Source organism: Lampetra fluviatilis, chromosome 33, assembly GCF_964198595.1.
Source record: "Lampetra fluviatilis chromosome 33, kcLamFluv1.1, whole genome shotgun sequence".
Lineage (NCBI taxonomy): Eukaryota > Metazoa > Chordata > Hyperoartia > Petromyzontiformes > Petromyzontidae > Lampetra > Lampetra fluviatilis.
In genome coordinates this window covers 9,814,910-10,103,267 of record NC_136307.1, presented here as the reverse complement: position 1 = coordinate 10,103,267, position 288,358 = coordinate 9,814,910, and the positions used below count along the sequence as shown (strand labels likewise).

General features: G+C 47.9%; 3 protein-coding genes across 5 annotated transcripts; 1 reads left to right on the top strand and 2 right to left on the bottom strand.

Moving 5' to 3' along the window:
* Positions 1-94,724: 94,724 nt before the first annotated feature.
* On the bottom strand, positions 94,725-230,833 carry LOC144944052 (sodium/calcium exchanger 1-like). 2 transcript variants are annotated; one of them, XM_078872085.1, is made up of 7 exons: positions 230,354-230,833; positions 223,295-225,146; positions 109,963-110,069; positions 105,612-105,742; positions 104,669-104,768; positions 101,659-101,934; positions 94,725-99,778 (listed from the first exon to the last, which is right to left on the bottom strand). In XM_078872085.1, exons 2-7 carry the CDS (start codon positions 225,070-225,072, stop codon positions 99,402-99,404), a joined length of 2,769 nt encoding a protein of 922 aa, XP_078728211.1. In that variant the 5' UTR covers positions 225,073-225,146; positions 230,354-230,833; the 3' UTR covers positions 94,725-99,401. The 2 variants fall into 2 exon arrangements, with proteins under 2 accessions (XP_078728211.1, XP_078728212.1); XM_078872086.1 differs by lacking the exon at positions 109,963-110,069 and adding an exon at positions 109,227-109,324.
* A 6,202-nt stretch (positions 230,834-237,035) lies between these two features.
* Positions 237,036-281,588, bottom strand: POLR1G (RNA polymerase I subunit G). 2 transcript variants are annotated; one of them, XM_078872084.1, is made up of 3 exons: positions 281,542-281,588; positions 241,944-242,088; positions 237,036-240,039 (listed from the first exon to the last, which is right to left on the bottom strand). In XM_078872084.1, exons 1-3 carry the CDS (start codon positions 281,558-281,560, stop codon positions 238,626-238,628), a joined length of 1,578 nt encoding a protein of 525 aa, XP_078728210.1. In that variant the 5' UTR covers positions 281,561-281,588; the 3' UTR covers positions 237,036-238,625. The 2 variants fall into 2 exon arrangements, with proteins under 2 accessions (XP_078728210.1, XP_078728208.1); XM_078872082.1 differs by lacking the exon at positions 281,542-281,588 and adding an exon at positions 243,474-243,638.
* LOC144944142 (delta(14)-sterol reductase TM7SF2-like) lies at positions 255,260-272,936 on the top strand. Its single transcript, XM_078872225.1, has 10 exons — positions 255,260-255,317; positions 256,444-256,640; positions 257,499-257,553; positions 258,644-258,838; positions 261,322-261,425; positions 266,755-266,874; positions 267,261-267,429; positions 267,887-267,967; positions 268,899-269,021; positions 272,610-272,936. The coding sequence occupies exons 1-10, from the start codon at positions 255,260-255,262 to the stop codon at positions 272,768-272,770; spliced, it is 1,263 nt and encodes a 420-aa protein (XP_078728351.1). The 3' UTR covers positions 272,771-272,936.
* Positions 281,589-288,358: the final 6,770 nt, after the last annotated feature.

Genomic DNA, 288,358 nt, shown 5'->3' with positions numbered 1-288,358 from the left:
GAGGGGGGGTTGCCATACTTCACCACGCTGGTTGGTCGATACAAGCTGGTGAAGGGGACCGGTTCAGATATCTCTCGCCACCGATTGGCAAATGGTTCGTGAATACAGAAACTACAACAATCTCATCTTCGCCAGCAGCAGTAGCAGCAGCCATGATCTATCCACTGACGGATGAAGGCTGGGAAACGAACTCGGGTCTCAGGGGGTGAGGAACACACCGCGCTAATCGCCGTGCCTCCGCTGTACTCGGGCCCTGCTGTAAACAAAGCGAACAAATCCCGTCCTTGAAATGAGGAAATCGTAGTTGACGGCTGTAGAGAGGCGCCTATCGGATAAGCATCATCAACCGCTCATCTCACGGCACGAAAGGAGGTGGTGACAACTCCACGGGCGGACTGCTGCCTCCCCCCGCAGCCCCCCACCGCGAGACCCCCGAGTCGAGTGAACGCCGGTTGACTGACGCTGAACGGCCCTAACAGAGGGGGCATGCGCACATGGGGCCCATGGGGCTCCGTTGACGTGAAATTGTAGCAACGGATTCGCAAGCCCAGTCCCCTTTATTAGCTGTGGCTGCCACCTGTCTGGGGTTGTTTTTTTGTTTCACCCGGTAAGGTCCGGGAAGCTGGCCACCTCGCGTCCTCTCGTTCGTTCGTTCGTTCGCGCGTCGGGGAATTGATTTGTTACCCGAGATGTGGGTACCGCGCGCGATTGTGTTGAACTTTATTGCAGTGGTCGCTCTATCCCTAGACCGACGTGGAGAGATGTGTCGGTCCGGCTTTCGGTCTGCGGATTTATGGCCGCGTGATGGCGAGCCGGAGCGCAGCTTTGGCAGCGGTCTCTTTTGTCCGTCTGAGGCCGCGGTGAGCGTGATTGGGGCTCTCGGCAGGGACTGGCGTGTCGCCCGGTGTTAAACTTCGTCGGAATTTGTGTGCTTTTTACTCTTGGTCGATGACAACCGCTGGTATTTTCGAAGTCGTGCTCGCGACGTCGTTGAGTAATTATCTCCGTCGAGCCGACCGAAGCAGTCAGACACTCTTGGTTTTTGTTTTAAATGTTGGTCTCAGAGGGTTACACGGTTACTCACCCCCCCAAAAAATATTTTAAAATAATTTTGGTGATTATGAAATTACCTGCTGCTGCGTTGGTAGTGGTGCACAAGCACGATTGGCACTGCAAATAAACTCGACACGTTCGTTACTAAAAACCGTGGCCTCAACAGAAAATGAATGTATAATCGGTGACGTTTCGAGCAATGACCCTTCTTAATGTACGTGCTACGAATAAGGACCCTTGCCCGAAACGTCGCCCCCAATAGTATCAAGACATTCTAGATTTGAAGCTTTCGTGACTGCAAGGATTCATATTTTTAAGTTTTTTCGGTAAAGTCACGTAGGTAAAAAATTAAAATTAAAATGAATAAAAGTAAAATAAAAATCACGACGTTTCGGAGGCAACACAAGCTTCCGTCTTCAGGTGGAACCGTCACAGCACGATAACTTGATACAGCAGTCGTGCTGTGACGGTTCCACCTGAAGACGGAAGCTTGTGTTGCCTCCGAAACGTCGTGATTTTTATTCAATTTTAATTTTACTTTTATTAATTTTTATTTTTTACCTATGTAACTTTACCGAAAAAACCTAAGAATATAGTATCAAGACAGCCAATCATCAGTGAACTGAGTAAATGTTGTATTTATTTATAGATACATTACAATGTGTTGGTCTTTCTCAGTGCACCGCAGTGTCCAATAAAATAAATACCACAGTCCACGTCTTCATTCAGCCCACACGAGTTCACTTCGTCTCGTCGATGACTTCTCGATGATTTCCGTCCACTTAGTTATCGACGACACCCCCACCCATACCACCCCTATCCCCCCCTCCCCACCCACCCATACCTTCCACCCACCAATACCACCCCCACCTCTGCCCCCCAACCCCACCCCTACCTCCCCACTCCCACCCCTACCCCCACCCACCCATACCACCCCCACCCCTAAACCCACAACCACCCATACACTGCCACCCCTACCTCCCCACCCCCACCCCTACCTCCCCACCCCTATCCCCACCCACCCATACCCCCCCACCCCTACCCCCCACTCACCCATACCCCCGACCCTACCCCCCCACCCACCCATATCCCCCCACCCTCACCCCTACCCCCACCCACCCATACCCCCTACCTCCACCCCTACCTCCCCACCCCCACCCCTACCCCCCCACCCCCATAAACCTCCACCCCACCCCTATCCCCCCATCCACCCATATTCGCTTAGTCGAGGATTGATTTTCGCAACAAAATTTGTAAAAAAAAAGAACACTTTTAGACGTAATAGGCTTTCGCGACCAATATTTTCCATAATACTGTTTTTTTGGGTTAGATCGCGTGAATAGAAATGTGTCGTTAACCCTGCCACCACCCGACACAACCAATAAGTAAGGTGTCACGTAAACCAAGCATGTCAATTCGTTACTAGTTCAGCAGTATATATATAAATAGAACATTTACTCAGTTCATTGATGATTGGCTGTCTTGATACTTTTGGGGGCGACGTTTCGGGCAAGAGCCCTTATTCATAGCACGTACATTAATAAGGGTCATTACCCGAAACGTCACCAATTATACATTTGTTTTCTGTTAAGGCCACGGTTTTTAGTAACGAACGTGTCAAGTTTGTTGTGCCAATCGTGCTTGTGCGCCACTACCAACGCAGCAGCAAGTAATTTAATAATCACAAAAATAATTTTTATAACAATTTTTTTTGGGGGGGAGGGGGGTACCGTGTACCCCTCTGAAACCAACATTTAAAACAAAAACTAAAAGTGTCTGACTGCTTCAGTCGGCTAGATCGAGAGAGCTGTGGGTTTACTCTCCAACACACAACCGGTGAGTGCCGAACTAGTGACGAATTGCCACGTTTTTGTTAACGTGACAACCCCTTACTAATTGCCTGCGTCGGGTGGTGGCCGGTTTAACGACACATTTATATTGAGGCGATCTAACCCAAACCCCACCCCCCCTCTGTTATAGAAAATGAACACTGAATTGACGGCAGAGGCTGCCCGAGGTTTCAGAGCGCTGGTTATCTGGACCCAGCAGAGGGCGAGAGAGGACAGTTCTCTGCGTGAGCTTTGATGCCCCCCACCCCGAGCTCATCAGCACCGATTTCGATATCAAGCAAACACTTTTGCGTACAGAACAAAAATTACCTCCCCAGTGTTTGTCACATTACGCCAACAAAAAAACCCACCCCCATCAGCAGTTGCTGAACAAACTGCACCGTGGTTCCCTTCGCCTAAGGTTACCATGAATGTGCGTTTGAGCGAATGTGGTCGACTGGCGGGCAGCAGCAATAATAACGTTTAGTCCGATTAACAACGCGCGTTAAAACGTGTGCAGCGAGTTGCGAAATTGGTCAGAGACGCGAGGCAAAGCAAGACAGAGATAGACAACTTTACAATTGTCTCTTCTTGATTAGGTATCGTGAAATATGTTTTTGTTCTTCCCGAAGGCATGTCCTGGTTTTTTTTTGGGAGCTCAAAGCTGGCCACCTTCGTCTCAACGCAAACTCTTCGAGTGTCCTACGCGCGTACGCACGTGGGCAGAGACGCCGCTTGAATAAAAACTAAAAATATTCAATATCAGTGGGTTCGTGTGTACCGCGCATAGTTAAACATCTGTAGGGGTGGAGCGATTGCGTGATGGTTGACGCACCGCTGCTACGAAACTGGTCATCTGAGTTATCGACGGCTGGCAGCAGGCGCCGAGTGATATAAGAACCGGCGCTGCCATTCAGCAACTCCGCACAGAGCAGCACGGTGAAGTGTGATCCAACAAAAAAATCCACGACCGACTTGGCTTGTCAAGGCCTTCATACATTGGTTGATCGCGATTGACTTGGAAACATTTCATTTATTCATTTATGTACAATCTGTTCAGCCTGACCAGACGTGAGTAGAATAACGGAACAAGCATGCTCCATGGACATGAACTCACTTCACTCTGCTGTCCGGATATGTAACTGCCTCCTTTGATACACATTGTTGGCGAAATCACTGATTCTGGTCTGCAGGCCTTCAAATGCCGAGCACATTGACATCTCTTAACTTCAACACACGCCCTGCAGGACTGAGTATTTGAGCTGCATTGAACCAGTGATTATGCTGATTCGATGTACTAATTATATCTGATATGGCTACTGTTCACAATTGCACCCAATAGAAAAATACATGGGTCACTAGTGGTTACAATGAATATCTAATTTAAATTTAAAATGTATTCTTATCACGAGCATTTAACACAAGCCCTCTTAAACACTACACGCCCATTCAATTTACATGTGTAATAAACGACTGGACCACGATGTCTGGCTCAGTGTCCTTTATTATTCGGTTCGTGCTGTACACCCACACGGCTGTCTTTACTCTGTAGCTTCTCCACGGTGCTGACTCCAATGTCGGCCCGATCCACAACAGCAGCTCCGCTGCTGTTTCTCTCACACAGCCCCCCTTGGCTGTACTCTCTGCTGCTCTTCTCCCTCCGCAGCTCTCACAGCTTCTTGCTCTCTCTCTCTCTCTCCGCAGCTCCTCCTGGCAGCCACACCGCTGCCTCTAACAAGCAGCCCCCTCTCTCTCTCTCTCCGCAGCTCCTCCTGGCAGCCACACCGCTGCCTCTAACACGCAGCCCTCCTGGCTGTCTCCTCCCCAGCTGCACACCACTCCGCAGCTTCCTCTTATCTTCGGGGTTGGCTCCCGATCGCCGTCGGCGCCCCCCCTCTCCACACTTGCCCGCGTGGCCTCACTCTTTTCCGCTCACACCCCGACTACCTTCCCCTTCCGGTTTACCCGCTTAAAGCCCCGAACCTTACCCCCACGTCACATGACTCCACCCCCCGTGACGTCACCTCCGGAAGGTCGCTTACGCCCGCATTACACCACCCTCCCCCGTAGAAAAATCCCAGCCGACCTCGGCTGACCAATAGCAAATCGTAATGCGGCGAACCGAGCTTCCCCCCCTAAAGGACACTAAGCATATAATGTAACAACAAGAACAACAACAACGCAATGAACATCAACGATCGTACAAAAGCATGCAATAAATACAACTGTAAGAAAAAAATAACAAGACAGCAACAATCAACGAAACGTAAGCGATTTGGAACGTGTGCGGGTCGCCGGCCCGTCCCGGACGGTCGGCGGCCCACTCGCAGAACGGGAACGCGATGAAAGTCGAGGAATGACAGGGGGTAATCCCCCTGTCGCAGCTGGAAGTCCACCGACGTCCCGTGTCCCTAAAGAGTTAGTCTTGGGCTTGTCCTGTGACCGTGCCCGCAGCTGGGTCGGAAGGGCTGCAGGGCTCGAAGGTCCCGCAGACCTGGCAGGCGTCCTCCGAGCAGGGCCCCTCGTCCCCCGCAATGTCACGGCCGGCCTGTCTGGAACAGGTACGACAGGCGCTCCAGCGAGATCAATGGACGCAGGCAGGGGAGAGTCAGCAGCAACAGACCCCGGCTATGTGGACAATCATGGGTCGCAAACGCCGTAGTGGCATGTGCCACAACCGTACCGGCCGGGACACGGACGTTTTCTCCCCCCGCATTAAGCACCTGTAAAAACGGTAATTGATCCGGCCGGACGATGGTCTGTGCCCCCACTAACGCCAACCCGGTTGTTATCGTGGCGGACGGTGACAACAAGACCCCTACTGCTCCTAGCCGATCAGGCAGGGGCTTCCGATACCGCAAGGGTATAAGCATCTGTGTACCAGGTGGGATGTCCACAGATGCGACGGACAGCGCCTGCACTTGTACGGCCGAAGCAGGTCGCCCCCAGGGCGACGGCAGAAACGAGATTTGACGGCCCCCCGGCAGTTCAATACAATTCTCATTGATTTTGATCAAAATGGGCATCTTAGCCAAAAAATCGGTGCCTAACAAACAAGGAACCGCCAAAGATCTCGATATCAACACAACACCCGAGGCCGACACATCCCCAATAGATATCTTAGCATCCACCTGACCCACGATACCCATGCTACCCCCGTTCGCAGCGACGCACGACCCATAAACCGGACGCACAGCCCGCGACGGAATGCCCAACAGATGGAAAATGACATCCGATATAATAGTCGCAGACGCGCCCGAGTCGACCAAAATGCGCACGTCCACACCTTGTATGGACCCCGGTACAGTGGACGAACCCGTAGCGGCCGCGACAACTCTCCGTGCCAATTTGCGCCACTGCGTAACTGAATGACAAGGCCCCGTCGATGGCCTTTCTTTAACAACAACAATAGGATCGCGCAACACAGGTGGTGGGTGAGGTGGAAAGCCTTGCCGAGTGTCTGGTGCGTGCCGACATGCCTGTTTCGGAGGATCTTTAGCCGACTTGACCGGTGCCGAGGCCTCCTGCTGCGGCGGAGCCGGGAAGCGGGCCCAGCAGTCTCTGGCGTAGTGGCCCCTACGCCCGCAGCGGAAACATTCGGCCTCGTTGCGCCGAAGCGCAGGCCTCGCCTCCTGACGGCCCCGTTCTGGTAGCACCGCGCGCGGTCTCGGCCCGCCGCGTCCCGTCCATGGAGCGGAGGCGGCCGTCAGTTGTTGAGGGCCCCGGTCATCCGGAACATAGACGGCCTGCGCAGGGTTCCACCCCAGCGCCTCCTCTTCTTTGACGGGCTCCCCCGTCCCCGCCGTCACTTGTTTCCAGCGACGGAGGTTGAATTGCGCATCGAGACACTTAGCAGCCATCCGGGAAGTTAGCTTCTCATGCCCACACACAGGCATGGGGATCCCTAGATCCCGAGACAGCTCCAACATTTTCCCTAATATGAGAGGCTCCAGCAGGTCCTGTGGCGTCTCAGGATAAGCTGCCATGGCCAGCTCCAGCACCGCACCCCTGAACGCCACGGGCGACTCCTCTGGTGCTCGTTGTCGTTGAGCGAATCGCCGATGCGCATCATCTGGTGGCTCATAAGCATCGGCCATTTCTTGAAAAACACCACATAAAGTTGCCTTCTTATCGGTCGCTATGGAACGGAAGAATCGGACAGATTCGTCGTCCAGGAGAGTCGGCAACACCTCCAAAGCCTCCGCATCGGTCCATCTTGCTGTGCGTACCGCCGCCAAGAAGCGGCAGGCGAACGCGCTCCAGTCCCCACCGACGGAAAATTCTTTAACTGTTGTAAGGTGGCGACTCCGACTCCTCTTCCCGCCGTCTTCCAATGGTGGTGGTTGTGATGGCAAATTCAAAATGGCGTCGGCCCGCGGCGTGGCCAAGATGGCGGTTTGGCGCCACGGAGCGCGCAAAATGGCGGCCTCTTGCCGCGTGGGCAATGGCGGCGGCAGGACAGGCAACGTGGCGGCCCGCGGAGCACCACTTGCATCATCCATCGTCCCTGGCGCGACGAGATGGCATAGATGCGCCAGGACGTCCTGAAGTGCCTCCAGTTGTACCGCCATCGCTTGCCATCGTTGATCCGCGTCTGATGATGTCGACGGACCCGCCACCGCGCCAACATCCTCCACACCCGTTCCCGTGGTCGCCTCAGCCGGGCTCTCCTCCACCACCCCAACAGGATCCGCGGTTGGAGGGAGTTCGTCGTCGTCGGACGAAGAAGCCGATGCAGGCGCCGGATTAACTTTCTTCCTCACTTGTTTCGACATGCCGTTGCACTTCCGACACCAGTGTAATAAACGACTGGACCACGATGTCTGGCTCAGTGTCCTTTATTATTCGGTTCGTGCTGTACACCCACACGGCTGTCTTTACTCTGTAGCTTCTCCACGGTGCTGACTCCAATGTCGGCCCGATCCACAACAGCAGCTCCGCTGCTGTTTCTCTCACACAGCCCCCCTTGGCTGTACTCTCTGCTGCTCTTCTCCCTCCGCAGCTCTCACAGCTTCTTGCTCTCTCTCTCTCTCTCCGCAGCTCCTCCTGGCAGCCACACCGCTGCCTCTAACAAGCAGCCCCCTCTCTCTCTCTCTCCGCAGCTCCTCCTGGCAGCCACACCGCTGCCTCTAACACGCAGCCCTCCTGGCTGTCTCCTCCCCAGCTGCACACCACTCCGCAGCTTCCTCTTATCTTCGGGGTTGGCTCCCGATCGCCGTCGGCGCCCCCCCTCTCCACACTTGCCCGCGTGGCCTCACTCTTTTCCGCTCACACCCCGACTACCTTCCCCTTCCGGTTTACCCGCTTAAAGCCCCGAACCTTACCCCCACGTCACATGACTCCACCCCCCGTGACGTCACCTCCGGAAGGTCGCTTACGCCCGCATTACACATGCATAACAAAAACAACCTCAAATAATTATCGGTCTCATCCCAATTTTTTTTTTATCACAATCTCACCCTGGAGGAATTGTGCTCATTATTTTTAATTGATTAAAAAAGAGCTCTGTAACGTTGTGGATGTGATGAGGCAAATAAGCTTGCGCATGGTGGGACACGTGTTCAGGAGGAGGAGGAGGAGGAGAAGAAGGGTCGGATACCGAGAGAGGCTTCGCAGTGGTCTACAAGAGCCCAGCCACCAAGGGGAAGACCCAAGGTCAGATGGTGGGAAACCGTTTGGGAAGATCTTGGATGTCGCCTGCCTGCTGTGCAGCAGCTGTAGAATCTGACAGAGGGTAACAAAACATTGGCGAGGTGTGATGACATCACCGGCTTTGGCTTATATATATTTTAAAAAATCTTTATATAAGTGTACGTATGTCTACGTGAGTCCTTGGGTCTCTATCGAAATATATGGGCCGCCATTTGAGTCTATGGGCCTCTATATTAATGTATGGGCCTTTATGGAAATCTATAGGCCTCTGTAAATATATGGGCCTCTATGTGAGTCTATGGGTCTTCATGTAAATGTATGGGCATCTAGATACATCTATGGGCCTCTGTGTAAATCTATGGGCTGTTGTGTGAGTCTTTGTGCCTCTATGTGAGTCTATGGGCCTCTTTACAGTCTGTTCTGCTATAACGCGATAGTTGCTTTCTTGAAGAACACCGCGTTATTGAAAAATCGCGTTATAATAAATAATATATAATGTAGGCTAAAGAACAGTCCGCGGTAACACGTGAGATGCGTATGCAGGCTGAACAAAGACTGAGGAGCGTGGGTAGCATCTCGAAGCATCCAGCAGCATCCCAATGCCTTGTGTGATGCTACGCCGAGGCAGACGTATGGCTGCTTATTCCTACTTGCGCGCGGTGTAGTTTCGTTCACTCGATCGCGTTATATCCAATTCGCATCCGCGTTATAAACAATATGTTCTCGAATTCATCATCGCGTTATATCCAATTCGCGTTATGAAAACCACACGCATTATAGGAGAACAGAATGTATAAATGCATGGGCCTCTACGTAAGCCTATGGGTCTCTATGTAAAGCACAACCAAGGCCAGATGGAGGGATACTGTTAGGCGGGATCTCGGAGGCTGATTGTCTACTCTGCAGCCAGCAACACGTTCGCGAAGGAGCGCTGTGGCATCGACGCCGGTGGCCGTGGCGACAACCTTGATGTCGAGTCCAAATACAAAAAAAAACAGAAAGCATCAACAGCAGCACTCAGCTGGCAGTGGGTTCAAGCGAACGCCGAGGGCATTAATCTTCCTCGACCCTGGAAACTTGGCCAGGGCGACGCCGAGGAAGGCAGTCCGTCTCGGCTGGCCGCAGAGGCGCGTGCCCGGAGTGCGATGGATGGCGTGTCAAACTTTGTTGACACAATAGCTAAATTGTTGTAAAACACTAATTCCCGGGGATGAAATACAAGCCAACTGGTTCTATCCAACCGCCTCCCACCCCATCATCCTCGTTCACATCGTATTTCGTAGGTGCTGCTGATGTAGATGCAACAGCTACAATTTGACAATAAGTGGTCAAGCCCAGCGAACCACGTCAGGAGAGCAGCGGACTGTCTACCGCGGTGATGTCTCCATCGTATTGGTGAATCGGGGCATTGCGCCGTTAGACGTCGTGCCGTCTGCTCTGGATGAACCCAGTCGCACATCGGACAGTTTTTTTTTTCCATTTGTGCATCAGGTGTCTGCCATCTGCTGCTATGGGTTGTGCGGATGCAGTTCAGGGTGGACCATGAGCTTCCTGGAAGATCAAACCCCAGTGATTTTCGTTCACATACTCTACATGTTCAGTCCACTGCTGGATGAAGGCCTCTCCATGCCATGTCGGTCACGGAGGTTGTTTGACCACACGCGCGGGTCAGTGCGGGTTGGTGAAGGTGGCGACCATAGATGTGGGAGCATATGAATACAGTGCAACAACGGGTTTTGCAGGACTGCCCACTACATGGCTAATTGTGTTTATGAATGTGCAGTATATGAATGCACACTATATGTGTATGCAGCTTCGTGGTGAATACTGGACCGTATTCATACACAAATGCCAATTGAAGATAACTTCTAAATAATAATTTAAACTCGTTCCATGCACAATACTCGCTTGCTCTCGTAGACAGAGGACAACTCATGAGGCGTGAGGAGGAACCATAAACTAAAAAGTTAACTTTTATTTTTATTTCACCAGGTAAGGCCCACTGAGCAATTTTTCAGAAGCGACCTGGCCACAAATGATAGCTCAACGAAGCGGCTCATCATAATGTGGAAATGTATAGCAGCCAAAAAGTTGATTCGAAATGTGGAAATAAAAACTGGAGGACCTGGAGTAAAATCCACGTGATCACGGGTAGAGACACTCGCAAACTCCAAATATGCAGCAGGCGTCAGGTTCGGGGTCGAACCCACGCCCCCCTGTATTCCAGGCGAGGTAGTTAACATCTCGTCACGGTGGCGCCCATATCCAGACGAGTGCGGAGGCAGTCATGCGGTGCCTTGCCACGTAGATCTGAACACTGACGACAAAGGTAATGGAACAGCATCTGAGAGATAGGCATAGCAGGCACGGAGAGAAACAGAGAGAGGCAAAGACGTGGCCCAGAGAACAAACACAAGTTAGAGACATCATGATCCATATTTGTTTTTGCGGTTATGCCACGTGGGTTGGAAGATTAAAAAAATATTGTCGTTAACTCTCCACCACCCGACAAGAAAGTCACGTTTAGACAGATAATATTTATAAGTGACGATGTAACAATTACATTGTGACCAATATAGCTCCTCCTCACCAGTTGCCTAAGGCTTTTCACGACTGAATTGAACCTCAATGACAAGAATGACGAGCATCACGGCATAAAACTACTATGCGGCCTAAACCCCCCCCCCCCCCAAAAAAAAAACACGGATCGTTTTGTGTTGGCTGCGGAAACCTGCATGCTAATGGAAGGGGTCGGCGATCAACATGCTTTAACAAGAAGAGCCATGTTGGTTTAGTATTCTGTAAAAAAAACCCCGCTATATTTCAAGAGCGGCAATACAAGTGGTGAAAACAAGACGGTGGTGGTCCTTAATAAACAGCATCACGAAGCAGTCATTGAAGAGCCGCACGCGACTCCAGAGCCGCAGGTCGCCGGCTCCTGGTCCAGAGTTAGAGATATCATTTTGATTTCATTTGTGTCTTTTGGTAAAGTCACATAGAAAGTTTCGAGTTAAATTTAGATTTAAAGCTTGCGTGACTGCAGGGATTCATATTCTTGGTTCTTTCGGTAAAGTCACGTAGAAGGAAAATAATAAAATATAAAAAATAAAACATAATAAAATAAAATTCTCACAACGTTTCGGCCACAACGCAAGCAGCCGTCCTAAACAAAACACTGCGACGTTTCGATCACAACACAAGCGATCGTCATCGAAACGTCGTAGTTTTTTTGTTCATTTTATTTGCACCTATCTCCGTGACTTTACCGAAAGACCCAAATAATATGAACTCCTGCAGTCACGAAAGCCTTAAGTCATCCTAGTGATTGTTCAGTACAGTGGGAATTGGGCAGAATGCATCAAGGCCGGGAGGAAAACGATGGAGTGGCAGCCGAAGTCGGGGAATATACGAGAGGGCTGGAGGCGATGAGATCTTGCACCACGAGGCCGTGCAGGTTTGCATGCGGAGGGCCTTCATCTTGCAGTGGATAGATCATGGCTGAAGATAACGATAACACTGGTCAACACACTTTTTCTGGCATAAGGTATTCCAACGGTTTTAATGTAATTTTGGGGTGCTGATTCCAAATCTGGCATCAGTTTTTGTCCATCACATCAGGTTTTTGAGATATCAAATATTGCATTTTCAATAAAAACTGCAGAAGAAAAATATTAAATAAATGTGGATATCTACATAAAATGATATTGTAAACACACTTTCCTTAAAATACAGCACCATATTTTAACACTAAAGCAGTCACTGACTCGCAACAACTTGCAATCATAAGTGACAGAGTTAATTTCGGGTAAAATCAATGAAAATGGGGTATGCCGATAGCATAAAAATGAGATGTGATAGAGCAAATCTGAGATCAGATTTGGAATCAGCACCCTGAAATTAGTCTAAAGCAGCTGCAAAAGTCCAGGCCAGAAAAAAATGTTTCTTTTTTGTTGACCAATGATCCTGTACCAAGTCAGTGGGGGGTAAACAATTATTCTGCCATACTCTTAGGTTTTTTTGGTAAAGTCACGTAGGTAAAAAATAAAATAAAAATAAACGAAAAGCAAAATTTATTTATTATTTATTATTATTATTATTTTATTATTATTTTTACCTACGTTACTTTACCAAAACAACCTAAGAGTATGAATCCTTGCAGTTACGAAAGCTTCAAATCTAAAATTATTCTGCCATATCGTGAAAACAGATCGATTAAATCTACACAATTCACTTTTTGTGACACGATGCAGACACGAGCCCAGTGCCTGTGTGGAATCACGAGAGGGGTTCAATGTAATCCTCCGTTTACGCTGGCACTGGATGCGGGGCATGCGTGCCAGCTCCAAGTTCAACGTGCACACATTTACAGAGAACGTGACGGGGTTGGGTTGCCGCTGAAACTTTTCTCCAATTCTGTAGTGAATCTCCGTCATGCTGTGGTGCACCGTTTTAGTAAGTGATGTCGTGTCGGTTTCTGCCACGTGGGGGCAATGAACACACAGCGCATGTGTGGCAGCATGGGCAATTCTGCAGTGGATGAAATATGCATGATTCAGGAGGGGTCCGTAACCAAACTAACAAGAGCAATTTTTGTTCAAATTCGGTGAAAACAAATAAAACAACAACAACCACTAAATATTTCAAGAGCCACAATGCACTGTGGTGAATACGAGACGTGGTCCTCAATAAATGATGTCACGGAGCGGTCGTTAAAGAGCCGCATGTTACCTACCCCTGTACATGGTGGAGCAGGAGACAGCGGTTAGCGTGCTGCGCGATGACCCCGGCGACCAGATTTCGCTTGGAGGTCACGACTAACATCAGTGGCGAGGGATATCTCGACCGGTCCTGGCCGCCAACACCTCACCAACCCATGGTAACCAGCATGGGTGAAGTATAGTCAAACGACCCGCATGACCGACAGCGCAGGGGGGATTGACAAAAAAAGGGGCTGTGGGTAATCACGTATCTTTTCCCCCGAGTGGAAATCCAGGCTGAATATTTTCTTTCGTCCACCCAGCAGTCTAATTGGGTATCCCACAGTCACGTGTGGTGGGGAAAAGTATGGGTACTCCAAGACATGTGGCCAGCCTGGAAGAGTAGGCCAATATACCCTGTAGAGGTACTCTCGAGATCTCCATTTAGTGGAGGCCCTTCCGCCAGCAGTGGTGGGGGCAATGACATTGCAGGGCTGCCCCTTTAACTTGTTTCCTTACCACTTATATGTACCGTATTCAAGTCCACTGACACATGCGTATTACACGAAACCCAGTAAGTGGTTTTCAAACTATTTTGGCCCCGAGAAACATTCGGCCCGATGCAAACATTTCCGCGGAGCACCCAGCCCCACCCCCTCCACCCACCCCTGGTGACAAAACGCATTCACTTCTCTCTCTATCTAAATACCACTCCTATAAAATGATTCATATTATCGGAACATTTTTTACACAGCTTTCAGGTTTGTTTAAAGCGGTGGGGGGGGGGCATTTGGATCTTAGAGTAAGGGTCGTTTAGTGAGTTTTGTTTACCTAACTTCGTGTTATTTATTAAATATTTTAAAAATATATTTTTTAATGAAAATGCATTTGCATCACGGCCCCCGCGGAGCCACCTGCAGTGCTGTCAAGGACCACACGTCTGGTGGGTCCTGTGACCTACAACTCTGAGAGCCACTGCACTCAGCAGCATCAAAGGAGATTGCTCTCTGTGATTGCAAACAAGATAAGAGGCAGAGAGAGAGATAGAGCGACAATTAAATGTGGGTAAGGAAACGGCCAAAATCTACCCGGCGGATTTCACTGCAGGGAGTAACGGAGCTTTCGTCTCGGGGGAACCTGTCAACCTGAGCGTCTCTCTCTCTCTCTGCCACGGAACGCTCGATCGGGACATCTGATGAGCGATACCAGGAGAGGGGGGGGGGCAACGCATCGTAAATATTTCACGCCTTTTTAACGCGGGCGATAGCTCACGGCTCGCACAGAAGTTGGGGGGGGGGGGGTGGTTGGGAGGGGGCAAGCCCCGAGTGTCCAGCGCCTTGCGGCTAAAATTAGGGAGAAACTCAATTACCGTGGCTTCGTGGCACGCGGGGAAAATCCGCCTGCAGGAGACAGGTGGCGTGAACTTGGGATTTGAACAGAACTGGATCAGAGGGGCTGGGAAGCTACCTCGCATCGTGACCTTGTTTAAACAGAGAGAGAGGATTACAAAACCACAGGCGCAATAGGTACGTCACAAGCAATGTTAGGCAATATTTTAAGTAACGATGTGTGAATTTGCTTGTTGTCTGTGGTGCACCCTCCTCCTGTGTATGCGAGTCAAGGCTGTCGACGCCTCTTGTTATGAATCTATGGGCATTGTACGACCCCTTTAAAACGACTGCAGAGTGGGCCTGTCGCCACACGAAGCTTGCACAGTCAAATAAGGGGCCGTCCATATATTACGTCACGCGATTTTGGACGATATTTGACCCCCCCCCCCCTTCGTCACACGGCGTCACAAAAAGTCAGACCCCCCCCCCCCTCAAATATGACGTCACAAAGCTCTGCCCCCCCCCCCCCAAAATAAAAATAAAACATGCTTCAAATCGCTTTAAACTATTGTCATTGTAGTGCGTATTTAATGTGGCGCTGCACTCTGATGTTGTAGGAGAAACATGTATTAAAAAGTATATTTAATTAAGTAGAACGTGTTGTCTATATTTATTTAAAGTTGCGCATTTTGATGTGACGTCACTTCTCACCACCCCCCCCCCCTCGTCACACATCGTCACACATCGTCACAAATGTCTGACCCCCACCCCTCCTAGGTGCGTGACGTCATTTATGGACGGCCCTTAAGGATACCACAGCCGTTCGGCCAATGCGTGTGGAGCGGTAGTGTAGCGGTTAGCGCGCAGCGATACGACACCAGGGCGACCCGAGGTCGATTCCCACTCACGGCCAACACCAGCGACGATTATGTGAATCGGTCCTGGGCCTCCCCTAAGGTCGACTCAGCCTCAAATGACCACCTTGTGCGATGTGTAAACGTCACCACTGGGGAGACGAAGGTGACCGGGCGTGTTGCTATTCCACCTACCCGTTCGTGTGCCGTGTCGGCCTTCATAGGTACTCGCTGACAGATCTTGCCCCAATAGTCTGTTAAAGGCTATAGGGGGGATCTTTGTATTTGAGAGAGAGCCGTCATTACACTGAACAAAGCCAGCAGAAGTACCGCAGCTGCAAGCGGCTCTGTTAAAACATTATAAAAAAAAGTTTTACTTGACTATACAACATTTAAAGGGGGACTGATCATTCAGAAGAGGCTGGAGGGTGGGAGGGGGGTCAGGCCACTCTAACCCCCCCTCCTCCAACCCCGCCAGTACTTCAGAACTGGATATAAATTCTAACTTACTTTCACGAATCTCTCTTTCGCCGTGGCATTTCAAAAGCAACGGACCGCCGAGTCTATAAGCCTGCGCGTTGTTGATGTCGGGGGCGGGGGGGGTGGAATGCCGTTCAATAGATGCCGTTCGTACCTGCGGCCAGGGCGTGCGTGGGAACATTCGTGGGCGGTGTGAGTGATGGATCACGCCTCATCGACGCCGCAATTTGTTGACTCGGTAATCCACCACTAATGGATGAGACTCGGCACAGAACAGCTACTGTCGTATCGAGAGAGACCCACAAACTCACACATGCTCACCCGAAGACGCACAGAGACCCAAAGACTCGCATAGGAGACCCGCATGCAGAGATTCATGGGATCGCACAAAAAATCCAGCTACGAACATTCAGATGCGCAGACTCACACAGAAACCAAATACTAACGTGGATTACTTTAGAACGTATTTTTGTGTTTAGTGTGTTGTCCCTGCCCCACACCTCCGATTAGCATGGTAGGCCATGTACCGTGCGAAAGAAGTTACATGCGTACGATACACGTATCAATTATACATTCCCATATAGAGAGCCATGGACTATCATATAGACGCATAGACACAGACAACCACACAGCAACCCATAGCTTCATATAATGACCCACAGACTCAGACCTATGAGGCTCACATGGGGGGGGGGGGGGGGGGGCATGCCGTACAATCCACCGTAACTTGAGTGATGGAAGTGCTCTTCCCCGCACTCTCTACGACGCTGTGCTCCCTTCGTTCCCCACGAATGCGGCGGGCGCAAGTGGACGCGCCTCCCACGTGTCGCTCTAAGGCGGCGGTTAAAGTCCGTGGTCTGCGAGACGCGGAGACGCCACGCGGCTTTCGACGTCGTTCTTCACCAAGTTACCTGTGGGGGACAGCGCAGGCTGGACCACGCACCTTACCCACCTTGCTATCAGCGTGTGTCTGTTTTTTTTTATTGCTCGCATGTCACGGAAGCATCGATGGGAATGCTTCCTCGATTTCTTTTAGGCGGCTTGGGTGGTGGCAATTTTCGTTAGGGACATGCCCGCTGAACATTGGACGCGTTGCACGCGCACAGTTAACACTCGTTGGCAATTCCTGCCACGTTTCTTACAACCCAGGTGGTGTCTCCAGGCGATCAACAAATCGAGCAAGTGGAGGAGTGCAAATACTTGGGTTTTATCATCGACTTAAAATTGAAGTTGCACTCCCACTTTGATTACATGGCAAGAGAAGACGAAGATTGGCTTCTTATACAGGCATACGAAAAAAACGAACTGCGTACCATCTATGTTACATGTAAATATGGTAAGAGCAACCAACCATGCTGTTGATAACCGTGCCGTTCATCAGTTCGCTTCTGAGGTTGCATTAATGAAGCTAAACTCACTCTGCCATTGGACTCTTGGCCTGGCACCGGAGGCTCCCTACAATACAATACCCACCGCTGTGACCTTGATATCGGTTCAAGCTTAACCTCCCTCTCTGCCCCCTAGAAAGCATCCACGGGGCTCTATTTATTTTAAAGGCTTGGATGAATCCGCTAAATGCTCGATGGATCTGTTGAGCCCGTAATAAAGAAAGTAAACGAAGCCTTTCAAGCTCCTCTTCATACTCCCTCTTGAAAAACCCCCAACCCCCCCCCCCCCCCCCCCGAGGTTCGATTCGCTCCGTGGAAACGAGGACCCTTTCTTGGTGGCTGCTCCCTCACTGGGCAATCGTGCTTTCGCCGCGTCGGATTTTGGAATTCGATCGTTGCCGACCGTGAGAAGGCCTCCGCTCACTCTCGAAAACCCTTCATGGACGTGGCTCTAAATAAACAATCGGCAGAGAGGGGCGAGCCCGAGTTTGTGTGGATCGCACCTAAAGTTGCCGGTTTACTGATGGTGTTTGCTTTGTGAAATTATTATTTATTCTTTGCTTTCTTATTTGATTTGTAAAACGATGTAGTCGTGTATTTTTTTTGCACAATTTTCACCGGTTCCATATTCCTATGTTCGGCATGCACCGATACTCGTCGTTAAGACAGAACTGTCTAGAAGTGTAACATCTGTACCGTCGCAAGACGCCCATGAAATGGAATCTAGCAGCTCATTGGGCCCTTCCTGCTGAAATGTTTTTTTTCATCATTATCAACTACCATGACATATCCACCGCTGGACGAAGGCGTCCCCAAGACACCACCATCCTCCACAGTCCCACGATGGAACAATGCACTCAGCACCTCGGATTAGCACGGTTGGTTACGTAGGGTGCGAAAGAAGTTCAACGTTCCTACTTACAGCACGTGCCCAGGAGCCGACCTCACCACTCCAACGCCGTGGTGGATGTGTTCCTTTCCTTTAGCTGCCGCTCAAGGGGTTATTCTTGTCCACTGTAACAGCATCCCTTCTAGCTGATTGTCCTGCCCATGCCCGCTTATTGTTCCAAACAAACCCACGCACTGTACGTTCTCTGAGCCATGCATTATTCCTCTCAGTTTCATTGTGATCCCACGCATGTATATCTCCGCGCTTCTTAGTTGCGCGTTTCTATTCATCTGTGAATATTCCAGAGCTGGAATTATCCTTCAGCGTGTGGCTTTGTCGATGTGAAGGAGGCAAAGTTAGAAGTTAATTCTAGATTTGAAGCTTTCGTGACTGCAATGATTCATACTCTTAGTTTTTTCGGTGAAGTCACGTAGGTAAAAACAATTACATTAAAATAAATAAAAATAAAATAATAAAACAATAAAAAAATCACGCAAACCACGACGAAACGTCGTGATTTTGGATTATTTTGTTTTTTTATTAATTTTAATTTCATTTTTTTTACCCACGTGACTTTACCGAAAAAACTAAGAGTATAAAGTTAGAAGTGTAGAGACGAGGGACAGCAGAGATCTCTGCTCTGAGTACTCGTGTGAGAAGCTACTCTGTTGGGATCTCGTTATGTGTTAAACTGGAGACGTTCTCCCTGTGTTCTTTGAAATATGAAGGATGAAAAGAAGAAGAAGACGAAAACTCAACGAGGCGCTGCAGATGTAAACGTGAGAATGAGCGGCGCCTCTGGGACCCAACTGACATTCAGGTCCCTACACAATTATTGCGACGCATCATTATTGAATCTGTATTCTACGCAGGGCTTGCATGGCCAGGTGTGAGAATAAAAGACGTGGGGTTTATCACGTGGCCTTGGATTTACATTCATATTCACCCGTTGTGGCCCAGCGGCGTAATGTATTTATGCCTGGTATGCAGGAGGGCGTGAGTTCGAACCCGACCTTGACGCCTGTGTATTTTGAGTTTGCGTGATCTCTCCCGTGGTCACGTGCATTTTTATCCAGGTCCTCCGGTGTATCCCTCCACATTTGGAATCAACATAAGTTTAGAGTGTTTGGCTGCTATACATTTCCACATGATGATGAGCCACTTCGTTGAGCTATTATTTGTGTCCAGGTTACTTCTGAAAAAGTACTACGTTGCTCAGTGGGCCTTACCGAGTAAAATAAAATAAAATGTTAAATTTGTAGTCTGTGGTTCCTCATTCACGCCTCATGAGTCGTCCTCTGTCTGCAAGAGCGAGCGAATATTGTGCACGTAACGAGTCTAAAATTACTTTTACGAAAATTTTAATGTAGATAGTATGAAGTACCACATTTAAGAAGTTTTTTCCATACTAGATTCGAAGTTTTCGTGACTGCAGGAATTACTCTTTTGTTCTTTTTGGTTAAAGTCACGTCGAAAATCAAATTAAATAATAATAGAATACGACGTTTCGGTTGCAACACAAGCAGCCATTATCAGGTAAGAATGAATGGTGTGTGTCTCGCTCGGGGTGTCTCTGCATGTGTCTGCCTATGTTGTTTTCGTGTCTGTGTTTTATCATTCTATTATTATTTTATTTTCTACGTCACTTTACCGAAACAACCAAAGATTAATTCGTTTCATCTGGCATTTGTGTATTACTACGGTCCAGCATTCACCCCTAAGCTACATACATATAGTGTTCATTCATATACTGTACATTCATGAACACAATTAGCCATGTGATGGGCAGGCCTGCTAAATCCATTGTTGCACTGTATTCATATGCTCCCACATCTATGGTCGCCACCTTCACCAACCCGCACTGACCCGCGCGTGTGGTCAAACAACCTCTGTGACCGACATGGCATGGAGAGGCCTTCATCCAGCAGTGGACTAAACATGTAAAGTATGTGAACGAAGATCCCTGGGGTTTAATCTTCCACGAAGCTCAACGTGCGTTTAGAGCATGTGGCTGTTACAAATTTCCACGTGATGATAAGCCACTTTATTGAACATCATTTTAACCTTACGGCGGGACTCCGGGGTCCCGAATAAACGGAAATGAAAATCGTAATTAACTTTTTTTTATTTTTGGCTACTCCGGCCCACCGTGCACATAATCACCGCGATCCACCTGGCGCTGATCGTCCTGTTGTCACTTCGTGTCCAAGCGCAGCAGTGCGGACGAATGCGCACAAGAACTGAACAAGCGAATGCACTCTATGCTCGGGTATGGGCAGGATCATAAGTGTTATCCAAAGCTGCTCAAACTGCCGACACGACTTAAGTCCTTTATTTGTCACAACGGAACGTATAATACAGTGAAACTGCTCTCTTATCTTAGTTTTTATTTATGACCTACCAATGTCTGCAGCCAGGATAAATCGATGACAATCCTATTACCTGCAGATATTTAACAGATGAGATGCATTGCACCGTTAATTTATCCTGTTTGATAATACTTCTCTTGTCCGTATGCATCTGTGCAGATATTTTTATTTTTGCGGTTTAGCCATAGTCCCCATATATCGCTCGTATCAATGCGGATAAGAGGAGCGGCGACCCACTCTTCTGTAGAGTAACATTGGTATAAACGCTTGTTACAATATGAACAGCGCATTGAAAACGCGTACTATTTTATGTATTGTTTACAAAGTGTGTTCACAAATCCACACTGAGAAACACGATGATTGACAGAGGGGTGTAAATATTTTTTTCAATAGTGTATTTAAATAGAGGTACTGCAGGTAAGTAGTTTTCAGTTTTAAAGGCGTAGTTTAACAAGACAACACTTGCCACCATCCTTCAAACACATTGGTGAAAAAGAGCAAAGTTTTTGTTTACATTATAATATAATGTTTATGCGAGAGCCCGGGGGCTTATGGGACCCCGGGGTCCGGCCATATAGTTCATTTGTGGCCAGGTCGCTTCAGAAAACAGAGATAAATAGCTCAGTGGGCTTTACTTGGCAAAATAAAAAATAGTTTAGTTCAGTATGTACGATACATTTATTTGGCACCATACGTATCCAACCATGCCAATTGGAGGTGCGAATGGTTTGCTCACTAAACGCCGGTTTTCTATCTCCCGTCGCGGTAGTCGAAACAATGCTGCAAGTTTCTTACCCCCCTGCCCCCTGCCTCTGTCCACCTTACGGCAGTATGAATGGGTACAACACAAGGGAGAGCTCACGTGGGGTAGGGTAAAGTGTGGGTACTCCAACCTCATCCAAGCAGTCTGGGCAGCGTGGACGAGTTGCGTAGGATAAAATGGCCTCTAAAGTGCCCTCTAGCGCAGGCCCTGGTGGCCGCAGTGATGTGAGAAAGCAACTGCAGGGCTGATGATCCTGACCCTATTCAGCTGCTTGAGGTGGTCAGTTGTCTCAGGGGTCAAAGTGCTGAGCCGGAACCACTGAGATCCTGGGTTTGAATAATTTAGCCACCAGTGAGTTTCTCGAGTGTATATATGTTGAACTTCTTTCGGAACGTACATGGCCGACCGTACTCATCGTTGGTGCGGGACAAGAAAAAACAAACTAAACACAAAAAGCGGGTTTAGAGAAATAACCGTTACACCTGTATTTAAAAGTGCATAGCTCCTGCGGCTTGTTAATATTGGAAGGGGGAGCATTCCAGACGGCCGCAGAAGCGCATCTGAAAGTGTGCGATGCCTTGAGTGTCGTTGTTTGATGGTGAGCCAAAAGCCGCTGCTGCGAGGATGTTCGCGTGCTGATTTATGCACTTTGACGAAATGAATGGAATATATCTGGGGGGAGGGGGTGGGGTAGAGAAATAAAATAAGAAAGTAAGAAACCATGTGCCAGCTGATGTTGGCAGGCTTGTGCTGGCTGGCAGTGCCGCTTTGTGTGACGACCGCACAGCCCCACGTCTCTGCAATGTGCAGCGGCCCTGTGCTTCCCACATTAATTGCACAGCCTACATAAGTGACACGTGACAATAAAGCTGATTCTGCTGGCTCGGTAGATTTGGAAGACATTTTAATGATCGCACACATTTTCTGTTTTTGTTTACTCAGCTGCGCAATGATTATACCCTCCCTCCCCTCCCCCTCCCATCCCAACTCATCCCCTTAACCCAACCACCGACCCAGCGATTCAATAAAGTGTCACAAATTTGAAACGCAATAAAAAAATGTTTCGTCTCATTTGTATTTCTTTATTTTACGAGCCGGCGTGTGTAATTTGCATATCATTTGAACACGGGTCAAAGTGCAACCCCACTATTCCTTGCGAACGCCTTCTGCTGGTGGAAGAACCTCCAATGGAGAGAAAAATAGAGCTCCAGACAGCCCCTGAAGAGGGTACTTGGCCTAATATTCCAAAGCTGGGCAGGCACCTACAATTAGCACGGTTGGCTACGGTACGGTGTGAAAGAATTTCAACATACATGTCGGAAGAGGGGGATACTCCTATTTATACTGCAGGGTGGACAGAGGTGGAGGGAGGGGGGGGGGACTGCCACGCCAAGTGATGGAACCGGCGACCTCTGGATTCGCAAAATCCCCACGCGCTAATCGTTACGCCACGGCAAGCACAGCCTAATTTGCTAGCTGATCTGCATAAACCATAAACAATATATTCTCACAACAAATTGACGGATGTGTCACCGGCGTAATAATACATTTTAATTGACGAATCAATGTATCGTCACGCGAGCATCGTTTATATTATTGATGCCACTGTGCCACTGGTACATGGGCGCCGCTGCCGTGCGCAGGCAAGCGGGTAAATCTCTGCATCTCGGGGGGGCCCACGGGGGTCCGTGCCCATCAAGGTGCGGCTAATGAAGGGGGGCTCCCTGGTGGGTTACTCGCGAGAGCGGGGGGCCTTGTAATGAGCCGCTACTTAATGAGGGGCCGTCTGCAATCACCAGGATTGTTAACGTTTTCGTTTGTTGCATTACCGATTTTCCGCACGTGCGTATATGTATGTACAATATCGAGAGCGATGAGCGTCTTGTTTGAACCTTTCTAACTTGAGAAGTGAAGGGAGCTGCCACAGTGGTGGAACATTGAGCAAATACTAGACCTGCATTGAGAATAGGAATATTTAATTTGACTGGAGGAATCCGATGAGCTATGAAGCTCTTTTTCACAGATGTCCAGTAGGGACGGGTCAGAACGTTACACGAACAAACAGTACACAAACACGACATGAGTGCAAAGTATAAGGACGTTAAGCAAATCACAAAAGAGACAAAACACTCGATTTTTTTTATTTGACCAGGGAAGGTCCACTGAGATATATGGCTCGTTTTCAGAAGCGACTTGGCCACAAATGATAGCTCAACGAAGTGGCTTATCGTGTGGAAATTTACAGCAACCAAACAATCTAAATAATATGAACGCGTGATGTTGTGGGAAAAACCGGAGGACCCGAAGGAAATATCCACGCGACCAATGGGGGAGAGAATCATGCAAATTCCAAGTATACAGGCGTCAGGGTTCGGGATCAAACCTCCGACTTCCTGCATAGGAGGCGAGGAAGGATAACATCACGCCGCCGTGGCGATGCAGAGGTCACCGGTCCGATTCGATCTCCAGGCGCGGCTGCACGGGCGTTGACTGGCTGCCTGGCAATTTTTTTGACCAGGCCCCCTGACCGCGAGCTGCGTCTGCGGCGATGGGCGGACGATGCCTCCTCGCTCGTCAGGAACCTGCGGCGTCTGCTCGAGGAGCCGTGAGCAGCTGATGATTTAATCACCATTACGGAACGTGCGTGGGGGAAGGCGGTGGAGGCGGTGGGTGCTATGCCGCCACTCACAACAAAAGGTCATTATCGATTTGACCGAATCGGTCTGGTGGTCACGGAATGAACGAACGAGTTGAGACTGCGGGAACATTTTTTTGTGGGTACGGTCGCAATTGAGTCGCAAGATATATACCGTAAGGCAAAAAAAAAAACGTGAAACACCATTTTTAGGTAGAAATCTAATGACTCGAAAAAATAAACAAATTTTCGGCGAGTCTCAGGGCTATTTTCTTTCAGGAGGGCCTCTGCCCCTTTGGGGATGTTTAGCCAATGCCATTAAAGAGTGTTTGGCTTGGAGTGGGAGGATATCGGAGCACCTCGAGAAAACCCTCTCCACACGTCAAGGTCGCAGCCATGGAGTCAAAATTGGGGGGAGGACCAAATCTTCCAGGGGGTCTGGGGGTCCCCCCCCACCCAGAAAAAAAATCTAAATTTGAAAACGAATTTCCTGCCTAAAATATAAAAAAATTCACTAACACATGGGATGTACTTTTTATATATTTTTTACAATAATGTTTAATAGTGTATTGCATTACATTGCTCTGTTTTTCTTTTTTACCTGTTCTTTTTTCATTGTATGTAACGGCAGAGATTATGGATTAATAAAGTACAACCATAACCACAATAATATGAACAGAAATCTATGCATTTTTATCTAAAGACAAGTCCAGATATTGTGGCCAAGGTTTAGCAAATTATTTATTTTATTTACATAGCATAGCAATGATTATTTTTAAATATTTTTGATAGCAATATATTGAGGGGTATATTTTGAGCATATTTGAATATTGGAGGGGATGTCCCCCTCCAATACTATATATAATTACGGCCTTGCCACACGTACATACGAGGGTGGGTGACAATCTCCGGCTACCCCTTAAGCTCGTTCCTACAGCAGCTGGCCAAGCCCTGATGGTCGTCCCGAGCAAATATTATACAGCAATTATATGATACAGCTTTTTTATTACACAGCTTTTATATGATACAGCTTTTATATTACACAGCTTTTATATTATACAGATTTAATATGATACAGCTTTTATATTACACAGCTTTTATATTATACAGCTTTTATATGATACACATTTTATAATGGAGCTTGGCTTTCGAGATGTGGCGCGCAAGTTGGGCGATTTGGTTGTAGGCGTTTGTATTTGTAGGGATTCGAATTGCTGTTGCTGGTGGTGCTGCTGTTAATGGTGGTGCTGCTGCTACACATTGCCAGAGCGACTGTTTGGTTTCGCCCCCATCCTGTGTTCAACCACCACATTGCAGATCACGATGACACACGACGACCTCGTTCTCACGCACACGCACTCGCTCGCCACATCTAACATCAAAAACACAAACATCTCCCGTTTCTTCACTCGCACGTCTCCGCCGCGGAATTTCCTCCAATCGTCTGTTGTGTGTCCCCCACCACCCACCCTAAGCGCTTGTGCACCGCATAGCACCGACCCCTTTCTGAAATTCGTGACGCGCGTCAACTCTGAACAAATCGCATCGTTGGCGGACGCGTTTCTGTCGCTGGCACGCCGCTGGCCATTCTGAGCCCATGGCAGAGGTCGCAACCGGGTACCCGATACCCGTACCCTACCCGATACCCGGCTACCCGTTTGCGACCCTGGTGCAGCCGGGTACGGGTAGGCCGTGAGTCACTGGTGAGTCACCGTTTGTCACTCATTTCCCAACGTCTTGTCTCTTCTCACAATTCAAGTTCCTAGAATCAACCCACCCGCGCCTGCAACATGGCTTCATCCCAGAGGTCGCAATCATGTACCCGATTCCCGTACCCTACCCGTAGCCGGCCGGGTACGGCCGGCTACGGGTACCCGTTTGCGACCCTGGTGCGGCCGGGTACGGGTAAGGAATCAAAACCCGTTTGCGACCTCTGGCCCATGGGGCCTGGCGAACCAGCGACCGCGTTTGTGAACGACGGCAACAAAAGACACACAACCCACGCTGGCACAGCAGAAGCGGCTTGCCGTTCCACCTTCCCAAATAAGTTTACAACCGGCGATTAGTGACCACAACCGCCGCCACCACCATCACCACCACGAACCACCACCGCCACCCCCTTCTCATCACGGTAACATCGATTTGGCGTGAGATGGTCGTTACCTCCCCGCCATGGTGAGTGTGGGAGTGTCGCCATGGCAACCCCCACCCACTCCATCCCCCAGGAGCTCATTGCAACCTGTCCGCTCCCCCCCCACACCACCACTCCCCCCCACCACCCCAGCCCCCCCATTCCCTCCCTCCCTCCACGCCAGGTTCACTCTCATAACTTAAATTTCTCAGCTCCTCTAGCGGCCCATGACCTTATTACGAGGTGCCGGTGGTGGTGGTGGTAGTGGTAGGGGCTGTGTCATTATCGGGAGGGCTTTGGCGACCCCGTAATGGGGCCCCTATTCTTCGGAGGTGGCGTTTACGCGCCGCTCTCTTTGAGAACGTCGGGTCCCGGAACGCGGTGACGGCGCAGCAGCGATTTGCGACAACCGCCCTCGCCTTTGTCGATTCGTCGCGATTGTGGTGACGCTCCAGCGAGATGTCGCGGAGTTGCCCAAAAGGGCCCCGACATCGGGCACGCAGATTGATCGCAGTCCTGCGGATTTGGCTCGCTCAAAACCGCTGCTGGGAGAAGGGCATGCGTGCGAATTTAACTATATTTTATTTCACCAGGTAAGGCCCACTGAGCCAATATTTGTGCTCGTTTTCAGAAGCCACCTAGCCACAAATGAAAGCTCAACGAAGTGGTTTATCATCCCGGGGAAATTTAGAGCAGCCAAACACTCTCAACGCGTGATATTGATTCTAGATACTGAGGGAAAAACCGGAGGATCCGGAGGAAAAACCCACGCGACCACGGGTAGAGAGACACGCAAACTCCAAACAAAAACACACTGTAAAAAATAAATCCGTAAATTTACAGTAACTTTTCTGGCAGAAAGTCGCCAGTAATTTTTTCACTAATTAGATGAAATCCCATTTTTTACAGAAATATTAACATAAATTTACAGTAATTACTGTATTTTCACGCCTGCAGGCTTCATGGTCGGGATCGAACCCACGACCTCCTGTATACCAGACGAGGAAGTTAACATCTCATAGCCACCGTGGCGCTCGAGACGGAGAGGTCAACGTTGGCCACCTCTCCCACGCTGACCTAGACACGTGGATTAAACAGGACGGGAAGTCGCCACACTTGGCATGACCACTCACGGGAACCTGGCGATCGATTAATTAAACTAACCCGTGAGCATGTCCAGCGACTCGTACGAAGGCTTGCCTGAATCGGCAGGGTTCATCACCACCGATCGATCGACGCGACGTTACTTGATCGCAATGCGACCGGCACGCTTGCAAGGAGCGAACAGGAACAGCATCGCTTGCGGGGAACGACTTCCTAAAACTTGTACGTGACTACCCCACATCTTCCCGCCCCTCCCCACACCACGATTATTGCTCATGGATCATCAAACGTTCGTCATTGTTCACTCTCCGCAACCTTTGCACGGGGCACGCGCCTTTTGTCCTTTTTTGTTTCGCTCACTCCCGGCGCCTTCGTGAGGCTGTGGCGCAGGGAAATCGTTATTCAGCACTCTGCCTCCCTGCAGTATTGATATCGTGGCTGCGTGGTAACGTTAATGGAAAAAGCTTGTGATTTGGGGTGGGAAACAAAAAACTGAACTGGATAGGTTCGAAGAAATTAATATTTTCTATGAATTCCTGCAGTCACGAAAGCTGTAAGTCAATATTGAACTGGGTAATTGAAGTATTTTATTTGTATTTTTTGTCACTATTAATAGTGGTTGCTGAGCACAAGCACAAAGGCCCCCCCCCCCCAAAAAAAAAAATGGCAAGCGGCCATCAGCAAACAACATTGTTGAAGTTGTAATAGATAAAGAATGTTTCGCTTTTCTGGAATCGAGCGAGGTCGTTGTAAGAATTCGCAGTGGTCGGAGGGGGGGGGAGAGACACTGGGAAGTGGAGCAGTGCGTGGGAGGGAACAAGCAGGAAGAGAATGCTTGTGACCTGCCTTGCGTGATGGTTGGTGGTGGTGGTGGTTTGAACACGGCGGCTGGGGATGAAACAGGTCGTTGTGACAGACAGACCGTAGTCCTCAACGCGGCTGGAGGGACGGCCTCTTATGTAAGAACGTTTTAACGGCGTCGTGAAAAGTTTTGGCGACGAGTTGCGCCGATGTAGATTTGCGGCATTTGCCCTCTTTGCTGATGCTGGGTCACACACCCACTGATTGAAAAGTTTTTCCTTTGGTCACGTTGCTAATGTTGCTTTTCCTAAGGGTCGGTGGTGATGTATCTAACCTCGCGATCCACGTGTTCCTACACCACCCTATTTTCGTCGGGTTTTCTCGCACAAAACGGCACCGTTTTAGCGGAAAGGGCTTCCATGTTTCCGCTACGTGACTTTATCAATTGGTTGTTTCTCTTCTTATTCGAAATTTAGTTGAAATTTTCCGCGTCTCCCCCACCCCAACCGCACCCAAACACGTTCGGCGAGGGAGCGACGGCCGTGACATTTTCAATCGGATTCACGAAGCGGAGAGGCTCGCCGGCGTTTGATTCCGGCAGATCAACGCTGTGTGTGTCCGCCACGTAAAGGGCAAAGAAAGGGACGATTCACGCTGCTTGCCGATGTCACGCTTTTGCGAAAGAAAAAAACTAATTCGTCGTTCGCAACTGTTTTAATTTCGTGCCCAGTGGCCACTACCGATTCGCAAAGCCGTGACAAAAATTTAACAAGTCGTCGTTCTAAAACGGACGTATCAGCATTATTAATTCAGTACAAGCCGCGTATATATAAATTGTACTTATTTACATAAACATTTCGCAGTCGACCGCAAAAAAACCCCCGAGGGATGTTGTCTGGTTTGCGCGTAAACAAAGCTAATCGTGGCAGGTTTTGGGCTGCATTTGCGATCTTGCAATCCAGAGGTCGACGGCTCCACGTTCGATCTCTCTCGGCGCGGCAGTTGAACCAAACAAGGGTGCCAGTTAATTCCCCTGTCTCTGGCCACCCAGCAGCATGAGTGTGTGCAACGCAGTTTGTCGATCGGCAGGTCGCGTGCATTGGGGGGGGGGGGGGGGGTAAAGCCTCAGCAGGTCACCTCTTCGAATATATCTGCGAAGCGTGGAGGAATTCAGTCCTAATGTTGGAGGGCATTCCTCCAGCACTGGTTCAAGCAAGACATTGCAGGGCTGCACTTTTATCTTTTTAGTGAACATTAGCTTTCAGCAAAGTATAGCGAGCAGCAGCGTCCGTTCACTCAGAAGCCCAAGACTTTCATCGTAAATCTAGACGCCAACCTTTCACACATTCGGTATATTTCCTCCAACATATTTTATTCCAAAATGTCAATTTAACCAACCAACTGGGAGTCATTGCTTTGAAGTTGCGAATTGGGAAAAAAATATCCATCTCTTTTATTCTGACAACAAATCCTTGCTGAATTCAACGTCATGATTGAAGATAAACAATGTCAAAGAAGCAGCCGCTCAATGCTCCGCACATTCTAGGAGGCGAGTACTTTAACAAATACAAGACCAACTTTCACACAAACGCCGGCCAGATGGTTTAGCAGCAGAGGGAGCGGCTGGCAATCGCACGGTTGCAAGTTCGATACCTGACTGGGGGTTAGATTAGCCCAGCATCTCGTCGGGGTTGATAATATTAGCACCACTTAATGGGGGAACTCAGCTGTGGATGTCCTATGGATAGACTTTATCCGACCATAGGCACATGGAATTACCGCATTAACACGCTCATCCCCTCTAAGCAGGAGGATGGGCGCCGTCTAATTGCTTAAAGTTTGATGCAACTATTATGAGAAAATATTAAAGGAAACGTGATTTACTGCCCAAGCAGGGATGATGCATGTATCATCGTGTTTATATTTCCGGGGCAGTGATGGACATTTCCAATTCCTATTGAAGGAGTGGCTTCAGAGGACAACCACTATTGGTTTCCCACAAAGTAGTACTAATTTTATCGACCCTGGAGAAATGAAGGGCTGTGTCGGCCCCCAACCGTCACTTGAACTGTCGACCTTCCAGTTGCATCCAGCAGAGAATTGACCGTGTCCGATTATGATTTTGGCGATGATTATTATTACAAACAATTTGACAGTTTCTGTAATGTGTGTTAAATGGTCTTAAAGAGATGTGACTTTTATTTTGCATCAGTGAACATGATGTTTATTGCACGAGGGCAAACGGTGCAGCGCTGCAGTTACGTCTCTGAGCAGTATCACTGTCCTGCTGCTGAAGATTGACCATTGCATCGTAAAGAGAAGCACTGGGAATGAGAAAAGAGAAAAAAATATCTTTCGGAATTTTCAACAAAAAGTAAATTGAGCTACTTGCATAGGAGGGCATTGCAGTTGTGCATCTGTTTAATTCTCCAATGTAATTATTTTTGTTATTGTACCAGGTAAGGCCCACTGAGTTATATAGCTCTTTATTAGAAGCGACATAGCCACAAATAATAGCTAAAGGAAGTGGTTCATCACGTGGACATTAATAGCAGCCAAATGACTCTAAAACGCACGTTGATTCTAAAATATGGAGGGAAAAACCGGAGCGTCTGGAGGAAAATCCACGTGACCGCGGGGAGAGAGACACGCAAACTCTAAATATACAACAGGCTTCAAGGTCAGGATCCAACCCACGACCTCTTATATACCAGGCGAGGGAGATAACTTCTCGCCCCCGTGTCGCCCTATTTACTTTCGGGTTGTACCCATCGCATGCTGTTTGGCAGGATGTCCGACGTTTCACGCCACGCGTTGGGAGCTTCTTCAGGACGTGAAGAACTGAAGAAGCTTCAGTGAGTGGTAGGAAGCTCCCATTGTGCCGAGCGACACGACACCGAAAAACACACCAGAGGAAGCCCCTTGAACCCCTAAGGGCTCTAGAGGAGAAGTCACAAACAAGAAAGAGGTCACAACGACTTCGTGAAAGCCCTGACCACGCAGAAGATCCCTGCCTTCCATCTTCCACCCTCAAGCTTATGAGGTCACCACTCTAAACCACATTCGCACAAACTTTAATAACGACGATGCACACATTTGAAAATGTAAAACTCTCTGGTCAGTGTGCGGAGACTGTGGTCACCTATAACAGAACCGTGCAACTTATGACGACTCAATGCCCGATTCGTAAAGAAGGAAGGAGGGAGCGTTACCACGGCGGTGATGCACCACGTCGCTCCTCCTCCTGACTCAATCATCTGGGCTCAACGACCGCCTCCATGTGAAATGACACTTTAACCTCATGGCGGGACCCCGGGGTCCCATAAGCCCCCAGCTCTCGCATAAACTGCGTTGCGACGTCATTGTATGTCTGTTGAATGCGAACTATACGGTAATCTATTCCTCTCGACGAGCTCTACACGATGCGCTGATCAATTTTTCAAAGTTTTGTTCGTGACTTTTGGCAATTTTGGCAACGACGGGTGCTTGGTGAAGAACGAGAGGATTGATTTCTAGTGGGTCGCGGCGTTGATGTTTGCGGTGGGACGGAGTCGCCAAAAATAAATTTATTAGTTACGATTTTGACTTCCGTTTATTCGGGACCCCGGGGGTCCAGCCATGAGGTTCATTTGTTGATCTACATCAGTGGCGCTTAAACCTTTACTGCAGCTTTTTGCACCCCGTTGGTTTTCAATAGTTACTAAAATGTACAATGTTCATACATACATAGGCTCGATGAATAAAACAAAGTAAGTTGCACTTACGTAGCTCGTGCTGAATTTGCGTTTCGATTATTTACCTTCTAAAATTAATCTGGCCATGCCTCGCACCCCGAGAAAGGGCATCTCGCACACCCAGGGGGTGCAGCTTGCACCCCAGGTAAAGAACCACCACTGCTCTACATCAACGTCAGCCACACAGAGCAGAGGCTTTGTGGAGACGGGAGGGGGGTTGTCACTGAAAGAATTGAGCACAAGGTGGCCCTGTTGTCAAGTGACTGGTCAGTATTTTTTTGTTTGTTTTCCAGAACTGTGCCAACCGGAGTAGAAACATCCTTGATTGCTTTCGGAAATGTCGCAATGCACACCAGCGTGGCCTTCGGGTATGAAACTGTTTCAATATCCATCAGCCGCCTTAAATTACTCTTTTTGTCTCCAGCCGTGTGGGGGTTGGTGATTGCTTTTCCCTCCTTACTTATCTATATGCCTACGTGTGCGGGAAGCCACACTGAGTGTGTGTTGAAGGAATCTGCGTGGTAGAAGCGTGTGGGGTAAACGTAACGCAATTCAGGAACACCTCGGTCATTTATCACGGTTGTCCTAACGCCGTTACGTAAGGAAACGCGGAGGGCTGGAACTAGAGAGAGAGAGCGTGACATCGTTAGCGCCACGTCTCTGCACGTCTATGGCCCCGAACGCATTCACCCACACACCCCCCCCCCCCTGTTCGTCTCACACGAAGCCCAATTGGAATTCCCTGCTCGTCCCGGCCCATCGCGTCAAAGAGTGCCTCTTCCGCTGTCGCCCCGGCCTCTGCGCTGTCAAAAGACGTTTTCGTTGAAACCAAGGGGATAGATAGATCGGGCGCAGCAGAAAGTGCCACCGCCGTTTAATTTCAGCCCGAACGGTCCCGGAACGCTGTTCCGGGAATTGTTTTGGCGCCCGGCCAGATCCATCTCGCCTCTGATGTCGTGCTCGTCATACGTGGCCATCCATTTAGTACGCACGCATGGAGGGGGGAGGTGGGGGGGGGTTAACCCAAATGCGTACGCTTGCGTATGGGGGCCTACTGACAATGTGCGTACGCATAGGACACGGCGGGGGGGGGGGGTCAGGCGTACGTATGCAGGTGGGGGGGGGGTGTAAAAAGTCCGCGTGCGTACAGCGAGGGGGGGAGGGGTCAAGTTTTGACATATTTTTGCGTAACTACTAAATGGATGGCCCATTCGGCGGCAGGGTGTGTGTGTGGTGTGCGGTGATGCGTGTGTGGTGTGCGTGTGTGGTGGTGTGCGTGTGTGGTCGTGTGTATGTGGTGGCGTGCGTGTGTGGTGGTGTATGTGTGGTGTGCGTGTGTGGTGGTGTGCGTGTGTGGCCGTGTGTGCGATGTCGTGGAAAAAAATACCTGCGTGAATCGTGCCCAGGGTTAACAGATGTCCTCGTTATCGTATTCTTAATTATTACGATGGTTTACCCAGGAGAGCCTCACCGCGTCTCACGACTCTTTTTTCAGGAGGGTTAGGGGGGGGTTATGATTGCTTTGTGTGTCACAATTAAGCAGTTTGGGAATATTATTTATAACCTGGAAAATTCGGACAGTACTCAAATTAGGGGGGAAAAAACATTGGATTATTATGGATCGGCATGCATTGCACTCTCGTCAGTAGTGTCTTAGACCAATAATTCCTACTCCCCAAGCAAGTTGAGCAGAGTTACTGAAAAATATCTAGTGAAAATATAAGCCTTGATTACAGCCAGTGTGCAACTGATGCGGAGCGGCAGTGGCGCTGCAGTTGGCAGGTTGCGGTATGAACCCCATGTCCTCGGTTCAATTTCAGGCCATGGCTAACACCATCATTTTCACGATCATTTATTATTCATGCTGCGCCTCCCATGCAGTACATCTTGAGGCACCATCCAGTCTGTTTTGCCTCAGCGGTGAGCAATGAACTGATTCTGAACCACCTAAAACTAAACTAAGATATTTTTATTTTATCGGGTAAGGCTCACTGAGCTATAGAACTATTTTTCAAAAGCGTTCTGGCAACAAATGATAGCCTAACGAAGTGGTGTATCACGTGGAAATGTATAGCATGTTGATTCTAAATGTGGAGGGAGAAAACTGGAGGACCTGGAGAAAAATGCACGCTACCATGGGGAGAACATTAAATCTCCAAACATACAGGCGTCGGGGTCGGGATGAAACCCACAACTTCATGTATACCAGGTCAGGGAGTTAACATGTCGCCACCGTCAATTCAGCCTAGAATGGGTACTGGGTAGATTGTGCAAACATCGGTACCACGCTCATGCAGAGTGGCTGCCTCATCAATAGGTAGTCGCTATCAACACTTGACCCGACAATCTGTGGATGGCTGTAGAGGGAACTTTCTCTTTGTGTGTTTGTGTGGCAGTGGTGGAGTAGCGATTAGCGCTACGCTGCGCTACGAAACCCGGCGACCCGAGTTCGATTTCCGCTCACAGCCAACACCCAGTGACGATTATCTGAACCGGTCCTGGGGTTCCCCTAGGTCGACTCAGCCTCAAATGACGACATGGTGCGGTGTATAAACATTGTCACGGGGGAGACAAATGTGACTGGACGTGGTGCTGGCCATCCGCCCCCTCGTGTGCCATGCTGGCTTTCATAGGTGCTCGCTAATGGCACTTACCCTGGCAGTCTGGTGAAGGCTCTTTTACGGGGAATCTGTGCCTTTTTTTAAATCCACAGAGTTTATTTCATCCATAATATATGTTTTTGGATCAGATCGGGTTATTTATAAATGTGTCGTAACCCTCCACCACCCGACACGGCCAAACAGTAAAAAAATGTGTCACGTTTTTCAAAGGACAAAATAATTCACGTCTTTAGCCCACCGGTGTGTTGTAGAGAGAATCAACAGCATTTTGAAATTTGAGAGCGACGTTTCGCTGATAATTACAATCAGCTTCATCGGGCAAGAATGGTGACGCTTTCCTGTTGCTTCCGGTCTTAAATCGAGCAGCATCAGGGTGACGTCATCATTTAATTCAATTCAATCTGGTGCAGTGATTCGAGGCAAAGAGGGGGAGGTTATTGTAATTATATAGATTGGTAATCATTAAATTGTTATTCATTGGTATTTGTTTCCCTTATAAGGAATTGTAATTGTATTTATTTAATAATACGCTTCCTGGCCGCACTCAGCCTGTAGCTGTCAGAGCGATTGAAGTTATTTCTGTTTCTCTCAATTTCAATGGATTCTCTAATTAGTCTTGGCCAGTAATAATTAGTTTTACACAACACTTCAACGTTATCAAAATCAATTGAGTGTCCTTGTTGACAAGCATGCTCTGCCACTGCCGACAGTTGTGTTTGAGATAATTTAATGTTTCTTTGGTGTTCTTTTAATCTTACGCTGATGTTACGTCCCGTCTGTCCAATATGGCATCTGCCACATAAACAATTAATCCGATACACACCTTCTGTTGATAATTTAGGCAATGCGTCTTTAGTGCCAGATACCAGTTATTTAATTTTGTGCACTGTCCCAAATCTTACTTTAATGTTTTGCTTTTTCAAAACTCGGGCTAATTTGTCAGTTACTCATGAGATGTATGGTATTTTGATTGTTTGAACAATCTTATCGCTTTCAGCAGTGTTGCTTTGCCTTCGTGATTTGGCCTTCAGTGCTCTGTTAATTTGAGCATTATTTTAGCCATTCTGTCTTAGTGCTTCTTTAACATGTTTCATCTCTCTCACTAGAGAATCAACAGCATTTTGAAATTTGAGTACGACGTTAAAACAGTGTCAGATGGTGAGAGTCTAGTGAGAGAGATGAAACATGTTAAAGAAGCACTAAGACAGAATGGCTACAATAATGCTCAAATTAACAGAGCACTGAAGGCCAAATCACGAACGCAAAGCAACACTGCTGAAAGCGATAAGATTGTTCAAACAATCAAAATACCATACATCTCAGGAGTAACTGACAAATTAGCCCGAGTTTTGAAAAAGCAAAACATTAAAATAAGATTTGGTACAGTGCACAAAATAAAAAAAACTGGTATCTGGCACTAAAGACGAATTGCCTAAATTATCAACAGAAGGTGTATATCGGATTAATTGTTTATGTGGCAGATGCTATATTGGGCAGACGGGACGTAACATCAGCGTAAGATTAAAGAACACCAAAGACACATTAAAGTATCTCAAACACAACTGTCGGCAGTGGCAGAGCATGCTTGTCAACAAGGACACTCAATTGAGTTTGATAACGTTGAAGTGTTGTGCAAAACTAATTATTACTGGCCAAGACTAATTAGAAAATCTATTGAAATTGAGAGAAACAGAAATAACTTCAATCGCTCTGACAGCTACAGGCTTAGTGTGGCCTGGAAGCGTATTATTAAATAAATCCAATTACAATTCCTTATAAGAGAAACAAATACCAATGAATAACAATTGAATGATTACCAATCTATATAATTACAATACCCTCCCCCTCTTTGCCTCGAATCACTGCACCAGATTGAATTGAATTATATGATGACGTCACCCTGATGCTGCTCTATTTAAGACCGGAAGCAACAGGAAAGCTTCACCATTCTTGCCCGGTGAAGCTGATTGTAATTATCAGCGAAACGGCTTACCCAAATTTCAAAATGCTGTTCATTCTCTCTTCAGCACACCAGTGGGCTAAAGAAGTGAATTATTTAGTCCTTTGAAAAACGTGACACATTTTTTATTGTTTGGCCGTGTCGGGTGGTGGAGGGTTACGACACATTTATAAATAAGGCGCTCTGACGCAAAAACCTATTATGAATACTATTGGTCGCGAAAGCCTACGTGTTAAATTTATTTAATCCAAATGGCAAGAAATGTATCTTCTCAGCCTCCTCTACATGTCAAGGTAACTACCACCACAGCAATGTGGCATCGAAAAGAAAACACATCACGGTGGTGAATTATGTGCTATACGGGATGACTATGGCGCCGTGGCGTCGGCTATTACACACGGTGTCCTTTCAAGGCTGTGCTGCTGAGAAATGCGTTGAGCTTTTCGTTTCAGAAAGGGGCAGCAGCGCATGCACGTGGAAGCGAATCGCGGAACATTTCATCACATCATTGGAGAATGTAGGGAGCACAAATCACGCGTCGATCGTGTGCTTCACAGACTGCTCAAGTGCGTTCAATACTGCCTGATGGGAGGTGACCGTCGTCACGAGGATGCGGGCTGGCACACCGGGGCTTTAAGGTCAGCCGTCACGTGCTACGCAGAGCACGCGGAACGAGACGTCGGACACATTGCCGAAGAACGCGCGGCACGGCTTCAAAGCGAACACGTGAACAAAGACTCGGGGGGTGACTCGCTCAATCGTGGCCTGACGAAAGACTGAACAAAAACAGTAGCATCTTGAATTATATAAAAGCTCAACTGGCTCAAGAGTAATTTTGTTTTGTTTTTCCACAGCAACTCGTGGATCGATGCGAATCGTGAGAAATTAATGGCGCTGACAAAAAGTAAACGGAAGCTTTTGAGATTCGGCACTGCAAAAGACTCTGCCGTATCTCCGAGATGGAAAAGAAGACGAATGTCCGTGTCAGAAATATTACGGGAGAGAAGCAGACCGCGGCGTTAGAAATCAACCCATCCGTAGACGAATGAGACTCTGGGACATGGCTCGAGTAGAGACAGACATGGCCCTGGTATGTGGTTGTGGTGGATCATCGGCAGCAGGGGACGATTGGCGGCGAGGAGACGGATTTAGGTGGTGCGTGACAGATCGCTGGGAGCTCAGCTGCCTGATACAGGGACCCCCCTACTTACGAACGAGTTGGTTTTCAGAGGTCTGTTCGTAAGTCTATTAGTTCGTAAGTCCAACTTTGCTCCTGTCGATTCCGAACATGTTGTACGACGTGTACACTTAACACTGGGAATGGCTTTAATAGTTGTGCAATCTTCTGTAGATGTAGATGCCACTGGTTCTTCATGTTCTGCAGATGTAGGTGCCACTGGTTCTTCACATTATGTAGTTGTAGATGCCACCACCATTTGTTGCACGGCGATTGACCTTACGACTCTCGGTCCGAACAGGCAACTGGACAAACGGACAGGTTTGTTCGTACCTCTGAAAGTTCAGAAGTTGAATGTTCCTAAGTAGAAGAGTCCCTGTCATCGAAGCGAGTGATGGATCGAAAAGGCTTCTAATATTACGCCACGACGCCACCAAATATTCTGAAGCGGACAAATGGCTTACGGTTCATTACGTTCCCATCAAAGACAAACCGACGATGACGTTAAAATAAAGTTGTCATATTTCATGGCCTACAATGACGAGGGAGCTGCCCTTGCATAACGGTTAGCACTCGCAAATCCAGAGGTTCGCCGGAAGTTTCAACAATGGCACAGGTTTCTCAAATCCCCCCCCTCCTCCGATTGCCTCTGTCCACCCAGTGGTATGAATTGGCTCACCGCACTTAGTCGATCGGCAAGTCGCCTTCCGATGATCATTATTAATGAGTTTATTTTAATTTAATTCCACCGGTCGTTCATCCAGTTGAGACCCTTTCCTCGGTTAAGTCCCAGGATCAACGCCTTCCCATTTCCCTCCACGCCGCGAGTGTCGCCGGCTCTCCGAGTGTTTGTTGTGATTCTAACCCCGATTGTGGTTCTGAAGTTTTCGCTCTCCTGCCTTCCCCCCCCCATATCTTGCTGCAATAAACTTCTCCCACCCTCCTTTGCCGAAAGCAAACAAAAATCCAATATCCCTCCTCTTAGCCATCATCTCACAATAACACGAGTCTTCCTTCATGAGCACCATCCCGGCTGTGTTGTTTTTTATTCGTGATACTTTGTCATGGCTGCATTTTCGTCGATCGTCAGGTCGCACGAGGTGGGGTGGCAACGTTTACCCCTGCCAGCACGTCTGGCCAACGTGGAAGAGTAGACCAAGCACCCTCTCGAGTTCTCTCCCGTGGAGGCTCTTCTGCCGGTACTCACGCGAGTAAGCAATTGCAGGGCTGCACCTTTACCTGTGCTAAAGGAGGTGATCGCAGGGGGGGAATTGTGACATCGCAGGACCGCAACGGAAGGCGGTTAGACAGTCCTCATCGAGCAGTAGATTCATCGTGGCTGATGCCGATGGTGATTAACTAGAGGAGCGGGAAAATTAGCTACATCGTGCAAGGTAGTGGAGCTCCTTCATTAGCACTCGCGTTGGCAGCGAGCGTCATTAAAGTAATCGAATGATTGACAAGTGAGCTGCTAGGATGAGTGAGTTGGCACATTGAGAATAATGCACCCGGCTGAATGTGCAACCCAAACGAGGGGAGGGTGTGGGTGGGGCAGAGGTGGGTCGTGTGGGTTGTGTGGGTGGGGCGGAGGTGGGTGGGTGTGGGTCCGTGGGTGTGGGTGGGGCAGAGGTGGGTGGTGTTGGTGGTGTAGGTTGGTTGGAGGTGGGTGGTGTAGGTGGGGCGGAGGTGGGTGGTGTGGTTGGTGTGGGTGGGGGACGATGCCTTGCACGGCCTACTGTTCCTGTGCGGCTCGTACGGGCAAAGGCGAGCGGTGTGCATCATTTTTGTTCCTTGCCCCCCGTTGCCAAAATACAGACCTCAAATTGGCAATGCAATTCGGACGGTAATCTTCACGTGACCGCCACAGCTGAGAAGAGGCTGCATGGCCCGTAAAGGAGCCAAGGCTTCGCCACGTGGGGTTGTCGTTTGCGGTGTCTCCCTCCGAACGTGCGCGATTGTGGGGAGAGATGGCAGCGTGCAGCTTGCTCCGAACCCGGCGAACCCGAAATAATTCGATGACTGCCCACGGATAACGTCAGTGGCGAGTGATTTCTGAACCGTATCCAAGGCGCCTCGAAACTTCACCGACCCGATTTTTCATAATTTTTGATACTGGAAAAAAAGAGGTATCCCATTGATATGACTGCTCGACCCGAGCTACGAGTGGTTCTGACAATTGCATTGTCTTTTCGACTTCGCCATTTGGCGTTCTTTGGTCGAACACTGGTGGTGAGACAAGGCTATAAAGAAGGGTGTCTCTGGTGTAGGCCGATCAGTTTCAAAGACAATGCATACATTACACTGTGTAACGTTTTTTTCTTGTTCCTGGATAGCAAGTGTTATTTCCTAATTGCTTATGCCTCAAAATTACAGAAAACTGCTATTATTCCCTGCAAACTTTGCTTTTGTGACCAGTGCTGAGTAAACTTGGAGTAACTTCTCGAACATTGTAGAACTTTCCAGTAATTTAAATAGTAGTATAAATACAGGGGCCTAAAGCCCACCTGTTCAGTTTAGCTCCAGCTGCCTAAGCGGATGCATATCTGCATCTTTCTGAGATGGCATCAAGAGGCTGCAAGCATCCGACAGACGCATTTTGCTATGTCTGCGGCCAATTTATCAAGACAAGAACGAAAAAGTGCCCTGTGGAAGCATCTGCTAAGATGTGTGAGGCCTACAAGGCATATTTCAGCATGCCTGTCGGGGATCAAGACAAACCCTGGGCACCTCATTTCACCTGCGAGCAACGCAAAAAACTCTGGAAGGTAAGATGGACAATCATTGATCGGAATTTTACGTGAAAATAAATGGTAAAACATTTTAAAATTGTTAAAGTTGTACATTTTAAAATGTTTTACACTTTTCAATGTTATTGAAAAAAATATATCATATATGAGTGATGTTGCGAGAATCTATTACACATTAGTCATGGGTGAAATAAATGTATTATTGTAGGATGGTATAGAGTGGAAAAGAGAGCCATGAAGTTCGCTACCCCAAGAATTTGGCAGGAACCCATTGACCACTCAACCAACTGCTACTTCTGCATGATGGACCCTTCCAAACGTCAGACTGGCAAGAATGCACCTGCTATCACGTATCTTCCTTCATCCCATGCCCCGGTGCCACACTGCCATGAGCTCCCCGTACCCACTCCTCCGGAGAGAGAGCAGCCGTCTTTAGAAGAGATCAGCATGTCAGAGTGCGAGGAAGACATTTTAGATTCAGATGACAATTTCAGAGGTGAAGCAGAGGAGAGAAACCCATACTACCCCAACCAAAAAGACCTCAACTACTTGATCAGAGATCTTGGTCTCACCAAGTACAATGCCGAGCTTTTGACATCTAAGCTCAAGCAGTGGAACTTGTTGTATGAAAGTGTGCAAGTCGCCATTCAGAGGAAGCGTCACCAACCTTTTTGCAGCTTCTTCACCCGTCAAGATGGGATCTGCTTCTGCCAGAATGTGACCAGTCTGTTCGAAGCAATCGGAATCGCCGAAAAACAGAATGAGTGGCGCCTCTTCATTGACAGCTCATCCAGGAGCCTCAAAGCCGTGCTGCAACATCATGGAAACAAGTACCCGTCTCTTCCCCTGACTCACTCGGTGCACCTCAAAGAGGATTACAACAGCAACAATATCTTGCTGGACGCCTTGAAGTATGATGAGTACGGCTGGGAGGTCATCGAAAACTTCAAAATAGTGGCATTGCCGATGGGTCTCCGTGGCGGTTTCACCAAGTTTCCCTGCCATCTTTGCCTTATGTTGGTTTTTTTCTGACGTTACGTGAACGAAAATACACAAATTCGCCCGTCTTCTCATTGAAAATAGGTAAATTTCTAAATATCACTGTCCTGATCACAAAAGCAAAGTTTTTGGGGATTAAAAGCCATCTTTGATACTTTTAGGCATAAAAAATTACGAAATAACACTTACTACCCAGGAACAAATTGTGTTACATAGTGTTATCAGAGCATGCTTGTTTGCACGTTTCGCCACATGTACGCGTGGTTAATGCACACTTGACACCTTGCCAAAGGTGTTTGAAAATCTTAACACTTTCTCTTTGGTTCTTTCGGTAAAGTCACGTAGAAATAAAATAAATTAAATAATAGAATACGACGTTTCGATTGCAACTCAAGCAATCGTCATCAGGTAGAACTAAATTTGAGAGAGAGACAAAACACAGACACGGAGACACACAGACAGATACACAAGCAGAGAGAGATAACACAGAGACACACAACATAGACACACAGAGACCCAATGCCTCTGTGTCGAGGCCTTAAAAAGAGAGAGAGGGGGGGGGAGCAGAGAGAGGCAGAGAAATCTATTATTTATAAATGAAATAATAGCTTTCCACACAGAACCAAAAAGTAATTCTTGCAGTCACGAAAGCTTCAAATCAAATCTTGACACTTGTTATATGGCCGGAAAGGGTCAAACCTATTCTCAAACAGCCAGCATGACTGACACGGCGTGCGGGGAGGGCTTCATCCAGCAGTGAAGATTAATGTTGGAAACGGCAGTCACATTTGCAAATGTGATTTGCCGTGACTTTACCGAAATAACCCAGAAGATGAATCCCTGCGGTCACGAAAGCTTTAAATCAAAATTGAATGTGATTTGTAACTTTGATCATTACCTGGTTATCGATAGTTTAATCTTAATGAGCCGTTTTATTAAGGGACTACTGCTGCGTGGTGTTATCTCGGTGTGGTCTGGGATTGTGTTGCTCTTATTGTTTTGCTGCCTTGCCCAAGCTTGATAAATCGGACTTATATACAGGGACTCTTCTTCTTACGAACATTCGACTTATGAACTTTCAGAGATATGAACAAACCTGTCCGGATGTCCAGTTGCCTGTTCGGATCAAGAGTCCGTAAGCTGAACCGCCGCGTAATAGATGGCGGTGGTGGCATCTACATCCGCAGCACATGAAGAGCCAGTGGCATCTACATCTACAGGAGATTAAGTGTACAGGCCGTACATCGCGTTTGGAATCGACAGGAGTGAAGAACAGACCTCTGGAACCTAACTCGTTCGTAAGTAGAGGAGTGCCTGTAATGTAAGTGATATATTTATATTTAGTGACTTGCTTACATTTTTCTCTATTTTGCATTCCTATCGTGTCTTTATATTGTTTGATGTTGTAACTCGCTGACTCGCCCACACTGGACGTCTGGGAAAAATGGCTTCATATTTAAATAAAGATTTTGAGTGGATTAACGATAGGCTGAAATTATAATTAATTGTCATAGCTCAAAGTGCCCGTCGGTCACGGTGAAGCAGTGGGCCTCGTCCGTGAGCCCGTACACCGAGGAGACGGAGCGACGGCATCAGTTCGTGTGCGAGGCGCTCGGTGGATCGTTACTTTGCAGGATCGTGAGAGGTGGTGGCTGCCGTGGCGTCTTGGCCAGAGTTTCATCCAGCAAGAAGATTGTGCGTGGCAGATGATGATGATGACGATGATGATGATGGTTATTGTTTGCTCACATTATTCATGGAAGCCAACGAATAAAAGTGTCCCAGTAATTTGACCACGCACTGCCAATACACTGCAATCGGGTGACACTAAGTGTCAAAGAATGACGTTCATAGCAACAGAACACTTTGTTAATGAGGAGATGACGATGACTTTAGCGTGCGTCATGCCAGTAGACGGCACATGCCTTTCAATAACTCACACACCGACGAAGGCGGCGGCAGTACTTCATGGCTCGCAGGCAACCAATCATCTCATACTTCGCATTTTTTTTACCATTCAAGTTTTAATTATAGTTTATTTTTTTAAAGGAAACTCAATGGGAGACATTAAAAAAATGTTTTGTCATAATTACTGCAGGGAGGGCCTTCTTCCCCGGTCGCTTCGTCATTAGGATCGCAGTGATGCGAACTTGCTGCTGGTTTTAAACAACATCCAAGCAAATTCCTGACATTGTTTAACTTTCGGCGTCCCACATTTTCGCTCCGTCGTGTTCATAAGGGGAAGAAAAGACCACGCGGCACAACATTATTCGCCCCGCGCCGCGTTTATCGGAAGCGAACATTTGATTTGCGTCGCGTGATTTTTGTACATTTTCGGCGCCGCGGTTGGCGAGGGGGTTCTTCCATATATCGATCCGATGAGTTTATGATTTGCAAGCGGTGAGAGAAGTGCGGCTCGCGAACGGTTGCATTCCGGTTTTACATGCATTTTGGAGGGATTACCGTCATTAGGGTGAAACTAATTCATTCGCAGCGTTCATTATCTTTATTAGCAGTATTTGGTCTCCCCGATGCGCACAACCGGGGCGGATACCGAGCCACTGGGCGTCGAAACTAAGCGGCTGCACAAATCTCATCTCTCTATAACCAGCGGGCCACAGTGCGCGTCCGTCATCTGTTCTATCCTGGCATCTGTTTTCTTTTTCACAGACCCTACGACCTCTCACTGCCTGCATTTTTTTTAAACACCTTTTTCAACAATTGCATCCCCGATTGTGGGGATACGCTATCGGCGCCGCGCTACGAGATGAATTATCCCGTTCGGAATTATCATGGGAGCAGTGGGAGAGAACGACCCGCAGGAAGTGGATGTGATGGAGCTACCTCAGAGATCCCTGCCACTGGCTTCGTATCTACACAATGGGGGGGGGGGGGGGGTAGCACTTCACCGCCCGCCGTGCAAAAGAAAAATGTCCGTTGCATGTTAGTCAAACCGATCTTAATTCTCAATTCTCAGAGCTGAAATGTCTCCATGTTACTGAAGCGCAGGACCAAATTTAATAAATTTTACAAGATTAACACGTACACTTTCGCGACCAATATTATTTACAATAAAGGTTTTTAGGTTAGATCGCGTAAGTAGTGCGGCCTGGAAACGTTTTATTCAGTAAGACATCTTACAATTATAATTATTTATAGAGGAAACACATACTAATTAACTAATTATTAACCTATTATATAATTACAATAGCCCTCCCCCCCTCCTCCGCCTCTGTTCTCTGCACCTGATGGGTTCAGTGATGACGTCGTACTGCTGCTCTATTTAAGACCGGAAGCACGTGGGTTGCTTCACTATTCTGGCAAATTGCCCGATGATGCTGGATGTAATTACCAGCGAAACGTCGCACTACTTAAAGTTAAAATGTTGTGGATTTACTCTCCAACACACCGGTGGGCTAAAGTAGTAACTAATTGGCGCGTTATTTACGTGACAAACCTGAATGGCTGTGTCGGGTGGTGGAGGGTTATGACACATTTATACTTACGCAATCTAACTCAAAAACCTTTATTATGAACAAATTTAACAAGCTGTCGTATTTTTTGTGCAGTTGTTGGTGACTGCGCTGAGGAAATCATGTCATTCCACTTAGTCTATAATTATTTTTATTAATAATTTTACTTGTTAATCGAGGAAATCCTCACTGAATCTCACCTCTTTTTCAAGAGGGTCCTGCCAAGCTGTCGCAGTAGAGGGGCGATGTTGCTATGTGTGATCCCAATTGAGTCATTCGCTAGTTACTTTTCGGCTATGGGATGTTTGGCCAAAACTAGTTACGTTGTATGTTTTTTTTAGCTCTGGAAGAAAACTGAAGGACCCAGAGAAAGCCCATGCAGAACAGGGGGAGAACATAAAATCGTCACACATAAATAATTTATAATTCATTTTTGAAACAAAATATTGGTTGTGAAAGCCTGAATCCAAACAGAAAGGCGCCTAAGCCAGGAATCGATCCCAAGCCCTTTTTGTTGTGAGGCACAAGTGTTACCACTACGCCATCCTGCCACCCAATGCGTTCTGCATTTTCAACCACTTTCCTATTTCCGTAGTGTGTTAAGCGACCGATGTAACCACGCTTGTGTCACGTAGACTTGTTCTGCATAACGTCTGTACCATCGCAAGAAGCCAATGAAATGGAGCCTAGCACCTCATTTGTCCCTTCCTTCTGAAACAAACAAATAAAAAAATATTATCTAATCTACCTAATTCCAGGTGACTGAAACCTGGATTCGAACCAACGTTTTTTTTGCAGTTTTGGCTCAGCGCTCTGAGTGAGCCACCCAGCCAGGCAACTTGCTGCCTGAGCCATTCTCACAGTGGTCGCTGTCAGAGCACACGGTGAGCCGAAAGTCCGTGCACAATCACGAACCGCGGCTCGGGCTTGGTGTGTCTTCCAGGACAGCAGCGTGCTGAGTGGAACAGACGGTGTTCTGAATCGCCTTGTACGGGGACCACTGGCGCATCGCTCGCAAAGGCTGTCGACTGTTGCTTGATATTCTCTCAAGGTTTTAGCTTTTTTAGCTGGCTCGAGGGCTTTAGTTTATTTCCGGCCTTTTGTGCTGGAGGTATCCAGCAGCATGGGTTGAATAGCCATTTGACATGGAACGAGGATCTTTTGGGATAGGCGAGTTTAGTGGAGAGGTATTGGATAGATTCGGCCCCCCGCCGTACGAATTTTGTAATGTTCACCATTCGCTCAGGGGTGTGAAGGGGAGTGAACTACCACCTCGATGTTAATTTGAACAGGAAATCACTTCGCGATTGCTTTTTATATGTTCCTCATTTATTTATCCCGATTGTCAAATCGGCATTGTGATGTCGAGATGTTAAATACGTCATCTGATATACAGGAGGTAGTGGGTTCGATCCCGACCCTGATACCTGTATATGTAAAGTATGCTTGTTCTCCCCGTGGTCGCATAGATTTTTCGCCAGGTCTTCCGGTTTTCCCTCCACATTTAGAAACGACATGCTTTTAGAGTATGTGGCTGCTATACATTTCTACGTGAAAAGCCACTTCGTTGAGCTATCATGTTTGACCAGGTCGCTTCTGAAAAAGAGCTACATAGCTAAGTGGTGCGTTAGCCAGTAAAATACAAATTGTTTAGTTTAGACAGCATGTCATGAGATACAGTGTCCATGCGGAAACTTTGACACAGCAGTGCATCACTCCATGTTAGCGATATGTCCACAGAAGCAGACACCACAGAGCTACATTAGAGATCCCTTCACGTGACCTCTGGTCCACACAGTCGGGGCAAGCACTTTCCCACTCGACCTGCCACTGAGAGCATATTGTTCACCGCGTGACAGTCAAACCAATATTTAAATTGTCAGAGATGGAATTTAACCAAACATTAAGTGCAGCACCAAATTTAGCGTGACAGGGGTTTGTGTGTCTGTGTCTTTTCACTCATCCGGTGAGCGAGCTGAGGCAATCGACTCACTAGAATTGGGAACGAAGCCAGTTTAATCGCGGGTGGCTGCTGAAACCCGGATTCAAACCCCAGGCTCTCAGCGGTGTCAGCTCAGCGCTCTGACCTCCGAGGCACGCGGTCACCTCTGAATCCACTAAACCTTTAAGAGAAGGCGTAGTGTGAGGCAGTGTTCTCAACGCTCCGTGCACCAGGAGACAGGAATGCGACTGATCGCGGTGATAACTGTGGCAATGTTCCCTTGGCCACATGTTTTATTTATTTGCTATCACTGCAACACTACCACTTTTTTAGATTCTGTTTTTTTTATATGAGCATCGTGTAAACACCACGTTGTACGTAAATGGCAATCGATGCAAGCCATGTGGTTGCCGTGATAAACACATTGTTGAAAAGATTTAAAAAAATACAAGTTAAACTTGGAAAATGCATGCAGTGATCATGGGGGGGGGGGGGGCTGCGTTTGATTTCAATTCGAGACCACACATTTACCGTCCCTCCCAGGGCGATTTTTGGACATTTTATTTGTTTAGAACTTTGGCCTGACAGAGGTACATTGACATATAATTGGGGTCAACAGGTCATGTGCCCAAAAGAAAATGTGCACAAATAGCTTGCAGATAAGCTATTCAACGGGAGAATTGAACTGATTCATCCTCTGTATAGCTCCGGGAGGATGCTGCTGCCACGGTGGTGGTGTAGCGGTTAGGAGCCGTCCATAAATGACGTCACGCGATTTTGGACGATTTTTGACCCCCTCGCCCCCCATCGTCACACGGCGTTACAAAAGTCAGACCCCCCCCCCCTCAAATATGACGTCACAAAGCTCTGCCCCCCCTCCCCCAAAAATAAAACATGCTTCAAATCGCTTTAAACTATTGTCATTGTAGTGTGTATTTAATGTGCCGCTGCACTCTGATGTTATAGGAGAAAACATTTATTAAAAAAGTATATTTAATTAAGTAGAATGTGTTGTCTATATTCATTTAAAGTTGCGCATTTTGATGTGACGTCACATTTCTCAAACCCGCCCCCCCCCCTCTCGTCACACAACGTCACAAATGTCTGAACCCCCCCCCACCTAGGTACGTGACGTCATTTATGGACGGCCCCTTAGCACTGCACTCGACTTGCACTCCAGAGGTCGTCGACTGGATTCGATCTCCCAGAGCGGCAGTTGAAATGACGGCGCACCTTTCGCAAATGCCACCACCGCCTCCGTCCACGCATCGGTATCAACAGGCGCCACCACAGGCTCTCGATCGGCAGGTCGAGTGTGGGGTTCTTCCACAATCTGTCCAAAACAGTTGGCCGCCATGGAAGAGTAGGCCGAAAATACAACACTAGAGCTCCCTCGAGTGGAGTCCCCTTCTGCCAGCAGTGGCTTGAGCAAGGAATTGCAGGGCTGCACATTTGCATTTTTACAAAGCCTCTTCTCCTATGATGCGGTAGGAGTTGCGTTCCTAAAGAACGCTGCGGTATGTAAAAATCGCGTTATGATAAATGCAGTCCGAACAAAGATTGAGGCGTGTGGGTAGCATCGAGAAGCATCCAGCAGCATCCCACCTGGTGTGATGATGCTACGCCGAGGCAACCGTATGACCGCTCAGTCCGACTCGTGCGACGTAGTTCCGTTCGCTCGATCGCGTGATATCCAATTCGCATCCGCATCATAAAAAAATGTGTTCCCTAATGCATTAATCGCGTTATATCCAATTTGCGTTCTGAAAATTGTACGCATTATAGAAGAATAGACGGTACTTCCAAAACGTTATGAGCTAATATTCCCAAGTAGCTTTGATAAGCGGCCTCTAGCTTTTTCGAAGACTCAGACTTTCCGTGTTTTTTCGTCTTAAACGTGTTTTTGTTTCCCCCTTCATTCACACTGTTTCCTCTAATTGTGGCATCGGCGTCATGCCACGTGGCGAGGTGTCCACTTGGAACCCTTGTCCCAGCACGTGTCTGACGGCGAGCGAAACCAAACCTGCAGTGGCCGAGTGGGGCCACGGAGGCTGCCATTCATAACGCCACGTGGCAATTTTTGCTAATGTGCTTGAATGCGATTCAACCCCCACCGTTCCGTAAGCGCTCAGCTTATTCATTTCCTACGCGCTTAGCGGTGAGGATTAAGCAGCTCCCGGACCCATTGCGCGCACATGATCCGGGATTAGAACGTACGACGTCTCAATGTCCTGCAAAAATTAATCGGGCCCGGCTTGCCCAGGATGAACGGCCCCAGACGCAGCCTCTGCGCCGAACGAGCGCCACATAGATACTAAATAGGTCAATGCATTACTCGTCAATGGGCTCGTCTGGAGAGGGCCTGGCGGAGGCTGGCACGCGGCTCATTCCGCTTCACGTTGCGGAATGGAAATTGAGCGCCGGGCTGCCAAACCCGTGACTGCAAGCAGCAAATCCCAATTTGGCTCTAAATCTACCAACTTTTCTTTTCATTCCACAAAAGACAAAGACACCCTCCCCCCCCCAGACTTAACAGACTGTTGGGGCCTGTGCCGTTAGCGAGTATTAACTTTCGTCTCCCCAGCTGCGATGCTTACACACCGCATCAAGTACACATTTGAGGCTGAGTCGACCTAGGGGAGGCCCAAGACCGATTCAGATAGTCGTCACCGGCGTTGGCTGTGAGCAGGAATCGAACTCGGTTCGTAGCGCAGCGCACAAACCGCTACACTACCGCTCACCCCGCACACACGCGCGCCACGTGGCATGAAAGTGCATTTGCGGACGTACAAGATCAATGCGACCCCGTATCCCGTGCTCGAGCCTTTCACGGCGCCCTTCGTTATCGCTTTGCCGAGGAGCGACACTCATCAGTCGCGCGAGGACCGCTCTTCTTGCTGGGAGGAAAGTGAGAAAATGCGTTTCGACTGCCGCTTTCAGTGAATAGCCCTTCCTCCCCTTTCCCCGCCCCCACCTCCCCACCCGCGGCCCTCTCCCAAGCTGTGATGAATTAAGAGAAGCATCTGCCCTGACAAGTCTATTCATTCCGTGGGTCACCCCTCTCCGACGCCGAACGCGTCTGAACCCCGCGGAGCCTCGCGTGGCCGTTGCGGCGACGCGGGCTCGCCTCGTGATATCACGCGCGGACGGTGGCGAACCTTCCCAGGGTGATCGCTACAAATGAACAGCGGTAACTCGCTGATCTTTTCGAGGAGCATGAACCATCATCGTGCGAACTCCGGTCATCCTGGAAGCGGCGGCGGCTTTTGGTTAAACCGTCGAACAAGGACGGTCACCGCGTCGCTCGCTTTCAGATGCGCTTTCTGCGGCCGTCTGGAACGCTCTTCCTTCCGGTATTCGGAAGCCACCGGATCCGTGCACTTTTAAATCATGTAGATTGAAAACGTATTTCTTTAGAACTGCTTTTTGTGTTGAGTTTGTTGTCCTCCGCCCGCATGTTAGCACGATTAGCACGCTTGGCTAGGTACGCTGGTGCGAAAGAAGTTTCAAGTTCCACGTACATAGATCAGCTTCATGTCGCCCCTCACCCCATCTTTGTTTTTGCAAGCCCCCCCCCCGCCGCCCCCACCTCACCATGCACCTCGCACTGCCAGAGTCCTCCCCAACATCTACCGCTCAGCACAAGCGATGGGCGCTTGCACCAGCAAGAGATTAAACGTGCGCAGGGCTCGGTTGTGCAAGCGAGCGCGTGCACGGCGAAATTCAGAGCGACACTTTGAATCACAATGTCAGCATTAGAACGGATACATTCCGTTGCTATTTCTGGCAATCCTCTCTGTTTTTTGTTGTTGTTTTTTTCCCCACCCGCAATGTAAACCATGACGGCCATCGGTGGCTTAAATGTAAATTTCTCAGGAGTGGCAGCGTAGATAGAGTGCCGTCTGGATTCGGGCGGTTAATCTGAGAGAATACTAAACAGGGGGAGGGAGATGGGGGTGAGCGGGGAGATATCGAGAGGTCTATAATTAATCTCTCTATTAAAACCGAGCATTTTCTCCACGAAATCAAATCAACATTTTGAGCAGATATCCACTTCCCAGGGAGATACTGCATCTCTGCAGGACTCACAGCTGGCTCTAAATATAGGATATTTAATTGACTCGGTACCATTGATCGTACATTTTAATGTCTTACCTTGTTAATTTTTTACAAAACTAATGAGGACGTGTTTGTGTGTGTGTGTGTCAAAATGGGTGCAGCGGTAGCGTAGAGGTTAGTGCTATGCTGCGTCCTCAGTTCAATTCCTGCTTACGGCCAATACCAGTGACGATTATCTGCTCCTGCAATGGGCCTCCCCTAGGTCGACTCAGCCTCAAATGAGTACCTAGTGCGATGTGTAAACATTGCAATCGGGTGGCAAAGGCGGCCGGGCGAAGTGCTGGCCACCCACCCCCTCGTGTGCCGTTCCGGCCTTCATAGGTGCTTGCTAACAGCACTTGTCCCAACAGTCTGTTAAAGTCTAGACGGGGGATCTTTGTCTTTGTTTTTGCATCTGTTAAAATAAGACAATTAAGGCACTGTGGCAGCAGTGGTGCATGGCAAATACATGACATGATGTGAATTTATGACAATTTGATTTGGAGGCATTAGCCCTACCTTGTAACGGACACATATTTAAACGTCTTATGTGTTGGGCAATGGCTCTTTTTCACTCTGCAGAGAGTTTTGTCACAAGTACGTGTGGTTAATGCAAATGTTATGCCTTGCAACAAGGTATCTATTTGGTGTTTGAACATCTTAACACTTGTTTCATTGGCAGAAAGGGCCAAACCCATTCACAATTTCCATTATTAAGGAGCAATGAAATTGGCTCGTGCGCAGGAGCCAGTTGGAGTGTTACCATCGCAAGGCCGTGAGAGATGGTGATGGCTTAAGGAGGAGGCCGTCATTCAACTGCGAACAAATCTTGGCTGTTGACGATGACGACGATGATGATGACATTGATGAATTATGGATATATAAATTGTAATCATGAATTTATTTTTTATTGTTTTTCGTTAAACTTGTTAGTCTGAATAAAATAATCGTTTGGCCGTGCCTGCATTGCAGCCAACACAAGGACATCGCGCATATTCCTTTCACATGTGCTTCTGCTGACTTGTGCCGATTTGCGCTGACTGATGTTGGAGTTCCATTCCGGTGAACGGCACGGGTTATTGCCAGCGAGTAAGAAAACAAATCACAGATAACAGCCTCTACCGGGGAAAGTTAAACGCGATAATGCACTCCGGATACAATCTGCTACATTTTCTTACGATATTTGATAACGCTGACAGTCCCCCAACAATCGCATACACACACACACACTCAGACGACTCTGAAGAAGATATCAACTCGTGTATTTGTGTTGATCTCATTCCTTTCAATTTCCTATCAAATACTGGGTGCCAGTGTTGGGCGCAAAGGCATAGCCAAACGAAGCAAATGTCAAATTGTCTGAGCTCAAGCTGATACGGGGATTTCACTGGAGTTGTGCACTTTTCAATAAAAATGTAAAACTTACATTTTTAGACTTGCTTTTCGTGTTTAGTTTGTTGTCCTTCCCCCGCCACTTCCGATTAACACGGTTGGCTACGTACGGTGCGAAAGATGTTGAACATAGATACATGCAACCCCTATCACTACCATCGAACAAAGATGGTCACTGCATCGCATGCTCACAGATACGCTTCTGCGGCCGTCTGGAACGCTCTTCCTTCAGATATTAGGAAGCCACTGGAGCTATGCACTTTTAAGTCACCTCTATTTAAGACGCATTTCTTTAGAACTTCTTTTTTTCTGTTTAAAGACAACCGCAAGGGGTGCTCCAGGTTCCTGAAAATATGGAGGCACCAAACATCGTCTCAAGCTCATTGCCTTATAAAAACAGAATGAGACGAAAATAATGTTCTGATAATTAGTGTCTCTCTTACCGTTATTACTTAACGCATCTGTGATATAATTGAGCCACGTAGTTTATCCCGCAAATCATGTTCATACTCAGCTGATGTACGGGCTCAGCCACCATCAGAAGAAAATTGAATTTTCTCCGCTGTCTCCGGGAATGAGATGAGCACTGCCCCAATGCTCATTTGACTTGTTTAACTTATCTCCACGAGTATCTTAAGCACGCACACACAAACCCATTTCTGTTTGGGGTCCTCAGTGGGCTGTCACTAGCACCACCACCACCACCACAGCCCAAACTCACCCCACCTGTCTTCTGCGTAGGTACCCCTGCAAAGGGCAATCAGCAAAGCGTGCCGATTGTGTGTGTTGGTGTTGGTGGTGTCGATTCTAAAGGGGAACTTGCAATGTTGCCGCAAGCAAGTTAAGTACACGCACGCGTTCAGCCTTTTTTTTGCCAATCCACTGCTGGATGACGGCTGCCACAAGCTGTAAAGCTCTTTGGGGAGGGGGGGGGCCTTTTCGGCCATACTTCACCATGCTGGTCAGTGCGGGTTTGCGAGGTTCATTGCGAATCACTTCCCCGCCCACCACCAATCATGATTCATGCAAATTAGAGCTGGCGTACTTCCGATTAGCACGGTTGGTTACGTACGGCACGAAAGAAGTGCAACGCACACACGTACACCAACGGTTGCGACTAGAGGGGGCAGCCTCAGGTTAACTACAACCCTAGGTGGTATATCCAAAGGTACCCCCATCCCCTTCTCATTCTTCTATAAATACTGCTGTAGAGAGGGTTGGAGGGGAGGGGCTTCTGGGAATGTTGCCAGGTTTTGGGAGTGAAGGGGGTGGGAGAGGCACAACTCTGGGAATGCCACAAGGGGGGCCCTAAAACATTTACTTTGTGTTCCTCCGATATTTTCTGTCCCAGATATCGGCCTCTCGCCCAGCCAGTGACACTGCCACTGTATTCAACTTGGTAACGCGGTGCCGCACGTTACGTCAGAGAGAGAGGGAGTGAGAGAGGACGACTCGGAGAGAGGACGACTCAGAGAGAGAGATGACGACTCGGATTTGAAGGCGACTCAGATGCGCCAAGAGGAGGCACCACAAACGAGCGGGAAGGCAGCAGCAGGAGCAGCCACGCGGTGAGGCTCCAGCGCTTGCAGCGATTGTATTCGTGCTACATCATGCGTTTTGACAGTGAAAGGGAGTCCAATAACAATAGACATTGTTTATTTACACGTTACGCTGTGTGCATTTCTTCGGCGAGGACATCGCATGAATCAACGTTTTCTGGTTATACAACTTCCTTGTTACACAACTTCCTTGTATAACCCGGATTATTTGTGTTCTTCGGTTTTTTTGTTGTTATTGGTTTTTTCAAACACCGGAATTTAATTAAATGATCACCGCGGTGTGCGCGTTCCCTCCGCCGAGTCCGCCAAATGTCAACAAAGGCCGGGCGTGGTGTTGGCTACCCACCCCTCGTGTGCCGTGCCCGCCATTATAGGTGCTCGCTAACAGCACTTGCCCCTACAGTCTGTGAAGGCTATACGGGGGATCTTTGTCTTTTTTGTATGTATGTTGAACTTCTTTCGCACAGTACGCAGACAACTGTGGACACTGAAGTAAATAAGGCCAAGATATTTTTTACAATTAAAATATTGTGGGGTTGGGGGGGGTATTTTAACAAATGGACGTATTGGCGGTGCAGTATGAGGTGTAACATAACACACCGGTCCTCATGCAGTCTGACGATGTCGCTGTTGGCCTTGTAAGTTTTAGAGGTGTTTGGTTTGGCCCGACTTTTTTTATTTAGTATAGATTTATACTTAAAATTTTGATCTGTATTGTATTCTGATTGTTATTGGGATCAAACATCGAAATTGATTTTTTTGCACTTTTGTACGCAGCATGGACGGGTTGTGCTTTTTCTGTAGGATTTTATTGTTTACGTATATGATGCTTAGATTTGTGTACAATTAATTTTAGGTGTATCTTGTAATTTTATTGTTTGTTGCGGTTGAACCCAAATCAAGAGCCAAATGGCTCACATGGTAAATCCTGATAAATAACAACTGAAAATGAAATGAAATTGAGTGAGCTTGAAGGCTCCCTATCAGAAGTTGCACTGAGATTCAGCAAGCTGCGTTTCCATTCGCACGTGTGACACCACGAGTCGCAAGCCTTTAAGTGCCACCGTCCGCCAAGACACGTTTCGGGAAACGAATCGAGGAACCGTCCGACCGAGTCTCGGGCACGAGCCAAACCCGCGTTTGAAACACGGAGGCAGACAATCGTCATCGGACTGAGTGCTGCTCTACGGCAACAAGACTGTGAAGCTTCACGTTCAGTCGTCTTCCGACTGCTTCGACAACACGGGGACAAATTTGGACGCACCACTCCGCAAGATTTCTTACCGGGATTGTGAATCACAGGAAAAAATATTTATTACGAAAAATGTGTGTTTTTTTTTTAAATATGTGTACTGTGCATTGGTGTACGGTACCGCCGATACGTTCAAATCAGGAAACAATATTCCGGCACAAAACAGCAAACATCTACGCAATATAAACTAAATCATTATTCGACATACTCTTAAAACCAAAGATGATTGCAACAATAAAACACAACATGACTAGACGCGTTCCGAGGAATAGAACGCGTCCGAGAGTACGTCCACCGGGGAGACAGAGCGATGGAATCAACTCGTTTGCAGGCGCTCGGTGGACTATCACACCGACCGATCGTCAGAGCTGGTGACAGCTTGGGAGTGGCCTCCATCCAGCAGTGGATGGATCACGGCAGACAAGAACGGCGACGAACATCCTCACAGCGGCAGCTGTTGGCTGCCCATCGAACGTGCGGTCACCACGTCGAACAGCCGTCAGGAACGCTCTTCCTGCTGATATTAGGAAACCGCTGGAGCTATGCACTTTTCAATCTATATTCTAGATTGAAAACTCATTCGTTTAGAACTGTTTTGTGTGTTTGGTTTGTTGTCCTTTCCCCCGCGCCTCCCATTAGTAATGTTGGCTACGTAACGGTTTGCGAAAACAAGTGCAATGTTCGTACGACGCGCACTGGAAACCCGCGCAAGGTGCGGATGGGAAACACTGCTTCGAGAAATTCGCAGAAACGACACGGCGGGGATTTGTTTGGACGGCCGTAGCGGTTGCTCCAGGGGCCCATAGCCTGGGACCGATGGTTGCAGGGCCCAGGAATACCCAGGCTAAGGTAGCCGCGTGGAGCATTGTGACGCAACGGGTCCAGCCATGCCCGCGTTGCCCCAGGCAATCGCGGCAGCGTCTTGCTCCGCTCCGACGGGATGATGAGTGTCTTTAATACATCCACCGGACTGCTTCTTAGCTCAAGCCAGGAAGCCTGAAATGAACCTGATAACCTTCCCGTTGCCTAAGAGACTAGGGTCTGGATGCTTGTGCCGAGTAATAATAATATAAATTTACAGCCCTTTGTTAAACATTCATCACCCGGCGATGAAATAACCGCGGTTGGAAAAGTCATCTCCTTGGTGATATCTTTCCGTACCTGTAATTGTTTAGATATCACGGCCTTTGTTAATCCGCCTGCTGGATGAAAAATTGCCATTTTCTGTTTTAATTACCCGCGAATGACTCAAATGGGAAACTCTTGGCAAGCATTGCCTAACCACCCCCACCTACTCCGAAACTTTGCAGTGCTCCCTCCGAAATAACAGTTTGAGACTCGTCCATAATAGAGGTTTTTTTGGGTTAGATAGCGTAAACGTAAATGTGTCGTTAAACCCGCCACCACCCGACACAGCCAATTTAGTAAGGGTTGTCACGTAAACTGAATACGCCAATTCGTCAATAGTACAGCACACCGGTGTGTTGGAGAGAAAATCCACGACATTTACAATCTGAGTCCGACGTTTCGCCAGTAATTCCAACTAGCCTCATCATCAGTAGGACAGCCAGATTCGTGGAGAACTCCTGTTTCGTTCCTTAAATAGAGGGGTAGATGTGATGACGTCACTTGTGAGGGGGGGGGGGGGTTAATGAATGCATATAAATTACAATGGGTATCCATTGCCGGTTGGGTTATTCATATGGCAATCAACGCACATTATGCATGCACAGTTTGAGACTCAGTGAGGCTCTTTTTTCCCTGGTAAATTAACGTAAAACAACCGCAATGAACGACGGCTTCGCCATGCCGTGCCAGTGATTGAGATTTGTTTGACCGCCCTTCACCCCGATGGTCGGTTGTGCATTCATGAAGCGTCGTCGAGGACCGGTTCACACGTCACTCCTCGCCACTCATGTTAACCGTGCCCGGGTACTCAGACTCAGCTCTTATTGTCGGTGTGCTTAACCGCTGCACCGCCAATCATAAATTGCAGTCCAGCGAATAAATAATGCGCAGCAAATACTGGTTTAAAAATATAAATTCCCCCCCCCCCACCGCGTGATGCATCTGGACACGCGGTTGCATTTAGACACTATTATATAATTGTAAATTATATTGGATTGGATAGGGTTACATCTTAAGCAATGCATCAACCTTATCAGCAATCCTACCAGCTTTACTGGCCTAAGACTCTGAGAGACAGACAGGGTACTGAAGAGCTTCGGAGGGGATTATTCTGACATGTGAAGGACGTCCGCTGAACTTCTGTCTCTCGCGTTTGTTGGAAAAACCGGGAAATTGAAACTAAACGTGTCTCTGGCATCTTGGAAAGTCGGTCAAACCAAAGAGACAGACAGACGTTCCCATGCAAGTCGAAAAGAAAAGGTGGCCTGTTTTTTTTTTACCAATTCCAGCCTTTCACAACCATTTACACTTTCCCCCGTTGTTAAAAGACATTTACGAGATATGATGGCAGGAATGGATCGGCATATTAAGCGCTGGTATCAGATTATTGGACCCGGCGAGGCCCGGGGATGTCGAGTTAAACACTATACCCCCACTCAGGATCAATGTCGTCTGAGCGGGAATTAACTTCAATTTAGCCGGTTGGAAATTCCCGTATTAAATGCAAAGTGGATGCCCCATCCATTCACATTGGGACGATGAATCATGGAAAAATACATCTAACCCCATATTGCATTGCAGCATCTTTGATATTGCGAAGTTTTTTTTTTTGGCCAGAGCACAGAGTGTGTAACATTATAATCCATTTTTGGAGATCACAGTATCTGGGGCCTATAACTCAATCAACCAGAATGTGCCCGATCTTGTCAGATATCGGAAGCTAAGCAAGGTTAATCCTGGATAATATTTTTTATGGGCAACTGCATTATATGATAGCTGAAATAAGCTGCGGTGCCACGCAGCGGACGCCAGAGAGCACATCAATACAACCTATCGTTCTACTGTACTTCTATGCTCCTACGTCTGGTCCTACATCGATGTCTACGCTCCAGCGCCTACACTGCGCGCCCTTCACTGACTACAATGCTGAGCCTCGATGACCCGCGCTGTAGGGAGGCCGTTATCCAGCAGTGGATTTGTAAATGGCTGTACATGTACATCATATTTCGGGGTTGTATGGTGAGGTTAGCAGGCCAGGCATTACGAGGTGCACTGTCTCTTTCACATGAAGAGGAGGTATTACAGATCCAGCCCGAAATTATTAAACCATTCAATGTACCTTCGTCTCAAAGAGTTGGCAGAATCGCTGAAACACCGCCTTCAAATTTATATTCCGGGCAGTGCCAAGCCAGAGGCCCTGTGCACCCCCACCCCCCTATGTTGTGGGGCTAAATTCGCGGACTAAAGTCTAGGGCTAAGGCATTGGGGGAAGAAGTCGATTTGGAGCGACGGTTGCTTTAGGTGTGCCGAACGATAAACGCTCTGGATCAGAGGCTTATGCGCGGCGGCGCGTGGGTTGGGTAACCTTGGCCAGTGCCCCAAGGACGGGAAGATCTGACAACACTGTTGTGACTGCCCTTTGACCCCGGCTGCTGATGGGGGGGAGGGGAAAGAAAGAAGAAGATTGTTCCTGATTAAAACCGCCATTCCACGGATACCATCGTGGGGAAATTGCGACAAATAATGACCTCGGTGCGAGTAAATGAAATCTTTAAAATCAACACCGGTTATAATTCCACCAAGCTGCACTGAAGCAGAGTGGTGTAAAGCGGGGTCAAACAAATTCCCATGACTGGAACAGCACAGGGGAGGTCTTTCACAACAGCAGTGGATTGACAGATGCCTGCATTTTATTATTTTAGTCTATAATTTCAAAATCACCTGAATGACACTTATCGGGCTATAAACACAGTCAATGTCTCAGGTCTCCATCGAGAACGTGGTTATTTAATCAATAGATTGTGGTTGCATTCAAAGGCATTGTTATTACACGTGCATTGGAATTCTATCCCAGTGCACATATGCACCTGTCCTGCTCTCACGTATTCGGGCCCTGATCTCTTCAGGCTCTCACCGGGTTCCGGCTCTCACCTGGTTCAGGTTCTTACCTGCCCAGGCTTTCACCAATCTAGGATTTCACCTGTCCAGGCTCTCACTAGATGCAGGCTCTCACCTATCCAGGCTCACTCCCATTCAGGCTCTCACCTGTCCAGAGTCTCACCAGTCCAGGCTCACTCCCGTTCAGTCTCTCACCTGGTGCAGGTTCTCACCTGGTTCAGGCTCTCACTCGTTCAGTCTCTCACCTGGTCCAGGCTTTCATCTGGTTCAGGCTCTCACCTGTCCACCTGGTTCAGGATTTCACCTGGTGCAGGTTCTCACCTGGTTCAGGCTCTCACTCGTTGTGTATCTCACCTGGTCCAGGCTTTCATCTGGTTCAGGCTTTCACTCGTTCAGTCTCTCACCTTGCCCAGGCTTTCATCTGGTTCAGGCTCTCACCTGTCCACCTGGTTCAGGCTCCCACCTGTCCAGGTTCTTACCTGGTTCAGGCTCTCACCCGTTCAGCCTCTCACCTGATTCAGGTTTTTACCTGGTTCAGGCTCTCACCTGTCCAGGATCTCACCTGTCCAGGATTTCACCTGGTTCTGGCTCTCACCAATCCAGGCTCTCGCCTGTTCAGTCTCTCCCCTCTGCAGGCTCCCAAACTCGGGACTCTAATCTTGGGCTCCACGCCGCATCTGAGTTGTCAATCGCACATTGCGTCTGATTTTTCAAAATCAGTGAACGTTATACTTTGTGATTATTATTGTAGCAGCAGCAACGACATTATGTACTTATTTTCATGAAAAGCAGAATAAAACATTCGATTGGAAAGATTGTTTGTGTTTACGGGATGCTACTTTAATCAGCCATCAATAACAGATCTTTGCTTGTATAATTCCTCCGTATAATTTTAGTGGGGTATCTATAAATTGATCGTATTTTGCCGCACCTGAAATTATAATTATTGTTTCCCTCTGCGTGTGGAACAAATGACAACTGTTCCCAGACATATTCTTGGTTCTTTCGGTAAAGTCACGTAGAAAAAAAACAAGAATATGAATCCCTGCAGTCACAAAAGCTTGAAATCAAAATGTTTCCAGACAGTTTTAATGGGCAATTGAATTTCTTACTTGGCCATTATGAATGTAATTGCTCTTCCACTGTAACCTATTAATCAGATAAAATAGATTTTACCGAAAACTAAGTTCTTTTTTTAAACTTTACTCCGCTTTATCATTAACCGTTATTGAACGTGTTGGTTTTTTAATGTTGCACAATCGTTGTGCATGTTCCCAATTGTGCATTTCATTGCTTTGGTTCATGACCAATTCACCTGGAGTGGTGCCAATACCCATCAGATCTCCGAAGCTAAGCAGGTTTGAGCCCGGATAGTTCTTGGATGGGTGACCACCGCGCATAGAAACAGGAGTTGTAGGCTGCTGCATGGCGACATTGTCAGCAAGAGGCCAGTGTTGCAGAGGTGTGGACTCGAGTCATGTGACTTGGACTCGAGTCAGACTCGAGTCATGAATTTGATGACTTGCGACTCGACTTGGACTTGCATAACAATGACTTTGTCCCACCTATGAGATGTGGACTCGAGTCACGTGACTTGGACTCGAGTCATGAATTTGATGACTTGCGACTCGACTTGGACTTGCATAACAATGACTTTGTCCCACCTCTGCAGTGTTGTACTCAACGCTGGATTAACCCACAGCTCAGCGTTCTTCATTGCAAGGCCCGCAGGCCACTGGCCGCCCCTGTTGGCCTTTAGTGCACCCCCTGATGTGCGGCCCCCGACAATACACAACGAGTGACAACACCCCCATCATCATCATCGTCCTGCTGCTGTCAAACCCCCAATGATGACGTCTTATCGGCGAAAGTGGCCACCCCCTCTGTAAATTTATGAAGAACACTGCCATGGGCTAATAAAGGATTTGGGCCCTCATTCAATATTGAAGAAGCAGCTGGGTGACGAGCACGGTGGATCAGAAATATTTTGTCTTTCAATTGCGACGACGTCATTCTTGACTTTGCAACAAAAAATTGTCCGTGAAGAAACAGTCTCAGTGAGTTAATGATGTTTGGTGAACTTACCTTGAGTCGAATTAACGTGTTAATTTTACATCGGTAAATCAATGAATATTTTTAATTACTTCAATTGTTTTTGCAATATTTAATACCGTACGAGATTAGGCTCTTGCCTCCTTATTTGCCTTATGACCTCATGCGATGAATCTGGTCGTGGTTGTACTGTACTTGTCTGCTTCGATTTGGATTAATACATCGTTTGTGCATGTATTACTCTGTAGCTCAGATCTCAGTTGGTTAATTAAAGATTTGGTGAAGCTGATGAAATCTGGTTGCTGAGGCACCATGTTTATCTAGGACCCCAAACAAATCCAAACACCGCCTTAAAAAAAAACTAGCATACACATATTTTACTTGATATGACCCATGGCAACGCATAATGAGTTTGTGTACAATATAACTTATGCCATTGAACAGGGCCTCAGATTTTATAGGAGCGCTCTTGCGAATACGATCTGATAAACAAACATGCGTTTAACAAGCCTGGCTCTGCGGATGAGACGCAGAAGGTCAAAAACGGTGTTCTTACTTAACCAAGTGCTACTTGATAACGATGGTCTGAAAAGCAAACAGGCCGATGGACTAAAACACTTCTCTGCGGAGGGAGCTGGTAGGAACGTTGGGTTGCTCGGTCAAAGGCCAGGGTCAACGGCGGCGTGGTGTATTCCGCAAATATGCCCGACTGTGAGGGCGGGCACAAGCCGGCGTGAGTAGGTTAAACGTTGAGTTTTATAAGGGCACCACGGGGTGACCAGCCCCTCCCCAATCAGCCCCACCCCACCCTCCCCTCCCCACCCAGCCCTTCCCTGCACGACGGACACAATAATCCCCTTGTGGGTTGGTGTAACCAGGAGGTTCCTACCAGTAACATATTTGTATTCATATGTGGAGGCTGGGAATGAGCTTCGGATTTAAAACATTCGCTTCTGCGCTTTTGCGCAAAGTGGGGGGGATATTACACACAATAGACAGGAAGGAGAAGATCAAAAGGCTCGCATAATGCACATGCATCATGCACATGCATAGTGCACATGCATAGTGCACATGCATAATGTACGTTGACTCAGTAATCTCCCCCCCCCCCACACACACTTTGCGCAAGAGCGCAGAAGCGTGTTCACCACATCTACGCCTCGACATAAAGAACGAAACAGTTAGACTTCTTCACAAATCTGTTTGTCGCCTGATGAAGCGTCGTACTCAGATTGTAAATGTTGTGGCTTGGCTCTCTAAGTCACCGGCGTGCTGTACTAGTTACGAATTGGCCACGTTCTGTTTACGTGACAAATCTTATTAATTGTCTGTGTGGCAGGTGGTGGCGGGTTTTAACCACACATTTATATATTTTCGCGATCTAACCCGAATAAACCTCTATTATTAAGAACGAAGCGTGCATTCCGAGGCAGCCTAGCGGCCGTGTAAACGCAGGCGCCACCGCCCGCAATCGGCGTGGACAAGAGGTCACAAAGCCGCCGCTCCCAGTGCCGCTGCGGTCGTGTTGTCATTACGGCGGGAATGAGGGACAACCCTTTTCTGCTTATGCGAGGGCAGCATACGACTTTTCAAGATGCCGTTGGCGTGCGGCAACACGAGGACAAGGTTCCACGGCGTCATCCAATAATTGCGCAAAAAGAGGCCCTTGGAAGTGACAGAAGCGACCGCGAGAGACAGAATTACGAAAGCAGTGTTTGTTGGCCAAGTCGAATAACTAAAAAGATTCCTCCTCTGGTACCCGATTAGCATGGCCAAGGTGTTTGGCGGCGGTGACGGAACAAAAACTATTCTTAGGTTTTTTCGGTAAAGTCATGTAGGTAAAAAATTAAAATTAATAAAAGTAAAATAAAATAAAAATCACGACGTTTCGGAGGCAACACACGCTTCCGTCTTCAGGTGGAACCGTCACAGCCCGACAGCTGTATCAAGTAAATGAGAGATTACAGGAGATACCACTCCGTATATATAATGGTTGAGGGGGGGGGGAAGGGCCAGGAATGGCCCACTTTTTATTATTATGGTAAGGTGCGGTTTGAGACTATGAATAGACTGCATAACAAAAGACTGAGCCTTTATTATGGAGAGGTTCGGCTTGTGACTACGCCTAGCCTACATAACAAAAGTGTGAAAAAGAAAGCTAAACCTGGTAGAAAAAACCTAAGAATATGAATCTTTGCATCTTCTTAGGTTTTTTCCGGTAAAGTCACGTAGAAAGTAAAATAAAAACAAAAATCACGACGTTTCGGAGGCAACACAAGTCTCCGTCATCAGGTGGGACCGTCACAGCCAGATTAGCTGTATCAAGTGAGGCAATGATTCAAGATGTAATCCCTTAAAAGCGAGTTGAGGGGGGAGGGAGAGGGAGGGGGGAGCTCATCAGACTATGGTAGCCAATGAAAGGAACGTATCGGGAGGGAGGGGGGGCGAGGCCAAAAGGGTGGGCGATGGACGTGGAAGCGCTTGTGCGCAAGCGGCCAATTACTGCACACGCCAACACAATGGAGCGGTTGTGCGCAAGCGGCCAGCCACTGCACCCGCCAACACAATGGGCAGAGAGGAGGAGGGGGAGGTCTAATACACATGATAGACAAAAGAACGAACATGATGATGGGTACAAACTTAGGGGGAGCTCATCAGACTATGGTAGCCAATGAATGGAACGTATCGGGAGGGAGGGGGGGGGCGGGGGGGGGGGCGAGGCCAAAAGGGTGGGCGACGGACGTGGAAGCGCTTGTGCGCAAGCGGCCAATTACTGCACACGCCAACACAATGGAGAGAGAGGGGGAGTGGGGGGTCTGATACACATGATAGACAAAAGAACGAAAATGCCCATGTTTATACCAATGCTGGCTGAACAATGAAGAGAGTACTGTTAAAATAACTGGGGATGTTAACACTCGGTAAAGTACAGTAAAATAGTGCCTGTCAGATAAGATGGTCCAAAAAATTTGTGATTAAGTCTTTTTTGCGTGGTTGATAACATCTTTCCAATGATTACTAAGTTTGTACCCATCATCACGGTTAAAATTATGTCTGTGTTTGTATATTTGTATGGCTTCGTGTACAAACCTTTGATGGTAGCCGGGAGGTTTGCAGAGAACCTTGGTCTCGGAAAAGACAATTTCATGTGAGCCCACCGAGTTGTAGCAATGATCGGCCACGGCAGAAGAATCAGTTCTGCCGTGTTTCAGATCTGACTTGTGCTCGCGGACACGATCAGAAACATGACGTTTCGTTTCTCCAATGTAGCAATCACCACAAATGCAACTCAATTTGTAGACTCCAGGATACTGTAAGTCAGGAACGACATCCTTCACAGATGGAATCAGATCACGGATTTTATGCACTGTACTGAATCGGACTTGGATCTTATGTTTGTTTAGAATTTTGGAGATCTTTTTGGTCACACCAGCTATGTATGGTAACGTGATGGTTTTGGTCGGAGTTTCATGTGGCTGTTTCTGTGTGGTGGGAGAGACAGCTTGGCGGATAGTACGGTCAGAGTATCCGTTCATCCGTTCGTCGCCCACCCTTTTGGCCTCGCCCCCCCCCCCGCCCCCCCCTCCCTCCCGATACGTTCCATTCATTGGCTACCATAGTCTGATGAGCTCCCCCTAAGTTTGTACCCATCATCATTTTCGTTCTTTTGTCTATCATGTGTATTAGACCTCCCCCTCCTCCTCTCTGCCCATTGTGTTGGCGGGTGCAGTGGCTGGCCGCTTGCGCACAATCGCTCCATTGTGTTGGCGTGTGCAGTAATTGGCCGCTTGCGCACAAGCGCTTCCACGTCCATCGCCCACCCTTTTGGCCTCGCCCCCCCTCCCTCCCGATACGTTCCTTTCATTGGCTACCATAGTCTGATGAGCTCCCCCCTCCCTCTCCCTCCCCCCTCAACTCGCTTTTAAGGGATTACATCTTGAATCATTGCCTCACTTGATACAGCTAATCTGGCTGTGACGGTCCCACCTGATGACGGAGACTTGTGTTGCCTCCGAAACGTCGTGTTTTTTGTTTTTATTTTATTTTACTTTCTACGTGACTTTACCGGAAAAAACCAAAGAAGATGATTCCTTGCAGTCACGAAAGCTTCAAATCTAGAATGAATCTTTGCAGTCACGAAAGCTTCAAATCTGGAACAAAAAATGTTGAATTTGTGTTGCTCACGGGGCCTATTAGGCCACACCTCGCCACGCTGGTTGGATGCGGCTTGCCAAAGGCGGGGAGCCATAGAAGGAGAGTCCAACCACCGATTTTGTCGCACTGCCCTGTGATGCCCACCACGTTAGCCCCACGGTGGCTCGCAAGATCCTGTGGTGTGCGCAGTGAATCAGCATCGCCGGGCGATGGTGGCTACGCTGCAGCATGGCCTGGAGTCCAGCGCTGGAGGCAGCGAGGGTTTGTGGATCGCACGAATGTTGCAGAACTCCTTTCCCATGGGCGTCGAGGAGGTGCCCGTATCGTGGCACGATGGGAGAATATGGGATGGAGTGTTGCCCACTCGTGCATGTGGAGTTTTTTTCCGGGTGCTCCGGTACCCTCGCACTTACATAAACAATCATTCGTTGGCTGAAAACATCTTTAACATAGAGGACTCCAAAGCTTTGGCAATTGTTGGCATTAGCTCATAGTCTGGCTGGCTTTCAGCCTGTTTGTGGTTTCTTCGTGATTGTGAGATGCAATTTGCACGAACGACGCTATGTACAAGTAAACATTACACGTAAATACAAGCACCATTCAGGCCCAATCTCTGCTTTGCTTCTAAGTTACGATCAAATCGGACACATTTATGATGATTTGGTCAGGGATTAATCAGCGGTATCTGGGCACTGATGAAATGAGCAACTGGCAAAGTTCATCATCTGTGCCAACAACATCCATCGGGCATTGCCCCGACACAAGGCCATTCAGAAGGGATTGGCTCGCCATACATTATTCTTAGAGGCGTTGTTCAAATGTTCATTTCACTAAGAGCTCAAATTAACTCACTAATGATAAAACATAACCCTTAAAATAAGCACTTAGGCGTGAAAATAATATTTTAATAACCAATGCGTGTCTGGCAATAGCATAAATTCTATATGACCGCCGCTGTAACGACAGCAAAATAATAATAATAAGTGTGTGATGTTTCTCATTTCTGTTGCAAAGTAGATTGTTTTGGTCCTGGGTGTTATGTATTTTTTTATTATTTCCCCGCAGCGCTGCTTTCGAAACCAAACAGCGTTGCCGACGGGCGCACTAAAACGCACGTGATATTGACGCAGCGAGCAGCTGCGAGTCCCTCCTGTGGGAGTCCGACGCGCGTGACCCGGCATCAGCCCTCGCAGCAGGAGCAGCCTGGAGCTAGCAAGGCGACTCCGATGACGGCGGCACTACAACTGCCTTTGGTGTGTCACCACCCACACACCGATTATCATCAGCAGCAGCCATGGTTCGATCCCGACCGCTGACCACGCCTGTCTATTTTGAGTTTGCGTTTCTGTTTCTCTCTCTCGCCATGGCTGTGTGGATCTTCCTCCGGGTTCTACCGGTTTCCCCTCCACATTTAGAAACACGCGTTAAGAGTATTTTGCTGCTAGAAGTTTCCACGCGACAAGCCACCTCGTTGAGCTATCATTTGCGGCCAGGTTGTTTCTGAAAAAGAGCTCAATAGCTCAGTGGGCCTTATCTGGTAAAATAAAAATTCAAATAATTTAGTTTTAGTTTCAATTCACTCCTGGGTGAAGACCTTCCCACGCTGTGTCGGTCGTGGGAGTTTGTTCGACGATACTTCACTACGCTGGTCAGCAGCTCAAGCTGACGGAAGGGAGTATGTATGCATGTATGTTGAACTTCTTTCGCACCGTACGTAGCTAACAACCACGCTCATCGGAGGTGCGAGGGAAGGACAACAGATACAACAAAAAAGCAGTTCTAACGATATGAGTGAGGTGAGGGAGGACGCAGGCCCGGTTAAGGCATCATTCACCACGATGCTCACCGTGGCTGGGAATCGAAAATTGGGTGACCGGGCTCATAGCGCAGCACACTAAATACTGTGCCACTAGTTCACCCCATTTTATAAAATTAGTAGGACGAATCTGACAACTAGTAGTCTTCTCCAATGGGAGTTTGCACCAATTGACCTCCACGTGTCCACTCCAAACCGCCGTAAATGCGATTCGGACAACAAGTTGTGTCGTTGACATTTGCACCGTAAGCGGCGTAACATCGCTCTCGCTCAGCTCATCTCCCTCCTCCATTTCCTTCCTCCACCTCCCACCTCCTCATCCACCCCTCATCAACGTCCCTCCTCCGTCTCCCTCCCACCTGCAGAGGGGGACAAATAAGAATGCCCCCCGCCCTCGCCCTATGCGCCACTTCATTACGGCGCTGACGTCCGTTTCGCTTTTCCTCCTTCGCTGGCAATACTCACGGGTGAACGGCGCTCTGAACGAGGGAGTGCGAGCGCCTCATTACTGACCGTGGAGAGTGCGGAGGAGGAGGGGGGGGGGGCGCCCCCTGCCCCACCCTTTCACAACCCCCCCCCCCCGCCATACTCTTTGGTTCTTTCGGTAAAGTCACGTGGGTAGAAAAATAATAGATCACGACGTTTCGATCGCAACACAAGCAATCGTCATCAGGGTGGGACAACGCAACACAAGCAATCGTGATCAGGTGTGACAGCCACAGCAAGCAGTTTTTTTCCTGCTGTGATTGTCCCACCTGATGACGATTGCTTGTGTTGCGATCGAAACGTCGTGATCTATTATTTTTCTACCCACGTGACTTTACCGAAAGAACCAACGAGTGTGGATTCCTGCAGTCACGAAAACCTCAAATCAAGATTCCCCACCACCCCCACGAATCGCCGCATGCTGCGTGAATGGTGACGAGTTCGTGCGCTCGCTTCGCGGACCAGCCCTGCGCAGGCGGCGCGAGCGGTGCAAGGTGAGAGAGAGAAGAACGAATTTCAAAGTCAACGTGACCTCATGCTCCATTGCGTATATTTGAGAGCAGTGCTCACTTCCTCTTTGCGGTCCATAGCCAGTGGTGGTAATTCCACGTGCCCACGGCAGGGGTGTGTCTATATCGATAGGATAATTACTGTGACCACCCCCATAGAGTGGCATTCATCAACAGTTGTCTATTGTAGGGGGGCGCACGTGAGGGGGCCGTGCTGAAGGCCATAAGGGGCTGCCAGTGGGCCCGCGGGCCTTTAATGAAGAACGCTGCCACGGAGGGATGATGAGCCGGGCCAAACCACAACCGGGATTTGAAGTCACAACCTTTTGATTGCGAGCGGCTCACTCCACCACCGAGCCACGATGCCCAACACCAATAAATACGCTCAAGCGCTGTGCTGTGCGTTGGGTGTAAAAAGACCCCGTGATTCATCACGCTTTTGAGAAACCATGTGAGTGGTTGTGTGTTGAGCGGTAGTGTCGCGGTTAGCGCGCTGCGCTACGAACCCGGCGACCCGAGTTCTATCCACGCTCACGGTCAACACTGGTTGACGATTATCCGAACCAGTCCTGGGCGTCCCCTAGATCGACTCAGCCTCAAATGATTACCTGGTGCCGTGTGTAAAAACATCGCCACTGGGGAGACCATAGCGTACGGGAGTGGTGCTGGCCACCCACCCCCTCGTGTGCCGTTCTGGCCTTCATAGGTGCTCGCTAACAGCACTTGCGCCAACAATCTGCGAAGGCTATACAGGGGATATTTGTCCTTTCGCGAATACATAGGAAGCACTGAACGGCACAAACAATGGTGGTTTGGCTAGCACCGCACCCAGTGCTAAGGTTTACACACCGCACCAGCTACTTATTTACGGCTGAGTCGAGTCACCGCTGCACCACAGTCTGTTAAAAGGCTACATGGGGCATCTTTGTTTGCGGGGTTTACACACACACATATATGGGTGTAGCGGTTGCAGAGTTGGAAGCGCACTGCACTACAAATGTAGCCACTTGGAGTTGATCCCCGGCCACGGCCAACATCAGTGGCACATATCTGAGCCGGTCCTGGGCCTCTCCTAGGTCAACTCGGCGTAGTGCGGTGTGTAAACAACCGTGCCAGCCGCTCCGCTAACAGCCTTAGGGTGCCTCGCAAACAGACAGCCCTGAACCTAAGAGCCTCTTGCGTCGGGGAGAGAGAGAGAGGGATTGGTGAGATCTTCGTCTCAATAGATGGAGGACTCTGTGTGTGGAAACATGACTGAGGCTTGACGAATCAATGGAGCCCAAGTGAATGGCTCGGGTTTGTGCTCTCACCTCCATTTATCCGGCACCGCTCCCCCACGCGCGACCGTTGCTCCTGGGGGAGGGAGCGAGCGATAGCGGAGAGCGCTCAAAGGCTCCCGGGCATATCGAGCGGCAACAAAACCCACAAGGCTGAGGGGCACCGTCACCTCGACATTCGTAGAGGGGGGCAGTGGGGGGGGGGGGGGGGGGTCCTTCCTGTAGCAGACCTCTGTGTGCATGCGAAGGCTATTCACGTTATTCGAGCTTGATAAAGCCAAACAAATAAATATATATATAAGGTGGCATAATCACTAAATTGCTCTATTTCTGTTCAGCTTTTCCCATAGAAATGCTAACATAATAGCAACAACAACAAATGTGTTTTTATCCTGCACATGGCGAAACACGCCGTGTGTGTGCGCGCGCGTGCGCGTCTCTCTCTCTCGCTCCCTCCCACGTGACATTTGACAATCAGCGGCGCGAGTTCTACAACCGCGCGCGTGCGTGCGTCCGTCGAGTTCGGGAGACACTTCGCCGGGCGCGTGAGGTCGCCAAATGGATTCCATTTAGAGGCTCCCGCAGAAAAGAAAAAAGGGGCACGCGTAGTGAGGCGATCGGCGGGGCGCGACGCGCGTGATGGATCGTAGCGCGCGCCTCGCGGCAGCCGCAATTAGGCGGCTCCTTAATTCCCCGCTAATGGAGGAAGTCGCCGCCACCTCTCACGCGTGTTGCAACCTCGGCGGTTTAAAGTGCAGCCCGCGAGCGATGGCGTAAACGTCGCCTTGACCATTGCACGTCCGCCACTACAGCGCTGTTCGCCGCTCGTTTCAGAAGTTCGCGGTTCGAATCCAGCGCCCACCACCCCTTCCCCCCTGTTATTATCGCAGTGGTGTGTGTGTGAACCGTAACCATGCCACTGGCCGTCTGCTTCACTCACGCTGGACGTTTGAGATCCCATGGGGTCGTTCACAAGAGCCGGGGGCCTGTTGCGTGCCGGCGTTGGGATCCAAATTTGCCAAATTTGAAAATGGCACGGAAAATTACTCAATTTGGATTGTTCACCGCAGCAATAATCACCACTTGCTTGGCAGACGAGTGCCCGAGATCACTCTTGCAAATGCGACTGTCATGGACTCTGAAGGCCTAATCTGGGTAGACAAAATAAACTTGATCCTCAAACTACTCACTGCTGGATCAACGTCAACCCGAAGCTTGCGATGTTCCCGCATACGATTTTACTACCCGGCCTGGTATGCAGGAGGACGTGGGTTCGATCCCGACCCTGACGCCCGTATATTTGGAGTTTACATGTTCTCCCTGTGGTCGCGTGGATTTTTTCCGGGTCCTCCGGGATTTTCTCTCCACATTTAGCAGCATGCGTTGGGAGTATTTGGCTCCTATAATTTTCCACACGATAAAGCCACTCAGTTGAGCTTTCGTTTGTGGCCAGGTCGCTTCTGAATAAGTATAACCCGTAAAAACAAAGTTTTTCACTATAAATCCTTTATATGCGTGGCAGCGAACTTAATATAAAGGATTTAAAAATATATTCGCCTGCGGAGGACGCGGGGATCGATCCCGCGACCTTTGGCATGGGAAGCGAGGGCGCTACCAACTGCGCTACTCCGCCACGGCCTGTGGAGGGGTTACGCTCTGGGCTCTTACACTCTGACGTTCAGCCAAAGCCATGAATGCGTTCTATTTGAATATATGTTAACTAATTTTTTTTTTGCCTAAAAAGTGTAAAATTTTGGGAATTTTTTTTCACGAACATTAATTGTCTAGCACAACGAGTCTGTGTGGAAAATGTCAGCTCGATTGGATCACGGGAAGTGGGTTAAAAAACGACCGAAAGATTTGCACGGTCCTAAGCAAGCAAGCACGCAAGCAAGCACGCAAGCAAGCAAGCACGCGAACTTAATATAAAGGATTTAAAAATAGCTCATAACTCAGTGGGCTCTACCTGGTACAACAAATCGTTTAGGTTTAATTTAATCAATCCTTCTCTGCGGTGGACGTTTCTCGACTGTTGGAACTTTCTTCCTTCAGTTGACATGACCTGCCCGCCAAGTCCACTGAATAATTTCTGGACATTATCCGACCCATGCGTTCCACCTTCATGTATCTCAGTGCCATTCCAAAACACGCGTCTCTGAATTCATCTGTATCTTTTCGTTTTGTTCCATTTTCTTTGCCCGTGTTTGTCAGAGCAGGTAATATGCACCCTCGTAATCTGTGAGCCCCGAGGAAATTGACAGAACAGAGCTGCTGCTGCCGCTTTTGCAGGCAGTGCAGCGACTGTTATTTACGGTCAAGCGCTGTTGGTCAAAGCCTCGTGTCATTTTCGAGCAGAGGATTACTGCTGAGCCAAAACAACACATTCAGGGCCTTTGGTTCAAATGTATTTCACAAGGTCAGCCATTCGTCCTTCACCCCGTCCAAATGCAAACAATACATACGTTAAACTAAATCCTCAACACATTGTACAACATTTGAGTCAACAACAACAGCAGCAGCAGCGCGGTGAAATATTGCAATAAAATTGTCCGGCTAAAAAGGAGCCCGATGATTTCATGGCAACGTAATGCACGCGGTTATTGCATTCGCATCTCAAATGTTCAAACAGAAGGTACAAATTTAGCAAGCTACGGAAATTGAAAACAGAAATTCAAACGTCTATGATTTTGTCCGCGCATACACTTTTTCACGGGTATGCTTTCTAGCAAATATAAAAAAACTATAATTCCTGGAGGCTTTGGCTCACTTTTTTAGTTGTTGCTGGGATGTGCTTGGTACTGCGTCGGTGATGTATTACCTTGCCAGTGCACGGGTCATCACTTAATTGCTTAGCGATTCTTGTCGCTCAATTGCTCCACTGCAAAGTACTCATACGAATGGCGTAAAGCGTTGCCGTAATGCATCGCTGAACTGTTCGCTTATACCGCCAATCGTGCCTCGGTTAAGTGGCCCTCACCGCGCAATTAGATGCACTTTATGTGCTATACGTATCGTTAAACGAAGAGCACTGCCTTTTCCACATTTTCACGGCGTTTAATTTTCGGGTGCCGAAGAGAGGTACGGGGGTAAGAGCGCGGCCCCGCCAATGTCTTCGTGCTCACGCCACCGCTGGCTGAAGGCTCTCCAATGAGAAGGGATCTCTGGAGGGCCCTCTCTCAGAGGGTAGTTGGCCTCCTCTTGCATGCTGAGCAGACGGTCTTGAAAGGGGTGGGAATACAGTACCTTTACTTTACCCCAATGCACGTGACCTGCGATCGACTGTGGTGAGTGAAGCCGATGTGTGTACTGCTGCGTGGACGGAGGCAGCGGTTGCGGCGGGGGTCGTGGGAGGTGTTAAGAAACTCGCACCGCGGGATAGAATTTGAACCGGTGACCTCTGGATTCGCACGTCCAGTGAACTTATAATTACGCGGCTGCAACATTGCCACGGTCAAGAGGCTGACATTTCCTTTGCTTTTAGGGCTTTTTTAAAAATCAAGTAATCGATACCACAAATCTAGGTCATTTGTACCATTCCACAGCAATATATCGTAATCTGTCACGCGGTGTATTGACAGGTGTATAATTATGTCGATATGTTTCAAAGCTGCCAATACTTTAATGCTGTATAGATGTAAGCACACTACACAATCAATTGCACGAAACAATTCTATTTTACGTGCATTCGCTCTGGAGGGGTGCATTGATATAGTGGTTTACACAATCCACTATGATTTCATAAATCTGAGTTGGATTCCCAGCTTACATCAGTGATGAGTGACACCTGGACCCCCTCCTGCCTCCACCCTTCACCAACCTGCACTGACCAGCGTGGTGAAGTATGGTCAAACAGTCACGTGAAACAAAATCAAGAAGTCTGCCTCAGCAGCAGACCATGCTTTCCCACCTGATGATGGACGCTTGTGTTGCGCCCGAAACGTCGTGATTTATTTTATTTTCTACCCACGTGACTTTACCGAAATAACGAAAGAGTATGGATTCGTGCAGTCACGAAAGCTTCAAATCAAGATAGAATCAGAATCTTTTGCCTCGAGGAACCTGATGAGCTCCGATTCGTTTTTTCACAAATGTCCATGACGTTGGATCGACAAAGCTCTATAACATTAAATTAAAGATGTATTTCATACTAAAATATTCATAAATATGATGAACTTCTTCATGTATAACACACGAATAAAAAAAAATCAACACAAAATGTCGTTGCACTTTAACTATTGCGTTTAGACCTCGTAAAATATTTCAATCAGCAGCGTCGAACGGGAGAGAATCCATCACATTATCGCGGCTGTAAGCTCATTACTCCGTCTGATTTACTATTGACACGGACCTCACAAGTCACGAAGATCATTCGGACGCGATTTACACTTGTAGAATTGCGGTCCGCCTCGCGTGGCCGATCCCCGCTTAGCGCGTACGCTTGTGGCGCACGGATTGAACTCGGCGTCGACACACTGCAGCTGACGCGGACGATTGCACGTGAACCTGAGCGCTACGTGTGGTGCGAAATAAGTTAAACGTGCATACGTACACTATCTACGTGCAATTTTGCACGTATGTGTGCAATGCGTTGCGTCCGAGTCTCCAGGTGATCGGATGCTCCGGTGGAGTAAAACGCACCCCCAACTTGTCCCCCAGTGTCAATTAACTTATACAAATCTTGTCTCGCACGCACACACAAACATCTTTGTGTGTGTGTGTGAGACCAGATTACCGGGCTATAAGGAATAAAAGGAATCTGCTAACTTTTGCTTTAAAATAGGGGGTGGGTGGTGCAAAGTGCATCTTATGATCTGGAGAATAAGGTCTATATTATTGATAGATGGAAAACTGTCATTTCTACGTACGGTCCGAAATAACTTCAAAATAATAACATCATGATGTATAACAATACAAAATTCCATGGTCCTTTGTCTTTCCTCTGCTGGATGATGGCTTCTCCTCACAATGTGTCGGTCATGGGGGTGGGGGGTTGGTGGGGGGTTGCTCAACCATTCTTCACCAAACTGTGCGAGCTGTGTGATGGGGGCAGAGGGGGCCCACCGACACTCAAAATAATGAATACGTCGTCTGTCCAAGCTGCTATGATTTTGAGATGGGACTTGAGTCACACCAGGCAATTACACGTGGGAGAGTAGATAAGGAGTTGTGGGGCCCGATAAGACACATTTACTGGATCAAGGGTATCTTTTTTGGGGTGGGAATTTCAACGGCATTCGCATAAAGTCACGCATCATAAGCTTTCAACCGTCTCCTCGTTCATTGAAATTGGTGGAGCGGTCTCGAATAGGTTCTCCAAATAAACAAACACACATACAGGTGACCTGCTCATACAATAAAACAAGATCGGACTAACTTCCCCACAAAGCTGTTAACGAACACCTATTAAGGTGGGCACGGCACACGAGCGGGTGGGTGTTGTCAGATCCACAGGCGGTCTCTGCAGTGGCGATGTTTACACACCACACCAGGTACTCATTGGGTGCTGAGTGGCCCGGGACCAGTTCAGATATTCGTCACTGATGTTGGCCGTGAGCGGGAATCAAACTGCGCTAACCGCTGCGCCACCGCTCCCCAGTTGACACACGTAAACATGCAGATAAACAGCCCTCTCCATTCCGCCCTTCCTCCGCGCTTGTTCTCCGCCCCCGCCTCCGGTAACAGCGAACAAATGACAGAAACAATGGGCAATAGAGCCACTCGGAAAAAGAGTTGGGCCTCCGGCACTGAAAACATATCTCATGAATATTGGCTTTCAAAAGTATTACGGCATGAATATTTGAAGTGCTCCCGATTCAGCAAAAGCCAAACGTGGGACGGCAGCAGCACTGTGGCCCACGGCGCTGTGGGTGCCGCTCTCGCTGGACTTGTAGCCGGTCCCTCCTGTCCCCATCTCCTTCCTCCTGTTGTGAATCCTTGCCAGGTGGTGGGAGACACAGGTCAGAAAAAACAATAAAGTTCGGAGACATTGAGTAGCGAGTTTAACACGTAGGCTTTCGTGACCAATGTTATGCATGATAGAGGGTTTTTTTTGGGTTAGATCGCGTAATATAAATGTGTCGTTCACTGGAGGATTTCTCAACAATGCTGGTCGTCGTCTGATGAGGATGGTTGTAATTGTAAATGTTGCGGGTTTGCTCTCCGACACACCGGTACGCTGAACAAGTGACGAATTAGCACGTTCTGTTTACGTGAGAAACCTTAATTGGCTGTGTCGGGTGGTGGCGGGTTTAACGACACATTCACAATTCACGCGATCAAACACAAATAAACGTCGCTAATGGATGACGAGTCGTGACTCTGCATCGTGTTCTGTCCTCTAGGCCTCGTCCTTCTACTGTCACGTGTCTCGTCCTTTACTGTGCACGTGGGGGCTCGGAGTCCAATCCCTCATCGCCACATTGCATTCACTCAAAATAAAAAATAAAGGCACCCGGCTACCTGTAGCGATGCAAACTCGTTGCTTAGTTTCCCACATGCGTGAGTAATCACGGGTAAGCTAACGCCAGCGACAGACGCGAGGTTAAGTAACATTGTCCTGGGGAGTCGGTGAGTCGGAATCGAGTGGATTTTTTTCTTCGATTTCACCGACTTCTCCAAGACTCCTGCCACCCGTTTTCCCCGCAGCTCGTTTCTACCCTGGCTGGGTCGTTCCATTTTTTCATTGATCTTGCATTAGTGAGCGGCACGTGTATGTACACAGTCTATTTGTATAGCCACGGTGCGATTGCATTGCTATTTGATGATAGTTTGTTACGGTCAATTCATCAATCCGTGTCTGTCCCTGCAGTTCCGCTGTCATTTTTCATGATGATGATGAATATGCATCTGGCCTGTAACCAAATCACACGGAACGCTTCCCGATCTCGCCTGGAAGCTAATCAGCATCGAGTCTGGATAGCGGTTGGATGGGCAACCACCATGCATAACAGGCGCTTATAGGCTGCTGTGGTGTTAGCTGGTGTGCAATGAAAGTCAGTGTGGTAACATCGAGCATCGTACTCAACTTCAACTTTTCCACATCTATGCTCCCCATCTTCACCAACCCACGCTGACCTCTGGTGAAGTATTCTTCACTCATTTTCAGAGGAGGGGTGCGGACACTTTTGCCGATAAGACAGCATTAGTGTGAGGGGCGCCACACATTTGGAACCATTGTGGTTTGACAGCACGATAATGATGGGAGGTGTTTCCACATTTGTGTATTGTCCGGGGCCGTACGTCAGAGGCCGCATTAAAGGCCACCAGTGGTCGGAGGGCCTTGCAATGAAGAACACTGATATCGCAAGTGACCTCCACGACCCGCTTTGTGTGAGGAGGCCCTCATCCAGCCTGTGCATTGACAACATTTTCCGCACTTGCACGTGTAGCCGATGTGGCAATGACTTGCGTGGCGGCCCACGGTCTTAATAGCGCGCGAAGAAACGTCCAATCTCGTGGACAGATCGATGGTCATATATGGGATTAATGAAATGGCTGAGAGAGTCACCTTGACAATTAACCACTGATCCAATGACTCATTCGTAGGTGCTCTCCGGGCCTGCAGAATTAGGAAACACATTGTCTTCTTCATGAAAATCAACAAGAGACGCCGAACGACCCCCTTGCAATTTCGGTGAAGTCACGGTCAAATTTACCACTTGCAAATAATGACAAAAATGTATCATTCACAGCCCTTTGTCAATCCACCGCTGAGTGTCGTTTTTTAACGTCTGTATGTTGTACTTTTTTTAACCTTACATAGCCAACCATGTCAATCGGAGGTGTGGGGGAAGGACATCAAACTAAACAAAAAAAGCAGTTCCAAAGACATGCATTTTCAATCTAGATTTAAAAGTCCATAGCTCAAGTGGCTTCCTAATATCGGAAGGAAGAGCATTCCAGACGTCCACGGAAGCGCATCTAAAACCGCGCGATACGGTGACCGTCTTTGTTCGATAGGTAGCCAGAAGCTGCTGCGGAGGATGACCCGCAGTTCGCGTGATGATTTATGTTCCTTGACGCAATCAGACATACTTCACCACATCGGTCAGTGTGGGTTGGTGAAGGTGAGTTGGGGTCAGTGATCGGTTCAGACAACACTCGCCACTGCTGTCAGCGTGACACCACACTGCTTCTCCGACCGAAAAAATAATAGCCGAGAGGAAATGAGGGAGAGTTAAAAAAAACAGGCTTCCTTGTTAGAATATAAAGACACGCTCTCTCGTCAAAAGCAATAAGTGGGCAAGAAATACAGCGTTATGATTATGTATACACATTACGTGTCTAATATGATACACGACGTCGAGTAATGTGCGCTAATAGGCAATACAATCTTGTGTCGTTTCTGCAAATGTGTTCTCCGCTTTGCTCTTTCACGCGGCCAGGGAGCGTGGCACCGCGTGACAGTCCCGAAAGTTATTATTTTCATAAAACCTTCCTTGCATAAAATATTTGTCTGCGCCTACGCAAAAAAAAAAATCGGGCGGCCAAATCGTCCCTCGAAATGCAGGCGAACCATCCGACCGTCGCGCGTGGAACTGGACGTGTCCACAACGTGTCACTTGCAAACACGAGCACGGCCACATGTCCTCTGTCGGAAGGTGCGTGTGGTTTTGTCACCTTACCCCGTTGTGTGCTCGCCGCCTGTCACTCTCTCTCTCTCTCTCTTTCTCGCCTCTTTCCTGATTTAAATCACAACTATGTTTTGTTGTTGCTGTACGTACGTGCGCATGAATGTTGAACTTCTTTCGCACCGTACGTAGTCAACCGTGCTACTCGGGAGGCGCGAGGGAAAGACAACGCACTGCACACAAAAAGCAGTTCTAAAGAAATTCGTTTTCAATTATTGCATCCATTCATATGTACCATGCACGGTGACCCCTTGCATCCTGGTTGTGTTTTAATTTCATACATTGGCTTCATTGAAAATAGAAACCAATTTTTGTAAAATATATTTTCACAAAGAGGATTATACGCTTGCACGTCGACTGCCGTCGTTTCCACCCACTGGCAGGGCACGACGGGACAATGATGCGCTCGCGTTTTCACGTTCGTGTTAAGAATCACGCGACGGCTTCTGGCCAACGTCGGGTTGCTGGCATCTCTGCAAAACGAGTCGCCAAGTAGATAGAGATAACCCCGCGCTGCGGAGAGAATGCGTAGAAAAACAACGGCACAGCCCTGACGAAGCCTCATTACATTTTGAAGCTTCGCACGTGAGTTGGGCCTTTTTTTTGGGGGGGGGGGGGGGTTATCGTTGAAAGGAAAGGTCAACCCTTGACATGTCATTTCCTGTGACTTACCGAGCACTAATTCCCTGCGTGGCCCGCTTCATGCGTGCCACACATTGCGTTTTTGGCCAAAAACGATCGCTGCGGAGATAATGTTTGGTCAGGCACGCGCGCACTCTCTACGTAACAAAGTTCAACTTCGCGTTCCTTCATTTAACCAGCTGAGAACTCAAAGAGACCAGGATAGTCTCGTGACAAGAGTCGGCTCGGTCGCCAAAAATTGCAGGCAATGGAGCAAAGAGAAGAATTAACGACATCAGAACGTTTGGGCGCAGTATGGAATGCGTGAATTTAGCGATTTGTCCAGCGTTGGTGATGGACACATCACGTGTTCACTCAAAAGCAGACAATAGCACTTGTTTAGATGATAATCTGACCTCTGTGTTGAGCGGTAATAGATCTGCTAAAAACGATCTCCCACCCGCAATTGACGGTAACAATCCAATGTACGTCCGTCGCGGCACAATCCGTTCAACGTTGAAATTCCACTGGCGAATTTTTCCAACGCAAAATAAAGCGACGCACATCGGCAGGCGGTGTACGGTGGGGTAAAGTGTGGGTACTCCCCCCTCTTCCAAGACGTACTGGCCAGCGTGGAAGAGTAGGCCAAATAACCTTGAGGGCACTCCGTAACGAGGGAACCTTCGGTCAGCGGTGGCACGACCAAGTAAAAGCCAGGGCTGCACTTTATCCTTCAGCTTACATCTGACACATCATCAGAAAAAGAGAATGTGCCACCTGTTTCGGCATCCACCAGCGAGTAACCCTGGGGAACGGCAGCACGACCACTGCCCTGGGTTGTTTCGCCTCCTCAATTATTCCGCTGGTTAAGCCCCCACGCGTTGCGATGAATCTTGGGATGAACAAAAAGACGCTGCTACCTCTGGCGCCGCTGTTAGTTAGAGCCCCAATTGCAGATCCTCGTTTACAGCCTCCGAGAATAGCTCCGCCAGAAGCAAGTTCATCCAAACCTGGCAGCTCCAATGGTCCATATAAATACAATCAAGCCCGCACAGGCACAAAGCCTCCGATCCACACACACGCACACAAAAAACACCACACTCGTATCCACGAGAAGAAGAAGAAACATAAAAACAACCCCTCCAACGTAAACAAAGGGAAAATAAACAAATCGTAAGCATTTGTTCCTATTAATCTGGGCTATCCAGGCTCGGGCAGTAGAGTCAGGCCCGGGGTCCGTTTGGTGTGAGCGATGAGTATTCTCTGAGGTGGCGGTGGTGTTTTTATTCTCCGTGTGTGCTCGCCGCCGATACGAGTCAGCACGGTGAGGCTACTTTTATCTTCCCTCGGCAGGAACTGCCCGTCGGTCTTTTTTTTTTCAGGTGGTGGGGTTTTTTTTGTTTGTTTGACGAACAAGGCTTTTGCCTTTACAACAAGGCCAAACTACGTCGCCATTGACTTTCCATTTGCTTCTTCTTCTGTCGTATGGGCAGATATAGCTGCAGAGCAACGACCACGATTTGACAAGCCAGATAAAGCGTCAGGAGTAGCGGAGTGTATCTCGCTGTGAAGTCGCCTTCGTGTTTGTGGAACAGGGCATTGCGTCTGTTACACGTTGAACGGTCTGTTCTGGATGACCAGAATTCGCACACTACTGTAGAGTTTTTGGGTTTCCATTTGTGCAACAGGTATCCGCATCTGCCATCGTTTGTGCAGTGAATGCGATTTAGGGTAGACTTTGAGCGTCGTGGAAGATCAAACCCAGGAATCTTCTGCGTTTGATCTCCCACGAAGCTCATTTGCCAAAATGGCAACTCGACAGCGGTTATCCTACGAGTTAAAATCATCCCCGCTGCAGGAATGTGACATTTTTTCCACTTGCTCAGAGGCTGTAAAAAACATGAATAATGATTGATACTTAGAACGCACCGCCCACAACTCGCTCACTCGTGAAGGGAAGGAAGAACGATTGAGAGGCGCGTGGAACCACAGACAACCAAGAAGGCAAGCCAACGTGATGAGCCGGCGGCCAACAACTGCCCAAGCTCTGCGGTCCTCTACACATGAAAATGGGGACGAGTACCGCCTGAATGCTCCTTTGAGCGAGACATCACTTTGATTTAATTGCAGCAGAACTCCAGGGTACGTGAAATTCCCATCAACCACGCCACTATTATTCCTGTAATCCGCATATTTCTTCCACCGATAAGTGGCGTTAATGTGTGGATATCGTCGCGGATAACGGCATCTGTGATATTTGTCCCACACGCAGTGGCGCAACCAGGGAGTGGGGCAAATCGGTCAGGTGGGGCGCCACTATTTGATTTGTCTTACACGGTCGCACCATTGTATATCCGGCTTCTCTTTGCCTTATCATATCGTCGTTTCGCTCCACGGTCTCCAACATTTAACGCTGTAGGGGGCGCTCCGTCTACGCAAAAGGCAGCCCCCATAGCCCCGAAACAACCTATTTTCAATATTACATCACTGCTATAATTAAATTAGAATAAAACGTGGGAGGCAAATGAAAGCATTTTCGTAAATAAGTTTTTGTTTACACTGTCGTAACCTTGGCCATGGGAAGGGGTGGGCAAGTCACCCCCCTGCCCCCCCCCCCCCACGCTCGTTACGCTACTGCCCCCCACATCCCCGTGGGTAAAAGTTCTACATTTTAAAGGGCACAACACTGCTATACTGCTGTACCGCACCTCCGATTGGCGCGGTTGGCTACGTAGGTACGGCGTGAAAGAAGTTCAACACACACACAATGTCAGGGCGTCGTGAACGTTGTAGCCGGCGTATTTCACACAGGGTTATTCCACAAATGACTCTGACCCAAATCAACAGCCTCATCAGATCTCAGAAGCTCAGCACGGTTGAGCCTGAATAGTTTTAAAGATGGGCCGACTGCCACGCCTAACAGGCGTTAACAAGGCTACACGGTTGACAGCATAGGGAAAGTGCAGCAACGTCCATTATTGTACTGTACCTCTATGCACCCCCCCCAACCCCCACGTCTATGCTCATCAAACTATTCCTGGACCAGCGTGTTGAAGCATGGTCAGACAAACTCCGCGCGGCGTGGGGAGAGTCTCTCGTCCAGAAGTGGAGTCACCAACGGCTGCGCGAGTGTTGCACGTGCGCTACAATTTAACAAACACGCTGCGTTATATTGAGGCCAGAAACAAAAAAAAACAGTTTGATTATGTTGTCAAAACATTCCCTGCTTTCGATCACAGGAAAGCGATATTTACGTGAAGTGTCACTTTTAATCGTGCATAACGACCGATGTGTCTTACGTTGTTGTTTCTATATTTTTCTGTAACTGACCGTAACAAGTTGACGGAATTTCGCTGAAGTAGTTGCGATGTATTGTTCGCCTTTCAACTTCACTGGCATGTACATCTTTTTTTAATATAAAAAAAAATTTCTACGATTTGAAATTTTTCTATCAATCCTGGGCTGTTTTAATTTCTCCGCGACTGCACGTCACGTGTCGCTCGCTGGCGATCCTCGTGTTGGCTGCATGTGATCTGTGGTGCCACGACCGCGGAGCAACTCTGCAAGCGCCGCGACTCCCCCGTGGCCCCCACCCTGAGCACACACACGCACGTAGTAGTGGGATCGCCTGGCACAACGGGTTTTCATCCGAAGGGTCCCTAGGAGGAAAGTCCCGCGGTTTCCCGGTGCCAGGATATTGGCCGACCCTCACAGGACAGGGCACATCGCGGTGTCGCTGAGTTGGCTTAAAATTGCATGGGCGCACAAAGGTTCACCGGGCCAGCCACAATGAGTCATATACAACATCGTGGAGGGCAGCTGGGGTGAAATATTAAGCGAGCAGAGCAGACTATGAGGTCAGGTGATCTCAGCGCCACGACCTCCCCCGGCCCCAGACCGAGTACACACTAGCAGGGCGTGTATTCGCCAGCCGGACGTCTTTCCAGATTAAACGGGATGAGTCAGAAATTAATGAGTCCGGGTGGTTCGACAATAGGCCGCCGGAGTACCCGTCGCAACGCTCCGTGTAAGGGGAGTGAAACGAGCGAGGACCACAGGTAAGCACCAGAGGTGTGGACTCGAGTCATGTGACTTGGACTCGAGTCAGACTCGAGTCACGAATTTGATGACTTGCGACTCGACTTGGACTTGCATAACAATGACTTTGTCCCACCTATGAGATGTGGACTCGAGTCATGTGACTTGGACTCGAGTCAGACTCGAGTCATGAATTTGATGACTTGCGACTCGACTTGGACTTGCATAACAATGACTTTGTCCCACCTCTGGTAAGCACACGATCGGCCGCGCGGGATGACGTAACCCTGGATTTTTGTAGTCAGAGGGCATTAAATGGGGAGCCTGAAACCGTTCAGATGAGGACTCTTCTTCAACATCTTTGTCACCAAGACCCCCCCCCCCCCCCCGTGCCGTCCTGCCTCCTCGAGCTGCTCACAACATCCGTGTGATGCCAGCGAGTGCTGCTACGAGGCAGTGATAGGCGAGGTTTTTTTCGTCATCCTCCCTCCGACTCTCACGGCGTCCGTGCGACGCCGTGAGCACAGCCGCGAGGTACGTGATAGGGCGGGTGAGTATTTGGGGACTTGAAGAGCAGTGGACAAGGCTCTGCTCGCAGAATATTCCCTCCGGGCAGTGCGCGGAATTAAAGTTAGCACAGAGCCTCGGTGTGGTGTCCGTGATGTATGTGTGGAGCGGCTACGTGGGCGGACGCGAGCCGCGTTATCATTAGCCGTGGTGTGTGCGGGCGTGTTAGGGTATAATCGTCCGCAGGTGCGAGCGCGTTCGCGCCCCTGCGTTAGCGTTAGCTGTGGCGTACGCGGGCGTGTGTGGGCTAACTCCATGCGGCTGTAAGCCAGCAGCACGGGCATGTCCCTCAGAGAGGGAGCGGGGGGCCCGATCACGCGGTCGGCGGGGGCCCGGCGGGAGCCGACTGACGCGGTGGAGGAGGGAGTGGAAGGGTTGGACGTCGGCTCCCACAGATCCATCACTCGCACACGCGTGGTTGCGGTTCATCGGAAACACACGTGTCACTCGCATGGCCATCAACATATTAGCTGCATGCGATCCATCACTCGCACACGCGTGGTTGTGGTAAATCGGAAACACACGTGTCACTCGCATGGCCATCAGCGTGTTGGCTGGGGTTCGTCACACACACACACACACGTGTTCTCCCGCGCAGCTTGGCACGACCACCGCACTACCCTGTGTGCTGTTCAGCGGTCCTACACCGCACGTGGATGATGCTTGTACAACATCGGTGGATGTCATCATCAGCTCTGGTCAATCCACTGCTGGATGAACATCCTCCAAGCCATAATAGAGGTTTTTGAGTTAGATCGCGTAAATAAATAAATACATAAATAAATATATATGTGCAGCTAAACCCGCCACCACCCGACACCGCCAACTAATAAGGTTTGTCAAGTAAACATAAAGTGCCAATTCTTCACTAGTACAGTACGCCAGTGTGTTGGAGAGCTAAGCCACAATATTTACAATGTGAGCACGACGTTTTGCCAATAATTAGAACCAGCTTCATCAGGCGACAGCCAGATTTGTGGAGAAGTCCACCTGTTTCGCTCCTTATATAGCGCAGAAGTTTGGTCACCACATCTAATTACTGGCAAAACGTCGTACTCAGATTGTAAACGTTGTGGCTTGGCTCTCCAACACACCGGTGTGCTGTACTAGTCACGAATTGGCCACGTTCTGTTCACGTGACAACCCTTACTAGTTGGCTGTGTCGGGTAGTGGCGGGTTTAATGACACGTTTAATTATTTACGCGATCTAACCCAAAAAAAACCTGTGTTATGAATAATACTATTCGCAAAAACTTGCTACGTGTTAAACTTCCTCCAAGCCGCCGGCGTGTGTCGCGATCCTGCGATGCAATAATCTGCCTTTCCAGTAAAAGATGCAACGTTGGTCCAAAGTTGACCCAAAGTTTGCACTTTTACTGGGTGGCAACCGCAGGACCTGCACACGGAGTAGTTCAATTGCTCCGTCTCATCGGCGGTGGCGCAACCAGAACTGTGATAGATTTAAGCCAAAAAAGGTCAATTAGGTTTTTATTTAAAGCTTTCGTGACTGCAGGGATTCATCTTCTTGGTTCTTTCGGTAAAAGTCACGTGACTTTACCGAAAGAACCCAGAAGAGGTCAATTAGGGTTCAACTATTCACCAAATCTTCTTCTTGGCACTTGCGCATATTGTAGTAACCATAGCAGCTCAGTGGCAACAAACGGTACTTGTTGGCCAATTTCAAGTTCCTTTCAACTGGAGACGCGGCGTCTTGAACTGCAAGCCTCGACTAATGATCGTATTACACTGAAATGGCAAATCGGTGCTCACGTTTGTCAAATGTCTTTGCGGGACGTTCTTTGTTAAACATGCCAGGGGGCATTGCTTCAGAGAGTTTAGCTGCCGCGTGAGAGAAGGCTTCGTTGAGATTGCTCTTGATGTTGTTTGTTTTAGTTTGAAGGGTGGCAATTTGCTCAAAAAATCTCACTGCACTTTTGTGAAAACGTCACGCTTTGCTACTATCGCCTAGTGCGGTCGCGTCCTTTGACGCCACTGCAGTTGTGTCAGAGAAGAAGCTGACCGGGCGCGATTAGCTCACGACAGTGGCCTTTAAATCCCACAGGTCTTCCTAAAACACGATTTTACGAGAAGCGTCAAAATTCCTCTCGGTTCAGTTGCTCTCGTCTCGATCTCACTTCCTGCTTCCTCCCTCTCTCTCAAACAGATCAATATTAGCCAACCCCTAGCCAATCAGGCCCCCCCCCAACACCCCCCCCCGCCCCCCGGGGATCAATGCTGCTCCAGTACGAACTCAGTAATAAGACGATGCAGCACAGGGAGCGATGCGGTCAAAAGTGTTTCTTCGTTCACCAAGCAAGAACCGATTATTCCAGGAAATTTCGTCAGTGATATCGCATTGATGAATTACACCATTGTTATCGCCTTTAAAAAAAAAATTCTACGTGGACTATTCTAACGTTTGTGCACGCGCTAAGATACGCACCGCTTCAGGTCCACTGTGTGAAACGAAAGCTCACTCGTCTGCCTAAAGTGTGACATGTGAAGTGGCAGCGGCATAGTGCGGTTGGCACGGGGGGGTGGGCTGGTGGGAAAGATAATCCGGGACATCATGGCCAGAGAAATATATCTGAATTCCAGAAGAGATGGGACGGGGAGACCTGCCTGTGTCTAAAATAGTTTTGTTGACTGCTATATTGCAGTGGTGGGTCCAGGAAGGAAGGGGGGACGGGGGGGTGCCTCTTGTATTTCTATTTACAAGGGAAAATACAGTAGTAAGTAGATATTTTCTTGTACTTTTACAAGTGGGCCATATTTAAAATTGTAATATCTCAGAAAAGTCAGAAGGACATCGGGTCAGAGGAGTTCAGGGTCTATCTTGCCGGCCTTCAGTCTTCAACTGGCTCTTCGTTCTTCGGCTCCCGAACACTCCCCCGAGCTCTCTGGCTCTCCGTCTTTTATACGAATTGCCCACCGAGGGGCGGGGTTCTGGGGGATCGAAACACACCCCGCAGCCCCCACCCGTTGGAAGGGGCGCGAGGGATCCAAAATCCACAGCCCCCCCCCCAGGTTGCTAGCTGTAACCGACGTGTTTGTATCCTAACGGCTGTGTAGAGGTGTTACGGGAGGGCGAACAAACACACCAGGGGTGGTTATGCCCGCACGCGGAACGATGCTTACATCCACGTGGCCCCGAGAGCCCAGAGCCGATGCTCTTGTAAGAGCCGGTCTGGTGACTAAGGGTGCCGTGATCCTAGCTTAGCCAGAGCTGGATCAGCTAGCCTCCCCTAGCTCTGTAGTGGAGGACCTGGGAGTAGGCTAGCCGGGATAGAGATAGTGGGATCTCCCTGTTAGACGGGTGGAGGGGCCGATACCCCTTCGAGTGTTGTATAACTTGGCCTGTATTGAGTGAAACGTTTAATAAATAAGTGTGCCTCCGACTACGTCGTCCAAGTCTCATTGAACCTACTACAGCTGTAACAGATGTGTGTTTCTACCATAACACCCACTGGCCTATTGTCAAAATCCACAACCACCACCACTCCCTCCCACCACTGCTCCCTGGCCTTGCGCCTGGGTTCCACCAATCCTTGGGCTCCGGTGCAGTTGCGCCGCCTGCACTCCACCCGGTAGTCATGCCATCGTTTCAGTCAGCAACACAGCGAGACGAAGCAACGTTGTATAACATTGGCTCATAAAGGGACTTTTATTGTTTGGTTGAAGAAAAAAAACTTGTAAATGATATCTCAGACGCGTCTATCGGTGTGTGTCCAAGCGGGGCCCCAATGGAAAAGCATCATTTGAGCTCACATTCTAAACAAAATCAATAATGGCAATGTTGCGGCCTAACATGTAAATCAATTTGACCGACGTTTATTGGGTTTCGCATTGCGAATGTGACAATTTTCACGGCAATCTCACGCCCATTGATTTGCCGAGTTCCACGCGCAGACGCGCACGTGTGGGGCTGTGTGTCTGTGAGTGTGTCTGCGTGTGTGTCTGGGTGTCTGCGTGCGTGGTTGTGCAGAAAGGTCGTGTAGCGGTTAGCATGCTGCGCTACGAACCTGGCGATCCAAGTTCGATTCCCGCTCACGGCCAACACCACTGACGATTATATCTGAACCGGTCCTGGGTCTCCCCTAGATCGACTCAGCCTCAAATGAGTATCCAGTGGGGTGTGTAAACATCGCCTTTTTGGAGACAAAGGCGGCCGGGCGTGGTGCTGGCCACCCACCCCCTCGTGTGCCGTTCTGGCCTTCATAGGTGCTCGCTAACAGCACTTGCCCCAGCAGTCTGTTAAGGATATACAGGGGATCTTTTTGGTTGTGGGGAAATGTAGTGTAGCGGTTAGCGCGCTGCCCTATGAACCCGGCGACCCAAATTCTATTCCCGCTCACGGCCATCACCAGTGATTATTATCTGAATTGATCCTGGGCCTCCCCTAGTTCGACTTAGCCTCAAATGAGTAGCTGGTGCGGTGTGGAAACATCGCCACTGGGGAGACAAAGGCGGCCGGGCGAAGTCCTGGCCACCCAACCCCCTCGTGTGCCGTGCCTGCCTTCATATGTGCTGCTCACTAACAGCACTTGCCCCAACAGTCTGTCAAGACTCTATGGGAGATCTTTGTCTTTGTGGTCGGGCGCATGTGACCCCACACGGAAGCTGTGTTTGCGTTCGAGCTGCCAGCCTCGTGCACCTCTCATTCGAGGTGAAAATCGCTTGCGAAGGCCTCGCGATTGAAATTTTTTTGTGGTCGCACATCGCCATTGATCGCGCAAGCCCTATCGGGGCAGTTAAACGCTCGCCAAACAGCAACAATTACGAGACGTCTTCTTGGTTCTTTCGGTAAAGTCACGTAGAAGGGAAGTAATAAAATGATAAAAATAAAACATTATAAAACAATTCTCACGACGTTTCGGCTACAACACCAAGCAGCCGTCTTCAGGTGAAGAATGAGACACTGCCAAGCTAGGAGCTTATATATAAGCTGAGTTGGAGGTGGAAGAAGAAGAGAGCCTTAACAAAAGAATGTGCATATCAAGAGGAATTTAGCATATTCATGGTAAATGCGTAGGAGGTGGGCGGGGGGGTTTCAAAGTCATATTATGCCCATGCATTATGCAGGATCAGCAGCACCAAAGGGAGCATTAACAAAGGGAGGGCATGTTAATAGTATGTAGAAGCAATGAAACATGTGAATGGGAAAACGGTGGCAGGAGATCCGCAGCGGTGCAAATAATGCATTCCCTGTGGAGAACACAAGATACACAGTTGATGCCAGTGAGTGGACTGCGGTCTGAAAGTCACCATGAACGTGAACAACAATCAGTTAAGATCCAAAGTGGTTTATTACGTCCTTCCAATGATTGCTGAGCCAGAATCCATCTTCTCGGTTGAAATTGTCTCTGTGTTTGTATATGTGGATCGCCTCATGAACGAATCTCTCATGGTAGCCAGATGGCTTGCAGAGAACCTCTGTCTTGGAGAAGTCAATGTCATGTGAACCCACTGAATTGTAACAGTGATCTGCCACGGCTGAGGTGTTTGTCCTACCGTGTTTCAGGTCAGCTTTATGTTCACGGATGCGGTCCGAGACATGTCGTTTGGTTTCTCCAATGTAACTGCTACCACAGAGGCAACTTAGTTTGTAGACGCCAGGGTACTGTATGTCTGGAACCACGTCTTTTACAGACGGAACCAGATCACGGATTTTATGTACTGTGTTGAATCGTACCTGAATCTTGTGTTTAATCAGGATTTTGGAGATCTTTTTTGTGACCCCAGCAATGTAGGGTAAGGTGATGGTTGTGAAAGGCTCCTCAGCAGGATCCTTCTTGACGGTTGGAGTGATGGCATTGCGGATTGTGTAGTCGGAGTAACCATTAGCCTTAAGAGCTTGGCGTACGTGTTTGAGTTCACTGGCAATGTGTTCCTGGTCGGAGATGCATTGGGCTCTATGGTATAGAGCAGGGGTCTGCAACCTTTAAGACATAAAGAGCCACTTGGACCCGTTTCCGAAGGAAAAAATAAACTGGGAGCCGCAAAACCATTGCAACATTTAAAACAAATATAACACTGCATATATTGTTTCTTACCTTATTGCCATATACAGGATCGTGCAGTCAGCTGTCAATCTGAATAAAAAAAGGACTTTTTCACTTAACAATGTAAAATATATTTTTGCAAATTAATAGCTAAATTACCTGGTTAATGGGATTTTTGCTCCTGAACCTCAGTGCACAGTGTCTGCACATCAGGGCTGTAAGACGTCACCTTCATTTTCACACAGGCTTGCAAGCTGTCATCTGTGAGGAATGATCGATGTTTGTTTTTAATATAGTTCATGTTGGAGAAGACCTGCTCACATACATATGTGGAGCCGAAGATCGACAGGACTCCAAATGCATACTTTTTCATGTTTATATAAGTGTTGGGGATGGCATTCCATGTTTCGAATACAAGTTTGTCCTGTTTGGGAAGGTTTTCAATATCACTCCATTTATGATTCTGAGCCAGAATGGCCTTCTGACGGGCAACATCCTCAAGAGTAGCGGTCAAGCATTTGAACTTGGACACCCATATATCTTTGTCGGCTATATCGGCCAGTTCCATCTCAAGATCAGGTTGACTTACACCTGCAAATGCAGTCATATTCAATAGGGATGGATCGATCGCCAGGGGAGTGACAGGGAAGGATAATGTCGTTTTTTCCTCTCTGAACTCACAGAATCGTTTCCCAAACGAACTTTGCATTGTGGTGATTGCAGACTTGAAATATTCCAAATTTATCGTATCATGACTTTGTTTGAACTCTCTCAAAGAGGGAAAGTGAGACAGTGTACCTCTCTGTAAATCTTTGACAAACACTGTCAACTTGCGCTCGAATGCCAAAACCTCCTCCAGCATGTGCAGGGCTGTGCCTCCTTTCCCCTGAAGGGTTGTATTTAGCGTGTTTAGATGTGCTGTCATGTCTACCATAAAATGTAATTTTTCCAGCCACTCTGGCTGTTCCAGCTCAGCAAAGGTGAGCTCTTTGCTGCCCAGGAAGGTTTTTACTTCTTCCAAACATGTGACAAAGCAACGGCAACGTTATTGCCTGTCACCGGGCGGGCAGTGTGGAGCGGAGCGGCGACCTGTCAGCAGCGGCAACGCCAGAGCAGGTGTCACAGTGCGCCTCCTCCCCTCGCTAGCATCCGCCCCGGAGCCGCGGTCAAGGTTCAAAAGAGCCGCATGCGGCTCCGGAGCCGCAGGTTGCCGACCCCTGGTATAGAGTCTTGATGAGGGAGTTCTTCTGGGATGGATGGTGGTGGGAATCCGGTTTTAGGTAGGCATCCGTATGGGTGGCTTTCCTGTAGACAGAATGGCTCATTGAACCATCAGGTCTCCTTTTAATTAGGACATCCAAAAAGGGTAGCTTGCCATCTTTTTCGACTTCCATGGTGAATCTGATGGCTGGGTGTATGGAATTGATGTGGTCGAGAAATTGGTCTAGAGCAGGCCGGCCATGTGGCCAGATGACAAAAGTGTCATCTACGTACCTCTTCCATAAGGTCGGGTGTAGAGTGGCAGTCTGGATGGCGTCAGTCTCAAATTTCTCCATGAAAATGTTGGCTACAACCGGAGATAGGGGGGAGCCCATTGGGGTGCCCTCAGTTTGCTTGTAGAAGGTTCCATTCCAGGTGAAGTATGTATTGGTTAAGCAGTGTCTCACCAGGGGGGGTACCCCAGCATTCAGTCCTTGATGAACCAAGTCTTCAATGATTGCGATGGTGTCAGGCACAGGAACCTTGGTGAACAAGGAAACCAAATCAAAACTGACAAGCAGGTCGTCTGGGGACAGGGAAATCTCCTTGATTGTCGATACCAGGTCAGTAGAGTTTTGTACCGCAGATGTGGTTTTTCCAGTGAAAGGCCGTAGGATTTCAGACAAAAAACGAGCCAGTTTGTAAGTGGGGGAGTTGATAGTAGAGACAATGGGACGAAGAGGTGTATCTAATTTATGTATCTTTGGCAAGCCGTACAATCTTGGTGGCCTGGCTGCAGAAGGTTTCAACAAGAACTGTTTGGTCTGATCAATTAATGCGGTTGAAGCAGAAATGATTTTGTTGGTTTTGGTGACGAGGCTGTTGGTGGGGTCTCTTTTTATTTTTGCTCCCTTTGGTGCTGCTGATCCTGCATAATGCATGGGCATAATATGACTTTGAAACCCCCCCGCCCACCTCCTACGCATTTACCATGAATATGCTAAATTCCTCTTGATATGCACATTTTTTTGTTAAGGCTCTCTTCTTCTTCCACCTCCAACCCAGCTTATATATAAGCTCCTAGCTTGGCAGTGTCTCATTCTTCACCCGAAGACGGCTGCTTGCGTTGTAGCCGAAACGTCGTGAGAATTGTTTTATTATGTTTTATTTTTATTATTTTATTACTTCCCTTCTACGTGACTTTACCGAAAGAACCAAGAAGATGAATCCCTGCAGTCACGAAAGCTTTAAATCAAAATTACGAGACGCGTCTCCGGGTTTTTTTCTTGTTTATTTGCGCAATCACAACGGGGTCTGCGAGCTGCAGAGCTAATGGCGAACGGTGGTGCCGAGGGGTGGGGGCTCTAGGCGGGGGGGGGGGCATCACCTTCCGTGCAAACAAATATACATGAGATCTCAATGCTTCTTGTCGTACGGCTGCTGATGGCAGAGCAGCAACAACAACAATTTTACATTCAGCTGGTCAAGCCCAGATAACCACGTCAGGAGTAGCGTAGTGTGTATCGCTGTGATGTCCCCTTCGTGTTTGTCGATCGGGGCATTGCGTCGTTTTATGTTGTATCACGGTCTGTTCTGGATGACCAGAATTCGCACACTACTGGGGAGTTTTCCATTATCCATTTGTGCATCAGGTGTATCCGCATCTGCCATGGTTTGTGCAGATGCAAAACTTTCCTACCGACATGTTTATAGAATGAGACCTTCTTTGCCAGTAGCAAGATATAGTAATAGGTTTTTACCCTTTTATCTTAAAAAACCTATTACTATATGTTTATAGAAGCCAATTGACTTAATGTTAATGGAAAATGTCCTTTGTATGCACATGTATGGTGAACTTCTTTCGCACCGTACGTAGCCAACCGCGCTAATCGGAGGTGCGGGGGCCAGATAGTTAACGCCTCGGCAAACAGCACCTCCTCATGTAACATCGCTCAGTAAAGAGTGGCCATCACCTCATCCCCACCTGCACGGCCCCACTGCCCTCTTCTCACGCTCGCGATGTCTTCTCAGTCCGCGGTATTCCGTCGCAAGCGACTCGGCAAAGCAACACGCGTCGGTTCAGTGGTCGAACGTTTCTGATCGTTAAAAAAACCCCCAAAAAACGGCAAGAAAGGCGTCAGCTTTGGGGTTACGGAAGGCGTCGGCGAGGACTGCCATTCTTTTTTGGGCGGCAATAAAAAAAAATGTCTGCTCGTGGGCCATCGACTCGCGGACCTCCTGTCCACTTCGATAATGCAACAAAAATTTTTTTACCTTCGTTGGTGACAATACGAGTGTTGGCAAAAAAAAAGTTTACCCGATTTACGGGGGCTTTCGCGTCTTGTCTAAGCGGGCGGATCGACTTGTTCTCACCCGGTGGCGAAACGCAGGGCACGTGCCGCACGACCTCCGTAATGGGATTGTGACCTGCGGTGGCCGTGTCGCCACGGCCGCTGGGGGTAACGCAGCGTGGAAAAGGATCAATGTCCCACCTCCAATCACTCGATTGTCTCAGCTGGTTATAGTCCACTACGATGACCGACGGATTGCCTTGAACTATGACCGACAGATTGCCTTGCACTATGACCGAGGGATTGTTGTGAACTATGACCGACAAATATCTCTGAACAATGACCGACTCATAACAAGTGTGAATTACATCATTGTTTTGTAAGATCAAATAGTTGTAATTAGTTAATTAAAACAATGTTATTTTACGTGTTTATTTATTAACTTGTAACCATGTCTGCTGGCCGAGTCACCCTTGAAAAAAAAGAGCTGTAGAGCTAAATGAGTTATTCACTTGGATAATAAACTTCTGATTCATTGCTGCTATGACCGACGCATTTCCGAGTGCTATTCAGAAGTTTACGAGCTGCTCACAATCGAACGGTTGCGAGTTCTAATCCTGTGGGTTGACTCAGCCCATCATCCCTCTGAGGGTCGATGAAACAGGTACCATTCTGTGGGGAAGCCAACAGTGGTTGTCATATGGATAGACTCGCCCCCACCACAGGAATGTGGAATTTCTACGACTGACTCTGGGGATGTAAACAGATGAGCCCCCAATGCTCAATTTGAGCAGGACGTCACTGTGACTTTGTGATATTGCAACCTTTGCGGTTCAGGATACGGAAGAGGAGCAGAGCTCAAACAAGTAACCCTTGCGAGGTTTTGCAAATCGGTCTTACAGAACTGCCGGCGACTCTTTCGCCGTTCTCGGCGTTGCTACTCAAATGCGATTCATTGCCGCCGGCATGAAGCCCAATTGTCCTCGGCGGTGCCATCAGAAGCTGAGCCATACGCTAGAATTGCAGGTAAATTAAAGGGCGATGTCCCTTAGGTGATGATGACAAATTTCTTCAACCCAGTACAATGTCTCACGTCCGACTCGTTGGGAACTTAGCTATATCCGCACGTGTGCAAAAGGTCAGACACGTGAACATCTGTATGCAACTACAGCCCCACCGTGCTCAAATACTGCGCTGGTGCGGTGGTTAATTGGTCAGGGCGAGTTCGCGACGGACTGCGATGCGACATCCTGGACGTCTGTAAAAATCAAAAAGCGCGTCATAGCTCATCGGATTTCTCCAGGATAAATAAAGGTCATGATTCTGAGCAAAAAAAAAATTGCCCAATATCTCCTTTATTGTCGAATCAACATACGCGCAAATTGCTGTAACACCTTATCCATGATCACCCATGCCACCCGCCGCCAAAACCAGAACAACGCGTTGACGCTATTTTGCCATAGCTCCTGCAGGCTTCCGACTGCCGCTGCCAGGCCACGCTGCTGGGTCTCGCCGTGTCGCGCGACCGCCGTGCTGTTGTGACAATGCCACTGCGTGCATCTGTGTCGTGCGCGTGCGTGCGTGCGCGCGCCTGGGTCTGTGTGGGGGAGCGGTGGGCTAACAACCAGGCGACACGAGTTCGATTCACGTTCACGGCTAACACCGGGTGGCGATTATCTGAGCCGGTTTTGGGCCTCCTCTAGGTCGACTGGGCCTCAAATTAGATCATGGTGCGGTGTGTAAGCATCGTTACTGGGGGAACGAAGGCGATCGGGCGTGGTGCTGACCACCCACCCCTCGTACGTCGTTCTAGCCTTCATAGGTGCTCGCTAACAGCACTTGCACCAAAAGTATGTGAAGGCTATGGGGGGAGGGGGGGAGTCTTTGTCTTTGTTTGCACTGGTGTGTGCGACCGCTCAAGGGCGACGAATGGGATGGGACCACTTTCCACTCGTGAGCAACAATGACACTTTTACATTGGGAGTGGAGCACTTGCTCCCCGATTCTAACCCCCCCCCCACCTCCAACAGAAGCGCTTGCACGAGCAATCCCATCCCCCCCTCCACCCCGATACACAAACATCACCGGTCACAGGAACACAGCCGCCTTCCAGCTGGGGTTGGAGGGGGTGAGGAGTGGGGTGGGGGTGGTCGTAATGCAGACGAAATCAGCGGTGGTGACAACGACGAAGCGGAGACGAAACGTGGGAGGAAAGACCGCGAGCGCGCACAGAGCATTCATCCTCGGAAGCTGCATCACCCACAACGACACATTCGGGCTTTGGTGCCATTTGACAATCGACAATGCTTTCATGCTTTGCAATAATGATGATGATGATAATAATAATAGTATTACGGTGATCGTCATTTGTCCAGAGGGGTGGGATAAATAAAACGAACGCCAACAACAACAAAAAAACAATCGTTTAATTACAATCGAGAGAAATGTCGAACATCTAGATTGTATATTCTAACGTCTAATGGGTTAGCTCGTCTTTTTTTTCCATTCCAAGTTTCACACATTCACCACCGACGTGCAAAGTCGCTACGGTGCACGGGAGGGGGGGGTGCACTAATCGCGTCCGCGCTTCAGAGTAGAACTTCATGCTTCTCACAGGCAAGGACGCACGCACACACAACAACAACAACAACAACAAAAACACACACCAAAAAAAATCAACTTGGGACATTTTTTTTTAAATAAAATGAAAACAAAACCGAAATGTACATGCAACAAAAAAAAACGACGGCACCAACCGTGTCTGGAATGTACATTTAAAACTCTTGTTCAAATCTTTTTATTTTTATGCAGTTGGGCTTTTTTTTATTTGATGATGATGTTTTTTTCTTTTTCTTCTTCAGCCAGCCTACCCGGGGGTAGTCATCTTAAACGACGCAACGTGCCTTGTTTTTACGTTGTCACGACACTAAAGTTTGGTACTGATGCTGCAAAGAGATCATCTCAATATACAGATAACAAATACGTATTTTTTAAAATCTTTTACACGCAATATATTCAAGTATATTACACACGCCTTGCCGCGTGAAATCTGTGAGTATGCAGCTCTACGCAGCGCGGTTTTGTGCGAAGGTCATTCTGAAGCAACTGTACGTACGTTTAGTTAAGAGAAGGCGCGGGTCAAACACGATCAGATAGAGCCTGCGACGTTCCGTTGACGTACACTAAACTGCGCATTCGAGTGCTTTCGCAAATGTTGAGCTCGTACCCAAGAATGTATTGAAAGGAACGAATCCGTGGCCACGCATGGTGACGCACCGCATGTGCCAGGCTCTTTTTGTGGCGACTGCGACGCGTGAACGCCTGTCAGCTGGGCTGGCATCCCGCGACAGGAACATCGGACGTGAAGGTTGTTGACATGTCACGCAACAAACGAATGAAAACGAAGGTTTCGAAGAGCGCGATGTGTCGCCAAGAAAATTATCCGGTTAAATCACGACAGTTCAAGTTTTTGAGCTCTTAAGAAGAGAAATTCAACCATTGCATGATTTCCACTGTGGGGCTAGAAATAACAGGTTGATATGGTAAATAGTAATTATCACTATCGCGTGAGCGAGTAAGCGCACAAGTGTTAGCTCGCGTCCGAGAGGATGATGACCACCGTGGAGAATGAGCGATGGGGATTAGATACTCGTGTGCAGAAGTGAAGTCGCAGGACTGTGGTGACGATATGGGAAGGCCTTAATCCAGCGGTGGATAAAACATGGTTGATCGTAAAAGCCTCACTAACAACTATATCTTGCAACGGACGATCTAGAAATATTTAGCATCTTTCCAAAACTAGTGTATTATGATTACCGAATGACAACTGAAGCGCCGGTGCAATTATTGCACGTGTCTTGAGTAAGTTAAACGTAACTTCGAGCATCATTCACATGGTTCACCTTGTACGTGCGATACAAAATACGACGGCTTGAGTAGAATAGTGATGTCCAGGTTTCTCAGCGAGAATTACGACGGAATGACGCGGCATTGGGCTTTGTGTACAAGTGGTATCGAGTCGACTGCAATTCCAAGTGGGATCGGGTCGACTGCAATTCCAAGTGGGATCGAGTTGACCACAACTAGAACGCGAGCTGAAGAGGGCGATGTTTAAGCGGCGCCCGTTTCACACACATTGCGTCGGGGTACACAACAAAAACGTCACAACAAGCACCGCACGATTCTCTGCGACAAATACCGTCGTCTTCCAATAAGCACATTCATAATGCGAGAAAACCTTACAGAGGAACGCGGCAAAAACAGATCATTCGTACATTCCTTGGGGACGGCAGCCGACCGGCACGTTGCCGAAATTGATTCATACGTCGTAATTTATTTTCACAAAAATTATCTAATGCTCAGAGTGCAATTGACTTACTTTACCGTAAGAGAAGTCAGGGTTTATTACACTCTAAAATCAAATTAACTAACCACTCGTGGCACAAACACAATTACATGGATCCAAATTGTCACACATCATCTCCTTGAAATGTAACATACCAACCCCATCCCCCCCCCCCCCCACTGGCCCCATCGGCTCATCGACGCCTAATTGCCCCCACGGATCCGTAGAAAGAGTTGGGTTTTTTTTCCGCTCCACGTTTCCCCGTCGCAAGGTCATCGCCGCGCCTTGCATGTGTGTTGTTATTTATATTTGTGTCCGTCATCATCCATCATGCGTGACGGCCACGAGGGCCCATCTCGTCCGACGCTTGCCGCCGATCGCGCGCGGGCCACGGGAGAGCAGATCGGCCGGCTCGATGGGCGAGTTCCCCGAAACTCTCGACGTTTTTGCTCTTTTCAAACGACGAGCGTCCACCGACCGACGCTGTCATCATTGCGAGCTGGCTTGAACGCGACGCGACATCGAGGAAGGTGCCTTTCTGCTTCGCGAGAAGCGAACGTCGCATTGTCCGACCCACCACCCTTCTTCACGGCCCTCTTTGCGCGGAGCAACATGTTGAAACGCAAGAGTCTGGGCCTCCTACGTCGTCGGGTTTTCTGTGACCTGTACCATGTTGAGACGGTAAAACATGGCTCCAGGCTGCAACGATCACACCAAGGACTCAAGCGACAGGGTGGACGAACATTGATCACGTTTATTGGCCGATCGTATGGACTCTGTTGAGTAAGCTACCAAATGACTGCGGTTGCAAGCGTACCCCAAGCTGCACTTGCCGAAAATGGCTGGGAATCCAGTTTGTGGCTTTTCGTGCCCACAATGATGAATGCCCTCCGTCGTTTCTTCCACGCGTGGATTTTCCCACACTGTGTTTTTCTGTTGCAACGTCATTTTCTTATAACTGTGTTTTAAAACCGTGTTTTAAAAACTGTGTTTTAAAACTGTGTTTCTCACAAATGTCAAGCAAAAGAGAAAAAAAAAACAACCTGTGGCATTTCCTCGGCGAAGCACGGCAGACGACTCGGAGCGCGGAGGGACCCCGCAAGGGCTGAATCTGATCCGTGGCAGAACCAGCCGCGCTTTCATCGAAATACGTCATTGCCGAGTTTCTTACCGCTCTGCGACATCACACCGTTCCCACCGCGTGCCTCGTGTGTGTCCTCGACATTTTTCTCAGACCGTGTGCCATGCAAGATTTAAGGGGAGGGGGGTGGGGGTAACCAATTAAAGGTATTCGAGCACACGGCTTTGGTGCGTACAATTTTAATTGCTTTTTTTTGTAAGAGGTGCAAAAAAAACCGAAATATCATTATTACAATAATTATTTCAGAAAATCTAAAAAACTAACTGTGCTTTATTTCTAGAGCGGTGGTCACTTTTACTGACAACTGCGTGTGGCGGCCGTGCCCTTAATTCTGCCAACGGGGCCTGGTGATACGAATTCCGAAGAGGGTAAGCAACCAAGGCGTGTGGGCTGCGCAATCCTCGGCGAGCAAAGTCACAGACGTCGTCTGCACTGGCACCGCAGCGGCGGCGGCGGCTTTGCCTCGACACTGAAGTGGCAATGAAACCCTCGCTGAATTGTTGTCACTCGAGCAGCAAAGGGTCCGCCCGAACCAGATCTGGCACACGAATGTGAAAATGCCTCTCTCTCTCTCTCTCTGTCGCGGCGCTGACTTTCCCACGCGTTTTAAACAATAGCCAGTGTGGGAGTGTTGGCCAAAAATATATTATGGAGGGGCTCTCCTGATCATGTTCTCTCGAGAGGAGGCGCTTCTTCGGCCCAGTGGTGTGGCACTTGCGGCACAAGTAAATTTCGGGGCAATGCCCTTCACCTTTACATAAATGTAGCGCCCGCTCAGAATTTTTTTCATGCGTTGCACGTATCTGCTGCGAGAGACGGTTGCCGAATGCTCATGTGCACCATTATAGGGGCGGTTGGCCAAATTTCCCTAAAGCCGCTGAGCTCTACACGTTTTGGAAATTCGATTTTTTTTTCGCGATGCCGCAATTGGGTTTTGTTTTATGACCTCAGGACGAGTGCTGCAGTGGGTTCGGGGACTCGTTCGTCTTTCCTCCCTTCCAGCTGCACCGTTAAAAGTTGTGCCTTAGGATGTTTCTGGCCGTTAGATATTTTACAAAAAATTTTTAGTTAAAACAAGGTAACAACCGCACTTCACGGTAAGAAAAAAAAACACACTCAATCTCTTCAGTTGCCAAGAAGGCATGTATGCACTGTCTTGTTTAAAATTCTCTTCAAAACAAAAATCGTATCGTCACAGTGCTTTCGAGTTTTTTTTTCGTTCGCAATATACCGTATACATATATCCGTTTTTTTTTCAATTTTCATAGATATCCCCCACTCGCTATTACAAAACAAATCTTGGCTCGCTTCCTCCTCAGAAGGCCTTTACGTGGCAGTAGGCCTCGAGCCCGGCGAACAGGATGTAAATGAGCCAGAGCAAGATGAAGAAGCCGGTGGTCATGAGCTTCATGTTTCGTGGACCGCCCAGCTCTCCGCCCACGCTGGGCCTCCTCCGCCACATGAGCACGCCGACGCAGATGAAGGCGAAGACGGTGAAGAGCGTCACGGAGAAGGCCAGCGTGCCGGGGTCCACGTAGAACTTCTTGTTGTTCGCCCAGCAGTGGACGGAGGCGATGGTCCACGCGATGCCGATGCCCAGGAAGACGTTCACTGCGTTGCTGCCCGTCACGTTGCCCACCGACGCGTCGGCGAACTGGTCCTGCACGGCCGCCACCTTGCTCGCGAACGTGTCTGTCGTCCCCGGGAAGAAAGGGTCGGAGGTTCGTTTGGGGGGTGGGGGGGTTGAGTTGCGTGGGGTTTGGGAGAGCGTGCAAGATAACGCGCGGGGGGGGGGGGGTATTTCTGCAAAAGGAAGCGAAGGCAGAAAATATTCCCAACGTATTTGGCGAAGTCGTCAAAATAATCAAGTGTTATTAAATAAAACTTAAAAACTATTATTATTTTTACCAGGTAAGGCCCTGGCCATCACAAATGACATCTCCACGCTTATCGCGTGGAGATGTATAGCAGCCAAATACTCCTAACTGCAATGGAATGATACTTTACAGGGAGTTTGTTAACATGCTGCTGGATGACGGTTCTGCTCACTCTGTCTGTTGGCCAGCGGAGGTTGGTGATGTGGGGGGGGGGGCAGGTCCGGGTTAGAGATCACTCACCACTGAGATTCGCCTTGGCCCGGGAATCGAAACTCAGGCGGCAAACCACTGCACTACAGAGGGGGGTCTCAAATGTGCTTTGTAATCAAGGATGATTCTCACCTTCTTGGTTTTTTCGGTAAAGTCACGTAGAAGGGAAGTAATAAAATAATGTGACTTTACCGTGACTTTACCGAAAAAACCAAGAAGATGAATTCCTGCAGTCACGAAAGCTTTAAATCGAGATTCTCACCTCTTAACGATTGTGGTAGAAATATAACAATCCTCCCTCCCCCATCCCATCATCTCCCCCTCCATCTGACATGAAACTCGATGAAACGCCAAAATTCTGGGTTGTGATTCAATTTAAGAATTGTTACCAATGATGCCGATCACTTCGTGAAAAAAATACCAATAGCTGTAACTCTCACAGTGCAACGTCTCAATGTTGACAGACAGGCACACAGAGGTGCCATCAATCAGGCGCACACAGCTGACACGCAGCTGATGCCGTCATGCTGACAGACACAGCTGCCTGCTTTGTTAGAAGATGAAACGGCTCCCATCCTGCGACTATGCAATCCACGAGGCGCGTGCTGCCATTTCCATCCCCCGCAAATGCCACCGCTTCTTAGCTTAATCACAGGGATATTCACGGCTGTGACATCGCAAGAGGCCTCGAGCATCATTTACCACCACATGCACGCACATCCCCATCGCTGGTTGAGCTGCAGAATTTCAGAGGACTTCTCATTATGCATTTCTCCGCAGCAATGCACAATGAGATTGTGTACCGTATGGCTTTTCGCATTTAACGATGTCCCATATGTCATACGGAGTGCTCTTGCCAATAACACCTGCGAATTAAGCAGCATTTTATTCACAAACGTGGCTCTGCAGATGAGACCCAGAAGGTTGAAACCAGCCCAGAGCTTGCCTAAATAAATCTTGCTTGATAATATTGGTCTGGAAAGGGATTATTGACTAAACTAGAATTTTATTGACACGAGAAAAGAACCCATTGCTCTGCAACAGAAAATAAGAGACAGCTGTCATTTCCCTAGTCTTCTCATAATCCTGTACTCGAAGCACTAATAAGTAATTGTACGTAATAAAATGGCAAGATAATATGTAATGTGACATATTTCTATGTTCTCTGTCATTTAAAGAACTGGTGAAAGAATTACATTAGCAGGAGCATACATTGAAAAGTTAAAGCAATTTTAAAATGAGCCGTGGTCAGCCTTCTGCATTCGTTACTCCCACCTCTTTGGCATCGCGATCCATTATTATTATTTTTCACATGGAACATCCCGTTTAGCCAGTTACCTAGAAACACAGACTCCAAACATACAGCAGGCGACAGGGTCCAAATCGAACCCACGACCTCCTGTAATTGATTTTTCCCATGGTCTGCCATGCAGCAAGAGAGGGGGGCGGGGGGGTCGGGAGAGGGATGAGGGCGGTGACGCTGACCTGGGATGGAGGTGCCGAGGGCCACGAACACAACGGCCGTGACCGAGTCCTTGAGGCCCACGGTGCAGCCGAAGTGCGAGGCCAGGTCGCCGATCATGGCGGTGAGGAGGCCGATCACGGAGATGGAGACGAGGAAGCAGGCCCAGCCGTTCCACACGTCCGTGGGCGGCACGAACGCGAAGAGCACCTTCCAGAAGACCGTGAGGAAGTGCATGACGTAGTCGAAGCACGACGGCAGCTTCTCCTCGCCGGTTTCCTCGTCGTCATCGTCGTCGCCTGAGAGAGGAACCAAAAAAATTGCGCGTTTTGATTTTTTGTTGTTGTTGTTGTTGTTGTTGTTGTTTTTACCCACCCGTAGATTGTATTTCCAATACAAAACCAGAGGACCAGGAGAAAAAGCCATGCGACCACGCGGGAGAGGGACAGAACATGCAAACTCCAAATAGACAGGCGTCAGGGTCGTAATTGAAACCACGATCTCGTGTAATTGATTTTTCAATACAATCTACACGGTGGTGAGATGTTAACTTCCTTGCGATAGCTTGCAGGAAGGTTGTGGGTTTCATCCCAACCTTGATGCCTGCTGTATATTTAGAGATTGCATGTCTCTCTACCCGTTGTGACGTGGATGCTTCTCCAGGTTCTCTGGTTTATCCCTCCACATTTAGAATCAACGTGCATATTTGGCTGCTATACATTTCCACGTGGTAAGCCAATTCATTGAGCGATAAATTTGTGACCAAGTTGCTTATGATAAAGAGCGACATAGCTCAGTGGGGCTTTAACTGTGAAAAATAAAAAGGTTAGTTAGTTGGATTTCGATTTTTTTTTTACCACAGTTGCTGAGCACAGCCATTCAACCATCTAAAATAAAGAATCCTCTCCTGTTGCAATCCACCCTCGGGTTTGGGTTTTAGTTTATTTTAGCATTCATTGTGATGCATTGAGTTGCATTCTACGGGTTCATGCCCCCAGGTCTCCTGATCCCCATCTCCTCCACTGCTCTGCCCCATTTGAAACTGTTTACGGTTGTTACTCTGAGCGCGTGATATATTCAAATATGATTCAGCTCATAAAGGATGGGACCCATTGAATACGATGTGGAATGTATGTGGTTCGAGAAAAAGGTAAACATTCTTCATTAATGAATTCGTGATATACAATGAGGGAAAAAAGTACTTGATCCCCTGCTGATTTTGTACGTTTGCCCACTGACAAAGAAATGATCAGTCTATAATTTTAATGGTAGGTTTATTTGAACAGTGAGAGACAGAATAACAACAAGAAAATCCAGAAAAACGCTTGTCAAAAATGTTATAAATTGATTTGCATTTTAATGAGGGAAATAAGTATTTGACCCCCTCTCAATCAGAAAGATTTCTGGCTCCCAGGTGTTTTTTTTATATAGGTAACGAGCTGAGATTAGGAGCACACTCTTAAAGGGAGTGCTCCTAATCTCAGCTTGTTACCTGTTTAAAAGACACATGTTCACAGAAGCAATCAATCAGATTCCAAACTCTCCACCATGGCCAAGACCAAAGAGCTCTCCAAGGATGTCAGGGACAAGATTGTAGACCTACACAAGGCTGGAATGGGCTACAAGACCATCGCCAAGCAGCTTGGTGAGAAGGTGACAAAAGTTGGTGTGATTATTCGCAAATGGAAGAAACACAAAAGAACTGTCAATCTCCCCCGGCCTGGGGCTCCATGCAAGATCTCACCTCATGGAGTTGCAATGATAATGAGAACGGTGATGAATCAGCCTAGAACTACACGGGAGGATCGTGTCAATGATCTCAAGGCAGCTGGGATCATAGTCACCAAAAAAACAGTTGGCAACACACTACGCCGTGAAGGACTGAAATCCTGCAGCGCCCGCAAGGTCCCCCTGCTCAAGAAAGCACATATACATGCCTGTCTGAAGTTTGCCAATGAACATCTGAATGATTCAGAGGACAACTGGGTGAAAGTATTGTGGTCAGATGAGACCAAAATGGAGCTCTTTGGCATCAACTCAACTCGCCGTGTTTGGAGGAGGAGGAATGCTGCCTATGACCCCAAGAACACCATCCCCACCGTCAAACATGGAGGTGGAAACATTATGCTTTGGGGGTGTTTTTCTGCTAAGGGGACAGGACAACTTCACCACATCAAAGGGACGATGGCCGGGGCCATGTACCATCAAATCTTGGGTGAGAACCTCCTTCCCCCTCAGCCAGGGCATTGAAAATGAGTCGTGGATGGGTATTCCAGCATGACAATGACCCAAAACACACAGCCAAGGCAACAAAGGAGTGGCTCAAGAAGAAGCACATTAAGGTCCTGGAGTGGCCTAGCCAGTCTCCAGACCTTAATTCCATAGAAAATCTGTGGAGGGAGCTGAAGGTTCGAGTTGCCAAACGTCAGCCTCGAAACCTTAATGACTTGGAGAAAATCTGCAAAGAGGAGTGGGACAAAATCCCTCCTGAGATGTGTGCAAACCTGGTGGCCAACTACAAGAAACGTCTGACCTCTGTGATTGCCAACAAGTGTTTTGCCACCGAGTACTAAGTCATGTTTTGCAGAGGGGTCAAATACTTATTTCCCTCATTAAAATGCAAATCAATTTATAACATTTTTGACATGCGTTTTTCTGGATTTTGTTGTTGTTATTCTGTCTCTCACTGTTCAAATAAACCTACCATTAAAATTATAGACTGATCATTTCTTTGTCAGTGGGCAAACGTACAAAATCATCAGGGGATCAAATACTTGTTTCCCTCACTGTATAATCAGTATCTTTGCTTAACCACCCTCTGCCCCCCCCCCCTCTCCCTCCCACTCTCTTCCCTGCCCTGGTTAGAGTCAAGCAGGCGGAGCAGCATCGCCGGCCGTGATGAAGGAGAGAGCGAGGGAGTTCCCGCATGGGCAATAGAAAGGCAGCGGTGCGCACGCGGAACATCTGCTCGTCAGCGGGATTTAAACCGCCCCGCCACCTGCTCTACCCCCTCCCCCTACCCCCACCGTGTACCTGCGCTGACGGTGATGGCATCCTTGAACTGCTCCTTCCACGAGTTGGTCCCCACAACGAGGGCCAGGTTCGTCTTCTTGATCAGCTTGTCCACCGTGCTCTGAGTGGTGGTAGAACGGGCGCGCGAGCGCAGTCAGGGCAGACGAAACGCCCGCGTGAAACTGTGAACGCGCGTTTGGTGATTGCTTGCAGTTTCCTCACGGCGCGAGGCTATCGTGAAAGAAAGGTGCCACGTCTTCTTGGTTCTTTCGGTAAAGTCACGTAGAAGGGAAATAATAAAATAATACAAATAAAACATAATAAAATAATTCTCACGACGTTTCGGCCACAACGCAAGCAGCCGTCCTCAGGTGAAGAACAGGTCTGTCGGAAAGAAAAGACAGCGTCTTTCCGACAGACCTGTTCTTCACCGGTCTGTTGGAAAGATCTGTTGGAAAGAAAAGACAGCGTCTTTCCGACAGACCTGTTCTTCACCTGAGGACGGCTGCTTGTGTTGTGGCCGAAACGTCGTGAGAATTATTTTATTGTTTTATTTTTATTATTTCATTATTTCCCTTCTACGTGACTTTACTGAAAGAACCACGAAGATGAATCCCTGCAGTCACGAAAGCTTTAAATCGAAATTTAAAGGTGCCACGGTTCATGGACAGATAAAGCCTGCAGTAATTTCGTTTGTGTAAATGTGGATTTAAGCAATCAGCTGATAATTTGAGAGGAGTTAAAACATTTGGCAAAATTAACGCTGCTACTCAACAAAATTGGCCCATTTGGTTATTTCAACTGTGAAGCCAAAGTATGCATATCATCTTCAGCAGCACCCAACGGCACATGTCAACAATTATTATTTTTTACTCCACCAGGCCGGCCAACCGGCTTTGTCATTGTCCATGGGAACCAAGCGAGCGAAGCCGAAGGCCCCATTGTGGTCGTCTTTTTCCTCCACCTTGAACTCGTAGGACTCCTCAATGATGACCTCGAGGCGGGAGTTCTCCCCCAGGATGGGCCTTCCCATCTCGGCGATCCGCTGAGCTTCCTCCTTATCCATCTCCGCCTGCAGTCCATTCTCGTGCTTGTCTGACCACACACGAGTCAGGAGAACAACATCACGGCCACGGACATGGATGCGGGAAGAGTTCAGAGTTCATCTCCCTGATTACAGTTGCCACCTCTCAACCCTTTCCCATTCTGATGACGTACGTGCGAGTCATCGGTTATTCTTCTGATTCTGTTCCGATGGCGTACGTCTACATGTACGTCATCAGAAGAAAAACTGAAATAAAATTACTTTATCAGTACATCTTCAGGTTGGTTAGATGTCCCGAGGCTCCCATGAGGCCATGCGGAAAAGCATTTGGCACAGCTTGGCGCCATCTATCGTAGATTGCGGTCGTGTCGCTACAGTTCTCAGCGGTGACTAACAACGCCTTTAAAACCAACGGTGGTGTGCCTCTCTAAATTAAATTAACGCTGAACCACTTTCGATTTCCCCCAGGCGGTGGCGGCATGGTAGTCGGGCTAATCGCCTATCCTCGCACTATACACACGTCTCCAGTTTGCCAACTTCCTCTGCCTGACTAAATCCAGCATCGTATTCAGATGTTCTCATTAACGAAGCTTGAAATGCCAGTCGGACAGCTCCGGAGGGGGGGGGGGGCACACGAGCCGGTTGGTCACACATCTACAAAATGAGAGCCGTTTGCTTTCCCCACGTGCATTTCCCTTTAAACAAAAAATTGGCGGCGACACTTATTTGCGGTGATCTACGGAACGCCATCTTTCGGCAGGCGGTCTTGCCACGCACCGTACCGCTCATCCATTCTCGCAAACATGCCGGGCGAGCGAGCGGCGACACCCACGACACGACCATGGGCTTCACACGGCAGGAGGGGGGGGGGGCAGGGATGTGTGGTGCGCAAGGGTGCAGTTGTGAAAAACAGCGAGAAAAAGTGAAACGTTTCCGATCGGGGCAGAGCTCCTGGAAGCGCTAAGCAGAGTAAGATTGCCACGATGCCACGATGTGGTGAAGCTACTGATGGGTCGCACGATATAAGGCCCACGATAATCGTGGAGGACATTTCGCAATATTTCGCTGCATCGCGATTGATATTGCTAATTTTATCCGTTAACAGATTATGCAATTCCCTGGTAAATATTTTCATGATATAATAAACACAATGATAATGGTTTCAAATAAAGAGAAAATGCCCGTAAAATTAGTGCTTTACGAATATAATTTCGGAGTAATTAACAGCATGGTGGTTATGTGACCTCATTATTTTCCGAGTTTGTTTAATTATTGAAGTGTTTGGAATATTACTGACAGATTACGGGTCATGGGTCGTAAAGCTGCAGTTATTTAAATACTTATAGGACGCTTATGTTGAATGAACTACAGCTGCTGAACCTTCAAGTAATCATTATCTGTGCTGGAAAACATGATAATATGAAGAAGAAAAATACGACGACAATGTCGCGGGAGACTCATATCGTGATAATTGTTCAATTGCGAACATTAATTTCATATTGTGCTCCATGTTGGTTTCTGCGCTCTGTCACGTGCTGGCGGATTCATGTCAAAAACAATTCTCGTCATTTTAACCGCTCCACCACGTGACAAGTTTGTCAGGCACACAAAGATATTATTTATAAGTGCTGATGTGTTGATGGAATTATGACCAATAAAATGTCCTCCCCACTGGTGGCCAGAGGTTTTTCATGACCGAATTTAACCTCAGCGTACGGCGACGTTCCTCCCCAACGGCAACTTGAGCTCCTGTTCGCCGTGCTTGGAAATCGAGCGGAAAAGCTTAATCGGCCAGAATTTGTAATGAATACATCGGCACGTATGAATAATAAAAATAACATCTTTGTCAACGTGACAATCTTAGGTGATTGGAGGGGGTTAATGACAAGCATTTTGACAGGTAAATATAGCGCCGCGTGGCCTAAACCGAGTGCAAATATGGCTACGAAAACGACTCGGATTGCGTCGTGAAAAATGACATCGTGGCAACCTTACAAACGAGGTTCAAAAACACGGCAGCGACGGCAGCATGCCCCCCCCCCCCCCCGCCCCGCCTCTTATCCACGGCACCGTGGCAATGTGCACATGGCGCATTGCCCGTGTACGGTGCCCCGGAGTGCGGGGCGTGCACGAGCCATGGCTACCAGGGGGCGGGGGGGGGGGTGGACAGCAGCGTCGCAGAGTAGCGTCGCTTGAGATGGAGGAAATATGAAATGAGACGTGGTCATTGGAATCTTTTAAAACATAATAATAATAATGGGAATTGTGTTCTTTTTCTTAATTACGTTACCGTCGATGGCATTGACTGGACGATCCCCCTAATGCCGCCCGCTGAAATCATTAGTCGCAAAATCGGTGGTGGCAGAGAGAGAAAGAGGCGTCTTGTTTGTGGTTGACGCGCCACTTCTGTGCAAGAGAAGCGTTCCCCCCCACCTCTCCGCCCTGCCCCGTCTGCTTAAGGGATTATTAGAATCATCATTCGCAGCCGTTATTGGTCAGATAAATTCTTCCTGAGGCCGTCGTCTCACCGCAGAACGGCGGTGGTGGGCGGGTTGGAAGCCAGCATTTGCGCCTGCGAGCTAACAATGACCAAATCAAATATTCGAGGGCCGACTCTACCTTGCCTCCTTTTTGTCAGTCACTGCCAGTTCGCCGGAGTTGCAACGGCCACCGCATTACAACTCCCAACGGCAACCAAGTGGCTCGGCATTGCTGCGGGGTCACCAGCGTCAAAAACACACAAATGTGCCCCGTCTTTAATTTGAGCTCTTTTTTTTTGTTGCCTGGAAATTTACTTGGGGGGGGGGGGGGGGGATTGGGCAGCTGTGCACACACACTCACGCACTGCCCCCCCCCGCGCCACTGCAGGAATTATTCCTCCCTGCGAGGGGCATTACCGTTGTACATGGTGTTGGTTTTACACCGCCGTTATGCATTTACGCGTTGGTTCTAACACCTTTAAGGCAAATGGGAAATCTATAAAGGCCACGGACGGAATGAGATTTTATGCTGAAAGATTACCTCGCGTGGGGAAGGTCATATTTTATAATTGGAATCGCTGTTGACACATTGCGCACGCCCGTGACATTTGACCCCGTCAGCGGAAGTTAGAAATGTGTTTACTGCAAAAAAAGCAGACGCGGTAAATGGGTTTAACGGTTTTGTCGGAAATGAACGCTTCTTGAGTAAAAATAGGCAAAAAACTTTCGTTGCATTTCGTGATGAAAATGCCTGTGAATCCGCGTTAGTCTCGCGGCGTGCATTTAGTTCGGAAAGGGTTGGGACAAATGTTCTGAACAAAAAGGTTAAAAGAGTTCGAGAATTGTATCGTTAGTCCGGTAAGTGAGACCATCGGGGGAGTCCGTTTTCCGTAGAGCAGCGATGAGGACGACAGGACTGAGCAGGCAAAGTCAGGGAGAGAGAATCCAGCCGGGAAGGACATTGAAGGTGCACCGGTCTCCAAGAGCGGAGGAAGAGGAAGAAGAATGGGCAAGGAGGCTCTCGGCCAACCGCAAACAAACCGTGCTCGCACACCTGGGGTCTTCATCCACCTAGGATGGTCCAACGCAATGAAGAAATTCTCTTGCTTTTCATATTCCCCATCATTATTTATATGAACCTGAATCGTCTTCCTGCAAAGAAGGTGGGAGGGACAAGGGCACAGTGGGAGAGCGCCAGGCAGCAATGAGCGCATGCAGATGGGGTGGGGGTGGGGGCTGGGAGGCGGATGGGGGACCTGGAGCCCAAACACGCGGACACAGTCGGCAATATCGCACCGCGGCTTGCGGTGGCACTTCGCCACGCTCTGGGGCAACGGCGCTACCGAATAGTCCCGACCGGACGAGTTTTGCCCATTTGCTGCGTCCGCCATTGTAAATGCAAATAGCTCGGACCCTTTCATACCCAAGAGAGAGAGAGAGAGAGCGCAGAGAGGAAGAAAATAAAATTACGGGGCCATTTGAGGTCTCCTTTTATATTTGTACAACCATTATGACGACGTCAAAAACTGACGGCTCGGTTCAATGACCTGCGTTTCCGCCGAGAAATATAAATTAAACTCGGCTGCTGTTGCGCTGCGGTAAAGCAATAGAGACTTAAGTCCACTCTGAACTCGGGTTCTGATGAGGAATTTGTGAAAGAAAAAAAAACCACAGTGCCACCAACATTCACCCGCCGTGGATATAATCCCGACTGTGTCCCCGATGAACCTACAGGCACACGCGCACACATCACACACACGTGACGTCAACTCCCGGAGGCGGCACTCCACCTGGACTAAGGATTATCTCCACCAAGCGAGGTTCTCCCAGCTCAACGCAGAATGTCTTGTTTTTCTCATACTCTTCATCGTCAATAACTTTGATATCGATAGTTTTGCTGCAAAAGAAAGAGAGCGGTGAGATCGTCCCGAAATATTTTTTTTCCCGCGGCGAGCATACGTACAGTTCAACGTGTCCACGTTAATCGTTCACACCACAGCACAAACTTAGGATTACTGCATTTTGTTAATATTATGCACAGGGTGAGAGTGCTTATGAAGCTAAATCACGTTGTGCTACAATACGTTACCTGAACTTGAGCGGACGCGTATACGCAGTTCACAATTCCACGTGTGCACAGGTGTAATGGACGGACACGTGAACGCACGCACACGAATCTGCAATTCACATTTAAACGCACACGGATGTAAACAGGCAAACGACTTCACCTTCTGAAAAAGAAACCGCACAGGTGTAGAGCACGCCGTTGTAAACACACGCACGTGTGAACACAATTGAAATGTTTCCACACAGGTCTAAATAATAATAATAATGGTTAGTTTTATAATCGCATTATTCATGCAAATTTCATCTCACAATCACTGGGAAACCACAGACAAACTGGATTGCAGCCATACATTGCAAATTAGCTAATTGATGCGTGTTCGTACGTGCGGGAGGAAGCCGACATAACCCCGAAGCGTGTGAGGGGGCAACGCTTGATCGTATAGAGAAGAAACAAATTATATCATCCATAATGCGAGTATGACGTGTTTGCCGGTGATTACAACCAGCTTCATCGGGGGATTAGCCATAAAGGCGAATCGCCTTTTTTTCACGGAGATTAAGTTTGTCGAATTGTCAACGTTGTGGGTTTACTCTACAACACACCGGTGTGCTGAAGTAGTAACTAATTAGCACGTTTTGTTTACCTGACAAATCTTACTAATTGGCTGTGTCGGATAATGGCGGGTTTAATGACACCTTGATATTTGCACAATCTAACTCAGAAAACTTTTATTATGAACAATATTTGTCGCGAAAGCCTAGGTGTTAAACTGACAGATTAGAGTCCATACTTTGCTGTACCACCTTCTCGTGGCAAGCCAGGGCATGGCTCCTCTAGACCCCCGGGAAGGGAGTTTCGCAACATTTGTGTGATCCACTAACCCTCACCTCCACAGCACTGTATTTACCAACATGCGCCACTACCGCCCGGCTATGTATCTCTGTATGTTGAACTTATTCCCCACCATACGTAGCCGACCGTGCTAATCGGAGGTGTGGAGGAAGGAAGGACACACTAAACACAAAGAGCAGTTCTAAAGAAATGAGTATTCAACCCAGATTTAAATGTACATAGCTCCAGTGGCTTCCTAATATCGGAAGGGAGAGCGCATTCCAGACGGCCTCAGAAGTGCATCTGTGGTGACCCGTCCTTATTCGATGGCTAGCCCAAAAGCCGCTGCCAGGATGGAAAAAAATGGCACGGCAATGGCAACGATGGCTAAATGGTGCAACAACTTAATCTTCCCGAAAGAAAATATAAAACCTGTAGGCGTCATGTGCAGTTAATTTCTGTAAGCCCCTAATTACGCCACTGTCGTTCCACAGATTGCGAGAGGCAGCGCCGTCGCGGTTCCGCTCTGTCCCGCGGAACGCTGTAAATCGAGCCGGATACCTTTCTAAAAGCCAGGGTCTGTTTTGTCGTGGCCTAACCCGGGGCAGGTTTTTTTAAAATCCTGAACCTAATTAGCTCCCAGACCGCGGGAGATCAAGGGATTCCACAGCATTCATTAGCGTTCGATGGGACGCGTTCGCTCAGGAAAACGATGCTCGATAAAATGCGGACAGACTTTTAGGGGGAAAAAAATCTCATGACGAGACTAAATTATTTGTATGCACGAGAATGCATCGTATTTGACCTATTTAACCCCATGTACACATTCTTTTGTAAGGGGGGGTGGAGCGGGCAGGATGGTAATGGGCGGAGGTGAGATGATGGTGTAGTGGTGCTGAATCTATCACGCAATATCTTCTGAGTGGCTCGTAGAGTGGAGTAGGCATGTGAGAGGTGGACTGGATGTGGTGTACCGGGTGCAGACCCGGCTCAGATGGTGGCGAGATGCTAACGACCTGGTATACAGGGGGTCCCATCTTCTTGGTTCTTTCGGTAAAGTCACGTAGAATGGAAATAATAAAATAATAAAAATAAAAGATAATAAAATAATTCTCACGACGTTTCGGCCACAACGCAAGCAGCAGTTCTCAGGTGGAGACCAGGTCTGTCGAGAAGACATTCAGACTCTGTCTTCTCGACAGACTTGGTCTCCACCTCAGGATGGCTGCTTGCGTTGTGGCCTAAACGTCGTGAGAATTATTTTATTATGTTTTATTTTTATTATTTTATTATTTCCATTCTACGTGACTTTACCGAAAGAACCAAGAAGATGAATCCCTGCAGTCACGAAAGCTTTAAATCGAAAAATACAGGGGGTCGTCAGTTCGATCCTGACCCTGACGACTGTTGTATATTTGGAGTTTGCATGTTCTCCTTGTGGTCGCGTGGATTTTTCTCTGGGCCCTCCGGTTATTCCCTCCACATTTTAGACACAACGTGCATTTAGAGTAATTTGGCTGCTATACATTTCCACATGATGAGCCACTTCGTTGAGCTATCATATGTGGCCAGGTCGCTTCTGAAAAATAACTACACAGCTCCGTGGGCCTTACCTGGTAAAATAAAAAATAAAAAATTTCCGTCCAGGTTCACGCATTGCATGGTGAACCCAGCAATCTCAATTTGATTTCCAGCCATCACTAACACAAGTGGCGAGTGACATCTTAAAAGGTCCTAGTGAGCATTCCATTCCTCACCCTTCACCCACCCAAACATCACAGTGTGGTGAAGTATGGTCAAATTTTCTCCACGACCGACGGGACATGGAGAGGCCTCTATTCAGCAGTGGACAGCCAAAGAATTGGCAATTATTATTATTTACTAATTAAAATAATCCTCAGATAAATATGTCAATTCAGAAAATTATAGCTTTTTTATCATACCAAAACCTTTATTTAAAATCTCTTTTGATTTCAATATGAACCACATGCAAACTGCACGCCAAGATCATAGTTCCCCCACAAAGTAATTCCATTCACTCCTTCACTTTGTCTGCAAGCGGCACGAGTCTCATTAGGCATGCGGCATGCATCGCCTGTGCTCACCAGGCCTCGTCCGCTTCTTTCCCGCATGAGAATGGAGCCATTCTCCTGGCATCAACGAGGCTTGATGGTTCTCCTGTGAGCCAAGGCCCACCAGCTACGAGAGGTCAGCCTTCAAACACTGCCCCCCCCCCCCCCAAACACTGCTCATCTCTTAACTAAAGAGATGAGCGATATTTCATCGGGCGTTACTACTAACTGGCGTGATGGAAGAGCGTGGAAACCTTGGCCTCGTTGCGTTAGGTTTTTTTCTTCCCTCGTCGATTAATCGTAACGAGCTGCTATCACCCCCCACCCCACACACACAATGGGATTGGCTGGCGTCCCCGTCACTATTGGAACACTCTAACATTTGTATGCGGGGCCATGTGCAATGACACAATAGCCATTATACGCACATTACGGAACGTTTCATTTCCTGCGGCCCGTTATTTAAATGTCAACAAGACGCGGCCGCGCACAATGTTTGTCCTGCGAGCGGTTTTCACTCAACGGAGGTCCCCCTTAGTGGCGTGCGCTTTCGTGTTGTGCCTCCTGCCACTCCGACATCTCGCTCTCCGGCACCTGGGGGATTCTTTAGGGAGGAGCGGTGTTCCTCCTCTAAGTTGCCCCTTCGCGTATTCTACGGTGGTCCACGCTGGGAGCCCGTGCTGGATCCCGACGAAGCTCCCCGGCACATTTAGAGGGTTCTTTTTTTTTAAGATAAATTTTGGCACAGGTGAATACCATTGGGAAAGTGTATGCTGATGTTCGATGGGCACCTGGTTGCACCATAGAAGCTTGATTGCAGCAACAAACAAAAACATCACGCACAGAAGATCCTAAAACAACTGTACGCGATACCGAACGGCAAGGTCGCACCATGAGCATGGTACAACCCGCACAAGAAAATAACATGGTGAGTAGAACGCGTCACGTACAAAAAGCAAAGCTGGGCGATCAATTGCACGTACACGTCAAAGAAAATATGAAGTCCCAGAGCGATTTAAAGTAGGATGAGGACGGTGACGTTTTCGCTCGGATATTCCACAGATGAGAAGCCCGCCACACGGAAGGAATTTAAACCGAGTCTGGTTCTCGGATAGTGGGGGGACTTTGAGCAGGAGCAGGGTGGAGGGGCGACTAAGGATACGGGAATTTGTCTGGAGGATCACATGACACGGGAGGTATTTAGCAGACTAATTTTGTTACACTTTGAGAATGAAGATGGCCCATGCTGTTCCCTGTGTAGGTCAAGGGGGGGAGAGGGGGGTGGTAATTAAAATTGAAATACATTTGTGGAGTGAGACCAAGGAACCAGTCTTGTTTAAGGCTGAACCTGCCCCTGTAAATGTTACTGCATGTTGAACGATTATCTGAACCGGTCCCGGGCCTCCCCTAAGTCGACTCAGACTCAAGTTGAGTGCCTGGTATGGTGTGTAAACATTGCCACGAGGGAGACAAAGGCGGCCGGGCGTGGTGATGGCCACTCCCTCGTGTACCGTGCCGGCCTTCATAGTCATAGGTGCTCACTAACAGCACTTGCTCCTACAGTCTGTTCAGGCTATAAGGAGGATCTTTGTCTTTTTAGCGGCATTATCAACTACAAGCCCAGAGATCTGAGTTTGATTCCCAGCCAGTGGTCTCCCAACCTGTTCTGGACCTCTCCTAGGACGACTCAGCTTTGAATGAGTACCTGGTGCAGTGTCCAAACATCAGCACTGGGGAGACAAAGGCGGTCGAGCGTGGTGTTGGTAGCATCATTCCCTTGTGCGCCATGCAGGTGAGTGCAGAACAACACTTGACCCAACAGTCCGTTAAAGGCTATTTGGGGCATCTTTGTACGTGTACACATCCACACACACACACAGGTGAGGATTATAACGATGTGTTTTCTTTTGAAAGCAGCTCGAGTTTAAATGTGGTTTTATAGCTTTTGGATCATTAATAATTCATCAAAGGAATCTCATTTTGCACAATTGGCTCGTTTGGAAATATGAATTACTGTCACGATAAATAATGAACGTGGGCATAAGGGTAATGCGACAGACGTGAAGGTTTTTCTTCTTCTTATAAAAGAAATCATCCGTATTGCAACCCCACACACTCAAAGGTCCCCGGGCAACTTGGCATCTGTCAGACGTGCGCAATAGATTTCTGCATTCATTCGGAAGGGAGGTGAACTGCCTAGCCCGATGGCGGTTTGCTCACCGGACCTGGAATCCACGCCGGTTCGATTTCGGCCTCCTTGGCACGGCGGTCGAAACAACACCACAAATTTCTCAGAACCTCCCCAGCACTCCCAGCACTCCCCCCACCCCCACCCAGCACTCCCAGCACTCCCCCCACCCCCACCCAGCACTCCCACCACTCCCCCCACCCCCACCCAGCACTCCCAGCACTCCCCCCACCCCCACCCAGCACTCCCAGCACTCCCCCCACCCCCACCCAGCACTCCCACCACTCCCCCCACCCCCACCCAGCACTCCCACCACTCCCCCCACCCCCACCCAGCACTCCCACCACTCCCCCCACCCAGCACTCCCACCACTCCCCCCACCCCCACCCAGAACTCCCACCACTCCCCCCACACCCACCCAGAACTCCCACCGGCGCCTCTGTTCACCCAGCAGCACGTTAACGGGTTCACCCGCAGTCAGCTTGATCGACAGGTCACGTGTGGTGGGTGGGGGTGAGGTGTGGGTACTTACACTTCTTCCAAGACGTCTGGGGTCAGCTTGGAAGAGTAGGCCAAATACCCTCCTGGGAGGGGGGGGTGCTCTAGAGCTCACTCTTGTGGAGGCCCTTCCGTCAGCAGTGGCGTGAGCGAGCAATTGCAGGGCCGCGCCTTTACCTTGTATTAGTTAGGAATCAATAAATGTGTTCGGAGGCGACACTCGCTGTGTAATCCGGCACAGCAGCCTCAGTCAACAAGCCTCCCCCCCCCCCAACTTGCACACGTGTTCTCCAACGAAAAAGCCTGGCAAGCGATAAGGTCCGCAGAGCTTTCCTTGTCTGTCTCGCAAATCTAAAACTAGTTCAAAGTGTTTATCCGAGTGTGTGACATGAATCAATCAGAGATAAAATGTCTCTGCCAGCTTGTCGGATGCAGGGAATCTGTCGTTGAAATCGGTGGTTGGGGATGCCGTGTGAGTGCGACAGAGCTCGTGCAGATGTATGCCGAACTTCTTTCGCACCCTACGTAGTCAACCGTGCCAATCGGAGATGTGCCGGGAAGCCAACTAAGCACGGAAATCAGCTCTCAATAAGTTAGTTTAAAATTGATATTTAAAAGTGCATCGCTTCAGTGGCTACCTAATATCGGAAGAGCATTCCAGACGGCCGCAAAAGCGCATCTGATGCAGTGACCGTCTTTATTCAACGGATGCCGCAGAAAAGGCACCTGGACACTTAACAAAGGCTCTAGATTATTTTCGCTTGCGCTTTGATCTGCTGCTGCATCGTACGGCCAATGTTGATGTCGAGCAACAGCTGTAACTTTACATCGAGATGGTCGCATGCGATGATTGCGCCAGGAAGTAGCAGAGTGGAGAATCGCCGTGATGACGCCTCTTCCTCCGCATTTGTGAAGTGGGCATCGCGCCATGGTTTTGGGTCAGATAATAAGGCGTAAAGGATTGTCATAATCAACATAATCGTACATGTATTTATTTTACCCAGGATGGTCTCGCCGAGTGTGATTGGGTTTTTTTTCAGGGTTATTGTGCTTTGCAAGTGTTTTGCAATATCTTTATTGTTTATATAGATCATATTTTTGGTATCTCGACATTGCCATAGTTTTGTTTCAAATCGTGTTGTCGCTGTCATGTCACGAAGTGTCCATTCTAGAACTCCCACAATGCAGTTCACATCATCATAACGCTGTGCTGGAGGACGGGCCAAATCACCAAATGCCCGTTAAGTGGGCGTCTCCAGCCGGGGTCCACCTTGCGCGATCAGATGTGCAACTTGGTTGCATGCAACTTCATTCGCCTGGAACCGGCGACTTCGTGGATTGCAAACCGGTTGCTCCTGGTAGAGACAAACTCGACCTCCATCACGTGACGCAATTATGAACTGTCATTTGGGCGTTACGATCCGAGAGCGTACTTTTGGAATGGACTAAGCTGTTGTTGCGGGCAATGTGGGTCGCACGCTATCCAGAGGGATTTGGCTGTATACGCATCTTAGGCACGAGCCAGTAACCAAATCAGACAAAAAAAATATGAAACAAACCAGACGGACTTCTTATCTTGTTTCAAACATCAAACTATTGACGTAAGTTCCCATGTCCTCCGCGTAGACTCCACACTACTAATTATACCACAATCAGGCCCGGTATGAATCACAGAACAGCTGCACTAATAAGCACGGCAAATTCGGGAGGGGTGTGGGAGAGGGAGAAATTCTTGATGCCCTCCACAATATGCAGACTCAAAGGCCAGCCACGTGGAATAAACAAAAACTTTTTTCATACAATATTCCGAGATGGAAAAATCAGTGCCCAACGTACTGCAGACAGCATAAATACTTGCTGCACTACTGCCGCTCGTAAGAGTACGCAGCAGAGCGAGTGGAGACAGGACGGCTGCTGAAGGTGGGCCCAGGATAAGAGCGATGAAATACAGTGAGGAGCGCACGAGAGTGGGTTGGAGTTCTTTCACGAGTGCTGGACTTGAAAATGAAAAGTAACGTAAAGCGCGTGGTTTAATCAGTTCGCACTGCCCACGACGGTACGTGACATGAGAAGCATGGGTATAATTTTAAAATATATATATATACAAAACAAATCCTGAATAGTGCACAAAAATAAATGGAGGTGTTGCATGCTGGGAATTACACTGAGGCTAAGAGCGGGAGAAAAAAAACATGAACACAGACAGGTCTAATGGCATCATCCAAATTATTCTGAGTTTAGTTGGCTTGGGCAGGATGCGTCGCCAGAAGGGTTGGCGTTCGGCGGTCAAGAATAACGACGGAGTGGCAGCCGAAGGCGTCAACGCGTCCAACAGGGATGTGAAGCGACTACAAAGGCTCGTGTTACAGCTGCATGGTAGACGATTGCCCATAAGAGGTTTTTGGGTTAGATCGCGTAAATATAAATGTGTCGTTAAACCCGCCACACCCGACACAGCCAATTAGGTTTGTCACATGAACAAAACATGCAAATTCATTACGGTGTGTTGGAGAGTAAATCCACAAAATGTACAATTCGAGTACGACGTTTCGCCAGCAATTACAACCGGCATCATCAGGCGACAGCCAGAGTTGCGAAGAAATCCTCTTGTTTCGGTCTTAAATCGAGGGATAGATTATTACATTCACAGGATCGAGACAGTGGGCGTCATTGGCTTGGGGACGCCTTCATCCAGCAGTGGATTAAGCAAGGCTTATGGTGGTGCCTTCTAATAATATTGCGTGTCACGTGAGTTGTTCCCTCCCCAGGCGGTGCATGTGATTTCATGTGTGGGTGCACTTGGGTGCCACAGCGCGATGGATGTCATGGGCAGTGGTGGAGCAACAGCTAATTACACTTACAATAAAAATGTGAAGGTAATAGCCCAAAATTGCGGAAGATAGACTTCCTTCAAATCGCGTGGACGCACCTCAAGCGTCACAAACAACCAAAGACGCTGCTTAATAATGCATTGTAGTCTTTTTTTTTCATTTAGCCCAGGAGTGAAGGACGTGATTTGCATTGCGCTAACTAAAACTGCTCATAATCTCTCATTCGCATTCATGACATCCAATTATTTGCTCCCATGCTTGCATCTGCAGTGCAATTTCAAACATGGACAAATACACGTTTATATTTTACAGCTAATTTTTTCTCAATTCTACTGCCGGATGAAGGCTGGGTTAGGGGGCATTGTTTGGCTATAGTTTGTGAGTATGTAGCCAGTGAACATGGAATAGTTGGTCCAAGGTTAGGCCAACGTTGGTACAATGCGTCAAACTAATATTGGCAGGTTTACTGGGTATGTAAGTGTCGAGATAATTTGCCTACAATCTGCACATAGAACCCACAACCACATGTTTAGCAGGCGAGGTAGTAAACATCTCGCTGTATATATTCACCGAGATGGTTGGTGAAGGGGGGGGAGGCACATGATCGTCTCAGATATCACTCACCACCGATGGGAGCCGTGGCCAGAGAATTACATCAGCTTTTCTGGGTTTAAGGGAGTGCTTCGGAAACAACTCACAGTTCTACGCAACCACACCGTAATTTTCCTTTTCAGTCGACCGTTTGAAATTAATTAATCAAAGACTGCGCACGTTTGACGAGTTGAATTGCTGCTTTGCAAAATAATAAAAACTATAATTAATGGCACTTCACAATACAAAAAAACAAATCAGGTTCAAGCAACGCAAAATAATTGCCAATTAACTTTTTTGAATTGTTATTCGATTCACATGCAAAGCTTTAACTGTTTATATTGCAGCGACTGTGGGGTGGAGTGGCGGGGAAGTGGTTAGCACGTTGTTCTTAGAAATGTTGCATACATTTATAATACGTTTAACACGTATCGGTGTGCTGAACTAGTAACTAATGGGCACGTTTTATTTACGTAACAAACCTTACTAATTGGCTGTGTCGGGTGGTGGTGGGTTTAAGACACATTTACATTTACGCAGTCTAACACAAAAGCATCAGTTATGGATATTTGAAATGCCCCCCTCACCCCTCTCTGCACTGACCGGCGTGGTGAAGTACGCTCAAACAACCCCTATGACTGTCACGTCATGGGGAGGCCTTCATCCAGCAGTGGATTGACAAACGGGCTGCACAACTTTTGGATTACGAAGGCGATTAATGGGGCCTTTTATCAATACGCATGGGATGTCATCTCTCAAAACTATCCCCCGGCATCAGTTCGGGTAAAATATTTAAATTGTTGCTTTAAACTTTCTCACAATTCCCTTGATTCTCCGCTGAAATCCCCGACCCTCCGTTAAATCTTCTCCGCCTCGTGTGTGAGTGACTGAGATGTTTATATTTTTCATTTATTTCTTTGCTTCGTAATATACTGTGCACCTTTTCTTTCCATTGCCCTAAGACATCTGCTCACTTGCATGGGATTCCAGAACCACTTAGAAACTCAAAGCAAAAGAAGACCGCTCGAGGCAAACACTTGGCAGATGAAATATTTTTGAAATGGCTCAGCGAATAATCTCCTCGGGAAACCCAAAAAAAACCGGTGTTTAATGTCTGCAAAGCTTATATATGAAGTTGTAGATAGAAAACCAAACAAAGACCAAACAATCAAAAACAAATCAATAGAATGGAGATAACTCTTAATTTAGTAGCTGAAATTATTCATTCGTGCAAAATTGCGTGTGCGCACACACGTACGGTTAACTCTCAATTTTCTGTCAGCAAATTAATCCTGGTTGTGTATTAACTGTGCTCCCGGAAAAGAGACGAAAATCAAAAAATAATATCAACGTGTTATTAGCTGTTGCCCACTCTTATGGTTGGTGACTCGACACCCAGGAGATCATCAACGTGGCCGTTGTAAGTAAACCGAAGCAACACAAACAGATGATGCATTCTGCCCCCCCACCACCCCTCCTAAATACGTAAACAATAACTACGCTTTAGAGCTTAAACAGCAAATGCTTTTCGTTATCCACGTTTTTTTTTATCTTATACAGGTCATACTTGGATCATTGAGAGTTGTATGGCAGCAAGAGCGAACGTCGCGAGGCATTTGTTCTCAACCACTTCACTCCGCGTTAATGGCACACTTCAAAATAGTTTTCCGTTTCAATTTGTACGATTCTTGAATGCTTCACTGAGTCATCGCACCCGTGTCGCTTATGCTGCAACATCCTAGACGGCTCATTACGAACTGAGGGGCATTGCGTTCGCGCGCCCCTTTCGCAATTAGAGAAAATACGGGTGGTGTGGCTCGAAGTGCTCTTGGTTTATTTCCGTTGTATGGACAAATAATGTCCTTTCGTGTAAGATAAATAATCCCCATAAGAGCAAAATAATAAATAAATGGAACGCAGGCTTTGCGACACATTTATAAACAATGCGATCTAACCCAAAACACCTTTATTATGAATAATACTGTCCGCGAAAGCCGACGTGTTAAACTGACTAAATTGATGATTCAAAGTTAATACCAAACGCAGTTAAAATAACACATCACATGAAGTCTGTTAAAGCTAGCCAAATACTACACAAAGCTAGCGAATTATATATTCTATTAGTACTAGAGAGAATACAATACAATAGTGAATTATCTCAAATTTCTGAGTCTCTAATGCACTTGCACATCAGCAATAGTGTTTCCATACATATTGGAATATAATCGATACTATAACACAACAATCGTCTGATTATAATATATTGAATCTAACTAAAACTAAGCAAATTAATCACTTCTCGAGACTACATAACAAACAAGTCCCAAATAACGAACAATTTTAAAACAAAACTGTAATGAACTTAACTAACACTGATTTAACCAGTGACATGATTTCCGCCCTTTCTAAAGGCCTTAACTTTGCCGTTGCCCCACACACAATTCCAGTAGATGAGATAATTGCCGAGGTGGAATCAGCGGTAAGATTCCTTCCACATATCGAGGCAGAGAAGACTAGACACGAGGTTGCCAATATAGTTGAGAAAAGCAAAATACCAAAATAAATATTAGCTTTGGTGAAGCAAAATCCTTAAGAGAGCTTCGATGAAATAACGACATTCAAATGCTGGCAGCTGATAAAGGCCGCACTACTGGAGTGATGTCCCGAACAGATTATGATAATCAAATTTAAGATTTACTGGAGGAAGATTCCTATATTAAAATTAAACGAGATTCAACCAATACTTTAGAGCGCAAGACTTCTGCAATCATTGCAAATTCATTAATTCCCAAGATTGAACAATACCAAATTAAGCCACGGGCCTCAAAACCACCAACATTTTATGGGCTACCAAAAATGCATAAAATCGGTATCCCATTACAATAGGCTCTGCCACATATAAATAAGCAAAATATGTAACTAAACAAATACAGGCCTACATCGGTAGGACATCTTCATTAATAAGAAATTCATAACATCTTGTGAATGTGATTAAAGATATTAAACGTAACCCTAATGATATTCACTAATGTTCCAGTTAACGGGTCACTTAAATTACTAGATACACGAGTAAAGAAGACAGGTTTACCAGAATATATTCCAAAACTAGCCGACCATTGTCTAAATAACAGTTACTTCGTATGGAGAGGTGACTTCTTTCAACAAATGTAAGGAGCAGCAATGGGCTCTCCTTTTAATTCTGCTATAGAAAATCTGTACATGGAAAACTTTGAAACAAGAGCACTTGCCTCAAGTACATTAAAACCATCTTTTTGGTTTAGATATGTCGATGACACTTTAGTTGTCTGGCCACATGGTAAGGATACACTTAATGAATGTTTAAATAATCTCAATACACAAAACCCAGCCATTCAGTTCACCATGGAAATGGAGGTGACCAACACACTCCCCTTGCTAGATATTTTTCTTGGATGCGGTCAAAATGGCAAAATAACACGCAGCGTCTACCGAAAGGGAACGCACACTGATGCCTATCTGAATGTAGATTCGCATCATCACCCAGCACAGAAATACTCTCTCATCAAGACGCTCATACATCGGGCAAAGGCAGTGTCAGATGGTGAAAGTCTAAGGAGAGAGATTAAACATGTTAAAGAAGCACTAAGACTGAATGGCTACAATAATGCTCAAATTAACAGAGCATCGCATGCCCAAACCAAGACCGAACAACAATACTGCTGATAGTGATGAGATTAATTATCAAAACAATTAAAATACCATATATCTCGGGAGTTACTGACGAATTAGGCTGTGTTTTGCAAAAGCAAACTAGCATCTTGTACTAAAGATGAATTACCTAAGTTATCAACAGAACGTGCATATTGGATCAATTGCTTATGCGGTAAGTGTTATGTTGGACAGACGGGACGTAACATTAGCGTAAGATTAAAAGAACACCAAAGGAACATTATATTCTCCCAAACACAGCTGTCAGCAGTGGCAGAGCATGCGTGCCAACAAGGATATTCAATTTATTTTGATAACGTTGACGTGTCATGCAGAACTAATTATTACTGGCCAAATTGAGAATAATGAAAATAATTTGAACCGCTGTGATAGCTACAGACTTAGCGTAGCCTGGAATCGTATTATTAAGTAACTACCCTTTTGCCCGTCCTAGGACGGAAGCTGTAATATTTACGTAAAGAAACGTCTGCGTAGAGTTATTTATTTGAGTAACTTTGAAAAACGAAACATCAAATTTAAAGCGAATTTGCGTAAACAATATTATGGCTTATGATAGTAATGACGGGGGGGAGGGGGGTGGGGCTCTTTTGCAGTGACGTCACGTACGGCTGTAGCACTGTGCTGCGTAGATTTATTTTTTGACCGTCACTTTCTGTAAAGAAACGTCGTCATATTCGAAGCGACTTTGCGAAAAAATGTATCTTCCCACTCAACCTTCTTCCGCGTGAGTGTAAAAATCCACCCGCTCACGATTATTTTATTATTAATTACGGGGGGGGGTGCGGCATGTGGAGTGACGTCACGCGCGTTACACACATTTCTGGGCTATTTCGTAGTAATACACCACACATTGCAATTCCTTAAGTCACATGCTAAGTGGCTGATTACTGATCTGTTACATAATTGCATACACTCCCACCCCCACATCTGATCTCGAATCCTGATGGGGTTCAACAATGATGACGTCATCCTGCACTATTTAAGACCGGAAGCAGGTGGATGGCTTCACTATTCTGGCAAATTGCCTGAAGATGCTGGATGTAATTTCCAGCGAAACGTCGTACTCAAATTGTAAATGTTGTGGATTCACTCTTCAACACACCGGTGGGCTAAAGTAGTGAACTATTTGTCTTTTTGTCAACGTGACACTTCACATTTATAAATAACGCGATCTAACCCAAAACCCTTTATTAAGAGGCTTTGGCTTATCGGATTCCCCAATGAGAAAAGCAATGGATCACTCGGTATGCAAATTCCAAATTGCATTGCAAATTCAATAAAATAAGCTTCTTGACTTGAAACCCTACATTTTAAAATGGGGAATATTTTTTTTTTCCAGCACAAACAAAAAAACTAAAACGGGATGCACGTTGTGCATTTCTCGAGTTGTTTCCACAAATGTTGAATTCGGCCTACCCAGCACGCCATTTCCAGAGCACCGTCATTCCTTGCGATGCGAGCAAATTTATTCCGACGGTTCGGCAGACAGCGACGAAACGGCACACCCGTCCTGCGACTCGGCAATGCACGGGGGGGGGGGGTAGAGGGGGGGGCACGTGCTGCCATTTTCATCCCCAAAAATGCCACCGCCTCGAAGATTTATCACGCGGATAATCACAGGGTGCAACATCGCAAGAGGCCTCCGGCATCATTCACCGCCGCACGCACGCACATCCCCGTCGCTGCTCGAGCTGTAGTATTTTCCTGGGTCTGACACGTGCCGGGTGTTAGTGGGGAGCGGGGATTCACATCCCCCCCCCTGGCTTTGCTTCCTTACAATACCCCCGCGCACTCAGCCGGACGGTGAACTGCACAAATGAAGTTGATCCTCGGAGATTTCGTTTAGTAAATCCGCATTTGCCTTGCAGATTACACCTCCCCGATGCCTTCGGATTGCAATAACCCACTCGCAATAACCCACTCGCATTCGCCGACAGATTTTCGAATTACGTTGCGCTGTCTACAACTGTCGTGTATTGTTGCAAAGTATCAAGTGGGACGATGTTTGTGTCAGAGGACACGGTAGGCTATTACGGAAATGTATCAGCATTGCTCAATGACGTACAGCCCCTCTGCCAGTTCATTGCCTGGTTCATGGGAGTGCATGTGTCCGTACACGGGGGCTGTTTGACCATACTTCACCACGCTGGTCAGTTGCGAGGTTGGTGACGAGACCTGCGGTAGGTTTCAAAGTATCACCCCCCCCCCCTTGCCATTGACGTTAGCCGTGAACAGGAATCGAACTGAGCTTTTGCCAGATTTGTCGCGCAATTTGTGTCGATAACCGAGTCACCTCGAGGTGTTAAGCGTGTGCATTGTAATTGAGAATGTTTCCTATCTCTTAAACGGTGTTGGTGAGAGCGTGCAAAAACACCCACTACCACCACCGACTCTCCCTCCCTACGCTAGAAGCAATTTGATTATTTCCCGTGATTCCAACGATTTTTTCCCCCTCATTAATCGATACGTGCCTCGTTCTTCGGTTTCGTGCAGGTCCTAATTTAGATGTTTTTTTTTGTTGGCCGTGGAAAATTAAACGACGCTGGCACCGAGCAGCACAGCCATTAGTCCCCATTGACTCAATTTACTCGCAAGACACAACATTGAGCGCAATGCCATTTCTGTTCGGATAACTGCCTATGTTGATGATCACACGGAGAACGCGATCAATTTAAAAGCCCTTCAAGCTCAAGTTATGATGCCTTCCTCCTTCACAAAAGCCCTGGTGCCAAGCTCCAGTGGTTTCCATTTCAGCCGATACAAACCAGGGAACGCACGCACGCACGCTCACAGGCGAACACCGTTGCCTTTGTTTTCTTCTCATCGTTGTTTATCTCTCTCTGTGTGTGTCTTTTTCTCCCCCCGCCACCGCCACCGCCGCGTTATGGGACGTGTACCGCATTCATTACCAGTGTTCCGTGTCGCGCGGGGAGCGTGCGCCTAAATGTTAATTATGAGGCCTGTGTGAGCCTCACATTTGTCAACGCGCACATGCCCGGGCGGTAATAAGCGCGCAGTTATTGACCGTGCAGTCGCGCCACTGTTTTGTTCGCAAGGAAGAAAGAAAGTAGCCCCTCTATGTCCGACGTGTTTTTGTTTTTCTGCGGCTGCGCCACGTGTTGTGAAGCACGACGTCCGACGTTTCGCTCCACGTGCCGGGAGTTGTTTCCTTCACCAACCGTAGAAGTTCCTGCCGGCACGTGGAATAGAACGTCGGACATCAAGGAAATTAAATTCAGTTCCACCTCACTGCCCCCCCCCCCCAAGTGAACACAGTATATCGGTTGGTAAAACAAACTAAACAGAGGAAAACGAACTGAATGGCATTGATAGGAACCATCGGTGTCTGTGGGTTTATGCGCGGGGCGTTGTTCCGTCCACACGCGCAATGTGAGCTTCTTTCAGGAAGCCGAGTCGAGTCCCTGACGAAGCTCCCACCATGGTGGTGGGCGCGTAACGTCGGACATCGTGCCCGAGCCACGCGCGCGGCACGGCTCGTAAAAACGCCGGAGAGAGAGAGAGCCGTTTCGTGTTAACTTCTTTTGTTTCGCGAACAACAAAAAACGACACAATTGCCGCTGTAAAATGCCGCCACGATTGGCACACATCGGAGAGCTTGACTGCGCAACAGTGATAGCCTGCACGGTCGCGTTAGAAAATAAAATAAAACCACTGCAACGTTCGCAAAAAACAATCACGTTACTCTCCGGGCACTGGGCCAGCTGACGAATGAGCACCGAGCACTTTTGTTATTGCGATTTCAGCCGACCACGAACATTAGAAAAAAATTCCTCCCACTTTCCAAAAAAAGGGAATGGTGGCTGCTACAAACGTTATCTGAACGGGTAGAGGCAGCCCCGCAATGCCTCGCTCACGCCACTGCTAGCCGAAGGGCATCCACCACAAGGGCCTCTCGTGAGCCACTCTCTGGGGGGCCGTCCATAAATGACGTCACGCGATTGTGGACGATTTTTTAACCCCCCCCCCCCCATCGTCACAAGGCGTCACAAAAAGTCAGACCCCCCCCCCCTCCCCAAACATGACGTCACAATGCTCTGCCCCCCCCCAAATAAAACATGCTTCAAATCGCTTTAAACTAATGTCATTGTAGTGCCTATTTAATGTGGCGTTGGACTCTGATGTTGTAGGAGAAAACATTTATTAAAAAATATATATAATTAAGTAGAACGTGTTGTCTATATTTATTTAAAGTTGCGCATTTTCATGTGACCTCACATTTCTCAAACCACCCCCCTCGTCACGCATCGTCACAAATGTCTGACCCCCCCCCCCCCCCGGTGCATGACGCCATTTATGGACGGCCCCGAGAGGGTAGTTTTGGCCTATTCTTCCATGCTTGCCCGATGTCTAGGTGGAGGTGGGAACTATCCACACTTTCCCCCCACCAACACACAACGAGCCGATCACCGATCGATTGACCGGGAGGGCGGAGGATTTAAGGAACTCGTGCCGTTGTTTCAGCTGCTGCCGCTACCGGCACCGGAAGATCGAATTGAATTGCAAGGCCAGTGAGCTACGAATCGTTGCATCACAGCAGCATCCTCGAAACGGAGACCGTAAATTATAGATATGAGATATTGCATGGACACTGCAAAAAAGTAAGTGGGCTTTGGGGGGGGGGGGGCATGTCACGATGAGAGATGATGGATGGGCTAGTGAACACGATTCGTGATGACTTGGCAGCCAAAGGAGGTAACGTGTCAAAGAGGATGTTGAACTTCTTTCTCATCGTACGTAGCCAACAAACTAGACACAAAAGCAATTCTAAATAAATGAGTTTTCAATAAAAAAATTAAAAAAATGCATTGCTCCAGTGGCTCCCTAATATTGGAAGGAAGAGCGTTCTAGACGGCCGCAGAAGCGCACCTGAAAGCGGGCGATGCGGTGACCGCCTTCGATGTTTATCCAAAAACCGCTGCTGTTGCGGGGATGACCGGAGTTCTCGTGATGGTTTATCCTCCTTGACGAGATCAGCGAGGGTATTGCGGTTCATTTGTGGCAAGCACTTTGCGTGTAATGAGTTGCGACCCCATGAACCGGAGTGACGAGGCACACTCACGCAAAGCAGCAGGGTGGATTGAAGGCCTCCCTTGTGATGTTGTTGGACATAGTCATGGCATTATATTATTTTATTTTATTTTTATTTTACTTTTATTAATTTAAATTTTTTACCTACGTGACTTTACCGAAAAAACCCAAGAATATGGTCATGGCAGTTGTTTGGCCGTACTTCACCACACTTGGTCAACGGCTTCGTTCAGATATTACTCACCACCGATGTGAGCCGTGACCAGAACACAAACTCGACTTACCGGGTTCATAGCGCAGTGCGCAAACCACTGATCAGAATCGGAATATGCATTTATGCTGGAGGAATCCGATGAGCTATAAAGCTCTTTTTCAAAGATGTCCAGTAGGGGCGGGTAAGAACGTTACAAGCACAAATAGTACATAAACACGATAGTCGTGCAAAGTACAAGAAAGATAAACAAATCACCCAAAAACAAATAAAATTAAAACATCCCCATCCTACCAGCCAAAGCCCACCGACGTATTAAACTTATTTTTTGGAAGCGACCTGGCCATAAATGATAGCTAAACAAAGTGGATTATAATTTGGAAATTTATAGCAGCAAAATAATCTAAATAATGTAAATGTATGTTTCTAAATGTGGAGGGAAAAAACGGAGGACCCGGAGAAAAAAAAATCCATGCTACCACTGGGAGCACATGCAAACTCTAAATATACAGCAGACGTCAGGGTCGGGATCGAACCACGGCCTCCAGCATCCCGTGTCACTGATCCCCTACAAATGCGGTATTTATTCCTATTAAATTGGCCTTGAATTTATTTAATCGCGTTTTGAATGTTATACGCTTAATTTTCATAAACGTTACATACACTATGAATGTGAATACACAATACGTCGGTATAACGTGGTTACGTGATAACAATTATGCATAGTTTTGTCTTCGCATTAATTCTATACTTTGCATCTTACGCTTTGTTAATTGAAAACAAATTGTGCATATTAGGTGGAAGACTCCCCGGCAGTGTAATTGTTGCGCAAATGTAATTTGCGAGGTGATGAACACGCGCTCAAACTAGCACCCGACAATGGCATCGTGAATTACCGCAGAACAAAACCACACGGGGTTTGCTGCTTAAATCAGCGGAAAATAAAACAACACATGCAAAATAAAAAAAAATTATTTTACGTAATCGTTTCTTTTTGGGCAGATCTTATCCCGTTTGCATTAACGGTGCCCTGTCAACGGGACAAAGAAGCCGGTGCTATCTCTCACAGAGCACTGCGATCCCTTCGTGTGAAGAGAATAGCTCGTAGAAGCGGACACGAGAGAACTACTATTCGGGTCCTTTGAAGTGACATTGTGGTGCGCACTGTACGGAGGCAGCACCTTCCCAACCACTCACAACTTACAAGTAATATTATTCAACATAACAGTCCAACTGGTCAATAGAAATGTTTTAATCTAAGAGCTGACAATTATTTAAATGAAGTCCGAAACACAAATTTATGTAATGGTAGGGGGGTATTTTTTCTTCACGAATTAATTCGTGATTCGGCCTGAGACCACCAACTCGCTACCCCTTAGAACATGATGTCATCGTTGCGGCCAACTCGCACCTCCGATAAGCACGGATGGCTATGTACGGTGCGAAGAAAGTTCAACGTACATACGTACATCTGGGGGGGGACCCCATAATCGCTCCGTGAGCCTGGCTTAATGAGCGGTTACCATGCGTCACATTCATTATACCTTAACTCCCCGTAATCCTCTATGTAATGAGACATCGCGATCCCGTGCCTCTTTTAGACGGCTTCTACACGCTATCAGCGCCAATCATCCCTGAGCCCCAGAGTAATTAAAAACAAGTGCCGTGGTTACCCCGATTCGTGCTCTCCTTGTACCCTACGGGGGAATATAAATGATTTATTTTGTGTAATTGTGGCACAATTGATCTACCGAATTAAGTTTCCGGAGGAGAGTGGGTAAAAAAAAATGTTTAACACACAAACTGGCAAACCTGACAAGCTATTTGTCTTTGACAAGTAAGTTATTTTTTCACACAGGTGTTCACGTAATTAAGATAATTCTGTTCTGTATGCCGATATCCATCACAGCACTGCATTAATGCATCTCCCAAGCACATAAATCAGAGGACATAATTGTGTTCCATCACCCTGCAAAACCTTTCTCACCTATGCAGGATTAACCCGCGACACTGGAAGGAATCCGTTTGAGCCTATTAGTCGCGGGAATTTGTGAAATGTTTGACTTTCGGCCTTCCTTTGAGCGATAGATTAGGCAACAGCAGCGCTCAATTTCGTCTGGGACAGTCCGAAATGCCACTCCTGGCACGGCACATCCATCTCATCCTTCTTTAGACCTCGTGATGTCGCGATGGATGCGTGCGGCGGTGGTAATGGTCGTCGCTGCGTCCGGTACGACAATAAAGCATTAGTATGGATGGGGCCGTACCTCATACTCTAGTGGTTCGTGCATTACGCCGGTAATCCCGACCCAAATTCAGCCTCAGCAGCGTTCCGGAAAATATCGAGTGAGAAATTAAGCTACGAGTAACAGGTCACCGCTCAGTGTGAATGAAACACAGACACACCCCAGCTTGTGATATGGTGACCATTTCAACAATAAGGGCCAAGGGAAATAACCCGTGTGGGATTTTTCCAGGCATAAATGCCCTACGATGACAACACCGATAGCAGTCATCGATGAAATGAGCCGGTGTTGAAAAGAGGGGGGCTGCGAAAAAAAATATCGCAGCAATCGTCGCCGACGTGCGACGTCAACCTGGGGCAGCTCCGTGCTGAGTCGCGGGGTCATTCACTCGCGTCGCAGCGATGGGAACGAGAAAATAAATAATGCTGGTGGAGCGGGAAAGCCCATCTCTGACAACAGGGGTGATGTCCTAAACTCTGTAAATACACTGTCACTCGCCGCCAGTGGTATGATTTTAATAAAACGGTTAAGGTCATCCCGCCGCTGAAAAGCCACGGCCGTGTGATCTTCAGTACAAATACTCAATACCGCTGCTGGAACCGCTCGCTCGCGCGCGTTTTGCCAAAAGGCAGCCGTCGATGTCCGTCAATAAAAACCCTCGCAGACAAAAGGAGAGCATGGCATGCGATGCTCGCAGCCCCAAACAGCCGCAGCCATTTCGTGCTGTCTCGCATTTGACGGGACGATCTGAATGGAAAAGGAAATCAAACACAAATCAAATCTGTTACACCGCAGAAATGAATGTGGGCCCATAATTCACCGCTAAAAATAGAAATCTGCCATCGTACGGACTGCATACGTACGTAGTGATGAATAATGAATACCATTTAAATGTTTAAATGCATATGTTCAGCCTTTCATCACTCCAATGCTGGATGACGGCTTTCCCCATGTGATGTTAAGTCATGGGGTTTGTTTGAACAATCTTCACCACACTGAGCAGTGGCGAGTTCATGAAGAGGGGATGCCCAGGACCGGTTCCGATAGCACGTGCCACTGATGACAGCCTTAGCCGGAACGCTGGATTTGTAAGCACGGTGCATGAACCACAAAGAACGAGCACATAAAATATATATATACCACTTTATTTATATTTAAATAAATAAGAAGATCCAGTATATAACACCTCCTACCCATCTTTGTTCCTCCACGTGAATAATATTCGATTTTTTTTTCTTACACATCTGCCACACGCCCTACTGGGAGTGTGCCGTTTCAGCGGCGTTGCTTTATTACACGCAAACTCTGGACCGGCTTCGACATGCAGTGGCTCATCAGCAGAGTCAGGCTTGCTTGAACAAATGCTGGTGAACCACCTGCTGCTTATATAGGTAACGACCCTCTCTGCGCTACATATTGCGTCCTAGTCCGATGAAAAACGATACAATACGGAACGAACAATAATAAGTACGTGCTTTTGTGAAGGACGCAAGTAATTCAAATAGCAATCAGACATTGCGATATCACATTTTCTCATTTCAAGTGCGGCCAGCAACATATAAACTTGTAAATATCCGTCGACAGAATCATTTTCAGAATATGAATTTATTCTGCAGGAATGCAATGAGCTGTGAATCTCTTTTCCACAATTGTCCAGTGGGGCCAGGTCAGAACATTACAACAACAAAACAATACACTAGGAGTGCATATTATAGGAAAGGTAAACAAATCACTCGAAAAATATTTATATAAAGATGAAACTAAACTAGTTTTGTCTTACCAGGTAAAGTCCACTGAGCTATTAGCTTCTTCTTCAGGAGCGACCTGGCCACAAATGATAGGTTCAACGAAGTGGCTTATCACGTGGAAATTCATAGCAGCAAAATAATCTAAATAATCGAGACGCGTGCTTCATGGACACAATCGCGACTGTCAGTGCCTCCCTCCTCCGCTGGAGCATCTCAACAAGTCGGCAACTCGACACCCCGCTCTCTTCACCGTCTCCTCCCGCCAAGCCACAAAACAAATTGTCTTTGCCAACGGCGCAGTTCATTGCCCTGCGAGGAGCAGGATGGGGGGGGGGCCTGAGTACCCACGTGCGAAGGTCAGCCGGTGACAAATGAAACCCTAAAGAGAGGAGACGGGTGAAAATCCGTACAATGACTGATCGTCTGCCACCGTGAAAGAGAGGCCCGCCGAGGAAACCATCGCACTCAAGTACAGTGCAGCGCGATGTGGTATTGAGCTCCCCCTTAACCAAAAAAAGAAGCATATCTTCTGGTGTTTCCACACGAGAGTGCTGTTCCGGATCAATGCGTGCCTGCCACATGAATCATATAGGACCACCCCACCCCCCCAAATTGATTTTTGCATTACAATTGGCCTGGTGAATTGAACACCTGAGGCCCTGCGGAGAAAATAAAATTACGAGCGCAATATAATTCTCGCGGGGTAATTGAAGTACGAACAACTCGGCTCCACCAGCACACACACCCGCTGCAGTCCCAAGCGTCGAGATCTCAAGCCGGGCGGCTCAGGCAAACGTAGACTCGCCGCCGAAAGAGCGGGGCGGCACAACGACCGCGAGACGCACGGACACTCAAAGGAGGCCCACGGACACTCAAATGGCGCGAGAGCCGGGGCCTGAAATTATTTAGTGTTTCGTGTACGCGCAGCGTGTGCCCATTTCTGCGCCCATGCTGAGCAGTGTCAGCGATCGTGAAGACGTAACAGGGTTGGCACACGACGTCGCGAGCACTGTGACATCGCATTGCTTGGCGTGATTTGCTCCACGAAACCAGCAACCCGGAATTTCATTCCCATCCTTGGTTCACATCGGTGGTGAGTGACATCTGAACCAGTCATGGGGCCTCCCTCCCCCCTCCTTCACCCACCGCACTGGCCAGGGTGCTGAAATATGGTCAAGCAACCCCCCCCCCCCCCATTACTGAAAGGCATTGGGAGAAACTTAATTTGGTAGCGGATTGACAAAAGGGCTGTAATTCACCAAAGTAATGATTAAGACTGCAGTGGTGTTGTTGGTAGAATGGAGATGATGACGACGGTGATGATGACGACCGCGATAACATTCTCGTTCATGAATTCACAGACTGGAAAGCACCTTAGCCCTCGACGACGCGTGCACACACAAGCCGGAATCGTGATTTGTTCGCTCTGAACGGGGAAACACAAATTCCCTGAGCCAGCGGAGCACGGTTAATGGGAAAACGCCGGGAGGCACACCCCGAGATGGTGCCGGGTGCAGGGGCAGGAGAATTTATCTTTACTGGGAGGGGGAGAGACGGGGCTGGGCATAATTTACCCTTCTGCTGTGAACTTGCAAATATTGGCAAAGTGACGACGGCGGCTTCCATTGCTCATCGCCGATTGGCCGTGGAGAGAGACGCCGCCGAATATGCCGCCCGTCTCCCCCCCTGGAATCGGTCAAGTCGAGCCGTGCGGCCTCGCCTCACGTCGTGACGGTTCGGGGCCCTGTCTCTCTCTCCTTCTCTACCCCGTTTTGTTTCATCGCCCGACGTTTGCGTTCCACACTCGGGCAACGCTCTTCACGTCCACCGGTGTAAAGTCATGCCGCGGGTTAAGGGGCCTCAAAATGTTCGCGTCGGAAACGAGTTTTAACCTCGCTCGGTTTTGTTTACGAGCTCCCGGAGCTTATTGTTATTATTATTGAGGCAGTTTTTAATGCAAATTTGTGTTTGCAAAGAAATACCAAGATTGTTGCGCAGTCACAAGTTTGTAAATGTATTCCACGTCTTCTTGGTTCTTTCGGTAAAGTCACGTAGAAGGGAAATAAATGTAAGCAGGACGGCTGCTTGCGTTGTGGCCGAAACGTCGTGAGAATTGTATTTTATTATTTTTATTATTTTATTATTTCCCTTCTACGTGACTTTACCGAAAGAAGTCACGAAAGCTTTAAATCTAAATGTATTCCACGTGTTCATTCGAGTAATAACTGCTTCTATTTTCGTTGCGAGTTAAATTTCCCAGCCAGGGCTTAAAATCCGCGGGGAGTGATATCCGAACCGGTCTTGCACTCCCCACTCCCCTTTCTAACTTCAACCAGCGTGGTGAAGTATGGCCCAACAACTCTGGTGACCAATGAAAGCATTGCGGGGAGGGCGGGGCGTAGTGGTGGGAGGAGGGAGGGAGGGAGCTTCATTCCACAGTCGATTGCCAAACGGCGATGAATTCTTATTCTTTTTGCAATTAATATTTAACAGTCGGTCTGGCCTTCCTCCGTGATGACCAATTTGGATGTCCAGGGAGACGCACACTCCCCAGGACACTTTGCGCTGAAACAAATCGTTCTCTGTCATTCGTCCTTGGATTTCAGAACTTGCTCCTTCACACCCGGGCCCGTGACTCACACCTTGGCCGATCACACTCGCAAATGTTGTACGAGGTCACGTGGGCTGCGACTCCACACACACACGCGTTGTGACTCCACACACACACAGGAGTTGTGACTTCACACACAGGCGTTGTGACTCCACACACAGACGCGTTGTGACTCCACACACAGACGCGTTGTGACTCCATACACACACGCGTTGTGACTCCACACACACAGACGTTGTGACTCCACACACAGACGTTGTGACTCCACACACAGGCATTGTGACTCCACACACACACGCGTTGTGACTCCGCACACAGGCATTGTGACTCCACACACAGACGCGTTGTGACTCCACACACAGACGTTGTGACTCCACACACAGGCGTTGTGACTCCACACACAGACGCGTTGTGACTCCACACACAGACGCGTTGTGACTCCACACACACACACAGGCGTTGTGACTCCACACACAGACGCGTTGTGACTCCACACACACACGCGTTGTGACTCCACACACAGACGCGTTGTGACTCCACACACACGCGTTGTGACTCCACACACAGACGCGTTGTGACTCCACACACACAGGCGTTGTGACTCCACACACAGACGCGTTGTGACTCCACACACACGCGTTGTGACTCCACACACACACGCGTTGTGACTCCACACACAGACGCGTTGTGACTCCACACACACAGGCGTTGTGACTCCACACACAGACGCGTTGTGACTCCACACACACAGGCGTTGTGACTCCACACACACAGGCGTTGTGACTCAACACACAGAAGTTGTGACTCCACACACAGACGCGCGCGTCTCCCCAGCGGCACCTTGCCAGCCCTCTGGCCGTGTCGTCACGGCTGCGTGCTTATTGTGCCCGTCCACGACATCCACTTGGCACTTTTGACAGGTAAGGCCCCGCCATGCTTTCTAAGTTTGGGTTGAAAGAAAAGTTCGCACCTCCGATTAGCACGCTTGGGGGGCTACGTATGGTGCAAAAGAAGTTCAACATACATACATGCAAACGGCTCACGCGTGAGCTCTGTCAGTCCGTACCGTCCGTCACGGTGAGGGGGTGGGTCACTGTAACTTTCCTAACGATGATCCATGATGAACAAAACTTTCCGGAGAATCTTGCACTACCTTTAGGGACTTGACTTAGAGAAAACGGCCAAAATCGATCAAATTGTTTCCCAGAACTTGGAGACTCAACGCAGAGCAATGAGGACCGTTTCCAAATGCGTTTTTGCCTGACAGCCAATCAAATATTTCCGAAGAAAAACGTTCACGTTGGACAGCGGTCAGAGCATCCGCGCGTATGCATGACCCCCCCCCCCCCCCCTTTAATCTGTCAGACAAAAAATGCATTTAGCGTCAGAAGAATTATAGTGGGGAAAAGTCATACATTTTAAATCGCTCAGGTGAAAACTTCTATTGAAGGTTGAAATCCATTTAGTTAACATCATGCGGAATTAGAGCATTTCAAAAACTGCCTGGCAGCAGTTTAATATTAATGGCTTCCACGGCATTCAATCGGCCTCCAACGGCTCACGGCACTTTTACACCGATGACCCTAGCAGCCACTGCAGCGTGGTGATGCTGTTGTACAGCCGGTAAGAAATACTTATTGACATGAATCTACACCAACGCGCTGTGACTTTTTATACGATCACAAGAGACATTGCTTGCCCGCTGCTCGTGCGAGTCCGGAGATTTTTCACAACGAAAACGACCGTCTCCACGTCAGCCACTGACATTTTTTGCCGCGACGCTTTCTCGTCGTGGGCGTCCCGGAAGCTAGGAGATGTTAACTACCTCGCTTGGTATACAGGAGGTCGTGGGTTCGATCCCGACCCTGACGCCTGCTGCTGTATATTTGGAGTTTGCACATTCTCCCCGTGGGTGGTTGTGTGGATTTTTCTCCAGGTCCTCCGGTTTTTTCCTTCTACATTTAGAATCAACATGCGTTTATAGTATTTGCTTACTATACATTTCCACATAAGCCACTTCATTGAGCTATTATTTGTGGCCAGGTCGCTTCTGAGAACGAGCTATACCAGCTCAGTGAGCCCTACCGGGTAAAATAAGGAAGAGCGAATTCCAAATTATTCACATAATTTACATAAGTATTTTTCTCTCGCCATAAACTGTTCATATTCCTCCTGATTTGGTGTTTTAATTCAGTAGATTTGTTTAGGAACAGTGCAATATTGCTCATACAAGTGTGTCATCATCGTAATCATCAGCAGCCATGATCTATCGACCGCTGGTTAACGGCCTTGCCCCAAGCCGTCACCATTATTTGCACGCCTGCGCATGAGATGAATGCATTTCTCCATCTTCCCTCCTTTGGCTGCCACTCTGTCATTAGTCTCGACCACCGGCCATCGTCCCTTCTGGCGAGCCACCTTAGCGAGGCCCTTTTACTTTCCTGAAAAGTCACTGCAAAATGTCTCTAACCGGCGCAGGTTCTTCAATTCACAAGCACGCACCTGCCCACGCTTCTTAGCGCACTCTTCAGCTTGGTATGGCTCAAATTCCAGATTGATAAAAAAAATCCCTGACAAACCCCGAAAAAAACCAGGACTCCCAATATACAACTAAACCCTGCTTGGATCTGACAAAACTAATTGATTTAATAACGGGGACATCATCGGTATTTTTTCAAACATATCTTCTCAACCACACGCCACATGGTCTTCCGACCGCCGTATTGTTCGATGTCCACTGTACGCAATTAGCAAATCACTGACCATCCATATGGACAGCTGTCAGGGGATGGTTGTCATCGTTTTGGGGGGGGGGGAGGTTATTATCATAATGGATACCCGGGCATCTCACGGGGCTAATGCCAGAGTTGGGATGATGATGATGATCCATCTCCTCCGAGGACGTGGGTTTGAGCTCTCGCGGAGATGAGCGAGAGTGGCGCATGCACCGCGGGTGCTGCCGTGGCGAGATGTTAACTATCTCGCCTGGTAGGCAGGAGGCTGTGGAGTCAATCCAGACCCTGACAACTGTATATTTGCAGTGTGAATCTTTTCCCCGTGGTCACGTGGATTTTCTGTCCGGGTCCTCCGGTTTTTGGCTGCTATAAACATCACGCGTTTAGAGTATTTGGCTGCTATAAATGTCCAATAAATGTCCACATGATCAGCCATTTCGTTTAGCTATCATTTATGATAAACAGGTCGCTTCTGGAAAAGGGCTATATAGCTCAGTTGGCCTTGCCAGGTAAAATAAAATAGTTTAGTAGTTTAGTTTAGAAAGGGATACCACATACGGACGTCGCTCGTCGCTTGACCAACGCAAGCAGAGGGACAACAACAACAACAAAACCCCCACGCCTACAATGACGACGACGATGACGACGACCCGAGAGTGCAACGGCTCCTACACTCTGGGCTCGCGATCCAGTCCAATCTTCCGGCAAGGCAGTCAAAATAAATTGCGCACGGTTTATTAAATCCCCCACCACCTCCCTCTCTGTCTCTCTCTACCGCCTCTGTCCAAGCAGCAGGTCAGGTGTGGTTGGCTAAAGTGTGGGTACGTCCACCATTTCCAGGAGTAGGCCACGACACCCTGCGGAGGGGCGGCTGGGGGGCGTTGTGGGGGTTGGGGGTGCCTGTTGAGCCGTTTCGAGTTGGAGGCTCTTCCCGACAGCAGCGGCATGCAATTGCAGGGCCACACCTTTCGCCGTGCTCGCCTGCGAGACCGTGCCCGCGCAACGATCCGCCTTTGCGCTTTGGCTCCGAGGGAGTTAATTGGCGACGGGCGGCGAGAAGACAAATCACTCGGTCTCCCGCTGCAGGAACCGGAACTCGGAATGGCGGAGCACAAAGGGGGGGGGGGGGGCAGCAGAGCTGGTATGGAGGATAAGTGACAGGAACACACGAGGGGGGGGGGCGCGTCATGCCGGGTCCTCTCTGTCTTAAGAATCTCAGCTTCTCGTGTGGCTTGAAGCACAGCTCAGCTGCAGGCAGGAGTTACAGCATTCAAGAGGGTTTCATTCGATAATTGGCAGCACTGCACGAAAACAATAATAAAGCAGTTAAAGAGATATTTAAAGCATTAATAATAAGGGCAACAACACTGCTGCGTAATTGGCTATTATAAACAGAACGTATAAAATATATATTTAAGGTACGGTACGCGCTCAGAGCAATCGCTTATATGCGATGAAGTGTGAATTGTCTTCCGTGCGAGTGAGGAGACGTGAGGGATGTTTGACAGGTGCCTGGAAATGAGGTGAGATTTACAGTTTGGACAGACAAGCTCGCGCGTGCACACGTGTACTTGCACGTACACGCACGTTACATGCTTTAAGAGGGCATCACCGATGAAAGATGACAAGATAAAATAAAAATGCGCATCTTAACGTTTACTTCCGTCAAAGCTGACGAGTCAAAATCACAGAGGTGGAAGAGGAGGGAATCGGAGACTTTTATTGTCAGTCTGGTTGATAAAAAAAGAATGCCGTTACTTGCAATGAAAGTAAATTGCCCGAATGTCTTGACCAATGAGACGCTATCTCACTAATATGCTCATGCAATTACTTTATACCAACGAGACGCACGTGATTAATTACGTAAAAATATTTTTTTTTATTATATTTGGATCGATAGTGCAATGATGTATCTGCGTGAGTGAATAATGTGAACGTTAGTAATGCCGTATCATTATCAATATTGATAATGATACAAACAAAACCGTGCGGCGAGAATTGGAAATTCAGACGTTTGCAAAATGAGTTTTCCCATGAGGGATTTTTCAGAAGAAAAAAAAACAACTTTGACCTCTGTGACCTACAAGCCTACAATGCCATCATTAGCAATCAGCGCAGCCTTGTATGCTAAACAATCGCACATGACCCTGTGACACGAATGTGAGAGAGAGAGATCCAATCAAACAATATCCATCAACAATACAACTAAAAACTCATTTCAAGAAACGTGAGCACAGCGTGTGTTGAACGTTCATTGAATTATCCTCTTCTTTGCGCAAGTGAAAGATGAACCGGTAGTCCACAACAACAACAAAACGTTCGTGCTTTAATTGCCTCTATATTTTTTCTGAGCTTTAAAACAATCCAAATTATGCCTGGGGTTTACAGAGTATCGCGTTCCGTCCTATAGCGACGTCTCAGAGAATATGCTGACGTACTTGGTATGCATTCCACCCTGCGAGCTTTACCATCAACGCAGGAGGAGGAGCGTTGCTGAATTTTAAATCGACTGTTGAATTATTCCGTTTGGTCCAGGGCTCTTACGTGGTTGTTCTACCTCCCCCCACCCCCTCCCCCCCCTGGCTCGGCTGCTCCCTTTAACGGTAACAAAAATAAGGGTCTGGCTGCCATTAATTGCGTCGCGGCAAATTGTAATCGCTTGTCCTTTGCGTTGCGAATGCCGTCTCAAGTTAAAACGCATTTCAAGCAGCGGACAGTGAAGCTAGTGACACATTCTTCGCATCCTTTCGACCCGAGTCAATCGCCGTAGAAACTTTGAGGAGCATTATAATTGAAAGGAAGACCGCAAAGCAAAATATATTTTTGGAGCACATGGTTATTTATATATACAAAAAAAATGGTTTCACAAGGAGGCGTGCAGCCCACGCGTCAATCCACTGGTTGAACGAGGGCCTATCAACACCGTGTGCATTTATTTGACCATACCTCACTGCGCCACCCAGGTATGGGCTGGCATCATGGATGTGAGAAGCCCAGTACAATACAACGATTGGTGTTGCTGCGCCGTCGTCGCCGTCGTCGCCGCCGCCTTCCATTGCTTAAAACATCGGCCCACAGCTACCTCGAGCAATCCTCGCTGGTTGTAATGCATGGTGGTCACCCATCCAAGCGCTGCCCAGGCTAGACGACCATCGTTGCCGAGATCCGACGAGACCGGGGCAGGCCGCGGTATTTGTCATCTTACAGCATGCACACACACACGTGCAAAATACGGGAACAATTACGCTTTGCACTTTTTTGTTTAAATCGCACGAGGGCAAGCTACGGCTATTTGTAGACGCAGACTCGCACGCTGCGCTCGATTGTATGCGTTTACACAGTCTGCACTTCACAGCGCGCGTGGCACACTTGAAGGATTCCGCAGTCAAAGTGCGTGCACGCACACACAATCCTAACGAGTTCCACTTTGTTTATAACAACAACACCCAATGCATTCTGTTCATTATGCTAACACAATACCTAATGACAGATGCGGGCATATCCTATTAGCTTCACTCTTGCCTAATAGGTCAACCCCCAAGCGCTAAGCATGGGCTTCAACAATGAATGCATCGACACGTTGACAGGGGGCAGTGACAGTGGTCGCGTGTTCTCCACTTGCGGCAGTGGGTTCGTGGTTCGACACCGGCAGGCCACCCTGGTTATCACCGTGGGTGCATTAACCATGAAGATACGCCCCCAATTGCTTCGGAGTGGACGCTAAAAAACTGATCCCGTGACGGGCTTTGCAAGAGTAGGCTCATTATGTACTGGCGTCATGGTCGAAATGTGACAGTTTAACACGTAGTAGTAGGTTTTCACGACCAACACTAACCATAATAGCTGTGGTCTCTTTGGGTTAGATCGAGTAGATATAAATTGTTGTTAAACCCACCATCACCACCCGCCGCAGCCAATTTGCTGGGGTTTGTCACCGTAAACAAAACGTGTCCAATTAGTTCCTACTACAGCACACCGGTGCGTTGGAAAGTAAACCCACGACGTTTACAATTCGAGTACGACGTTTCGCTGGTGATTGCAACAACCAGCTTCGTCAGGCGATTAGCCAGAATTGTGAAGAAGTCCTCCTCCTTCGGTCTTAAAATTTGCCAATTTGCCTGCAAATTACTTGCAAATTACTCAACCGGGATGATACATGGCAACCATTGCCTCCACTGCAAACACTTGTCAAGGCCCTTGCTTTTCTGTGTAATAATAACAAATACGAATTCACGATCCAAATCGTACAAGCATCGAATTACCAGCCCAAGAATCCATTATGTGTTATTATGCAAATGATATGGAAATTGTATAATATTGTGCTAATGACATGGTAATGCTCGGACCGACATGGCACAGGGCGATGGGGCCGCTGTTTTGTGATGGGCAGGGGAAGAGATTACCAAAATGGAACACAATGATGGCACGGATGGACAAAGAGACGACTAACTCCAGTCCACTCGAGACACTACAAAAAACGGTGCAAGAGAGACCAGCCGAAGCAGTGAAAAGAGGTGTGACATGACACATGAGGTCGAAAAAAAAACGAAAAATCATGGTACGTATAGGATGGAAAGTAAAAAAAATACACAGGAGATATTACAACAACAAAACGACTCGGCACACATTGCCTGTGCTCTCTGCTCAGTGCAAAGGGGATGGCAGGAAGGAGACAGGAGGGGGGGGATACTGCAGGCCCAGGTGCAGCGAACAGTCGGGGGGGGGTCTACATTTGTCTTGCAATCAAATTCAAGGCGGAATGAAATGTTTTGCATTATTCATTTGCCGTGAATGTCAAACAGCTTGAAAAGTAAATCATTTGGAAATCAATAAAAAAAAAAGTTTATTTTATTGACTGCAAAAGAGTGACAGTCGAGGTGGTTGTCTGGCTCAAATAAGCATCGGGGCAGTGTTCACGTCTTGCTTACAGCCCTGAGTCAGCGGTGGAAACTCCACACCCCACATGGTCAGGGCGAGTCTGTCTCCACATGACAACCACCGTTGACTTTCCCACTAAGTGGTACAAATTTTATACGGATAGATGATGGGCTGAGTTAACCACCAAGCGGGGATTTCGAAGTCACGGCCTCTTGATTGATGAGCCGCTTGCTCTACCGCTGAGCCCACTGGGTCGGATATTGACCAGAATGGACATAATAAATTATTCAAATGAAGAATCGAACTGGCACCGCTATGAGATGAGATGCATCCAATCGCCAGATCCTACGAATCAGTACTTACCCTTCGACATTGGATGAGGTCTATTCGCACACAGGCAGTGCTTTATACATGTGTGGTGAGTGACTACCGAGACACATCGTGAAGAAGGCGCTTGTTTATTAAGAGCACACGGGGCGATACGTTATGTACCGCAGCTACACACAGGTGATTCTAACACATAGCCCATCTCCGGCATATGCTACGCTAGCTGTCTGACTAGCACAGCGATGGTGACGGAGAGGGTCTTGCAGAAGCTCAGCCACGTGGTCGGAGACGACGAGATGACGACGAGCAGCGACGCAGCCAGGACCCAGGACCATCAACAGCAGCCAAACCTCTAGTCCAGCCCGCCTTATATGCGCCCCGCGAGGCCAAGCCCCGCCTCTAGCCACGCCCCCTTCCAGAACCTTCGAGCAGGTTCCCGGAGCCTCTGGACTAACTCCGCCTTTCACCTTTACCCCAGATACGCCCCCACCTTATAATATTGCATTACGCAATACCCCCATAACCGCAGTTACCCATTCAGGCTGACAGCTGTCACCCTGTCATTACATATGTATAACGTGATTGTGGTAATTATTCATTTCCATCTCAGCAAATAGCACGGTGAAATAAGTTAAACATATACAGCATCCCTCTGTTCGGCTAAAGCCTCATGCCCATTGTCTTTCCCTCTTCACAATCTCATTTTCTGTCTGCCTCTCTTTCCTCCATCATTGGCCTCCATTTCGTTGTTAACTTTATTAATTTTGCACGTCTGTCGTCCGATTGTCCTCGCCTGATGTCCTTCACATTTCTAATTCACGTTCACCGTGCAACTCACGTCTATCCTGTTCGTTTCGATTCGCAAATATGAATTTATAATGTTTGTTCCTACCTCGTCACTCTCAAAATCCTCCTTTCCATGGCTCTTCGGCGAACTTGCAACTTTCTTGTTCTTTACTTCAGCGACCAAGTTTGTGGGCCATAGGCCTTGTAAAAAGAAAAATTAAATATTTTACAAGAATCCAGGTTGTTGATTTCTGAACACACACTCGTAATGTTCTCTTCATAATGCTCTCCAATAAACGAAACTTTTCAAAGGACCAGTGCTCCTCTTGTGTGTATCCGGCCTTTCGTAGCATTAAGCCATTTGTCATACAAATAAATAATATATTCATATATTCAAGCAACATTTCAGTATTTTTGCAACCGAATCAAACATTTTCCACCCCAAAACTATCGCTCAACATTTTAGTTGTATTCGTATTGATCACGGTAGTCATCACACATGTAAATGCTATCTGTATTAATATGTGCAGCAGTTAATGTCACGAGTCACATTCTCCAGTGACACAAGGAATAGTATTTAGTTATGACCAACATTTTATTCCAGATTAATCTCGTCACATTCTTTAGCATCTCGCTTGTATTGCTTCTTATTTATTTATGCCTAGTTTGTCCAGTTTTTTTCCGCTCCACCAGCCTAAATGTTAACATTTCCACATCGTTCACAAATATTTTTGCGTTCGTTGTAAATTATTGATTCTCGCGCACACAATAACATGCACGTATCGCAACCTTAGGAATGGATTTGAATCGATCACTCAATGCCTCGGCACATGCCTAATGTGCACACACAAGCTCAGCCACGTGGCTGCAGGCCATGTGCTTTGTCAACGACAACAAGCGGATGCCATCAGACTACTGTACAATAACCGTCATGATGCAAACAACAAATCTTCGAAACAGAAGCAAATGGCTGGGGTTCGGCAGCCGCTCATTCGACATTTTATTTTTAGTATGTACAGCGATTGCATGCGGGCAATGCACAGGATACAAGGTCCAAAATATTAAAACACGAAGGAGCAGGACTTCTTCATAATTCAGGATAATTGCCTGATGAAGCTGGGCATTGCAATCACCAGCGAAACGTCGAACTCGAGATGTAAATGTCGTGAATTTACTCTCCAATGCACTGGCGTGCTCAAGCAGTCAACTAATTGGATAAGTTTTGTTTACGTGACAACCCTCACTTTTTTTAGACATTCAGTGGCCTCCGAGTCAGCAGTGCTGCAAAGTTTGAGAAGAGCTCAAGAGCAGCCATTGCACAGCAGGCTGCACGCGCCACATCACTTCGCGATCGCACAGTGGCTGTTTTTTAGCTCAGATTTTCAATAAACGGCGTGTAAAAATCGAGGCGCGAAGCGTGAGCAGGAACATTTCGTGAGACTGCGAGAATCAATGGGATGCATCTTTGGGGGCCTTAAGGACTCGGTTGTTGCTGGCGGTCGCTAAAAAAAAACAGTCCGGGGTGACGCCGGTGAAACGTGGCAACAGTTGAACGGCCTCATGGTCTGGCACCTCCACTAAACGCAAGTTCCAATCCAATTACTTTTAATTCCAGTTGCAATACTTAAGCCGCCAAACTTCCCACCACTGTGGCCACGATTGAATACAGAGATGGGGAAATTATAAGAGTTTTGGCAAATGTAACACAGAGCACGGATGGGCCTTGGACAGGAGCTAAAGCTTGCGCCTTTGGCTGCGAGATGACACTCCGACTCCCAGCTTTACTGGTGCCATATGTAAGGCTGCCCATGTCTCATTCCCGCTTTTACCTCACACAAAAAAAGGCCATTTGCACGCCTATCCCCATAATGCATTTCACTAATGCTCGTTATCAGCCGAGGAGACGAAGCGTTGAAATCCGCTCGCGTGCCAGTGCTTGGTGTCAGGAGAGTTTGGGGAGGCCTTCATCCAGCAGTGGATTGCCAACAGCTGATGTTGATGGTGATTATTTTTTTCATCAAAAATATTCATCATAATGGCTCACATAAACGGTGATATTCCAGAGACCTCTGGCACAGTCTTGGCTGAAACCTACATTTGATTGTTTTGCTAATGATATAAACGCTGCGGCTAATTTTATTTCTGCCAAACATTTAGCACACTGCCTTGCCATTGGCCCTCGTCTTGGTTTGATGGACGCATTATGCTCGCAAAGGCTGCTGCTATGGAAACTGCAAAGACTTTTAAAATGAAATACAACTTGTATTTTTTGCATGGAGAAGGGGGTCAGCGATATATGTATTTCGCCCCCAGCAGTAGTATATTCATGTAATTTCCTTTCTATTCAAACACAAATTTCAGACAAGCAAGTTAAATAAACATTTTTTTTTCATAATTCCGCCTGAGTACAGTTACCTCAGCAGCCAAACGGCATTATGCAAGAAGTCGGTCGGCAAAAGGCAGGTAGATGCAAATTAAAAACATTCTCCGTAGGAAAACAAATGGGCTTTGGCAGTGGCCCTAGGCCATGACACTGTGTAACACAATTTTTATTCCTGGGTAGTAAGTGTTATTTCGTAATTGCTTACTCCTAAAAAATATAGAAAATGGCCGTTATTTCCCACAACCTTTGCTTTTATGACCAGGAAAGTGATATTTAGAAATGTACCTATTTTCAACGAGAAAACGGGCGAATTTGTATATTTTCGTTCACATGAAGTCAGAAAACAACAACACATGAATAAAAATTAACATGTATTTATACTAAAGTAATACAAAAAATACTACCAAAGATTTAAAAGTGAGTAGTTTTTCGAGATTTACGATTATACTGTAAATCAATTTCATGAATCAGCCCCCCAAATGTAGTCTCCCATCATGTTCTCGTTATACTGTCCTTGGTAGCGGTGTTCAAAGTCCTGGTGGAAGCGCTCGCCTTGCTCCTCCGATTACGCTCCCATTTTCTTCTTGAATTCATCAAGATGAGCATCAAGGATATGAACTTAGAGGGACATCCGACAGCCCATTGTGCCGTAGTTCTTCACCAGAATCTTAACCAGCTCCACATAGTTTTCAACCTTGTGATTGCCCAGGAAGTAAAGGGCGACTGTGACAAAGCTGTTCCAAGCCGCTTTCTCCTTGCTAATGAGCATCTTGGGGAATTCATTGCACTCCAGAATATTCTTTATCTGTGGTCCGATGAAGGCACCAGCTTTGACCTTTGCCTCAGACAGCTTAGGGAAGACGTCTTGAAGGTCCTTGAAGGCTGCCAACTCCTTATCTACAGCTCTGACAAATTGTTTCATGAGGCCCAATTTGATGTACAATGGTGGCATCAGCTACTTCCCGGGGTCCACCAGTGGCTCCCACTTGACGTTGTTCTTCCCCACAGAGAACTCGGTCTGCTGTGGCCAGTCCCGCCTGTGGTAGTGCGCCTTGGTGTCCCTGTTGTCCCAAAGGCAAAGATAACAGCGAAACTTGGTAAAACCGCCTTGGAGACCCATCAGGAATGCCACCATTTTGAAGTCTCCGATGACCTCCCAGCCGCACTAATCATACTTCAAGGCATCCAGCAAGGTCTTGATGCTGTTGTAATCCTCTTTGAGGTGCACCTGAGTGAGCCAGGGGAAGATACGGGTACTTGTTACCATGATGGAGCAGCATGGCTTTGAGGCTCCTGGATGAGCTGTCAATGAAGAGGTGCCACTGATTCTGGTTACAGGCGATTCCTATTGCCTCGAACAGACTGGTCACATTGTGGCAGTAGCAGAGCCCATCTTGACGGGTGAAGAAGATGCAAAAAGGTTATTGACACTTCCTTTGAACTGCGACTTGCACACTTTCATCCAAAAAGTTCCACTGCTTGAGCCTAGACATCAAAAGCTCGGCATTGGACTTGGTGAGACCAAGATCTCTGATCAAGTCGTTGAGGTCTTTTTGGTTGGGGTAGTATGGGTTTCTCTCCTCAACTCCACCTCTGAAATTGTCATCTGGATCTACAACGTCTTCCTCGCTCTCCGTCTTGCTGTTCTCTTCTAAAGACGGCTGCTCTCTCTCTGGAGGAGTGGGTACGGGGGAGCTCATGGCAGTGTGGCACCGGGGCGATGGATGAAGGAAGGTCCGGATACGTGATAGCAGGTGCATTCTTGCCAGTCCAACGTTTGGAAGGGTCCACCATGCAGAAATAGCAGTTGCTTGAGTGGTCAGTGGGTTCCTGCCAAATTCCTGGGATAGCGACTTCATGGCTCTCTTTTCCCCTCTGTACCATCCTACAAAAATACATCTATTTCACCGATAACTAATGTGTAAGAGATTCTCTCAACATTTTTCATATATGATATATCTTTTCAACAACATTGAAAATTGTAAAACATTTGAAAATTAAAAACTTTCACAATTGTAATTTTTTAAATAATTTTTTTCAGGTAAAATTCCGAGCAACAATTGTCCATCTTACCTTCCAGAGTTTTTTTTGCATTGCTCGCAGGTGAAATGAGGTGCCCAAGGGTTTGTCTTGATCCCCGACAGGCATGCTGAAATATGCCTTGTTGGCCTCACACATCTTAGCAGATGCTTCCACAGAGTACTTGTTCACTCTTGTCTTGATAAATTGGCCACAGACGTAGCAAAATGCATCTGCCAGATGCTTGCAGCCTCTTAATGCCATCTCAGAAAAATGCAGATATGTATCCACTTAGACAGAACTAAACTGAACTGGTGGGCTTAAAGCCTATTTATACTACTATTTATTATACTGGAAAGTTCTAGAATGTTCGAGAAGTTACTCCAAGTTTACTCAGCACTGAATCTATCTGGAATGTTCTGGAAAATAGGTAAATTTCTAAATATCAGTGTCCTGGTCATAAAAGCAATGTTTGTGGGGAATAATAGGCATTTTCTGTACTTTTAAGGCATAAGCAATTAGGAAATAATACTTACTACCCAGGAACAACATTTTTTGTTACACAGTGTTATTGGCACACGCCTCGAGTGACCAGGCTCTAGGACAAGCAGAGGGGGGCGCAGCTCGTGCGTCCGCAGTGACACGACTGTCGCTTTTGTCTCCGTGAGACAGCCGCCCTGCTCGGACAATGCCAGCTGTTCTCCGTCACTCAAAACAAAGACAAAGATAAATATACCTCGTATAGCCTTAACAGACTGTAAGGGCAAGTGCTGTTAGCGAGCACCTATGAAGGCCGGAACGGTACACGAGGAGGTGGGTGGCCAGCACCACGCCCGACCGCCTTTGTCTCCCCAGTGGCGATGTTTACACATCGCACCAGGTACTCATTTAAGGCTGAGTCGACCTAGGGAGGCCCAGGACTGGTTCAGATAATCGTCACTGGTGTTGACCGTGAGCAGGAATTGAACCCGGGTCGCCAGGTTCATAGCGCAGCGCGCTACCGCTCCCCCCACACATACACACACCTGCGGCCACCACTTCCCATTGGCCATTGCGGCTCCCAAATCAATATTGAAGCGTGATTAATATTAACGTGGTCAAAGAACCGGGTCAAATTTTGCCGGTTCTTGGTTCTTTCAGTAAAGTCAAGTAGGTATATATTTTTTTTATAAATTTAATCACGACGTTTCGGGCGCAACATAAGCGTCCGTCATCAGGTGGGACAACCACAGCAAGAAACAATTGCTGAAGTGGGCAAAAGAGCTGCTCTAACAAGAGGCTAGAAAATTACCTTATTATCGCGGCATCACCTGATGACGGACGCTTGTGTTGCACCCGAAACGTCGTGATTACATTTATTTTATTTTTTATACCTACATGACTTTACCGAAAGAACCAAAGAGTATGGATCCCTGCAGTCACGAAAATTTAAAATCTAGATTAAAAAATATGCATTTATTTCTCTCGCAAATGCCACTTGTCCACTGATGAGGTACAGGATGATGTGCGCACTCACGGCACACCTACAAACCTCAGCATTTAACGAACTAAAGTGTTCAGTCAATGGCCTTCGACTTAGTGTAGCGTGGAACATATTATAATAGTTCCATCAGCCAAGGTGAGTTCTTGTTAAGTGGTGGTAAATGTCCAAGTAATGTTGGTATGTGCGAAACCTAATAGAATGCACACAATGCAAAGTATGCTTAACCCCAGCATTGCTATCTATTTCGACGTATGAAAAATATTACATTACATAATACTGAACGTCAGTTATAAAGGGTACAACATTTTAAACAAGTGTACATTGCCACAAATAATGACCGTCGGCTTTGAGCAATACTGTGGACTTTCACACATTTTCACAGAAGTAGCCTCACAGTGGCAATCACTCTCCCCTCTGCTGAAATAAAGCTCATGTATTGTCTACAGGGCTAATCTGGAGTGAAGGCAATTATTACTATTCTGGATATCACCATGCTCTGACACGTGGCTTTAAATTCTCCCCGACCGTGTCCCACGTTTGGACATCATCCATCTCACTTTGCCTCGTGTCAGTGGCAAATGAGCGTGTCACGAACACCTGTGTCATTCTGCAGCTCGTTTTGCGAAGTGCATTGCACGAGGGTATTTCTGTAACCAAATTATTCTGTGCGTGTGTCTCTGTGATTTTTGTAAAAATTGCTCAGGGAACGGGGAATGACCCTGGCACCGATGCGTATTATATTTTCTTCTCTCTACAACATTTTTTTTTTCACAAGATGGCAGGCAAATAGTGTGGTCAAAAATGGTGGCACCCTTGCACAACTGCACATCAGAAGAGATGTGGGCTGTTATTTGGTTCCTGTCCTCTGAGGCTGTAAAGACCAGTGAAACGTGTTAAGGAGTGAAGCTGCAATACCGTGACAACTGTAATAACCATAGCAACTTTTACAAATGTGTGGAATAGATATTTTTAATAATGACAGAAGTCACAGGCCAACCTCTGGACATGAGCAGCCAACGTTTTTCATGTCCAGAGGTTGACGTTAGATTAAGGCTGCCAATAGCTAGAATTTATATAAACTTTAACCCTTTCCCAGTTTTCTTTCGATTCCGTTCCGATGACGTATGTGTACATCTAACTTTATCGGTACATCTTCACATCGGAAGACGTACCGAGGCTCCCACAAGGCCACGCGAGAGGGCGTGTGGCACAGTTTGACGCCAGAGTGCGGTTGTGTCGCTCCGGTTCTCTGCGGTGAGCACAATGCCTTTAAAGACAATGGCGCTACTACGCCTCTCTAAATAAAATGAACACTGAACCTCTTCCACGTTCCGAGATTCAGTGGTGAACGGATACCCCGCCCTGCGACTTGCAGATGTCTCGGAACGGGAGAGGGTTAAGACAGTGAGCAGCATTTCAGCACGACAATTGCAAGTCCACGTTGTGAACGTACAATGATGGAACTGTTGGGAAAGCTTGGATATGAAGTTCTAGAACGTGGCCCGGGCATAACCCCTTTATAATCCGCCCTGTGTGGAGCCATTTGGCAATTGCATGGCTGTGAAGAGAGTGGTATGGCTTGCGTGGTCATGGCTTAGGTGGACCACCCAAAGGTCGGCTGTGCAGTTGGAATTATGAAGTCCGTGGCCCACTGGGGCTGGTGTACTTCAGTGGGGAATTCGTGTTTTTGTTGTGATACTGCGTTGGCAGTGGTGCGTAAGCATAAGTGAGAAAAACTCGAACGCATCCGTAAATCACACCGCGGCCCCAAACATCGATATATGTGTATAATGGGTGACGTTTCGGGCAATGGCCCCACTTTACAGCACATGGATATTGATAGATTTCTCTCAAGGACACAGTGTTGTTGACAAATGCGTTGAGTGTTGTATTTCATAGGTTTTTTTAGCCATTGTGTAACCGACGGTCACAGGCGAGAAGGACACTCGGCAGGGGTCCACCTGTGGCCTGTGTCGTCCTCTGGGTTTGTGGCTCTCCCTGCGGGATTTGTGTGTTCACATGAAGGCGAGGGGGGGGGGCATTATCTGGTTATGTGGAGGGGGAGGGAAATTGGTTGAACTAAAATTGACGTGGGTTTGTTGTTGCTGTTGACCGTGTTCTGTGCAACACTGCCAACGCAGCAGCAGCATCCCTAAATAGTTTTCTTAACTTCATAGCTCAAAGATGAGGGCGACTGTGTGGGTGACTGACGGTGACTGAGGGTGGCAGTGTGGGTGACTGTGTGGGTGACTGACGGTGACTGTGTGGGTGACTGTGAGGGTGACTGAGGGTGACTGTGTGGGTGACTGAGGGTGACTGTGTGGGTGACTGTGGGTGACTGTGGGTGACTGTGAGGGTGACTGAGGGTGACTGTGTGGGTGACTGTGTGGGTGACTGAGGGTGACTGTGTGGGTGACTGAGGGTGACTGTGAGGGTGACTGTGTGGGTGACTGACGGTGACTGTGTGGGTGACTGTGTGGGTGACTGAGGGTGACTGTGTGGGTGACTGTGTGGGTGACTGTGGGTGACTGTGTGGGTGACTGTGGGTGACTGTGGGTGACTGTGTGGGTGACTGAGGGTGACTGAGGGTGACTGTGTGGGTGACTGAGGGTGACTGTGTGGGTGACTGTGAGGGTGACTGTGGGGGTGACTGTGTGGGTGACTGTGTGGGTGACTGAGGGTGACTGTGTGGGTGACTGTGGGTGACTGTGGATGACTGAGGGTGACTGTGTGGGTGACTGTGAGGGTGACTGAGGGTGACTGTGTGGGTGCCTGTGTGGGTGACTGAGGGTGACTCAGGGTGACTGTGTGGGTGACTGTGAGGGTGACTGAGGGTGACTGTGTGGGTGACTGTGGGGGTGACTGTGTGGGTGACTATGAGGGTGACTTTGAGGATGACTGAGGGTGACTGTGTGGGTGACTGTGTGGGTGACTGTGAGGGTGACTGTGTGAGTGACTGTGGGTGACTGTTTGGGTGACTGTGGGTGACTGTGTGGGTGACTGTGTGGGTGACTGTGGGTGGCTGTGGGTGACTGTGTGGGTGACTGTGTGAGTGACTGTGTGGGTGACTCTGAGGGTGACTGTGTGGGTGACTGTGAGGGTGACTGAGGGTGACTGTGAGGGTGACTGAGGGTGACTGTGTGGGTGACTGTGTGGGTGACTGTGTGGGTGACTGTGGGTTTACTGTGGGTGACTGTGGGTGACTCTGTGGGTGACTCTGTGGGTGACTCTGTGGGTGACTCTGTGGGTGACTCTGTGGGTGACTCTGTGGTTGACTGTGTGGGTTACTGTGAGGGTGACTGTGTGGATGACTGTGTGGGTGACTGAGGGTGACTGTGTGGGTGACTCTGTGGGTGACTGAGGGTGACTGAGGGTGACTGTGTGGGTGACTGTGTGGGTGACTGAGGGTGACTGTGTGGGTGACTGAGGGTGACTGTGAGGGTGACTGTGTGGGTGACTGACGGTGACTGTGTGGGTGACTGTGTGGGTGACTGAGGGTGACTGTGAGGGTGACTGAGGGTGACTGTGTGGGTGACTGTGTGGGTGACTGTGGGTGACTGTGAGGGTGACTGAGGGTGACTGTGTGGGTGACTGTGGGTGACTGTGTGGGTGACTGTGTGGGTGACTGAGGGTGACTGTGGGGGTGACTGTGTGGGTGACTGTGGGTGACTGTGGATGACTGAGGGTGACTGTGTGGGTGACTGTGAGGGTGACTGTGAGGGTGACTGAGGGTGACTGTGTGGGTGACTGTGTGGGTGACTGTGAGGGTGACTGTGTGGGTGACTGTGTGAGTGACTGTGTGGGTGACTGTGTGGGTGACTGTGGGTGACTGTGTGGGTGACTGTGTGGGTGACTGCGGGTGACTGTGGGTGACTTTGTGGGTGACTGTGTGGGTGACTGTGTGAGTGACTGTGTGGGTGACTCTGAGTGTGACTGTGTGGGTGACTGTGAGGGTGACTGAGGGTGACTGTGAGGGTGACTGAGAGTGACTGTGTGGGTGACTGTGTGGGTGACTGTGTGGGTGACTTTGGGTTTACTGTGGGTGACTGTGGGTGACTCTGTGGGTGACTGTGTGGGTTACTGTGAGGGTGACTGTGTGGATGACTGTGAGGGTGACTGTGTGGGTGACTGTGGGTGACTCTGTGAGTGACTGTGGGTGACTGTGGGTGACTGTGAGGGTGACTGCGAGGGTGACTGTGGGTGACTCTGTGGGTGACTCTGTGGGTGACTCTGTGGGTGACTGTGGATGACTGCAAGGGTGACTGCAAGGGTGACTGTGGGTGACTCTGTGGGTGACTGTGGGTGACTCTCTGGGTGACTGTGTGGATGACTATGGGTGACTGTGGGTGACTGTGAGGGTGACTGTGGGTGACTGTGGGTGACTGTAGGTGACTGTGAGGTTGCTATTTGTAATGTAAGTCGAACACGGTGATGCTCGCAAATGTTCTCAAGTAAACAAACGCCGTCTCCGCACTTCTTTAAACACCCACGTCACGAACTCGACTCTCAGATTAATGTCACTGGCAAGGAAAACGTGTCCATTCGTTCCTTCCCCCTTTCGTATGTTTTAGGAGAGACAAATGTAAAAATAACCGATGCGATCCTTAGCTGCAAGGTGATGCTTTTAATTTATTTCAACTTAGTGGATTAGAATAGTGGATTAGAATAGTGGATTTAAAGTGGGTTTCAAAGAGTAGGTTTCAAAGAGTGATCGCTATATAAACGTGTCCAATACAAAAACGAAATTCCCTCTAGAGGCGCCGTGGACCGTGTGGGCGAGCGCCGTTAGCGAGCTCCTATTAAGACCGGCACAGCGCACATGGGGGTGTTGTGGCCAGAACCATACCTGGTCACCTTTGTCTCCCCAGTGCTGATGTTTTAGACACTGCACCAGGTACTCATTTGAGACCGAATCGACCTAGGCGTTCAGATATCGCTCTCCGCATTTGTTCGCCGTGGCCGATGGCCAGGAATATTGACTGGCGTGGCAGCCAAGAAACGGAAGGCGGCCCAAAGCTCGTCCACCAAGGAGATGGAGTGATGAAATCAGTTCATGCGCAGGTGTTTGGTGGATTATAATATCACGGGATCGTTTGAGGTGGTGGGGGACTTGGGGAGGTGCCTTCATCAAGCAGTGGCTTGACCATGGCTGATGATAATGGTGGTGACTGATTTTAACCATTGCTGGGAATCAAACTCAGACAACTGGGCTCTTGGAGCAGTGCACAAACAACTATGCTACCACTCCCCAGTCCTCACATCGAATACACTAAACAAAGATCCCCCGTCTTCTTGGTTCTTTCGGTAAAGTCACGTAGAAGGGAAATAATAAAATAATAAAAATAAAACATAATAAAATAATTCTCACGACGTTTCGGCCACAATGCAAGCAGCCGTCCACAGGTGAAGAACATGTCTGTCGGGAAGACAGAGTCTGAATGAAACACCCCAGGCTTGGAGCGTATATTTAAGCTGGGTTGGAGGGAGAAGAGCGCCTTGACAAAATAATTTGCATATCAGTAGGAATTTAGCATATTTATGGTAAATGCAGATATGGGATTAGTACTACTTGTGAAATGCGTAGGAGGTGGGCGGGGGTTTTCAAAGTCATATTATGCCCGTGCATTTTGCAGGATTAGCAGCATCAAAGGGAGGGGATAGGGGTAGCATTAATAAGCATTCCTTCCCTTGCTTGCGACAATCATTGATAAGTATTCACCGCTGTTATTGGTCGTGAGCGGGAATCGAACCCCAGCTCAACAGGCTCGTTGTGCAATGCACTCACCACTAAACCACCACACTGTCTGACTACACACAAAGACAAAGATCCCCCGTATAACGAGAACAGACTGTTGGGGCAAGTGCTGTTAGCAAGCACCTATGAAGGCCGGCAAGACACGAGGGGGTGGGTAGCCAACACCACCCCCGTCCGCCCTCGTCTCCCTAGCGGCGATGCTCACACATCGCACCAGCTCCTGAGTTGAGGCTGAGTCGACATGGGCGAGGCCCAAGACTGGTCCACATAATCGTCACTGGTGTTCGCCGTAAGCGGGAATCGAACTCGGCTCGCCGGGGTCGTAGCGCAGTGCGCTAACCGTTGCGCTGCCGCTCCCCGCACGCAAAGACACACACCACAGAATGGGGTGTGGTAATCATATTGGGCAATATAGTATGTATTGCCCACGTTCCTGCCCGTGCTTAGAGCTTCCTCTATTGCTCTCTGAAAAGTCCTAACAGCTGGTGCACACAATTTAACAGCTCATTAATCCAGCGCGTAAGAAAAGCAGCTAGTGTAGACTTAAGAGACCATGTGGTCTCTGAGGCCTACACTAGCTGCTATAGAGGGGTGGGGGTGTGGGAAGACAACAACAATACTATTATTATAATCTTCACGATGCTTGCGACAATCATTGGCAAAAAAAAAGTGTACTTCAGACTGCATGCCATTTTACGTTCCCAAAGTGAAGTTGAATCTTCAAAAGTGTCGGATGCAACAAAATACCAATTAAATTCTCACCAATTATGCGCAAGTCACAAAATAGTTCGAGCATGTAAAGAAGCTGTTTATGCAATGCAAATCATTTTCATCGGTGCATGTTACCAGAAAAGAAAAGAAAAACATGACATTAATCCAGATTGAAGTGGAAATCCTTTTTAAATTGAAAAAAATAATTAGGAGAGGTCCATGTTAAAATAAGTTTTTGTTGTTTTTTGGTTAAAAATAGATTTCTTCTTTTCATTCATTGTTTTTTATTGTATTCTGATTTACAGGTCGCCAAAGAGGTTCAACGTGTACCGCGGTGAAGCAGAAGAAGAATAATAGTCGGGAATAATCGATCGTGTGTGGCACTTTGTGAATAGATGGCAGGGATGATGACCATGCCAGCCAATGGGGGTTGGTTGTTCGACCATACTTCACCACGTTCGTCAGTGCAGCGGGCTGGTAATAGCAGAACGCCCAGGACCGGTCCAGATATCAACTCACCTCTGACATTGTCCGATGGCTGAGAATCGAAATCAGGTCACGGAGGTTTTGTCGCGTAGTAGATGGACGAATGCATCATCGCATATTCCACCCCCTCCGCCCAACAAAATTGATTCGTCAAACAAAACCAAAATGTGGAGTTTAGATTTTTCGAATATCACGCACACGTGCATCTCAGCTGTGAGTCTGCTGCTGGGCAAGGACCTTCCCATGCCATTTAGGTAATCGGTGTTGTTTGGCCACAACATTCCACCACGTGGGAGCATAAAACTACCGTACAACGTTTGATTTATCTGCACTGCTCGTCTGCTGACGCACAGAGTAGCCTGCCCCAGCCCCCCCCCCCCCAAAAAAAAAAATTGCTTCGTAATTTAATGCAGTGCAGATCATAAAATACACTGTGTGCGAACTGGTCCCAAAGCTCCGAGGATATTAGAGCCCACACCCCCTAGGTCAACGGAGAAAATAAAAAATGAGTCAAATTTAAACCCGTCAAATGGGATTTTAACAGATGTCTTCACTCAAGGCTGTACGCTTTAAAGTGAAGTACACTTTTCAAAGAACTTCGCACGATTTACGCTGATTGAGATGGTGGCGCAAGAACTCCCTGAGCTGCTTCCCTCCGGTGAAATACGCAGTCCAGAGGCTCGCTCGTTTCCACAGTTACCACACGACGCATACCAAAGACAAAGATCCCCCATATAGCCTGAACAGACTGCTAGGGCAAGTGCTGTTTGCAAGCACCTATGAAGGCCGGCACGGCACGCGAGGGGGGTGGGTGGCCAACACCGCCTTTGTCGCCCTAGTGGCGATGTTTACACACCATACCAGGTACTCATTTGAGGCTGAGTCGACCTAGGGGAGGCCCAGGACCGGTTCAGATAATCGTCACTGGTGGTTGGCCGTGAGCGGGAACCGAACTCGAGTCACCGGGTTCCTAGCGTCGCAAGCTAAGGGGCCATCCATTTAGTAGGTACGCACAAATCTGTCAAAACTTGACCCCTCCCCCCCTCCCTGTACGCACACGTACTTTTTACCCCCCATCTACCTGCGTGCGTACGTACGTTTGACCCCCCCCCCCCAATCCTATAGAACGGCCGATATTTAATCCAAGCAGAAACGATCAAAGATCAATAATATGAACGTGTTTAAGCAAACAGATAGTCCACCGCCGGACTATCTAACTCATTTGAAGTCCAATGTAGACAAATTAGTATCGAGGCTTCAACCCCCCCCCCCGTTTCCTATGCGTACGTACATTGTCAGTAGACCCCCCATACGCAAGCGTACGCATTTGGGTTAAGCCCCCTCTCTCTCCTCCATGCGTACGTACTAAATGGATGGCCCCTAAACGCTATGCTACCGCTCGCCACTACGACGCATACCAAGCGCTGTGAGACAAACGCTACCTGCGAAGTACGGACGTAGGTCACGCAAGCCCCAACAGTCGATCTGCCCTGCTCCAAATTTTTAATTGCATCAAATGCAAGGGAAATTTCCCGCAACCTCCGTTTACCACGGTTTGGCTAGGTACGGTGCAGAAAAAGTTCAACATACATCCAAACATGAGAATACACTATTGAGTGAACAGAGAGTAAAGAGTAGACCGCTCTCAAATGCATCTTTGGGTTGTACTGCGCGTCGTTCGCATGTACGTATGTATGTATGTTGAACTTCTTCCGCTCCGTACGCAGCCCACCGTGCTAATCGAAGGTGCCGGGAGCTTCTTCGGGCGGTGGATTGGATCCCGAACTGAATTGGCCGCTCAAACTGAATAATCTCCGAGCCAAACGGGAGTGAAATGTCGGACACCGTGGCCAAACGCAAAAGCCCCTCACAGCGGTAAAGAGCGAGCGGACATTCGCCGTTGTTCATTAATCCTAACTCCTGTGCAGCATTGGTAGCGGCAAACAGTTTATCCAACAGGAGCGCGAGTGCGCGCACGGTGGATTGCGGTCTAAATAATGGAACACTGTAACGAAAAAATATGGTGTTTCCCAGCTGAATTCCAGCTTGAGTTCAACTTTATAAGGGCTTCCTTCAGCCAGCCACACAAACCACTATAGGCAATACACTTTGGGTCAATATATTTCCTGCAGGGATAAGACAGACCACTTTATACTGGCAAAGTTGTTGCGTTCAATATATACTGTGGACAAGAATTGATGTAACCAGACATACTGTAAAACCCCCTCTGACCAGGGCTCAATTTCAGCCAGAGCTGTCCAGGGCTGAGCTCTAGAAACTATTTCATCATCCTCTCCCACGACGGCAGGTGGGGAATGGGTGGGCGGGGTGGGCCGGGGGGGGGTGGCATTGGGGAGCCCGATTAATATTCCATGATGAATTAAGCCCTGCCACTGATGAATAACAATTTAGTTGTGTACTTTTAGAAGGTTGAGCCCTGAATAGGAATCGAATTGGATTATGATTCACTAATTAATCAAAAGGAGACAAAAGTGCACTTCCATCTCGACGAGTGAATTAAACATTCCGCCAATATGTCCCACTAAAAATTATTCCATCGTTATAATAAGGGAAAACATTCAATCTTTTCGCCGGGGCCAGCAATAGGCGAAAATTGCCCGCCCCGGCGAAAATTGGGTTTTTGGAAAATTTGAGGTGAACACTGAAATCACATTTGAATGCAAAATGATGAAGTTACAGCCCTGCAATATCTTGCACATGCCACCGCTGGCAGAAAGACCTCCATTGAAAACATGCCAAGGAGGTAATTTGAACCTCCTCTTCCAAGCTGGCCAGACACGTTGGAACAGGTGTGAGATTAATCTAGATTTGAAGCTTTCGTGACTGCAGGAATCCATACTCTTTGGTTCTTTCGGTAAAGTCACGTAGGTATAAAATAAAATAAATCACGACGTTTCGGGCGTAACACAAGCGTCCATCATCAGGTGGGAAAGCATGGTCTGCTGCTGAGGCAGACTGTTTTAAAAGGTTTGAAATGGGTGTAGCTCAAGGGTCATAAAGAAGTGGTCAGCTGTTATTTCGACTTTCTGTGTGTGTCTCTCTCTATGCCTCTCTCTTAGATCTCTCATGCTCACATGTCCGTTGCATTGCACTCTCATGCCTTTGGATTGCACTCTCATACTCACAGGCCCTTCGGATTACACCGGTTGGGTTGCACTCCCTCGTTGAGGAGGCCGCTCTTCTTCTCCTTTTCTACAGTTACATGCTAATTTCTCACATTAACATCATGCTAATCTCTCACATTAACAGAGCCACTTCCGTGCCCTGTAATTTCTCACATTAACATCATGCTAATCTCTTACATTAACATAGCCACTTCCGTGCCCTCTAATTTCTCACATTAATATCATGCTAATCTCTCACATTAACATAGCCACTTCTGTGCCCTCTAATTTCTCACATTAACATCATGCTAATCTCTCACATTAACATAGCCACTTCTGTGCCCTCTAATTTCTCACATTAACATCATGCTGATCCCTCACATTAACATAGCCACTTCCGTGCCCTCTAATTTCCCACATTAACATCATGCTAATCTCTCACATTAACATAGCCACTTCTGTGCCCTCTAATTTCTCACATTAACATCATGCTGATTTCTCACATTAACATAGCCACTTCCGTGCCCTCTAATTTCCCACATTAATATCATGCTAATTTCTCACATTAACATAGCCACTTCCGTGCCCTCTAATTTCTCACATTAACATCATGCTGATTTCTCACATTAACATAGCCACTTCCGTGCCCTCAAATCTCTCACGTTAACATAATGCCAATCTCTCATATTAACATATCCACTTCTGTGCCCTCTAATTTCTCACATTAACATCATGCTAATCTCTCACATTAACATAGCCGCTTCCATGCCCTCTAATTTCTCACATTAACATCGTGCTAATCTCTCACATTAACATAGCCGCTTCTGTGCCCTCTAATTTCTCACATTAAGATCATACTAATTTCTCACATTAACATAGCCACTTCCGTGCCCTCTAATTTCTCACGTTAACATCATGCTAATTTCTCACATTAACAGAGCCACTTCCGTGCCCTCGTCGAGGAGGCCGCTCTCCTCCTATCTTACAGTTACATGCTAATCTCTCACATTAACATCACTAGCCCCGGCCACTTCTTTATGACCCTTGGGCTACACCCATTTCAAACCTTTTAAAACAGTCTGCCTCAGCAGCAGACCATGCTTTCCCACCTGATGATGGACGCTTGTGTTGCGCCCGAAACGTCGTGATTCATTTTATTGTATACCTACGTGACTTTACCGAAAGAACTAAAGAGTATAGGTGTGAGATAACCTAGACTTTACCCCGCCACACGCGGCCTGCTCACCGACTCACTGCGACACGTCCATTTTTATACTACTCGGTCGGACAAAGGGCGGGGGGGGGGTAATTTAAGAAACCATCGATTTGACCGCCGCACCGGGAGGGCGAATCAAACCGGTGACATCTGCACTGCGAGTTCGGCACGCTCACCGTCACACACCATCCGCGTGCTCCAAAACGACGACAGCGTGAAATGTGATGGACTGCTCCAGCCCATTGTCTGTGAGAGGCCCATCATTGGGGCGGGCTGTTGGAAAATCGATGCAAAAGATTTACCGTGTTGCAATCAATATCGCAAAGTGCCCACAAAGAGCGCGCACGAGCCCACGGCAACAACCGTTTCCTCCAAGGGAGCATTTGGGGCAACTCCTCGGGCCGGCCCCGAAAGCTCAGCCTCCGCCTAAATTATCGGCCAATTGTTTTATCACACGTTGTAATGGCTGCTGTCTCTCTCACGTGCACACAAAGACAGACGGTGCTGACCGTCAGCGGGTATTGAACTCGGGTCGCCGGATTCGCAGCACAGCTTTCTAGCAGCTTCTCTAACGTTCCCCACAAACAATGACGATCCCCCGTGTAGCCTTAACAAACTGTTGGGGCAAGTTCTGTTAGCGAGCACCTATGAAGGTCGGCACAGCACATGAGGGGGTGGGTGGCCAGCACCACGCCCGGCCTCCTTTGTCTCCCCATTGGCACTGTTTACACACTGTACCAGGTACTCATTTGAGGCCGAGTCGACCTAGGGAAGGCCCAAGACCGGTTCTGAAAATCGTCACTGTTGTGGGCCGTGAGCAGGAATCGAACTTGAGTCACCGGGTTCGTAGCGCAACAGGCGAAACTGCGACACTACTGATTCCCATCTTTGTCTCATGCACACACACGCACACACACCGACTCATGGGCTGTGGTACCCTTATTTTACTGTGCAAGCTTCGTGTGGCTATAGACAAGCTTCTCTGTAATAGTTGTGAAGGGAGCGACAATTTATTTTATTGAACAATGCAAGCAATGGGCTTTGCAGCCTTTGCTCAGGGAGCCAGAGCAGAGTTCACGAGAGACAAATCGGATCACGTAATTATTTACTTAATTTAGCATTTCATCATCAGCCACAATAGTACTATAACGCACACGCATAATTAAAAAACGAGATGTTTGATCAAGAACTCGGAACGACAGAACCAGAGCTCAAAGTCCTTTATATACGCTAGGCTGAATAGGTGAGAGCATGGACAGGTGTGAGCCTGAGCAGGCGAAAGCCTGAACCGGGTGAGAACCTGAACAGGTGACAGCCTGAACAGGTAGGAGCCGGAACAGGTGACAGCCTGAATGTTGCCGCTGGTGTAGCTACAGAGAAACGCTGCTCAGCCAGGGACAGCCCTAGTTCTGGAGACGACAAGTGCATTGTTCGATGCACCCTGTAGGATGCGGCGGATTTCTGTAGTCGTTGGAGTGAGAAGTGTCCACAAGTTTGGCCGCTTGAGCTTGAAAGAGAGCCCGATGGCACGGGATACCGTTGTGTATTGTATCCTCTATTCAATGGGGAGGCAGTACAACATTTTTTGGCATAGCCATTGGCTGAGAACACAGCGCGACAGGTTTCTTTGAAACCGCTGTAGTTTGTTGACGTGTGTTTCAGAAGTCTGCGTATGGATGGCGTTGCAAACAGTCAAGGAGAGCGCAAACGTTTGATGTGGCTGTGATCAGCATTGGGTGGCAGTGCCCGCGCTAGGCCTCGAGATGGTGGCTGCATTGTCTTTCATTGTGTTGAGCACACGTGATTGGCAAGTGAGAATGAGTCCAAGGTGATACCGAGGATTGTCAGATGATTTGAGAGACCGATAGTAGAGCCAGCGATGAGCAGGTTTTGAGGGAGCGATGCTGTGGTGAGCCACTGCCTGGGTGCCTCGGAAAAGAGTTTTGGATTTATCGGAGTTAAATAGGTGATGAATAGACCAACACCAGCACTGTCAGATGTATATATAATTGGCAAGGTTTAGTGGGCCCTGGCCGGAGGTTAGAGTGGAGTATATAATTGAGGCTCATCGGCGTAGGTGTAATAGTGTATGCTGTGACTGTCGATGAAGCGATGATTGGGGAGACATAGAGATGAGTGGATGTGACAATTGTGGTTGAGGACTCGCCAACCTTGGCATTGGGACCTTCTGTCGGAGAGATACAATGTGAGCCACTGTGGAGCTGTGCCGCTGATGGAAAAATCAGATTGTAGGCGTTTAATCAACATCTTGTGATTTAAACCATTGGGTTTAATGCGCTGCCGACGCCTGCAATTGACACACACGTTGGTCCATCACTGATCGTTGACAGGTTTTGAGAGGAGAGGATGCCACTAAAGGTCAGAGATCGGAACTTATATAATCAGAGGTTACGGGGGCCAGTTGAAATCTCTGGCCACGATTAAGCGGCGACCGCTGCAGCAGATGAGGTCAAGAAACGTCGGAGAATTCAGCTCGGAAAAGGTTAACGTTGCTGTCCGTGAAGGCGGTACAGAACAAAGAGTGAAAGAGACACCCGGGGAGGCGAGGTGAAGCAGACTGGAGCTCAGAGGCAGTGGGGTCTAAAAGGCGGAAGATGACTCTTGATGGTTATGGACGCACTTTGTGGATCGTGGCCAAGCTGCCACCATGGGAGCTGGTTGCACGTGGAGCTTACAGGAGGTTGGGGCGACGTCCCTCTCGATCTGGCGGCAAGAGTTGTTTTGGTGTGAGCCGTGTTTGAGCGACGATGGAGGTGGTCAGGGAATGAGCATTGGTACCGTCGTGACTGAGGGCTGCCTTGCTCTCAGTTGCACTTCTGCGGCTTTTTGTTTGCATTTTGACTACAAGTATTGTGGTTAATGCAGACATGAATCCTCGTAAAAAGGTTTCAGTTTTGTTGCCAGAAAAAAGGGGAAAACCCCTATTATGACTTCTGTGGCTGTCTTGGTATGCTCTTCCTTCCGGTATTCAGAAGCCACTGGGGCTGTGCACTTTAAAATGAACCGGATTGAAAACTCGCTTCTTTAGAACTGCTTTTGTGAGCGTTAGTTTGTCTTGCTGCCCTCCGCGCACCTCCGAATAGCAACGTATGGTGCGAAATAAGTACGACGTACATACACACATTAGCAGGTATAAAATGGAGCCAAATGCGCAGGGCGATGCCACCAACCAGCAGGCGTGGGGCGGCTTCGAGCCGGCTGTGAGCGGGGACACAGGCAAGGATTGTCCAGCAAGAGAAACGTCTGAGGACCTCAGGGCAGAGCAAAGGGAGCGGCCCAGGCCAGGCAGGAGAAGCAGCGGGAATCGGGGCTAGCCACAACGGCAGCGGCACCATCTTGCCATGGTGATGTAAACAAACGAGCATTGACCACTATCTACGGGACCTTTCTGACAGTATCAAAAAGGTCCCATAGATATAGCTGCTCGGCCTGAGCTATGAATACTTACATTTGCCTCGGTTCTGTTTGCCTTCTGGCATTCTGTCGTCTCACACTGGTGAGGCAAAGTCATTAAGAAGGCTGTCTCGGGTGTAGGGCAATGAGTTTCAAAGGCAATGCGTTCATTATCAGAGCATATTTGTTTACATGTTTTGCCACACACACGTGTGGTAAATGCAGACGTGATGTCTTGGAATAGGTATCTTAGTGTTGTGTGAACATATTAACACCCGTTTTGTTGACAGAAAGGGTTAAAACCTATTCTTATATATTTTTTTATTCATGTACTGCTGGATGAAGGCCTCTCTAAAGTTGTTATCTATATATATAAAATCGCAAATCTGTCTGTCTGTGTGTGTGTCTGTGTGTCGCCGGACCATACGCAGTTTCATTGGACGGCGGTTGCCCCTGGCAACGGGTAGCGACGCATTCGCTGCCGGGTGGACGCCATTTTTAATTCACGTTAAAAATATGCGCACACATTTGTGGTATAAACTCGATATACCCAGCGTTGCCCGGGGGGAAAATACATTTAAAATCTTATGAAAACTTTCAAACATTACATACCAATGAAAAAACAACTGTGTAATTACTTTTAAACCCGACGCGTCAAGAATCGATTCTCTGAATCGCGCAGAGGAATCAAAGGTTGTAGATTCCTTTAGATTCGGACGATTCCCGTTTACTATAAGTTGCTTAAAGTCGATATAAACTGCTACGAACGGGAAATATCCGGCGTTGACCGGGGCAAAAATGTAATTAAAAACTCCTGAAAAAATAAAAAAATAAAATAACAATGAAAATGAAACTCTATCATTCAAAATGTAAACCCCCAACATGCCAGGAATCGATTCTTTGAATCGCACAAAGTACTAATCGAACGTTGTAAATTACTTTAGCATCGTGCTTCCTGTTTAATATAAGTTGCTTTTAGAGTTGATATAAACTGCTACGAATGGGAAATATCCGGCGTTGACTGGGGCAAAAATATAATGGTGAGGGCGGTTGTGAGTGGCGATTGTGAGTGGTGATTAGTGAGTGGTGAGGGGAGGTTGAGTGGTGAGGGTAAGTGGTGAGGGTGAGTGGTGAGGGTGAGTGTTGAGGGTGAGTGGTGAGTGGTGAGGGTGTGATTGGTGAGGATGAGTCGTGAGGGAGAGTGGTGAGGGAGAGTGGTGAGGATGAGTGGTGAGGGAGAGTGGTGAGGGTGAGTGGTGAGTGGTGATTGGTGAGGGTGTGATTGGTGAGGATGAGTGGTGAGGGAGAGTGGTGAGGGAGAGTTGTGAGGGTGAATGCTGAGGGTGAGTGGTGAGTGGTGAGGGTGAGTGTTGAGGGTGAGTGGTGAGTGGTGATTGGTGAGCGTGTCATTGGTGAGGATGAGTGGTGAGGGAGAGTGGTGAGGGTGAGTGGTGAGTGGTGAGAGTGAGTGTTGAGGGTGAGTGGTGATTGGTGAGGGTGTGATTGGTGAGGATGAGTGGTGAGGGTGAGTGGTGAGGGAGAGTGGTGAGGGTGAGTGTTGAGGGTGAGTGGTGAGTGGTGATTGGTGAGGGTGTGATTGGTGAGGATGAGTGGTGAGGGAGAGTGGTGAGGGAGAGTGGTGAGGGTGAATGCTGAGGGTGAGTGGTGAGGGTGAGTGTTGAGGGTGAGTGGTGAGTGGTGATTGGTGAGCGTGTCATTGGTGAGGATGAGTGGTGAGGGAGAGTGGTGAGGATGAGTGGTGAGTGGTGAGGGTGAGTGTTGAGGGTGAGTGGTGAGTGGTGATTGGTGAGGGTGTGATTGGTGAGGATGAATGGTGAGGGAGAGTGCTGAGGGAGAGTGCTGAGGGTGTGATTGGTGAGGATGAGTGGTGAGGGAGAGTGGTGAGGGTGAATGGTGAGGGTGAGTGGTGAGGGTGAGTGTTGAGGGTGAGTGGTGAGTGGTGATTGGTGAGGGTGTGATTGGTGAGGATGAGTGGTGAGGGAGAGTGGTGAGGGTGAATGGTGAGGGTGAGTGGTGAGTGGTGAGGGTGAGTGTTGAGGGTGAGTGGTGATTGGTGAGGGTGTGATTGGTGAGGATGAGTGGTGAGGGAGAGTGGTGAGGGTGAGTGGTGAGGGTGAGTGTTGAGGGTGAGTGGTGATTGGTGAGGGTGTGATTGGTGAGGATGAGTGGTGAGGGAGAGTGGTGAGGGAGAGTGGTGAGGGTGAATGGTGAGGGTGAGTGGTGAGTGGTGAGGGTGAGTGTTGAGGGTGAGTGGTGAGTGGTGATTGGTGAGGGTGTGATTGGTGAGGATGAGTGGTGAGGGAGAGTGGTGAGGGTGAGTGGTGAGGGTGAGTGTTGAGGGTGAGTGGTGATTGGTGAGGGTGTGATTGGTGAGGATGAGTGGTGAGGGAGAGTGGTGAGGGTGAATGCTGAGGGTGAGTGGTGAGGGTGTGTATATATGTAAGGTTATTTAGAAATATATTTTTCACCCGGGCAACGCCGGGTACTTATGCTAGTCATTTATATATACACGGGAGTGAGAGCTCCAGTAAGAAAGCATTGCTAGGCAAACGTAGATCGCATTTTTATTTATTCAATTTAAAGTCTAATATTTGTCTAGAGGTTGTTTAACATTGGCGGTATGGGACACCCCCCCCCCCATTCTTACTCTAAACAAAGGACCCCCACTGTATAACAGGTTGTTTTTCTGGCCCAGTTTCAGGGATGAGTTTTATTTTTCGACCACGAGATTCATTCCGAACAATACATCGCGCAGATGTGCGGGTAAAGCGAGGCTTAATTGCTACACGGGCGAGGATGAACTCGGAGCTCCGAGAGATCTTAGCGTGGCGGCGAAGCGTAATTGGTTTACATTCACTGCGGAAGTCCGTGGGCAGCTTTTCTCCTACACTACCGCCACACACTTGCCTCCCACTCTCTGGGCGAGCCGTGCATTTGATGCCCAATACATCACTGCCGCTGCTCTGTTAATACGTTGACACCGTATCGCATCGATTCAACTTGCGACGCTGGGCAGTGGTGGTTGGAACCATCCGTTGGACCAACTGTGGCCAAACATTCCACGCTTTACCGGGATAGTCTTGTTTGCAAAGTGCAGCAGTGGTTCGCGCTGCTGCGCTGCGAACCTGAACACCCGAGTTTTAATGCAGGCCGCGGCTAACGTCATTGGCGAGTGATGTCTGAAGCTGGATTCGGCTAACACTGCGCATTGCCAGCCTGCACTGATCATAGTGGTGAAGTATGGTGAAACACCCGCTATTACAGTGGTGTGGTGATGGGGACAAATAACATTGATGGTGATTATAAAAAAACGATGGCGATTTATTATTTCTAAAGCACCTTCACTCAAGGCACTCAACATAGTAAAAAAAGACGGTGATGACAGTGATGATGATAACGACGACGATGATGACCAAGGCGATGACAATGCTTATGAATGCATGTTGAACTTCTTTCACATCGTTTTCAATTCCACAACGTAGAAGTTCTTGGAGCAGAGTGTACTTGGCGATTTGACGCACCTTTTGATTTAAAGCCCCACAGTCCTCTGAAGGGCTCAACTCTGTGCCGCAGATCGGGTTAAAGTAGTCCATATAATTTGTTTTATATCTGGGCATGTCCAGAAAGGCATGGAGGTATGTCTGCTCCATGCCCTGTGGGCATCTCGCGCAGTCTGGAGAAGAGTCGGTGATTTTGAGTCTCCTGTCGTTAGGCATGTAGGTCCCACGTATAAAAAGAAATTCGCCTATCCTTGGATAATTGCAAGGTGCTCGTGACCGTCCATGAAGGGTCTAATGCCCCGGGGTCTATCTTTAGTGGGGGAGAAGGTGATCACAACCAGTGGCTCACGAAACCTTCCTCCCACGATTTCTCCTGCCCCTTTATTTAAAGGGTTGATCCAGTGTTTCATGTTCATTGCGCTTTGCGGTAATTAAGGAAGTCTGGGAGGGCAACGCCCGCCACCTTTCCTAGGTAGGGTAAGGGAGTGGTGGTAATCTATTCGTGCTAGCTTGTGGTCCCATTTGAAGGAGGCGATGCAAGAGTGGAGTGTCTTAAAGGAGTTATTAGGGATGCTGATGGCGACCATTCGCAGATGGTATAGGAGCTCGGGCAAGATGGCCCCTGTTGGGGAGGGAAAGTGACGATGATAGTATTTTTTAGAGCACGAAATCTCTCCATCAAATTTCAAAGGAAGGATTTCGCATTCATCAGCTCGTCACACGCGCTGCCCACATGCTAAAGAGGAGCGGCGGCGGCGGCGGTGGAGCCGACGGAGGTGGAGGCGGCGTCGCCGCTGGAGAATTTTATCGCGTCACGGCCCGGCGAGTGATTCAGTGTGTGAAGACCATTTTCAAGGTTCACCGACTCGAGCCACTGTCGGTGATAACGCGCGTTATGAATAAGTGTGCCGCGCGCTTTCTCCGCCGACGTTTGTACCTGCCGGCCCCACGTCCCCGTTGGATGTGCTACGGAGGAGGCCCCCCTGGGTGGCAAGCCTCGCAAGCAAAGGCACCAATATGTTATTTCGTCGGAGACGTTTCAGTCAAACGTTCATGGAAATGTTTGCTTTACATATCCCCAATTTCCTGCTCAAGCCCGGAAGGAGAGGGCACTTTTGTAACCAACGTGTAGACACAGTTTAAAATAACAAAAGGTAAAAGGTGCAGCCCTGCAATTGCTTGAGGGAGATGTTAGTTACCTCGCCTGGTATACAGGAGGTCATGAGTTCGATCCGAACCCTGATGCCTGCTGTATATTTGGAGCATTTTCACCCTGTGATCACGTGGATTTTTCTCCTGGTGCTCCAATTTTTCCCTCCACATTTAGAATCAACGTGTGTTTAGAGTAATTGGCTGCTATAAATTTCCACGTAATGAGACACTTTGTTGAACTATCATTTCCGGCCAGGTTGCTTCTGAAAAACTAACTGTATGGCTTACCTGGTAAAATAAATAAATAAATAACTGTGTTTCTTCACACCACTGCTGGCAAAGGGCCTCCGCCAGAAGTAGCTTCAGAGATCCCTCCTCTAAACAGTGTTTTTGGCCTAATTTTCCATGCTGGCCATGACGTCTTGGAAGAGGCGGCAGACCACGTTGTCGTCCACCACACGTGACTTGTGGGTGGACTGACCAGGGCGTCGAATTCCCACTGCTGGACGAGCAGAGACGGGGACTTTGGGAGATGGATTCGAACCGGCGACCTCTGGGTTGCAAGTCCAGCACGCTACTGACCACTGCATCACTGTGGCAGCAGTAGCCCCCACACAGTAAACAAAGCAGGCGGAGGGCGGACTGCAATACAAGCACTAAACAAATAATTCCCAGACTTTGACGTTTTTTTGTGCGCAATTTTATATATACGTGCTGCCTTTCTCAAAATCCATTGAAAATGTGATGTTTTATTTTAATTCGCCCAGGCAAGGGATTTAACTATTCGTGTTACAAAGAAAAAAATACGAGTAACGTCATGTTCGGGGGGAAAAAAACACGCCTCGCGGATTAATGACACAATGCAAAGAGCGATTCAAAAGTAGCAATTTTGAACCGCTTTGAAACGCTGACAGTGCAACCAAGGAAGCGATTTTTTAAGAGTAATTTTCTTCCCCCACACTGCTCAAGGCCCTCGGCCCAGACCTTCTGAACCCTCCTCTGCTTTAATCAACTTCATTCTTTTTTTATCTTCACCCGTTGCTATGTGTTGGCCAGTTAACTCTAACCCTACCCTTTTATCATGACTACATTTCTGATCAAGATAAATTGGGCCTTAAAAATGTGTCACGAATGCAATTAGGGTTTTCTTTTTTAATTCGCAAAATATTCCCATTTATAGTTATAGATTTGTTTTCACATTGTCGCATTTGTGCTGACATCTCTTTCTCAAGCTCACGATATTGACAATGCGCTGGAGAGAAAAAAAACGCCTTTCGTTTTTCTCGTCGGCGAGTTTGTGTCGATAATTGCCACGTTCGTGATTTTCGCTATTAAAATCTGCGCCACAGTGGCCCACTTGTTATTTTACCAAATTACATTGAGCGAGTTTGTACGTCCACGTTACAGCAGAGCCTACACTTTTGCTGGTGCCAAAATTCTGGAATCGCACCCACTGACTCCTGTGTGAAAAAAAACACTCGCCCTTGACCAAATCAGCCTCGGTGTGCCTGATCTTATAAAATATTGGAGGCTGGTGAATACTCGGATGGACTGCCTGAGAATGCCACTTGCATGTTCCCAAGCATTGACTGCAAGTTGGCTAGAGGACCGCAGGACAGAGACTGATGCTCGCACCTATCTGTACTCACTCTTCGCACGTATGGGTTTCACCAGCTAATTTGGCTTCTTTTTCAAACGCCTAACCATCCATAACTGGAATAGTCCCAACATTCCAATGCACAAACTTCCTGAAAGAGAGTCTTAAGATTTATAGGAGGCTTTCTCCCCAAGTCGAGATGTTAACTACCTCGCCTGGTATGCAGGAGGTCGTAAATTCCATCCCATCCCTGACGCCTGTATATTTGGAGTTTGCATGTTTGTGTGGATTTTTCTGCAGGTCCTTCGGTTTTTCCCACCATATTTAGAATCAAAATGCGTTTAGAATATTTGGCTGCTTTAAATTCCCACGCGATAAGCCACTTCGTTGAGCTATCATTTGTGGCCAGGTTGCATCTGAAAAAAGAGCTGTATGGCTCAGTGGACTTAATCTGGAAAAATAAATAAAAATAGTTTATTCACCACTGCTGACAGAAGGGCCTCCACCAGGAGTAGCATGAGAGATCCCTCCTCTAAACAGTGTTTTTGGCCTAATCTTCCATGCTGGCCAAGACGTCTTGCAAGAGGCAGGAGTTCCGACGCTCTAGCTCACCACACGTGACTTGTCGATGGACTGACCAGGGTGTTGAATTCACACTGCTGGGCGGACAGAGACGGAGGGCTTTAAGGAACGCTTGCCCCATCATTTTAACTGCAACGTTGGGAGATGGATTCGAACTGGCGACCTACGGATTGCAAATCCAGCGTGCTACTCACCACTAGACCATTGCGGCAGCAGCATACCCCACACAGTAAACAAATGCAGGTGGAGGGAGCCCGCAATACAAGGACTAAACAAATAATTCACAGCAGTTGACGCGAGAAATTGACACATGATGAGCGACTTGCTTGAGCTATCATTTGTGACCAGCTCAGTGGGCCTTACCTGGTAAAATTAAAAGTGTTAGTATTTCTTAAGATATTTAAAAACAATGTCAGTGGTAAGTACACTATCAAACTATCATTCAAACTGTTAAGTAAAGTGAGGCTTTGGCAGGATATGTAAATGGAAGGGTGGACGTCCAGTGGTCAAGAATAAGAACAGAGCGGCAGCCAAGCAATTTGACGCATTGCCGAGTATGTCCTGCGAGAAAACCAGATTATATGCAGGTGCTCGTTGGAATATAATGTCAAAAGTATCCAGAGAGGCGGCGGCATTCATCCAGCAGCCGACTGACAACGACCGATGACGGTTGTGATGCTAAGCACGCTTGCAACTAGGCTGTTTCAGATGCCAGATAAACACACGCACAATACAAACACATTGTCCAGAAACACAGTGGCAGCAAGTACACGGACGTGATAGATACGAGCCGGATGAAATGTTCACGCGACGTAGCGCATTTGTATTGGACTCTTTCCCCCGGGAGGGTTTGCAAAAGCCGATTATTTGGTGGGGGGTGGAGGGGGGGGGTTGTCTAGTTTGATGACAACAGTCAATTGGAGTTCTAGTAAGCTTACCATCTGCACAACCGCACCGCGGGCGTACGGCGACACACGACATATGAATGCATGGATGACTGTCCCTCTTAAAGCATTGCCACTCCTCTCTCTCTCTCTCGAGATCAGTAGAAAGCACAAATGGAAACTCAGAGTGGTGTGACGGGCCGGTGTAGTTCATCAGAAGCGGAGCTCGCTTCGCCAAATGGGCAGACACCGCAGCGCGGCGAGATGAGCAAATCCGTCTCGCTCGCTGGGTGCGACGCCACGGCCGCGGTGAATTCGACTGAAGCCGCTGCGAGGGAGGTCGCAGCGGCGTGGCTGGAGGTATGCAAGCAGTGGCAAATGCACCGGCTGCGCACGTGGCTGGTGGTACACGGACGCCCGGCTTGCAAGGAAGTGTGAAATTGCAGAGGCGGTCTCGTTTCATTCCTTGCACTAAGGCCCGTAAGCATCCAAGCCACGCCACTGGCCACTGAGAGGTCATCAGCAGTAAAAACAATGTTGAGTAAAGCTTGGGGGAAATCCCTCACCTCCAACCTCAAGATGATCTAAATGCCACTGGGCAGACTTCTCACAAGGACCTGTAAATGTGACCATGTCTCACTCCAACGCTCCGATCCCTCCACCGGCTCCCAATCCAATCTCTGACCAACTTCAAGATCATCCATCGACTACCTCCCCCCTCTCATCTCACTCTACTCCCCTCAATGCGCTCTCTGCTCCAGCAATCTGGGCCTTCTGTCAAATCCCCCAAACATTCTTCATTCACTGTCCATCATTGGGATCGTTGTCCCATACTTCACCACGCCGGTCAGTGCGGGTTGGCGAAGGTGGGGAACAGTGGGAGGCAGCCCAGGACTGGTTTAGACACCACTCGTCACTGAGCGCAAGCCGTGGCTGGGAATCGAACTCGGATCGCCAGGTTCATAGCGAAGGACTGAGCTAGCAACTGCACCATCAGAAAGCCCCAACGCAGAAGATCGCTGGGTTTGATCTTCTACGAAGCTCATGGTCCACCCTTAATCGCATCCACTGCACAAAACCATGACAGATGCAGATACCTGATGCACAAATGGAAAATTTAAAACTCTCCATTCGTGTGCGACTGTGGTCACTCAGAAAAGACCGTGCAACGCATAACGACGCAATGCCCCAATTCCACAAACGCGAAGGAGACATCACAGCGAGATGCACTCCTCCGCTGCTCTCGACGCGCTCGTCTGCCGGCTTCACCACCCGAATGCGAAATTGGAGTCGTCGCTCTGCATCGACATCAGCAGCCGTACGAATGAAAGAGAGAGAGAAGAATCCGAGTTGCATTGCATGTCGCCACGGGATGCTCAACGTAAAGATCGTATCCACTGCTGCGCTGGAGGCATTGGGGCTGGGCTGTGAGCAGCTGTTGCGCGGGAATCTTGAGAGCGGTGCAGTGTCCCTCTGGGACAACCACAGCAGCGGAGAGGGTCCCGAGCACCCGGACAGCCGAGGGCTCCAATGCCCCCCCCCCCTCCCCGAAGTCTATTGTCAAACATTTCTATTTAACGAGACGACGCCCCTCCCCCCCGACCACCCCCTTCCCCAACAAAGATCGCAGAACAAAACGATGGTGTCGTTTTCGGGGGGCTTCCCCTCCCTCTCCCCCCCCCCCCAAAAGCCATTTAAAGAAACAATTTAAATGTTCTTCATTTGCCCCCGACTCTATAAAAAGAATGGCACGTCACTTCAAGCACATCGTGCTAAAGTGGGATTTGGGGGAGCGCACGATGCATATTAGTCAAAGAAGATTCTGCGGCAATGAGGCAATTCTATTCACGGAGAGCCAACGCAATTTGCTTTGCATTTCACATGAGACTCAATATTTCCGAGCTGAAATGCTATTTACTTTTTAAGCTTCGCGTATCGGGGCTCCGTGTCAGGGATGGCTCGTGGTCCTAGAGCAGCGGGTCGGCAACCTGCTGCTCCCGCAGCCGCTTGCGGATCGGCAACCTGCTGCTCCCGCAGCCGCTTGCGGATCTTTAAGGACCGCCGCTTCGTGACGTCGTTTATTGAGGATCGCCTTCCCGTAATTCACCACGTGGCTTGTGGCTCTTGAAACCGATTTCTTTTTTCTACGAGTTCTATAAAATCGGCTCTTCTTGTTATGTTAATTGCCGACCGTTGGGGCAGACTGTTTATGACTGTCCCCTCATGTTGGGTTTTCGGTGGGTTTTCTTCGAATATTCTGGTTTATTCCTCCGGCTTAATTGTCCAAAATCCACCCAAAGTAAAATGTTGGAAGATTAGCAGGTTTGAGCCTAGGTATGTTGGTTGCCAACCCCTGGTCTAGAGGAAGACGCGGTCTCCTTCAGTCAGTTCGTTCCTTATTTTACTCACATACCCTGCCACTGTTTTCCTGTTCTTTCTCCTCCTTGCTACCTCTTGCTATGCTTTTCTCCCTTTCTTTCGCTCTCCCTTGCGCCTCCATCGCTGCCGAGATCGCAGCTGACGATCACTACAAATATCATCATTCGCGCCGGTCACTTGGTAGTCGTGCCACTCGGTTCATTGTGCTCCAGTACTGGTTATCGTTGTTGTTGTTGAAATAAAAATTTAAAATTAATATATATAAAGCACCGAATATATTGCAGCTGTTTGGCACGGGAAGAGGGCTGCAGATGTTTATCGTATTAAGCACAGGCGATGCACTCCATTCGTGTCTCGGTTTTTGTTTCCCGGGGCCATGACTGACAACAGATGGTTCACACTGGGAGTGCTCGTCAGGAACCGTTCAGCCTCACGGAGGCTCGGCCCACAGGTGACAGCTCCGTTAAACAGCGTCGCTCTGCTTAACGCGACACACATCCCGATGCGCTAGCAGGCGCGGAAGTCTTACATAAATACATACTGAAAGGCGTATGTAAATGTTAAGAATTCCCACTGACATGACACTTTAATAATCTGCTTCGGTTTGTGTTCCTGAGTTGAATAATATTTTATAAAAAAATAATCCTCCCACCTCAAGTCACCAGCTTCATAGCGTAGCACAGTGCGCTAACCACTGCGCCACCAGCTCACCGCGGATAAACAGAAGTGGAATATCATTCATCCGTATTTTTTTCTTGAGGTTAGACCATGAAGCAGTTACATGCCAAAATCCATATAATTAACCCTCCACCACTCAATAAGATTGTTGCGATCACAAATTTATTATTTATACTTGCTAATGTGCCGATCCTGTCGGTTGGTCGAGAATTTATAACAGGAATTAGCCATCAAACTTCCACGTGGCCTACCCGAAAAACAAATATGGGGATCATTGCACTGGCTACGAAATCCTACTATTTAAGTCAACTATATTATAATTTCAATATTCACAAAGCAGTGTTGTCAAAATTCAAATGTGATTATGGTATCGTGCATTTGTTCTGCTTTGGTTGTACCTTATTATTGGACAAAAGTATGATTCTTTCGAAATAACAATCATAATGAACAGGCCTTCATCAGTCCACTGCTGCATTAACGGTCTGCTCACACCATGCCAGCCGTGGATTGTTCGAATGACCATACTTAGCCATGCTGGTCATTGTATATTGGCGAAAGCCCAGGACCGCTTGAGGCATCACTCACGTAGTAGACATTAGCCGTGGCCGAGAATGCAACTCAGGCCGCCGGGATTCAAAGCACAGTGCGCAAACCGCTGGGCCATGGCTACATCGCCGACCAATCATAGCAGAATGTGTATTGCTTTTATCATGATATTTATTTACCAATATAATGTAGCCACGTTTAATGGTGGGCACTTCAAAGTGCACGTCAGAAGGATGGTCTACACACGTTCACAAGCTGTTCGTACAGATTTATAAGATAGTACACTTGGTCCATGTATAAAATGTAATTCTTTTTTTTTTACCATAAATTATTTCACTGGCAGGAGTAATTTGATTCATACCATGACACTTTTGCTCGAGTAATAATTACTTTTCAGTCCCCAGGGCCCCATCTACCCACCCACTGGCAGGTCAAAGGTCAGGCGGCGTCACTTGACGTGCCACCTTAAAGGTCAGCAAATCCATTGGAGGCAAGAACAGAAGCCGTCACCGTCACCACCAGGGGCACAGCTGAAGAGGGCTGAAAAGAGGGCGAGAGAGTTTTAATTTATATTCTTCTTCTGTCGTAGAGGTGAGGAGTTGACGGGCAGTGTTTGACTTGTTCATGTCGAGGTTGGCGAGTGAGCCAGTGGATGGCGTCGGTGGTGGCCTCATTGGGAATACCTCTCACATTTACGTTGTTGAAACCTCGTTTAAATCATCCCCCATCGGATACAGCGTGTCTGCACTTAATTTTAACTTTGGAACCTGTTGCAGATATCGAAAGTAATGTACTGCCCTTTGTCAATCCACTGCTGGATGAAGGCCTCCCAATGCAATGTCGGTCATGGGGATGGGCAGGGGAGGGGGTTGTCTGATCATACTTCACCATGCTGGTCAGTGCGGGTTGGTGAGGAGGATGGGAGGCAGGACGGGTTCTGATACCACTCACAGCTGATGTTAGCCATTGCCAGGAATTGAACTCATGTTGCTGGGTCAAAAGCACAGTAAGGTAACTATTGCACCACCACTCCACCCACTGACCCCACTATATATATAAATGTAAGGGTAAACAGCGTATGTTATAATTATGTTACTATTATAATTAAGCTAGTGGGGAACTAGAGTCTATTGATCTTGCCCTAGTCTGCCAAGTAGGGGAGCAATAGCACCCCCTCCCTCCTCCCCTCCACTCTGCAACAATAACCAGGGCAGCTGGAGGGGTTCGAGCCGTGAACCTCTGGAACAAGTGTCACGGTGGCGAGATGCTAGATACCTCGCCTGGTATACAGGAGGTCGTGGGTTGATGTGGATTTTTCTCTAGGTCCTCCAGTTTTTTCCCTCCATATTAAGAATCAACACACGCTTAGAGTATTTGGCTGCTATAAATGTCCAAGTGATAAGCCACTTCGTTGAGCTATTATTCGTGGCCGGGTGGCTTCTGAAAAAAAAGAGCTCTATACCTCAGTGGACCTTACCTGGTAATATAAAAAAAAATAGTTGAAAGTAATTTAATAGTGAGCGGCCAACTTGCTGCCACTGGGTACATGTCGCACTGGACGTGGTGTCTCTGTGGTTGAGTTGTCAACGCTTGTGAAGTTACCGGAATGATGATGAGATGAAATGTATATAAATAAGTAGCTCTGGCACGACGGGGCCCGTTGTGTTGTATCGGACGGGGCAAGTGCCACGTGTGCTCTGATGTAAGACATCACACCCCCCACCCCCCACACATCATCATCATCATCCTCCCGACGCAGAGTTTGCATCGTGAATGCCAAAGGCAGTAGCAGCTGCTGCTCAGCTTGCAGACGTGATGAATTAAATTCGCATCGCGCCGCCGCCACGCTGTATTGGCTCACTGTCGACGAGAGAGAACAACTCGGAGGTGCAAGGAACTACATACGAGTGGGAAAAGCAGCAGCCAGGCGGTGAGCTGGCATCAACAATTGCCCATGCACTGCGGTCCTCTACATATTAAGAAGTTTTCAGCCAATGAACGAGTGTTCGTAGACGTTGGAGGAAATCGGAGAGCTTGGAGTAAATCCACGCATGTGAGGGGGCAACACTGTATCCCATACATAATGGATGGATGATATATATTTAGTCCACATTTAGTTTTATCGCCTTTTCCTCAACTCCCACATCAAGGGAACTTCTTAACATTTGCGTGGTGATCTACCAACCTTCACTTCCACAGTGCTGGAATACAGGCGTGCACAATTCCCACCAGACTATCTGGCGAATTTGAATTTGCCAAGTTGAACATTCATCATCACCATCTTCGTCATTTTCACCAGCCATGATCAATCCACTGCTGGATGAAAGCATTGCCAAATCCCTGTCCATCTCTCACAGTTCTACGGTGCAACAAGCAGATTCCGTCACTCCATCTCCCCCATTTTTGGACAGCTTCTCATCCGTGATCCCTCTCGTGTTATTGCCACTCCAAAGTCGATCACAACCATAACGGGTCATGCCCAGGATTACATAAAATCGAAAAAAATATCATTATCATCATGACATCATCACCATCCATGTCATCGTATATGCACATGTCATCATTTATTTTAATTTATTTTACGTGTATCAAAAAATTTCACCTATTTTTTTGCTTCAATTAATGACGGAACAAAGATAACGACTGAAGTATGAAATATTTTATTCAAGCACGTTCTATTTTGTATAATCTTAGCTCAACAGTGGGCAGGGGTATTGAGTTGTTAAAAGCAAGATGACGATTGTGATCGCGTTTGTGGCTTTGCATGATCATGCAGAAAATCCTAAACTTTATTGGCAAGCGCTTTAGCGTGTAATTTCAACAAAAGATGTGGTTTGGTGGAATGAGACTCTGTAAAAAATATATATACATTTCCTTTAAAGTTTTGCAAGAACCAATTATGTAAATCAGAAATGTACATTGTGTTTCGATGAAGTCATTATGAACTCTGCGTGATATTCTTCATAATGTATTCGTTGCAAAGGCGACCCACAAGAACCAATACTGTAAATATGCAGCGTTGGTTCATGAGATTCAGCGAATGCCCTCCAACTGAATTGACTATACAAATATCTTCATATTTTCTTTCATTTATCTTTGTTAAAGCTGTTTTAAATTCACCAGGTAAGGCACACCGAGCTCCATAGCTCTTTTCAGAAGCGACCTGGCCACAAATGATAGCTCAATGAAGTGGCTTATCACGTGGAGATGTGTAGCAGCCAAATACTCTAAAAACTTGCTTCTAAATGTGGAGTGAACAAGTAAACCCGTAAAAACAAAGTTTTTCACTATAAATCCTTTATATGCATGGTGGCTAGAGTCTTCTCGTCCTCTGGCTTGAGATGGCTGCCACCTATGGGTCAGATGATTGTCTGCCAGTATTAAGCAATTGGTAATTAAATATTTAATTTGTTTTCCCTAAACAGTGTAAAATTTTTGGAATTTTTTTTCACGAACATTAATTGTCTCGCACAACGAGTCTGTGTGGAAAATGTCAGCTCGATTGGATCACGGGAAGTGGGTTAAAAAACGATCGAAAGATTTGCACGGTCGTAAGCAAGCAAGCAAGCACGCAAGAAAGCAAGCACGCAAGCAAGCGAGCAAGCGAACTTAATATAAAGGTTTAAAAACTGGAGGAACTGGAGAAAAATCCACGCGACCACGGGCAGAGAGACATGAAGACTCCAAATATACAGCAGCAGGCGTCAGGGTCGGCATTGAAACCACGACCTCCTGTATACCAGGCGAGGTAGCCAACATCTCGTCAACGTAGCACCCATGATGGACATCAATTACGTGCCGTCTTTCTTCGCAGTGGACATTAAAGATCCTGTGATCGCATTCGCAAAGAGTAGATAATTGCGTGTGGGTGTCCATGGTGTGGGTGTCGTGGTAAACGTCCTGACCCGCCCCTTACTGGACATCTGTGAAACAATTACTTTATAGCTCATCGGATTCCTCCAGTATGGATAAATAAATGTTCAGATTCTGCAATCACCACCCCCTAGACTGAAAAAAACTCGGCAGGATCCTGTGGAGAAAAATTTAAAATCATCAGACTCAAGCGAGGTTTTCCTGGATGAACAAATGGAATATATATTAAATAAAACAAGTAATAGAACTTGTTGAAAAATGCAAAGACCTCATAGTAAATTCATTTGCCTATTTAAATTCAGCCCGAACGTGATCTACATGCTCAAACACGAAAGCGGTCGTATCTATACACCAGCCTCTTCAAAGTGTTACATCATTCCCGGGAACGTATTTAAAATTGTATATTTAAAATTATACATTTTTTAAAGTCACGGTGCATCGTTGTTACTGCCGTGCCTCAGGGGCATTACGAGGTACCGTGAACCAACTTGGCCTTTGCGATATCGGCACGGGAGTCACTTTGAAACGAGTGGAATGGCGCTGTGAGCCGCTCGCTCCTGAGGACCGTTAATCTTGGAGGAGTTGAAGACACCGTTCATTGTTCAGTCTCGCCCCGTCAACTCCACATTCCCGACCTCATCGATGTCAAGAGGATGGGGGGTCCTCCCGGAAGCGGGGTCGCGAGCGGAGCCATCAACCCAGACAGCGCCGACGAATGGCTGAAATTTGTACTCTTAGGTTTTTTCGGTAAAGTCACGTAGGTAAAAATAAATAATAAATAATAAATAATAAAATTAATAATAGAAATAAAATAATAAATCACGACGTTTCGGAGGCAACACAGAGGCTGAAATTTGTTTCTATCATTCACCTGCACCTCGGCAAGCATTTTAAGCGTGAGTGTTTTATGCATGCAGCGGAGGTGAAGGCGCAGCTATGCAATTCCTCGCTCGTGCCACTGCTGGCAGACGTTCTTCCACTGGACGGGAGCTCTTAGAGAGCCCCTCTAGAGCTTTGTGGCTTCCCCCTTGTGGTCGCCCCCCTTGCGGGCAGCCGCTTAAGAAAAAAAACGTTCATATTAAACATAAGATAATAATGACGAGGAATGGATCACTGTGAAATGTCTTGATGACAACAAAATGTGCAACAGTCAAACTGTATTGTTAAATAATAACTAAGGGGGGCAAAACTAAATAGGCGCAGTTAACTCCATCACCTATTTTGTTTATTTAAGCCATAATGTGTGTTGTCATCTGCTGTTAACCTGCTGCTGTGTGTGTGTACAAGTAGGCCTGCACGTGTCATGCGGCTCTCCAACGATTCTGGTCAAAGCCAAAAACAAAAAAAATTAACCCGTAAAAACTAAGTTTTCACTATAAATCCTTTATATGCGTGGCGGCTAGAGTCCTCTCGTCCTCTGGCTTGAGATGGCTGCCACCTATGGGTCAGATGATTGCCTGCCACCATTAAGCAATTGGTAATTAAATATAATTTATTTTTTCCTAAAAAGTGTAAAATTTTGGGAAAAAATTTTCACGAAAATAAATTGTCACGCACAACGAGTCTGTGTGCAAAATGTCAGCTCGATTTGATCACGGGAAGTGGGTTAAAAAACGACCGAAAGATTTGCACGGTCGTAAGCGCGCAAGCAAGCAAGCAAGTGAACTTAATATAAAGGATTTAAAAATGTCTCTTCTTCTTTAATGAAAGGTTGCCAACCTCTACTCTAAAGGGTATTTGGCCTATTCTTCCAGAGGTGGGAGCACCAGAACTTTACCAGGCCGCGTTCACCCTACCGATTGACTAACCGTGATGTGGCCATTTCTACTGCTGCCTGCAGAGAGGCGGGGACTTCAGAAACTTGGACTATTCCGTCAAGCACTACTTCCAGTGATCGAACCAGCAATATACGAATCCCAAGCCCAGTGTGCTAACCATTTGCACCATGGCAGCAGCAATGTATAAAACAATTTTAACTTCAGTAGGTTATCGAAGCCAAGTCACCCTCGATGTGCGCATGATCTCAGAAGCAGTCCCTACATGGGTGTCCACCACATACAAGCAGGGTGCTATAGGCTGCTGTTGTGGGCAGCAGAGGGCTTCGCCGCACAATCCATCTCCTATATTGTAGAGTAACACCCCAGCTAGCCACTGTGTCCAATCGAGCTGGAGTTGTCCTCCACATCTATGCTCCAGTGCCTCGGCTCCTCACCGTCGTCAAACCGCACGGACCAGGAAAGGTGAAGTATGTCACGAATAACTCCCACCACCCGCACACGCCGTGGGGAGGCCCTCTTCCAGAAGTGGACCGACAAAGGCCGGTACGTTGTTCGTGTATTTAATGTTCATTAAAGCTAATGCTCTGTATTATATCATCGGGGATATGGGGGCTATATCAGATATCAACTCTCTCTGATGTCTGTCCAGCTATCTGTACTATGAGCAAGCAGAAAGACACAGAGGTGCTCTTCAGAAATAATGGGCAGGATGAGGGAGGAAAAGGAGCTTAACGAAATTCCAGGGCTGAATGCATTCCTTCATATCAGAGTGAAATTAATACTTTATTTTCCAACATCCCATTACATTGCAAGCTTCAAAGATTCCATTCACGAGCAGCTGAATAGATGAGTAGCCAATAACGAAATAACCTGCGAACACACCCGATATCACCAGGTCTCAGAAGCTAAGCTTGGTTGAGCCCAGATAGGGCTTAGGATGGGCGACCACCATGCATAACAGTCGTTATAGGTTGTGGCGCCACGTTACGGGCAGCAGAGGACAGTGCGGTAAAATCCACCGCTGTGCCACACTGCTACGCTCGGATGTCTATGCGCCCCACCGACACCAACCCATACTGCCCGGCGTGGTGAAGTATGGTTGAATAACCATCATGGCCCGCATGGTGCGAGGAAGCCTTCTTTCGGAAGTGGATTGGCAAAAGGGCTGTTGCATGATTTGTAACTCGCTGAGCAGCCATTGTGCAATATATTACGTCGGAATAAAAGAATGAATAGTATTTTACTCTTTTCGAATATCACAGCTGCGTTTAATGGGCACTGAATCACAGACACTGACAAAAGAAAATGTGACGCAAGCCAAAAGGTGCGCTCACAAGAAGCGTGGAGTGACGCATGCTCGGAATTACAATGAGAGACGGAGAGAGGAATTGAGTATATTGGGGAACAAACACAAATCAGACTTCATATTGACCGTTAAGAAGAGTAAGCGGGCTCGGGCAAGACACGTCGCTGGAAGGAGATGGTGGTCAACGGATGAGATCGGTAATGGAATGCCAGCCAAAGGAGGGAAGATGCACGAGTGGATGACCACCGTGGAAGATGGAGTGAAGAGATCGGGCTCCACACACAGAGGAGAGAGATGGACTGTGGCATCGCAGGAACGTGAAGGATGGGCAACGGCACGGGGAGGCCTTCATCCAGCAGTGGAGAGCCCATGTCTGATCATGACTCGTATTTAGTTTTTGTGCTAGCGAGGTCTCTCAAGTTATAGGAATAACAACAACTACAACAATAAAAAATACTGTTTCTAATCCAAAAAAGCCTGACATTCCGTTTGCGATGCTGCTGCTGCTACGGTGTAACGGTTGTCACACCGCATTCATAGACGAGGCATCGCAGGTTCCATCTCTGAGCGCGGCAGTTGCAACAATGGCGCGGTTTTCTCCAGTTCCCCAACGCTGCCTCTGCTGACCCAGGAGCATGATCGACTAAGTGACCGTTTAGTCGATCGGCAGGTCGCGTGCCGCGGGGTTAAAAGGTGTGGGTAACTCCCACCTCTTTTCAGACGCCGGTTCGGCGTGGAAGAGGAAGCCAAATACCTCTTTGGCGGTGGTTCTCTCGAGAACTCCCCCTAGGGGAGGCCCTTCCACCAGCAGTGGCATGAGCGAGCAAATTGCAGGGCTGCCCCTTTGCCATTACCGCACGATATTTCAAAAGTAGACATTTTTATCCGATCACGACCTCGATACGAGACAAGTTACACTGGGCACCCATCACACATGAGGTTATTCACAAACTATGCCTACTCATCTGCGGAAGTGTGTGCACCAATCCGCTCCGTCCGATCTCACCGAGGAGCGGGGGCCAGCCTCAGTGGACCCACAAATTGACGCCATCTATACTATCCGATGCCCGCGGTGGATCTGCTGGTACCCGGCGATGCGGCCAGGGCAGTTTCACCGGCCCGGAGAGCTGGACCTGGTTACCGGCGGCGGATGTTCAAGATTCACCCCTTGAGTCTTGCCCCAGTTTTGCGACAGACTTGAAACAGTGTGGCTGTTATTCCAGAGGCCTGACTGTGTGTGCGATCAGCGAGCGTTCGTGGTGGAGCAGACCCATACGAGCGCGCGATGACAAGTGTTCAGACTTACCGACATTTTAGGATGTATGGCAAGATTTGGGCATAAATCTCGCAGAGGCAATTTAGCCGGCGAAACTTTCAAGCAAAGCCCCGGTTTGTGAGCGTCTGCGAGTCGCCGGAAGAGCGCCTCCACCACGGAGCCGGCCTCTCGCTGCTCGTCAGCCGTTGTCGACCGGGACTCGACGGCACGAAGTGTCAGGATGAATGGGGAGGGGGGGGGACCTCCCAGGGGTTCACTTAATTGCATTTTGTTGAAAAGAAGTGTGGGAAATAAAAAAAAAACGCCAACAAGAGCCAAGACACAAAGCGCCCGAGAACGGAGTGAGTGGCGTGGACGGCCGCTGGAGCGGGCGCTGGAGGTATTGTTCTGGCAGGTTCCAACCCACTCAGGAGATGGAGTCACAAAATCACCCTGTGAATGCCATTTACCACCCTGCATTTACACTATTGCTCCTTTATTTATTTAATTACAATACTGTGCCCGCATAACGAGTGTGTTATACATTTTTTTCAGATAATGGCCCTCAGTACATGTGTAGGCAAATAAACTAAAATATGTTTATTTTGATTTGAAGCTTTCGTGACTGCAGAAATCCATACTCTTTGGTTCTTTCAGTAAAGTCACGTGGGTATAAAATAAAATAAATCACGACGTTTCGGGTGCTTGTGTTGCGCCTGAAACGTCGTGATTTATTTTATTTTATACCTACGTAACTTTACCAAAAGAACCAAAGAGTATGTTTATTTTACCAGGTAAGGCCCACTGAGCTATGGTACTCTTTTTCAGAAGCGACCTGGTCACAAATGATAACTCAACGAATGTTTGTAAATGTGTTTATAAATTGGAGGGAAAGACCGGAGGACCCGGAGAAAAAATCCACGCGACCACGAGAATAGAGACATCCAAATATACAGGCATCAGGGTCGGGATTGAACCCACGACCTCCTGCGTACCAGGCGAGGTAGTTAAAAAATCTCGTTGCATCGCAGGATCATAGATAGCGAAGGCTTCGGCGAAGCCTTCATCCATCAGTGGATTCATTATTGACCACGGCTGTTTGATGATTATGGAAATGAAGATGACATGTCTTTAAAAGGAAATATGCACGTATGTCTGTTGAACTTCATTCACCACCCGATGTAGCCAACCGTGCTCATCGGAGGTGTGACATATACATCAAGGCATCGAAATTAATCGTTTGCAAATTTACATTCCATGAAAATGTCAATGCCATTCAACAGCCAAAGATAATATTTTGGCGATGTGGGGGGGGGGGGGGAAGGTGAGGGGGGGGGTGCATTTCCCCCTTTCGCCGCCCCCCCTACCCCCCATACCACTTACTCCGCCCCCTTGGGAGCAACTCTGACCATGCTTACACTCACTCCGTCTTTTGGACCAACAACCCCCACCCGCAGGTAAGGGATGAGAGGGCCTGATAAAATGTGCATCACGTACCTCGCCAGGCGTGAGAGCTTATCGTCGATAATTTAGAAGGCTCTGGCCACTGCACAGGAGCGGCGGTGGCGGCGGAGAGATAATGCAGAGAGGCGCGCGGCCATATATTGGAGACATATTTTTAATTTGCTTTCCCACTAATGCCCTCCCCGTCCTCAATAGCGCGCCACCGACGTCTCCGCTTTCTCATTCGGCGCTTTTGCGGAAAGACCTCCGCTTTGCAATCGAAAGGGAGGAGCAGGGGCTTATGGGTGCGGGCAATTGCATAAAAAACGACGCCGGGATGAAGAAAAATAGCGGGATGAAGAGAAATAGCGGGATGAGAGCTGGCGGGCGAGCGAGCGAGCCAGAGTGGAAAGAGGGGAGCACTGCTGCGGGGGTCTCCACCGTGGGTGCTGCATCGCTCTATGGTTGCGTCTTCGGGTTTGGGTCATGTCTTATTCCTCACCGTGTCCGACGTTTTGCCCAGTTCCTAAAGAAGCTCTGAAGATGTTTACTCTCGAACACACACTGGTGGTGCTTGAACAGGTAACTAATCGGCGTGTTTCGTTTATGTGACAAACCTGACGAATTGGCTGTGTCAAGCGGTGGCGGGTTTAACGACACATTTATATTCATGCCATCTAACCCCCCCAAAAAAAACTCTACTATGGAAGCTCTTAAGAGTTTATCTGCACGGCTCCAAATGGCAGAGCAGCAGAAAAAGGCAAACGTAACAAATTGGTATTCACCGAAAACTGCTTTCTTTCTTCACCAATTACTGCTTTCTCAAGAATCTGGCCAGATGGCCGAGCGGTAGGGCGAGCGGCTCGCAATCAGAAGGTTGCAAACGTTCAAATCCGCGTTGTGGGCTTAACTCCGCCCATCATCCCTCTGGGGTAGATTCAATTATTACCACCTTGAGGGCTAGTGAAGAGTGGTTGTCATATGCATCGTCTCGTGCCCACCATAGGAGTATGTAATGTGCACCACTGGTTGAGGCTTGTGAGACAGGATATGAGCGCTGCTTCAATGCTCAGTGGCGAGAAGCTCCCAGCACGAGGAGCAGAACGTCAGACGTCGTGCCAAACAGAAACACGCGGGTACAACCCAGAAAACACATCGCAGCACGACCCAGAGGGAGTGAGAGAGAGTGAGAGAGAGCATCGTAGTGGCATACCAGCAGCTCGGCTGAAGGATGAGCTAACGCTAACGGTTTGCCAATAGCGGTTCGCTTCCGATGAAGCGATCCACATTTTCAAAGAACGACAGCCGCGAGTGGCAATGGACTGCCAAGAAAACGACCGCCCCCATTGCACTCATCCAGCCCTGTCCCTCGCTATCGATCCCCCCCCCCTCCCCCTGCCGGTTGGCAGCCATAAAAATCAAAATACTGGATTTCTTTTTTTTTTATCCCCGGCCGATCGATGGCGCATTAAAATTCATCGGGTGTCACGTGCGAGAAAACATCACATTGCGAGCGGCGTGCACTCCAACAGGCCGAGTCCTCGTGGGCAAATGCACCGAACATCGCAACAACGCTCTGTCGGCGATGAGGACAGCAGTGGCGCGCTCCACAAAGGGCCGGGAGAGATGCGCTCACAATGGGCAGCTCGAACGTCAAGCAAATTCGCCACGATTGGCGCTTCCCGCAGACGGAAAAAATGCGGGGGGATGGGGGAGGGGGTGGTGCCGGCGGTGGTGGCATCAGTCAAAATCCCCGCTCGATCCGATCGCTCTGCCGCGGTTGCCTCGCGAGTGAAAACAGCCCCGGTGCTGTCAGCAGCCCGCAGCTCGCAATCATGACACTCGCGCTTTGTGCCTTTTATTTCAGGGGCTTTGGAGCCCCCCCCCGCCCCCCCTAGAATGAATCAGTGCCGAGTGATGGCTTCTGCTCAAACATGCATTCGGAAGGGGATCGTGGGACTCGGGCTTATTTGTTTTGTTCCACAGTCAGACGCCAGCGCAGATAAGGGAATGCGGGGGGGGGGGGAGATTTTTACGAAAAAAGTGGTATGCACGCACAGCGTACACTGCATGTCTTCATAATGGTGGGGTAATAATAATGCCATTTGTTTGCCCACGAAAGCCTCACCAAGTGTCTAGATTTGTTTTGTTTTAGGTCAAGTCACGGTGATCTCCTGCTCAATTTGCCACTGCTACGCCGCTGCTCTTCTGACGTTTATAGCCCCGAGCTGGTAGTGGAAATGTCTCCCCCTCCAAAAATAGTGGTACTCATTTCATCGACCCCAGAGGGACGTTCGGCTAAGCCCCCACCACCCCCTTCCCCCAAAACCAGGATGTGGACTCACAACCTTCCGAAATGCGAGCCGTTCGGGTCTACCGCTGAGCCACCCGGCAGGATTGTCACGTTGGGTGGATTGGATTATTGAGTGCTTGTTTGTACGCGGACAGCTGAGAAAATGGTGGACTGAAAAAGTGCAGGATAATGCACTGGAATGGAGATGAACGACAGGGAAACATCAGCCACGGAGGGGGAAATTGCGATGCTGGTGATGACGACGATGACGATGATGATTACGATGACGACGACGACGATCGCCAGAAGTGGAGGTCGGTCGTCGGTGTCATTGCTGCCGGACGTTCATGGACCCAGCGGCCTCCGTAAAGAGGTTAGACGAGAAGAAGAAAAAGACGTGTGAGCAAACCAGAGTGCATGGAAGAAATCCATGCATATGAGGGGGACAGCACAGAGATCCGAATGGATAGATTCGTAAATTAATTGCTATACAACTATCTTTGGGCCATCTCGTAGCGTAATCCTCCAACAGCGTGGGTTCCCTCGCAGTGCGCCATCCAAGTGCTGCTCAGGCTCCACTTGACTTCGCTTCCGAGATGCAACGAGATTGGCCGAACTAATGTCGATTCGGTCATATCGACGGGCTTTAATTAGCTTTTTTATTGAACCCTCAAAAGGTAAATTTCTATTTTGTTGTTTACAAATACCATATTGGCGGAACGAGTGCTTTTGGGTCTGTTGGGCATGACCATTTCCTTCAGCGACATCTCACCACCCTCTCTCCGCTTCTCTGTCGCTGCGTCTCTCAGCTGAAACAGCTTTCATTGTGTCCGTCCAGTCAGATTGTGGTCCTCCTCTTCTCCTCGTGCCTTCCCCCATATACAGAGCCTACAAACTAAACTATGGACTAAACCGTTTTGATTTTCCTGACCCCGATGCCTGTATATTTGGAGTTTGCGTATCTCTCTCCCCATGGTCATATGGAATTCTCTCCAGGTCCCCTTCTCCACATTTATAATCAACATGCGTTTAGAATATTCATCTGCCATACATTTCCACTTGATGAGCCACTTCGCTTGAGCTATCATTTTGTGGCCAGGTCACTTCTGAAAACGAGTTACATAGCTTAGTGGGTCTGACCTGGTGAAATAAAAATAAAAGGTTTAGTTTTAATAGTTGAATATCGTACCATAATATCGTATTCTTTGGGTTTTTTTCGGCAAAGTCACGTAGGTAAAAATTTTAAATTAATAAAAAGTAAAATAAAAATCACGACGTTTCGTACCGTAATATCGTACCGTACTTAAGAGCAAAAAAAATCCCGTGCCGCGTTGTAATATTGTACCGTAGCGCCACCCTTGTCGGCAGGTTGCGTGTGGTGGGATAAAGTGTGGGGCACTCCCACCTCTTCGGAGACGTCTGGCTAGCTTGGAAGAGTAGGCGAAGGTACCCTGGTTTAGAGGGGCCTCTCTGGAAGTCCCTCCAGCGGAGGGCCCTTCCACCAGCATTGGCACGAACGAGCAATTGCAGGGCCGCCACCTTTGCCTTTCACATATTTAGGGCAACAAGATTTCCACTGTGGCCAACACTACGGGGGCATTAATGAACACAACAGAAATGTGCGCGGTGCAGCAGACGATGCCATTACACGGGTACGTGCACACACGCACACACGAGCACGTGTGTGCGTGTGTGTGTGTGTGCGGTAGTGTAGCGGAGAGCGCGCTGCGCTACGAACCTGGCGACACGAGTTCGAGTCGCGCTCACGGCCAACACCAGTGACGATTATCTGAACCGGTCTTGGGCCTCCTCTAGGTCGACTCAGCCTCAAATGAGTACCTGGTACGGTGTGTAAACATCATCACTGGGGAGACAAAGGCGTGCGGTGGCGGCCTTCATAGGTGCTCGCTAACAGCACTTGCCCCAAGTCTGCTAAGGCTATATGGGGGATTTTTATCTTTTGTGCGCTGTTTTTCACGAGGACCGACTGACAGCCCCCCACAGCAATCCCCCTCTCCCGCTCACACCTGTTATGCAGCATTACACGGAAATGGAATTTGAAATCGTTCTTTTTATAGTTTGAGATATTTTTTTTTTGCATCACAATCCCCAAGGCCCGTGTCTGTTTATAAGAAATAAATTGATAAATAAATGTGATGACGTACATTTCCTGGCGTATTTATAGTGAAGCAATATTTATGAGACCCAGTTATAGGGTCAGGGCCCGGTATTTAAGAAAATTCTGCCTAGCAACGCAGCCTTGACAGCACTTCAATTACCGCAATTACGGGCTCGTAAAACAGAAACGGAAATCTTGCCTTTGTCTAGCGAACATATTGACTCCACAACCTTCAAACGCAAGACGACGAATGTCGAGCATCTTGAACGTTCGCTTACAAAAGGGCTTCGAATGTATGTTAAAAAATATATTGATATGATAATGAAATCTATTTGCCTGCTTACATTTCCATTATGGCCGCTTAATACGTATTCCATTATAATACTGTATCGCCGTGTAATGAGTGAAATGTTTTTATTCATTTTTTTAAGGTAATGAGTCACGTGTAGGCATGTATGCATACATTTGAAAAAAAATATGGATGGGAAAAATGCATCAATGCCTCCGCTAACAACGAACGTGGCCCCAAATCATTTGCACCTGCAAACAGCACAGAACGCGTGGAATATTCGCTGCTCATACATCCCCAGGGTGGATTATCATATCGCAGGGAACCGTAAGAGGTAGCAACAGCTTGGGCAGCCGTTCATCCGACAGTGGCCTGGTCATGGCTGTTGCTGATGATGATGACGGTGATGCTGGCGATGATGACAATGCACATTAATTGAATCACATCAATTAAATCCCTTCGGACAGTTTTTTTTAAACAGTGCTGACACTTTCTCACGACTGCCCTGGTGAATTGATTTCAATTTGCCCCCTGCCTATTAACTTCCACAGACATCCCTCCAAACCTTCAAACCCATCGGTCCACTGCCACGTGCGCTCCACGTTGCCTGTGATCTCCCCCCTAGGCCGCGTATATTAAAGACTTGACCCCGCGCATTGATCACTCGGTTCAACTCATCATTACGTCCCTAACAACGGCGAGATTCTTTACGCCGCCACCGCTCTCGCCTGTAAGGTCACACGGACATTCTCCCATTAATCTCACCATAAGCGCCTGTCGATGCGGAACATCGTACAATCGAGGATGTGCCGAGGACCGCCCTATGTGCCTCAAGCAGAGCGTTGTATCCACCTCCGTTGGTGGCGAACGTTAATACATTCCTCCCTCCCCCCCTTCCCCCCCCCTCTCACTCTCAACGAAAATTCGCATTCACCATGCCAGCAATATTATTCACTATCTGGTGCCTAAATATAAATTGCTCGTGGGGACTATGGATTGCCTGCATTTACTTCGCCCGGGTATCGGAACCCTGCAGCTTGGGGAGCCCAATTAAAATGCAGAGATTGTCGCAAAGTGGAGGTGGCTTCTGCCAATTCGTTTGCGCCGCTGCCAGGATACACGCGCACGCACGGACGCGCGGGCGAGCGCACCCACGCACGCGCGCACACATACGAGAGCCAATCATAAATATCTGCACTGGGAGTTTCCTTGATGGAGCACACTGACCACGACATATGGGGGCCATGCATCTCCGAAAAATAAAAAGGGAGTCATGCAAAAGCATATTCGACATTACGAATGCATTGAATGCGCGCGAAGGTCAATACACACGGCGTCGTCCAATCCAGAGCAGCAACACAGTGGTGAAGGATTGCGGAGATAACCCCAAAAAGCATCGTTCGTGACGGCCAGCTTTAGCCAGTTCTTCATATTGTACTGTACATGTATGGAAAATAATGAGGGTTAGAAATGTGCAGCGCTGCAATTGCTCACTCACGCCACTTATGGCAGAAGGGCATCCACTAGTGAGGGAGCTCTTAAAGAGTAGTTGGCCTACTCTTCCATACTGGACCGGTGTCTTGGAAGAGGTAGGGAGTACTCGCCCTATACACGAGGAGAAATGGTGAAACAATAATGAGAGGTCTGTGAATGTGGATATCCCTTTTTTTTTTTGCTCCAGACTTAAATAACCGTGGGCGCTGAGATGTTTAACACTAGTCATAATGAGCAAGCCACGTGAGAACACGGTTTTATAGTGCCGGTTGTACAAATTTGATGAAAATGCTCTGTAGTGAAACTCAATATTTTTTTTTTTAAATAAATGTTTTATCACTTTCAATGCCGGGGATTCTTGAGAAACTGTTATCCCAAATGTTACGAAATTTCGAACACACACGCGGCCAATTGCACGGGACAGCAGCTGCAACTCCGCCAAACGAAATAAGCAGCAGGGGCCCGCGTTGGCAGTGGTGCACGAGAGTAGCGGCCCTGGTGAAGAAGGGCCACCATCAATCCACTGCTGGATGAAGGCCTCTTCTGAGCCACCGCCACCTCCCACAATAAAACGATGCAAAGATCATTATTTTTTATTTGTGTTTTATGTTGCATACAAGGCAGTGTTAACGACAAAGGCACTGCGGGTGGGTTTATCTATTTTTCGTGGACCGAACTGAAGCCTCTCGTAAGGTCATCCTAGATGGTTTCAGTGTTAATTTGTAACATTATCCTCAATGGGGAAGAAGCCATTCACCGTGCATGAGTGTGACTATAATGGAAAAGTGTTTTGTATTAATTTTTATGACACACTTCTCAATCTGGTAACACACCCCAGATCTTTCCACTCTCAAATAAAAAGAAAACTAACGGACGGACTGACCGACAGCTAGAATAACTGCATTATTGCATTAGCTCTATTTAATTGTGCCATTAGGCAACTAATTTCAGATGGAATCATTACTACCGGCATCGCTGTGTTCTTCATCAGAAGCTATTCATGAAAACGGTCACCGCTGCTGTCGCGAGCATGCAACGCAGTGCACCCCCCTGGGATATCTTATATCTTATCCATGTGCGTGTGCACTTGTGTCAGGAGCGGTGGTGCAGCAGTTAGTGTGCTGCGCCAGGAACCTGGCAACCCGAGTTCGACTCCCGCTCACGGCCACCACCAGTGACGATTATCTGAACCGGTCCTGGGCCTCCACTAGGTCGACTCAGCCTCAAATGAGTACCTGGTGAGGTGCGTGAAAATATCGCCACTGAGGAGACAAAGGCGGCCGGGTGTGGTGTTGGCCACCCACCCCCTCGTGTACCGTGTCGGCCTTCATAGATGCTCGCTAACAGCCCCAACAGTCTGTTAAGGCTATATGGGGGATCTTTGTCTGTGTGTGTGCATGTGTTCTTGCACACATCACTGCTCGTATATCATTGAAATATATCAACAAATCAGTGAACACATTCTTCAATAACACTGCTTAATAAATATATCATCGGTGACATTTTGGGCAATGTCCCTTCTTCATGGCACGTAAATTAGTGTTTCGTTGTGTTTCGTTTTTTGTAATTTGTGCTCGTGCACCACTGCCAATGCAGGATCACCAAGTAATTTATTTAAACATATTGAGCGTCTATTCGGTGAGAGGGGCGGTGTGATGGCTTAAACGCATTATACTCTGAACCCGGCAAACCCGAGTTAGATTTCTGATTACAGCCAACATAATCGGATGGCGAGCAATATCTGAACCGATCCTGCGGCTCCACCCCCTTCACCAACCCGCACTGTCCAGACCGGTGAAGTATGGTCTTGATTGAACGAGACATCATGAGCCTTCGTCCAGCAGCGGATTAAAGAAACGCAACTGACCTTTGGGCAATTTGTAAAAGGTAAAGGTGGTGTGTGAATGTCAGGGCCGCAAGCCCTGCGACTTCCCGCTCACGGCACTGTCCGCATAATGGTCTCCACCAGAGGTAGCTCAAGCAAGTCCAATCTTGAGCGTTTTCGGCCTACTCTTCCACGCCATCCAGCCGCCACAGGGGGAAAAAACGGTGGCAACGCCCACGCTTTAGGGGCCGTCCATAAATGACGTCACGCGATTTTGGATGATTTTTGACCCCCCCACCATCATCGTCACACGGCGTCACAAAAAGTCAGACCCCCCCCCTCAAATATGAGGTCACAAAGCTCTGCCCGCCCCCAAAAAAAATAAACATGCTTCAAATCGCTTTAAACTATTGTCATTGTAGTGCGTATTTAATGTGGCGCTGCACTCTGATGTAGTAGGAGGAAACATTTATTTAAAAGTCTATTTAATTAAGTAGAACGTGTTGTCTATATTTATTTAAAGTTGCGCATTTTTATTTGACGTCACATTTCTCAAACCCCCCCTCCCTCGTCACACATCGTCACGAATGTCTGACCCCCCCCCCCCCAGGTGCGTGACGTCATTTATGGACGGCCCCTTACCCCACCACGCGACCTACCGATCCACTGACTATCCGTGGTTCGACCCATTTACACTGCTGGCCGGACAGAGGCGGGTGGGATTCCATGGGACTTGGCCCCGCATCGCTTCAAAGTGCCTCCACCGGCAGGTCGAATCGAACCGGCGACTCTTTGCACCGCAAGTCCAGCACGCCGGACTGTTACGCCGCCACGGTGACAGCGTCGTGGCCGACTTGTAAATAGTGAGAATTATTTTATTATGTTCTATTTTTATTATTTAATTATTTCCATTCTACGTGACTTTACCGAAGGAACCAAGAAGATGAATCCCTGCAGTCACGAAAGCTTCAAATCGAAAAGTAAAAAAAAAGGCAACAAAAAAAACCTTCGAATTCATTTCCTCCCCCAAATTCCGCAACCATCTTCCAGCAAACACGAGCGGGGCCCTGCAGAATGGCGCCATATCGATGCCAGCAGCGCTATGGACTTGGCCGTAGAGGCAATGCCTGAGACAACAGGCAAGCTTCCTTTACACGTCCCTTCTGCTGACAACGCCAAAACAATAGCGATTAATCCCTCCAAATAAAACCGTTGCTTGTAATCGTATTGAGAGCCACGCGCAACGCACCCCGCCCCCCCTCCTCGCGAGAATGGAAGTGCAGCGGATCACCTCTCCCGTTCCTCGATGCACCGTCACGATCCGTGGCCGTGATGCGATTCGAGAACCGTGGATTATGTTGTCTCGTTCTTGGGGTTAGTCGTCCGCTCATCGTTTGTGCAATTGACTTCGCTCCACTGGCTTTAATGTAACATTTGCATGTCGTTTGCGTCAAATTTGCATACGCAGGAGAAAAAAAGCAATGCTGCCTCCGACTGCGATTTGCCGAGCCTTAAGAGTGTCTTTACGTTTCAACACAGTGGAAGCTGGACATGAGCACACTTTAAACGTGCACAGCTCCTATATAAGCAACACAAGCGTACGTGACACTAGTACGTGAAGGGGGCGGGGGGGGGTAAGGTTAAGGGGCAACTTCTGATACAAGGACACGACTTTGGATATACGCACACGTGACCTTGCGCCCAGGGAGTGTGCTATACCCAGTGTTAGCATCGCGACCCCTCTGTTACGCAATACGTGAGCATCGCATTTCACGAAAAAGCCACCAAAATAAACTACATTTCCTTGGAGCATCGTCACCAGACATGCGACCGAGTACCAGATGGGGGGGGGGGGGGGGGGGGATTCTGCCATTCGACTCCTTCGAATTTGGAGCATGTGGCTGAGCCGAGTGCGCAGGGCAACACGAACTCTTCGTGTTTGTTTTGCTTCGCGTGGTCACCACGGGACTTGCGCTGCACGAAAGAGTCGCCCGCCCGCCTCTCCCCTCGCCCCGACAGCCGAGGACGACGGCTCTTTGGCTTGCGGGACTGCGGTGTAGCGAGACTGCGCAGGCGCAAGCATTCAGTGTTTCCGAGCCACTCACCCGCTCCATGGTTAAGATTTATGCCCTCTCCGGGGAGAAACGGAGTCGTTTCTGTACATTTTTCTGCGCGTGCGTCCGTGTGTGTGTGTCAACATCGTTCTCATCATCATTATCCATGCGTCAAACTGCCCGATGGTGACCCGGCGCAGTGGGATTTGTGAGCGCATGAGAACGCGCACGCGTGTTCGCACGCATGCGCGCATACACACACGCGCGCGCGCGTACGAGTTATTTCATGGGTAGCAGAATCCGGCTCGGTCACGGTAAATGGACATGAAGGCTTCTGCAGAGATTCCCAGCTTATCGATGACAAACCCTCATGGGATTCCAGAAGGTGACGTTCTGGCGAGGGCTCAACCCGATCGCACCTTTCGGCATATGTTTACTGACACATTGAAAGTTTACCGGCTAGGCAGGGAGAGTTCTACTCAGGTAGTAATCTGATTCACGTTTCTATCTCCCTAGCCATCAACTGGCAAACATCGCTGAAGTGGGCAGCTTCAGGAGTTTGGAGAGTACCGTCACGGAATTCGACCGTGGGAAGAAAAAAATAAGTGTAGGATGAACTTCGGGCATCCTCTGAGCAAACCTCTCGCATGCGGAACATCACAGCCAATGGGGGTTACGACATTGTGATTCTAATAGGCTTAATGAAGCCAAGCATATTATAATGCAAATCGAAAAACCCCCTCGGGCATAATCTAGTGGCTAAATTAACCATGGGGAGGGGGGCATACATAACACTTTCCTGTATGCTATTTCAATAGAAATCATGGCAGTGTTACGGCATGTGTGTGTGTACACGTGCTCGTGAAAAGCACTTGCCCCAACAGTATGTTAAGTCTATCCGGGGGATCTTTGTCTTTGCGTGTACATGGGCAGCGGTAGTGTGGCGGTAAGCGTGCTGCCCTACGGACTCGGCGACCCAAATTCGATTCCCACTCATGGCCAACACCAGTGAAGATTATCTGAACTCGTTCCTCGCCTCCCGTAGGTCGAATCAGCCTCAATTGAGTACCTGGCGTTGTGTGTAAATATCGCCAACTGGGGAGACAAAGGCGGCCGGGTGTGGTTCTGGCCACCCCCCTTTTTGTGACACAGTGCCGGCCTCCGTAGGTGCTCGCTCGCAGCACTTGCCCCAAAAAGTTTGCTAGGGCTACACGGGCGATCTTCGTCTCTGCGCTGTGTTGCTGGTGACGGCATAACGTCCAGTGGTGCATCCGCTGCGGTCAACGTGACCGGGGCAACACGCAGGGTGACTCCTCTTGGCCGACATTTCCATCGAAGGAGAAGGGTCCAGCCAAGGTGTCAGCAAATCCAAGGGATTGTAGAGATTTGGCGTTAAACGCCGCTCCCAAAAGGGGGACAAGGCCCCAGGGCAGTGTCGTCGCGAGAGAAGGGGTCCTGAAAACTCCGATTTTGGCGGTCATTCTCCCAACAGCGCCGCGGGCCCTCGACACCGGGGTTTGTGCAGAAAACGAGGAGCAGATGCTAAATAGCGTCGTTAAGTTTGGTTCCGCGGACGCGAATTCCGAAGAGTCTGTTATGACGGTCACACAAACCAGAAATTAAAAGAGAAAAAAATCCAATATTAGGCAACGTTTTGTTCCACCAAACAGTTGAATGTTTATTATTAGTCTTTAATAATACACTTGTTCACCCAAGGAAAGCATCCCTGAGTCTCAACATTTTAATATTTATTCATACTGGAGGAATCCGATGAGGTATAAAGCTCTTTTCGTAGATGTCCAGTAAGGGGCGGGTAAGAACGTCACTACAACAAAAAAATACAAAAACACGATAGGAGTACAATGTTGTCGTGTGAAATCCCAACTGAGTAAAGGTTATTGTTCATCGTTGGGAAGTTTAGCCAATCACAGGTTACATCGTATGTATTTGAGTTTTAAATAATGAAATGGCTGAAGAGGATAACACATCAGGGAGATAGAGCCATGACATCAGCTCGTGCACAGATGCTAGATGGAATGTTGCATCGTGAGACTATGAGACACACACCGATGCAGCAATAGATGGATCACGGCTGACCATATTTGCCGAACTTGATATTTCTTTCACCCCGCAGCGCTCGCTTTCTCTAAGACGAGAGAGCTTCCACTCAAAATGTCAGCTCGGTGTTCGTCGCAAAAAAAATCCATTTCATTATGTTTGCCGGCACAAGTGAATCAAATCCCGAGAAAAGATGATCAGATCCGTCTCCCACTTAATACATTTATACAATATTGGCGTTGCGCTGACAGCCCATGATGTAGAGACAGAGGGCAATCGCCAATAACTGGTGGCGAAGACACGTGGGCACGAAGAAATAAAGAAGAGTGCACAAAACAAGAGAGATGCGTCTTCCCATGCTCGCAGCCCCCTCAGCCAATCATACCTTCGGTATCAATAAAATGACTACCACTTTGGGGGTACTGGCTCAGAGCCGTTAACGGGAAATGAGCCCCAATGCCTCTACGCTCGTTTGAGCAAGCTGTAACTTTATGACTGTTGATTATAAAGTCAAATTTGCTTGTTACGTTTATGAGGATTTAAAATTGAGCTGACGTGCGATGTAGCCCTACTTTTTGTTGTTGGCACGGTTCCAAGGCCACTTATTGAGCTGCTTGGGGCCCTACGCTTTTGCCCGCTTTGTTCATGCCTAGCGCCGCCAACGAGCGACGTGGCCACCACGGCATAATTCAGGTTTGAGGGTCGACGGGTAAGAGAGGTCTCGGAGTGTCTCCCGCGGAGGCACGCTTGTGCTGGTACGTTCATCCACCCCTTGTGCGTGACCCGGGTGGTGATGTGAGCTCAGAGATTGGGGGGGGGGGGGGGGAACGCATTTTGCCATAACCTTAATCTGTGCCAGTGTGAATTTAAGGCAATGTATGTTTACAGCGGCAGACCTATTATTGTCCCCGTGCCATGCTGCGCTGAGATTAGAGACCTCCAACCCAACCATCTGCCAGCCCTCCCCGGGTTTTTGATTCCAAAACGGTCCCAACGTGCGCGCCGACGTGACACCTTAAATTATCAACCGCCACCGTCGGTGGTTTAATTTATTGTCGTGATGAGCACGCTGCACCTGTTTCAGAGAGCACCATCAAGGAGACTCTCCCCTCTCTCTGTCTCTCTGTCTCTCTGTCTCTCTGTCTCTCTGTCTCTCTGTCTCTCTGTCTCTCTGTCTCTCTGTCTCTCTGTCTCTCTGTCTCTCTGTCTCTCTGTCTCTCTGTCTCTCTGTATCGCTCTCAGGAAGCCCAAACAGGCCATCAAAGGCTTCCTGACGCCACTTGATCATTTACCGGCGTCACGCTGGGTCGCCTGAGCTGCACCTTTAAGATGAAGGACGTCGTGCTCATATGTTGACGGAATGCACAGTCGTCTTTATCCTTCCTTCATATTTATATATACATATATAAATCTATTAAAATATCTACAATTCTGAACAGTTGCCTCTGTAGCCATGTGAAATATACACTTTTTGACCAAACAGTATTATGGTCATCCTTTCAACTTGCCCGTTCAATCAACGACATATCCACCCGTTCACATTCGTTGCACATGAATAAATCCTTAACCTGTTGCTTGTGTTTACAACAATGCACATCATTATCATACACCATGATCTACCCACTGTTGGATGAAAGCCCTCGCCATGCCAATGTCATCATTCAACAACGCATCCACCTTTGCACGTGCATTCTAGACAGCTAAATCCCAACTGTGTCACTTTGGCTTGCACAATCCGTACGATTGTTCCAAATACCTGACGCCGGAGGCCAGGTTACATAAGCCAGATCCTCCAAAGTACAACACGTGCATTTGCCACCATCTATCTACCATCCCCACGGTGCTTCAAATACACGCTCCTTTATCTGCCCAGGACTTGTTTGATATTGCCAGGAGTCTTAAGGCCATATCAAGATCGGATGCCAGATAACCATTGTGCTTCACGCTCCCGTGGACAGCCTGCAATTGCTTGCTCACACCACTGCTGACGGAAGGGAATGAACTGGGGGGGAAACTCTAGAGAACGCCTCTCTAGGGTATTTGGCCTACTCTTCTATACTGGCCAGATGCCTTGGAAAAAAGTGGGAGTACCCACACTTTACCCCACCACACGTGACCTAGCGATCCGACTGGCTGTGCACTCATGAGGACACGTGGAAATATGGTTACGGAAAAGACACCGGTGCTCGTGGCTTTGTTTTAATCAATTTATCCTGGAAAGCTTCACGGAGTCTCAAGGCTCTTCTTCCAAGATCGTCCTGCACCAGAATATGTGACCAAATCCCTTCCAATGAGCACATTTAATTAATGCGGGAGGAAACCAGAGTGCGTGTAAAGCCCTTTGTAAATCTACTGCTGGATGAGGGCCTCTTCGTGCCATGTGGCCCGTGGGGGCTATTTGACCATGACCTCACCACGCTGCTCGGTGTGGGTTGTGGCAGGTGGGGAGCATAATCACGGGAGCATATAAGTGCGGCATGACCGTGGATTTTGCTGCACTGCATTACGATTCTCGCAACGTAAATCCGACTCCTATGACACCTCCAATGACTCTCCAGGCTGAAACATACTAATCTTCCAACATTCATTGACATCGAGTGCATTTTGGACAATTAAACCAGAGGAAGAAACCAAAATACTCATCGAAAACCCATCCGAAGACCATGAGGGGACAATCATAAAGAGTCTGCACCAGTGGGTTCATGAACCCAATTGTTGTACCATCGCCTCATGGCCACATGGCAGCCCAGCGAGTCTCACACATCTCTAAGGCGTCCACCAGCTCTTGCTTCCAAAGCGTTGGATTGTAGCCGTGCGTCCAGGGCCAAGCAGAGGTCCCCCTGAGGCCCAGCACAGGATGCCACGTGTGGCCATCCCTTCATCCACAGGGTCAAACAAACAGGCCCCCATCGTGGGGCCACCTCTTAATGTTAGGCTCGGGGAGAGATGTTAACTACCTCACCTGGTGGTATACAGGAGGCCGTAGGGTGTGATCCTGACACTGAAGCTTGTATATTTGGAGTTTGCGTGTCTCTCTCTCCGTGGCCGCGAGGGTTTTTTTCAGGGGTCCACCGGTTTTTCGTTGCACATTTAGTAACGTGCGTTTAGAGTATTTGGCTGCGATACATTTCCACGTGATAAGCCACTTCGTTGAGCTACCATTTGTGGCCAGGTCGCTTCCGAAAAAGAGCTATACGGCTCAGTAGGCCTTACCTGGTAAAATAAAAAAAAAGTTTAGTTCAGTTTTTATGTCACCGCGCCCATAATTCACGAAAACAACGCGTGCCGAATGTGAGACCTGCGCTACACGAAGGACGTTAACTGCCAGCACAGCTGTTAGTTGCGACTAGTTGTAGCATGTCCCTTGTGCCCTCTCCCTCGGTAACACTCCCGCCGAGTCGGCACAAATTCACAAGCGGGACATGAATCCCCATGACTTGAAGCGAAGAAAAAAAGGAACACGAGGTGCCACGGCGTCGTTCTGCAATCGCGAGGGTCGAAAACCAGTCCCGGCTTGTGGGAAAGCGAGCGGCTTTTAGCACAATCATGAGAGCGGTCTCATCATCCACCGATGCAATGATTTACATCCGCAGGGGTGTCGGCGCCAAGAAGAGGCGCCATTGCCTGCCGGTCGGGAAAAAAATCTGAACGTTTTACTTTTTTGCGTTTCACGCACTTTCTTTCTGCGGGGAATATAAATTGGTGCGCAAATCCCCCCAGCAAAAAAAATTCGCGTCGAATATTGAAACTGCTTCGGTTTCCACGGACTTGCCTTGCTGCACTGCGGTAAAGTGGAAACACTGACGGACAGATTTGTCTGTGGAAATTGTGGAGGAGTGACATTTTCTACATTTACAACCTGTCACGAAGGATCCCAACTACCCCCTTTCAGTAGTAATCGGTGTTGGGCTATGATTGTATGGTCGCTGTCAGAAAGAAAGGAAAAAACGAAACCCGAATTGCAATGAAAGAATTTAAATTGTTCTCTTTCTTGCGCACTTTGTATTGTATTTTAGATTGTCAAATATGTAAAGTGCATGTGAATGCGTAGAGCCTCTTTATCAATTGACTTACAGGTGAGGGCCTCGACACTCGATGTGCGTCATTAGGGTTATTTAACTTGGTCAGTGCGGGTTGGTCAAGGTGGGGAGCATAAACATGGGAGCACAGCAGTACAGTACAACAATGTATATCGCTACACTTACCCCTCTGCTCTACTTCAACCCGCGTAAATTGACAGCAGGCATTACAAATTTCCGTCAAACTCGACAAGTTGATAAGCGATTTATAAAACGGCTGTCAAGAAAGAAAAACAAGTAAAAAAGAAACGCATTTTCTGGCTTACATTTCACAAATAAAAATAAATAAACCGAAGACTTAAAAAAGCACTACCCCATGAATTTAACAACTTTCTCGGTAACGATCGCCGCACCACAGAAAGCCGGCCAGTCGTGAAATCCGGTGATGTGTGGGGCGGCCAAGATGAGCCGTTGGAAACGCATGACCCCGGCGACCTGCAGCAAACATCTGTGAAAAAGAGCTTTATAGCTCATGGGATTCCTCCAGTATAAATAAATATTAGCCTTGCAGTGGCAGCGGTGGATCCCCCTCTCCGGCTCGCTCCCTCTCGCCGGCTCCCTCTCGCCGGCTCCCTCTCGCCGGCGTGCCGTGGCTTCGTGTCGACTCACGGGCGTGCGTTACTCTTGGACGCGCGCATATTTTTCCACATCGACAGCTGACCTCGCGCATTGCTGAGCCACGGTAGAGTAGAGTTGGCCTCCGTCACACTGCGGCGTGCTGACAGTTGAGTTCCATTTGCTCCACAGACACAAAAAATGTAATTGCAATGATGAGGAAATCGTTTGTTTCGCTGCCGAGTTTCTCTTGCTCCAGTGCGCGCCCACAATTTAGCTACGTTCCCCCTATTTATAGAACGTCGCACGCAAACGCCGCTACTACACCCCCTGAAATACTCGTGCTACGCTTCGAGAAGGCGCGGAAGCATGGTGAGAAAAAAAAAATTACGTGCCGACAATTATTAACTGTTACATTTATTTTGATTTAAAGCTTTCGTGACTGCAGGAATTCATATTCTTGGTTCTTTCGGTAAAGTCGCGTAGAAGGGAAACAATAAAATATAAAATAATAAAATTCTCACGAAAATGTTCTTGCTGTGGTTTTCACACCTGATGATGATTGCTTGTGTTGCAATCGAAACGTCGTGAAAATGGTATTGTTTTCTATTTTATTATTTTATTGTTTCCCTTCTACGTGACTTTACCGAAAGAACCAAGAATACATTACATTTCTCTTAATTATCGACTCGCGCGACAAATTACTTTCCATTCAAAACTCCATAGCTGGCAGTGCATCACCCTGTGCCAGAGAATGATAAAAATATTTCTGCGGAAGATGACGTCCTAGAAGTACTTCTGAGGTCACTTCAAGAGGCTCCTTAATCTTCATCCACACTAGCTTTCATGTCCTGCCAAGAGCGTTTTTGCACATGTCAATCAAAACATTTATTTTTTCAGTCTCAGAGGCTTTTAACCCTCGCACTGCTCACCGATGGAATTTGATCCCGTCGTCCGTTTGCCCTCTTGTTCAATTCAACAAACGTATTAACTCTTAATTCTAGATTTGAAGCTTTCGTGACTGCAATGATTCACATTCTTAGGTTTTTTCGGTAAAGTCACGTAGGTAAAAAAATAAAATTTAAATTAATAAAAGTAAAATAAAAATATAATAAAAATCACGACGTTTCGGAGGCAACATAGGCTTCCGTCTTAAGGTGGAACCGTCACAGCACGATAGCTGTATCAAGTAAGAGAAATTCCAAGAAAACAGTCCTTGTATATATACTGGTTGAGGTTGGGAGGAGCCAAGGTAGGCCTTGAATATTATTTTTGTGAGGTTCGGTGCGGCTGAAGCACGCTGTTAGGAATGAGCCTTTGTTGTGTAAACTCGGTGCGGCTGATGTAAAGGTGTAAATGGGACTGAGCCTTTTGTTATGTAGAGGTGGTGCGGCTGAAACCACTGCCAGGAATGAGTCTTTGTTGTGTAAAATGGTTGAACTGGGAGGTTATGCCTTTCACCAGTGATTTGTTGCTGGCCGTTCGTCATTTTAGGCCACAGAAACTGTGGATTTTAAAAAAGTACAATGTGAAGACAAATAAATAATAACTCCAACTTTCAGTATTTGGCTGCTATAAATTTCCACGTGACAAGCCACTTCGTTGAGCTATCATTTGTGGCCAGGTCACTTCTGAAAAAGAGCTGCTCACCTCAGTGGGGCCTTACCTGGTAAAATAAAAGAGAGTTTAGTTTAGAACACGATCTTTTTTGTTGTTGCAGTAATTGGCGATGAAACCGCTGCAGTTGAGAACCCGCTTTAATCACACGTGTCTTCCCAGATTTGAACCCAGTATGTCAGCGGTGCTGGCTCAGCGTTTTGACCCCTGGGTGCTCCGACTACTGAGCCACTCAGCCACCTCTCATCCCCCACTACTCTGAACTCTGTGCATAAGCACACCTGGCAGCCAATATATGCCCAATTAACTTCAATGCAGACCCATTTTACATAACACGCAATTATTTCCAACGCCAAATATATATTTTGCTTTGTGGTTGTCTTATTAACGAGCAATATGTATACATGTTTTACAGATTTTTGCGTGAGAAATTACAAGTATGAATGTTTTAAGTATTTAATTTCTCCTGTGTTCTATGTCACCGATGTGAACACACAAACACACACACGTGTAATTTAGAGCTGCATATTTGTACTATTCGTACATCAGCATAATCACTGCTCTCGTCATCGCTCACACCACAACATCCAAGAATGAAGCTTCCCGACATCTTCAAAAGGCATCAATTTGCATTGAGGGTAGCCAACCACGTGCATTCATTTTGCATGGTATTTTTTTTGTCAAAAAATTTCTGTCGAGTTTGATAAAACAGAATATTTTACCAGGACCCCATGGTACGCCACTCTCACGAGGCTCGGGGGGATCTATCGGGATGTGGCCAAAGAGGGTGCACGCGGAGGGACAGTTGCGATCACGAATTATTCATGACTTTCTAAACGGGCAGGGATGTCAATGAGCTCTTGAAACCCCAAGTAATTGTTTTTGTATAATCATCAGCTGTTGCCGGTGCACAAATCCTGGCGGACTTTCTTTCCACCCCGTGAATTACGGCATGCTACAGATTAATTATTTTCCGCGTCCTCTGTGGAGTCTTGCGAGATCGGCTCAGTGGGCTAGAATTCAAAATGTCACGAGCCGTGACACAGCCGGCGTCAGAGGTGGTCGGCGGAGGTGGTGGTGGTGGTGGTGATGATGATGACGATGATTCAAGTCACCGAGGCCAGAATTCTCAATGACTGCTCCAGCTCAGGCTTGGCTCTGGCTAGAGTGAGCCGGCTCATAGCCAGGCTTAAACCCGAGCCGGGCTCTTAGCATTGTACCAACCAACCATGTTCAATATTTCCATGAGGATGAGCTGGAGCCGAGCCATAGCTGAGCTACACACGTGTATTTGGAAAGCAATGGAGCAGATCTAGCCTGCTGAGCTGAGCTTGAGTGTGTTGAGAGGCAGAGCCAAGTCACAATGAAGAATATGGGCCCTAAAAAAACACACAACGGCTTAAAAATATTAAAGAAGAGGATTCACAGGGCTCCTGAGAAGGCAGGCGGTTTACATGTACATTGCTGAAAAATGTTCGATAATGAAAATACATTTTCAACAGTGGTTATGAATATGCGGATGTCAGAAATAATAAATAGTTAAATAATTTTTTTCTCATGAAATATGCAATGAAAACTGACGTAGGGCAGCACAATAAAGTAGACCACACTGATATGTACATTTATATATAAATAAAATAAATTAGTCCTTCGAAATCCACCAATTGATGGAGGTCTCCCCACGCCGTGCCAGTCTCATGGGGGTTGTTTTGACCATACTTCACCATGCTGGTCAGTGCAGTTGAGTGAAGCAGGTTGGGATTCATGTTAGCCGTGGACGGGAATCAAACTCTGTTTGCCGGGTTGAAGGCGTAGCGCGCTAACCATTGCGCCACCACCCCCGCCCCATAAACACGTACGGAAATGCAATTTCTGAAAATGTGTCTGCAACACTACTGTTTCGGTGTGCAACTGAAACCTGGAACGTTGAAGGTAGAGAGTTCTCTCTTCAATGACAGCGGCCGTGCCAAAATGCTCCTCGTCCAATTGTATCACCGAAGCCTCGTTCTCCCGCAACATTTATGTCCACGTGCGGCTGCTTATAAACCACCTCTAATGAATCACGCTTTCCTTCAATGGGCCCTGGTAAGACGGGCACGATGGGCAGTCAATTACAAGCGCGCGTGTGGTGTGTGTGTGTGTGCGTGTGTGTGTGCGTGTGTGTGTGCGTGTGTGGTGTGTGTGGCCGCGAGGTCGCCCCCATTGCAGCAAATAAAACAGGCACGGCCGTGCCACGCGAGCACCACATTGGTCCTGTGGGATGCACACCGGAGTTTAACATGCGGCGCGCACCGCATTACGCGGGGGGGGGGGGGGGGAGAGCTACTTTGTTACATCGCGGCAGCATGCGTGCACACTAAATTCTCCCAACGTCGAATTGTGCAGCACCGCCTCGATTCCAATGAATGCAGTGGCTTTCTCAACCACCTTTTTTGGTTATATGGTGGCCCCTCTGATCAAGACCACTGGTTCTTCCCCCCCCTGCATCTCTCCCACGGCCCACCCCTCCCAACCACTAAACCACCCCCCCCTAGGTCACCAATAAGGGCACAATAGAGAGACACAATAGAGAGATCACATGCCAACGCCTCGAGTCAACGCAACGTGGTGACGATGTTCCCCACACACATTCGACATTTATCCTGCACAGTATTCATGCCACAGTCTACGCCCCCTCCACCCCCACAGAAAGGCTATCGTGCCTCCCACATACAGGTTAAGAATTATTGTAATTCATGTCCTGCATATTGTTTGCTTATTTATCTTACTCTTGCTATTGTTGCTGTTGAAGTTGTTATAAACGCACAATTATACGGATGTCAAATTCCAGCAGGACACTCCAATTTATTGCCAGGAATTTATTTATTTTGCAGTAGAGCTGACACATCTTTCATTTTTTATGTCATTCCCCCGAAAGGGCAACTGAATTAAATATGGTGAAGATTTCCATTAACTGGGCAGGCCCCAATGACTTTACCCCCCCCCATCCCCCACCTTCACCAACCCGCACTGGACAGCAAGGGTAGAGTATTGTATTGTCCAGGCCTTCAATAAACTAATATTACGTGTAAATTTCCCAATTTTACCTCAAATGTTCCATCAGCAGCAGGTCATGCTGTAAGCAATCCATTTATATACTCGCAGGTAGCAGTGCATCACACCGTGTGAGAGAATGACCCGCAGAAGGAGTAATCACAGAACTACTGCTTGCATCCTTTTCAGTGATAATTTTTATCCACACACAAAGGGCATTGTACTTTCCCACGGGGCCATGTGACAGAGAAATGTCCGTGACCTTGGCAGTAACCCCAATAGTTGTACTTCTCAGAGCTGAAATGTTGTCAAAATAAGCAAAAAAGTCTCAGTTAACATATTTTGGGGGTTTTGTGCGTTCATTAGTAACCAAGCTGAGACCATCCACCCTGCTCCACTTGAAAACCCGGTTTAACCACAAGTGGCTACCCAGATTTGAACCCAGGATCTCAGCAGTGCTGCCTTACCGCTCTGACCCCCTCGACCACATAGCCTGCTCATACTTTAACCCGAGGATGATTGCAGCCCTGGATGGGTCTAAAATACCTGGACAAACAATAGTGTATATTTGCTCACTAAACATGACCGATTGATCCCTTTACGTAATAAGACATTACATCTCTTGCGGAAGGTCATGCAAGAGCCTGGAACATGTCAACGAAAGACGGCACGCTCGGTCTCTGGGACCGAGAGGCTGAACAACATCCTTCTGCTGGAATATTAACGCACTTTTCAAATATTTACACGTGTGACATCGCATTCGATACTAACACCAGTGGGCTGGCAAGCAAATATGCAGCATGGGTTAGCAATAGCAGATGGAAAACCAAACACTACAAAAAGCCTGGGAGGAAATCTAAAATTGTAATGTTGCTGTTTAGCCACTGCAGTAAATGTGATGTACATTTGTTATGGCAAGCATCTACACTATGGGAACCTCATTTGCCAGTAAAAATATGATAATTGGTTCTTTACCCTTCTATCTGGCAACAAAACTGACACCTTTTCGGGTGTGGATCAATCAACTTTAAGGACAGTGCACATTATCAGAGTTATGTTCTTTTGTTTGTATTATGACTGCAGGTATTGCGGTCTATGCAAACATGACTCCTTGTAAAAAGGTGTCAGTTTTGTTGCCAGATAGAAGGGTAAAGAACCAATTATCATTTGTTATGGCATTTAAATAACCCATCAGCCAACCCTTCACAGACAATTGTTTTCAGTATTTCATAGTAATGACAAAGGTGATTGCACCTTCTTGGAAAAAATGCGGCCCAATTAATTGAGATTCATATTCTTGGTTCTTTCGGTAAAGTCACGTAGAAGGGAAATAATAAAATAATAAAAATCAAACAATACACACCTGATGATGATTGCTTGTGTTGCAATCGAAACGTCGTGAGAATTGTATTGTTTTATTTTTATTATTTTATTATTTCCCTTCTACGTGACTTTACCGAAAGAACCAACAATATGAATCCCTGCAGTCACGAAAGCTTTAAAACGAAATTTATTTGAGATTCCCTTAACTCAGTACAGAACTGGGGACGCTGCCGTAGTTGTGACGGTCAGAACACCACAGCTCGCAATCCAGAGGTCGCCGGTTCGATCTCCTACCGGCTTGGCAGCTGAGTGAATGGAAGTTTCTGAAATCCCCCACGCCGTGTCCCTGCCCACCCAGCAGTGTAAGTAGGCTCACGACAGTTTAGTCCAGTGGCTCTTAACCTGGGGGTGCACGCACCCCCCCCTGGGAGCGCGAGATGCCCTTTCTGGGGGTGCGAGACGCGGCCAGACTTTTTTAGAAGGTAAATCATCCAAAATACATATTAAGCACGGGCACGTAAGTACAACGACTTTGTTACCTCAAACCCTATGTATTTATTAATGTTATAAAAACACCAAAAACCCAAAATGTTATAAAAACACCAAAAAAATATTATCATATTTTGCTACTGGCAAATGAGGTTCCCATGGTGTAAATGCTTACCCCGAGCTCTCATACTCTGATGGTGCATTGTCTTTGAGTTGTGCGCCTTTTGGCATCATCTGGTCCAACACCATGTGAGACTAGGCTCTAAAGAAAGCTGTCTCGGGTGTGGACCAATCAATTTCAAGGACAGTGCATACATTATCAGAGTTATGTTTGTTGTTTGAATTCCGACTGCAGGTATAGTGGTCAATGCAAACATGACTCCTTGTAAAAAAGGTGTCAGTTTTGTTGCCAGATAAAAGGGTAAAGAACCAATTATCATGTTATAAAAACAATTTACGATTGACAACCAAAGGGGTGCGCGGCTGCGGTGAAGGATAAGCACCATCGGCTCAGTCAATCGGCAGGTCTCGTCTTGTGGGATAACGCGTTTGGAAACATGTCTGACCAGCGTGGAAGAGCAGGCCAATGCCCTCCAGGAGGGGGCATCCTTGAGTGGAGGCCGTTGTGCCGGCAGTAGCGCGACCACCTCATTGCAGGGCTGCACCTTCACCTTGCTTATTGCGAACAGGAGGGAAAGCCACTCCCGCCTCACAACAAACGTTTCTAATCGCAGCATCACAGCACACTTGGTAATACAGCGCGGTGCACTTGAATAAGATCGGTGGCTGAAGTGATTCCTTTTACTTTCACCTTGACATCCACAAGTTAATTATTTGAGTTTGCATTGCATATTAAAACAAATCCTGCTCAAATCAACATTGCAGATGTGCTCATCTCCAGTTTACAGCTTTCAGCCAGTGGTAGAAATTCCACATTTCCATGACGGAGGTGGGTATATCCTTAGGACAAGCACTGCGGATTTCCCCACAAACTGGTACGTATTTTATCAACTTGGGAGGGATGATGTGCAGAGTCAACCCCCAACTCGGATTTAAACTCACAACCGACTGAATGCGAGCCTGCTAACTCTACCGCGGAGCCACCGTGCAAACGAGCTATTCCTATTTCTTTTCATCATGCAAATCTCGTACGTGTGCGTTACATTTCACGGGAATTATACAGCGAAATAAAGTCAAGCCGAGGATTTTCACGGACTCCCATGTGCGTGGACAACATTAAATTAACCGGATTTCATAAGGCATTTTTGGCAGTTGCGATAATTACAAATTTAATTGATCCACAACTCCTCGTATGATCCAACGCAATGGCATCCTGCCAAATTCAAAACGTAGCTGCCGGTTATTTTATTTGTTAATTTAGATGATTTTTTTGTAATCGCGAAAAATACAAATCCAGAGAAGTTAACACAGCCGGCACGTGAACGCAGCGTCTCCTCAATTGAAGCCCGTCTGTAATAAACCCAACGCGTGTATTTATTGTTGTCTAAAACGGACAGCGCCCTGCGAACTTCCAATACGCAATCTCCCAAAGAGGCTACAAAGGGGGGTGGTAGGGGGGGGGGCTCTGGGAGAGGGGAGTTGGCGGGAGGGGAGACGTGGCAGAGGGGGGGGTGGAGTTACGTGGGGGGAGACGTGGAGCAGGGAGGCAGTTCGCCATTGCACACCCAGGGCCTACTAAATAAACAAATACACGTGATATACGCAATAAATAAATACATACAAACAAACACACACGTGCGAGCGGTGTGGCGGGCGGTGTGGTGGACTGTTTGACTCCCTTACATCATCACTGGACCGAGATGATGAAACGTCTCACGACTTGATGTGGCGACACCGAGAGGGTGGATGGGCGAGGGGTAAGAGATGAGGGTAGGCGAGGGGAGTGGTGATGATGGGGGGGGGGGGCAGAGAGTGGAGCGGGGATGAAGAAGGAAGCAAGAGGGGTAATTCGAGAGAGGGGGGGGTGGTAGGCCTTGGGTTGGCGAGCCAATAATAAGTGGAGCCAAACCCTGGCACGGTGGAAAAAAAACATCAGTAAAAACCTGGGTCCACACATCTCCAGAAAACCCAAAAGAGTGACGCTGTCCACCTCTGCCGCCACCCCTAAGTGAACTTCGGCTGTGGCAGAATCCCTGACAGCCTCACGACTCCACACGCTAACATCACTTGGCAGCCCAAGAGCATAAGATTGAAGCACTTTCTCGACTGTAATTGTGTGTGATGCCTTCCTGCCCGCCACACGTTCCGCGTTGCTTCGGAATAATAAAATGATCTTCGCATTAATCTTCCACCGGTTTCCACTCTGGGTTACCGTGCACCGGCGCCCCCAGAGCCACGGCTTTCTTGCCTCTCCCCCCCTCCACAAACCCAACTGCCCACTTCCCTGTGACGGATAGTTTGGGTTTGGAGGGGGCCGAGCGATATTCAGGGTCTCGGCACTATCTGATGAACTCCCAAACAGGTGTAGTGAACTTCTTACGCAACATTCACAGGCTCGCAATAGCAGCAGGAGCATCACGTGACTTGCCTTCGTGCCTCTGGGTGTATGTTCTTCTTCAGCTCAACGTGCGCACGTTGTTGGTGCCATGAGTGAATTGCCACCGTCAGCTGTAGAATCAGCAGCACTAGCATCGTCAAGCCTCTCCTGTGAAGGTTTCCTGGCTTTGGTTGAGCAGTTCGGATTTGTGGTCTGGGCTGTGCAGAACTAATTCCTCTGTTGTGACAACTTGTTTGTGCATTTTGTTTTGGTACCGTTTATTTATTCATTTTTTTATATTCCTTGGTAGTAGGCTTTTCATTTTATTGATAGTAGATGGGTATAAGAGTAGGTCCTTGTATGCAATTAATGTGCAGCGTTGTGGGATGCAATTAGCCTGAATGACGCTATATAAAATGAAAGTATAATTAATATAAGCCACATTTCTGGCTTGCTCTCTCCGTAGTAGTTTCTCAAACCCCTCTATGCAGCCAGCAGCAACAGCAGCTGGGCCAATTACCCCAGGCAAAAACAAACCCGTGGAAACAAATGCCCTCTCCCACCAAATCAGGTGAGTATAGTTATTGTTTAAACAGCTCTCTCAAGACCGGTTGGATGCACCTGTTTGCAACAGGCAGTTTCCCACCACACGGAGCCGTGCGGAGCTTCACAAGAGACAAAAGCCTTTTGCTTCTCTTTAAAATATATATGTAAGGAGAACCCAGTTACGCCGGCTTACCGACCAGCAGCCGTGTAAGAGTTGCAGGGGATGGGCAATCCAAATGTCATTGTTGCCCCCACTGAACGAGATGTCATGCTGGTGAACACCCACGCACACACTTCGAATATCGTGCCTTAATTCCCCAGTAATCGACTATTTTGTCGCTCATCGATTAGGCCAAGGGGGAGGGGGGGGGCAGATTGTCCTCACCCCAGCCCCTCAGTGCTCCCTCACCCCGTTGCCTCACCACGCCTCACCCTCGCAGGAGCGGTGGCGCAGTGGTTAGCACACTGCGCTATGAACCCGGCGACCCGAGTTCGATTTACGCTCACGGCCAACACCAGGTGACGATTATCTTAACCAATCCTGGGCCTCGCCCTAGATCGACCTCAACCTCAAATGAGTACCTGGTGCGGTGTGTAAACATCGCCAGTGGAGATACAAAGGCGGCCGGGTGTGGTGCTGGCCACCCAACCCCGGCCTTAATAGGTGCTCACTAACATCACTTGCTCCAACAGTCCGTTCGGACTATACGTGGAATCTTTGTATTTTGTGTGTGTTGTGTGTGTGCGATACTGGGTAAGTGAACCTCCATACAACGTCTACAGACCGGCACTCGTGATGTTGACGGGGAAGTGGTGGGGGGGGGAGAGGGTTGTCTACGTTGCCATGATTGAATATGCAGTTTGCACAATAATTGTCATTCCGTTTCCCTTTATTTTGAGTTACTCCCCGAATCTGCTGCGCTTACCAGCGCTGTCGTAAAATACCTGTGAACGCCCGGTATACGCAGTGATGTTTCACATCAGTCCCCAAGGAAAACATGCATATTTATTGAGCTGTTAATAAAATAACATAATAATGATATTTGGGGTTTGCCCCTAAAATAACACCAAAAGGAAACGACAAAAAAGGAGCAGAGTCGTGCAGATTCATTCCAGTGTGAAGACATGCCCTCTATCAAAACCTCCAGCCCCTCCTTTCCCGCTAGATAACGTCACGTCGTAACGCCATACCATTTAATCGAAATAGTCATTGATTACAAATCGATTACACTGGCCAACACACTTTTTCTGGCATAAGGTATTCCAACGGTTATAAGGTAATTTTGGGGTGCTGATTCCAAATCTGGCATCAGTTTTTGTCTATCACATCAGGTTTTTGAGATATCAAATATTGCATTTTCAATAAAAACTGCAGAAGAAAAATATTAAGTAAATGTGGATATCTACATAAAATTATATTATAAACACACTATCCTAAAATTACAGCACCATATTTTAACACTAAAGCAGTCACTGACTCGCAACAACTTGCAATCATAAGTGGCAGAGTTAATTTCGGGTAAAATCAATGAAAATGGGGTATGTCGATAGCATAAAAATGAGATGTGATAGAGCAAATCTGAGATCAGATTTGGAATCAGCACCCTGAAATTAGTCTAAAACAGCTGCAAAAGTCCAGGCCAGAATTGTTTTTTGTTGACCAGTGTTATTCGACCCAAAGTAATCAATACTCGCGATTACTCAAAATACTGGATGTGGTAAACGCTCACCCCTACCTCCCTGCATGAGAATAACCGGGCAAGATTGCCGATTAGGTTTATAAAATTCTCCAGTTAAAGAGCTTTACAGCTCATCACATTCCTTCAGTATAAAATAAAGATTCTCATAATGGCCAGGGAGGTACTTTACCGTGGAGACGGAGTGATGAAATCACCTGGTGCGGAGGTGCCCGGCAGAATTTAGCATTGCGAGACCGTGAAGGATGGAAACAACTTCTGCAAGGCCTACATCTAGAAGCGGATAGATCATGGCTGATGATGATAACCCAGAATGCACCTCATCTCACCAGATAGCGGAAGCTAAGCAAGCCTGAGCCTGGATAGTGATTGAATGGGTGACCACCACACACCGGCAGGTTGTTTATGAGCGAGTTGCCCGGGCTACGCGGTGGATTAGCAGAGGACAATGCAGCAAATTTTCACCGTTGTATTGAGCTGCTATGCTCCTCGCTATATTCTCCCTGCGAGGTGGAGGTACAATGAAACAGCCCCCTCGATCCCGTGCAGGGTGGGGGACTCCTCCAGCAGTGGATCGACAAGGAGCTCCGCGTGTACATGCACGCGTAAGCACTGCTCGGATCAGTCGGCTCAGATGACGCACGCTTCGACCTGGCACTCGAGAAGGAAGCCTCGAGGCGCGTGTGCCTGTCACCGGCGTGCGCGATGCCAGGCTCGGGGTTCCACGCTATGCCCTCGCCGTGCACTAATTCCCGAGAAAAGCCACCCAAGGGGAAGGATCTCACTGGCTTCTGAGGATGACATCAAACTTGCCCCTGTGGATGCAATCGAAAGCGATAATGCCACTTCTGATGGGTAGGCTTCCGCTGCCGTGATGCACTGGCTCTCCGATGCGTCTTTAAGTTGTGCCGTGCGATGTCCCGATAATCAATTCTGTAAATGACGAGAGAAAAAAACCCATCCTAACAGGAAAATAGTGCAGGCCCGGAAAATTATATTGCTTCAAATGATGCACAGAGACATGCTATAAGCCTTTGTGCCTTTTGAAAAAAGCCATCAGCATTTCCTGCCAGAAGTGCATTGTAGTCCTTCTTGTCAGATGTCAGAAATTTCACTAGGAGATGATTAGTAAAATCTGAAGAAGTTCCCAGCATGTGGAGCGAAGCGTCGAACAAAATGCCAAACAACGCATGGCACGACCCGAAATTGCACATCGGCGAGCTGATAATGACACGATTAACACCCAACTGGAATGTTGCCATTCACCCCATAAAATGCCACATACTATTCTTCTAACCAGTAAAATCAATTGAGAAAAAAAAATAATGCATCTCGCTCTATTAGTTTTCATATCAATCACGAGGCGACGTGCAGAATCCATATCGCGCCAACATGAGTGCGCTGCCTCGCCATATATTTCAATCTCCTCTGAAGCATCTTCCAGCGCAAATTAAACACAGGTCATTTTTTCAGAAATCCAATAAATGCCGCACGCACAAATAAGACAACGTCACCATAAAGAAACATAATAACGACAGTCTGCCAGGAGAGGGTGTTTCAAGGTGGGCGCATTAATACTCAGGATGAAATAAAGATGTTGAATTTGTTTCGACATTCTGCAATTTAACTTTGATAATTATTCAAAGCGAACTTCCTTGCGTGACATGTTCTTGCACATTACTGACAAATGGAGATGAAAATTGAGAGAATGTGTAATAAATACGTACACAGATATTGTTTCTCACTCAAAATCACTTGGAATATGCCCAATATCTCATCAAATCTCAGAATCTAGCTAGGCAAGCTATGGCCTGGATCGGTGATTGCATGGACGACCATCATGCACAGCAGGTTGTTATGGGCTGCTGTGTGGCAGCAGAAGGCAGTAAAATGAATTGCTGGATGATACTTCACTGCTGCCCTCCTCTCGGCCCCACGTTCACCAACACGTACTGTGAGGCATGGTCAAATAATCCAGGATAGCATGCAGAGGGCCCTCAACCAGCAATCACCCAGAAGACGCCGCAGGAGATTGACAGAAGGAGCAGTGTGCAAGTTTGTTGTTCTGCCCGCACCTCCGATTTGGGGTCCTTCGTGTTTTCCCCTGCAGATTTATAAACGTGTGTTTATAATAGATTTGACTGTGATAAGTGTCCACGTGATACGCCACTTCGTTGAGCTTACATTCGTGGCCAAGATCTCTTCTGAAAAGGAGCGATATAGCTCAGTTGGCCTTACATGGTAAAAATTAAATAAACAAAAATTGAGAGGAATAGCATGGTTGGCTAGGCAGTGTGTGAAAGAAGTGTAACATACATACATAATGCAGAGGCATTATGCAGGGATACAGCCCCGTGCGGTGACCAAGAAATGCGCAGACTGCAAATTGGCATGATGTTCCATCGGCACACACTCCACCGCGCGCTGATCACGGCTTTCGAGCAAGAAAAGACAAAGCTCTCTTAGTCCGCTCTGCTCTGCTAGTTGACCAGAAAAACGTGCTCATTAGACGTGCGTGCGGGCGGGCGGGCGCAGGGACAGCCCGCTGATTCCACAGCACAAGATCCAACTCGTTCTGTCACTTCCTCCTAGTTAACGTCCATGTACAGGCACATATATAAAGCAATTATTTTTTTTCACAGCCATTATTTATTTATGTTTTTAAAGGGGTTTTTTGAAAAGAATATTTCCCCAGTTGAGGATGTGTCCCACAAAGTAAATATGCTGTACTGTATATGCAAGAGCTGTATTTATAGTATGTGTAAATTATAAATGTTTCTGTACTTTGTCACTCGGCTGCTGGATGAAGGAGGCTTCCCCGTGTTGTTTTGGTCATGGTGGCTTTTTCCGACCGTACCTCAAACTGGTCAGCGTGGAGGGAGGGGAGGGGGCACGTGTTCAGCTATGACTCACCACTGATATTAGCCAAGGCTAGGAATCCAACTCTAGTAACCGGTCCATAGGGAAAGCAGTGCGCTAAATATTACATAACCGTTCCGCTGCATTCGGTCTTCTGCAGTGAGAAGATTAGTGTTGACAGCCTGGCTGACTGTGGGTGGGTGTTTTCATTGCCTAGGAATGAGAATAAATGACAAGCGCATTGCCTACGCGAAAAATAAAAAAAGAGCCCTGCTTCCCAAATATTGAGTGAATGTGCAATCGCTAAAAAAAGAGGCAACCTTAATAATAATAATGATGATGATGATATCCCTGAATAAGTCTGCAGCAGCAACGGGCATGCTCATGCCAGCATTGGGACTAAGCATTGCAGATGCCCCAAATTTGAAGACTGCCACAATCTGATGCGTTGGGTGTCTGCTGTCAAGCATCTTCGGGCGAGCTGATCTCTCGAGGAAGGTGATGTCCCCGTGTGTTGACCCGTTGCCAGAGTGATTATCATACCACATTAATTCACCCTCCGCCCATCACTCTCTCCGCTGTCGTTCCCCTACTCTTTCTCTTTACCCACCGCTCCTTCGCTCTCCTCCTTCAAATCACAACTAGGTTCTTCTCCAGATCCGTTCATCGGAAGTGAATGCGGCCAATCCCCCTTGCATTGTGCAGTTTTGTGTCGAACTCCCCAACAGAAAGGGTCTTTGCCGATAAACATGTGGCAGTTCAGAAAAATATTTGTTAAAAAGTGTACAAATAAACTCGTGTGTGGGACGGATATGTGGAGGCATATTATCTACCGCGTATCCTGGTTCTCTTTTTGAATGTTTGTTCTGTTGAAATATACACAAAAAATTTCATTTTAAGCATTGCGGATGCATGCACGGTTGAGCTGATGCGGCGGTGCAACGTGAATTTTTTTAAATGCTCCCTGGAAATCCACGACGGGCGCACGCTCTGCGCGGCACTGCAGACGGAAATAAATCCAGGATATAATGGTTGTGCGCGCCTGCCCGCGCCGCTCGGCAATTAAAGCACTCGTTTATTTTCCCGATCCTGCCTCTTCCCACCGGACGCGAATAGCGGGCATTCTCAAGTGTTGATGAGCCACCTCCAACAACGTGTGCCACAGCAAACGAACCCGCAGGCGATGAAGCAAGATGAAGATTTTAGAGAGTAGTGGCATCAAATGAGGGCACAGCGTGGCGCCTGTTTGGCATGGTCACCTGGTGCAAAGCAGGGCCACCTAGATAGCTGGGGGGGGGGGGGGGGGGGGGCAAAAGGGGCAATATGCCCCGGGCTTCACAAAACATTGTTTGCCGCGAATGAATAAGGCCCCCCCCCCCACGCTCCACATGGCATGCTGCCCTGGGCCTCCAGGAACGTCTGAGCAGCCCAGGGTAGAAGGGATTAAATAGGACCCCCCACCCCCACCCCCGTAAAATGTCCCCATCTTCTTCGTAGCTCGGCACCTGGACCATTCCAGATCGTGGGCCTTGGTGCGGTTGCACCGCCTGCACTCTTGATAGCTAAGTCGCTGGCGTTGGACAACAATTTTAATTCGAAAGACAATAAGACCGTTACTTTTAACCATTGGCTTGTTAGCCTCATTGCAGCATGTCTAATTATGTACTCGCTGAGCGTATTTATTTTATGATGACCAAATAAATAACTTATCAGGTCGGTTGAGCGGCCAGCACCTGCCATGGTCTCATCATTGCCACTACACAGAACACAGTGGCACGCAGACAGTGGCGCGCACACACAATGGCACAAAGACAGAGCCCCGTGTAGCCTCAACATACTTTTGGGAGCAAGTGCTGTTAGCGTGCACCTATGAAGGCCGACACGGCACACGAGAGGGTTGGTGGCCAGCATCACGCCCGGCTGCCTTTGTCTCCCCAGTGGCGATGTTTACACACCACACGAGGTACTCATTTTAGGCTGAGTCGACCTAGGGGAGGTTCAGGCACAGTTGTCCAGATAATGGGCGTGCACACACAGTGGCACGTGGCAAATGAATTGCCCTGTGAGTCGGCGATGACGTTCGCAACGCGCTCACAGAACATAAAGCTTCTGTTGGCACCGGATTGCACCGTGGACTAAAAATGTGTTCGCCAGATGCCATGTTCGCCTTGGCTCGATTTCCAAAGTAAGAGAAGCCCCGTCATTCACTCTGCGTTACAATTGTCGTGCACGCACACAAATACACTCAGGTCCTCCGAGAATACTAATTAAGCTCAAGATTTAATTTTCCACGGACAAATTCGCCCGATACGTTTGTATGGGATCTGCTTTCACTGCCATTCCACCCTTGCCTCGGGTCACATCCATAATTTCAGCAATCACGTGCTTGGCTTTGGATATCCACTCTAATTGGATCATTAAAACAAAAAATTTAAGCTTAAAAGGTGGTGTTATCTTCTTGGTTATTTCGGTAAAGTCACATAGAAGGGAAATAATAACCCCTGCGGTCACGACAGCTTTACATCGAAATTTAGGTGGTGTTATGTTGGTATTTTTTGTCACGGTATGAATTAGTTATTCCCACTTAGGCGGAATGGGTGCCTTTCAAAGCTAATTTCCCAGCATCCGACCCGAGCAATCGGTTCTCAGGATAAATGTACAACACTGACTGGGACGCATTCATCTCCATTTCAAAGGTATAGTTCCAAGAGAGGTTGTGCGAGTTAAATGGCAATTAATTACCATGGTTCGATTCCACAATTCTAAAGGTTTACCATAACACTTTATAAATTACAGTAGTCCCTTGGTAAACAGTTGCATCGGTTAGCGGTTTTTTTGGTTAATGTTTCACCTCCCGTAGGACCCTCATGGGTTCGACTCACGTTAAAATGTTGATAAACGTCACATTGACGTTATGCACACGGGCGCCAATTTCGGCCAATTCAAGCTCTTGTAATTGGGGCTGAGCCATGCCCTCATCCAATCAGCAACGCCCATTTATGAGTGTTTATATCTCGACTGGCTTTGTTTACATTGTGTTTTCTGTTTAAATTATGTTTTGTTTTAACATGTAATTCCTATATTCGATTGACAGTTATTTCAGCTGACAGTAGTTTTCGTGAAACGGATAAAAAAAACGTTCACCCGAGGGATTGCTGTACGGAAATATATTAAGGGGTTTTGTGGCTCAAAAATAACGATTACATGGAGATGAATGCTTTATACTCTAAATGAGTTTCATACTATATTTGCTGAATGTTCTCAAATAGGCAGTCGGTAGGTCTAAATGGAGCCGCTTAACAACAGCCACTGTAGAAAGTGATTTGATAATTGCCTCACTCCACGTAGCATATTTTTTAAAATACAAATACAAATTTCATTTTGTCACAGGCAACATCTTTTCTAAAAATGTATCGAAAACAATTATAAATGCCAGCTCTTTGTCGTAGCTGCATAGCAGCAGAATGTTAAAAAGCAAGCCACATTTAATTGTACAAAGCGTTGCTGGCGATTACATCCAGCTTCGTCCTCAGGCGTTTAACAAAAGTTCAGTCCTCGCGGGAAATTGCCACAATCTTGTTTGTATTCAACATACCGATTCGCAAAAAAAGCAAGTCAATGAGCATATTTGGCCACATCGCAACTTGATTTGAATGGCATTGCCGGATGGTGGAGGGTTATGGTAAAAAAATAAAATGGCGTTATATCTTCACAATATAACCTCATAGAAGTTACTTGTTGAATCAGACTATATTACCACGAAAATAACGTGCTGCCCAAAGGCCACACACCTTTCACGACGCCCAAAACGGGCGATGGTTAAAGCCTCGCGGTCTGGACGACTGCGGGAGAAACGACGCGCCAATTAATTCTCGAGACTGATGTGGAGCAGTTTGCGACAGATTGAAGGTCTTAAAAAAACTGACACCTTTATACAAGGCCTCATAATGTAAATGCTTACCCCGAGCTCTCAATACTGGTGTACGCCTTTTGGCGTCTTCTGGTCCAACACCAATGGAGACTAGGCTCTAAGAAAAGCTGTCTCGGGTGTGGACCAATCAACTTCAATGATAGTGCATATCATTTTCAGAGTTGTTTCTTTTTGTTTGCATTTGACTGCTTGTGTTGTGGTTATTGCAAACATGATGCCTTGTATAAAGGTGTCAGTTTTGTACTAGTTTAAAGGGTAAAAACCTACTACTATGTTTTGCCACTGGTAAAGGAGGTCTCATAGAGTTTGACAGTCTCCTGAAAATTAATTTTGCCGTTCCAGTGTCGTCACCCCCCCCCCTGGAGAAACGAGGGGTGAAACTGCACGCCGGATGGCTTATAATGGGCATAATAGTGTTCAACATAAAAAAAAAATATTCGGAGATAATCTCCAGCGATAAGGAAATGTAATATTGACAGAACACTAAACATTTTTTTTCTTCCTTGGACTCTCGGAGCTTTGCTGTGAGGGTCGTCTGGCAGAAGAGAATATCTAATTAAATTCATCGTGCAACACGGTGGGGGGTGGGATGGAGGGGGGAGGAGGGCACGGGGGGCAAGGAATCAGTAACCTCTTCTAAGACATAATTTTTCTTTGCCTGGCCTGCTAATTATTTTGCACCGACTGACATCTTTTTAGTTTATACGGAGCACAGGAAAAAAAATAACCCACACTAAAAGCATTTTGCAAGTTATTGCATGAATAACCCTGACCACCAGGCACAAGTAAATATTAAAAAATGCAAAAGGCAAAATATCGTTAAAAATTAAAACATTAGGATTCCCACATACAGAATGTAATGCGCCTTTTTAAAATAAGGCTAATGAAACCCTTGGCAGAGAATGCCCTCAAGATGGTGCTTTTGGAATAAATTAATCTTTAAAAATCACTTAAATCCTGTAATGAGGAGCTGGTGGGGAGGAGCAAATGTTTGTTTAGACTTTCCGTAAAAGGCAAGGGTGGGCAGACCCAGGGGAGGAAGAGAAAATCTCCGCGGGATATTTTCCAACGGTTCCACCGGTTGTCTCTGGGCTCGTACGCGGAAAAACCGAACGCACGTCACCAACATCGCTGGTGCGATAGCAAAACCAAAATGCGTATCCTCGCCCCCCCCCACCGAGACATCTTACAACGACACGCCCGCGTGTCCGGACGCGCGCGTTGCAGACGTGCGCTCACAGAATTCCACTCGCAAGGCCACGCTGTTTTTTTTCGTGTTTTGGCTGTAACCGGGCTTCTATGGTGTAACCAGGTCCCCGTTTCAAATTATTTTTTATATTTCCCACCGGGTTTTACCTGCGCCCAAACAAAACCTGCATCTAAGATCTACAAAACGTGTAAATGTTGCGGTGTGTATACAGCGCCCCCACCCCCCCCCCCCCATTTTATTTTCAATCCACTGCTGGATGAGGGTCTCCCTTAAAGCATGCAGATCGTGGAGGTTAGTCGACCACACTGCACCCACGCTGGTCAGCGCGAGTTGGCAAAGGCGGCCAGCATGGACTCCCGGAGCATAGACGTACAGTACAACAAAAGATGCTTTTGCGCTACCCTCTGCTGACCACCACGTAGCCACCCACAACAACCTCATGTGCACGGTGGAATGTTCACCCATCCAAAAGATATACAGGCTCAAACTCGCTTAGCTTCCGAGGTCGGATTAAATCAGCCGCAAAGCCGGGTCATTTGGCCTTAGGCAGGTCTGCAAACACTTGCACGTACGATTGATCATAGGTTGCTAGGGGTCAGTGTGGGGGGGAGGGGGTTAAAGCATATAGAGAGAACAAAGTAAGCTCTAGGACAGCTGCCCCTTCAGTCTCTGTCTATTCACACCCACGGTGCAGTGGCTTGTGCACAACATATTCCATTGCTTGCCATCTTCAATATCCAGTTTTGTTTGAAATACCGTGGCTGTATGCCTCAAGGTTCTGTGCACTTGCCAATTTTTTTCCCCCCTTTTTTGGACGCTGAATTTTTGCCCGTGTGGTATCATCCTGTCTCGATTAAATTTAGATTGTTATTGTCAAGTCAAAATCCAGACACGTGCATTATTACCAAATTACAGCGAGCCGCCCTCACTCGCGTGTCGCTGACATGTGGGGCAGACCCAAAGGCTTTTATCGCGGTGCTGGCTGCAAGCGCCGGCACGGTTCGGCTTAGGCGAGAGATCACTGCGTTTGCACAGTTTCATTTGACGTTCATATTTGCGCCGCAGAGAGAGAACGACGGAGTCCGTCCCCGCCAAACACGTCTCGCGCGCAACGATACGGCAGGGCACCCCCGGCCATCCAAAGCTCGGCCGCGCGAGCGTCATCAGCATCCCACGCGCGACCACTGACACCACTGGCACCGCTTGCATTCATATGCCAGGCACACGAGCACCGCGCACTGTACGCACGGCCGTGTAGGTGCGAGGGCTTGAGCACCCGTTGTTAATCGTCGCGGTTCGGCGTCTTCCGGCGGACACGAGGGCGAACGGGCGGTCGTTTGTCCGGCGCCTTGCGCGGGTTCGTTTTAATTGCGTTCGACACAATGGGCAGAGTGAGTGCGCTCGTGAATAAAACACACGCGCAGGCACGATTTGTGGACAGATACGCCGCGCCCAGGGCGGTAATACCAGACTCATTGCCCGCGATGATCCCACGGACGGACCAGAACAAAGTAGCCGCGCTGCCGACTGAATAGGAACGGCGTCGGGCAAATTGTCCATTCGGTGGAAAGTGTGTGAAAGCCCTGTAAAGCCCCGGTCAGGATCATTGTGTATCCGTCGCAGTGAGGACAAAATCCCACTGTTGCACTTTTGATTATTTGAGCGGGGGAAAAAAAAGTCAACAAATAAATGAATGGGAAAACACATGACAATAATGCAGCAGCACCCTTTACATCTTTTTTTTCTTTCTGCAGGCCCAATGAAAACATTTGTTCCTGGACATGGAAAACGCTCATGCGTGACACAATTCCAGCGTTGCGTTACAAACCTGGCTGCGCCCTCTAAGTGCAATAAACAGTCGGCTGTGACAGTATTATCTCTGCGACAGCTGCTACAGCAGCAGCAGCAAGACGAACAAGACCATGACGATACGGTCCGCTGTGTATTTACAAGTCTGTTACGGTTAACCAAACCTGAACAACTATAGCTTTATTTTTTCTTTTGTTTCATCGAACAACGAGGTTGCCAACAGATCAGCATTCATCGTGAGCGTGCGAAACAGAGCCTGCCTTCCTCGTACCGTGTGTCCACTGTACCTGTGTTATTTAAATTCGTTCCAGCGACAGACACGCGGACGGATGGACAACACAAAGTGCAGAGAGGTGCAATCGCGGCGCGCCGCGTACTCACACGATCTCGTCGTTGTGAAACTCGAGCTCGCCGAAGGAATCCTCGTAATCGTCGCCGCTGCCGTGCGCCGTCCCCTCCATGGTGCGGTACGGCACGACGACGGTGCCGCGGGCGCCCGACGTCCTCATCACCTTCGCCTCCATGACGCCGACGCTCTCGCTCACGCGCATCACCTTCTCCTCGAACATGAAGATGCCCGCGTGGTCGTCGTCAAAGATGGTGACCGTGGCCACCGTGGGCTCCACCAGCAGGGCCTTCGGCAGGGTCACGTGGTTGATCTCCGGCCCGTCCTCCGTCACCTCCGCCTCGACGTCGGAGAGGCGCACGTAGAAGTGCTCGTCCTCCTCGAAGATGTCGTCGTCGATGATGCTGATCGAGATCTCCTTCTGGGTCTCGCCCGGCTTGAAGACGATCTTCCCCTCGCTGAACTCGAAGTCCGAGCCGGCCGTGGCGGTCCCGTTCTCCGTCTTGTAGCGCACGCTCACGAAGCCGCTCGTGTCGCCGCCCTTGCGCGATACCGTCAGGATGCACGAGCCGCAGTTCTCGAAGCACTGGTACGCGCCCGGCTCGAAGCAGATCTTGCTCACGAAGTCGCTCTCGCCGTCGCTCTCGATGTTCTGGACGCTCATGGCCTTGCGCGCCTGGTCAGCCGCGTGCTTCTTCAGAATGTTGCCGGCACCCGTCATCATGCGGATCGCCTGAATGCGGTAGAACGCGCGGCTCTTCTGCTGCTGGGTGAGCGCCTGGTAGTTGGCGAGCTCCACCAGCTGGTCCAGGTCCTTCTCTGGGTACTTCTGCTTCAGCTCTTTGAGCAGCTTGATCATGTCGCGACGGCTCTCGTCGATGTCTTTCTCGTCCCCGTCGACGAGCATCCCGTCGGGCATGACATCGGTCTCGTAGTTGAGCATCCTGCCGTCCATCTCGATGTTCATGCGGGGCCGGTCGCCCTCCGTCTCGATGATGATGCCCCTGTGCTTGTCGGCGCGGTACTTCTTGTACATGTACTTGTAGAAGAGGAGGCGGCGGTCGGCGACCCAGGCGAACACCACGCAGATGGGGAAGAACATGAACGTGAGCAGGGCCTCCCAGATGTCGACGACATTCGGAGAGATCACGGCCAGGATCAGGTAGAGCCAGATGTACGCGAAGATGCTCCACGCGGCCGTCACGAAGAACACGCGCAGGTGCTTGATCTTGCGCGTCTCGCCGTCGGGGATGGAGTACACGCAGATGGCGATGATGACGAACATGTTGAAGGCGGCGCTCCCGACGATGGTGCTGGGGCCCAGCTCGCCGGCTTCGAAGCCGTGGCCGCAGATCTCGATGATGGAGAGCAAGATCTCGGGGGCCGAGGAGCCCAGGGCCATCAGCGTGAGGTTGGAGACGGTCTCGTTCCACACGCGCACCGTGGTGGTGGTCGTCTCACCGTCGGGCCGCTTGATGGTGATCTCCTTCTCCTGCGACGTGATCACCTCGATGGAGGCCATGAAGCGGTCGGCGATGATCGACACTCCCAGGAACATGTAGATGAGAGCGACAAAGTACACGATCGCCCGGGCCACCTTGTCGCCGACCGACGGATTGTTCGGCACCCATATTGGGAGGATGATGCCGCTTGCGCATTCGTAGGAACCGTAGCAATCCTTGGTGATGTTGGCTCTGCGTTTGAGGTAAGGGTCATTGGAGGAGTCCGCCGCGGTGATCAACTGCGCTAGCAAGACGATCGCTCCCACGCGGAGGCACAAGGAAGTCCTGATGCCGAGGGTCGCTCTGGCCATTCTTCGTTTCTGTTCTTTCTCGGAAGCAATGTGAGAAAACCCGTCGCTCCTGAGAGGGACGTCCCGGTCGTCACCTGTATCGGAAAAAGATCAAACTTCTTTAAAGATGATTGCGAGAAGAAGAAGAATACAAAAGTGTGGCCGTATTTACCCACTATTAAACGCAACCCCCCCCCCCTTTTATTTCGAAGCAATTGCTGGCGCTGCGTCTTATAATCCAGTAGGTCCGTGTCCTTTTTTTTTTAATCACACGGTTTCTGAGCACAGGTCCAAAGAACAGCAACAAACAGCACTATCGAAGTTGTAATGGATAAGAGTAAACACGTTTGTTGAATGAGCAAGGTTATACGAGCTTAGGTAAAAGGGACGATTGTGTGCCAACAGATGTTTATAACTTCATTAACATCGGGGCATACGTTTGAGGTGCATGTTACCCTTCCGGTGCGGCTTATAGTCCAGAGAAGACGGGAATATGAGGAGGTCACAGATCCCTCGTGAGTAACGGGTACGAACGTTGCTCAATTTCAGCTGGAAAAAGTTTGGAACACTGTTCTGGGGAATATTATGCTATGCCGCATCCATCTGGTCAGATTTTTGTCCTCGTTATTTTTACTATAAAACGAGTACATGTGAATATAGGAATATAGGGTGGAATAATATAGCATTAGTATGGATAGGCATATCTTAGTACTCTCGTGGTAGTGCCTTACGGGCGCCGTGGCGGCGAGATGTTAACTACCTCGCCCGGTATACAGGTAGTCGTGCATTCCATATATTTGCAGTTTGCATGGTCTCCCCGTGGTTTTGTGGATTTTTCTCCAGGTCTTTCAATTTTTCCCTTCACATTTAGAAACGTGTGTTTAGAGTATTTGGCTGCTATACGTTTCCACAAGATAAGCCACTTGTTGAATCTATCATTTGTGGCCAGGTCGCTTCTGAAAAAGAGCTATACAGCTCAGTGGGGCCTTATCTGATCAAACACAACACAGTTATAGTTAGCGATGTCGATAATCCTACTCCGAGGCAGCCTAGGTAGGCAGCATTCTGGAAAATATGAAGTGAGGCGTTAATCCCTGGCTGCGAGCGATAATGATCCCATATATAGCACAACGTTCAGCGATGACCTGAAGGGACCTTTCACAGACCTTGGCTTGCGCGCAAATTATTTGACAATTGGCTTGAAAAACCCACTTGGTAAAAAAAAAAGACACGGTGCGCACATGAATCGGGTAACAGATACACGGCTGGCTACGTTTGGTGTGCGAAAGAAGTTCAACATACATCCGTTGGGACAGATGCTGTTAGCGAGTAGCACCTATGAAGGCCGAGACCAACGGATTGGGTGGACAGCTCCACGTCCGGCAGCCCGTTGTCTCCCCAGTGTTGATGCTGACACACTGCTCCACAGACTCATTTTAGGCTGAGTTGCCCTAGGGAAGACCCAGGCCCGTTTCAAACATTCGCCACTCTTATTGGGACACAAGCGAAGCAGGAAATGGAGCACGGGCCGCCAGGCTCGTAGGACAGTGCGCTTCACCACTGCGCCGCCGCTTCCCACAAATGAACAGGCAAGCACAAAGACAAAGATCCCCCGTATAGCCTTAACAGACTGTAGGGGCAAGTGCTGTTCGCGAGCACCTATAAAGACGCACGGCACACGAGGGGGTGGGTGGCCAACACCACGCCCGGCCGCCTTTGTCTCCCGAATGGCGATGTTTACACATTGCACCAAGTACTAATTTGAGGCTGAGTCGACCTCGGGGAGGCCCAGGACCGGTTCAGACAATCGTCACCGGTGTTGGCCGTGAGCGGGAATCGAACCCGGGTCGCTAGGTTCGTAGCGCAGTGCACTAACCACTACACTACCGCTCCCCACTCGGGCAAGCACGCACACACGTGCATGGATCATTTGAGCTCTTGTCGTGCGACGCACCAAAAAGGAAATCCCGAAAGCGTTGATGCCGTGAGGTTTCATCGCGTGGACTTCCAAGTGCAATCGCCAGGCGTTTTTGCCTTAAGGGTAGAGATGCTGGTGCTCTGGAAGAGCTCTGGCACCCGAATCACAGGGCAAATCATCATCGCAATAATGACGGCAAAATAATCTGTCTCGCGTGTTAACGCCACAGAGAGTTAACTTGTTTCGATTTAAAGCTTTCGTGACTGCAGGGATTCATATTCTTGGTTATTTCGGTAAAGTCACGTAGAAGGGAAATAATAAAATAATAAAAAATAATAAAATAAAATTCTCACTAGACAAGCTTCGCGGTCTTCATTTGGACGCTGTCTTTCTGACAGCTGTACTTCACCTGAGGACGGCTGCTTGTGTTGTGGCCGAAACATCATGAGAATTGTATTTAATAAATTTATATGTTTTTTTTATTTTTTTTATTTCCCTTCTACGTGACTTTACCGAAAGAACCAAGAATAAGTTAACTTGTTTTTTAATAATAATCAATCCCACGCTGGATCAGGACCTCCATCATGCAGGAAGTTGGAGGGAGGGTGGTTATTTGACCATACTTCACCACGCTGGTCAGTGCGGGTTTGTTGAAAGCGGGATAGCATATAAGTATTGTACAACCGCACATGTGGCTGTACTGCCCACTGCTGCAAACTCGTTAATTACGCAGCCGAGAACACCCGCTAAGCATTGTGGTCACAGATCTAAGCAATATCCAGGCTCAGCACTGCTTAGCTCCGGCGGTCTGATGAAATCAGGTGCATTGTGAATGATTTGTTCATAGGCAGTAACTGTAATAATGCGAATTAAACACTCAGGAAAGTCTCGCCGAGTACAATGACTGCTTCTCGGGAGAGTCCTACGACATGGGGATGCTTGCTCAATTTCACCCGTGCGCGTTTGGCTTTTCACGGGGAGGAGAACGGAGAAGACCCCAGCACGCTGTATACGAGTGGGTGGCAGCACTGCCATCTCCTGGCTGCGTCACAGCCCCCATGGCTACAACACTTGGCAAGCCCTCATGGTTACCCGTTAAGTCACTACACAGGCTCAAAACAGCTTAGCTTACATGTACCACCATCAGACATTCTGGATGATTTTACAATATTTATGATCGATATTAATCTATCAGACTTTTTTATTTTACCAGGTAAGGCCTACTGAGCTATATAGAGCTATTTTTCAGAAGGGACCTGGTCACAAATAATGGCTCAACGAATTGGCTTATCATGTGGAAGTGTATAGCAACCAAATCTTCTAAACGCATGTTTCTAAATGGAGGGAAAAACCGGAGGACCCGGAGAAAAATCCACGCGACCACGGGGAGAGAGACGTGCCACCTCCAACCATACAAGTGTCAAAATGGGAATCGAACCCATGGCCTCCTGCATACCAGGCGAGGGAGTTAACATCTCGAACCAAGCGAGCGGACACCAATCTATACACATACCGCCCTTTTGTGATGGCACCGCAGGACGAGGGCTCTCCCGGACACCGTATGCGACTTGTGGGACCTATTTGACCGCACTTCGCCACGCCGGCGAGTACGAGTTGGTGAAGGCGACGGGGGAGCCAAGGGCCGGTTTCAGATAGCACCCGCCGATAGTCGTCTTCTCATCGACCATTGAGCAACTATCTGCCGTGGTTTCGTTTTTTTCCGTTTCGACATCGTGCGCGAATTTGAGCCCGTGCGCTTTCGATTCGACCCGGCAACGACAGCGACATTTACCAGCCAAGCCCAGCCACCCACAAATGCCACCAACTCGTCACCGTGGGCCTCTCGCAGCTGCGCGAGTATTTTTGCACTAAATTATTACATCAGGCTCGTCGTCTATGCAGTCAGCACGTTGTAATCGGTGGTTCAAATCGTGTTTTGCTCGTTATCCTCTGCTGCCTGCGTAGTCTGGGAACTGCCTTCTCCCAGCCATCCGTGCCATCGACTCCCCTGGCTCGAGTCCCAGATGAAATTAAGAGCTTCCACGTCTGCCTATGACTGCCTCTCTCCATACAAAATCGATACTCTACGCCGACCGCTTCTTTACAGCATCTTGAGACGCGATCCGTACATTGACGCTATCTAAATCGACACTCTATTCACTCGCAGGGAGACCCATAGACTCACATAGAGACCCAGACTCACGCAGACCTGAAGATTCCACAAAAGACCACCCCCACCCCGAGACTCGCAGAGATCCACTGTTTCTGCACAGCTTCTTGACACGTCGCATGCTAAACAAGTCCACATTGCATTGCACTGCACCTGCCACTCATTCGTGTAGGACAACCATCTTACATCGCCTGTCACATCGAGGCACGACATTCCTCATATGCAGACCTGCCGCAGACTGCTGGGAGCAAGTGCTGTTAAGCGGCACAACGCGGGCGTGAATGTGACCAGCACCACGCCCGGCCGCCTTTGTATCCCCGGTGTTGATGTTTACACACCGCACTAGCTATTCATTTAAGGCCGAGTCGATCTAGGGGGGGGGAGGGGGGGGAGGAAATGCCCTGGACCCGTTCAGATACTCATCACCGCTGTTGGCCGTGAGTGGCAAGAGAACTCGGGTTGCCTTGGGTCGGTAGCGCGGCGCGCTAACGACTGCGCCACCCACCACCCACCACGTCGCCTGCAACCAGGGCGCGTAGATAGACACATACACACACGATACAACACGTGTGTGTGCACACACACTATACAACACGTGTGTGTGTGTGTGTACACACGAGGCGATGGGGCCATTGACTCGGACGCGTGAATGGAGCGCCCGAAGCTCCGCATGCGCCTCTCTCTCTCGCTCGTCAATCGACATCCGTGGCAAGCCATCGGCGATCGCGTCGCCGTTGATGAGACGCAGGCTGTCGAAACTGCGCCCGAGTTTTACACTTGCACTTGACACAATGCTGCTGGATAGTAGTTCGACTGGCAAGCCAGTGGTGGGGCTGATGGGCTATGGATACGTTACGCGCGTACACGTGGAGACACTGAGCGTGGTGAATGTGCTTCTCCGATACGTATTTCTCCACGGCGCGCTGCAAATAAATCCACTCCCCCCTTTGATGTCGGGTTGTCTCTGCGCCCACTCATCACCACCACCACCATCAACCACTGCGACTACAACTACCACGAGCGCCTCCGCCGTGATCCCCGTTGCCCATTGCACCGTGGAGTTGTGGCGCTTTGCGTGATGTGCGCTCACCGATGGAAGCTCTGCCGTGTTGCTACTAAAACTACTGCTGCTGATACTGCTGCTGCCAGTACCTGGTGGCCAATTGACGAAAGCAGGCAGCGAGTGAGGGAGACAACGGAGAGGAATAACGTACCTGTTTGACGCGATCAGCACGCCATCTCACTTGCGCCAAGCGCGGCTGCCTCTCAACTGCTGCTGACGATGATGATGACGACGACGACGGTGATGATTGATGTGGCGACGCTGCTGCTGCTGTTGCTGCTGCTGCGTGCCTCCACGCACACACGGTTGTGCTCTGCGCGTCTCCCTCCTCCTCCTCCAGTCGCTCTTCGCTTTGCTCGGCGGCTGGGGTTGGGCTTCGTGTGTGTGTATGGTGGTGGTGGTGGGAGGGAGCGGTGGCGCAGCGGTTAGCGCGCACTTGCTCTACACACGCGGCCACCTGCTGAGATTGATTGCCGGCTGTCGGCTGCCGAGGATTATTGTCTGAACCGGTTCTCGGACTGGCCTGCCTGCCCTGCCTTGCAGTCGTCCTCTCCGCGGGTGAATAAACATCGGCACCGAAAAGACAAAGGCGGCCGCGCGTGGTGCCGTGTAATTCGCGTATGGTGGGATCTTTGAAGGCGCCCCAGTGCTTTGTGGATGAAGCCAGAGAGCGAGAGATGTGGGGGGGGGGAACCGCAGATTTTGACTTTATCGTTTTATAGGGCGTGCGGTGGGGGTGAGGGGTAATGGGTGGGGGTGAGGGGAAGGCGAGAGCTAAAAATAATTGAAAGCAGAAAGAGGTGATAATGCATTTTCTCCGTGACAGCAGCCCCCGTGTACAGCAACCGCCAGTCGCGTTGATTTGGCCACGCGTAGACTCACATAAGGCACTCACTCTCATCTCCCGTGAGTGGGTTATCACTTGCGAGAGATGCCGCCTATGTATGTACAGTATATGTTGAACTTCTTTCGCGCCGTACGTAGCGAATCGTGTTAATCGGAGATGCCACGACCCCCCCTTCCCACCCCCAAGTCTCCGGCATTGTTGTCTTCACAGTCCCCCTCTCACCCATTGGGCGCAATACTGCACCGCTCTTGTGGATATTACAAAATATTTCCAACGCGCATTGACGTTCCATACTTATCTTGTGGACATTAACCAACATATACACAGCGCTTATTAATTGCCTCTGTTCGTAGTTATGTTCACATCGTGCCCGAAATGTAATACAGTAATACCCCCACGTACGTCTCCCGCCCCGTGTACGGAGTTTCGCAAATGCGTCGTCACTTTATTACGAATACCACGACCTGACTTGAGTCACCTCAACCCCACACTTGCGTCGCTGACGGCATCGTCCGGTCCTGTCTCGTTATCCGTCGCCGCTCGGCCTTCACCACCACCACACTTACCCTGTCACTCGCTTAGGATTGACGTCGTTTCCATAGCCGTCGTCGCACATTTCAGGAACGCATCCCCGACGTAAACCGGGTACTGCTCGAAGCGCGGTGTATACGTCGCATGCACGTGTCCAAATGCAATTCTGCAAAGCCGTTTTGGTCAATCCACTGCTGGATGAAGGGGGCCTCCCTACACACCTGGCGCGGGTCTTGTGTAGGTGAGGAGCATTAGACGTGGGGAGCATAGAAGTACAATACAACAGTATATACCGTACTACACTCAAAGCCATTTGTTGCCGAACGCATAACCCTCGCCCTGCCTGGTTCTGTCCATGGCGGTGACCCATCCAAATACTAACCAGGCTCAACCCGACTTAGCTCGCCAGATCCGATGAGATTTCGTGCTCATTCCGAGTGATTTGGTGGTGGGCGCACTTACGCACATGTGTTTGTGTTTCTCATACATGGCAATGGCGCTACGAACCCGACGAACCAGAGTTCGATTCCCGCTCACAACCAAATATCATTAACTAAACCGGTTCTGGGGCTCCCATAGGCTAAGCCGTAAATGAGTAACTGATACGGTGTGTCAACATCGGCACTGGGGAGACAAAGGCGGTCGGGCGTGGTGCTGGCCACCCACCCGCTTGTGTGTCGCGTTGATCCCCTAACAGCACTTGCCCCAACATCCTGAGTAGGCTACATGCATGGGGAGATCTTTCGTCTTGTTATTTATACAAATCGTCTATGGGAGCTCAATAGAAATTATGCCATTGAAAAAAAAACGCTACGGGAACGACATTACACTGAAACCACATCAGCGACACAACAAGACCCCCTGCGGTGCAGAGATGAACGTTCCACGTGGCACACGAATCCGGCGCAGGGGAGCCGAGAGCACGCGTGGTGGTGATGGATGCGCCGGGATGAGCAGAGGAGGAGGCCACGGCGCACACAAAAGACAAAGATCCCCCGTATAGCCTGAACACACTGTTGGGGCAAGTGCTGTTAGCCAGCACCTATAAAGGCCGGCCCGGCACACGACGGGGTGGGTGGCCAACACCACACCCGGACCGCCTTTGTCTCTCCAGTGGTGATGTTTACACACCGCACCAGGTACTCATTTGAGGCTGAGTCGACCTAGGTGAGGCCCATGACCGGTTCAGATAATGGTCACTGGTGTTGGCTGAGCGGGAATGAAACTCGGGTCGCCGGGTTCGTAGCGCAGCGCGCTAACCGCTAGACTACCGCTCCCCACGATAGTGTACAAAGACAAAGATCCCCCGTATAGCCTTGAACGGACTATTGGGGCAAGTTGCTGTTCACCAGTAGCACCTATGAAGGCCGGCACGGCACAAGGGCTGGGGGGGGGGGGGTCAGCATCACGCCCGGCCGCCTTTGCATCCCCAGTGCTGATGCTTACCTGCACATCGCACGATATACACTTTAAGGCTAAGTCAACCTAGCGGAGGCACAGGGACCCGTTCAAATATTCGCCACTGTTATTGGTCGCAGGCGGGAATTGAAGGCCGTCTTTCCGGGTTCGTAGCGCAGTGAGATGACCACTACACTACCGCTCCCCACGCATTCTAAACACGACGCCACACAATCGTCGCCCCCGGTAGCCTTTAACAGACTGCTTGGGGCAAGCGCTCTTAGCGAGTAGCAGGCACCTATCACGGAGGGAACGGCACACGAGGCATCGCGTGGCCTGCGCCACGCCCGACCGCCTTTGTCTCCCCAGTGGCGATATTTTACACACCGCACCAGAGTCATGGCATTCGCAAGGCGCTTGTGCCAGGCCAGGTGCACTTTAAGGTCACGTGAAGTGTCGATGGTTCGCTGGCAGGTCACGGGACAGACCCAGGTGTTGTGGGTTAACTGAGATGGCTGTGCCAATTTGCTGTGTTTTAGCGGCCTGGCGCTCCGCTCGTTGTTGTGAGCGTCGCTCCTCTCTGCCCTCCGCTGTTGTTGGAGGGCGACCCGCTTCCAACTTCCCAGTAGCAGAAGCGTCCTTCACGAGCCTCCTCCACATATACCGATTTTGACACCGCTTGTACCGGTCATCGGCAAGTTCACGGAGCTCCACGTTCTCTTGTACCACGTCTCTCCATCTCTTCTCTAGCCCGTGCCGCGCCCGTTTAGCCCCCTCTATGCGGCCAAACAAAGGCTGTTTGGGCATGCGGTGGCTGCGTTGGCAGAGGCTGCATGCCCCAGCCAACGCAAACTCGTGTTCACACGCACGCACAAACCCACAACAACCGCCGTTCGCCACTAAGTGGCGGTCTTTGGCTCCCCTAATGCTGTTGTTTACACACACACAGGACTTGTTTGAGGACGGGTTGACCAGTGAGAGGTCCGGGGATCGGTTGACGTCGCCACTGAAGTTATCAGTGACTGGGAACCGAACGCGCGTCGACGGATTCGCAGCGCGTGAACCGATGCACCATCGCTCCAGCCATTGTACACAGCAAAGACAAAGATCCCCCGTATAGCATTAACAGACTGTTGGGGCAAGTGCTGTTAGCAAGCACACTACCAAGGCCGGCACGGTACACGAGCGTAGGTGGCCAGCACCACGCCTGACCGCCTTTGTCTCCCCAGTAGCGATGTTTACACTCCGCACTAGGAACTCATTTGAGGCTCATTCGACCTAGGGGAGGTCCGGGCCCGGTTCAGATAATCGTCACTGTTGTTGGCCATGAGCGGGTATCGAACTCGGGAAGGTGGGTTCGTTTGCGCAGCGCGTTAATCGCGACACGACACCACCGCTCCCCATTGTTTACGCAGCGCACACACACAACGTGCTAGTTAGTGCAAGGCTGCCCACAAGCGGTCACTACAATTCGTGCGATTCTGTCTTGGCGCGCGATTTCTCGCACTGCGCGGGCACGAAGCCGGCCACAGCCGAGTTCGACTCCCGACCGCGGCCAACTTGAGTGTCGAGCGACAAACCGAGCCGGTTCTGTCCTAACCCGCCCCCCCCCCCCTGCACCTTCACACACCCGAACCGTGCAGGGTGGTGAAGTATGGGGAGGCCTTCGTCCAGAAGTGGATTGACATAGGCCTGAAAATGATTTACGCGATTCTTGCATTCGTAATTTACCTAAACTCCGATCGTTTCTCAGTTCGCTTGACTTGGCGAGGATCGCGGCGGCAGCGCGTCGAGTAGTGGCGGTCCAGACCTCCCTTTCCCCGGCGACAAACTCAAGCACTTCATTGCTATACACTATATACTACACTATATACTACACTACACTGCTATACACAGACTCGAGCTCTTCCTGCGCAATTCACAGGCCAGCCGAGCGACATCGTCACGCCAACAGCGTGTCCTGGGCCGGCCCCGGGGTCTTCGCCCAGTGGGACGTTGCTGCTGCCCGGTCAGGGTTCCAGGCACACGTCAAAGAATACACTCGGCTGTCAGACCTTTCAATCGCTCCCTAACTCACCAGCTTGCTCCAACCTGCGTGGTGAAGTGTGATCAAGCGCCACCGTAAGACCGTCACACGGCGAGGGGAGGTTTTCATCCAGTAGTGGATTCGAAAGGGGCTGTGCATGATCATTTATAAGCGTATGGCAAGCGTGGAAGAGTAGGCCAACATACCCCCCGAAGGGGTTCTCTTGAACTACCCCAAGTCGTTTCGATTTCAACACCAGCAACCATCATCGGGTATAAATGAATGAGAAAACAAACAGAGTAAACTTGTAAATATAATGCAATACAACACAGAGTCGGCCAACAAAACCGTCAACACCCCACCTGGTTGATTATGTTCTTACAAAGATTGCAAAATTTGAGAGACAAAACATAGACACAAAGAGTAATTCCTGCAGTCACGAAAGCTTCGAATCTAGTTTATAAAATACATTTATAATATGCGACGTTTCGGGCAATGGACCTTCAAAGCACATTTCTTTCACATTGTTTGCCATGCAGTTTTTTTTACGGACACGAGATTTCACAAACGTGAATTTGCGTGCTTTGGAGGCCCATTGCCTGAAACGTCGCCTATACTATCTATATATTTTAGGCCAGTGTTACTGATGAATGCGTTGAGTTGTCTACATATATACACGCGTGTGACCTACATACCCAGGTGAGAGCTCATACAAAAAAACACAAGTGTGTGTTTTGCAAGTGTGGAAGAGATAAACACCGTTCTAATGATGATGGGCCCCAATCAATCGCTCCGCGCGCGTTAACGCGAGGGTAATTGTACCTCGAACACGAGCGCACGGTGGTTTTGAGAGTACAAAATTGTTTGGCGGTGTTCGTAATTTCTCAGGGTCAACACACGCGGTCTCTCTCTCTCTCTCGATCCCTCTCTCTTGCCTACCCTCCTCGTCGAATTACAAATTAATCGTCACTTTCATTATAAATTGCTCTCAATTTAAAAAGAAAATTCGCAGGTGTTGCCGGGCACTCCCCACCGCCCGCCCCCCCCCCCCGAACAGGTAAGCCGTAATTATATTTAAAACGGCTGCGTGTGAAAAAAAAAATACAAGCACACACACACTTTCTCTCAACGCACCGTGCAATTCACGGGCGTGCATATTCGTGTTATGTTTTCGTGTGGTCTCTGCCTCTGCGTGTTTTGTTTTAAATTGCCTTGTGGCAAGTGATGATGCAAATGCGAACGCATCACTCGTGCCACCGGAGGTACCGTCGGCTTAAAACAAACTCACAATAACATTACCGTTCATGAGATTCACTGTCATCACGATGCTGACCGTGATATTGCCCTTTTGTTGATTCAGGAAGGCTACGCCGAGGCTTCCTTGAGACATCACAGACGGGTCGTGTATTGGCGGATACTGCCGAAGGGTGATGGTCAGCGCACTGGACGACTTTCACTGTTGGAGGTCGCCGGTACGATCTCCCGGCACGGCAGCTCAAACGATGGTGAAAGTTTCTTACACGCCGCCGCCGCCTCCTGTCCACCCAGCAGTATAAACGGCTACACCGCGGTTGTCGATCGGCATGGTCGCGTGTGTGGGTGGGGTAAAGCGTGGGAACCCCCCCAGCATCTTTCGAGACTTCTGGCCAGCGTGGGAGAGTAGGCCAAATAACCTTCGAAACGAGCATCCCTCTTTGAGCTGCCCCTCTAGCGGAGGCCCTTCTGCCAGCAGTGAGGTGAGAAATATACTGCCAGGGCTACACCTTTGTCCTGCCTAGAGTTCTCATCTGATAAAATATAAACCCAATCCCCGTCCATCAATCACTCTTCCTTCCTCGCCGACAATCGCGCCGAGCGTGCGTCAAAACGCACGAGCGAGCACGCCGATGAAGGTGCCGATGACCCTTTTCCTTTTGCCGGGAGCTCAAGTTCACCGACGCGGGGAGGAAGAGGACCCCCCCCCCCAAATTCTCCCCCGCCCAAATAACCCCCCCCACCCCCCTACACACTCACCCCCCCCCCCCCCCCCAATGAAAAGAAGGCCACCTACACATGACACTGGCTGCCCGAGGCAATCGGCGAGGGAGGGATCTTAACCGGCGAAGCGAACGAACACCTCCTTGGATGACCTGCTCCCCCCCCCCCTCCCGGGAGGAGAGGCGACAGCACAGCCAAGGTGGTCTGCACTGTCGGCGATAAAACGAGTCTGGGCATCGGAGCGTGCACATGGCAAGGGCCCCCCTGTGGACATCAGAAATGAAAAATGGGACAGTGCCAGGTGATGCGCTGCCATAGAGGGGGCAAGCACTCGTCAAGCAAATGTTATACCGATCCCGAATCAAACAGCCACCAATTGTAGTCCAACTCCAATCATAACCAAATAGCCAACCAGACACTAGTACTAGTTCTACTCATAACATTAAGTAGTCAACCAACGACTAGTACAAACCAGTGAATAGGACTAGTCCCACTCCGAATCCCAACTCGACCACCAGCCACTTGCACTGGTCCAAGTGGCTAGTGACCAACTGGCCCATTAGCCAAGCCCAGCTACAACCAATCAGCCACGAGTACTACCCCAGACCCCCAACGAACGTGCGCCATCACAGCGGCGCGCGCGCGTGCACCACTCGTAAGCAAAACATAACAACCTTGTGCTGGCAGTGGGCGGATGGCCGTGCGCGCGTCGCGTCCGTAAATCTCGGGCAGCAATTAAACGCAGAGATGTTTATCGACGCGCGCCGGGCGCTTTGAGATTTTCTGCGGGTTGTTTTTTTGTCTCCGGAGCGGTGTGGAAAGCGCGTCGACATTGGAGCTGTTCGCGGTGATACGCGAGCCACTCTTACAATCAATCGGGCCATCGACGCGGGCCGATTAAACTGTCACCATCAGGCTCTTTTGTAGGACAATAGCAGGACAATGAACCATCCCCACGCCTGCCGTGCCCGCTTGTCCCACGCTGTTATCCCGTGTTAACAAAATCAACATCAACACGGACGCCGTGTTACTGGTGAAACTAGAAGACACGTTTGTGCAGTTTTACGTCGCGAAATGGGCTTGGGACCCTGTGGATTTCCCCGACATCAGCCATATGGCGCAAAGCATTAAAGTTAAGGTCAGAGCAGATATAACTTAAAGCTGAACCGGAGGCACCAGTCCCCTAGCCGTCCATGCAGACCTTTCATTTATGTTTACAACGGGAGCAAAACTTCACATTTCGAAGGTGAAATAAAACGTTGACATTTTAACAGTGCACGCTTTAGCGGCACATTAATATTGACGAACTTGCCCGCACTTGTAGAGGCAGGTGCATTACAATTGTTGATTACAACCTGGGAAAAATAAAAGAGAACAAAGATAAACTTGAGATGTTATACACGATGTTTGAGTCGGCCCAAGTTATGCACTGCATCTAAAGCTCTGCCGCTGCGATGTTATTCCTGAACACAGGTCATTATAACATCCACTTTAATCACGAGTGACAAACATGATTCACATTTAAAAACGAAATAAACGACCACTCATTTCTTCCTCTTCTTCTTGTGAACACGTTCACCGACATCGGCATCTGGGATTTCCTCCTCCGACTGTTTGTGTTTAGACCTCTTCCTCGAAGCGTGTTCATCCACAGCGGCTGCATCGCTCGCAGGCTCCTCTCTCTTCACCGCCACGTGCTTCTTCTCCTCCTCCTCCTCTTCCTTCATTCTTCTTCTTCTTCTTCTTATTTTTCTTCCGAGCCTCTTTCTCGTCTTCTCGTTTGACCGGATTCGGCTCCGTGTCGTCAACGGCTACGTCCGCCACTTCGACGTCTGCCGCGCCTGCGTCGCCCGCCACCACACCGCGGCTGCTCGTCGTCCCCGCAGCCACGTGCCCCTCTCCCCCCGCATCGTCCGCATTGTCCGCGTCCTTATCTCGCCGTTTCTTTTTCTTCCTCCGAACGGAAGGCTCATTCTGCTCCGCTTCCGCCTTGGGAACTACGCAGGGATACGCCGAGGGAGAGGCGGCCTCCTCCCTTATCAGATCCCACGATTCCATCTCCGTTTTCACTTCTACGCCGTCATCGGCCTCGTTTTTGATCAAGTCCGCCGCACAAACTCCCTCCCCCACGGCCGTTTTCTCCTTGTCTCTGCTCTTTTTCTTCTTTTTCCTGGAACGAGACTCAGTCGATCCCTGCTCGATCTCCACTGCTGCACACGCACCTTCTGACAATTCGCTCATCTCCACAGCTGCCAGTGGCGCCTCTTCCTTCCTATCCTTTTTGCTTTTCTTCTTCTTCTTCTTAGGTTTAACCTCCTCCTTCCCTCCCTCCTCGCTCTCTCCTGCCGCGTCCTGCAGACGTAGCAACGGCGACTCGGTTCCACCGCTTCTCGTTGCTGCTTCTGGACTCGCCTCATTACCGTTACGTTCTTCCGCGCCCTCTTCTTTGACCCGCACCGCCAAATTGCTGCCGTCGACAACCACTGGAGCCGCCACCTCCCGGTCCTTCTCCCTGTTTTTCTTTTTCTTTTTCCTGCCGTGAGCCTTGCCATCGCCCTCATCGGGTTCCACTTTCACCTGCACAGCGAGTGGTGCGGCCGGCACAGTCTCATCCCTAGATTTTTCACGTGATTTTTTGTCCTTTGCCCGTTTGCGCCCATCGGGTTCATCCTTGACCACCAATTCAGGCTCGACGGCCAATTTACTTTTTTTCCGAGTAGTTTCTTTTCTGTCCGCAACGTGCTCCTGAGCGCCGACTGGCTGGCTGTATCCGAAGGGCTTAAACCTCTGCCGGAGACCCTCAGGGATGCTCGGCGGAGGAGGAACAGGAACCGGATGAATCTTTCCACTGCCATTTGCCATCCCAACTGCCTCCTCGGTGACGGAGATCATTCCCTTCAACACTGCAGCCCACTGCAAGTTGCCTCCCTTCTCCATAGGCAGCACCACGCCCGTCTTGGGCATCTCTCGACAGCTGCTCATGATTCTGTAGTGCTTGTTCTCCTTGTCCAAAGTCACGCGTTCGAATCCCTCCAGCGGGATCGTCATACCTGTCAAACTAGAAAACACGTTTGTGTTAGTTTTCTGGATTGTTGATTGGCCGCAACTATTGATTGAGTTTTCATCACAAAGCACGACGTTCATTGCATTGCTTGATATCAGCTACGTTCAGGAACTGAAGGTTTCGAAGCGAGACGTCGGACATCACGGTGAACGACACGCGGTAAAACCCGAAAAGATATCAGCGAGCTGTAGAGCACAACCACAAACATAACTAAAGCTATGGTATAACATTGTCTGCATTAAATTTCGATTTAAAGCTTTCGTGACTGCAGGAATTCATCTTCTTGTTTTTTTTTCGGTAAAGTCACGTAGAAGGGAAGTAATAAAATAATAAAAATAAAACATAATAAAATAATTCTCACGACGTTTCGGCTACAACACAAGCAGCCGTCTTCAGGTGAAGATTGAGACACTGCCAAGCTGGGAGCTTATATATGCTGAGTTGGGGGTGTAAGAAGAGCGCACATCCTTTTGTTAAGGCGCTCTTCTTACACCCCCAACTCAGCTTATATATAAGCTCCCAGCTTGGCAGTGTCTCATTCTTCACCTGAAGACGGCTGCTTGTGTTGTAGCCGAAACGTCGTGAGAATTATTTTATTATGTTTTATTTTTATTATTTTATTACTTCCCTTCTACGTGACTTTACCGAAAAAACCAAGAAGATTGTCTGCATTATAAATTCACATGCAAGGAAGTGCATTTTTAAGTGTAGCAGTAACCTGAATATGGGAACCATGCCAGTATTATCTGAAGCTTATTAAGTGTGTAACACTCATCACATTTTTCTCAATTAAAATCGATTCTCATACTGGAAAGACACATTAAATAGTGCCCCCTAGAATGGATTACTCACAGGTCATGCCAATTGTAAATATAAAGTTGCATTTCGACCAACAGCGTGGACAAGTGCACAGACAAGACGAAACAAGAGATACTGAAAATGGGACCAAAAGGAATGGATGCCTCTGGAATCGAATTCCAACCGATTCATACAAAATCAATCACTGGGTAGAGGGGGGCGGGGGTGGCTATATTGTACAGAATAATGCTAAAAATGATAATCTACACTCGTAAAGCACTGGAGGTCTGAAAGTGCTGTACAGAAGTACAAGTATGAATATAAAAATGCATAATGAAACAAAAACTGTAAAAATCTAATAAAAGCACGCAGGCTAGTGATAAGAACACCAAATAAAATAAACACCCCAACGGCAATATATATTCATGTAAAAATGTTTTGGGTTACATCGCGTTAATATAAATGTGTTGTTAAACCCACCACAGCCAATTAGTAAGGTTTGTCACATAAACAAAACATGCCAATTCATAACTAGTTCAGCACACCGGTGTGTTCGAGAGTGAACCCACAACATTTACAATTCGAGTACGACGTTTCGCCGTTGATTACGACTAGCATCATCAGGTGACACATTTATATTTACACGATCTAAACAAAAACAACTATTATGGATATATATGTAAAGCAAGTGAAAAGATATTCTTGGTTCTTTCGGTAAAGTCACGTAGAAGGGAAATAATAAAATAATATAAATATAAAACAATAAAAAATTCTCACGATGTTTCGACTACAACACAAGCAATCATCATCAGGTGTGACATCCAAAGCAAGAACTGCCACAAAAAAGTGGCGGTTTTTCCGCCACGGAAAAACCGCCACTTTTTTCAAATTTTCTTGCTGTGGATTTCACACCTGATGATGATTGCTTGTGTTGCAGTCGAAACATCGTGAGAATTTTTTATTGTTTTATATATATATTATTTTATTATTTCCCTTCTACGTTACTTTACCGAAAGAACCAAGACTATGAACCCCTGCAGTCACGAAAGCTTTAAATCAAAAGTGAAAAGATGTTAAAGAAGATAATTGCTGATGCTTACCACTGTGGAGAGAAGTCTGTCGGTGCCTGGATGAGCCATATTTCAGTGGACGAGGCCTTGGCACTTTCTACCGTGAGACCGCCGAGTGGAATGTAGGCACCCTGCTCGAAATCCGGGGGGCACTCAAACACGTTGCTTAAGATTTCTGTAAAAAAACGTAAAATGTTCAGAGTTAATACACATTGCACTTGTACATGCCGTTTTTAAATCCACTGCTGGATGGATGTATGCTGAACTTCTTTTGCACCGTATCAATCGTTGGCTCGAGCGAGAATTCATTAAACTGTGCTCGTACAGCTGCGCACATACAACAATAATGTCCCTTGAGTAGCCCTCATTGTTATATTTATTACAACAGTTCACCTGGACAATTGTTTGTGTATGTTGAACTTATTTCGAGCCATACGTAGCCAACCGTGCTAATCGGAGGTGTGGGGGAAGGACATCAAATTCAACACAACATGTAGTTCTAAAGAAATTCGTTTTCAATCTAAATTTTAAATTGCATAGCTGCAGTGGCTACCGAATATCGGAAGGAAGAGCGCCTTCCAGACGGCCGTGTGGGTGACTAATTATTTGACCAGGCTGGACAATGTGGGTTGATGCAGGTGGGGAGCACGGACGTAGGTAGGGTGCGTGGCAAAGTACAATTCTTTTTTTGTGCGCTCTGTTGCAGTGCCCTCTGCCGACAGCTGTCGTCTGTGCACAAACGTCGTCGTAAGAAATGTAGATTCAAGTCTTGCAACAGCACATAAACATAATTTGCTGTCCGTGAGAATCATTCGCGCCGCGATGAGATGCGACATCTGGCAACCCTCCTGGAGAGGTTGACGACTCCACCGTCAGCACGAAATGTGATGTATCGTACTCACAGGTCGCCAAGGTTTGTACAGAACAGCTGCGTAGACGGCGAAGAGGGTTTGCGCAAGCACGCATCTTTGCTTTACCCCACGTCTGGCTGGTATGTCTCCGTCAGCTGCCCATCAACACTGATTCTCACTTTCATGTGCTCATGCAACGCCTTAGTGATGTTCAGAAACTTTTGACGAAAGACCTACCGTCTCCTGTACCGATCTTTAGGTATTGAGATATATTTATCTTCCCGTGATCTGTCCCGGTTGCCTGTAAACTAAGAGATGACAGGCCTAACCTCAAAACAATTCTACCCACCGAAGTAATTCAATACAAGCCACAGATAGCGCGATCCAAAATACGGACGATATAGCAAACTACACTACAGGTTGGTCCACATGTGTTGTGACCCCCTATTAATTACATTGCTTATTCATTTCTGTTCACCCCATTGATATAATTTTTTGTATTAAGTTTTAAATAATTAAGACATCTGGACCACCCTGTAGTCTGCGCTTCAACGCAAGAACAGCAACACTACACGAAGTCTCTATTACGAAGGACATTGGCATGTATCTCAACGCACGTATTGCCACGCCGAGACTCAGAAAACGATCATTCTGGGCACCACACACATCGCATAACCCCCGGTGCGTCGCTCCCCGCTCATACACTCACCGCCCTCAGCTCGCTCGTTCTCACTGTCGGACACTTTGCGGGTACTGGATCGTCGTTTCATCCTTTCTTCTGGAGTTGTTTTTCTTTCTATCTCGCGCAGGCCACGCGAAGCTGTGAGCGAAGCCTTCCCGCACGTGGAGTGCGGAACCACGTGGCGCGCGTAACCCCTGACCCCACCCACCGGTAAGGGTCAAAGGACAAGGTGGGCGATACCATTGAAGATGAAGTGAGAGGGTGGAAATACTGTGAAGCGATATTTGTATTTTATTGTTTTTATTTTAAAGACATTTGTTTTCTTTTTTTCTCACAGATTACTCTAGTTATAGATAATAAATGTAATATGGATTAATAACAAAAGCAACTGAAACGGAGGTAATTGTTTAACACTTACGGAACAAAAGTGGGATACCCTGTAATCTCGCCTGGCATGTTCATGGGAATCGATTTTCACGATAATTCAATTACTCACTCGATTCATTACAACCCGCATGAAATCGCCAAGTTTGACGAACTATCGCGATCTTTACGATAAATTTCAAGGTCGTAAGTAAACGATCAATAACGACTGGAGCCATAATTACTCATCAATTGAGAAAGTTAGCGCAGCAGTTGTGGTGAAACTTTGGGAATCGATTCTGATTGCTTTGATGTGAAACAATGAGTCGATTGTGGAATCAATCCGGTGTCTCCCCCTCGTGGCAGAGCGTGCATAATTATACTCTTAGGGTTTTTATCGGTAAAGTCACGTAGGTAAAAAATAAAATTAATAGAAACAAAATAAAATAATAAATAACGACGTTTCGGAGGCAACACAAGTCTCCGTCATCAGGTGGAACCGTCACAGCTAGATTTACTGTATTAAGTGAGGCAAACAATTCCAAGATACAAGTTCTTAAATACAACTTCTTGGTTCTTTCGGTAAAGTCACATAGAATGGAAATAATACAATAATAAAAATTAAACAAAATCATTCTCACGACGTTTCGGCCACAACGCAAGCAGAAGAACAGGTCTGTCGAGAAGACAGAGTCAGAATGACTCTGTCTTCTCGACAGACCTGTTCTTCACCTGAGGACGGCTGCTTGCGTTGTGGCCGAAACGTCGTGAGAATTATTTTATTATGTTTTATTTTTATTATTTTATTATTTCCATTCTACGTGACTTTACCGAAAGAACCAAGAAGATGAATCCCTGCAGTCACGAAAGTTTTAAATCGAAAAATTCTTAAATACAAGTTAAGGGGGGGAGGAGGGGGGAGGAGCTTATCTGAGTGTGGTAGCCAATGAATGGAACGTATTTGGGGGGGGGGCGGGGCTAAAAGAGAACAACATGTGCACATGTTAAAGGTGCACCATGTTGTTTAACCCAGTGTTGGTGACAACCCAAATACAAAAAAGGAGAGTACTGTTAAACGCTGGGGATGTTAACACTCGGTGAAGTAGAATAGTACCTTCTTAATTTAGGAGCTTTCGTGACTGCAGGAATTATTCTTTGGTTCTTTTCGGTTAAGTCACGTCTAAAAATAAAATAATTTTATTTTAATTTATTATTTTATTTTTAGACGTGACTTAACCGAAAAGAACCAAAGAATAGAATAGTACCTGTCAAATAAGATGGTCCAAAAATGTGCATAATTACCCACGTGTCAATCATGGACATATTACGAAGCCCTTCTCACTCCACTGCTGGATGAGGGCTACCCCACGTCGTACCTGGGTTACTTTTCACCATACTTCACCGCGCTGGCAAGTGGGTGAATGAGAAGGGCATAGATGTGGAAGCATTGAAGCTCAGTACAACAATCGAATCTAAAATCGGAAGAACCGCTCATTTTATGAACTGCCACCAAAAATCGAACCATAATGAAGTTGCATACTCTGCAATGAAAAACATAGAATTCGCTTATTGGTTTTTGGAAAATGGTTAACCGTAACCCACCCACTGAAAACTATTTTGAACCGTATAAAGGTTTCAAAAGGTTTGTTTTGGTTAACCCCGAACCATATCCGACAACCAATCGGTTCGACTCCCTGATTCGTGATGGCCTTAAATTTACTTCATGCCATGCAAATTAAGGGACTGCAAAGATCCAGAACATTAAATACCATATCTACATTTTAGGTGTTTTTGTTTACATTTAAAATATTTCACTTGGATAATCCCTTCCGATGGAACATCTCGTTTGCAACGATGTCCATGGTATCAGCTGACACAAAACATGACGTATACACACATATTTTCAATACTGTATATAACTTTTACAGTAGGCGTTTTAAATATGAACGTGGGATCCAGCACCAACGATTAACACGGTTGGTTACGTACAGTGCGAAAGAAGTTCAACATACATCCTTTGAAAATAGCTATTTCACTACTCCACTGACCACGGTAAACCGCCGCGTGCTACGGAACACGAATAAAGATCTACTTATACTGGTAGGAACCTCCTGGTTACACCATCCCACAGGGGATTATTGTGTCCGTCCGTCCGTCGTGCATCCAAAAATGGGAGGGGTGGGGCTGGGTGGAGAGGAGATGGTGGGGAGGGGCTGGGTGGGGAGGGGAGGGTGGGGAGGGGCTGGGTGGGGAGGGTGGGGAGGGGCTGGGTGGGGAGGGTGGGGAGGGGTTGGGTGGGGGGTGGGAGGGGTGGGGCTGGGTGGGGAGGGGCTGGTCACCCCGTGGTGCCCTTATAAAACGCAACGTTTAACCTACTCACGCCGGCTTGTGCCCGCCCTCACAGTCGGGCATATTTGCGAAATACACCACGCCATTGACCGAAAAACCCAACGTTCCTACCAGCTCCCTCCGCAGGAGGAATGTGTTTCGTACCCAGAACCAGGAGCGTCCTGGCTGAGCGGCGTTGCTCCGTAGCTGCACCGACAGCCGTCTGGAACTCTCTCTCCCACTGCCACACAAGGGCAGCATCATCCAAGCACCATCCACCTTAAAACATCAATTCAAGGCTTAAAGCTTTCGTGACTGCAGGAATTCATATTCTTTGGGTGTTTCGGTAAAGTCACGTAGATAGGTTGAAAGAAGATAACAAAAAAACTACGACGTTTCGATCGCAACACAAGCGTTCGTCGATATACGTGACTTTACCGAACAACCCAAAGAATATAAATTCAAGGCTCACCTGTCCAGGCTCTCTCCTGTCCAGGCTCACTTGTTTAGGCTCACATGATCAGACTCACCTGTATAGGTTCACATGTTCAGGCTCACATGTTTGGGCGGACCTGTCCCGGCTGGAATACAAGGGACTTTTGAGCTTTGATTCCGCGCCCGAGTTCTCAGTCGAACAATGCATTCAATGTGTGCGAGATTTGCAGCAGTAAAACATTCTCTTCATAATTATTATAATATCCTGATATGATTTGCTGTGGTAGTCTACCAAAGTGGCACACCCAGCAAAATATTTCACGTGCTAAATTGTAAGCTATTCAAATGTTCTTGCTGTGGATTTCACATCTGATGATGATTGCTTGTGTTGCAGTCGAAACGTCGTGAGAATTTGTATTGTTTTATATTTTTATTATTTTATTATTTCCCTTCTACATGACTTTACCGAAAGAACCAATAATATGAATCCCTGTAGTCACGAAAGCTTTAAATCAAAATTCAATTCAAAGTACTTTCCTGAATTTCTGCCAGGAAACTACTGGCAGAAATTATACTGTCCTATGGTGGGCGTAAGCCTATATCCATATGGCAATCATCGTTGATTAACCTCCCCACAAAGCGGCATTATTTTTTAGACCTGATAGGAATACTGAGCTGAGTGAATCCCACAACTTAGGATTTGCACTCGCAATCTTCCGATTGGGAGCTGCTGTCCCCACTGCTGAGCAACCAGGCCAGTGAAATTGTTCCCACTCTAATACAAAGTCAACTCAATTAATGAAATAAAAATAAAATTTATTATAATAATTGGTTCTTTACCCTTCTATCTGGCAACAAAACTGACACCTTTTTACAAGGAGTCATGTTTGAATAGACCGCAATACCTGCAGTCATAAAACAAACAAAAGAACATAACTCTGATAATGTGCACTGTCCTTGAAGTTGATTGGTCCACACCCGAGACAGCTTTCCTTAGAGCCTAGTCTCACATGGGTTGGACCAGATGACGCCAAAAGGCGCACCAAAAAAGTGCGCCTTTTGGCGTCATCTGGTCCAACCCATGTGAGACTAGGCTCTAAGGAAAGCTGTCTCGGGTGTGGACCAATCAACTTCAAGGACAGTGCACATTATCAGAGTTATGTTCTTTTGTTTGTTTTATGACTGCAGGTATTGCGGTCTATTCAAACATGACTCCTTGTAAAAAGGTGTCAGTTTTGTTGCCAGATAGAAGGGTAAAGAACCAATTATCATATTTTTACTGGCAAATGAGGTTCCCATAAAATTTATTGCATATACATTCGTTTTTTTCCTTCTACAAGGTGATCTGTTTATAGATACCCTGCTGACATCTAATGTCTCTTCTAAGTCTCTTCTCAACGGCTGTTTGAACATTGTGAATGCCATGCCCCCGTGTCTTAGAGGAGAGTGTTGAACGATTTGTGGGAGATATTCATAATATTTAAAATAACATGCTGTTTTCTCTGTTCGACGTTATTACTATTTTAGCAGAGGGAATATAATATATATTTTAAATGCATGTAAATAAAATGAAAACTGTACATCTATGATTAAGAATTTTTTCTTTACATGTATGAATACGTCTCAGAAATGCCCTTTGACCTACAACGGCTGTTTAAAAATAATAGGAAAGCAACCCCCCCCCCCCCCCACATGTAATGTTACATGACATTTCGATCATAAATGTAGAATATAATAACCTCTTTACAAAACACTAACCTGAAACATGGTAAGTAGCTTGTATTCCCCGCTATCATGCTCTAGCACTTTGCGAGACTGGAAGAGGAACCCTTCTATCTGGCATTGCACACTGAACCGTACCTCGAAGCTGAGGAAGTATGATCATTGCAAATAACCGTTCCCGCCATAATCGATCACCAGTCGATCATCAATGAGAGGAATACGGGAAACCTACACACCACTGGGCTGCCTTCCCTAGCACTGGTTTTTTTCAGTTTCCCTTATTTGGTATAGCCCTGTGAGCCATTCGGATCTTGAATCGGTTGCAACCGCAACAAAAAAAAACATGAACAAGAAAACATCTTAAAGCGACTATGCGCAAACAGAAAAATCCAGGTAAAAAAACAGCAAAAAAAACCGCAAACAAAATCTTCCAGAAAAAATCACTGCCTCGCCTGGAGACTAAAAGTCTTCACTGGGCAAAATGTCTGGATTTATTGTAAATAGATAAAAATGTATATTCAAACATTGCCAAATCTCCCTCCTTTCTTCCCGCAAATGTCCCCTCCTTTAACTGCCCTTTTTCCTCCAGCCCTCATTCCCTCTTCATCTCAATATTATTGCCGCATTTCTTGTTCCTCAAATCTTTGCAGCTATTTTTAACCAGCTTTTCTTAAGTCATGTTTGCAATTAATTAGGTTTTAACGTGCCGTGTAAAACGCTCTAAGACGCCCTGGCGTGAAGGACGCTCTATCCAACCACGAGTTATCATTATTTATTATTCTGACGAGTAGATGCGGTACACCACAGACAGCCTCGGCTGATGGACCCGTACGCGTTTATCTGTCCGTCTCTCGTGTCTTGCGCCACTGAAGGCGCCGCACAAAGAATAAAGGAGGAAGAGCTGTATCTGGTCCGACACGCTGCACCACATCTCCAAAGTATGAGGAACGAAACATGGTCATTGCAACTTGTGCCCAACCCGTATAACCCCACGGTGACCGCGCAGCAAACAACAAGAAACTGCTGACTATTTTAGCCACATCCGACGAAATGACAAGTTACTGTGCCGGTTGTGACTCAAAACGCCTTGCAAATGGCAAATCTGGGTGACAGGCCGCCCCACGCCGTGCAAGATCATGCAGATTCTTTCGACCGAATTTCACTGTGCCGGTGAGTGGCGATTGGTGATTGTCGGGGAGCATTGCCGAATAGCCTCTAACGCCTGTATCACGACGCCAGGGCGGGTGGTCTCCCAATGTTGCAGTGCCCGAGCTCAACTTTGCTGAACTTTCCGAGACTTGACCGGTGCGGGTTGGGTGCGACGATTTGATCGCAGGTGAAAAGGCTTCATTCAAAGAGCGGATGTTTTAAAATGCAGCGTGCTGGGTAATTGGTTGAGCTGTGCGCAGGGCCTTATTGAAGCGATATTCCCAACTTCTCTACACGTTGCGTGTAATCAAGCATCTATTCAGCAATTGAAACAGATGTTGAGGCTCGTGTTCCCTGCGTTCTAATCATGCGCGCGAGAATTGGCCACCTGTGAAAGGCGCAATTTACACGCGAATGGTTCGACTCAGGCTCACGAAAAAGCGTTATGTACGACACTACGTGCACAAAGCAGCAAACACGAGAAGCAATACCAACGAGACGGTGAGAATTATACTAAAAATATTCGATGCCTGAATCGTATCGTGCAAGGGGTTGAATGCCAGGCGCATATTTTCAACATATTGTCCAACCTTTGCTATTTGCACCGAAGGGCAGAGTTAAATGAGATAACCCCTTCATCACTAAATGAGGAACCGACAGCCCATGGGCCGAATGCGGCCCACAACTTAATTTCACACCAGTTCGTGGCCACATTAAAAACCTACCACTTTGAAACAGCCCTCGCACGATGTTTAACCATCACTCCAAGCATCACAGTGGAACTAATCGGGTACTAGAGTTCAATCCTGGCCGAGAAGGGCTTTAGCTTGAACGTTGCATTCACGTGCGCAGTATTTGTGTAGTTTTTCTTTACGGGTGAATGGAACGCTTCTGAATGGACGTTCGTGCACAACGGAGATGGAGCGATTAAAAAAAATTCGCGTGCAGGTGCTGGGTGGACTATTATTCCATTGCAGGATTCGTGGGAGGTGGCGACGGCTCGGGGGAAGCGTTCGTCCAGCAGTGGATTGAGCATGCCTGACGATGATGGGAAGGGGGGGGGGGGTGCATAACTTGTGGGCTAAGAGGCGTCTCGTCCGCGCCCCTTTGTGTGGTGAGCCGCAGTGTAGCGGTCAGCGCGCTGCGCCAAGAACCCGGCGAGCCTAAGTTCGACTCCCGCTCACGGTGACGATTATCTCAACTGGCCAAAGGGCCCCCACGTCCGGGCAAATGCCCGGTGGGCCGGTCCATTCCGAGGGTCTGTGTGGGGGGTAATTGTTAATGTGATCGGAGTAAACATTTTTTTAAAATGTAGATTTGTTTTCATTAAAATGTTTTATGACCTCTAATGTTGAGGCTTTATTGCTTGTTTACGCTCTCGGTTGGCGTTAAGTTCCCATATTCGGCAGCCCCAAAGTTTCTTCATCACCCTGCGGCCCATTTGTGTTTTGGACCAGCCCAAATGGGCCAATGAGATCGCGTGGTAAAATTACCACCTAGCTCCTAATACGGCACTTTGTCGTCTAACTTTAAACTAGCCGAGGTAAAAAATACGTCTTTTTTTCCAGTGCACTACGATCTTTTTGGGATGTTTGCGCAATAAGTGTGTAAGTTGTATGGGTCGGTGCGTGCGTGCTGCGTCGTTTGAAAGACACATGTGCATCAGATTGCTCCTTTAAAGTTGTGTCGGCCGACGAGTGCCATATCCGCGGTTGCTATTAAAGTCGCTGCTCTTAAAAAATCGAGTCGAGGTTAAGCCCTGTTCAATGAGTCAACCTTTTTTTTCGATATTGCATTGCGTACAAGTGCTGATAAGATCGTATATTTTATATATATATGTGTTCAGTACGTAGAATTAGCCTTTAAAAAATGTTCGTAAAAATAATATAGATCTAATAAATTATTGTAACCTTGCACGAATTTGGGCCGGTGTGTTCACAAATGCCTGGGCCGAATTTTTCGTCCCAGTCCATCGCCGCCTGGCGCTGTGGGTAAGCATCACCACCGGGGAGACAAAGGCGGTCCAGCGTGGTGGTCTCGGCTCACCACCCTCTCGTGTGCCACTGTGCCAGCCTTCATAGGTGCTGCTCGCAAACAGCACTTTCCCCAACAGTCTGTTCGGGCTATACGGGAGATCTTTGTACTTGTGGGCAAGGAGAGCCCCCCCCCGCCGCCCTCCCTGTGTGGCATGCATCATGGAAACTGCCTCAGCACGCTGAGCCCACGCTCACGTCGCGGGAACAAACTTACTCCAACACAGCAACATTATCGCGAATCATCAATGCGTGTGACGTGTTCTTTCTATGAGAAAGGTCAAAGTGCACCCACTGCATTGGCTCGCTCACACGACTGCTGCCCAGTGCCATAATCACTACATGATTATTTCAACTGCCTCGCCAGTTGATCAAATTCAACCTACGACCTCTGCCCAGTGCCCTAACTACTGCACGACTATTTCAACTGCCTCGCCAGTTGATCAAATTCAACCGACGACCTCTGTCCAGTGCCCTAACCACTGCACGACTATTTCAACTGCCTCGCCAGTTGATCAAATTCAACCAGCGACCTCTGTCCAGTGCCCTAACTACTGCACGACTATTTCAACTGCCTCGCCAATTGATCAAATTCAACCGACGACCTCTGTCCAGTGCCCTAACCACTGCACGACTATTTCAACTGCCTCGCCAGTTGATCAAATTCAACTAGCGACCTCTTTCCAGTGCCTTCTAACCACTACACGACTTTGAACAGCATCCCCACTGTCCTATGAGTGGCTCGGATAATGACGCGAGCTTGCAGATTATTTATCTATCCAAGGATCTTCTTGTTTTAACTCCCTCGGCCATATTTCAATATGCTGTGTGACTTATTGGTGTTTACCTGGCACCGCTTACTTTTCTCTCACAGTCAAAGTATTCCTTTAGCGTGCGTATGTTGTCCATGCCATGCATTTGCTCCTCATTCCATCTCTCAGTGTAATTCCGAGCATCCATCTCTCTGCATTCCCTCTCACCCCCCTCTCTCCTAACCTCCACAAGTGGGACATTTTCAGTCTCCAAACAATGTGAGACCATCAGCTCGTTACTCCATTTAAGAACGCGGTTTAATCACAGGCTTGCAGCTGAGCCCTGGATTTGAACGCAGGCTTTCAGCCGTGCCGGCTCAGCACACTGACCAACTCCACCACTTAAGTAAAAAATAAAAATCTGTACAAAGTTATCGCTGATATCGGATAAAAATAAGATGAGGTTAGCAAATATTTGTGAATCGAACCCCTGTGGGTGTTTAAATGTGCATGGGTGGCAATATGAAAAGCACGTCTGATTACCCGGCAAATATATGTAAAACCTTTCAACAAAAGGTTGACCACAAATGCATCCCTATAATTGCCACAAAACATAGTTCAATCGTGAAGGTGTTTTCCCACAGGTTTTTGCAAATGTACTATTTTCCTGCACTGGCATTTTCATAGCAAAATGTATTCCATTCCGCAGCTAAACCAGCTTCTAGTTGGAATTCAAACGTATATATATTGGGATGTTTAGCCAAGAACAATTGTTTTTTACCACACTGAACCCCTAAATTGCTATTTTTAAAACAATTACAGTATTGTAATAACTTGTTGGTCCTCTTATTAAAGTTCCTGCACACAGGAGGAATTTAATTCATGTTTTCCTGTGAGAAGTAATGCATCACCTACGATTAGCACGGTTGGCTACGTACGGTGCGAAGGAAGTTCAACATACACATAGTGGTTGGGCGGTGCTTCTGCCTGTTGTTATTCTGTCTCTCACTGTTCGAACAAACCTACCATTAAAATTATAGACTGATCATTTCTTTGTCAGTGGGCAAACGTACAAAATCAGCAGGAGATCAAATACTTTTTTTCCCTCACTGTACATAGCTCAGTGGGACTTTCCTGGTAAAATAACAAAATAGTTTCCATATTTCTAAGCAGGTGAGAACCCAAGGGACCAAACATCGCCTCGTTTGCAAGAAGCGACCAGGGTTCCGACAGAGTGAGGGCATGCTGTCGGCAAAGCCTTCAAGCGCCGTGGTGGCAGCGCGCCCTCATGGTCGGTGCGTCAGCAAGGCCGGCCTTGTAAGAGGAAGAGGAAACCCAAGGTGTGTGACAGAGCGCTGATATAGGGGAAGGCAGCAAGCAAGCAAGACGCACTCGCCTGCCGGGTGGCCACTGTGGCCTCAAGAAGCAAGGCGCATTCTTGAAGCAGGAGAAGAAAGCGGTAAGCTGGCTTCACGTTGTTATCGTTGTGCTGCGCATATTATGGCAGGAGTTTTGAAATGGAGACGGTATCAGTACGTAACTATTAACTCGGTAGCTTTGTGGTTAAACTGGGTTCTGGAAATATCGGGAGTTGACGTTTTAAGCCTAGTCACCAATGACTGTGCAGAAAAAGAAAACGCCGTGAGGTTACATTTGTTTGTGCACTCAATTGTCCGAATGGATAGTCGTGAAATGACGTCGATAGTACATTGGCGATAACGGAGATTTGTTTTTTTACAATAATACGAGGCTGCTTTACTAATGTCCTTTTATGAGGAACCACAAACCTCGCGGTGTCTCCCCTCCGATTAGCATGGTTAGCTGCATAAGGTGCAAAAGAAGTTCAACATACATCTCCCTCTCAAGAACTGTGCATGAAATAGCAGGGGACCTCATTATGTAATGCACATTGTGGAGTAGAGGGCCGCCCAGCCAGTCTCCTTATTCCAGAGAAACTGCGTCTCGTGTAACCACCAGAGCAAATAGGAATGTTCTGGAAAACGATCATTCACTCTTCTGGCCGTGCCAAATTTCTCACACATGGGCGGTCTACTAGGAGTTGCGCAACTGCTTTGTATGCAGTCTAAAGTGGATCCTGTGATGGTTGGGTATTGTGCAGCACTAAGTCCCGTTACTAGACCTCCCGATGCTAACCGCAGGGGGATGCTGCCGTGGTGTAGTTATTAGCGCACTGGGCATCAGCTCCAGAGGTTTGCCAGTTCGATTTCATCTCTCGTCGCGGCAGCTGAAACGATGGTGCGAGTTTCTCACATTCCACCACCGCCTCTCTCCTCTCAGCGGTACAAATGGGTGCACCACCATTATTTGATCGCCAGGTCGCGTTTGGTGGGGTTATAATGGGGATGCACCCATATTTTGCCACACAACTGGTCGCCGTGGAAGAGGACACAATACCCTGCCGAGTTTGCCCTTCTGCCAGCAGTGGAGGTCATTCTGCCAGCAGTCACGTGAGCAAGCAATTGCAGGGCTGCACCTTTAGCTTGTCTTTGTTATTTCACCTGTGTCATGAAGTTGATTCATAAAGTGCCCTCTCCTTCGCTTGAGCAGTAAATTGGAATCACGTGAAGCGAGAATTCCCTTGAATATTTGATTCAACATCTCTGCCAAGTTGACATATCGGTCCCTTTGTTTGCGAGGATTGCCGTCAGGCTTGCCAGCGAAATACAGGACTCATACCGGTGCAGATATTTTTTGTCCATCACACCGCTTCCTAAAGATCGCTACAGTACACTCGGGAGTAAACAGTCGCTACGAGAGCGGTGGATTTGGAGCAAGGGACGTTATGTATCTAGGCTCCTTTCGAACCGTGTCGTTGCCTACCTCTCCGTTTCATTATGTATGCATATTGAATTTCTTTTGCACCGTACGCAGCCAACCGTGCTAATCGGAAGTGAACTTCGGCAAAGTGTCCCTAACAAGCCAACTTTTGTCTACAGGAGGAAAAGCGTGCGACTACGCCGTCCGCCATCCCCAACACCGAGTGCGTTGTTGCTACTACAATTTCATCGGCATGGTGGACTCAAAAAAAGAGACGCTGGCGGTTTCATTTTACTCTGGAGGATATGCGAGTAAGTAATTTCTATCAGTAAGCGCCGTCGATTTGCCAGAGTCAAGCCGGTTTTTTTTTGTATGGTAAATTTCCTACTGAAATGAGTACAGGATATATATTGTATCACTGAGGCCCATATGTAAAAAGCAGAGTGCTGTGTGACAAGCCCGCTACAAAATCACACGGGATGCACCCTGTCTTGTCAAAGCTCAGAAGCTTAGCAGGGTTGAGCTTGGATAGTGCTTGGGTGGGCAGAAGGCTGTGCACTTCTCTGCTCCCACATCTTAGATCCCCATCTTCACCAGCCTGCACTGACCGAGGATTGTCGATTAACATAATGAAGATTTTCAGACTTCTGCCAGCAGCGGTCTCAGTTATGCAATATACTGTGCTCATTTTCGATCAGACATTCGGACAAAATGATCCAATTTACTGTACGGTCCAAATAACCCTCACGACCCGCACGACGCGAGGAGGCCCTCATCCAGCAGTGGATTGCAGGTGGAGGGCATCGTGGATACCGATATCGAACCGAAGACTGCCCCTGGACGACAAGCAATTAACATGTAAAAAAATTTTCGTTAAAACTAAACGATTTTAATTTACACCAGGTAACGCCCACTGAGCTATATTGCACCTTTTTCCAAAGCGACCTGGCCACAAATGATAGCTCGACGAAGATGGCTCATCACGCGGAAGTGGACAGCAGCCAAATACTCTATAAGTAATATAAAAACTACTTTTGTTTAAAACACGCGTTAATGAAATGTACCGTACGAGTAATGGCAGAACTCCACGACTCCAGGAAGTGGCCCCGAAGCTTGCCATAACGTTCGGGAGCGTGGTCATTTACAGCCAACGTCTGTTTAGCGTGGACAATTAGAGCCAACCCGAAACATAACATAAAAAATACAAATTTTAAATATGTGTTTTTATGACAGAATATAGTATTGTCATCAGTATGACATAAGTATACCAAGTTTGCAGTCGATACCACATTGGGAAGTGGATTAACATTGAGTTACACGATTTGAGGATACAACTGAGTGAGTTAAATAAAAACGTGTAATGATGATAAAAAGTGACGAAAATCATCGTCGGCGCGCGCGTCCAACGCAAGTCCGTTTAACTCCCCCCGCGCGCAGAGACGATCATCCGCATCGTGATGCTGCCGCTCGTGCCGCTGCTGCTCGTGCTGGCATGCGACTCACCGGACGGGGGCCTCCTGCAGGTGCCGCGGCTCCCCTGCTCGCCTCTCGAGCTCTGGGACGGAACCGCGTTCCTCGTCGTCCTCGGCTGGTGCCTCCTGCAGTGCGCCCTCTACTTGCTGCCCATGGGCACGGTGCTGAGCCCCACTCGTTTTTCACAAACTAAACTCTAAACTAATTGAATTTTTACCACGTAAGGCCCACTGAGCTATGTAGCTCTTTTTCAGAAGCGACCTGGCTCACGAACGATAGCTCAACGAGGTGGAATTATTACGTGAACATTTCAGGAGACAAATACTCTAAACTGCGTGTTCATTCTAAATGTGAAGGGAAAACCCGGAGGAAACCGGAGAAAAATGCACGTGACCACGGGGAGACCATGCAAACTCTAAATATACAGGCCGGAATCTATTCAGAGGGAATTCAACGAGCACCAACATTTGCCCAGGCTATTTGGTCCTAAGTTGGATTGTTTGGCCCCATTCGCACCACCAGCACGTGGTGCACCCAAATACAAACTTGGGAAGGGAGTAAATTGTGTCCGCTGTCTGTTAAAGCAACTAATTTTGTGAAATAATGTTGATTGCGTGTAAGTTAAGATTCCATTATATGCTGTAAAATGTATCTATAATTAAATGAGCATCCTCAGCCATGGTCAATCCACTGCTGGATGAAGGCCTCTAAGCCACCGCCACCTCCCGCGATGAAACAATCCACATGGTACCTGCACATGGGACGATTTCATCACTCTATCGCACCTTTAATGATAGCATAATTATCGATGATTTCTTTAACGTTTTACATTCATAAATAATCTCCAAAAAGGCCGTATGAAAAAATCGGAGGGGGAGGCAAAGGCCCTTTGCTCCCTCCCACCCCTCACCGACTCGCTGGCCGTGCATCTGCTGTGGCCCCAACAATGCTTTATTTCATTGTGGCAGTAAATGTGACAATGCTGTATTTTACCATGTGCTGTGGTATATTTCATTCAGGTGGCGGAAGGAACACCATTGAAAAGTGGGAAACGATTGAAGTACAACCTGAACGGTATTTATTAACAAAGTAAATCTGCTCCGCGTTTGTGCTGTATTGATCGGCTGGCACTACAACAGTAAAACTAAAAATGCCACTTGTGTCACATTTGCTGTTATTTTTCCGACCGCTTTTTTCTGCTTCTGGACAACCGTTTTACAGTATTCCTCATTGTTGACTTTTCCTCCATGCGGTTTTTATTTGCAATTAACGCTCGCGACGTTTTCCATCGCAATGGAAAGCCACAACCACCCACTCTGTTCATTGTTCCAACTGCTTAAAGTAGGACATCCACCAAACAAGATGCAATTAGAAAGGCAGGGGGAGGAGAGAGAGACCAAGGGAGAGATGGAGGATGCGGTGGAACGAGATACAAGGGCAGTGGATATGACTTTTGTTGTTGTCTGGAATGCTCTTTCGATATTAGGAAGCCACTGGAGCTATATGCTCTTTTAAATTTAGATTGAAAACTAATTTCTTGAGATCTGCTTTTTGTGTTTAGTTTGTTGTCCTTCACCCACACCTCTGATGAGCATGGTTGGCTACTTACGGTGCAAAAGAAGTTCAACATACATACATAAGTGGTACAGAATAGAAGCTCATGGAGAGAGAATACCCGAGCAACAATGGAAATTCTGGCTTATGTATAAGTCTATGGGTCTGTACATGAAGCTATGGAACTACATGTAAGTCTATGCCAGTGTATGGGTCTCAATGTAAGTCTATCGATCTCCATGTAAGAACCGTGGATGTGACTTAACCAGGGGCAGAGAATTAGAAGCTCAAGGAGAGAGAAAATCTGAGCAGCTGATTCTATGCCATGATGAGACCCCTGACTTTGAAGAATAAGATGACGACTTACAGTAGTGCAGGGGCCAGCAACCAAAATAATAATAAGAGCCATTTTTTTTCAAATTCGCTAAACAACTCAATATTCCAAGAGCCGCAATGTCCGTGAATAGGAGACGGTGGTGCTGAACAAATAACGTCATGAAGCAGTTCTTAAAGAGCCGCATGCGGCTTCGGAGCCGCAGGTTTCTCGACCCCTGGCCCAGTGTCAAAACCAACTAAGCTGGCGACACATCCCACTATGCCCGCGCTGCAGGTGTACAGGCCTACCTCGCCTCCATGGGGCTGGTCGCCCTGGCCTACGGTGCAGGGCTCGATCTCACCATCGTCGCGGAGCGCTACCTCCAGCTGCTCGTGTCCGCCATCCTCTTGGGTGCCGTCGTCAGCCTCCTGCTCTACATCAAGTCGTTCTCGGCGCCAATCACGGAACTGGTGCCGGAGGGAAACACGGGTAAGGCGGCACCTTCTGCCAACCTACACCTCCATATTTTCTTCAACAAGTTAGGAAATCACGGAACTGGTGCCGGAGGGAAACACGGGTAAGGCGGCACCTTCTGCCAACCTACACCTCCATTTTTTATTCAACAAGTTAGGAAATCACGGAACTGGTACCGGAGGGCAACACGGGTAAAGCGGCACCTTCTGCCAACCTACACCTCCATATTTTCTTCAACAAGTTAGGAAAAACCATGGATTCCGTAACACTATAGAACATGCAACGAGCTAAACACATTTGGCGGCTTCACTGCCTTAACATGAAATAATATAATTGGTTGACGTTTTGATGTACTATGAAAAAGGGTCCATTACATATTTTTCCTTTTAAAAGCCACAGTGCTATTGACGAACGTATTGAGTGTTTTTATTAATTGTGCTTTGTGCACCACTGCCACCGCAGCAGCAACAGCTGCATGACCAAATTATTGTCCCAAAATGCTCTTGTCTGCAGAAGTACAGAAATTAATTAGCAGTCTGGAAGCTGATGGGTAACTGTCGGTGTAAAACGCGTTTTCATATTTTGCAGTTTTATTTGTGCTGGTTTATGTTTGCAAGCTTTGGGCAAAGCATTCATCAATGGGCCCAATTTTCAATATGGTTAGTCTGAATTCAACAAAAAAAAATTGCCACGTAAGGCTATGTAGCTTATTCAGAAGTTACATTGCCACAAATGATAGCTCAACGAAGTGGCTTATTACGTGGACATTTATAGCATCCAAATTTTCTAAACGCATGTTTCTAAATGTGGAGGGAACAACCGAAGGATCCAGAGAAAAACCGGAGGATCCGGAGAAGAATCCGAGCGACCACGGGGATAACAACATGCACACTCAAATATACAGGCGTCTCGAGTTGGGATGAAACCCACGACCTCCTGTATACCAGGCGAGGTAGTTAATATCTCGCCACCGTGGGCGCCACGAATTGGTTCATGCTTGCGGGAGTAATCGTGGCCCTCAAGTCATCGATGGACGGACAAAGATAAAGTTGGAAAGAGTCAAAAAGTCAGAGTCAAGGTGGTTTCCTGCCCAGATGACCACAGAGCCGAATTTCCTGTTTGCAGCCTTGCGCCAGTGGTCAAAACTCCACGTTGTGATGGTGTCTTTTCAGAGGACAGCTATTGTTAGCGTGTGAGTGCAGGAGCCAGTAAAAACACGATGCTGCTCGGCAGCAAGAATAGTCGCACCCAACCACGCTTAGTCACTAATTGGTACTTTTAATGACCGCTATATTGTGCTTATTGTTGAGCGTAGATAGTGCTTGGATGGGCAACCACCATGCATGACAGGTTGCTATAGGCTGCTACAGAGTGACGTGGTTGGCAGCAGAGGGCACAGTGCAGCAAAATCCATTGTTGTACTGTACGTCTATGCTCGCTGGCCTTCAACAAAGCGCATTGACCAACGTGGTGAAGTATGGGTCGAATACATCCACGAAGTACCTGATGGATCTGTTGACCGCAAAAGAAAGTAAACAAAGCCTTCGAAGCGATTCCTACGTCATCTTAAAAACCTCGGTGGCTGCTCCCCCATTGTAAAATTGCTCTCATCGCGTGAAATTTGGGAATTCAATCGTTGCCGACCGTGAGAAAAAGTTCCGCTTACTCCTGAAACTCAAGTCCCTTCATAGACGTGGCTCTAATGAATAATCTGCTGAGAATCGCGAGTCCGAGTCTCTGTGGAGAGCACCTCCGATTAGCACGGTTGGCTACATGCAGTGCAAAAGAAGTTCAACATACCACATACATTCATACAAAGTTCCCTGTTACTGATCGTGTTCGCTTTGTTAAGTGACATTTTTCCCTTCTCTTCCTTTTGTTCGTAAAACAATGCAGTCATGTGTTTTTTGTTTACATTTTCAGCGAGTTCTCTATTCCTGTAACATGTGAAGCACGTATTGATACTCGCTGTTTTTCATCGTGACCTATGTAACCGTGCTTGTGTCACGAAGTCCTGTCCTGTATATCGTCTGTACCGTGATTGTAACTCTGGCCTGTCCTGTATAAAGTCTCTACCATCGCAGGACGCTCATGAAATAGAGCCCTAGCAGCTCCTCCGGCTCTTCCCGCCGAAATAAATAAATCTAAAACTCATAACTCGCGAGGTGGTGTGGAGGGACCCTCAACCAAAACCAAATAGATAAAACCCCAGCAGTGGATCGACGAAAGGGCGGCACATTGTGCCAAATGTTATTTTAGCGACTTGGGATCTATGGATGAAATGCGCTTTACAAATGCAAATTATTATTACGACTGTATTAATGTTACGTGTTCAGTGAATGCATGTGGGGGGAGATGGCTTATTTAGCGCAGCACAACAGTGTGCAGTGTACAGCGAGGCCGATCAGCAGGGGTAATAAGGAGGCCAACGAGGAAATTCTACTTTGTTCTTCAGCTTCAAGAAACATTTCCGTTTGCTTGTGTTGTCGCCGAGGCAGGGCGGGTGATCAGCGATTACTACATGGGGCGCGAGCTGAACCCCAAGATCGGAGATCTGGATCTCAAGTTTGTCTTCATGATGCGCGTTGGCTTTCTCAGCTGGGTGAGTCGTAACAACACGCCACCGGGGTTTTCAATGTTCATCGTTGTCGAGGTGGCCCCGGTGGCTCAGAGCTTCGAGGTCAGAGCGCGAAGCTGACACGGCTGAGATCCTGGATACAAAATAAAACTGGGTAATCGCCGGCATGTGATTCAAATGGGTTCTCAAACGCAGAGAGTTGATGGCCTCCACCCGGGCACCAATTACAACGCACGCAAAAAAAAACTCATCTCATTGAATCTGGTTGCGTACTTAATTTGCTTAAATTGTAGCTCTGAGAATATCAATATGGCAGTTTTACTATCCACACAATGAACATTATTCTCAGTGGCCGGGCGGGTGAGAAAGTCCAGCCTCCAACTTGTGTGGATCAAAAGTCGTTCGCGTGAAGAGGTCTCAGAGGTTGTTCTACGACATCCGCTTCCGTGGGCCATTCTCGAGCACAAAGGGTGACGCTGCTCTGCGAGGGATCCAAGTGGATTCTTAATGTCACGACACAACACTGATTGCCCAATCGAGATGAAGTGGAGGAAAACACTAAAAAGTGCAAGGAGACATAACATCAACATTCAAAATAAATTATGGTCTTTAATCACTAGGGGGCAGTAGCTACAAAGAATTAAGAAAAGGGGGTTTTTATCGCTTGAATAATTGTTAAGTGCAATTTTAAGTCATTTGGGAGTGGAGCAGTGACAACAGTGGTTAGCGCACTGCACTACGATCCGAGTGACCAAAGTTTGATTCCCTGTAACGACTAACATCAGTGACACGTGCCACGTGATATCCGAACCAATCCTAGGCACTGACCAGCATGGCGAAGTCGGATCAAACAACCCCATCACCAGTACGGCGTGGGGATGCCTTTGCCCCTCAGTGGATTGACAAAGGGACAGTAAATCGTTCATATCATCACATATGTGAATTGTAAATTATGAGTCTGCTTTTCCGAAGTGCGGAATGTCTGGGAAGAATTTAACTTTCGGCCGAATCGCTTAAAATAAATCTACAGTCTTAAGTTTGCATGCATATACCACTTAAAATACGACAGCCGTGCGGAGTTGACTTTTCACGCCTGTACATCCGGCACCGTGGAGATGAGGGTTGGTGGATCGTCAAAATGTTGCAAACTCAATTCCCGTGGGTGTCGAGAAAAAGAGCCGTACCCTGGCTCGCCAGGAGAATGCGGTACAGCAAGTGTGGACTTCACCTGTCTCACTTGCATGGGAATAGAGTGTGGCCCCCTCGCACGTCTTGATTTCCTCCGGGTGCTCCAGTTTCCTCCAACATTTAAACACTCTTTAATTAGGTGATAACACATTTAATTTGGTGTTAACACCACTTGGTGAGGAGGGGGGCTGGGGGGAGAGATTCGGTGCCAGCTTATCGCATGGCTGCCTTCCCGTGTGTCGATGTTTCCTCCTCCGAGTTGTTCTCCGTCTTCGAGAGTGAGCGAACAATATTCGGCCCGTTACTCGTTAGCATTATTGCCATTATTAGTATAGCAAAAGTGTGCAACAGAGGAGGAAAAAAAAGAACCAATGTGGTGCATCCTTCCCACACGTCAAGTTTTTACATTCCCGTTCAAGCAGAAGCAGCTGTGTGACGAGGGGAGGAGAAGCAGCCATCCCATTGGGCGGGGCCTCTCCCAAATTTGAAACCTGCTGCCACCATCAGCTGCACTCGCAATTGAAATATCCTACCTTGCCCCGTTGTCACTCATCATACGACTCACACAGCTCCCCCACCCCGCACACCCCCCACCACCTCCCAGCAAAAAGAAGTGTGGGCGAAATTCAGAATCTGAATATGTATTTGTATTCGAAGAATCCGATGAGCTATGAAGCTTTTTGTCACAGATGTCCAGTCGTGGCAGGTCAGAATGTTGGAACAACAAACAATGCAAAAACACTATTGGAGTGCGAAGTCTAGGAAAGGTAAATACATCACTTAAAAAATATATATATTTCAATAAAACTAAACTCTTTTTTTTTCTTACGAGGTAAAGCCAACTGAGCTACTAACTTCTTTTTCAGAAGCGACCTGACCACAGATATGCACGCTAGTCCAGCAAGATGCCAACAACGAGAACTCAGAATGATATCACTGGTCAACAAAAAAAAAATCATTTTTTTCTGGCCTGGACTTTTGCAGCTGTTTTAGACTAATTTCAGATTTGCTCTATCACATCTCATTTTATGCTATCGGCATACCCCATTTTCATTGATTTTACCCGAAATTAACTCTGTCACTTATGATTGCAAGTTGTTGCGAGTCAGTGACTGCTTTAGTGTTAAAATATGGTGCTGTATTTTTAGGATAGTGTGTTTATAATATCATTTTATTTAGATATCCACATTTATTTAATATTTTTCTTCTGCAGTTTTTATTGAAAATGCAATATTTGATATCTCATGTGATAGACAAAAACTGATGCCAGATTTGGAATCAGCACCCCAAAATTACCTTAAAACCGTTGGAATACCTTATGCCAGAAAAAGTGTGTTGACCAGTGTATATTTGTCCCCTTAAGCACAGATTGAGCACCTCAAGGGATTGCGCAACACCACCAGCAGTTTCACAACCGTGCACAGGGGACTCTCTTCCTTCGGTGGTGTAGCGGAGTTGGCATGGGCCCTCGTGCAGGGAATGCAAAGGGTCACCCTGCTTCCCAAACCCCCAATGTTATAAAGCCAAGTACCTGGGCTATGGTTACCACCTGTTCCGATTTTCCCAGGATCCTCTTCTCGTTCGAGTAGCGGTCATGGAAAATTACGTAACGTTTCCCTCGTTATTGTCAGTGGCATTATTTAACATTTTTTTACTAACTATTCTTATTTTACCAGGTAAGGCCCGCTGAACTATGTAGCTCTTTTTAAGAATCGATCTGGCCACAAATGATAACGCATCGAAGTGGCTTATCATGTTGAAATCTATTCCAGCTAAATACTCGAAACCAATAGCGGAGCCAGGATTTTCAGGTAGGGGGGGCAACCCCTCCAGCAATGTAAAAAGATAGAGGAGTTGTTAGTAAGTAAGGACTTGTCCCTTGCTTTTTATTCGAACCGCGTTGTGTGATCGGCATCGCGCTCGCTGAAGGTGAATGCCTTCAGGGAAGTCGTGTACTGTATACGCAACTGCACACAATTCTGTGAGTCGCTTATAACTGCTTTGCCGTTACTTATTGCCAATTATGGACTCAGACTATTGTCCTATCATCTCATAGAGTTCCGGACACCTAATAATATGCTACACAGTGGCAGTGGGGGTCGCAAAATGCCGATTTATTACTAATAAACCCCAATGATCCGATCAAAATAAGGGACCTCGATCGGATCATTGGGGGGGAACGTGCAACCCCCCCCCACCTCCCACTGGCTCCGCCAATGCTCGAAACGCAGGTTTCTGAATGTGGAGGGATGAAAAAAATCCACGCGACCACCTGGAGAACATGCAAACTCCAAATATACAGGCGTCAGGGTCGGGATCGAACCCACGACATCCTGCATACCAAGGGCGGTAGTTCACATCTAGCCACCGTGGCAATGCCATTACATGTCGCGCCACACTCTCCCTATATCCTGAGATATTCTTATTTTCCTTCCCATGACGTCCCAGTTTATTTTTGTACCTCGAGTCCCTCTGGCGTGTGGAACCCGGTGCAGTTTAACTGCCCGCACGCACTCGATATCTCCACCACCACATTTCCCAATATCCTTGCTTCTCTGATAAAATGTTCATTAAAATTTCGACTCTCGGAGAAGGGACTTTATCACCCTGCTTGTGTTAACCCCGTGGTATTGCCAGGAACCCGCTGTGTGTACACTTGCGATAATTGTTGAACGATTCCAAACTGCACCGCTCCCTGAGGACACATTGCGCTAAGCACTGCCCGTCTAGTTCAGCAAATCAACAAAAACACACGTTACATCAAATGGTAACCTTGAAATTAAACGGGGTAAATGTGCAGCCCTGCAATTGCTTGCTCACGCAACTGCCGCAAATCGTTATAAAGGAAATTAAAACCCTGTTGTTTTTACATCATACAAGCGTCAAAGTATTCATCTTCTGTGGTTATCACTTTGCATTACTTTCAGATATTTGTACTGGTGCTGCACAAAGTTTTAATCCCTGTAGCGAAGGGCTTATCGCTGCCGATGCTATCGCTGCTTTTCATTAATTCGCAGACCTGTATCTCATGCACTGCGAGCTTTCCCTTCAGTTGTAGTGTAAACACATCGAGGTCGAACATTTCTCTCCTTGCAATTGTTTGACCCCAGCAACATTGGAAGCGCACTTGGCAGCCGCCCTTCATAAATTATCAACGGACCCGTCATTTCCTATTAACGCAACGGCCACCGCCAGCACATGGCAAATTCATTACTGGGCAAGGTGCTTACAGAATATCATCGCCATTCCTCAAGACACCGACTGTGCATCCAGCATGCATGCCCGTGTATTTTTGTTCTCCATAAGAAGCTAATTAGTGACTATTGTTTTACACCAATGCTGCATGTCCATGCAATTAAATTTCTTATTTTTTTAATTCCCACGTTTTATCCTGGTTGTGCTAACGGCGTTATCACGAGATGACGTTTCCATTTAAATATCTTGCACAGTAATGCGAGCCTTGTTGGTTAAAACCCGTCCACGAAAGTGGATTTTGCTGAACTGCCACTGAGACCCTCAACGTGACCTTTGGTCCACGCAGGAGGGTGCAGCACTTTCCCTGCACCTCTGATTAGCGCAGTTGGCTTTGTACGATGCAAAATAAGTTCAACATACATACACCCGATTCTAGATTTGAAGCTTTCGTGACTGCAAGGATTCATATTCTTACGTTTTTTCGGTAAAGTCACGTATTTTTTTTTATTTTACTTTTATTAATTTTAATTTTTTACCTACGTGACTTTACCGAAAAAAACCTAAGAATATACATACACCCTCTCCACCACTGAGAATAATGGCTCATCGCACGACAGTCAAACTGATGTTCGTAATTCTCAGAGCCAACACTTTGCCAAATGAAGTGCAGAGAAAAAATGTGAGCGGTTTTTGTTGTTGTTGCACAGTCATTGGTGACGAGTCTGAAACCATCAACTCGCTCCACTTGAGAACCCGGTTTAATCACAGGCACTTGCCTGAATTAACATCCAAGATCTCAGCGTTGCCAGCTCAGCGCTCTGACTACCGAGCCACCCGGCCACCTCTTCATCATTCTACTTTTAAACGACCATTGCCGTCGTTGTTGCTGCCGTTGTTGTTGTTGTTGCTTCTGTTGTACATGGACGAGCATTGACACCTGCGCTGTGTCGTTGACACTTGTGTGATACAGGGACCTATCCACGCCTGCATGCTGGCCTGGGCATTCAAGACGTATGGATACCTTCCATTGCCTCTCATCCTCATCACGATCTTCCACGTCACCTACGCGGCTGACCTTGTGCTCGAGGAGGTAATGACGAGGCCAGACCTCATCACCAGTTGATCGCCCAGACTGGCTGTCCTGCGTTACCTGTGACCAAGTCAGAAAGAAAGCGAGGCCACCCACGAGTAATTTGGTGGGCTGCCAGCTCATTATGTGTTCCGATTGAGCCTCGCCTGAAAAAGTTGTAGCTGTATGGCAGAATGATCAGCTGCTGATTAAGCAATACTTCACTTGTTTCACCCCACTGAGCGAAACATCAGCTTGCACTCTGAGAAACAGCCGACGCATCAAGCCATGCTAATGGGCTGACGGGCTGACTGCACACACGCGAGCGAGACAAAGACACGCGCGTCTATTAATTGTTGCCAAACAAAAGGCAACCGCTTGCGTAATCGTTTGGTTTGCGCCCACAGGATTTTGACCTCACGACGCGTGAGAGCATCTCGACGGGGCTGGGCTACGCGGTGGTGTGTGGGGAGCTGACATGGGTGCCCTTCGTCTACATCATCCAGGCCTACTTCCTGCTCAGACATCCACAGCCACTGTCTTGGCCAGGGGCAGCTGCTATCGCAGCCCTCTTCTGTACGTGCGCGTGTGTCTTACAAAATCACAAAATCGAGGTGCTGAAAAAATGAAATGGTGTGTCTTACAAAATCACAGCTTTGAGCCAGTGGTGGATAATGCATTGTTCCCATGGTGGGAGTGAGCATATCTATAGGACAACCACTGATGACTACTCCATAGAGTGCTACCCATTTTAACAACCGTCAGACGGATGATGGAATGAGTCAATCCACCAACCGGGATTTGAACTTGTTTGAAATCGAGATTGAAAAGAAATTTGTCTAGAATTGCTATTTTGTGTTCAGTTCCTTGTCCTTCCCCTGCACCTCCGATAGGCACGATTGGATACCTTCAATGCGAAAGAAGTTCAGCAGTCAACCAATGATTTAATTTAGGAATCTAATTTCTGCGCGAGTTCAGACAAAGATGCTCAACAGAACAGTCATTTAAAACGTGTCTTTTTTTTTCCTCTTAGTCATTGGATTCTGGATCTACAGAAGCTCCAACGCTGAAAAGAATGGCTTTCGGAAAAACCCAAACCACCCCGACTATGCGTGTGAGTACAGATCCCACTCAAAAGTCCACAGTGCAACGACATTGCCAGCACACGCCGATGTACGCTCACAGAGTTACACTGCTAAGACCATGCATTGTATGTACTGTATGTATGTTGAACTTCTTTCGCACCGTACGTAGCCAACTATGCTAATTGGAGGTGCAGGATTTGAAATATTTTAGAATCAGAATATGTATTTATACTGGAGGAATCCGATGAACTATGAAGCTCTTTTTCACAGATGTCCAGTCGTAGGTGTCCAGGGATTGGGAGGGCATATCTGCAAACGTTTACATGTGTGTGGTGTCCTTTTTGTCAATCTGCTGGTGGATAACGGCCTCCCCATACCGTACGGGTGCTGGAGTTTATTGGACCAATACTTCACCATACTAGTTCAGTGCGAGTTAATGAGGGCCGGGTGCAGAGAGACAGGGGCATTGAGGTGGACGCATAGAAGTACAGTACAGTATAGTAATTAATTTTGCCACATTGCTATCGGCTGCCGAACAAACGTCGCTGGCCTCAATAACTAAAACGAAAAATATAAGCTATTTTAATGTTACTAGGTAAGGCCCACTGAGCTATATATCTCTTTTTCAGAAGTGACCTGGCCATAAATGATAGCTCAACTAAGTGGTCGCTTATAATCATGTGGCAATTTATAGCAGCAGCCAACTACTCTAAATGCATGTAGATTCTAAACGTGCAGAGAAAACCCATGGGGAGAGAGTGATAGAGACATGCAAACTCGAAATATACAGGCGTCAGGGTCAGGATCAAAACTACGACCTCCTGTATCCCAAGGCGAGGTAGTTAACATCTCGCCACGTAAGAACCTGTGGTTTCAGAGTTGTACTTTTCTGCTATGAATTCAAAAGAACGAGCGAAGTTCGCATTTTCCGAGTGCCTCTTCCGCACCCTGTCGACGCAGACCTGCAGAAGATCTCGACGGCGCACGGGAAGAGCCTCCTGGTATCGGGCTGGTGGGGCTGGCTCCGGCACCCCAACTACCTGGGAGACATCATCATGGCGGTGGCGTGGGCCCTTCCCTGCGGTGCGCAACCTTACGTAAAACTCGTATTTTCTACTTTGTGTTTTCAAAAAAATATGATCGTGATTTTTCCATCATTTTTTTTCCCAATTGTGATAGCGGCAATGAATTTTCATAATTTATCATTTTTGTTTGGGGCGCCACGATGGTGAGATGTTAACTACCTCGCCTTGTATACAGGAAGTTGTAGAGTCAATCCCAATCTTGACGTTTGCATGTTCACCCCATGGCCGCGTGGATTTTTGTCCGTGTCCTCCAGTTTTTCTCTCCACATTTAGAAACATGCGTTTTCAGTATTTGGCTCCTATAAATGTCCACATAAGCTACCATTTGTCACCAGGTCACTTCTGAAAAAGAGCTATACAGCTCAGTAGGCCTTACCTTGTAAAATAAAAATGATTTAGTTTAGTAACCTTTCTTGTTGGAGAACATCCCGCAGAAGTGGATATCACAGAAGAGAAATCCCCCAAAGTGTACATTCGTTCGTTTCTCAACCCGCTTGTCCCGGCGAGGGTCGCGGCGGCAGCATGTTGAGTAGGGCGGTCCAGACCTCCCTTTCCCTGGCGACAGATTCGAGCTCTTCCTGGGGAATTCCCTGCCATTCCCAGGCCATCCGAGCGATTTAGTCCTGCCAGCGTGTCATGGGCCGCCAAAGCGAATATTTATTATCTCATGGCTTGACGCTAGTAGCACAAGTGTAATATAATCCAAAATAAAGTTAGAATTAAGAACATTTATTTGAAAAACATTTATTTTTGCTATTAATAATAATAACATAATCATTTCAATTTGCAACACATCGCATAGTATTCCCTCTCTCATAGAGAGGAAACATTACTCAGAGGTGCGAAGAGGAAGCTCAAACGAGCAAGAAGGGCAGCAACGCATTGAACCGGCGCCGAATTCCTTCTCAAGCTCTGCAGTCCTCTACATATGAAGGTGTTATCGGCAAATTAATAAGTGGTTAGTTGTGGGAGGAAATCGGAACACCCGGAGGAAAGCCACGTGTGCGAGGGAGCAAAACTATCCCATACACATGGAACAGTTGAAGTCCAATATTTGCTCTACTGCCTTTTCTAACAAGCCAGGGTTACAGTTCCTCCTCGACGCCCACAGGAGGGGTGTTTACAATGCAGGTTTTTTGGGTTAGAGAGCTTAAATATAAATACTTTGTGAACCCGCCACCACCCGACACAGACAATTTGCAAGGTATGTCGCATCAACAAAACGTGCCAGTTAGTTACTACTCCAGCACACTGGTGTGCTGGAAAGTAAACCCACAACATTTGCAATTTGATTACGACGTTTCGCTGGTGATTACAACCAGCTTCATCAGGCAATTCGCCAGAATTGGTAAGGGTGTTTCACGACATCTGTGCGTGATCCACCAACCCTTGCTACTGCCACCACAGTGCCGGATCACAGGCGTGAGTGTGTATTGCAGTGGATTTTAATCCGGCCAATTTGCCTTACGTTTTCCTGTCCACAGTTTCCACTGCATACTTTGGAAATTGTAAATCGTAAGTAGCCAGTTGTCCAGTTGCAGCTTATCCAAGTTTTTGCTGCAGCTAAATACGACATGGGACAACGTTCACTCGTGCCGAATGTATTTGATTTAATTGTTTGTGACTACACACAAATCATCATCTGATTAAACTCCCCCCCCCCACACTTTAAAAACAATGGAATTAAGTAATGAAAAAAAAACCTGCGTTATCAGTTCAACAGATTCACAGTCTTGAACAGTTGATTTGTTTTAACGATGAGCATGGTAAATATATATATACCATTACCTATAACCCAGGCACAAACTGCTACGTTGATATTGTATTACTGTTTCCGCATCAAAACACAGGTCACTGATTTTCCCAAACTCTCCTAAATTTCTAAACAATTCATAATCCACAACTGGTCACAATTTATACATGTGAATATTTACATATATGTGCGTGTATATATAGTAGCACCCTCGATAAAATCATTAACTGGTGGAGCACATTAGCGCAATACACGATTAATCTGGTGGCCCGAGTTCAATTCCTGGAACAACATGAGTGGTGGGTGATATCTGAAATAGTTCTGGCATGCACCACGAGACACGTATACTAACCCACCGTGACCAGCCCAAACACACTCCCCATGTCTGACACAGGATGGGGCCGCAATTTGTTGTTAACATGCTCAGAATGGCCTATTAGCTGATGGAACAAAATGTTATGTTATTTTGTACATAGCAAAAATAGATCCTGCGCTGTTTATTTGATTTTCTCAGGGGATTCAATTATCACAAGCACTAAACATCCCCAGTTTAAGTGGCAGGTTGCCGAATTGCAAACCCTTTCACTGGATAACAATTCATTACCTGTTAAAATAATCAGCATGTTGTAAGGTAAAGGTGGAAAAGGGTGCAGCCCTGCAATTGCCTGCTCACACCACTGCTAGCAGAAAAGGCAAGCTCTGGAGAGCCGTTGCTTCACGCTGTGCCAACAGCACAAAGACAAAGATCCCCCGGATAGCCTTAGCAGACTTTTTTGGGCAAGTGCTGTTAGCGAGGACCTATGAAGGCCGGCACGGCACACGAGGGGGGGGGGGGGGTGGGTGGCCAGCACCACGCCCGGCCGCCTTTGTCTCCCCAGTGGCGATGTTTGACACACCGCACCAGGTACTCACTTCATGTTGAGTCGACCACGTGGAGGACGCAGGACCGGTTCAGATGTTGCGTCACTGATGTTGGCCGTGGGCAGGAATTTAATTCGGGTCGTCGGCTTCATAGAGTCGTGCGCTAACCACTGTGCTACCGATCCCCACACACACGTACTGTATACGCACTATCCCAATTGGTTATTTCAGGGCTCATTTCGGAGGCTATTTGCCTAACTCAGAGGCTATTCGCCTAACTCTTCCACTCAGTGGCAGTACCCACAGTTTTCCCCACCACATACGACCTTTCGAATCAAATAACTGTGGTGTACTGTACTCATAAAGACAGTACTGAGTACTGTTGGGTGGAATAGAGGTGGTAGGGTTGTGAATTTAGGAAACTTGACCGTATTGTCTCACCTGCCGCCAGCCAGGCAGATTGGATCGAACCGACAACCCCTGGAGTTCCATGTCCAGTTGCGTTTCAGTTTCAGTTTTAGTTTCAGTTTAATTTATTAGGTATAGCCCTGTGAGCCATGAGGCTCTTGACTCGGGTGCAACCGCAACAAACAAAAACATGAACAAAGAACATCTTAAAATGACGACGCCCAACAGAAACTTCCAGGAAAAACCAGCAAAATCTTCCAGAAAAAAGCACCGTATATCAACGCTGTGTACAAAAATCTCAGTGGGATGCGAGTCGAACAATAGCAACCATAAGACAATGTAGATAAAGTAATCAGGCTAACTCCGTACTTCAACAAACAAACAAGGCTTAACCATACGTTTTCGACATCACCAAAATAAAGCTATAAAAACAATGTTACAACCACTGCTCACACGTGGCAGCGATTGGGTCAAACTGCTTAACCGTTTCAAACTGAGAATATTTTTCCAAGTTATGTACAGGTACTGAAATCTCCCCCGACCCCACCCACCATACCCCCGTAGGTGTGAGCCACCTGGCACCCTACGTGTACCTGTTGTTCTGCATCACCATATTGGTGGAGCGCGACGCGGTGGACGAGGAGGACTGCCGGCGCAAGTACGGCCCCGCCTGGCTGGAGTACTGCCGCAGAGTAAAGTACCGCATCGTTCCCTACGTCTACTGATCTCACGTCGCCGTGGCTTCCGACGGGATCCTGCCGGTGAACATTGATGGTTGCCGCGTCATTGCTCCGCCAACGTCGACCGGTGCCCCCGATGGAACGCGACGCTACGCACGCACAAATCATGTCCAGCTCCTTTGTCAATCCATTGTTGGATGATGGCCTCCAAACCACAATGTCCATGATCCCCACACCTTCAAAGGTAAAGGTGTCCCCCCCCCCCCCGATAGCCGCACAGACTGCTGTGGCAAGTGCTGTTAGCGAGCACCCCACCTTCATACACACTCACACTCAAACACGCCATAGATTTAAGCATGTATGACATACAAAGGCTGCTAGCGAACACCGATTAGGAGCTGCACTGAGCATGGGGAAGTGCTGTGGTCAGCACCAAGCCAGGCTGTCCCCGTACCCCCGGTGTTGATGTTTACATACATTACCAGGTCGTCATTTAAAGGCTGAGTGAACCTAGGGGAGATCCTGTACCAATTCAGATATACAATAAGCCCTCTCTATTCGCGAGGGTTACGCTCTTGAAAACGAATGCAGAATTCGCGAATTCAGAAACCTTCACATGGGAAAAATGGGGTTACGTTCATGTCACGAGTGAACATAGGGGGGAAATGGTAAATGTTTAATGACAATTACTGCAATAAATAATACATTGTCAAAACAAAACTGTGTTTTTTTTTGTATTACCTTTGATGATGATTTCATGACGATGTAGGTGGTGGTGGTGGTGGTGAGTATTTCAGGAGGATGACTCCTCGGGAGATGTAAGTGTTTGATAACAGCGCAAAGTGGTTATCATTTGATCACCCTGGGGAGCGCTCGCCGCAACACTTTCCCCGATTGCATTCGCATTCGCGTTAATGGACCTCACATTCGACTCGTTTTACCAAAATGTACAAACGAGTCGACGGTAAGCACGTATAAAGTAGAAATGCACCGGAGCCAGCTCAGAGCGGGATTATTACGAGACTCGAGGTCAAATCGTGCAGCTAAGGGTGCGTGCCTAATCTTCACAGACCGTTTCAAATGTAGCAACATTCTGCACGCACCTCCCCCGGTGTTGCTGGTCTGGCACTACGCGCACTCGGGAACATTGGGACTTGGTGGGTCGCAAAGATGGAGTTGGTAGACATTTAGTAAAACTCGCGAATCGCACATAGCGAGAGTTTACTGTAACGGGCCACTGGTAGCCATGGTCCGGAATCTAAATCAGGTCCCCGGGTTCGTAGCGCAGTATACTTGTCGCTGCGCCACCACCCCAACCCTATGTATGCGCGTACGCACGAACATACACACACACACGCCAACACTGCTCCTTTATATTCCGTTTGAAATTGTTTGAAATCTGTTCTGGGGTTGGTGCCAATACCTCGTGTAATTTTGTACGCCGTTATTAAGGATTCCCAAATAACCATGAATGTTGACACGTATACAGCATACAAATTAAATGATGAATATAAATGGATACAGAAAAGGCACAAGCTGTAAACCCTATGCGCCGCATGGTGGACCTTTTACACGTGTGCCAATATATATTGTCGTGCAAACTTCTGTCCAAAGTCTGGGATAACATACCCCAATCCCCCCCCCCCCTCCCCCCCAGTGTGAACGGTGCGGTGGTGTGAACAGAAAAGCACAAGAGCAAATGTGCCCTTGTAACAGAATTCAATTTAAACCCTGCACAGCTGCGCTTAACAGGCGGTGTAGGTTCTTGCCGGGTACACGTTGTGCCAGCCAGAAGAGTAAATTCACCGGAGCCTTCGACTATCCCCCCCAACCGAGCCTCCGCCCACCCCCGGGAAAAGATCATCACAGCAAATTACACCGAGTGTAATCAGTGCTGGCATTTGTGTAGCCTATAGTTCATTGCTGCACAACTCCGATCCTGGTTTTCATTCCAACTCAGCTCTAATTAAACTGGAGCTGGGACAATTTGTCGACTAATCGACGAAAACAATGCAAACAAATACTTCGTTTTTTCCTCAATTACCGTACTCTGGCACCAACTATGCCTCCCGAAGGTGGGAAACCTCCTACAAGCCACGCCCATGACGAGTTATCCGATTGGTCGAGTAATTGAACAGACAATGGGTAGAGTATTCGCTTATGCTTACATAATTGGTTGGCCCAGCACTAAATCGAACCCTTAAAATAACAAATGATTTGTTCAATTAGACAGTTATCATTGTTTTCAGCTGTCAAACAATTGCATTTTTCAAGTTATCCATTGTGTTGTGGCCGCTCAGGCCAGGGGTTGTGCTCCCCTCATGGTCATCTTTGACCATTAAGAAGGCCGAGTGTGTTTTCAATGTCCCAACAATTCACAGCTATAAATAAGTGTACCCTTGTAACCCTGGGATTCAGTCTGGGGTCGAAGAGACCCGGTGTGGTGATGTCTCTTTCGTAGACAGGTTGCAGGCCCTTGCCTGAAAATATAGCAAACATGTGACAATGTATTGCATAAGGGATCAATCGGTCTTCTTCAGCGCTTGCATGGATCTTCCGTAACTGACGACCGCGACAACAACAAAAAGGGAAAGTTGAAGTGATTTCCAGCTCGAGTGAGCATGGAGGCAGTGTTCATCCCTCCCATTCACAGCCTTGAACCACTCGGTGAAACTTCCACGAAGGACAACACTGGCGAATTCCTCACCATGCGGTGTCTATTGTATCAACCCCTCGGAAGGATGATGGGCTGAGTCTACCCACAACCAATATTTGAACTCGCAACCTTTCGACCGCTGAGCCACGTGGCCGGAACGACCGCTGTGGAGCAGTACTTGCGGGCAGCGCCCCGATGAACAACGAGCCCAAGCAGATGTGACAGAGGCGGACCGTCTGGCTTGCTTCGCGATGCTCAACCCTCGTCCGCATACTAACCAAACGACCGGTGCATCCCCCCCCCCCACTCGTTGCCGGGCGATCCACGGATCGAGTAATCCCATTGGTTAGTGTTGCGTCGACCCTTTTTTTTGCGATTGGCCGATATCTGCATGCTCGGTGAATTCTGTCGCAGTTCGTTCCTGTCGCATTTCCGACGCGCGCATCGCCGAAGAAACCGATGCCGAGTCGTCGGTTCACGCCGAGGCGTTGAGCGACAACGTGTGGGAATGATTCTCTCTCTCTCTCGGGAATCTGTATAGACATTCTCCAAGGGCTCTGATGCCATATTCACAATGCGGCACTTTAGACCGCACCCACGTGGAACCAAGCAAGCGAAATCAGCACAATGCACAGATGGGCCCCTGACGTGGAACAACTGCAGATAAATTCTTCCTTTGATATGGAAAACGAGGCATCCAGACAAGCTCGACACGGTGCGGGGGGGATTGCTTTGCGGTAAGTGGATTGCAACAGAATGTGAATAGTCCCCCGGGCACTTTGTAGACTAACAAAGTGTAACATCATCGGCAATAAACGACAGGATGGTGCCACTGAAGGGCGACAGTTGCTGCCTCATCAGAGCGGTGGCAGAGAAACGTCTTCGACTTTCAAGCGGGGTTCAATGCACGGTGCGCGCTAACCGCTGCACCACCGCTCCACCCACCCACACGTGCGTCGGCACCATTCATTACGCGGACGAGTAAGTGATGGAACAGGCGGTGTTTGTAAGTACAGGGTGAGAAAATAGCCGTGGATTTGCAGAATCTGAGCGTTAGCGGTCCCCCGCCGCGTCGAGACACAGACGCCCAGGAGGCAATGGGTTCCTCCCGTGCCTCGATCGCTCGTGCATTCGGCGTGCACTCTGCCCTCACTGCAGAATGCATCGAGCGTCCCGGGCACGCAGCAGAGCTGACAGCTCTCCGCTCTATGGGGGGGTCTGTGGGGTGGGAGCGGGGCGGGGAGGTGGCACGGGAGAAGTGCTCGTTACGCACAGCAAGAAGGACTTGGGGTTCGAGTCCCGACTCGGGCAACCGTTCTGTGTGGAGTTTGCATGTTCTGCTCCCTATCTCTGCGTGGGTTTCCTCCAGGTTCTCGGCTTTCCTGCGATAGCGATAACAAAAACGGAACCGTACAATGACACTGGTGTTGTGGCCAAACATCCCAGTGCTGAAAAATGTACCTGTAAATTACTCTCTCGGGATTAAAAGCAGCAACATCGGCCCCTTCCTGCGAAAACTTGACAGGACCATGCTGAAAAAGATTGTTGAGATTCGGTGAGGTTATTATTCTCATCACAAGCGTTATAAGAATAATAACTATACGGATGTGCTTTTGAGTTGCACCGCGCGTCGTTCGGCATGATTTCGCTGCACGTGATTGAAAAAGCTCCCGCCGTGTGGAGCGAAACGTCGGACATCACACCGAACAAACAACAGTACGCGACGCGACTCGAAAGCAACATCGGAGGGCGGTTGCGCTGTGCAGCACAACCGTCGATGGCCTTGCGCGGCAGCCAAGCAAGTGGTCACAGTGGGCGCCATTGCCACGCGGAGCTACCTAACCAAATGGAGCGGACGAAATAAATATCTTCGTATCTCATCAGATTCCTCCAGTCTCGTGACCAAGTGTTTCCCAATTCTAAGCTAAAAACGATTAACTACTTTTCTTTCATCAGGTAAGGCCCACTCAGTTTCAGTTTCATTTATTTGGTATAGCCCTGTGAGGCCATTCGGCTCTTGAGCTGTGCATCTCTTTTTCAGATGCGGCGACCTGGCTGTGACAAATGATAGGATAGCGTCAATCAAGTGGCTTAATCACGTAATGCAAATTCATAGCGGCCAAATGCTATAAATGCACGTCGATTGTTAAAGGGGCCGTCCATAAATGACGTCACGCGATTTAAAGTTGCGCATTTTGATGTGACGTCACATTTCTCAAACCACCCCCCCCCCCCCCATCGTCACACATCGTCACAAATGTCTGACCCCTTCCAGGTGCGTGACGTCATTTATGGACGGCCCCAAAGTGGAGAGGACAACCGAATGACCCGGAGAGAAATTCTCGCGACCACGTGGGAGAACACGCAAACTCCAAACTCGCAGGCGTCAGGATCCGTGGTCGAACCCACGACACCCCAACACAGGCCGGAGAGGTGTGACATCATGATCCACCAGAGGGACCCTGCTGGCGACATCTTCTCAAGATGAAAACACGTTCCTTCGGAGTGGGCAGGTAGGAACTTGGTTGGACAGCGCATTCGTGCACGACAGAAAGCTCGCGGTCACGTGACGCACTTCATTGAGTTTGCAGGTCCATACGGTGTACAGCCGTTTCAATACGGGCATTTTTCTTGTGTCTATTTGTTTGTGTTTCTCCCTTGTGATGGGACTTTGTAGGATGAACGTTGAGATCTATAAGGGGCACGCGGGTGACCAATAAGGTCTGAATTGGTCTGTAATAAGCTAGGGCACTGATAAGGGGTTGTCAGCTGTGGTCATTTGACTATGTGGCGTGGGGTGCAGGGAGCGGGGTTGGGGAGGTTCGCGATGACGAGAGTTGAAAATCACTTCCCTTGACGAACGAACGGCGATCCAGCGTGCTACAATATGTATGCAGTATTATTGTCATCAATATCGTTTCCAAACACTAGTTTGCACGAAATTGAGTTAACAGAGGTCAGTTGTATGTCAAGTAATTCACTATTTGCGGCATTTCTTTGCTGCTGCTTTTGCTGTTGCTGCTGCTGCTACTTGCTGCGCTTGTGGAATGCAATGACGCGTTTTGGTAGCTGGGAATGGAAATGATGGCGGGAATCAAATCGCGAGGTCGTCACCTGAAATTCTCTCGGCCACGATTGTGATAAGCAAAATAAAGTGTTGTCGTAGCCAGGTTTTGTTAACAACAACAAAAGCTTTTGATTTAAAGCTTTCGTGACACACCTGATGATGATTGATTGTGTTGCAGTCGAAACGTCGTGAGAATTTTTATTGTTTTATATTTGTATTATTATTTTATTATTTTCCGCCTACGTTACTTTACCGAAAGAACCAAGAATATAACAACAAAAACATTGCCTCTAAGCTTTCACAATCGTCAGCCGTGTGGGTTACGATTGGATCTTGCAGTCGTATTTTCCCATCCCCGGGTATAGAATTTTTTTTTTCTCCCAAACATTTCCAACTTTTTTTTTCGCTACCAAACATTTCCACATCATTATTAAATGTCAGGACAGCGGGGTAAAAAAAAGAAACCGCCGCTTCTGCTTTTGACAGATGCAAACTTTGATTTATGGCGACGGATGCAATGTTTATCGACTCCAGGACTCTAGCCTGTCAAAAGCTCTGATAAAAAAAAATCTTCCCACATGCAGCAATTTTGGACACTCGCTGTCACTGTAATTCACTGCAGTTCCAAGTCACTTATGAATAGACCATGAAAGTGGGCCCCGATGCAGTGAACGTTCCGCAAATCGTGCAGACTGTCAAGACCGAACTATCCCGGGGGTGGGGGGGGGGTTGTGGGAGGGGAGGGCTGGCCCAGGTTTAATCAAAACACGCAAATAATACAAAACTTGGATAAGTTTGGCCACGGAAAATGCATTTAATGCTCACCAATGTGGTATGCGGGTGCAGACATAGACTGTTGCCGTCTGTTTTCAATGCTTCCTAAAGTACCGCACTGACATCGGTTTGCCTTTCGACTTGTTTACGGTCACGTGGCAGCCGAGTCAATGACCCGCGACGAATGAGGAGCAGCTGATCATTCAATTAAGCTTGCGTGTGCATACAACAAAAAGGTTAATCCGCAAGCCAGATCATTTTACCCACTGATAATCGAGAGTTCACTATCGGTCACTCTTGCCATGTGGGTGACACCAACGTCAAGTGCTGTAATGTCAGAAATGCAATCGGTCTCGAACTTTCGTGTGATTAGATGCTCAAAAAAATGTGACGGGCTGCCACTTGATAAAGGCTCTTCCACCTGCCTTTATTTCAAAGAATTGGTCACGGATATAATTGGTCACTGTTTGAAATATCGCAGGCCCACACATATAATCCTGCCGGGACTAAGCCAGCTTTGGCTGAAACCATACATTGTTTCTTTGGTTTACGATGCCATTTATTAACCATATTTTGTCTTCTTGGTTCTTTCGGTGAAGTCACGTAGAAGAAAAATAATAAAATAATAAAAATAAACATAATACAATTATTCTCACGACGTTTCGGCCACAACGCAAGCAGCCGTCCTCAGGTGAAGACCAGGTCTGTCGGGGAGACAGCGTCGGTGAAGACCAGGTCTGTCGGGGAGACAGCGTCTCCTCGACAGACCTGGTCTTCACCTGAGGACGGCTGCTTGCGTTGTGGCCGAAACGTCGTGAGAATTATTTTATTATGTTTTATTTTTTTTACTTTATTATTTCCCTTCTACGTGACTTTACCGAAAGAACCAAGAAGATGAATCCCTGCTGTCACGAAAGCTTAAAATCGAAACCATATTTTGATTAAAGATCCACCTCCCATAGGGTTTCTTTTAACGATACATTTTTCGATGAACGATTTTTCCAATATCACGCGGCCGCCAATTTGTAGACTAGGAAAGACAGCCAATCAGCGACGCCCTTTTATGAGCGTTTTGCGAGCAACGATAATTTCAGTTTACGATGGTTTTCCTGGACTCAATTAAATACCGTTAACCCAGGGACCACTGTATACCCGCGTCTCCGCGTTTGCAGATTGTGCATCTTTGCGAGACGCAGTTTTCTTTAACTGCTTTATAGATTGTTCAAAATTGTTTTATTAATAAAAATAAAACAATAAAAAATAAAAATCACGACGTTTCGGAGGCAATACAAGTCTCCGTCATCAGGTGGGACCGTCACAGCCAGATTTGCTGCATCAATATCCACCTCCCATAGGGTTTCCACCTGATGACGGAGACTTGTGTTGCCTCCGAAACGTCGTGATTTTTACTTTTTTACTGTTTTATTTTTATAAATTTAAATTTCATTTTTTACCTACGTGACTTTACCGAAAGAACTAAGAGTATGAATCCTTGCAGTCACGAAAGATTCAAATCTAGAATTAACACGGGGAAGGTTTGATTCTCTGCAATAAGGGGAATGCATACATTTAAGCATTACTTAATCATTATCTTGCCCGCCCCTCCCCCACTGCATATAATTCATGCTGGTGTGGATGTCTGCTTTAGCCACTGGTTCAGATTAATCATCTTGTTTGTTGTTGTTGTTATAGCGACCGCCATCATGTACGCCTCGACATCCCGGAGCGCTGTGCATCACCCCCAATCTCAACACATTTGAAAGGGGACCCCCATTGGCAGCTATCCCTGTGGGCACAGGGTAACTCAGCAGCCGAACTGCAAACAGGAATACGTCGATTAGTTGGGGGGGGGCGATGGTTGTTGGGTGCAATCCCAATTGAGTAGTTTGCGGGTGATTATTTTAATTTGGCAATACTGGACCATGGTGCCATGGTGGCGATATGAAAACTACCTCGTCTGGTATTCAGGAGGTCGTGGATTCGATCGCGACCCCGATGTCTGTACATTCGAAGTTTGCGTGTCTCCACAGCAAGAAAATTTGGATTTCACACCTGATGATGATTGCTTGTGTTGCAGTCGAAAGGTCGTTTGAATTTTATTTTTAAATTCTTATTAATTTATAATTTCCCTTTCACGTGACTTTACCGAAAGAACCAAGAATATGAGTCCCTGCAGTCACGAAAGCTTTAAATCTAAATATATTTTACCTGTTTAAGTATGTAAAGACTTATCTGTCTTATGTGGTGGGCAGCGAAGGGCGGTGCAGAAAGATCCATTGTTGTATTGCACTTCTATGCTCCCACCTGCATGCTACCTACCTTGTTCACCGACCCGCATAGACCCCAGCGTGGTGAAATGTGGTCGAATAAACCCCCACGACCCGCACGGCCGTAGGAGAGCGGCCTTTACTTGGCCGCGGATCGGGAAGAGCGACTTGAACGCGTGCCGTCCGTCTGTCTCCGTCGTTGGTGGCGATCGTACGAAAGCAAAGCTGCCCGAGTCACTGCCAGCCAAGTGGGGGGGGGGGATACATTTTCCAAGAAACTCCGTCACTGGCTCTGTCACTCTCCTCTGCCCCCATCGCATTGCCCCGTCTCTAGCAATGCTGTTAAAAACAAAAAACATCATCGAAGACGCGAAACTTTGTTTTCACCGACTCTCACTACTAGCTGCCCCGCGCGCCAAGAGAAATGACATGGATCGCGGCTGCTGTCTCGGAAGACGCCCCCCCCCCCCACGTAATTAAAATACCAACAAACCTTTTGAGTAAGCTGCTTTGATACATTATTTATGCTCCGTTGCGCCGTGACGCTCTCGCTGTTCCCCCCCCCCTCTCTGTTCAGACTTATTCCGCCCCTCCCGTCACGCTCACCCGCCCAACACTTCCCCAAAACCTCCTCCAAATCCTCCTCCAACCGCCGCTGCGCCATGAAATACGCAGCGCACGCGTTGAGTCGCAAGAGGCGAAGACAATTTCTCGTCGTCTGCTTGCGGGGAAGATGTCCCGTGTTGTTGTCGGCGCGGGCTTTGTTCGTGGGGGGGGGGGGGGTCTCGTTTGGCCGAGTGACTGAGTGGAAGTCGGCCGGCTGCCGGGGGAGGCAGTCGAGTGACGCTTAGATATGAGGTCACAAAGAGATCCACAGAGATAGAGAGAGAGACTCAACGCGTTCGGCAATAAGAGATGTTTAAAATAATGGGACATGTGTGCTTTGAAGAAGGGAGATTGCCCGAAACATCACCTGTTATATATTTTTATTTTCTTTTTAAGGCCAAACAGTGTAATTGATTAAAGTGTTGGGTTTGTTGGTTGTATTACTTGTGCTTTTGCGCCACCGCTTACGCAGCAGCATGACCAGATAAGTTATGTAATCACAACGCGATCTCTCACATTGCTTTGTGTGTTTCGCTACACGGGGCGAAGCTGCCAGATATTGCAGCAGCCGTATCGGCATGAATGCGCATATTAATTCACTCATCATCATTGTCAGCGCCATCGTCGTCAGCATGGTCAATCCACTATTAGATGATGATGATGATGAAGAACATTATAATGACGATGAAAATGATGTGTTTAACACGTAGGCTTTCGCGACCAATAATTATCCACAACTCTGGCTGTCCGCATGATTATGCTAGTTCTAATTACAACCAGCATCATCATTGCTGGTGAAACGTCGTACTCGAATTGTAAATGGGGGTTCACTCTACAACAAACCGATGTGCTGAACTAGTCACGAATTTGCATGTTTTATTTACGTGACAAACCTTTCTAATTGGCTGTGTCGTGTGGTGGAGGTGGTGGTTTTAACGACACATTTATATTGATACGATCTAACCATAACAGCCTCTATTATGGCTGATAATATCATCAGCTTTATCATCACTAAAGGTCAATCCTCTGCTTGATGGTGACGATCGCCATCATCAGCCAAGAATCTCTCTACTGGTAGATGATGGTGATGACAATAAACTTCATCATCAAAACATTACAGTAAGATTTGGTACAGTACACAAAATTCAACAACTAGTAACGTGCACTAAAGACGAATTACCTAAATTATCAACAGAAGGTGTATATCGGACTAATTGTGTATGTGGCAGATGCTATATTGGACAGACAGGGCGTAAGGTTAGTGTAAGACTAAAAGAACACCAGAGAAATATTAAATTATCACAAACACAACTGTCGGCAGTGGCAGAACATGCATGCCAACAGGGACACTCAATTGATTTTGACAACGTTGAAGTGTTGTGTAAAACTAGTTACTACTGGCAAATACTAATTAGAGAATCGATTGAAATTGAGAGAAACAGAAATAACTTTAATCGCTCAGACAGCTACAGGCCTAGTGCGGCCTGGAAGCGTATTATTAAATAAGATACATTACAATTTCTTATAAGGGAAACAAACACTAACTGATTACTAATGTAGCATAATCACAATAAAACACATTCCAAATGATTACTAATCTACAACTCGCATCGTAACAAAAGCCTGATTACTAATCTAGTATATTACAATAACTCCCCCCTCAAATCTTTGCACCTGATGAGTTAATGAGTTAATGATGACGTCACTCTGCTGCTGCTCTATATAAGAACGGGAGACACAGCAGAGCCTCACCATTCTGGCGAATTGCCCGATGATGCTGGATGCAATTACCAGCGAAACGTCGTACTCAAATTGTAAATGTTGTGGTTTTGCGCTTCAACACACCGGTGGGCTAAAGCAGTGAACTAATTTGTCTTTTGTCAACGTGACACTTTTTTACTGATTGGCCGTGTCGGGTGGTGGAGGGTTACGACACATTTATAAATAACGCGATCTAAACCCAAAAACGTTGATTATGAATCTAGATTTGAAGCTTTCGTGACTGCAAGGATTCATACTCTTAGGTTTTTTCGGTAAAGTCGCGTAGGAAAAAAATAAAATTAAAATTAATAAAAGTAATAATAGAAATACATTAATATTTTATTTTATTTCTATTATTACTTAAATTAATTTTATTTTTTACCTACGTGACTTTACGTGTCAACCTTAGAGAATTCATCATCATCATCAGCCAATGTTTATCCACTGCTGGATAAAGGACTTCCCAAGCCACTGCCATCCATCATGATCCTGCAATGCAGTCGTCGACCCTTCTTCTGCTCCTGCGCAGGAACTTATTTCATTGCTCCATCTCCATTGGTGGATGTCGGTAATTTAATGTTTTATCTCAGTGAAAATATAACAAATACGCAGCTTACCGAAAGTAAACCACAGCGTTTTAGTTCTTAAAAAAATGACCGCGGTGCGAGTAGCAGTAATACATCAGATAACATTTGTTTTGCTTTTTTATTGTTTAGATCACAGACAAAGACCCCCCCCCCCCCCCCCCTTATGTCTTATTAACAGACTGTTGGATCAAGTGATATTTCGATTTAAAGCTTTCGTGATTTCAGGCATTCATCTTCTTGGTTCTTTCGGTAAAGTCAAGTATAAGGGAAATTTTTTTATTATTAAGTAATATATTTTTTTATTAAATAAAAAAAATGTATTACATAATATTAACAATTTTCATTTTATTATTTACCTTCTACGTGACTTTACCGAAAGACCCAAGAAGATCAAGTGATATTATTGAGCACGCACACACACGCACAATACCGTCCCACACACGCTCAGAGTTTGGTGCGCGCGGTGAGCTGGGTTAAACCCCAAGTAACGACATGTCATCCGGAGTAATCGTGTGTGCGTCCAGGCCCCTTGTGTCAATCCACTGCTGGATGCGGGTTTCTGGACGCCGTGCGGGTCGTGGGGGTCCTTTTTGACCATACTTCCCCCACGCCGCTCAGTGCAGGTCTTGTTAACGGCGGGGAGCACGCAGATGCGGGAAACATAGAAGTATGGTACAACCGTGGATTTTTCTGCATTTCCCTCTGCTGCCCCACCAGGTAGCCCCGCAGCCTATAACACCTGTTGTGCACGTTGGTCGCATTACCTTAGCGCTGTCGAGGCTCAAGCCAGCTTAGCTTTCGAGACCTGACGAAATCAGGCGATCATAAGAGAATGCGCCCGATCTCATCAGAACTCGAGAGCTAAGCAGGATGGCGGTGGGGGGGCTGAATATATTTATTCATAAAGCACCGTAAAATGTTCTGCAATGCTGAGGCTCATCGTCATAATCGGCCCAGACGTGCGGCAGTTTAATTAAACGGCTGTGGCAGGCACACTTGACAATGCATCGGCTTTTATAACGCTCTCCCACTATAATTGAGAGCGTAAATCCATTATATCTGTCCATCTGTGTGTAGGGGGATGTGGTTGGTGCGGTGGAGAGGGGGGTTGGCACGATAACATTTGTAAAGAGAATTCAATACAAACAACAATTTAACATATAGTTGTGTTGTTATCAGGGACTTGCCCTTGGGACAATTGGCCAAATTGATCAAAGGCCTACCCAGAACTTGGCGAGAGGACGGACAACCCTTGGCAGCCAAGACACGGACATCATCCCATATAAGTGTCGTCATCTCGTGGTGCACCTGGAACGTAGATCTTTTAAAGCAGCAGTGATTTCCTGCTCAAATGAACACGGGGGGGGGGGGGGTGGTGGGGGGCATCTCCCTTTTACAGCTCGAAGCAATTTGTGGGGATTCCACATTCCTATGGCAGGGGCATGTATATCCATAGGGCAACCACTGTTGACATTCACACAGAGTGGTGATTATTTTATCAACCAGGAGGGATGATGGGGTGGGACAACCCGGATCACTCTTGCAAATGAGACTATTCTGGTCTCTTGCATTTTACCAAGTTAAACAAACGAAGCATGCTACTTGACCCTCCCCCCCCGACCAGGATTTGAGAGTCTGCCAACCTTCCGATTCTACACTATGGGAACCTCATTTGCCAGTAAAAATATGATAATTGGTTTTTTACCCTTCTATCTGGCAACAATTATCAGAGTTATGTGTTTTTTTTGTTTGTATTATGACTGCAGGTATTGCGGTCTATGCAAACATGACTCATTGTAAAAAGGTGTCAGTTTTGTTGCCAGATAGAAGGGTAAAAAAAACAATTATCAACCTTCCGATTGATTGCGAGCCACTCGCCACACCGCTGAGCCACCCGCCCGGTGATGACGATCATTATTATCACGGCCAACGGAACGCTCGACAAACGCAAGCCGGCGAGAGAGACGCGGAATCCGCGCGCGTGCAACGATTGTTCATCCTCGGTTCTTTCCGAGTGGAGCGCGGCCACAGGGTTTGGCACTCGCGGGGTTCCGAGCGATCGCGCTCCTCCGCGGGACGCCGATCCTCACGGAAACGCGCAGCTGCCAATTTCGCCCCCTTCCCTTTCACTGCGACGCGTAAATTATTCACGATCATCTTTTTTTCCATTCCTCCCCCCCCCCCCATCATCCCTTTTAATACTTGCATGAAGGACGCAGGGTTAAAAGCAAAGGCGACCGTATGTGAAGCGAGCATTATATATTTTTTATGACTACTATTACATGCAAAACTTCCATTTTAATCATTCACGCTTCATTCATCTGCGAGTTGACTAATGAGCGTTTCGCCCTGAAAGAGCGTGCACGTGTGCTGACAATTGCAAAACAAAAATAAATAAAAAATGACGCAAAACTCCCTTACCTTCGCTAACGCGTTAACGTTTCGCTGTCATTTCACTGCTTTATTTAGCCGCCGTGATATTTCCTTCTGACTGAGCGCTGGGTTCAGCGCACGATAAACTGTGCCGTGAAAAAGTAAAACACATCAAACGTTGCGATTTATGGATACGATTTGCCGCAAGATCTTTGCGTGTGTGTGTGCGTGTTTTTGGGGGAACTGGGGTTTCGCTCGCTGCGGGCATTTGCCTGTCGCCGCGTGTTCTTAAATGTGCGCCGTTATGATTTAAAGGAAAGGTCATCAAAATCAGTGGAATGGAAGCGTAAATGCCATGGAAAATAAAACACGGCCGCCGCCGCCGCCGCTACTGCCGTGTTAATATGTACCGAGGCGTTTTTTCAATGACATATTTCTCCTCCTCCTTCTTCTTCTCCTCCTTCTCTCAAACACAAATTAAACCCAAAGGATTTAAAGCGTTCGTGACTGCAGGGATTCATCTTCTTGGTTCTTTCGGTAAAGTCACGTAGAAGGGAAGTAATAAAATAATAAAAAGAAAACATAATACAATAATTCTCACGACGTTTCGGCTACAACGCAAGCAGCCGTCTTCAGGTGAAGAATCAGACACTACCAAGCTAGGAGCTTATATCTTCACCTGAAGACGGCTGCTTGCGTTGTAGCCGAAACGTCGTGAGAATTATTTTATTATGTTTTATTTTTATTATTTTATTACTTCCCTTCTACGTGACTTTACAGAAAGAACCAAGAAGATAAACCCAAAGGCTTCGAGATTTGAACACATTCATTCCCCCACTGCTCTAATAAGGCTCAGCGCATCTTCGGCTCTCATTTCATTTCTTCAATCGTTCATCGGAGGGGGTGAGAGCGGCGGTGCGGTGTTTTGTGCACTGCACTGTGAACCCGACGAATCTGCGTTCGATGTTCGATTCCCGGCCATGGACAACATCAGTGGCCAGAATAAACTAAAATATGTATTTTTATTTTAGCAGCTGAAGCCCACTGAATTATGTAGCTCTTTTTCAGATGCGACCTGGTCCCAAAATATGTTATCTGCCTCGCCTGGTATGCATGAGGTCGTGGGTTCAATTCCGACCATGGCGCCTGTATATTTGCAGTTTGCATGTTCTTCCCGTGGTCGAGTTGATGTTTTCTCCGGATCCTCCAGTGTTTCTCTGCACATTTCGAATCAACGTGCGTTTACAGTATTTGTCTGCTATAAATTTCCACGCGACAAGTCACTTCGTTGAGCTATCATTTGTGGCCAGGTCGCTTCTGATGTAGAGCTATTTCGCTCAGCGGGCCTTACCGGGTACACTCAACTAGTAAATAGTAACCTGTGAAGCAGGTGGCCGCATCACTCATATTAGCGATGAGAATATCTGAATCGGTCCTGGTCACACACCCCCTCACCAACCCGCAGTGACCAGCGTGGGGAGCTCTTAAATAATCAGTCGATAGCCAAACGGCTGACAATGATTACCATTGTTATAATCATAT

Coding starts and splice junctions, on each gene's coding strand:
- LOC144944052 (XM_078872085.1), bottom strand. CDS start 225,072: ATGGCCAGAGCGACCCTCGGCATCAGGACTTCCTTGTGCCTCCGCGTG. Junction 110,070..223,294: donor TTTCACAACGACGAGATCGT/GTGAGTACGCGG, acceptor TTTCTTTTGCAG/CAAAACTATCGATATCAAAG. Junction 104,769..105,611: donor AGGAGTCCTACGAGTTCAAG/GTGGAGGAAAAA, acceptor ACCACCACTCAG/AGCACGGTGGACAAGCTGAT.
- POLR1G (XM_078872082.1), bottom strand. CDS start 243,534: ATGAAACGACGATCCAGTACCCGCAAAGTGTCCGACAGTGAGAACGAG. Junction 242,089..243,473: donor GAACGAGCGAGCTGAGGGCG/GTGAGTGTATGA, acceptor GTTTTTTTACAG/AAATCTTAAGCAACGTGTTT. Junction 240,040..241,943: donor ACAGACTTCTCTCCACAGTG/GTAAGCATCAGC, acceptor CGTGTTTTCTAG/TTTGACAGGTATGACGATCC.
- LOC144944142 (XM_078872225.1), top strand. CDS start 255,260: ATGGTGGACTCAAAAAAAGAGACGCTGGCGGTTTCATTTTACTCTGGA. Junction 256,641..257,498: donor ACTTGCTGCCCATGGGCACG/GTGCTGAGCCCC, acceptor TATTTCATTCAG/GTGGCGGAAGGAACACCATT. Junction 258,839..261,321: donor GGTGCCGGAGGGAAACACGG/GTAAGGCGGCAC, acceptor TCGCCGAGGCAG/GGCGGGTGATCAGCGATTAC.